General features: G+C 45.6%; 6 protein-coding genes and 4 non-coding genes across 26 annotated transcripts; 3 read left to right on the forward strand and 7 right to left on the reverse strand.

Moving 5' to 3' along the window:
* Positions 1-2,490: 2,490 nt before the first annotated feature.
* MAP2K1 (mitogen-activated protein kinase kinase 1) lies at positions 2,491-77,565 on the forward strand. Of its 2 annotated transcripts, none has more exons than XM_061430146.1 (11): positions 2,491-3,047; positions 39,288-39,498; positions 40,907-41,053; positions 48,271-48,348; positions 48,904-48,955; positions 69,439-69,563; positions 72,375-72,576; positions 73,582-73,646; positions 75,394-75,455; positions 75,855-75,900; positions 76,540-77,565. In XM_061430146.1, the coding sequence occupies exons 1-11, from the start codon at positions 2,968-2,970 to the stop codon at positions 76,651-76,653; spliced, it is 1,182 nt and encodes a 393-aa protein (XP_061286130.1). In that variant the 5' UTR covers positions 2,491-2,967; the 3' UTR covers positions 76,654-77,565. The 2 variants fall into 2 exon arrangements, with proteins under 2 accessions (XP_061286130.1, XP_061286131.1); XM_061430147.1 differs by lacking the exon at positions 2,491-3,047 and adding an exon at positions 13,248-13,336.
* Positions 54,369-83,766, reverse strand: SNAPC5 (small nuclear RNA activating complex polypeptide 5). Of its 5 annotated transcripts, XM_061430152.1 has the most exons (7): positions 82,402-83,766; positions 81,115-81,204; positions 61,479-80,341; positions 59,438-60,470; positions 58,832-58,981; positions 56,874-57,591; positions 54,369-55,366 (listed from the first exon to the last, which is right to left on the reverse strand). In XM_061430152.1, exons 1-3 carry the CDS (start codon positions 82,489-82,491, stop codon positions 80,225-80,227), a joined length of 297 nt encoding a protein of 98 aa, XP_061286136.1. In that variant the 5' UTR covers positions 82,492-83,766; the 3' UTR covers positions 54,369-55,366; positions 56,874-57,591; positions 58,832-58,981; positions 59,438-60,470; positions 61,479-80,224. The 5 variants fall into 5 exon arrangements, with proteins under 5 accessions (XP_061286136.1, XP_061286135.1, XP_061286134.1 ...); XM_061430151.1 differs by lacking the exons at positions 56,874-57,591; positions 58,832-58,981; positions 59,438-60,470 and having other exon boundaries at positions 54,369-55,225; positions 80,208-80,344; XM_061430150.1 differs by lacking the exons at positions 56,874-57,591; positions 58,832-58,981; positions 59,438-60,470 and having other exon boundaries at positions 54,369-55,361; positions 80,208-80,344.
* Positions 83,767-83,828: 62 nt separating this feature from the next.
* On the reverse strand, positions 83,829-88,556 carry RPL4 (ribosomal protein L4). Its single transcript, XM_061430145.1, has 10 exons — positions 88,452-88,556; positions 86,910-87,081; positions 86,610-86,716; positions 86,143-86,281; positions 85,678-85,802; positions 85,280-85,409; positions 84,868-85,024; positions 84,467-84,550; positions 84,236-84,356; positions 83,829-84,153 (listed from the first exon to the last, which is right to left on the reverse strand). The coding sequence occupies exons 1-10, from the start codon at positions 88,452-88,454 to the stop codon at positions 83,923-83,925; spliced, it is 1,269 nt and encodes a 422-aa protein (XP_061286129.1). The 5' UTR covers positions 88,455-88,556; the 3' UTR covers positions 83,829-83,922.
* On the reverse strand, positions 85,151-85,220 carry LOC133256287 (small nucleolar RNA SNORD18). The gene has a single exon (XR_009739161.1). It is a non-coding gene; the product is annotated as a small nucleolar RNA SNORD18 (small nucleolar RNA).
* LOC133256288 (small nucleolar RNA SNORD18) lies at positions 85,888-85,958 on the reverse strand. Its single transcript, XR_009739162.1, has one exon. It is a non-coding gene; the product is annotated as a small nucleolar RNA SNORD18 (small nucleolar RNA).
* Positions 86,343-86,440, reverse strand: LOC133256290 (small nucleolar RNA SNORD16). The gene has a single exon (XR_009739164.1). It is a non-coding gene; the product is annotated as a small nucleolar RNA SNORD16 (small nucleolar RNA).
* LOC133256289 (small nucleolar RNA SNORD18) lies at positions 86,790-86,860 on the reverse strand. The gene has a single exon (XR_009739163.1). It is a non-coding gene; the product is annotated as a small nucleolar RNA SNORD18 (small nucleolar RNA).
* A 190-nt stretch (positions 88,557-88,746) lies between the features above and the next one.
* Positions 88,747-131,224, forward strand: ZWILCH (zwilch kinetochore protein). 7 transcript variants are annotated; one of them, XM_061430139.1, is made up of 19 exons: positions 88,747-89,045; positions 93,477-93,528; positions 97,491-97,586; positions 101,421-101,539; positions 104,599-104,798; positions 105,341-105,411; positions 105,717-105,872; positions 107,173-107,244; positions 111,261-111,354; positions 111,882-111,931; positions 113,918-114,023; positions 114,551-114,630; positions 116,213-116,369; positions 116,873-116,901; positions 119,828-119,964; positions 120,864-120,959; positions 124,979-125,091; positions 129,343-129,457; positions 130,672-131,224. In XM_061430139.1, the coding sequence occupies exons 1-18, from the start codon at positions 88,888-88,890 to the stop codon at positions 129,429-129,431; spliced, it is 1,875 nt and encodes a 624-aa protein (XP_061286123.1). In that variant the 5' UTR covers positions 88,747-88,887; the 3' UTR covers positions 129,432-129,457; positions 130,672-131,224. The 7 variants fall into 7 exon arrangements, with proteins under 7 accessions (XP_061286123.1, XP_061286128.1, XP_061286122.1 ...); XM_061430144.1 differs by having other exon boundaries at positions 88,874-88,927; positions 104,599-104,825; XM_061430138.1 differs by having other exon boundaries at positions 88,934-89,045; positions 104,599-104,825.
* LCTL (lactase like) lies at positions 130,591-147,324 on the reverse strand. The gene is made up of 13 exons (XM_061430153.1): positions 146,652-147,324; positions 145,863-146,026; positions 145,195-145,282; positions 144,588-144,697; positions 142,853-142,981; positions 142,655-142,750; positions 141,238-141,292; positions 140,991-141,152; positions 135,153-135,427; positions 134,222-134,348; positions 133,847-134,046; positions 133,052-133,115; positions 130,591-130,967 (listed from the first exon to the last, which is right to left on the reverse strand). The coding sequence occupies exons 1-13, from the start codon at positions 146,803-146,805 to the stop codon at positions 130,852-130,854; spliced, it is 1,740 nt and encodes a 579-aa protein (XP_061286137.1). The 5' UTR covers positions 146,806-147,324; the 3' UTR covers positions 130,591-130,851.
* Positions 147,325-152,615: 5,291 nt separating this feature from the next.
* Positions 152,616-216,374, forward strand: LOC133255665 (uncharacterized). 6 transcript variants are annotated; one of them, XR_009738999.1, is made up of 12 exons: positions 152,856-152,943; positions 158,346-158,456; positions 166,359-166,428; positions 169,005-169,086; positions 178,056-178,244; positions 179,263-179,326; positions 182,290-182,399; positions 195,450-195,515; positions 195,975-196,102; positions 205,079-205,133; positions 215,378-215,531; positions 215,681-216,374. XR_009738999.1 is itself a non-coding variant. In XM_061430155.1 (11 exons), coding segments are annotated over exons 2-11 (834 nt in total). In that variant the 5' UTR covers positions 152,856-152,943; positions 158,346-158,387; the 3' UTR covers positions 215,379-216,374. The 6 variants fall into 6 exon arrangements, 5 of the variants coding, with proteins under 5 accessions (XP_061286141.1, XP_061286139.1, XP_061286138.1 ...); XM_061430155.1 differs by having other exon boundaries at positions 215,378-216,374; XM_061430154.1 differs by lacking the exons at positions 215,378-215,531; positions 215,681-216,374 and adding an exon at positions 205,364-213,785.
* Positions 216,375-269,152: the final 52,778 nt, after the last annotated feature.

A 269,152-nucleotide genomic window follows, 5' to 3' on the forward strand; every position in this document is an offset into this window, starting at 1 on the left:
TTGATTCCTCTCCTCCTCAAGGATGCCTCTATCCCAGCTTCTGCCTCCACAGACTAGATTTGTTAGTTTTGAGTAAATATATGTATAATATATATATATGGTATATACATAAATACATATATATTTCTCCTGTCTAGTTTCTTTTACCCAACAGGATGTTAATGAGATTCATTTATATCATTGCATGGTGTTGGTGTTGTTCAGTTGCAAAGTCGTCTGACTCTTTGTGACCCCATGGAATGCAGCATGCCAGACTCTTCTGTCCTTCACTATCTCCCAGAGCTTGCTCAAATTCAAGTCCATTGAGTCAATGATGTTATCTAACCATTTCATCCTCTGCTGCCCCCTTCTCCTCCTGTCCTCAATCTTTCCCATCAGGATGTTTTCCAATGAGTTGGCTCTTTGTATCAGGTGACCAAAGTATTGGAGCTCCAGCATCAGTCCTTCTGATGAATATTCAGGACTGATTTCCTTTAGGACTGACTGGTTTGATCTCCTTGCAGTCCAAGGGACTCTCAAGAGTCTTCTCCAACACCACAGTTCAAAAGCATCAAGTCTTTGGAATTCAGCCTTCCTTACAGTCTGAATCTCACATCTGTACCTGACTACTGGAAAAACCAAAGCTTTCACTATATGAACCTTTATTGACAAAATGATGTCTCTGCTTTTTAATATGCTATCCAAGTTTGTCATAGCTTTTCTTCCAAGGAGCTAGTATCCTTTAATTTTATGGCTACAGTCCCCATCCACTTTGGTAGGCTAAAATAAAATCTGTCACTGTTTCTACTTTTTGCTCATCTATTTGTCATGAAGTGATGGGACTGGATGCCAAGATCTTAGTTTCTGGAGACCTTTTACCCTTTAGCAGTCATTCTACTGTTTCTTGCTCAGCTTTCCCACCAAATCCTAAACAATCATTAATCTACTTTCTGTCTCTATAAAGTTGCTTATTCTGGACATTTCACATAAATGAAATTACAAAATGTGTGGGGTCTTGTAGTTGGCTTCTTTCACTTGGCATGATGTTTCCAAAGTTCATGAATGCTATAGCACAGATCAGCACTTCATTCCTTTTTATGGTCAAATTATATTCCATTGCATGGATGTGCCACATTTTATTTATCTGTTGATGGACATTTGGGTTGTCTCCATTTTTTGACTATTATGAATAATACTGCCACACATTTGCATAAAAATTTGTGTACAAGTTTCGTATGGATATTATATTTTCACTTCTCTTGAGCACATAGGAGTGGAATTGCTGGGTCATATCAGAGAAGGCAATGGCACCCCACTCCAGTACTCTTGCCTGGAAAATCCCATGGACGGAGGAGCCTGGTAGGCTGCAGTCCATGGGGTCGCTGAAGGTCGGACACGACTGAGCCACTTCACTTTGACTTTTCACTTTCCTGCATTGGAGAAGGAAATGGCAACCCACTCCAGTGTTCTTGCCTGGAGAATCCCAGGGACGGGGAGCCTGGTGGGCTGCTGTCTATGGGGTCGCACAGAGTCGGACACGACTGAAGTGACTCAGCAGCAGCAGCATGGTAACTATATTTAACTGAGGAACTGGCAGACTGTTTTCCAAAATATCTTCACAATTTTACATTCTCATTTTAATCTTTAAACAATTTATAAAATATGTTTTACATTGAATAAATTATATACATAATAAAAAATTCAAACAGCATAAATGGCTAAAAAGTGAAAAGCAAACTTTACCCTCTACATATTGCAAATGGCTAGGTGGCTGACAGGCTGCTCTGGACCATGGGGTGTAGATGCTTACCTGGTTTTGCACACCTAATGCCTTTAGGACTGAATAGAAAGGGAAAGAGGAAGAGGTGAACTGAATGTGTATTTTGAATCATACAAGTCATCTTCATTTCATTAAGCTCTTTATTCACATCTTTTTTCTTCAAGTTTTACAGAACCGGAATTATCTGTTGAAAGGACTTTTTTCAAAAGGTTTTTAAGATATATTCCCAATCTGCTCTCAGAAATGCCCCAATTTAAAGTCTCATCCGGACTGAATACTCATTTCCCTGTACCCTTGTCAGCAGACTAATACTGTGTATTACCACTTTACATGTAACTTTCTACTTGCCAATTTGCTACACACAAGGAGTCTCTTGACAAGTTGTCTATTCCCCAACGCTGCCTCTAGAAACAGGAAGGGGTCTTTTTCTTTATTTATTTTATTACTTTAGCTCCATCAATGTGACTCGGCCCTGGGGCTACAGGCACCGTAGAGGAGGAGACCGCGTGGCGACCTACCGGATCAAGCTCACCTCGACTAGCTATGGGAGCCAGGATGCACAACCTTTCCCGGTAGGTCCACCTGGGAGTCTCTAGGCGGCAGAGGGCGCTGTGGAGCCAGGGCCGGACCCCGCCCCCAGGGCCGCGCGCCGCGCCCCGTGACGTATTTCCGCGTCATCTGCCGCCGAGGCGTGCTCTCATTGGCTGTCAGAGAGGCAATTGGGGCGGAGCCAGGTGGGCGTGTGGAAAACGCAGCCTCCTGGAATTGGGGGGGCGAGGCTTCCCCTGTCCCCAGCCCTCCCCCAACTCTCCCCCGCCCTCCAGTCCGTCTCTGGGACTGCTGCGCTGAGCCGCTTGGAACGCGGCAGTGGCGGCGGCGCACTTTCCCGGGCTGTGGCTGGATCAGCGTTGTGGTGCGCGCGCCCGGGACCGGTTGACTGAGGGAGAGTGGGAGGGAATCCCGGGCTGCCGAGCTGCGCCGGCGGGGAAGCCCTTCGGTTCCCTGTGCACTGAGCAAGTGGGCCGGGGGTTCCCCCAGACCGCCACTGGCCCTTTGGCCCTGACGGGACCGCGCAGGGCGCGCCCCCCGAAGGCAGCCTTCGGGCTTGCGGCCCAGACTTGGCCCCGCGAGGCCGGCGCGGGGCAGCTCAGAGGGAGGAAGCTAGAGGGGCCGCCCTCAGAGTTGGGAGCGCCTTTCCTGGGTCCAAAATGCCCAAGAAGAAGCCGACGCCCATCCAGCTGAACCCGGCCCCGGACGGCTCCGCGGTTAACGGGACCAGCTCGGCGGAGTAAGTCTTGGGGTGGGGGGCGGGCTGGGGAGGCCCGGGCCGGGGTGCAGAAGCCAGTCGGGTGTGCGCCTCGCGCTGGGCTCTGCTCGGGTCATCACGTACGTCTCGGGCCGCCGGGCGCGAGGAACTCCCGGCCGCCGAGGTATCAGTGACTAAGCACTGATTGTGCTCCTGACTCAGACCAGTCCGTGCACCCAACGAGTAGCGATGCCCCATCCCCACCCCTTTACCGACCCTTTCAGTCATCCCTGACCTCTGGTTATTTTCCCTCTCCCTAAAAAATAAAAACTGGTTTATCGCCCGCTTGTCCCCAGCTCTTTCTCCTAGATTCTCTGGGATTCTGGTGTGTAACTGGGAGAAGGGAGCCAATGTTTTGGAAAAATTAAGATCGCATCTGCGTCTTGAGATCAACTCAGAATGTATAATGTGGAGTTGGGACCGGCAAGCAGTCCTCACCTTCGTGCTTGACACCTGTGGGCTGGGAGTGGCTAGTCGCGGCCGCTGCCTGGCCAGCGAGTACGTGTGTACACCAACACCCCCGAGGCTTTTTACTTGTCGACTTTGGGAGCTCCCATTCCTTGGCCTTCTTCCTGGAGACTCTTGTTTTGAAGGGAGCTGCTTTTCTTTTCTTCATCTGACTTTTCATTCATTCACCAGATCTCTTCTCATAGGTGTCTCTCCTGGGCTGCTTTAATTGGCCATGAGCCCAATTTTGGACCTGAGACATCACACCATGTTCTTGGAAATCACACACAAGGTGTTCCATCTCTGCAACTTCCAGTGTTCATCACAAACCAGCAGTTTACTTCTTTAAACAGTGATGAGTCTGTTTGATGGACGTTTCTGAGTTGCCAGCTCTTTTGTATCCTAGGTAAGGGACAGGACTGTGTGAAGGAGAAAGATCTGGCGAGCTGGAGAAATAAACAGAAAAGATTAAGAGTTCTTAATCTCTTACCTGCACCCTTGGAAACTTTAGGAAACCAGCTGATGAAAAGAACAGATTAGGCCTCGACCTTCTGCCCTTTGGTGATTTCTGTAACCTCTGTTTGTCTCTCTCGATGTTAATAGCCTGGGGACTTGTTGGCTTGGTGGCTCTGTCCACCCCTATAATGATCACAAGGCCAGTGGTGAACAGACCTGTGATGTGAGCTCAACCACATTCCTCAGACAAACTCCTTTCGATACTGAAGTATCTGTTTTGCATGATATTAACTTGCCCAGGTTAGTGGATAACTTTGCAAACATTGATGCACGTTTAGTGTACGGAATTTTATCCCCTAAAAATAGTCTGAAATCACCCCCACCTCCACCACCACCACCAGAGCAGGGCAGGACAGGACAAATTTTGACCACAGTGGATTCTGACTGAATGTTGTGTCCTGACCATCGTGCTCCCATTCGTTTTGGAGGAAGGTAGTGAGTGAAAGTGGGGTTTCCCAAGTGGCACTAATGGTAAAGAACCCACCTGCCAATGCAGGAGACAAGAGATGCAGGTTTGATCCTTTGGGTCGGGAAGATCCTCTGGAGGAGGGCAAGGCAGCTCACTCCAGTACTCTTGCCTGGGAATCCCATGGACAGAGAAGCCTGGTGGGCTACAGTCCATAGTGTCTCAAAGAGTCGGACACAACTGAAGCGACTAAGCCGCAGCAGCAGCAGTGAGTGGAAGTACCTGTAGTCATTCTGTTGTTGTGACCCAGTGTTCTTACAAAGTGACTGTAAGAACTCACAAGGAACTTACAAAGTTCTTACAATTGTGACTGTGTTCTTACAAAGGGGAGAGGGAAGAAAAAACGGAAAAAAACTATGCTGAAGTTGGTGGCAGATATATTTGGTGGGACTGGGAGATTCTAAACAGTGGGTAAAAGGTTGGACTCTGGAGTCAGGCTAAGTTTGTGGTTTTTTGATCTGGGTCAGGTCTCTCTAGGGCTTAGGTTTAGCTTTTTTGTTTGTGAAAATGGGTCTAATGATAGATCTGTTTAGAGTTGTGAAGACTAAGTGGGCTAATAGTAGTAGCTCTCCCGTCAGTGTTGGCTGCTGGTACCTTTGTTACTGGGTAGAGAATGCTGAGGGAAGCCTGAAGGTAATTTGCAGTCGTGGTGGTAGATGAGGCGCCATAGCTTCTGGATAACCAACCCCCTTACTCAGTTTTCTGTGCCGTGTGCATCTACCTCCGTGACTCATGGCTGTGTTACAGTAGGAGGCATCTCTGTGTAGGCTGCCTGAGACAAACGGGGACTGTTCCCCTGCCCCTTGCCTTCATGGGGGAAAGCTGTACACATCTGTTAATACATCTTTCCCGTTTTTCAAGCAAAGCTGATGTATTCATGTTTCTCTCAGTAGATCAGGCCATGATTTGGCACATTTTCATAAAGTGTAAAAAGAAAAAAGTCCATTGACATTAAAGAACTCTTGGTACTAAATTGGCAAGGTTGTTTGTCTGTGACTCCCTGGCACTTGGGACTGCTCTCTAATGGAGCACTTACCCCATTCAGACAAAGTTATGTTATATGGGACCTGGATTCTATGCAGCTTCTGGGGGTCCTTGAAGAAAAAGACTGCAAAAATATTTCTTTTGCAAGTTTGCAAAAATATATGAGTATATTGCAAGGGTGCTGAATGTTAGAGTGAAATAAGTTGGAAACAAGATCATGTCATTTCCCTGTTTAAAATGTTTTCTCTGGGAATTCCCTAGTGGTCCAGCGATTAGGACTTCCTGTTTCCACTGCTGAGGGCCTGGGTTCAATCCCTCGTCAGGGAACTAAGATCCCACAAACTTCACAACTCAGCACCGCTCCCCACACCCAAAAAAAGTTTTCATAGTTTCATTGCAGTTAGAATAAAATAAAATTGAAATTCTTTATATTGGGCTGTACGTCTGCTGTATCCCCCCTTCCCCGCCCCATCTCTTTAACCACACTTCCTGCTGCTCCTTTCTTCCGTTACGCTGGTCTTCTTTCACTTCCTCCATGGGATGGTCCATGCTCCCTCCCGACCCTCGCACATGCTGTTCCGTTGGCCTGACATGAATCCTCCCTTTCTCTTCCCAAGCTGCGAAGGAAGCAGTCTTCACCTCTCTGAGTAACTGTCATTTCCTCAGAGATGTTCACAGACCACCTAATCTAAAGTGGGTCCCTCTTTCTCATGTCACCTGACTTTTTTAATGGCACTCATTCACTGTCCATAATCTTTTACTGGGGTATTTTAATATTTCTGTCTTCTGTACACCTTATAACCTGTAAGATCGGATTGCCCTTTTTATATTTGCTGTTCAATAAGTAGTGCCTGGAATAGTACCTGGAAAGTAATCAGTGCACAAATGTTTGTGGAGAAAATTAGGGAAATTTCTAATATTTGCATAGTCTGTTTATCAAGTCTTTTAATAGCTTTTCTTTTTTTTTTTTGGTTATTTCTCCCTTTATTTTCATTCCCTCCTCCCCACTTTCTTCTCTTCCCAAGACACCATCTCACCCACTCTGGATATTTAATATATGGTCCTATAATTCTACCTATTCGTTGGGTATATGTGTACTTTTGGGAGGGAGATAGTGTTGTTTTGTGTGCTTAGGGTGCTGTATACTATTGTGCTATTATTCAGCCTTGAAGGAAATCCTGCCATTTGCAACACCATGGATGGACCTGGAGGACAGAATGCTAAATGAAATAAGCTAGACACAGAAAGAAAAATACTGCATGATTTCAGATTTTATATAGAATCTAAAAAAAAGGAATACATGAAAGCATAGAGTAGATAGGTGGTTACCCGGGGTGGGGAGGTGGGGAAAATGGGAGGATATTTGTCAAAGGATACAAAGTTGTAGTTAATAGGGTGAATACATCTAGAGATCTAATGCTTAGTGTGATGACTATAGTTAATAATACCACGTTGAATACTGGACATTTGCTGGGAGAGTAGATTTCAGGTGCTCTTGTCACACACACACCCCACATGGTAAATGTGTGAGGAGATGTGTATATTAATTAGCTTGACTGAAATAATCATTTCACTATGTGTATATAGTGAATCATCATGTTGTACACTTTAAATATTTTCATTTTTTATTGAAAATCCTATTGTGCTATAAATCTGCATCAGTTGGGATAGACTAGAAAATCTCAGTAGTTTAACATGCTTTCAGGTTAATGGGAGACTCTTTTGATTGGATTCCAATCAGGGCCTCCGGCTGACTGAGGCACCATGTCTGAAATACGCTTAATGAGAAGGGAGTCTTGAGAACCACATGCTGGCTTTTAAAGTTTCTGCCTAGAAGTGGCACTTTTGCTCCCGTTTTTGTAAAGCAAATCACATGGCCATGGTGACCTTCACAGGGGACAGGGGCCTTCTTGGAAGGAAAAGAAGCAGCAGTATTTGAACGGAAGCAATGACCACCCTTAACTTTTATTTCAGGTTTTTCTTTTTCAAACAAGTGCCGTATTTCTGAGCTCTGTTCATAGTGTTAGACGTGTATCTAGTTAATTGTTTCCTTGGTTGCAGAGCAGTCTATCATGTGCATGTACCACATTTTACTTATCATTCCCCTAGAATAAGAAGACAGTTTTGTCGTTTCTAACCCCTTGCTGCTTCAAACAGTGAAGCCATCACTGTCCTTAAATCTGCACCTCCTTTTGGACTCTTATAAGAGTTCCCTGTGGAATGTACTCAGAAATGGGATTGCTGAGTGTGAGGGTACTCTGCCTCTCCTTCCATGATAAGGCATTCGCTTACTCTTTCTTTGTGCTTTATTTTTTTTTTCTGTTTCCTTTTTATTTTTGAAATTGTGAAAGTACAAAAACACACAGGAGACTTGGAAAATACAGAACAAGTTATATATAGTTCCACTATATATTACAGTTGTTTTTTTAAGTAGATAAATTAAGATTTTTAGTTGGGAGTTTCAATATCAAACTCTCAAAAATTAATAGAATGAATATACAGAAAAGTAGAAGGATAAAGTGGATCTGGAAGGCACCATGAACCAATTCAGCCTAATTAAAATTCATAAAGTTCACGTAACAGTAGGATACAAAATCTATTCAAGTTCCCATAGACTGTAAACTAGGAGACATTGAAACATATCCAGGCACATAAAACAAGGTGCAAAAATTTCATGGTCTAGGGGAATTGAAATCATATAGAGTCTATTCTTTCTTTGTTTTAAAGAGTACTTTTAACCCTCCCAAGGAGAAGCTGGAGCGCTGAGTAGAGTTCGAAGTTGCAATGCAGGGTGCTCCCCAAGACTTCACTTTTTCTTTTACCTTAGGCAAGTCTTTTGTACTTTCTGACTTTTAGTTTCCTTATCTGCAGAGTGAGGATGAGAGTGGTTTATAAAATCTCTGTCTTAGTGGCCGACGAGGCACTGCCTGGTCAGGTTCTTGGTTTTCCCCATCGTCCCCTTCACTCTTGGCTCCAGCCATGCTGTTCCCGTTGCTGTTCCACAGTGTTGGTTGTCTGCATTCCAGTCTCAGAACTTTTGCTGTTCTCTCTACCTGGAATTCTCTTCTGCCCAATACCCACATGACTTGCTCCCTTACTTCCTTTGGAGCTCTGCTCAAATGTTTCTTCACACAGGCCGTCTTGGATCACTCTATTTGTAGCACTCCCTGTCATGCTTGACTCCCTTATTTGCCCTATTTTTCTTTGCAGCACTTACCACTAATTAGTGTTGCATTGTCTATAAATATTTATCTCCACCTCCCCCTGCCCTAAAATGTATGCTTCATGAAGGTGGGGGGTTGGTTTGTTCCTTGGTCAGTGAGTAGATCAGTGTCTGGCCCATAGCAGATACTCAGTAGATATCTGTTGACTACATGATTGAATCGTTCCTACCTTGAAGGAGTATCGTGAAGATTAAACAAGATAACACATACGGAAATGCTTTGAAGACCACAAGGTGCTGAATAAACAAGGCACATTGCTTAGCCTTGGTGGCATCCACAGCTTTTTGATTTGCATCAGCACTTTCTGCAGGTTTGTGGGAACACACATCTGTTAGTGTGAAAGCCCTTAAGGAAGGGGGCAGAGAGATTGAAATGGGTTGTTGTGCTTTTGGGGGTTCTCTTACGGCCTTAGGCGCTTCCCTGATGGCTCAGTTGGTAAAGAATCCGCCTGCAATGCAGGAGATCCTGGTTGGATTCCTGGGTCAGGAAGATCCTCTGGAGAAGGGATAGGCTACCCACTCCAGTATTCTTGGGCTTCCCTTGTGGCTCAGCTGGTAAAGAATCCACCTGCAATGTGGGAGATCTGGGTTCGATCCCTGGGTTGAGAAGATCCCATGGAGAAGGGAATGGCTACCCACTCCAGTATGGGCTTCCCTTGTGGCTCAGCTGGTAAAGAACCTGCCTTCAATGCGTGGGTTGGGAATATCCCCTGGAGAAGGGAAAGGGTGCCCTCTCTGGTATTCTGGCCTGGAGAATTCCATGGACTGTATAGTCCATGGGGTCGCAAAGAGTTTGACACGACTGAGCGTCTTTCACTTACGACCTTACCTGGGATGTGCATTACGATAACTAGAAGCTTTTGAAGTGGTTTTAACTGACTTTGTAGTTCTGAATTTAGGTGCTTCTACTGGTTTGTTGCAGCAATAACTAGTACTGGTGCAGTCTTTTGAGAACAGCTTCAGGTAAAAAGTAGGGGCAGCTGAACCTTGTGTCCTTGGGAAGAATGTCTCTGCTGTTGCACCAGATATAGAAAGAGCAAAAGGTTCATAAAGATGGCTTAGTCTGGGGCAGGGAGATGTGTAAGGTCCTTGTTTGAACATAAGCATGTACAGCATTCTACTTTCACTTATTTATGCATCTTTTGAAAACAGGGAGAGAATACTTCAGCAGAGCTTCCCATCTCTAGATTGATTTTTCTCTGGCTGATCCCTTTATTGTCCTTCCATAGCCCCTGCTTTTTACCTCTGTCTGGTCTTGCTCACATGGTTTCCTTTGTCTGGAATGCCCTCCTCCACTTTCCTGTGTGATTTTATTTTTGTCTTGTATTTGCCACCACACTTTAGGTGAGGGGAGGACCTATCACTATGAGCAAAGGAACCATGACTATCTTGTGTACTGATATTTCCCTCACATCTAGTCCAGGGCCTGGAATGAAAGAATGCTCCCATCTTTCAAGACCTAGAATAGAGTTCATCTCCCATGTAGCCTTTTCTGAGTAACTCCATGCTATTCTAGGACCCGAGTTTGAGACTTAGTTATGCTACTTCTATATTGCTGATCTTTGGCATGTCGTTTATTTATTAAAAAAATTTTTTTTTTGTATGTTATTTAACTTCACTGAGTCTTAGTTTCCCTCATTAGTAAAGTAAGGATGATAATATAACAAACCTGTGAGGGAAGGAGGGCAGGTGAGCATCATCCAAAATAATGTTATAAAAGTATTTTATGATTGTTGGAAGCTGTCTACATGGGAAGTGTAATTAGTGGTGCTGGCTTTGGTTTCTTCCTTCTCAGTTGACTGTTACCTTTTTTTCTTAATACCAAATTGCAAATGTTGATACGTCATGTTAATTTATACATTTCATATGCTGCCTGTTCTTTGAAGTCTTACCCAAACCTGCATCTAATCAAGCCTTGAGATCTGACTTTCTGTTTACAGCATATACAGGGACAGAGAAGCAAGTGAAATGACACCAGGAGGAAACAGACAAATTCAGGATGTGGAATATTCTCTAAGACAACCGACCCGGTCCCTTTAGTCAATGTCATGCGGGAAAAGTAAGGGAGGGTGCTGTTTGAGAATAAGAGACTAAGGAGACATGCCAGTCAAATGTAATGAACCTTGGTTGGGTACTGAATCAAAAAATGTAATAGCTGTAAAAATGATTTCTTGGAACAACTAGGGAAATTTAGAGAATTATGGTTAATTTTTTAGATGTAATAATGGTATGATTATGTAGGAGACTGTTGTTGTTCATAGTTGATGAGTGAAACTTTGAAATGGTTCAGGAAAAAAAATCACACTCACATAGTAGATAAAGCAAATGGGGCAAAATTGTTCACAGTTGTTTAGTTGGTTAGTGTGTGAGTTTGACTCTTCCCTTCTTTCCATATTTCTTATGTTTGAAAAAATTAATAATAAATTTTTAAAAAGTACCCAGAGATTAAAATTCATCCTAAATCTTACGTCCTTTTTAACATTAACTTACATTTTCTTTCTCCCCCTTTGTACTCTGGCCTGTGTGTTTGTGTGTGCGCTTCGTCGCTCAGTCGTGTCCTAATCTTTTAGGCCTCATGGATTGTAGCCTGTCAGGCTTCTCTGTCCATGGGGTTTTTTCCAGGCAAGAATAGTGAAGTGGTTTGCTATTTCCTCCTCCAGGGGGGGTCTTCCCTGACCCAGGGATCAAACCCGAGTATCCTGCATCTGCTGCATTGCAGATGAATTCCTTACCATTGTACTATCTGGCCTGTATTGTATAATAAACATCACATTAAATTCTGTATCATTTTGAAGTCATATGCTTTCTTTTTCACTAAATGTTCCTTGTGTCTTTTTTTCCTCCATTAATTTGATTACTTGGGACCATGCCTTTTTGGACCCCTGGGTCTACATCACTCCATTCGCTTAGTATAGTAAATCATTATTGGTAAATTGGACAAAACCAAAATAACGTTAAACAAACTAACCAACAACAACAAAAAACTCTTCCATGCAAGCTTCCATTGGTATGAATTGGTAATTGTTTCTACCACATCCATAGGAAGCACAGGTCAAGCAATGGAGAATCTTTCCAACATATTGAAAAAACGTGGAGAACCCACAGACTGGGAAGAAGATGAGGTAAGCTTGAGAAGAAAGCTTAGAGTCTCAGTTTTGTTTCTCTTAGTCCTTTCTTGAAGCTGCCAGTTTTGAAAAAATCATCCTAGTCTCTTTCTGCCACTTGATTATATTTTTACTTTGTGTCCTGTATCCTGTCTCTTTTGTCTGAAAACCCACGAGAGCTGTTTGAAGGCTCACATACCTGTTTGCTAAATTAACAACCTTCCAGAATGAATTGCGTTTTTTTGTTTTTAAAAGAGCAGGTGTTCTCTGAATCCTGGTGCAGGGCCTACTGCTAAAAATGCTGATCCTAAAAAAAAATAAAAATAAAAATGCTGATCCTGCCTCTGATTTCTTGGGGGAGCCCCCAGGGGTATCCTGCTTTGATGTCAGCAAGGGAGTCAGATAAGAAGATGTTGCATGGGGGTTGAAGAAAAATCAAATAGAGTGATTTCTTCCCCCTGAACCCAACTCTTTTTTGAATATTTGCTTGCTCATGTACAACTTTAAAAGAAAATTGAATATATCAGTACCTTTTTAAGGAAAGAACCTGCAGACATTAAATTTTCCAGTTTAACTTTTGGTTATTCCATTATATACATACATAGATAACTGTAATCAGTTGATGGGTTCCCCTCCTACCCCATTTTTACTCACAGACATAATTCTCATGCTTGTCATTTATTTTTGGCTAAAGAGTAGAATTTGATAGGACCTGGCTTCACAAGTGACACTTGTTGATTATTTATATGGCTTCCAAAGTTTTATTATTTACTGATACTCTTATAAGTATCTTGAACTAATTTGTTTTGTTCTTTTAAACTAATTCATACACCAAATCAGAGGCAGTGAACCACGTTACCCATTTAGTTATGTATTACTGAGTGTGTTCCATAAAAAGACAGAACCAATTTACAGTGTATATTTCAACTAGTTCCTCAAGCTTTAGGAAGTTGGGTTTTTTTTTTTTTTTGAAATTTAATGATTTTTTTTTTTGATAGTTCAATAGGGCTCCCTCTCAGTCTGCTTTGCTTTGTTTGTCAGGCTGTATTTTTGAAATGGGATTATTTTCAGTCTAAACTAATATTTAATGAATGCATTTTGAATGCATGGATTCTGCTGGATGGTGTAGACAGGTGAGTAAGATTCTTTTTGCCTCCACGGATCTTAAAATCTCATGTATGGAGAGGTTGCAAGTTCACAAGAAGGAGGAAACAGATGGGTAGAGTAAGAAAAGTGCCCCAAGAGAAAGAGGTACAAAGAAAGTACTGTCGATGCTCATTGAGAGCAGGAAGAACGCACATCCAGTGGGGAAGATTAGGAGGGCCTTCACAGAGGAGATGACATTTGAGCTGGGTCTTGAAGGATGGCTAGGATTTCCATGGGAATGGGGGAGGGAGGGGGCCTGGCAGGAAGAGAGCTCAGGATGAGCAGCTTCACATAAGTGGGAAAGCTTGGGATGTGTAGAGGAGCCGGCAGCGAGCTCAGTGTGCTGGATGCATAGCTGCAGGTCGCAGGAGATGAAGCTGGAGAGGTAGGTGGGAAGGCTTTGTGGCACAAACTGAACACTTTGAAAAGTTTCGTGCAAGCTTTTTTCTTCTCGGACCATTTTTTAATAGATATGTCTAACAGTTTTGTTGTGCTTTGTTTTATTTATTTATTGTTAGTTTGTGTCTTTTATTAGCCAGTAGACATTACTTGTCTTTTGGTTTGTTGAAGCGATAGGTCAGTGTGCTTCGTATTTTTTCAGTTTTATAAATTATGTGGCTACTACATCATCCCACTGTGATGTTTCCCTTTTATATTGTATTACTTAGGAAAAAATACGTATATTTTTTATTTTCCAAAGCATGTCTTTTGTATGGTACAACCTACTTTTCTTTTGTATTCATACATGTAGCATTATTTCATAACTAGCAGGAGTATGTGGCTTCATTTTCTTCTAGCCTTTTCTCTCCCTTATATGGTCCCATCTGGAATTAATGTGTTTGGGGTGAGGTATGGGTCTATGTTAATTTTTCTACACAATGAGGTCTAATATCTTCATGGAGTTTATTAAATAGGATTTTTATCTCTTGTATTTTCAGGTTTATTTTATGTGGTCTTTATGGTATTTTTAAAATCTATTTCTAAAATTTCTTTTTAGCTCTTACATACTTTTGAGTCTTTTTTTGTTATCTTAAATTGGGTAGGGTTAAAGATAACTTTAAAAATTGTCATGGTGTATATTTCCATTTATTAGTGTCTCCCCCTCTCTTTCTATTATGGTGTTATAGTTTCTTTTGAATAATTCTCTTGTGTCCTGAGTTCATATTTCAAATACCTAACATTTTGATGCTGTTGTGATGGAACATTTTTTAATTTGTGTATTCCATCTTGACTGTGATTTGATTTGTATGAATTGTTTATATCCTGAAGCTTTGTTAAATTCATTTATTATATCTAGTAACTTTTGATTGAATATCAGTATTTCTAGATTTATTAGTGTCATCTGCAAAACGTAACTCAATTCTTCCCTCTCAACACCATTTCTATTTTATAGCCATCTCAACTTGCTTTGCTCTCAATAGCAGTTCTTGTGTCCCAGGGGAACATTTGAAACTAATGAGGCTTCCCAGGAACCTTCGGGGCTAGGGGCTTTTCTGCTCTTTCCATAGAGTTGTGAAAATAGGAAGCAGCTGTCCAGCTTTATAGAAGCAGCGCTTGTTAGGGCTGGCAGGGTCCTTACAGATCCTCTAGCCCTGTGCCTCCTTTTGCAGTATAAGGAAACCAGACCTAGAGAGGGGAAGGAACTTGCTGGGACTTCACACAGCTGGAGTTAAAGAAGGTACCTGAAATTTTATCCCAACTCAGATATATTTTCATTTGGTATGCTTACTTGGTCTGAAAAATTTCTAAGTTTACCCAAAACTGAATTTTGGTAATTTTACCCAGTCTTCTTAAAAATTTTTATAAACCTCTTTTTAGGTAATAATCTGAAACTCTGGAAAAGGATATCTCTCAATATCACCGCTCACCTAAGGTGTTTGAGGAAAAAGGGAATGAGGAAATGGAGGGAGGAAAGGCTATTTTATTTTTGTCCAGGATCCTTAGTAGGAGGGCCTATTTTTAAGCTTCATAATGTCAGTTTTTAAAGCAGTGGTTTTCAGAATAACCACAGACAGAAGTCCTTGTGAAATGAATGCCTTCCTAGAATTGACCTATTTTGAGTTTAAACTGTTACCCAAGAAAGGTTCAGAATTTCAGATGCTCTTAAGCACATTTACTTTTCAGACAAAGTAGAACAACTGAGTTGAGTGAATGATCTGCATAGGTTCCAGATTCTGGTTAAATCTTGAAATTTGGGAGTTGTAAGGAGAAGACATGACTAATCAGTCGCATTGTTGTACTTACATGTTGACTGGATCCAGGTTCATTATGTTTCTTTATTGAGTTAGAACTTTAATTTTCAGGTTATTGTTTTTTTAAATTAGATTAGACCCTCACCACATTTGAGAGTTCCGAGTTGAAATTATTTGCCCTATTTGATTTCATATCTTCCTTCAGTAAATAATCCTTCAAGGATGTCCTTGTTGGGGAGGCCTCAGAAGTTAGCAGGATTTCTAAGCTAACTATAAACCTTTTGTCTAATGGCTTACTCAAATTCAGATTGAAACCCTACCAAAGTGCTAGCCTGTATTTCAGCTCCTCTGTCTCTTTCCCTCTCTCTCTGAGTCTATGGAATGCTAGAAAAACAAGAAGAGGGTAGTTTAACATGCCAGTAATTATTAACAGTGGAAAATACATCCTGCTTATCGTAGGCATCCATTTGTGTCCACTGATAAAACTTGGACATTGGAGCCACAGAAGAGTTCTATTCACCAAAAGAAGGACCAGTGGAACATTGGACCAGGCTCATAACACATTATATTAGTTTAGATAGAGAGTGCAACACTTATATTCTTTTACTGGAACACTTCTAAAATATAGTCTTTTTTTTGTTTGTTTGCCTTATTTTATTTTGGTTACTAAATTAGTGCAAGGTTAGCCATACATGCAGCTTGTAAAAAGGCAGTCCTGAAGCATTTACAAATAAAAAAGAAGTTATAAAATATTTATTAGGGGAAGTCAAGGGGAGAGTTAGCGAGGAAAGTACCAGAAAACCACCAACAGGTGTTTTGGTTGCACTGAACAAAGTTTCAGTTTGATGGGCAATCGGGGGGAAGGGTTTTGTGAATTCCTGAAATGTGAGGTGGCATGCGAGGTGGAGGGGACACAGGGTAAGCGGAAATCAGCGGTTCCAGAGACACAGAAGGCTTGGGTTACTGGAGGCTCACCCCTTGCTGAGGATCCGTAACAATTCCTGAGCAAGTGGCTTTCTTGAAAAACAAGAGCTGCATCTGTAGGGCCCAGGTACAAGTAATCAAGTATGGGTCCTAGATCAGGAAAGGCAAAAGATAGGATAAAGGCAAAAGACATAAAACTTTATCCCTGAAGGACATCATAACTGAAAAAATAACTACCACTGATTGAGGAACTTCCTGATCTGTTTCATCCATTATCTTAAACTTGCACTAAAACTCTGCAAGAAAGGTCATAATATTCTGTTATACAGATAAGGAAAATGAAGTTCAGGAATTTGCATGTTTGCCTAACTAGTTAATGGTGGAGCTAAGTTTGGAACCCAGGTCTGTCTTGCTCTAACACTCAAGCTCTTCCCACATAGCCCTCCAAAGATCACATAAAATACTAGAGGTCATCTTCCAGCTACTCTTGCCAGAACTGTAGCCACTAGCCATATGTAACTATTTAAATGTTAATGAGTTAAAAGTTAAGAATTGGTTCCTAATTTATACTAGCCACACAGAGGACACAGTGCCACATGTGGCTAGTGGTTACTGTACTGGGCAGCACAGATTACATTTTCATTGTTGCAGAAAATCTGTTAGTATCTAGCAGTTATCCAATTTAACTCTTATTTATTTTTGCCCCTTTATTTTGCAAAGGAAAAAATGAAGGACAAAGGTACTAACTTGTTCAGTGTCTCCAGGCCTTTGGGCTGGTTGCCTGGTAGCTTTTCTTATGTTCCACCCCCTTCCTTAAAAAAAATTAGCAGAATAGAGATGTGCAAAAGCAGTGACTCCTACTCTCTCAGCTTTGCCTGGCCTTCAAACTAGATTCTTCCTCCTGAAGTACAGTCCTGAGTTTCCATGAGTTCAAAGAACATTTCGTGGTTAATTTCCCCCAGGGAAATGAAAGATGTTTTTTGGAAAGGAATTCCATGCTAAATGTATGAAATAGCACTTTGATTCCTTCTGGTTCTTTCTCTGCTTTCCTACTAAGCACTTCGTAATTGAACTTGCAGCTGCCAACCATTTGTCTTCCAAATAAGGCCAGCTTCAAAACAGTTCAAATGACAGAGGTATATATACTTTGAATGCTAGCAGCTGCTTGTTATTTGCTGTTTATTCCAATGGCATTTGTGTTAGGGTCAAATAGATTTAGATTATGCCCAGAATTACAACAACAGATTTCTAACTTGTGTGTTTAGAAGATTAAGATGTATTAACATTCATTTAACTGATATTTAGTACATACCTAATATGTATCAGGTACTTGGCTGAGAGATGGACAAAAAGAAAGTTTGCTGAAAATTAGAAAAGATGCCAGTGTTATGGCCAAGTTGAATGTGTTTTAGATTTTCTGATTTTTATTGTCAGTATTTGCCACCCATATATATATACCTATTTAGTCCTAAATTCAATAAAAGCTTCAGTTTGGATCATAGCTTTGAAATAAAGTGAAGAATCACATGGAAATGTTCTTTTAGTACATGCTGTTAAAGACGTTTAAATTATATACTCCAGTGTTTAAATGACAGTCTAAAAGGTTATGTGTGTGCTTGGGGGATGAACCTGTGAGAAAAACCAAGGCATTGTACTGGGGTAGTATTTTTAGGAAGCCTAAATGTGATGTTTGATTTCAGTCTAACAGACTCATAGCTTAGAAAATTGTCTTTCAGAAACAGAGAAATTAAAGTTTGGGGCTTTTCCCAAAGGAAATGTTAAAATCACGTAAATGAGTATGCTCAGAGAGATTAAAAGCAAATTTGAGGAGCTTCTGTGGTGACTCAGTGGTAGAGAACCTGCCTGCCAGTGCAGGAGATACCAGTTCGATCCCTGATCTGGGAAGATCCCACATGCTGTGGAACATCTAAGCCTGTGCACTACAGTATTGAGCCTGCCTCCAGAGCCTGGGAACCATGACGACGGAGCCTTCATGCCACAACTGCTGAAGCCCGTGCTCCCCAACAAGAGGAGCCACCACAGTGAGAAACCCACAAAGGACAGTGAAGAGTAGCCCCTGCTCACCACAACTAGAGGAAAGCCTGTGCAGCAAAGAAGACCCAGCACATAAAAAAACAGCAAAGAAAACCGATTTGACTGATACCAAGGTGTCTGGGAGAGTGCCTGTCTTCCCTGAGAGCACAGAGGCGGAGCAGAGAGCACCTGAAAGGCGGTGGAGACGGTAGCATGGAATCTTGGGGGGCTCTGACACCTGGCCTTTCTGTCTGAGAGCAGGGGATGGGTGGGTGGGTGCAGAGCATCCAGAGGTCTTCACTGGATTGTTGAGAGTAGGATCTAATTTCTAGAAAGTTGGGGATGGGATTATAAGAGTTTTGGAGGCAACAGACCCAAAAGCAGGATGGTCTGAGGAAGACATTCACCTCTGAGTGGTACTTGTCTTTGGTGTTACTGCAGTGAAGAACCCAGCTTCCTGATCAGATTTTTGAACAAATGTTTCTGCTCCCCCACCCCAGGTGTTTCATTTGAATCTAGAGACCGACCCCTTTTTCGGAGGGATTTGAAAGTCTTCAGAATTTTCAGGCTGCAGTACTTTTGAATAATAGTACCTTATGTAGAGCAACAGTGTGAGATCTGAATTCCTTTTCTACAACTATTAACTCGCCACATGACCATTCTGTGCCTGCTTTCCTGCAAGGTGAGGTTGGTGGTAATGCCTTCTTACCTTTCTGGGTTTAGGTAATGAGCTCCACATGACCCTACAGGTCACCCCTGGGCCCGTTTTCAAGTTCTAAGTAGATCATAAGTAGGTTAAACTTTATTGTTGAAAGGAATCTTGGAGATCTTTTTTGCAGTCTTAATTTTGGCATAGATAATCTAGGACTAGAAGAAAACCTTAATAGAAGTTGACCTTGTCACACAGCAGGTTCTGCTTTGAATTACGAGTGTGACTTCTGAGTGAACATAGCCTGGAGACAGTGAGGCTCAGGGGAGAGGCCTTGGAACCAGCACACTTGAGTTTGAATCTTGACTCCGCCTCTATTTTCAGTGATCTTGTGCAAGTTTTTTCATATCCTTGAATCTGTAAAATGGGCACAGTAATCCCTACCCAGCAGAAAGGATTCATAGATACTTGGTGTGTGTAAACTGCTTTTTGATGATTAACTGGGCTCATGAGGAGGACCAGGACTAGATTCCTGTCCCAGGGTGCCTTATTTTCTATCAGGTGAGAAGGAGAGAAAATTCTCACCTCCCAAAGAACTTCCAGTGATGAGACTCTTCAGCTGTTCTTTATCCACACAGACTTAGAATAGAGACAACACCGGGCATACTTGCAATATCTGGGGATGTGCAGGAAGGAAAAGAATTATTTTCAGTGAAAGAGGAGGCTGCACAAGGTGCCTGGGAAACAACTGCCACAGTGCATCCTAATATAGACTCCTCCCAGCGTCTCGAGGCGGCCGTCTGCCTGGCAGGCACCACCGGGAAGCTCAGCTTTCATCTCCAAGAGTTTAAAGAGGATTTCCTGGGGAGCGTGTGTGCGTGTGTATAGGAATAGGGAGGGGTAGTCACTGTCATACAGGGAAGGTATGGCTTCCCTTTCTTCCTGGGGCTCAAACCAGATGTTGAGGGTCAGTTCCAGGTAGGTCTTGGGTTCAGCTTCTCCTTCATGTTTCTTCTAGAGGTCTTCCTCAATGGGCCCTGGCCTCTGCTCATACTATGTCTTCTATTGGGATTGCCTTCTCCACCTTTAGTACATGTTGAAATCCTTGTTGCCGTTAAGTCGCTCGGTCGTGTCTGACTCTTTGAGGACCCCATGGACTGCAGCATTCCAGGCCACCCTGTCCTTCACCATCTCCCAGAGTCTGCTCAAACTCATGTCCATCAAGTCAGTGATGTCATCCAACCTACTTATCCTCTGTTGTCCCCTTCTCCTGCCTTCAATCTTTCCCAGCATCAGGGTCTTTTCTAGTGAATCAGCTCTTTATATCAGGTGGCCAAAGGATTGGGGTTTCAGCATCAGTCCTTCCAATGAATATTCAGGATTGATTTCCTTTAGGATTGACTGGTTTGATCTCCTTGCAGTCCAAGGGACTCTCAAGAGTCCTCTCCAACATCACAGAATGAAAGCATCAATTCTTCAGCGCTCAGCCTTCTTTATGGCCCAACTCTCACATCCATACATGACTACTGGAAAAAAAACATAGCTTTGACTATATGGACCTTTGTTGGCAAAGTAATGTCTCTGCTTTTTAATATGCTGTTTAGGTTTGTCATAGATTTTCTTCCAAGGAGCGAGGATCTTTTAATTTCATGGCTGCAGTCACCATCTGCAGTGATATTGGAGCCCAAGAAAATAAAGTCTGTCACTGTTTCCATTGTTTCTCTGTCTATTTGCCATGAAGTGATGGGACCTGATGCCATGATCCTAGTTTTTTGAATGTTGAGTTTTAAGCCAGTTTTTTGACCCTACTCTTTCACTTGCATCAAAAGGCTCTTTAGTTCCTCTTCGCTTTCTGCCATAAGGATGGTGTCATCTGCATATCTGAGGCTATTGATATTTCTCCCAACAATCTTGATTCCAGCTTGTGCTTCATCCAGCCCAGCATTTTGCATGGTGTACTCTGCATATAAGTTAAATAAGCAGGGTGACAATACACAGCCTTGACATACTCCTTTCCCTATTTGGAACAAGTCTGTTGTTCCATGTCCAGTTCTAACTATTGCTTCTTGACCTGCATACAGATTTCTCAGGAGGCAGGTCAGGTGGTCTGGTATTCCCATCTCTTTAAGAATTTTCCACAGTTTGTTGTGATCCACACAGTCAAAGACTTTAGTGTAGTCAGTGAAGCAGAAGTATATGTTATTCTGGAATTCTCTTGTTTTTTCTATGATCCAGCGGATGTTAGCAATTTGATCTCTGGTGCCTCTGCCTTTTCTAAATCCAGCTTGAACATCTGGCAGTTCTCAGCTCATTACAGTTGAAGCCTGGCTTGGAGAATTTTGAGCATTACTTTACTAGCATGTGAGATGAGTTGCAATTATACAGTAGTTTGAACATTCTTTGGAACTGCCTTTCTTTGGGACTGGAATGAAAACTGGCCTTTTCCAGTCCTGTGGCCACTGCTGAGTTTTCCACACTTACTGGCATATTGAGTGCAGCTTTTTCACAGCATCATCTTTTAGGATTTGAAATAGCTCAACTGGAATTCCATCATTTCCACTAGCTTTGTAGTGATGCTTCCTAAGGCCCATTTGACTTTGCACTCCAGGATGTCTGGCTCTAGGTAAGTGATCATACCATCATGGTTATCTGAGTCATGAAGATCTTTTTTGTAGAGTTCTTCTGTATATTCTTGTCACCTCTTCTTAATATCTTCTGCTTCTATTAGGTCCATACCATTTCTGTCCTTTATTGTGCCTATCTTTGCATGAAATGTTCTCTTGGTGTCTCTAATTTTCTTGAAGAGATCTCTAGTCTTTCCCATTCTGTTGTTTTCCTCTATTTCTTTGCATTGATCACTGAGGAAGGCTTGACATCCTAATCTTGCTCAATTTGTAGGTCAGCTCTCCTGTAAATCCATCACAGACTTGTCTTCCACCCACTCCAGGTAGTGGTCATCGTCCAGAGCATGCACTACATATCCCATCACATGTCAGTTGTTTGGGTAACTCAGTCTAGTTGGACTGGACTTAAGGAAGTCTGGAACTGGGTCTTAGTCATCATTATCTCCAGTGCACATCCTGTTTCCTAGAGTCTGGTTTGGTACCGTTCTGTTGAATGACTCAAGCCTTGAGATAGCAGAGGGCAGAAGACACTCCTTTCCCAAGGTTGAGACTTGGCTAATCCTTGTGAAGTCTGACTTTGACTCCAATTTGTGATTGGCTGTTTTCAGTTTATAATATCTTGGTGCAAGAGGGTCACAGTGTCGGTGGTAATCATAGCATTTGTTCTGCGAGGCTCTGTGTGCTGCTTATTGTTTTTACATCTATTTATTTCTTTACTCAACCACATGAGGCAGGTGCAGTGTGTTATCTCTACCAGGTAGATGAGGAAGCTGGTCCTGGTTAAGGGCCATGTGTGTGTCTTGCAGGCAGCTAAGTGCCTTTTTAGTCAGTACGAAGCCTGGTGAAGAAACCGGCAGTGACATTCTGTGGTGTTCCCTGAGTCGCATGCCTGGCACAGAGGAAGGTGCAGGGAGTGTTTGGGGCCGGATGGATTGGCAAGCCTCTTTTGCATGCTGAGCTGAACACTTATCCCCAGCAAATGCTGGGCTCTTTGATGGATATGTGACACTGGTGGCACCTGTGGCTTTTCACACTCTCCCCCCACGCCTCTCCAGGGACTGGGATAGGACAGATGGCCACAGACATAGGATTGTCAGCTTTGCATCCTCTCTGCAGATCGCATTGGGGAACAGTTAAGTTTGTGCAGTAATATAATTTCGGTAACATGGTTTCATACTGCTAAGTTCTCTAACATTCTGGATAAATCACACTTCAGCAGAATTCATTTGGGAAAGGGTTTAATTTCACTGTCGGTGGCTGTGATTCCCACCTCCAGCCCTCCCGCCCCCTAATAAATCTAGGCTGATAAGGTGAGTGCAGCACTAAGCCAGGCTATTTCTGGACCCAGGATAGCGTCATGTTATATTAATCATCCTTTTCACCTCCAGCACCTCTCATTCTTTCTCCTCCAAGCACAGCCACCTGTCTGTCCTTATGTATTAGATGTGGAAAAGATTTTGAGAGTTCAGTCTCCTAAATGTATCATGAAGAGACTGAGGTCCAGAGAGGCTAGGAAGCTTACTTGGTGTGGTACAGCTGGTGAAGACCTGAAACGAGATCGGAGGCCTCTGCTTTTTAGAGCGGGGCTGGGTTCTGCCCTGTCCCAAAGCCTGCCCTTCGATCTGTCTTACAAGTAGGTCAGAGTCTATATGTTCAGTTTAAAATGAGGGAAAATGACCAGTTGCTCGTTGTTAAAGGCCTCCGGCGCAGAGTGAGTTCATTTCCTGTGAACCCTCACAGTTGTTCTTGACATTTCTTTGGTAATGGCCACTGAAATCTTGACAGATTTCTGTAGAGTTAGCTGCTAATAGGATTCAACTTTCTGGGAAAAAAGAAAAAGAGGGAAGTATATGTGGAGGGAGAGAAAAAACTAGTGTTAATTTGGCTCTAGAAGTCATTCAACTTTGGTGTTTCAAATATGGCAGACAGACACAGAATCCAAGTCAGGTGTTTAGACTGCTGAAGATTAGTGAAATGTAACGGTAGGTGCAAGTCTGGCGTGTGAAAAGAAATAATGCTTTTCGTTTGTGGTGGAAGCTTCCATGTTCTACATTCTCCTACTAGGGGACTTGCGGATGCTTGGGAGCTCAGCAGTTAGTACGTTGTCAGCTGGTCTCTGGTCACCCCTCGTTAGGGGTGGGCCTGTTCCTTGTCTGAGGGGGAACCGTTGGGAGCGACTCACGTGCCTGGCCAGCCGAAGGGGCCCGTCGAGCTGCACTGGGTGGTGTACGAGGCAGGACGTCCCTCTGTAACAGCAGATGATAGTTCTCGGCGTAGGTTTCACATGTCGTAGGTGGTCAGTGTTGATTCATTTCTTAATTAAAAATGTCTATATTTTTCTGTTCTTTCTTTACTAAGAGGAGCTCAAGTCTCTTTAATTAAGGGAAAAAAAGGAGCTAATGATGCCCTGCTCCACTTTCAACACCATGACTAGCTCCCCCCATAGATACAAACTCTGCTCTGACTCCTAGTGGGTGCTCTTGTTTGGTGGTGTAGGAGTGATCTCTGGAGGCAGACAGCTGAGTTTGCAGTCCTGGCTCCACTCCTGCACCCCTGTGTCGATTGGGCTCGTTGCTTAACCTCTCATCCAAGTTTGTTGCCAGTGTTTGGGAGCCTACCTCTCCTGGAAGTTTGATGTCAGAAATTATCTTGACCATGAACCTTTGCATGGTCTTCCTTGGAAAAGCTCCAGTGGAACTGTCTATGAACTACTCAGGAGACAGACCTCTTGGCGGGGCGGGGGAATGTGGTGATCTTCACACGCATGTGTTGTGTTTCACCGCCTGCCCTGTGAACTTCTGGAGATCAGGACTTCAGTCTCGATGCCCCATCTTTAGCCCAGGCCCGACGTATAGTAGACAGTCTCTAAACATGAAATGCGTGCGTGAATGTCAGTGTTAGCTTACCAAGGTCATGTGGGACGGGAGGTTGGCTTCAGTGGGTTTTCTCTGATATCAAATGCACTGTTATGTGCATTGAGATTCTTGATACTGATGCTTGGATCATTTCTACTCTTTGTTCTTTTTTTACTACTAAACAAAGCTGGGCTAGTTGGAGCCCCCAGATAGGGCCAAGAGATATGGCCCCTGCCTGACTCTGTGGTAGGTAAAGTGCTTAGTCCCAAACCAGTATGAAGAAAAGTTGGAAGTATTAATTATCTGATCAAGTAGAGTCTAGTTACTAGACTGTAAATGATAGATAATGGGCAGGGATGCCATAAATATCTTCGGGCCTGAGGGCCTGAGGAGTTAAAACTCCTCTCAGAATAGCCCAGGCAGCTCCTAGGAAGTAGCTTCTGAGGCAGGATGTGGCAAACCAGTGAGTAAATGAGAGCCTTTCTCCTTTGGAAGAAAAGGAAGTGGGTGGGGAGAAGTGAAGAGGAAGAGCCTGTGGACAAACCTTTTTTATCTGCTGCAGTAAGAGCATGCTTCTCTTTTGTATGCCAGGCAGAAACTGCAGAATTTTAACCCAAAGCGATCAAGGTCCAAAGAATGCTTCATAAGGCTGGTTTTGCTGTCTTGTTTTTCTCTACATCTATTAACTCAAGTTTAATATGCAGTGGAGTACTGTCTTAGTAGATTTTGTTTTGTAATCTTGGTCATTCATTCTCAAAATTCTCCAAGGGAGGCTTCAACACTACATGAACCAAGAACTTCCAGATGTTCAAGCTGGATTTAGAAAAGGCAGAGGAACCAGAGATCAAATATCTGTTGGATAATCGAAAAAGCAAGAGAGTTCCAGAAAAACATCTGCTTTATTGACTGTGCTAAAGCCTTTGACTGTATGGATCACGAAAAACTGTGGAAAATTCTGAAACAGATGGGAATACCAGACCACCTTACCTGCCTCCTGGGAAATCTGTATGCAGGTCAAGAAGCAATAGTTAGAACCGGACATGGAACAACAGACTGATTCCAAATTGGGAAGGGAGTACATCAAGGTTGTATAATGTTACCCTGCTTATTTAACATATATGCAGAGTACATCATGTAAAATTCCATGTTGGATGAAACACAAGCTGGAATCAAGATTGTTGGGAGAAATATCAGTAACCTCAGATATGCAGATGACACCACTCATGGCAGAAAGCAAAGAGAAAGCCTCTTGATGAAAGTGAAAAGAGCAGAGTGAAAAAGCTGGCTTAAAACTCAACATTCAAAAAACTAAGATCATGGCATCAGGTCCCATCACTTCAAGGCAAATAGATGGGGAAGCAATGGAAATAGTGACAGACTTTATTTTCTCAGACTCTGAAATCACTGCAGATGGTGACTGCAGCCATGAAATTAAAGGATGTTTGCTTCCTGGGATAAAAGCTATGACAAACCTAGACAGCATATTAAAAAGGAGAGATATTACTTTGCCAACAGATGTCTGTCTAGTCAAAGCTATGGTTTTTCCAGTAATCATGTATGGATGTGAGAGTTGGACCATAAAGAAAGTTGAGTGCTGAAGAATTGATGCTGTTGAACTGTGGTGTTGGAGAGGACTCTTGAGAGTCCCTTGGACTGCAAGGAGACCAAACCAGTCAATCCTAAAGGAGATTGGTCCTGAATATTCATTGGAAAGACTGATGCTGAAGTTGAAACTCCAATACTTTGGCCACTTGATGCGAAGAACTGACTCATTAGAAAAGACCCTGATGCTGGGAAAGATTGAAGGCAGGAGGAGAAGGGGACAACAGAGGATGAGATGGTTGGATGGCATCTCTGTCTTGATGGACATGAGTTTGAGCATTCTCCGGGAGATGAAGGACGGGGAGGTCTTGCGTGCTGCAGTCCATGGGGTTGCAAAGAGTCGGACACGACTAGCTACTGAACTGACTGAATGTGCTGTCTAGGTAGATTTTGTTTTCTAATTTTGGTCATTCATGTATTCTTTAATGCTCTTTGAGGATTCACAATTAATGTGAGGTGTCACCCACAATCACACTCTTTTTGTAAGCAAGAATAAGTTAGAGGAAAGGTATTCTTATTTATTTTAGAAAAGCATCTCTTTTAATGTGGCCAGCTGTTTGTTTCAGAGCACATTCTCACTATGTTCATAACAGTCTTTGGTAACACAGGACAAGAGTATGCTTCCATTTAATACATGTGAGAGAGTTTGTTCAAGGTTAGATGATCAGTTACCAGCAGAGTTGATGGAGGCTGTAGACCTCTTGATTTCAAATTCAGGGTTATTTCCACAATTTTAGTGTCTTTTGTTAAGATTGTGGTTATACATTGGAGGTAAAGTATTGACAGAGGGTGCAATTCTGCAAATAAAAAAGCCCTCAGGCATTCAGTAATGCATATATGAAATGAGATAGCCAAACTGAATTTGGTGAGCTTCAAGCATAGCTGGAAAAGCAACCATCATTTATTAATGTATTGCATAGATAGCAATAATATGAATCAGTGTTGGGTTTAGGAATTGACTCCAGGACTGTGGTTTGACAGGAGAGAAACGCTTCTGTCCTTAAAATGAGCTGGTATGCACGATGGACTCGATTTGACGGTACTATCAAAGGCTTCTTTGAGCCAGTCTTTGGAACAGATAACGAGAGTTAATTATCTAAAAGAGAATTCCCCAGTGGGTTTCCAAGGAATTGGAAAGTTGAACTCAGCTGTTTTTAGACTTCAGGTTTCTACATCCTCTCAAGGAAACCAGTGTCTTCTGAGTTGTGCAGTTCTTGACTCTATTTCTGTTATGATTGCAAACTAGAATTTCTTTTAGGTTGATGTATAGTTGACTTACAATATTGTGTTAGTTTGAAGTATACAGTGCGGTGACTTGGTTTTTTGGCAATTATATTCCATTATAAGTTTTTACAAGATATTGGGTATAATTTCCTGTCCTATATATAGTAAGTCCTGTTGCTTTTCTATTTTATGTATTTCTGTTCATCTCTCCTAATTTGTCCCCCTCGCTCTGTATCTGTGAATCAGTTTCTGCTTTGTATATAGATTCATTTGTATAAATTTTTAGATTCCACATATAAGTGGTATCATATAATATTTGTCTTCCTCTGGTCTGGTTTGTTTCACTAAGAATTATGTTCTCTGGGACCGTCCGCCTCGCTGCGCATGGCAGTGCTTCATTCTGTTTTACGGTGCAGTGATCGTCCACTGTGTACGCGTACCACGTGTTCTCAAGCCAGTCGCCTGTTGCTGGGCCCTTGTCTTGGCTATTATGAATAGTGCTGCTATGAACGTTGAAGTGCGGGTATCTTTTCAAATTAGAGTTTTCTTTTTCCCAGATGTATACCCAGAAGTGGAATTGCTGGACCATAAGGTAGCTTTGTTTTTTGTTTTTAAGGAACCTCCATACTGTTTTCCATAGTGGCTGCACCGGTTTCTGTTCCCGCCCGCGGTGTAGTAGGGTTCCCTTTTCTCCACAGCCTCTCCAGCGTTTATTATTTAGAGACTTCTGTTCATAGCTATTCTGACCAGTGTGAGGTGATGTCTCATTGTGGTTTTGATCTGCATTTCAACTGTTGGCGATATTGAGCATCTCTCATGTGCCTTTTGGCTATTTCTGCGTCTTCTTTCAGGAAATGTCTGTTTAGGTCTTTTGCCTGTTTTTTGATTGGGTGGTTTGTTTTTTTGATGTTGAGTCATATGAGATGTTTGTATATTTTATATATTAACCCCTTGTCGATCGTTTCATCAAACTAGAATTCTTTACTTCTTTAAATGTCTGCTTTGCATGAGTGCATTATTGGTGATTTGACCCCAAAAGTGCATACTTAAATTGCATTCTGGTCAAATTGTGATATCTTGAATGTATCTTAAATATTTTGAGAAACACTTGCATATACGCAGAAGGCGTGCAACGTGAGAGGCATGATGTGAAGGATATTGCGGCTTGTCTAATGGAGAATCCAGTGTCCTTCCAGGAAACTGAAGATACTCAGAAGTTGTTCCCCAATTGCTGTTAACAACCCTCTAAAAGTGAACATTTTCATTTGATACAAATATACAAATTTAAAATAAGCGTACAGTTCAGAATGGCCTATCATTTTCAGATTGCCTATGTGCCAGAAAATATACAGTCAATAAAAAAATACCAGAGAGGTGGGGGACAAAAGGCTCTCTGGAGCTGTACAGCAAAAATGAGCATTGCTTCACCAGGTAGTGGATCTGCGGAGAAAGTGGAGTCTTTAGAAACCAGGATCGCTGAATGACAGCAGGTCACAAATCTGGTGATGGAAGGTAAGACGTATAATATAGAACCAATGTATGCTGAAAAAAAAAATGTTTAAGTAGTAAAATAAGTATTCTGATGGCATTTTTAGAAACTAAGATGCCAGGCTGCTGTTTATTGCTAAACCATAAACAACATCCTCAGGCATTTTAGGCTGGTGTGCTAGGGCCACGTCTTAAAAATTTTTTAACTTAGAGTTTTTATGTTTTATTGAAATATAATTGACCTATAACATTGCATAAGTTTAAGGTATACATTGTACTGATTTGATATGTATTGCAGTATGATTGCCACCATAGCATTAGTGAATACCTTTGTCTTGTCACATAATTATCGTTTCTTTTTGTGTGTATGTGTGGTGAGAACATTTAAGATCTAGTCTCTTAGCAACTTTGAAATATATAATATAGTATTGTTGACTAGAATCACTGTACTGAGCATTAGACATGCAGAACCTGTTTGTCTTCTAACCCCAAGTCTGTAGCCTTTGGCCGGCGTCTCCCCATTTCCTCCCAGACCTAGTCCCTTAGCGTGATGTGCTGTCTCCTTCACAGTCTCGCCCCAGCTCAGCCTCCAGTTTCGTCTGGGCTCTCTCCTGGGCGCACCTGCTCTCTGATCACTTGGGACGGCTTGTAACTTGCAGCGCTCTTCTGTTCATGCTGATGCCCGAGCCTGCATGGAGTGCTTTTCCCTCTGCTGCAGAAACTGATACCCTTCAGTTCTGTCTTCAGTGGGCATTACACTTTCTGACTTTTGCTTTCCCTTCCTCATCTTAGATGGAGTTGTCTTTTTTCTGTTCCCATGTCCCGCTGTGCCCACCTCAGTTTCAGCATTATGGTCTCCTTTACCCTGCAGTCGTTGATGTACTTGTTAGTACCCTTCCCAGTGTTTGGCTTGCACTGTGATATCTGTCTGTCTCTCTGTCATCTCTATATCTCTGTCTCCCTGTTTACACACACACACACACACACACACACACACACACAGAGCCTGGTGAGGCAGGACATTGTCTTCCACCACTGTACCTCCCTAACCTCTAGCGTAGATAGTGCCTATCACACCATGGATGCTCCATAATGAATCTGTGTTGCATTTTCACGGCTATAGACAGCACAGCTGTAACCTAGATATCTACTCCCATTCCTTACACCCTGCCCTCCTCTAGATTGGGCAGTCCTGGAGATTTAGATTCTCTTGGTCACTTCTGTTTCTTTGGGACTCACATTTCCCTTCTGCGTTTTTTCTCTTCTCTTTGCTCTGTGCTGAACCAACTTGGAATTTGGCCCTCTTTCCTTTGTTTCCATCAAACAACAGTAAGAACAAAATATACACAAGGCTGTTTGTGTGCATGGCAGAGTAGACTGAAGGTCTGGGGTGGGGAGAATGTCTTGTAGCAATAAAGACAACATAAACTTTGGTGGTCTTAGGTTTAGATGACCTCTGCCACTCTGCCATGTTGTATCCTTTTCTTCATCTTTTGCTGCTTCACAGCCACTCCCCATAGAAGTCTCTCCCATTTTATTCTGCGATCTAATCCATCTCTCCAGCTCCACCCCTGTGTGCTGCCCAGGCCTGCTTCTGCCTATGCCAGAGCTCAGGAGCAGCCCCTTCTCAACTATGGGCCAGGCTTCCGGGCCTCAGGTATCCTCCACTGTGAGGGAATTTGTTACGAGCACACTTATTTCCTCACCCTTCACCTTCTTTGAGACGACAGAAACGAACACTGTCAGTTTGGGTTTTCATTAAATTTCATTCTCTCTGGTCTATGATGTTACTTCTACCAGCTAGGTTTTGACTCTGCCAGACCAGTCACTCTTAAGTGGAGAGCCTGACTAATAGTTTAGGAACTTGAGTGCCTCCGTGAGCACGTGTATGGCCTTCTAGCCCTGGTCCTGAGATCAGGCTTCCCTGAGATTGCTAGAGGGGCCCAGGCAGTGAGATTTCCCCCAGAGGTGGTATGTGCTCAAAGGTGAGGTTTGCTGACCTCTCTTGTCTGTACTTTGAGCAAGGAGAAGGATGTTGCTGTAACAAACATGTTGTTTGTGTATTTAAGGGGAGAAATGGGTCTGGAGAAATGAAAATTTCTCAACGTGATCTAGAATTGGAGATGTGTTTTGAGTGCTGTGTTTTGTTTTTTGTTTTTGTTGTTTTGTTTTTGTTTTTTTTTTTGACTACATCTTCCTGCTTCTGGGCACTAGCTATTGATTTTTTTTTGCCCCAGGGACTCAGCTGTCCTCACCATTTTGGGTTATGAGGTCTAAGGTTGTGGTTGGATCCTTTCTCCTTAAAGAGCAACCTGCACCTGTCGTTCACAGAACACCGTGGGCCATTATTATGCAGGGAGTTGCTAAAATGTCTTTCTCTAGAGCAGGGAATTGTTTAGTCGCTAAGTCATGTCTGACTCCTTTGCGACCTCATGGACTGTAGTCTGTCAGGCTCGCCAGTGGGTGGGATCACGTGCAGCATTGTATTAAGGCCGCTTTCACCGATTTGTCCTTTCAAGAACAGTCAGCGAGTCCCATTCCGCGGCTGCCTTTGTTTTTCTGATGGTGACCACCAGTTTATTGGATTTTCTACCTAGGTCAGCCTTGGTGCTTTCTTTCATCACTTTCTGCCCCTTCCCTGCCGCCCTCTCAGGGCCGCCAGAACGTTTACTGCTCACCCCATGTGGACACCCGGTCAGCATCCTATCTCTTCCCTTCCCTCCCCAACCAAATTGTATGTCAGCCTCGGATGTTCCTCTGAGAGAAGTTTCTTTTGGGGTAGATGTAATTTGCTGCCCTCTCAGGGATTTTACCTCTTAGCCAAACACACTTCTTACTTCAAAGTCACTAATGGGTAAATACCTGGTGTTAGGGATGAGCTAAGTTAGAGATTTGTTTGAAGGACATGAGCTCTTTAGCTGGTGTGGGGGAAAGATCAAACTTTGGAATTCCAACCCTAGCTTTGGTTAAGTCACTTAACTACTTCTGGCCTCCATTTCCATGTCTGTAAAACAGGAACAACATACCCATTTTTAAATGTTGTTGTGAGGATTAGGTGAGTTAATGAGTATACCATGACTAGCATTTAGGAGCTCATCTCTTAACTGCATCTAAATGTTCGTTCTTTGTCAGACTCTTACATCCCTCTTTTGTCCCTATTAAGTAAAGGTGATGCATACCTTTTTGTCCTCTGTCTTCTGATCTTTTTTCCTCTCCCTCCAAACTCAATCACTTTTTTCTTTCCTTTTGGTACCACTACAGAAGACTGGTCCTTCAGAAATTAACTCAAGTGTGGCTAATATGAACACATTTTGTCCACTGGGGCAGAAGGAACCATAGGCTGTCAGTTCTTTCAAGCAACAATTTGACACGCCCTGTCTGATTCAGGATGTTGTTCACTATTTAAGAAGAGTGTGAGTGGGTGATCCTGTCACTCCAGAGGTTCCTGTGTGTGTGTGTGTGTGTTTCAGCATGCCTGTCTGCAGAAACATGCCATGGGAAGGTTCTTTATATGATTTCAGAAGGCAGTTTGATTCCAAGGATGAAGTTGGGTTGTTTTTTTGAAGGATAGGAATATGTGATGATTATTTATTTCTTTTACTCAAACTCATTCTCTTGACTTTTAAAAATATTTGCTTATTGGCTTGGAAGCTATTTGATTTAAAGTGAAATCAGTGATAAACATCTGTCCCGACTCTCATTTTCTGATTTTTTTACTTTTAAACTTGATTCTCCCAGTGTTCTTTGCTCTTAATGTTCTTACTCCCAGTTCTGTACCACAGTCTATATTGTAGACCCTGCTGGAACGCCCTTTCTCCTTTTTTGCTATCTAAATTTTATGTTCTTCTAGAATCCTACAAAAATCATCTTGATTGCTCAGCATATTCCGAACTGCAGAGCCGTCTGTGTCCTAGGCTCTTTGTGAGGCTTAGGGAACCTGAAGGATCGTCTTTGCTCTGAAGTCTTTGGGAGTGGTGGTGAAGCTGGTAAAGGCAGTAAAGGTGGTGTTTAACAACGTTGTGCACTTTTCTACGCTATTACTTATTGCATGAAAACGGGAAAATGCAGGGGATTTCATCAGTACAGTGGGGCTGACAGTGGCAGTTGTGCCATGGTGGCAGGAATTTAGGTGCTTATCCATGTTTAGCAGAATACCTGGCACACAGCAGGTATGCAATAAATCAGTAGTAGGTACTGTCAAATCACACATTATTCTTATTAACCAACAATTACTGACAATACCATAGCAATATGAAATATTTGTTTATCATTTTTGGTGATTCCAGTACTTTTTATATTGCACTTTCACTTAATCTGTGAAATCACCTTTTATTTACCATCACATCATTGTCTTAATTTGCCCTTCTTTGTCTGTATTCCTTTCACTATTCACCGAGGGCCTTGTAGTGTCAAATGGCGTGCATTCTTACCGAAGACCTGGGGAGATGAAACAAACCTATAATATGACATCAGAGGTCAACAGGCTTATTGGCAAACTGGACAGAACTGAGGAAAGAATCAGTGACCTAAAAGAAGGGTTCATAAAAACTATCCAAGCTGAAACACAAAGAGGGAAAAAAAGAATAAAAGGAAATCAGAACGGAGCTTTCAAGGCAGATTAATCTGATTATCAAGAGATACTGAGATTGAGAAAGAGAGAGGAGACAGAACTGACTGGAACTTTTAGAGGAATTCACTTTTGTGATTGTGGAAGCCTGTTAAGGCCAAAAGCTTCAGGGTAGGCTGGCAGGCTGGAGACCCATGAAAGAGTTGCACTATAAGTCCAAAGGCAGTCCGCTGGAAGAAGAATTCTACTGCTGGTAAGGCCCGTTCACATTATGGAAGGTAATCTGCTTTACTAAAAGTTTACCAATTTAAATGTTCATCTCATTTCCCCCCCAACACCCCAAAAATCCAGAAACATCCAGAATAATGTTTGATGAAATACATTGGCACTGAGACCCAGCAATGCTGACACATGGAATTAACCATCATATGTCCCTTCCTAGTCACTACCCTCCCCCACCAAAGGGTAATCACTTTTTAACTTTGTTTTTATTTTTGGATTTTTAAGAAATTGAAGTATAGTTGATTTACAGTGTTATGTTAATTTCTTCTATACAGCAAAATGATTCAATTATATATATCTTCTTTTTCATATTCTTTTCAACTGTGGTTTATCACAAGATATTGAATATAGTTCCCTGTGCTACACAGTAGGGCCTTGTTGTTTATCCTACTGTTGTTTATATAATATTCTGTATTATAGTTTGCATCACTGTTTATAATAGTGTAGTTTAGTTTTGAATTCTTTATAGATGGAATGACATAGTGTGTATTCTTTTGTATCTGGTCTCTTTCACAGAGCCTGTATATGTACTCCTAGAATTTTACTCCCCCATTAGTTAACCAGCCCTTCCCAGAGCGCCTGCAGGATGGAGGTGGGGGGCTATAAGCTTCTCCCCACCATGTTGTCCGGGGCTGGCCATGGTCGGCACACATGGGTGGGCTGCGCTAACACAGGTGGGCTAGTCCAGGTTGGAGTCTGGAGGTTGTGAGCTGTGCCTTTGGCCCCTTGGCCTTCCTCATCCAGGCCCCTTTTCCTCTCTCCTTGCCTTTGTAGCCCCCTGCATCTCCTGCTGTCTGTGGTTTGGCCATGTAGAGACCCTTGGTGCCAGCTCTACCCCTTTCCCCTCACCTCCCTGGTTGAAGCTCCTCAGCCCCTCAGTCCAAATACGCCCTCTGCCTTATTCTGCACCTCCTCAGCTGGCTATCATGTTGATAGACTTCCTTTGAGACATCTAGACCACTCTCTCCAACCTACTCCCCATATCCTTTTTTTTTTTTAGTGGGTGTGGAAATCAAGGATACCAGAAAAGGAGGCAGCTCCCAAGACCTCTCGGATGGGGAGTGCATAGGATGTAGGTCAGGGGCGCATCCTTATTCTCTGGGGGTTGTTCCCTTTCTGCCTTTCTTTCCTCCGGCCCTACTGGCCGAATTCCCCAGGAGGAGGAGAAGTTCATCACTCCCTGGGCTCTCTGGTGAGGAGACCCACGTGCACCGGGGCTCCCCCTCCCCTCCCAGCACAGTGAGTGGGGGTCACCCCCTGCTCTTCCCTCTGTGCTTCCTCCTGGTGGGGGTGGGGCCTGCCACCTGCCGCCGCCGTGCTCAGGTTGGTGACAGACAACGGGCTGGTGTTTGGCGTGCATTTGTGGCTCATTTCTGTTTGGTGTGTGTCAGTCTGATGACCCCATTCCTTGGTCTGGACATTGCCTCCCTCCACCTTTCAGGTCAGCTTCCCGTTGTAATGACCATCAAAGTTGAAGGTGGCAATGTTTTAGGAGTTGGGAGACCTGCCGCCCGTAAGCTGTGGGACCTCGCCCTCTGTGCACCTCCGTCTCCTCACTTGTGGAATGGGTTGCATAAGGTGGTCTTTCAGGTCTCTCCATGTGCTGCCTTGTGTGCTGCTGCTTGATGTGAACATCGAGCCAGGAATGAAAGGTTCCAGCTGTGGCCGTGTAATGAGGCTTAGCAGATGGGTGAGTTGAGAGGGAAGGAGATGTTCTGTAGGCTCATCCCCACCCACTTCATTGTGCCTCCCTGGTGTTTTCAGAACATGAATGACAACCCATGTTTTTCTCCAAGTCCCTTGTTTTTCTTCTGTGTTCCCATTTCAAGCCTGTGCTCGTGTGTCTGGATGAACTCGTGTTTACTGACAGCCCTGGTGCAGAGTTCACGTTGCAGTGTGTTGTTCCCTTTCTGCCGTAGGCAGTGTGCGTGCTGGGGGTCGGAGCTATCGCAGCTGCTCCCTGAAGAGGGCCGGGTGTGTCAGAGATGGAACCTGCTAGGCTCCAGGTTCTTTTCTTAATCCCTAGTCCTGATATTGCTGATTTCAGTGAAAACCAAAGATTGTGAGAGAGGCTGGTTCTCATCCTCTGAGTGTTGGAGATTTGTCGGGTGGCTGGAGGTGAGGGGCCCCTCTCTTCCTATTTCCTCTGTGTGAAGCATTTCATCTTGGGAGGGCACAGATGAGCCTGTTGAACATTATCTGTTCCCTGTGTGAGAGGAAGCAGTACTGAATGCTGATATCTTACTGATTGATTTCTCTTTAATGAGTCGTGAAAGTCGTTTTGTGGCCAGGACTTTCCTTTCACCTTCAGATACAATCTTTTGTCTTTCATTCTCTGAAATAGTTTTTAAAACACATTTAGAGGCTTTTTAATAATTTTTAAATTACAGGAAATTAAATTACAGGAAGGACAAAAGACAGTAGTTTTTGGAGCCTGCTGTTGATGCTGTGGCTTCTCCTTATCCTCCAACCCACTCCCACCTGCCCCAACATTTGTGTTGAAATGTGTCAAAATGCCTGTATTTTGTCCCATTAGTTTTCTGTTTTGATCCTGTCCTGGTGAAGTAAGCATCTTCACACTCTGTTTTATAGGAGAGAAAACAGACTGTCAAGTTAAATGACTTGTTCATGGTCACCCAGCTAGTTGATGCCCAGTTCGGGATAAGCATCCAGGATTTCTGATTACTGTGACTCATTAATTTGGTGACACCGGTCCACCCCCAGTCGTCAGGAAAGTCTTGCCACCGTAGCTTGTAGTTTTTGCCATGTCTCCTTGCTCCGTGGCTCCACCCTCTGAAAGCACAAATCAGAAGCTGGGTCCTTAGCTGATGGAGTAGGCGGAAGGACCGTGAAGCACAGGAGGGAGGGCAGGGAGGAAGGTGGCACAAAGCCCAGATTTAGTTTTTCTTCCTCAAAATGGGAGAATTCCTTATTTCTGCCGAGTCAGAAAATGAGCAGAGTCAGCGTCCCTCCCACCTTCCCCCTCCCCCTCCTCAGCCCCCAAATGGGCGTGGCTTCTTGTGGCCAGTGTTTCTCACAAGGCAGTTGTTCAGATTGACTTACGAGGGAGACGGGGTGGCATCTGAGGCAAAGTGCTCTTCATGTAGGGACACCATTTATACCATTTTTTCGTCTGATTGAGCCCTGGTGTGTTAAGTGCGCCACCCTAGGATCTCACCCATGTTTGCAAGTCACCACCCTTGAAAGTATGGAACTTTTTGAAGAGGTAATACAGCATCATGATTAAGGTTAGAGATTCTCTCTGCCCAGGTTTGACTCCTGGCTCTGCCATTTACTAGATTACAACCTTTGAAGAGTTACTTCCCCTGTCTGTGCTTGAGTTCACTCTCTGTTGTAATTGTAGGGGTGTGGATTAAATGCATTAATATGTGTAAAACACTCAAAAGAGAATACGGTGTTATTAAGGAGAGTGATGATCTTTTCATCTAGCCCCCCTTTCTTCTCTCCCTCATATATGCTCAGTGTGGGGGTGTGTACGTGTGTGTATGTTCTTTTTTTTGGCCGCACTGTATGGCATATGGGATCTTAGTTCCCCAACCAGGGATTGAACCTGTGCCCCCTGCATTGGAGGCGCAGAGAGTCAACCACTGGACCACCAGGGACGTCCCTGTGTGTGTGTGTTCTAGAGAGCTTTTTGAGTCTGCATTTCCAGTCAGACTACTGACCCTCTAGGCAGCTGTAACCTCATCCAGGTTTTAGCTGTGAGGTCTGTCTGCATTTGACGTGTGTTTCTAAATGTTGTCATCAATGGGCTCCTTTGTGGAGAGACCTTAGAGAAGGGAAACCAGAGGGTGTGAGCTGTGCACTCCCAGCAGCCATGGTTCCAGCGCCCTACCTGAAGGCCTGAGGGGAGCATGAGGCTGAGCTGAGCCTTTCAGGATGACGATATTGACCAACTGTCTCGGTCTGCGGGGGCTACATCACAAAATACCATAGGCTGGGTGGTTTACATAACAGAAATTACTTTTCTCCTAGTTCTGGAGGCTTGAAGTCCGAGATGAGGACTGGTTGACTTGCCAGCATGGTTGGGTTTTGGCGAGACCTCTCTTTCTGGCTTGTAGAGACTGCTGTCTTGCTGTATCTTCACACAGCCTTTCCTTGGAGTGTGTAGGGGATAGGCCACCTCTTTTACAAGACTATCAGTCCTATCTGAATAGGGCTCTACCCATATGACCTTGGAGAAGGCAATGGCACCCCACTCCGGTACTCTTGCCTGGAAAGTCCCATGGACGGAGGAGACCTGGTGGGCTGCAGTCCATGGGGTCGCTAAGAGTCGGGCACGACTGGGCGACTTCCCTTTTCACTTTCATGCATTGCAAAAGGAAATGGCAACCCACTCCAGTATTCTTGCCTGGAGAATCCCAGGGACAGAGGAGTCTAGTGGGCTGCTGTCTATGGGGTCAAACAGAGTCGGACACAACTGAAGCGACTTAGCAGCAGCAAACACTGGGGGTTAAGGTTTCAACTTACGAATTTTTAGGGGACAGTTCAGTTGATGGCCCCAGCCTTCTTTCCCCGCAGAGTTACCCAGTGAGGAAGATGGGGAAAATCAGCCCCGTGTCCTCTCTGGCCCCGTGTACCATGTTACTTGTAAGGCAGTATTGGATCCTCCCGTACACTGGGGAGGCATAGGGTCTCCATCTCCTTCTTAAGGTTTGGAGTATAATGTGAACGAAGAGTGGAAGACGGTGCTTGCTCTTACCCTTCAAGCTCCGAAATGGTGCCTGTCGAGGGGAGGTCACCAGCTTCCTGATGTGTAATGCCGGCCTGTCTTGCCACCCGTGTTGTTTGTCTAGACTAAGGACAAAAATGAAACATGGTAGAAGCGCTCCTTACCACCCTTCTCTTCACAGGCTCCCGGGAGGTAATGAGCGCTTTTCAGTTCTTTATGTAAAACGCACTAGCGGGCTGCTCTCTGCCACACCCACTCACTCTGGCACCCACTGGTTGGATTATGTGCTTACTAAGAGATGATTTGTCCCCAAAGTCATTTGTACAGTTACACCTGGAATTGTAGTTAAGTAATGTATGTATTTAAATATAAGATAAACTGATGAAATATGATTGCAAACGAAGTGGTTTTCTTTTTTCTCCCTCTGTGAATACTGGTTAAGAGCTGTGCAAAGACTCAGTAAGTCCAAGTCAGTAAAAAAAAAAAAATTACTGTCAAATTAGGTGAGCATTAAAATGGGAGAAAGTCATCCAACTCTTAAAGTTTTATGGAGATTATTCTGTTGACATCTTTGCTCCACCTGAAAGAATTTGGAAATGATAGGCACTGTATGTGGAGCTCTCACTCAAAGAAGGTGGTGAATGAATGCACTTCGTGTTTGTTGCAAAAGTAAAAATTTTAGGTATGTCCTGTTTGCTGTGTTTTGATTCACCTTGTTCCTGATCTGATCACATGGAGAAGGAGGGTTTCTGTTGTGATTCAGGTTAGAGCCTGTTTCGACGATGTGCTTTGGTTTCAATTTAGTGATTTTAGGAAATAGATTGTACTTTGTTTATGGTGTCGTAAAACCAACACTCGTGGGACTTTTTGAAACTGGGGTTTTAAGGCAGAGTAAGGTGGCTCACTCTGGATTTTAGTAGATTCTGTGGTTCCTTTCGTAGGCCCAGAGCCCACTGAGAGAGAACTCATTCCCTTATTTTACAAACGAGGAGACCAGACCTTGAGAGGGGAAGTGTGTCTGTGGTGAGCCGTGAGGGGTGGTAGAGTGCAGGGGGCAGAGCCACAGCAGGTGAGACCCTCCCCGAGCCGCCTCCGTCAGCTCTCTCTCTGGCCCCAGCGCTGGAGCTCTCCACAGCAGGAGCGCTCCTTTGGGTGGGCTTCTCTGATGCCGGTGTTGACCTGTGCTCCCCACTTTGGGACAGGACCAACCTGGAGGCCTTGCAGAAGAAGCTGGAGGAGCTGGAGCTCGATGAACAGCAGCGGAAGCGCCTCGAGGCCTTTCTGACCCAGAAGCAGAAGGTGGGGGAACTGAAGGATGATGACTTTGAGAAGATCAGTGAGCTGGGTGCCGGCAATGGAGGTGTGGTGTTCAAGGTCTCCCACAAGCCGTCCGGACTTGTTATGGCCAGAAAGGTGAGGGCACTTTAAAAAAAAAAAAAAAAAGGACTGAATCAAGCTTGCCTTGGTAGACAGGTAATTGGATTATCTCTTAGAAGACCTGGGGGCCTGGAGACAAGGGTGGAAAGAAAATTGACTTTTCATTCAGTACACTTTTGTGCTGTTTGAAGTTTGAATTCGTGTTATCTGTTAGATTACAGATAAACACACTCATGATGTGTTAGTGTATTTATCCCACTCCCCAGACTGGAAAATAATAGCAAGGAACCCTTTGTTAGCTTTCTGGGTGCTCTGGAAAGAAAGCTGAGATGGTCATTTGCCATTTTTCAAGAGCAGGGGCTGCTTTCATTTACCCAGCCCCAGGGACACACATTGGAGAAGGAAATGGCAACCCACTCCAGTGTTCTTGCCTGGAGAATCCCAGGGACAGCGGAGCCTGGTGGGCTGCGGTCTATGGGGTCACACAGAGTCGGACACGCCTGAAGCAACTTAGCAGGGACACAAAAAACACTGACTTCGTGTTGCTTCTCCGAGCTCCACCCCTGCCATGCTTCCCCTTCGTCTCCCTGCAGTACGGCGTCCTGGCTCCGCACCCTGGCGTGCAGTCCTTGAGCTGGACGTGCCTCCCTGGTGACCCTGAGTCCTCCTCTTTCTGGACAGCAGATTTGGACTCTTCCATGTTTTGCAGCACACCATGTTCATTTCTGTCCACATATTTTTGCTCATGCTGTTCCTTCCATCTTTTCAAACACTTCCCATCTTCAAGGCCCACCTCCTGTCTAGCTTTCACTAGCGCCCACGCTGCTAACCGCTGCTTCCATGTCTTCTGACACTCATTGTCCGTGGCTCTTTTTAGAAGCTCAGCCTTATTCGGTAACCATTTCATGTTTTTGTCACCTGTCTCCTCAGCTGAAACAAGGGACAGCATGGTGGGGCGAAGATAAGGAGGCCCCCCAGGCCTTGGCTAAATCTCAACCACATCAGGCTCCTAAGGTCAAGGGGAAGTCTCCTGGGCAGCTTAGATTGGCAGACCCAGTTCCTCATCCCCTTCTGGTCCTGCAGCCCTTGGGTATCAACCAAGTCTCTAAGGCCACTTCTCCTCATCTCTCAGCTTCCCAGGTCCTTTTGTTCTTGGGAGCAAAAGGGCCCCTCTTCCTCAGTCTTGGCTCCTGGGAGTAGAGGCACAGCTGTCCCTCCCCTGGGTACAGCTCCTCCAGTGCCAACACCTGCCTTGGTTATGTTGGCACTCAGCACTCTAGCTGGCCAGTAACCTGTTTGTTGAAACTTGCCTGTTTCCTCTCTTCCCACCTTTAGGAGCTTAAGCATTTCAGAAAACTTCTGTCTATCCACCCACCCACCCCTCCACCCCTCCATCCATTCATATATGTTTAAAGCTTCTCTTCCTTCCACTTTCTTTCCCCAGCTAATTCACCTGGAGATCAAACCTGCCATCCGGAACCAGATCATAAGGGAGCTGCAGGTTCTCCATGAGTGCAACTCGCCTTATATCGTGGGCTTCTACGGGGCGTTCTACAGCGATGGCGAGATCAGCATCTGCATGGAGCACATGGTGTGTGGCAGCCTGGCAGCCTCTGAAGAGCGGCCTGGAAAGCTGGGGGCTCCAGTCTGACCTTTGCTCTGAGATGTGACCTGACCGATTGCTTCCTTGTTCCTCCCTGGATCCAGATCACTATCTGGGGCATTTAGGAAACCTGACTGTAGAAGTTGGATTAACCAAGAAAATGACAGGCCTCCTTCCTAAGTCCCTGTCTCTTCAGAGAGGTGGCAGCAACCAGGTGTCCCTAGGTTGTACCTGGAGCACATCTCTCAGTTTTCTTGATCCCAAGATTTTGATGTGGGTCAAGCCTGGTTAATGTAGTTTAAACCCATATATTACATGCCATGCTGTGTACTAGGTACATGGTTCAGGGGTTATGAAGATGAGTGAAAGTGGGTGAGTCCCTGCTTTCAGAGAGTTTATAACTTGCTATAAGAGCAGGGTTAGCAAAATTAATACTGATGAACTAATAGCTATTGGGTATATATCATATTAAGCACCACCCTAAGCAAATTAATATTATATTTCTACAAACACCTTATTGAGTTGGGTACATTATCTGCATTTTACAAGTGAGGAAACTGAGGCACAGAGAAATGGAATAACTTAATCAAGGTCAGGCAACTGGTAAGTAGAATTAGTAAAATGTGAACCAAGGCTGGCTTACTCCAGTGTACTTTGTTGAGTTTACTGGATAGGGATTGGGGATCTCTTTCTATCCTTGATGGCCAGAAGTTCAAAGGGAGAGAGGCTGGCTTCAAGGTTGTTAATCTTTTCTGTCCCCAATAGGCAGCATGGCACAGGGCACTTTAGTATCTGAGATGTTGATTCATAATTCCCTTCTTCACAAAAATCCAAGCAGACACTTTGTTCTGTTTGCCATTGTTTCTCCAAAGCCACAGCAGGTGCTCAATAATTATTTGTTTATAGATGTCACTTTCTTGTCGTGTCCTTGGAAAGTTTTTTATCTTTCTGATTCTCCGTTTCCTCATCTGTAAAATGGGCACTATTATACCTGCCTTGTTGTGGTGAGGATTAAAATAAAAGATGTAAGTCTTCTACCACACTATCTGACTCAGAGTACACCTTTTGTAGACTTTAGCTTTTGCTTTATCCTCACTGGAGCTGACAGTTCAGAGACCAAGGCTAACGTGACCGAGTCTCCCTGCTTCATGGGTGCTCTGCTTTCAGTCCCAGCCTTGTGTCCTTCAGCAACTTCTCTGCTTCCTTCCTGATTCTCTAGACCTGTCTTCAGCTCTGTAATGAGAGCCCCAAGGCCTGGTCTTAATAAACTCTAGGAGAACCCTCCCAGGATGTTTGTCCCTTGCCGATGCCCCTGTTAAATTGAACATCTTTTCATTTTAATGATTAAGAAATGCCATTCACCGGGTTTCAGGCATGTGCTGACTGTCTCTGCAGTACCATATGGAACGTAGGTTCTGAAATATGTCTTTGGTGCACCTGAAGGTCCCTGAGAAAGCTCTCATTCTTTCTTGCTTCCGCGAGAGTGAAGCAGTCTTTCTGGGAAGCATGTGAGCGTTTCTGGCTTGGTCTCAACCCAGGCCTGGGGTGCCGATTATTCTCAGCCTGGTGGGGTGGGGAAGGGCAGAGGGGCAGGGCTGCTGCTCGTCCCTGGGGTTTCTTTTGCTCTTTGTGCTGATGATGGTTGGTTTTCCAGCTTTAGCCCAAGAGTTGGATGAAAATGTGTAAATGGCAATGGAGGTCCTTGAAAACTAGAAGGGTGAGAGGGTGGAGGTGATGGTGATCAACTAGTGGTAAAACAGGAAAGGCCTGAGCAACGTTTTTCCCGCTTGGGTCTTGCTAAAATAACAGAGAATGGGTGGCGGCATGGCTCGACACAATGGTAACTAGCTTTCGCATCTTCTGCCACTTGAGTCCTTTTCATGTTATGTGACTTGTTAATCATATCAGCCCTGTCATATGACATGGATTGACCCCCACCCCTACCCCAAGCTGGTAGATGGAGAGAGTAAGGCCTTGAGAGGTTTAGTAATTAGTCTAAGTTTTATAACCAGTAAGTGTCAGAGCTGAACTCTTAACTGATGTCACTAACCAGATCCACCTCCTTTAAATTTCATATTGCCTCCATTACGCTATATAAGTCATGTACCCTCTCAGGATTTTCTCATTTCTGCAGAAAAATGTTTGGACTGGATCTTTTCTAGGGACCCCTCCCCATGCTAACCTTTTGAGTTTCTGTGGTTTTTGGCCCTCATAGCCAGTCAGTTCACTACATTAGTTAATCATTATGGAATCAGCTTCACATGCACTTATTTTAGTGCCTATTAGTACAAAGTGCCACATGAGCTGCTGCAGGGATGGGGACATTGAGAGCAGTGTCATGGTGAGGGTGTTGCTGTGGACATGGGGGCTCTTTGATCACCAGATATGTGTCTCCTCATGTCTACTGTCTTCTGAACCATCAGAAATTCTTTCCTGAGTAACCTCCAACCCCTTTATTAGAGGGTAGCACAAAACTGGAGGTTATTCTTCCTTTAATAGAGGAGCCAGGAGGTGGTTTGTAGGTTTGAGCATGGTTGACCTCCAGGGTGCTTGCTTCAGAGGTTAGGATCAGGCCCTAAACATTGGTAGTCAGTGGCCTCTTCATTTATCCAGATCCGGCTGGAAGCCGTATGTGGCATCTTGCCACATGGCGTTCAGTCTTTCTGTTTGTCTTAAATTAACCTGTGTTGAGACTTCCTCATACTGGAACCCTTCTTTCTTCAGTCTGGATTCAGAGATACTGATCACAGCCTCGTGCTCCTTGCCCACGTTCAGCCTTTCCCTCCCAGAGGACGAGATGACACAGGATGTCACGGGGGTTGGCACCCATTCTCTTAGCCCATTGCTAGTAGCTGCAGGTCGGTTGTTTTCCCCCATGGATTTGGCTCTCTGGGGTGAGTGAGATCTTCTCACTTAAGTCTTCAAAACAAGGTGTCTCTGGAATTACCTGAGGAGGTAATTACCTGGGAAAGGTGAGCCTGGGAAACTGGCCGTCAAAAGCTTTCTGGGGCCAAGCACAGTGTAGGACACCTATTAGGTGATATGTGTTGACCAACTGATGAGGCAGGCCAGGATGGGGGGGCGCGTGGTCAGGCCTGGGGCTCAAGAGAGAGTTAGGGCCTCCTGTTTCTGGGGGTACCTAGGCCCAGCTGAAACTGCTTCAGTACTAGTGGAGAGGCTCAGAGCTGCCAGGGACGGGACCCTGGAAGGAAGCAGTTGTGGCCTGAAGTCTAAGCAGCCATGCCCCAGGGTAGCTGTCTGCTCTCGGCTGGGCACGCTCACCCCTTCCTTGGTCCCTGCACAGGCCTCCTGCAGAAGAGCTCCTGCACCGGCTGCTTTGCCAGGACAGTTTTCTAATGGCTGCCTGCCACTTCTCTTTGGGGATTTCTGCTTTGTCTCAGCTTCCCCATTTGAAAGGTGCTGTCATGTAGAGCTCTGTTCATTAGCCATATCCTACCTTCCCAGGCTCTCTGGCCCTCTCTGTATCACAGTGTTTGCATGATGTTCTTTGTCACTGGCATTTTCCCCCAATGCTTTACTATAAAAAATTTCAGAAGTACAGAAAGTTGCAGGAATTGTGTAATGTGCTGTCTAAACCCACCACCTCAATTCTACCATTAACATCTTCCCGTGTTTGCTTTTATCACACCTGTCCATTTATGTATTGCTCAGATACATAAATTATTGGGATGCACTTTAAATTTGTCATTAGCATGCACTGAGCCCTATCTTCTCAATGCACTTGGCTAGGGCTGACCTTTTCTAGAAAAAAGCTGTGTTTGTACTGCCCAGTCTGGATTTTGAGACTCAAGGGGTACCTGGATGCTGCCTGATCAGAACAGGAATGTTCTTGTCTTTGGGGAAGGAGACTCCTGCTCAGGGGTAGCTGAGCAACCAGAGAGCTGGGAACTCAGGGTTGATGTTTCAAGCTCTCTTTTTTTTTTCCATAAAGCATTTGTCTCTTCTATAGAAAACCTTCACAAAAGCACCACTGACTTAGTTAATAATCGGCTTCTAAAAATAAGCCCAGTTTTCAGCAGCTTTAGTCAGCGAAGGCAGGTCCTTGGCAACTGCAGTAGAATTGAAAGGTTGGGAGGTGAGTCGCAGGCAGCACTGGGTGAGCCTGACTGTGGTTCGTGCCTCTTAAATCCTGCTCCTCCCCTTGCCCATACTGTAACTCTGCTTGTAGTATAGAAGGAGGCTAAAGGGAGGAGAGCCAGCATTTCTTCCTTGTTAACAGAAATGTTTACTATACCAAGGTACTTCACTGGGCTGCCTTCTGACCTGGCAGTGGAACCTGAGAGCGTTTTCTGCCTTGTTTGCATCACAAATTTGGGCAGAGTTGCTCTGTTCCCTAGCTTTAAGTATACAGTCTTCCCTAATAATTAGGCAAAGTCGTTCAAACAAAGGGTCTGAAATCACATTCAGTTGAAAGCAAAATAGAAATAGCCAGAAACTTTCTGCACTGGAGTCCCTGTGCCTGTCAGTAAGGGAAATTGAGAGGTGCTGTGGCCTTTCTTGGAGCCTGCTGATTTGGGTGTGTTTACCTGGGCTGTGGTGCTGGTCTGATTTGGCCACCAGGGGCTTGTGGCATTGTGAAGGCAGCCAGGCTCAAAGGGTGACTCAGGCACCCGCCTGGGTCACAGCCAGGGTAGGGCTCTCCCGAGGGCTCTTGGAAAATGTGTGTTTATGGAGAAGTTCTCTTTGGCTCTAGATTAATAATTCCCATCTCATAGCACAGTTGAATTTTCGGTTGAATTTTGAAATCTTCCCCTGTGCTCCTTGGTTGTCTGACCCATCGTTAGGTAGTTGTGCCTGGGAGTTTGTTGTGATGAGAAGTCTAACGTATTCAGGCTGTTAGTATGCATATGCCTACACGCCTGCACACCTGCACTGTCTTCTTTTTCATTAACATCCATGATCCGTAGCTGATCTATGATAGAAAGTCATTGGTCCAAACTGTCCTTCCTGTAAGCGTAGAATATTAAGTTGATAATCTGTGGTTAGCATTATTTTAGGTAACTTTAAAAAATGATTTTTATTTACTTATTTTTTTATTTTTGGCTGCCCTGGGTCTTCATTGCCAAGCATGGGCTCACTCTAGTTATGGTGTGTGGGCGTCTCATTGCAGCGGCTTCTCTTATTGCAGAGCATAGGCTCTAGGGCATGTGGGCTTTAGTCGCTGGTGTTCAGGCTTAGTTGCCCTGTAGCATGTGGTGTCTTAGTTCCTTGACCAGGGATTGAACCCATGTCCCCTGCATTGGCAGGCAAATTCTTAACCACTTAGACCACCAGGGAAGTCCCTAGGTAACATTTTTCAAGAGCTCTGTATCCCTGAACGAGTCTTACTTGTTTTCTCACTTCCTTTAGAAAGAAAGCAGTGTTGTAACTTCCTAACAAATTTTGCACAAACTGGATGCTCAGTAAGTATCTGTTAATTGATTTATAGGTTTAATTCTCCACTTTCATAAATGAGGTCAGTTTTTTTTTTTACTTTTAAAAGGTAAAACATTTATTTATTGTAGAAAATTTGTAAGTCATAGAAAAGCATAGAGAAGAAACTATTGCACGACAGAAATCCCTGATCTTACTATATAGACTGGAGCATTTTGGTAACATTTTTGATACTCTGATTTTGTGTGAGTATATGCACACTTTAGTTTTATAAAAATGAGATTATGCTGTGTCCTCCTTTTGTTTATTACGTCATGCATTGCTCTCCAACCTTCTGTTTCTTGGCTGCATCATAGAGACTGGGTGGTGTTGGAAGCGGGATCTCTGTGAGAATGTCTCTCTACTTATCCTACCCAGATCTCGCCCTCCTCAAAGGCTCAGGTTCCGTGTCCCCTTGTTGTGAACGCTTCTGCTGGCCGCTTTGTCCAGGGATCGCTCCCTCTGAATACCTGTAGTGATGTCTTTTCTCTTCATTTAACTGTTTGTTCCCTGCCCTGTTCCAGAGGAGGATTCACGGTGCCTCACAACTTTATGATGTGTTCTGTCTTCCCAACCAGAGGGTGTTATTTCCTGTCCTTATAGTTTCTTCATTTGTAGTTCCTCACATATCCCTCTGCCTTATGCAGAGGTGATTAACAGGTGATAGTTGATGATGGTAGCTGCCCAGGGTAGACAGGATACTTTAGAAAATCAGTCTGAGTTTGTAGGAATCATCTCTGCTTCTGGGGTAATTTTATATTGTGACTGATAATTGGCTGCATCCCAGGAGTACTAAGCAATTTAGTGTTTCTCTGCTTATGATCTCGTTGAAATGCCCTGTTCTTGGGAGTCCCCTGGTGATCCAGTGGTTAGAATTCCACTCCTCCACCGTATTCTTTTCTCCCCTTGCTCCTCTCCTTTTGCAGGTATGGAAATCATACTCATTCCTTGAGTAAGATTTCAGCTCAAATGCTATCTTCTGAGTGAAGTCAGAATTCTCCCTTCTTCTCTGGGTGTGTGCAGCACTTTTACTATATACATTTATTCTGTTTCATTGTGTTTTGTGGAGTGGTATATTCTCCTACTAGTTTATAAATTTATTGAGGACAAAAGCTTGGTCTTTTTTGTATCTTTATCCCCCACAGAACCTCAAACAGTGCATGGTGCTTTGTAGGATTTGTGGAATGAATAATTACTTTCTATGGTATTTTTCTTTGGATTTTGTGAAGTATAATTCGTTAGGATAATACCAAATGCAAGTTGTGACTTACATAATGGTGACAGAATGGCAAACATTTATTGAGAACTTACTGTGGGCTAAATACTATTCCAAGGGCTTTGGATGTATGAGCCTGTTTAATGCTTACAGTAGCTCTGTGAGTATTACAGTAGCCTTATTTAATTATTGTCATTCCCACTGTACAAGTTGAGTAACTTAGTCAGTGTCCACTAGATAGTAAGTGCGAGTTGGGAATGCAGATTCAGATAGTGTGCCTCTAGAGCACTCCTAGGCTCTACTCTGTCAGTTCAGCAGAGTGAACCGCTGAATTAGTAATTTATGGGATGGTTATTCATAGGATTTGAGTTATTAATCATTTGCTAGATCCCACAATGTTTCACATTCATATCTTACTTGATATCTGGAGCACACCAGAGGGTACCCTTCTAGGAAGATCTGTCATGTGTGAGATTGATTTTGGTCCTGAAGTTTAATTCTTGAAAGAGTAGTGAGAAACACTGCACTAAACAGGCTCTGGTATTCTTGTTCTTAGGATGGGGGTTCCTTGGATCAAGTTCTGAAGAAAGCTGGAAGAATTCCTGAACAAATTTTAGGAAAAGTTAGCATTGCTGTGAGTATATTGAGAAGCTTTTCTTCCAACTTCTCTCATTGATAAATAGGAAGGGGACAAGGAGGAAGGTGGGAAGTTGACAAAGGGAGGTTTTCTAAGAAAAGTTAGGTTTTTCACTAGAATTTTCTCTTATCTGGATTCTAGATACAATATCCTCTCCCTTTCACTAAAACTAGCAAAGTAACTTTCTGTATGTTAAAATCTATCTTGAAAAATAGGACAGGGAATCCAAAAGAATTCTCATTTTTGGCATCAGAAAGCTTCTATTTAGATTGCAGATTAAAAAAATGAATTCAGGCAAAGTGTTTTTTAAAATGTAAGTTGTCTAAACTTGCAATTACCAATTTTGCTTAAAAATCATATGCTATATACCATGTAAAAAGATGGTTTCTTAATAAGACAGATGAAAAAAATCAAAAGAGAGAAGAAAAATAAGGGAAGAAGGCAAATTTGTGTTGTTAGAAGAAGTATTTTCTAGATAATTTTAAAATAGGTTGAATATTTTCTAAACACCACGATTTCAGTTTCCCTCTTTTTACATTTCCTCTCACCTAGGTAATAAAAGGCCTGACATACCTGAGGGAGAAGCACAAGATTATGCACAGAGGTAAGAAATTATTTGCTAGTTGTGATGTTTTGGATTTTAGCTGAAATCTAAAAGTTGTTGCATCCTCTTTTATGTTTTATTTTAGTATAAAAGGCATTTGCTGGTATTTTTTATTTTTACTACGACTCTTTGTTTAGTTTGTTGTCTGCAGAAGTAAGAACCACCCTCGTTTTGCTTTGTGGTATGCCTGAATATTATGCCAGTATACATATGCCAGCGTATTAAAAAGCAGAGACATTAATTTGCCAACAAAAAGTCCGTCTAGTCAAAGCTATGGTTTTTCCAGTAGTCATGTTTGGATGTGAGAGTTGAACTATAAAGAAAGCTGAGTGCCGAAAAATTGATGCTTTTGAACTGTGGTGTGGGAGAAGACTCTTGAGAGTCTCTTGGACTGCAAGGAGATCCAACCAGTCCATCCTAAAGGAGGTCAGTCCTGAATATTAATTGAAAGGACTGATGCTGAAACTGAAACTCCAGTACTTTGGCCACCTGATGTTAAGAATGGATTCATTTGAAAAGACCCGTTGTTGGGAAAGATTGAAGGCGGGAGAAGGGGATGACAGAGGATGAGATGGTTGGATGGCATCACTGACTCCAGGGACATGAGTTTGAGTAAGCTCCGGGTGTTGGTGATGGACAGAGAGGCCTGGTGTGCTGCAGTTCATGGGGTTGCAAAGAGTCGGACACGACTGAGTGACTGAACTGAACTGTTGCCTGTTACCTGAGACTGTGAAAGACATAGTCACCCAGTACGCACAGACCAGATCCCCAGCTGGAACTTAGTTACCCAGCCCTCAGTGTCCTTGGCTGCCCACTGGACTAGACTGTGCATAGGCCCAAAGCCATGACTGACTGGGTATGAGTTTGACTCTAAAGAAACTCTGGGTTTTATAAAAGTATACATACACTTACCATATAACCGTACCATTCTTAGGTATTCAAGATAAACGAAAACATGTAGATAGACTCATATGCAGATATTTAAAGCAGCTATATTCATAGTAGAAATAACTAAAATATTCTTCAGCAGGCTAAGAGATAAGCAAATTACGGTATATCCATACAATAGAATGTTATTCAGCAATAAAAAGAACAGACTTGACACACATAGTTTTTAAAAATTAATTTATATATGGCTGCTCTAGGTCTTCATTGCTGTTGGGGACTTTCTTCAGTTATGGGGAGCAGGGGCTGCTCTTCGTTGCTGTGCATGGCCTCTCACTATGGTGGCCTCTCTTGCAGAGGAGCACAGGCTCTAGGCATGTGGGCGCAGGAGGTGTGGCACACAGGCTCAGCGGCCCTGAGGAATGTGGGCTCCTCCCAGACCAGGGTCAAACGCATGTCCCCTGCACTGGCAGGCGGGTTCTTACCTTGCATCTTGTCTTATTCTTATTTCACTGTACCACCAGAGAAATCTGACACATGTAGTTTTTTTTTTTTTTTTAAACTTTACATAATTGTATTAGTTTTGCCAAATATTAAAATGAATCCGCCACAGGTATACATGTGTTCCCCATCCTGAACCCTCCTCCCTCCTCCCTCCCAATATACACATGTAGTTTTGATGACCATCAAAAACACTTAATGTTAGATGGAAGAAGCCTGACACAAAATAGTATAGACTATTTCCATGTATGTAAAATTATAGAGAAAACACAGATCTTTAGGGACTGAAAGTAGATTGGTGGTTGCCTGAGGGCTTTCGGAGAGATTAACATCAGTGAGGCCTTAGGAAACTCTCTAGGGGTGTTGAAGTATTATATCTAGATTGTGGTGGTAGATATGTGGGTATATGCATTTATCAAAAGTTAAACTTTCTGATAAAGTGGTTGCATTTTATAGTATGTGTGTGTGTGCTAAGTCGATTCAGTTGTGTCTGACACTGCGATTCTGTGGACTGTAGCTTGCCTGGTTTCTTTGTCCATGGGATTCTCCAGGCAAGAATACTAGAGTGGGTTGCCGTTTCCTCCTCCAGGGGATCTTCTGTCAAACCCACATCTCTTCCGTCTCCTGCATTGGCAGGAGAGTTCCTTACCACTAGCGCCACCTGGGAAACACTTAATAGTATATAAAGCCCTTTATGTCTTAATGAAGTTTATTTTTTAAAAAAAAAGATGAAGAAGCCAGAGGAAAGACAAATGGAAAACATAGTTCTCTGGTCATGTCCCTTTAGCTACAATGTGCCTTAGCACAGGTCTAGGAGGGGATGGCAGAGGAAGAGAGGAGTGGACTGGTGGGATTTACTGCCCAGCTTACGAATCATTCTGTATTCCCAGTGTTAGTCACTCAGTCGAATCTGACTCTTAGTGACCCCATGGACTGTAGCCTTTTGGCTCCTCTGTCCATGGAATTCTCCAGGCAAGAATACTGGAGTGGGTTGCCATTTCCTTCAGGGGATCTTCCTGACCCAGGGATTGAAACTGGGTCTCCTGCATTGCAGGCAGATTCTTTTACCATCTGAGCCACTAGGGAAGCTCTATGTACTGTGCTGCTGCTGTTGCTGAGTCGCTTCAGTTGTGTCCAACTCTGTGCAACCCCATAGATGGCAGCCCACCAGACTCCCCTGTCCCTGGGATTCTCCAGGCAAGAACACTGGAGTGGGTTGCCATTTCCTTCTCCAATGCATGAAAGTGAAAAATGAAAGTGAAGTCGCTCAGTCATGTCCAACTCTTTGCGACCCCATGGACTGCAGCCTACCAGCCTCCTCCATCCATGGGATTTTCCAGGCAAGAGTACTGGAGTGGGGTACCATTGCCTTCTCCAGTATGTACTATAATACATTCTAAATTTTAGAATAAGTGTTTTTTTTTTTAATTAAAAATTTAAAATGTACAATATATATAACATAAAATTGATCATTTTTACCATCTCACAATGTACAGTTCAAGTAGAATAAAAAAAGAAATAAAATGTACAGTTCAGTGATATTAAGTACATTCACATTGTTATGCAACCACCACCGTCAGTATTCTTAAGATGTCAGATTTGCTTTACTGGATCTGTAGTTTCAAACACATCCCATTAAAAATCCCAGTAGCCTTTGTAGAGTTGATAAATTGTATCTAAAATTTAAATGTAAATGCAAAGGACCTAGAATAGCCAAAACAACCTTAAAAAGGTAAAACATAGTTGGGAGACTAAGACTACTGGACTTTAAGGTTTATTATAAAGCTACAGTAGTCAGTAGAGTGTTTGTATTGGTGTGAAGCTAAGCATAATAGATCAAATAGAACAGAATGAAGAGTTCAGAAACAGATGCACACATACATAGTCAGTTGAGTTTTGACAAAGTAGTTCAATAGAGGAAGAAGAATTTTTCAACAAATGATGCTGAACAATTGGATATCCATATGCACAAAAATGAACATCTATCATTTCCTCACACCATATACAATAATTAGCTCTCAGTGGATCATAGGTCTAACTGTATGGGTTAAAAGTCTAAAACTTCTAAAAGAAGACACAGAAGACTATTTTAGTGACCTCTGTTTTAGCAGAGAGTTTTAAAATGGGACACAGGGGCTTCCCTGGTTGTCCAGTGGTTGAGAGTCTGTCTACCAATGCAGGGGACACGAGTTCAATCCCTGATCTGGGAAGAGCCCACATGCCACTGGGAAACTAAGCCATGCCCCACAACTACTGAGCCTTCGTGCTGCAAGTACTGAAGCCCACGCACCCAGGGCCTGTGCTCCGGAACAAGAGAAGCCGCCACAACGAGAAGCCCGAGAACCCCAACAAAAAGTAACCTGTGCTCATCGAAATTAGAGAAAGCCCATACACAGCAACGAAGACCCAGTGCAGCCAAAAATGAATGAACGAATAAACAAATTTTAAAAGAGAAAATGGGACACAGAAAGCACCAACTGTAAGGCAAAAATCAATAAATTGTGCTTCATCTAAATTAATAACATTTGATTTTCAAAAGATGCTGTGACAAAAATGAAAAGGCAGGCCACAGACTAAGAGAAAATATGGGCAAAATATATATCCATCAAAGGACTTTATTGAGAATATTTAAAGACCTCTTAAAACCTAATAAAAAGATAAACAATGCAATTTAAAAAAGGTGGGTAGGGTCTTCCTTGGTGTTCCAGCGGCTAAGACTCTGCAGTCTCAATGCAAACTCCCAGGTTTGATCCCTGGTCAGGAAACTAGATCCCACATGTCACATCTAAGACCTGGCACAGCCAAATAAGTAAATAAAATAAGTGTTTTAAAAATGGGTAAAAGATTTGAAGAGTCACTTTACAAAAGAAGATATATGAATGGCAAATAAGCAAATGAGAAGATATTTAACATCATTAGTCATGAAGGAAATGTAAGTTACAGCCACAATGAGTTACTGCTACACACCGACTAGAATGTCTGTAGAGACTATGTTATTCAGGATGTGGAGCAATTGAAACTCTCAGTCACTGCTGATAGGAATCTGAAATGGTGCAGTTTATCAGTGTTTTAAAGTATGAAGCATGTATCTATGATATATTCAATGAATTCATTCCTAGAATTTTCCCTAAAGAAAAAAAGAAAGCATAGGTTCAATAAGGCCCTTCTATCTGGATGCTCATAATAGTTTTATTTGTAATAGCCAAAAGTAGAGACAACCTAAATGTCCATCAGCAGTTGAACGCATAAACAGATTGTGGTATATCCATACAATAGTATACTGCTTAGCAATAAGAAGAATAAAGCATAGAAAAGTTCAGCAGTATGGAAGAATCTTAAAAGAGTATGCTAAGTGAAAGTCAGACAAAAAAGAGCTTTGTTACATGCTGTGTGAATCTATTACATAATTCTAGAAATTGCAGACTAATCCGTAGCAACAAAATACGCATCAGTGCTTGCCTGGTGAATGAAGGAAGGGGTGGAAGGGAAGAATTACAAAGGAGTGTGAGAAAATTGGGGGGAGGGTAAGAGATGTGTTTATAATCATGATTGTGGGCATGGTCATATATATACTCATCAAGTGATACACTTTAACTATCAATATATGGAGTTTATTGTATGAAAATTATATACCAATTGGGACTTCCCTTTTGGTCCAGTGGCTAAAACTTCATGCTCCCAATGCAGGGGGCCCAGGTTTGATCCCAAGTCAGGTAACTAGATCCCACATGCCACAACTGAAGATCCTGCATGCCACAACTAAATAAGTAATTTTTGTTTTAAAAAAGGGTAAAATTATATATCGGTAAAGCTGTAAAACAAACAAAAAATAGTCAAGTTGCTGAAAACTATCTCTTTATCAAGAGAGATATAAAGAGGGATTCTTAAACACAGCCAGGGAAAGGGACAATTACTTTGGAAACAGTTTGCTAGTTTTTAAAAAAAAAAATTAAACCATTTACTCCATTTCTCAGTATTGACCTAAGAAAAATGAAAACGTTTGTTTGCACAGAGACTTGGGCACACATGTTCATAAGCATCTTTATTAATGATAGTACCAAGCTAAACAACCAAAATATTTATCACCAGATGAGCAAGTAAACAAATTCTGACATATTCAAACAACGGAAGACAGCTCAACAATAAAAGCGAGCAAATTGCTGATACACGCAACTTGGACAAATCTCAAAAACATCATGATGAGTGAAAGGAGCCTTATAGAAGAGCCCATCCTGCATGGTTCTACTAGAACATCAGAATTAATCCGTAGTAACACAGGTTGCCTGAGGGTCTAAGGGGCTAGAGTGAGGGTGAACTTCAAAGGGGCATGAGAGACAGTGAAGCTGGGCCAGGAACCCACATCTTCTGTTTTTAATACAGTCCTAAGTCTAGTCCTGGTGTTCTCTGTCATGTGGCTTCTCTGTGCCATGCTCTGCATTGTTGGAGGAACACTCACTTTATTTCCCTTCTGAAGAGAGGAAGGTTTCAGCTTGTTCCTGGAATAATCAGCTTGCTTTCCCCTTCCTCCTGGTGCTGCCCTCACTTTCCCAGCAATTTCTTTTCTGGCTCCACCATTTATTGCTTTTTGGCATAAAGAGCTGCTTTGTGAGCCAGGCGGGATTCCGGACAGATGTCTTCATGGAGAGCTCACTCCTTGCCCAGCCGACGAGGAGGAGTCACTAGAAGGACTTCTGCTCTGGTGAGCAGAGTGTGTATGCAGGCAGCCGGGCCTGGCCGCTCTGCATTTCAGACTCGTGTTGTTTGTGGGTCTTGTCCAGAAAGAATCCTGAAAGAATTCACTGTAAGGCCAACCTGGAAATGGACCTCCTCTTGCACAACTTGATTCCTTATCAGGAAGCACGATGAGTGGACGATTCCTGGAAGCTGAATTAGAGTGAGAATGAGAGCGTCTCTCTGCCTCTGTCTTTAGGCTTTCTCACTGCTAGTAAGTTCAGTAAGTTCCTCTTCTGCTTTACATGTATTCTTTTGCACTGAAATTTAAGCTCCGTTTCTTCTCATTCTGTCCTTGAGGAAAAATGGGGAAGATTAAAAAGGCTTTTTGTTTGCCTCACATTTAAAAAAAATTCTTTACTTTTTTTTTTTTTTTAAATCTCTGGTGTAATTTTTTTTCTTTTTAAGAAGAATGTTGGCTTTACCACTAGTGTACCGGGGAGGCCCCAGAAAAGTGTAGATAGGCCTTCAAAAACCTGAACCCCAGACTGTGTTGGGGCTGGGACCAGGAAGGACTGCTCTGGTCTGGGAGCCTGGGTCACTCAGGCAGAAAAGCAGCAGCCTGAGTCCACGGCTCCCACAGGGTGCCTGCTGCTGGGCCAGTTGGCCCTTCTTAGCCTCACTGGGGGTGCGCTGCCGGCTCAGTCACCCCCCAGAGGGGTCCGCCGTCACTGCCTCTGACGCACACGCTGCCACAACTGTCAGGCAGGCATCAAGCGGCCCTCCCTACTGAATGTGGGATACAGGCTGGCACATCCATGTGCAGGATTTTTTTTTGGGGGGGGGGGCACGCCACACAGCATGTGGGATCTTAGTTCCCTGCCCAGGGATTGAACCCTCTCCCTGGGCAGTGAAAGCACAGAGAGAGCATTAAGCCCTGGGCCGCCAGAGAAGCCCCCAACATTGTTAGGTTGAAGGTGATTTCTAGGTGTGCCTTGCTCTAAGTAAAAACTACGGTACAAAAGTAACTTACAGCACAAGTTGTTCTGGGGGCACTTTTGCTTTTTAAAACATTGGCTGGAAGATTTGTCAAATATAATTTCTCACAGAATCTTCAGGAAGGCAAGCAAAAATTTTATCACTTTGATTCAGACTTCTTTTTTAGGGGGTGGGAATATGCCGGTGATACAAACTTAGGCATACCTGCACTTCCAAATTACTTTTTAAGTGAGAGGAAGTATAGTAATGGTGTTTGGGTGAACAACTGTTTTCACCTACTGCTGAGGCCCTGTTTTTGCAGCTAGGTCGCGACCTCTTGAAAGTTTCAGTTTTCTTTCTCGGAGTGGGTGTATGTGTCCTGGACCTAGTGAGCTGCACTGCCTTGGGTGTGCCTGGGGCTGGCTTTCCTGTGTTTCTGGATGGGAACCTAGATATCAGCAGATGCTCACCCTCATTCCTGAAGTTCTTGGTCTCTGCTATCGTGGAACGGGACTTCTTAGGTAGGACAAGTACAACCAATACTCCCCAAGTCTGAAGTCCTGGCCAGCTGTCTGGATTTCATCCACAGTGACGTGGCCCACTGTGATTTGTCTGCGTGTTGGGCAGACATTGTATTCTGTTTGCCTGAGTGTTCAAAGGGAGCAGGAGTCTGTGTGGTTCGGCCTGGTGTGTGTGGTTTATGGGTGGTTAATGAGGAGGTGGGGATTAGATCTGTGGTTCCTCTGGGAGTGTACCTTTTCTCTGAACTCTTTGGGTGACAGTCTTGTGTCGGTGCATGCACGTATTCCTCCATGTTTACTTGCCCCTGTAGGCACTTCCAAGAAGAGCAATTTGTATTGTAAAATATTCATTGGACACCTACCAAGTGCAAGGGACTGGGTGAACCGCTGAGGAGGGCAGAAGATGGCTTGTAAGTGACTCGTGTCCTCTGGGGGCTTAGTGTCTGACGGGGAAGAGTCATGTCTGTGAGTGCTCCCAGTGGGCGGCGGAACACAGCCAGCGCCGTTGCTTTGTGCGTGGATCACCCCACCACCAACTGTCAAATAGAATCTGATGTGATGTAATTAGTCGGGATTCTTTGACAGTATTAGAAACCTAACTCAAGATTATTTGATCAAAAGAGGGAACTTATTGGCTGGAGTTACCAGGAGGTCCGAAGGCAGGGATGGGTGTGGAGTTGAAATGATAGTCTCAGGACTTTGGTTGCCGCTTGGCTTGACTTCTCCTTCTGTGCCTGGGCTTCCTTTTCAGTCAGGTTCTCAGCCCTGGGGCCACAGGGACCTCACTAGCCCAACACTTCTGGTCCTTAGTGCTCCATGTCCCTGAGGAAGCTCTGCCTCATTCAAGCACTGACCTCAGCATCTAGGTCAGCGCTTGAATCATTGGTCGGCTCTGCCTGGAGAGCCCCTCGAGTCCTGGGCCACTTCTTATGTCCAGGAGACTAGCTTATGAACGTGTCTTGGGGCAGGATAGATGGGGCCTCTTCATTGGCACCCCAGCAGGAACACACACTGTTGTGGGGGAATATATCCCAAATGAAAAAGAGGAGTTCTGTAACTAGAAGATGGGAGGAACAGATTCTGAAAGCAAAAAAGGGTGAAAAGAGTTGTTCCACTGTAAATAATATTAAGCATTGGGTCAGCAAGACAGAAAACTGCTAACACAGGATCAAAACAATAATTAAGCATTGAAGGCAGGGGTGGGCAGATTGGCAGCTCGCAGCCTGCTGCCTGTTTTTGTATGGCCTGCAAACTAAGATTTGTTTTTCAGAATTTTGTGACATGTGATCATTGTGTGAAATTCAAATTTCAGTGTCCATGAAGACATTTTACTGGAACACAGCCCAGCTTACGTGTTGTCTGTGGCTGCTTTTGTACTGTAATGGCAGAGCTGAATAGTTGCTTGTGAAAGAGATTGTGTGGCCCTCAAAGCCTTAAAATATTTGCTCTCTGGTCCTTTGACAGTAAAAGCTTCCTGACCACTGAGTTAAGGGAAAGAGGAATTCCTCAGCTGAGGAAGCTTTAGAATTGAAGCACGGAAGTCAGCTGTAAGATGATTAAGTTCTTCACTGAAAACAGGGTGTATGGCTTGGGGAGGAGACCCTAGCGCTCTGAGAGGGGTTAGTTAACTCCACTGGTTTCTGTGTAGCCTTTCTACTTACGGTGGCAGGAAGTCAGAGATCCAGTTCATCCGAAGCTGACCCAAGTGGTTAGCCTATGAGTTAAGGGGTGTGTGTGTGGGATGGGGGGCTCAGGGCTCGCATACAGCTGTGTTTCATGCTATTGAAAGCAGTGACTTGCATCACCAGCCCATCAAGCTGCTTAGCCCTCTCTCATTGTCAAGATCTTGTTCTGATTAAGACCCTGAAGAAAGATTATAGGATTTAGACCAATGCAGAGTTCATACTGTGGAGCCCGTGAATAATGTCTGCTTTGGAGTTGCTGGCCAGTGAAGATCAATAGATGCTGATAACAGAGTTAAATTAAGCCTCAGCTGGGTTTTCTTTTCCTTCTGTCAGATGGAGCAGCATGTAACCTGCCTGATCTTTATACCCAGTAGCTGGGGCTTAGATTTTTGAGGGAACGCCCAGCCAGATTGTGATTAGAGTCAGCTGTGAGGTTCTCTGCAGAGCATTAGAGTCGCTTATACCTTGGGGCCCTCCTGCTCAGAGTACCTTCCCAGAGAGTTCCTTATTGCCCAGGATAAAGCATTCTGTGAAAACAGGGAGCTCTCGAGTCAGGATGAGATTTCAGCATTCTACAGAGACTGAGAGTGGTTTTGGATCCTAGCCCTGGGGATAGCAGAGAGTCTTCAAGTTACCTCAAGGGACCCCAGCAGCAGCCTCAGAGGAACAGGGTTCTCACAGCCATCAGGATTTCAACCTCTGAAGTCCTCCTCTTACTCCAGTCAGACTTGCTGTTGGCACCGACAATCAAGATTTTAAGTGGCCCAAGTTTGTTGTTGTACAAGCTGTTGGTGGCAGATTCACATATAACGGGTTTCTGAGTGGCTGCTTCTGTGACCCCTGCAAGGCACTGTCATCCCTGCCAGAGTTTTCCTGGCGTCTTGCCAGGCTTCCCTGAGGCCTGTGAGGGTGGCCCTGCAGCTGCGCACAGCGCTATGTCCTGAGCACAGTCCCCGCCCGTGTGTGGCAGGGGGATGCCAGCAGAGCCTCAACCCGTGGGCGGCTCATGGTGTCCGGGGGGCACCCTGGCTGCACCTCAGCTTCCTCTGCCCGCCAGGCTCGTCTCCCGCCAGGTGGCGACAGCCTCAAGGGGGCAGTTAGCTTACAGGAGAACCAATCCCTTTGGACTGTGTCTGGACCCCCCCACCTTGCAGATGGAAAGAAACACAGTGGCTGATTAGTAGCTGGAATCCAGCATGTGGTCTCTGGTTCGAAATGTGAGTCACGTTCTCTAGAATTACCTCAGTGCTAGACCCACAGCGATGGATTATGTCTCCAGACGAGTTTGTTTCTTAGCATCTCAAGTGAGGCAGATGGGCCGTTGGAGGAGGAAAGTGCTTCCTCAGATCCCTTTAGGGAAGCATCGTGGAGGAGGTGGTATTTGGGCTGAGCTTGGAAACATGGGGAGAAGTTACGCAGGTTGCAGTGTTAGCACGAGGGATTCTAGGTAGGGAAACACATGAATCACGATGACACAGCGGCCAGGAAACACAGATAATGTCCTTGCAGGAAACAGCAAGTCATTTAGAATATTTAGAATGAAGGATTCCTGGTGGTAAGTGGTGGGAGTTAAGTGAGAATTAGTTGAAGCAGTTGAGGAGGGTCGTCCCCGCTGTGTGCAGGGACTGGATTTTTATCCTGGGCAGTGGGGAGCTGAGGGGTGCTCCTGCACAGGGAAGGGAGGCAAGCTGTCCTTGGAGGAAGAGGCCTCTGGCTGCTGCAGCTCAGGTGACAGGGAGGGGAGCGAGGTCAGCGAGGAGGCTGCCACCATGGTTCTAGAAGAAGGTGGGTCTGAGTCACAGTAGTCATTGAGTGAAGGGCGAGGAGGACACAGGCTGGGAGAGATGACCCTGGAAAGCCTCTGAGAGCAGAGGCTGGGTGTGGGAGGAGGGGGGTGGGGTGGGCACAGGAAGGAAGCCCCTAGCTTTGCCCCTGGGCGCTCCCTAAGGCGGGGGGTGGAGGGGACCCCGAGGCTGGGCCTGTTCCCTTTAGGAAAAACCAGGCTGAGAGGCGATCCCCGCAGAGCTGTGTCCTGCTCCTTCTCATGATAAAGCCCTGTTTCTAGGGACGTCAGGGCCAGGGCACTGCTGCTCTCCTCAGGTGCAGATGGCTTCCTGAGGAGTCTGTGGGCCCAGGAGAGCTGGTCTACCTTGCAAGTTTAGTGACCAAAGAAGGGGTAGCTTTTATTAACCAGTACCTTAGCAAGGTGGAAGCCACTTTGCTCACAGTGCCCAGCGCTGCAGTGACAGTGGAAAATCCAGTGGAGAATCTCACCTAGAGGGCGGGAACCAATATTAGGCTTAACAGCACCAGATTCATTAGAAACAGAGTGGTCTTTTCTTTTTCCACCAAGAAAAAGTCTTGGTTGAAACAAGGCTGGCAATGAGTAGATAATTGTTGATGCTGATGTTGGTACATGTTTATACTCCACTTTTGTGAATGTTTGGATTTTTAAGAGGGAAAAATGGAAAGAAGGAGGCAAAAGTACTGCTGTGACAAGTGGCATACATGATAAGAGCTTCCGGGAGAAGGCAGCCTTGTGGGTGTGCAGTGGTCAGGTGAGGCTTCCCAGGGCAGGTGGGAGCCTCTCGGAGGATTTTTTTTTTTTTTACACGTAACAGAAACTGGGCTTCCCTGGTGGTCCAGTGGTTGAGAATCTGCCTGTAAGTGTATGTTACACGGGTTCAGTCCCTGGTCTAGGAGGATCCCATGTGCTGTGGAGCAGCTGGGCCTGTGCTCTAGAGCCTGGGTGCCACAGCTCTGAAGGCCATGCGCTCTAGAGCGTGTGCTCTGCAGCAGGAGAAGCCACCACAGTGTGAAACTGATGCAGTGCACCCTGCTCGCCACAACTAGAGAAAGCCCGTGCACAGCAGCGAAGACCCAGCACGGCCAGTCAGTCAGCCGAAAACAAACAGGTAACAGAAACCAACTTGAGTCAGTGTAAACAGAAGAGAGGACTTCCTTGTAAGGGGCTGGGGGACTTCCCTGAGCATTGGCAACAGCCCAGATGTTGCCAGTGCTCAGGAAGGGTCAGGACAGGGGTGGAAGACAAGTGGGATCCCGAGCAGCTTCTGTCCACTTTTGGCTGCCTTGTCTTGCATGGTCTGCAGCTTGGCTTTCTCTGCTACTTTGTCCAGGGGCAGGAGGAAGGGCCTGCCACCCCCAGCCCAGCTCCTCCCACCTCCACCCCAGTAAGCATCAAATCTGTTCAGACACAGTGCAGGCCCAACCCCACCCTCTTAGCCCCACTGCCAAGTCCCTGAGTATCCTAGCAGAACTCACCTGGTGCAGATAGTCGGTGGCGCTCCCTGCTATAGGGAAGGGAGGTAATCAAGAGGACACTTTTGGGTCACCTTCTCCTTCCTTCCCTCCAACAAACAAAAAAGACTAGAAGGATGGTAGGTCATATAAATACAGAGGATATCTGGATTAGAGACCAGCCAGAGCAAATGATTCAGACAGAAACATTCAGGGACTCCTGGGGAACAGCATGGATCCTCTTGGCACTGACAGTGGTTGGGGAGGTGGGGTGGGTGGGGACATAGGTAGGAGCCAGGCCGAACAGGATCTGATTGTTTATATTGCTTGTGTTTTTTTCTCAAACAAATGTTAGCTTTTATTCCCCGGCCCCAAGCTTCAGACTTAGATGACAAATAACAAGCTTCAGAGCTGTTGAAATCTAAATTCTATTTCTCATATGTAGTTCTTCTTACTTATGGAGTCCTTAGTACCTGCCATCAAGGAGGAATTACTGCTCTCACCTGATAGCCAAGGAATCCGGCTACAGGAGGCTCGTGATTTTGGCCGGGCTCACACAGCCTATGCTGGTAGAGCTAGGATTCAAATCCAGATCTGCCTGACTCCAAAGCTGGTGCTCCCATTTCCATACCACAGTACATGCCTACTTATGGTAATTTTTGACGCCAGTTGATAGTAAGAGTCAGTGGATGTTACGATTTTTGGTTGTTAATGAACACAGATTAGCTCAAGCAGTAAAAGAGGTTGTTTGTTTGTTTGGCTTAGCCAACCAAACCCCAGGAAGAGTAAGAATGTAGCCTGGCCTTAGGGAAGATTGTGTCCAGGGACTCAAATGCCATTAGCTGTTATACTTCAGTTAAGATGTGCGGTCGGTTCTCTATACCTGCGTATACCTTGGATTCAGCCAACCTACAGATGGAAAATATTTGGGAAAAAGTTCCCCAAAGCAAAATTTGATTTACATTGCATTTTCATTGTGTTTGTAACTGTTTACATTGTATTAAGTATTATAATCTAGAAGTGATCCGCAAATCAATCAATGTAATACACCACATTAACAAATTGAAAAATAAAAACCATATGATTATCTCAATAGATGCAGAGAAAGCCTTTGACAAAATTCAACACCCATTTATGATAAAAACTCTCCAGAAAGCGGGAATAGAAGGAACATACCTCAACATAATAAAAGCTATATATGACAAACCCACAGCAAACATTATCCTCAATGGTGAAAAATTGAAAGCATTTCCTCTAAAGTCAGGAACAAGACAAGGGTACCCACTTTCACCATTACTATTCAACATAGTTTTGGAAGTTTTGGCCACAGCAATCAGAGCAGAAAAAGAAATAAAAGGAATCCAAATTGGAAAAGAAGAAGTAAAACTCTATTTGCAGATGACATGATCCTCTACATAGAAAACCCTAAAGACTCCACCAGAAAATTACTAGAACTAATCAATGACTATAGCAAAGTTGCAGGATATAAAATCAACACACAGAAATCCCTTGCATTCCTATACACTAATAATGAGAAAACAGAAAGAGAAATTAAGGAAACAATTCCATTCACCATTGCAACGGAAAGAATAAAATACTTAGGAATATATCTACCTAAAGAAACTAAAGACCTATATATGGAAAACTATAAAACACTGGTGAAAGAAATCAAAGAGGACACTAATAGATGGAGAAATATACCATGTTCATGGATTGGAAGAATCAATATAGTGAAAATGAGTATACTACCCAAAGCAATTTATAGATTCAATGCAATCCCTATAATCTAGAAGTGATTTAAAGTATACAAGAGGATGTGTGTAGGTGCAAATGTGCAAATACTCCATCATTTTATATAAGGGTCTTGAGCATCTGCAGATTTTGGTATCCATGGAGGTGGGGGTTGGGGGTGGGGTGGGGTGGTGTCCTGGAACCTGTTAATTCTCGCTCATTTGTTTCTCTTCCCAAGTTGGCTATTTTCTCTCAGGCCAGCTGTATCTACCACATGGGAACCATTGCCTCTGGCTTTAGTATCATTATCAGGGAGGCAAGAGCTTTTCCCAGCCTCTGACAGAAAATCCCAAAGAACGCTCTAATTGAACTAATACTGGTCTTGTACCCAGAACCTGCCGGGTCACCAGGAGGTTGGTGGCCCAGCCTGCATCAGGGGCCTGCCTTGTGGCGTGGGGACAGAGGTCTGATGGTCAGTCTCCATCCGAAGCAGCTGGCTGGAGTCAGGGAGGCACACTTTTCCCAAAGTTAGTGTATGTGTTGGGGTGGGTCCTTCTCTTCTCAGGAGACAACACACGGAATGCCAGCTCCGTTTAGCTTAGGTTTGTCCTCACCTGGCAAACAGACTGTCCTCGGTGTTTTCCTTCAGGGCCTGTCTCAGGCTAAGCTAGGAATGGCTGATGAGTGACCTGGACTTTACTAGTGAATCATGCTGACTGTGACCCAGGCATCAAGGGTAATGCGTTACTTGGGTGCAGCTTGGGTCCCCATAACTTTGGTGATATTATTAGAAATTCTCTCCCACTTCCCATTTAAAACTGAACAGATTTCCAGTCTAACTCTGCCCTTCCTTTTGGCATCTTTTTTTCCCCTCTTTCCTCCTGCTGAGCAAAATTAACTTTCAGCAGGTCAAACCAGGTTTTTTGCTGATTCCTCTTTCTTGAAGTACAGATGATAATGTCCAAGTAGCCAGCATTATTTTCCTGTCCACCGGTGGTGGTTGATTGGCTTTGTGATAGATTGCATATCTGCTTGTCTTCGGAGGTCACTTAATCTGGAAGGCAAACTATACTGCTCTAAGGCAGTATATTTTTTTGGCCATGCCATGAAGCATGTGGGATCTTAATTTCCCAACCAGGGGTCAAACCTGTGCCCCCTGCATTGGAAGCATGATGGAGTCTTAACCACTAGACTGCCAGTGAAGTCCCTACCTAAAGCAGGTTCTTTTAATGGGAAGGTTACTCTGTGGTCTTTAGCAAGTGGCTTCTACTTGAACCTTAATTTTCATATCTATAATATGGGGCTGCTCTGCCATATGTTATTATGGGGTTATTTGGAATGAGGGATCAGGGAGTCCAGGATCCATAAACTCATGCCTTGACTACTCCCTTTCCCCCTTTTTCTTTCTCTCTCTCTCTCTCCCTTCTCTCCCTCTCTCTCTGGTTTAACCCGTTTACCTTCTGTTGAGGCTATTATTACTATCTGATTTCAGATTCTGACCATTTCTTGGAATGGCTTGTGCTGATGAAAACCAAATCATGGCTTAATGCGACATCATCTTGTGTTAATTGTCAGCATTTGCGTGCCTTTTGGGTCAGGGATGAGCACTGCATTTGCAGAGAGGGGCACACAAAGGTAAAGAATGAAAGCAATTCAGAACTAATAAATCATGGGAGGGAAGTAAAAATTAAAATGCAGTTGCTGGACTTGGTTGCAAAACTCTTGAAAGCAGAGAGATAAAAATAGCTGCTGGTTAGGACCTGGCACACGTGCTCCAATGGCTTATTGTGTGAACTCACTTGTTAATCAGGAGGCTCTAGTTCCCACTGTCAGCACGTCTCCTGCAGTTAAACTTGCCCAGGAGGGTAATGAGCTGAAGCTGAGAAGGAAGTGCTTGCTCACTAATCCAGAGCACAGAATTATAATTTCTCACAATCAAACTTTAAGGATTTCAACCTACCCCAAGTCAGCTCCTGTTCCCAGATAAAGCTTGTTTTATTGGTTACCCCCTTGACAGGTAAACTCTTGGACTCTGGGCCTCGGTGTTTGTTTTCTGTTCAGTTCAGTTGCTCAGTTGTGTCTGAATCTTTGTGACCCCATAAATTGCAGCACACCATGCCTCCCTATCCATCACCATCTCCGGGAATTCACCCAAACCCATGTCCATTGAGTCAGTGATGCCATCCAACCATCTCATCCTCTGTCGTCCCCTTCTCCTGCCCTCTATCTTTCCCAGCATCAGGGTCTTTTCAGATGAGTCAGCTCTTCACATCAGGTGGCCAAAGTATTGGAGTTTCAGCTTCAACATCAATCCTTCCAATGAATACCCAGGACTGATCTCCTTTAGGATGGACTGGTTGGGTCTCCTTGCAGTCCAAGGGACTCTTAAGAGTCTTCTCCAACACTACAGTTCAAAAGCATCAATTCTTCGGCACTCAGCTTTCTTTATAGTCCAACTTTCACATCCATACATGACCACTGGAAAAACCATAGCCTTGACTACACAGACCTTTGTTGGCAAAGTAATGTCTCTGCTTTTCAGTATGCTGTCTAGGTTGGTCATAACTTTCCTTCCAAGGAGTAAGCGTCTTTTAATTTCATGGCTGCAGTGTGCACAGGGGTTAATAATGCTTACTTCACAGCACGGTTGTGAGGGTTAAAGATGACAGTGTATTTAAAAGGCCTGGCATAGTAGGTGTTCAGTGAACCAGAGCTGTTATGATGTCTTCCTATGTTGGCTGGTTCTTATTTCTTGAGTTCCGTCTCCTGTGGTGGTGGCAGCCTGAACAGGGACTGGTCCTTTCTAATCACAGCTCAGTGCAGGCACTTTATTAGTGTTTATAAAGAATAAACAAGTGAATTCTTTAATCCACAGAGGGGTAGAAAATGCTCAGAAGTCAAGTTGAAGTCATGTGCTTATGGGGGGGAAATCAAGAAGCTTTGAACAGTGGTTATTTCTGGTGCAGAAAATATCAGAAAAGAAAATTCTTTCTTCCACTTAGTTTTTTCATAACACCTTATTCGTTTATGAAGAAGAGGGGTTTATCCTTTTTCATTGTTGCAGAGGCTGGGCAGGATCTGGGTTTCAGACCTTAGCATCTTATAGGTTTCCTAGGGAAGCTTGTCAGCTTGGGAGCTTAAAGGCTAGTGGATACGTCCTGTGAAATGCAGCATGGCCCATCATCTTCTGGGGCTCCTTCCAGCTTCACTCTCCTGATATTGGAGGGTTGGAAAGAGAACCCAAGGCCTGGAGAGGCCTCGGGAAGTAGAGAGGGACCACCTGGGCCTGTAACATGAACAGTGTTTGAGGCGGCTGCAAGGGAAGATGAGGGAAGAAGCCTGACTAAAACCTCCCCGGGCTCCAGAGCAGGGCAGTATTCCACGCTGGGAAAGACCCTCAGAAGAACCAGGCTTCTACCAGAGGAAGAAGTGAGAGGGCAGGTGGGAAAGGAGGATGTTTTAGGTACAGGGATCAGTTAGGCAGGCGAGCCGGACATGGAGATGTGCTGCGGCAAGAAGGTGGAGAAGTGAGCAGGACTTGGAAGTGCAGGCCGAGGGGCCTGGCCTGTGCTGGGAGGCAGATGGGAGCCGCTGCAGGCTGTGTGCAGGGGCAGTCTCACTGGAGGCGCGCCAGTAGGTACTGTGTAAGACCGGCTGGAAGAGGAAGCTGCTGGGGACGGGAGCAGAGGAAGGAGGGGCGGGGACTGTGGGAAGCAAATCCAGGAGGCTGCTAGTGGGAGGAAACAGCCTCTCAGGCCTTATCTGACCTCTTTTCTGTCCCCAGAAAAGAGCCTGACTTCGCTGGGGTGCCAGGGAGGACCATGTGCTCCAGCCACATGTGCTGGAGTGGAAGAAGTTAGGATGTCTCCAAACAGCTTCTTGTCAGGCCTTCAGGGTCACCTTGAGGGGCCCTGTGTGTGCATTTGGCTTCCAGGATGAATGTGGTCCAAGCAGGGAAACACCGTCCCCCCTCCATCTGCATGGGTGTCTCAGTCTCCCAGGCAGTGTTCCCTGGGGCGAGTGGGGGAAGCAGGAGCTGACAGCCAGAGAGGGAGGAAAGTGGCATTATATAAGTTTGCAAAAAAGGAGGCTGGCTTGCCATGTGAACAGAAATCAGCCACAGAGGCAGTGCAGCCTCTCCTGAGCAGCAGCTGTGGCCTGGGGAGTGGTGTCTGAGCAGCAGGGGCAAGTGAGGGAGCGGGTGTTTGGAGCCGTGAACTGCCGGTCGTGGGGTGCAACCGTGAAAGAATCCTTCTTTGTGATCCTGTCACGTGTGTGCTCTGTAAATGCCCACAGTTCATCCAATGGGTTCTGGTCTCCATCTGGTGAGACTACGAGAGCTGTGATGGTTACCACCATTTTACCGATCCGCAGGCCACAGACTACAGAAGCCAAGGGCTCGTCAAGGCTGCATGTGGAACGTGTGGCAGGGCCAGGACTTGGATACAGGTCTCCTGTCTCTGTAGCTACTGCTGCTCTTGTGCTTTTATAAGAAGACCTAATAGGTCATTTCTGAACGGGCCATGGGAACATTGGAAGGTGAGGGCGCTCCGGGCTTTGTGGTCAGTCACTCAGGGTATGAGTGATGTGGCAACAGGGTGAGTGGGGAGAAGACAGGTCCAGGCATCACAAGGTCTGAATTCTGGTTCCCACTTTATCCAGTTTTTGCTGTGTGACCTCAGTCAAGTCCCTGGACCCCTTTGGGCCTTAGGCTTTTCGTCTCCACCATGAAGGGGAGGAACCAGATGCCTTCTCAGGCTACTTCTGACACTTGTGTCTATATGGGAGATATGGGGGTGTGCCAGTAGGTTTGGAAAGATCTCGAATTCTGTGCTGCTGTGTCCTGTGACACGTGGATGGTTGGGTCTTAGACAATACCCATGGTGTGAGGTGTGTGTGTCCCCAGGAGTTTAGCCCCATTCAGTCACAGGCATCAAGGAGTGCTTCCTGTATTGTCCTGCATCTGCAGTTAAAGGGGTGAGGCAAACTGCCAGCGTCCCTGCCCTGGTGAAGCCGGTGGTGGGCAGAGAGAGGCTGGAGCTAGCATGGCTGGGGATGATGAGGGGCTAGGTGGAGGTGGACAGGTGAAGGACTTCCTGGGGTATGAGAGAGGGATTTTTTTGTTTGCTTGTTTACCCTTGGAAAGATACTTAAATGGATCTGTTAGAATCTGTGTAAGAATAAATAAATGCATTCTTTTGAGTATTGAAGGAGAACGTAATAAAATCTTAATAGTAGCTTTGGTAGGTTGGGATTACGAGGGTTTCACTTTTCCCTCTGGTTCTCCAGATGTCCTGTGTTTGTATACGCCTGTCAAAGATTCCCTATCAGGGTTTATGATTTTGCTCTGGGGTTTGGCCTACTCTCGAGTAGGTCTCCTTGATTGCCAATGTCTGTCCACAAACCTGGTGCCTGGGGCCCCTTTACCAAGTCCCAGCCTCTGCTCTGACTGCTTCATGGGACAGTTGTTTGAATCAGAGGAGATGGTAAAAGGAAGATGTTGAGAAATTTACTTCTTGGCAAAGGGAAGGGCCAGCGGACTAACACTGGTGGTGGGCGCCAGGGTGGCCGTGGGGCTGGCTCGAGTGCAGCGAAGGGAATGGGGCCCGTGCTGGGGACGCTGTCCTGACCCCGAAGAGCAGCTTTCAGGCCTCCCTAGTTCTCTGGCCCCGACAACGAGAGACTCTACTTAACCAACAGGTAGACGCAACTGTGCAGGCTCTTAGAGAAGTGACTTCAGTGAAAGAGAATTGAAGGTTGGCTCCCATCCCCTGGCACACACATTTTTAAAACCCCCATCTTCTGTGCTTGTCGGGTCAAGAATAGGAGTACTGCCTCCATCCCACCCTCCTTTAGTCTTTTTTCTGTAGCCTCAGCAAGCATACAGGTCTTACTACTCCTTCCTCCCTTGTGATCCGGTGATAGGCGTTGTGTCTTGCCAGCGGAGGTGGCTGAAGCAACAGACCTTTCAGTCTTGATTACTCATGGTAACTGACTCCTTCCTGTGGGTCATCTGGCCAAGACTGGATTCTGAGTGGAAAACATTGGCTTTCTGTCTTGCTTCTGTAGCAGCTTGTCACTCCTCTGCTGACAGTTCTGAACCAGGGGGAATAGGGGCCATGGTGTCCCGTGTCCATAAGCCAAGGACTGGCTCTGTGATGAGGGCATTCGTGGTCAGGGCTAGTCTGTCTGGGCAGCGCTTCCCAGTCTACCTGTGTCAGTTCTCTACTTCTCTGTTTTCTTTCCCCTACAGATGTCAAGCCGTCCAACATCCTAGTGAACAGCCGTGGAGAGATCAAGCTCTGTGACTTTGGGGTCAGCGGGCAGCTCATCGACTCCATGGCCAACTCCTTCGTGGGCACCAGGTCCTACATGTCGGTATGAGCACCTCGTTCCATTTCTCGAGGTTCTTGTCTCATCAGGAATAGGAGCCAAGTGGGTGTCTTCCCATGTGGAGCCAGACCCTTGTGCTTGGGTGATGGGGATGGCGGGGAAAGAAATGAGGGATGAGCCTTGTGGTCCCTCCCTGAGGAGATCACAGTCTCAGGGGAGATGGGCTCGGCCTTTCACAAGCCTTGGAGCATAGTTGGGGCACTGGGACCTTGACTCACTGGAAGAGACAGTGGATCACAGCTTCAGCTCAAACCAGTGCTTGGATGTTTCCAGAGCTTGGCTTTCATTCTGTAGACATGGAGCTCCAGCCACCCTCAGGACCTCTGCCTGCTGTCTTTAGACCCTCAGAATGGCATGCCCAGAAATGCCCCCACCCCAGGTTGCCCTGCCTTTTCCATTAGCAGTAAACAGCATCACTGTTTCCTTAGTCTCCCGGGGTAGAAATCTGAGCATCAGCTTTCAGCCTCTCGGCCCAATCTCCCCGTCCTTTCAGCACCTACTGACCCCGACTCCTGTCCTGTGAGTCTCTTCAGAGTTGTCTTTCCCTGTGCAGTCTCTTCTCTCCCGCCTTGCTGCCTGTCTCCCAGTTATCTGCCCCTCTCCCACCACAGCACAACTTCCTGGTCCCCTGGCATCTGGTTCAGCCGACAGCCTGAGGTCCCTGAGTCCCCCCTCCTGTTTCCAGCTGCTCTGGCTCCCCCACCCACCCCCACCCGCGCCCTCAGCAGCATGGCTCTGTTCCCTTGCTTCCCCAACCCAGCCAGCTCCCTGAGGGGCAGGGATAAGCCTGCGGGTGGCTCCGTTGTCCTGAGGGTCCAGTTTGGGGCCTGGGCCGTGGTCGGTGCTCAGGGAATGCGTCACCAAGTGGGTGAATGTGTGGTTGACGAATGGGCGGGAACATGGCTAACGCTCCTCAGAACGATTCAGAAAGGGGAAACGTGGCTTTGGGTGAGGGCCGACTGGGGCCGAGTAGAGGAGCCTTACTTGGAGTGAGTGGGGGGTCCTCGGAAGTGAAAGGAGGGGTTGGCATAGGGGCTCAGGGCGTCTTAGCATATTGTGTTTTGTGTGCAGTCTTTTGAGCACTTTCACATCCTGCAGTGATGATCCCGTTTGAACCGTATGGTTGTCCCATTTTAGAGATGAGGAAATGTAGACTCAGGGAGGTGCGGTGACCCATGCACTTCCTGTTGCAGAGCCAGGGTTGAAAGCCAGGCTCCTGGCCAGTGAGTCCACCTTGCACCGCAGGCCCTCACTTGCTCTTCGGTAAAGTTTGGCAGCTGCTCCTGGCCCCCGTGTGGCAGGTCCTGCTCCCGTCCTCTTCCTGCTTGCCTGTCCCCTGCCTACAAGTGATGCCAGCCAGTGGCAACATGACTCACCGGGCGCTGACCCACACCTGCATCCCCCCATTCCAGTGGCTGAAAGACATGAAACCCATGGGCCCTTCAGCTTCTTTCCTGAATGTCTAAAAACTGAGCAGCTAGCACCCTGGGCTACTCAACTGCTAACTCTTTGGGTTTAAAATCAGTTAATAGGCCCTGGAACTTATACTGATCCTGGGTTTAGTGGTTTGGGTTTTGTGGTTATGTAGTCAGTTCCAAAATAGTTCAGTGTTGGAGTTGGTGAAAAACTCTATGGGAGAAATGATTTTGATGCCTGTATGAGTGTATGAGGGCTTCCCTGGTGGCTCAGATGGTAAAGAATCCACCTGCAATGTGGGAGACCTGGGTTCGATCCCTGGGTTAGGAAGATCCCCTGGAGGAGGGCATGGCAACCCACTCCAGTATTCTTGCCTGGAGAATCCCCATGGACAGAGGAGCCAGGAGTCGGACATGACTGAGCGACTAACCACATAAGTGTATGATGGTCAGAATAAAGATTTTTTGATAGGGTTCTTAAAATACGTGTTTTATTTCAATTAATGCTCAATAAAAATAAGCACTATGTACTTCTCTCCCACTATTTCCACCAATAACAACTCATATTTGCATAACATTTTGCAACATCTAACATACATTTTCATTTGGTTTGACCTTCTCAGTGCCCTAGGTAGCAGAGTAGGTATTTTGTTTTGTTGTTACTATCATTAGCCCCATTTTAAAGCTGAGGAAACTGAGGCTCAGGATCACCTAGCTTTTAAGTCCCAGCTTGGGACTTGAACCCAGATCTCCTGACCCCAGATCCTTTGCCTTTTCTAGTTTTCCATGTTGTCCAGAACAGTGAGTTAGTGGCAGAGCTGGTCTTAGAATTCAGCTCTTCTTACTTGCAAGGCTGGTGTTCTTTCTACCCACTGATACCTCATTTGTGACCCATGTTCCAGAAACTTCATATTTTGGATTCAGGACTCAAGATGAGTCTCTCATGCTGTGCTTTGGATAGGCTGTCCTGCACATGCAAGACCAGGATGGGCAGAGCTGGAACCACAGCTGAGGCTCAGCCAGGGTCCAGCTGGATTGGATGCTGTTAGTTCAGGGTAGGTTGGGGGAAGACATCAGTTAGGGGTCAGAGCCACGAAGGCCAGCTAGGATTTGGTAAACAGATTATTTGGGGGTAGAAGGGAAGCCAAATTAAAGAGGTTAGTGGAGGTCCTGAAACAGGATGTGAGCTCTGCTAAGGGGCAGGAGATAAAATGCATCAGTAGAGCCAGGGCTGGGACCAGGCAGGGGAGCCCAGCACTCCTGCACTGCAGACAGGCCTCAGCGGGGCAGGAAGTCCCAGGCATTCATGAGGACTCACCCATCCCTCTCTGCATGGGCCGGGCTAGCTCACAGGTGATAACTGTGTCTGTCTCTCCTGCAGCCAGAGCGACTCCAGGGGACCCATTACTCCGTGCAGTCGGACATCTGGAGCATGGGGCTCTCTCTGGTTGAGATGGCTGTCGGGAGGTATCCCATCCCTCCTCCAGATGCCAAGGAGCTGGAGCTGATGTTTGGGTGCCAGGTGGAGGGAGATGCGGCTGAGACCCCGCCCAGGCCAAGGACCCCCGGGAGGCCCCTCAGCTGTGAGTGGCCCAGTGTGGCCCCAGCTTGGACTGTGGGTGGTCCTTTCCATCAGGGGTTTCTGGAAGGCTGATTCCTGTCTCTGGCTGCCAGGCTGGGGCAAGGCGGAAGCAGAGCATGGGGTTCCAGTGTAGGAGATTATCATCATTACCAACGTCTTCCTTCCTACCATTTGTTAAGTGCCCACTGTGTTCCTGGCACTGTGCATAGTATTTTATATGTATTATCTAATTTAAAAAATCATAACTTTTTTTAGGTAGATTTTTTTTTTTAATTGAGGTAAAATTCACATAACATAAAATGCACATTTTAAAGTGTACAGTTCAGTGGTTTTTAGTATACTTCTCCGTATCATGCAGTCATCACCACTTTGTAATTCAAGAACATTTCCATCACCTCCACAAGAAGCCATTTCCATTAGCAGTCAGTCACAGCTCCCCTACCTGACACCCTAGTCATCACCAGTCTATTCTGTCTCCATAGATTTGCCTAGCATCGTCTGATAGCAGTTATGTGTGAGCACTACTATAATTTCCATTTTAGCTATGAGGAAATTGAGGCACAGGGTGCTTGACTTGCCATACACTTGTAAGTGGCCAAGTCTGACTCTGAGGAGGTAAGCTCTGTGTAGCACTGCCCGCCTCTCTGACTGTAAAGTACACCCAGTACTTGGAAGATCCTGGCCCTGCTGTTACCTTCTGACATTGTCCCTGCCAGGACATTGGTGTCTGAGGCCCACACGAGGGCGTGTAAGCGGGCAAGGGTAGCTGGTGGTGGGTCGCCAGAGGGGCTGGTCACAAGTCTTGGGTGTGGCAGAACCCAGCCTCAGACCCTGGCCAGCTGTGGCTTTGGCCCCCTCTGTGTTCAGGCTTTATCTGTGGCTCTTCTGTCTCTATCTTCCACGACTTTGTTCTAGTCCCTAAGGTCCATGCCTAACCCTAGCCTCAAACTGGCAGTTAACGTGTTTCTGAGAAGTGTTTTCTTTTTTCTTTTCATAAAATTTGCAGCTTACGGAATGGACAGCCGACCTCCAATGGCAATTTTTGAGTTGTTGGATTACATAGTCAATGAGGTAAGGTACTGCATGGCTTCTGTGACCTTGGAATTTATTTGCTTTTAAGGAAAAAACTCACAATTGACCTGTCTGGGAAACCTCTGAATTGTTCCCACAGCATGGGCTGTCCCTTCCCCAGGAGCATCTTCACATAGCTCAGAGTCCCTCATCCTCTCTGATTCAGGAGCCTCCACCTGCCCATTGAATGCTTTCTCATCCTTCATTGACCAGGCATTTCTTTTTTTCCACCAAGCATTTCTTAATCACTTACTATGTGCTAATAAGCACTTTGGGGTGGTGGTAGGAATGAGGTCGGGATCCAGGCAGAGATGGAAAAACAAGTCTCAGGTCTTAAAGACTGTTAGGTTGGGTAGGGGAAGCAAGGCAAACACATGCATTGTCTCTATATAAAGCAATGAGCATAACGGGTGACAGTGTAGAAAGATATGGAAAATATTCACTATAAATTGTATGGGAAAAGTTGGTTGTAAAAGAGTATGTATACTATGACTGATTCTTTTTAAAATATGCACATCATGTGTACATAAAGTCTGGAAAGGAATATGACTGGTTATCTCACAGTGATGGAATTACAGGTGATTACATTACTGCTAGCTAACTTTAATACAAAGAAGATATATTATCTGTGAAGTACATATGCCAGTATATTTAAATGTGAAAGGGACTGAGGAAGGACAAGACTGACAAGTATTCATCAGTATGGGCCTGGGGGGATTAGAAGCTCTGGACGAGCACCGTGGTTGCTCAGAGGGTGGGGCAGGGCTGGAGGAGCTGGAGGGTAGGACAGAGTTTCAGATGGTAAGGCATCTGATGCACTGCTGGCGTCAGGAACAGCATGGGCAGAGGAAGAGAAGGGACGAGCTCTGGCCTGTTTGGGAGGCAGCTGGAGGCCCCCACTCCGCTGAGGAGCGTGGTAGTGGGCATTGCCCCATTCTCTTCAAGACTAGTGGAATAACTTTTCATGCTTTCTCATTTCTCTCTAAAACTAGACCCCCAAAGGGTCAAAAGGTCCCCTTGGTCATTACAAATTCAACAGGGAAAATCCTGGCTCACAGCAGTTTAGAAAAATCACTGCCACTGGTTCACAGGCTACTGGGCTCATTTCAGCTCTTCACTTAGCTTTGTGCTAAGCACTGTGGGACAGAGAAGGGAAGGGGAGGGTCTGATCTAAGCTGCATAAGGATGCAAGGAAGGTAGACTGTGTTGTATTTATATCAGGAAAGTCATCCTTTCCTGCTGGGACCCAGCATTCTTCCAGACCCAGCTCTCTGCCAGTTAATATTTTACTAACCTTTCTGCACTCCTTCAGCGCTCAGAAGGGGTAAACATTTCATGGTCAGCCTTCTGTGATACCCACAGGTGCTGTCAGGCTGGGCTGTGCTGGTGGTTTGCACATCCTCCTCGCTGCTGCTCCTAGTAGTTACTGGCTGTTTCCCTGCCATACTCCCAGATGTACGGTGGTGGAGCCTCAGAGCTAAAAAGGGTCAGCTGAGGCTCAGAGAGGAAATGATTTATTCAGCCACTCACTTTTAGTCAGGTTTAGACTGGTGAGTAGTCAGAACACTGACCTGGCCCCAGTTCTGCCTGGTTTGAGACTGACCGCTCCAACAGGGTAAGCAGTAGCCACGCCTCTCAGCTCTGCCTTTCCTGGACTGGGTAAGGGCGGCACTGCCCAGAGGTGGGAGTGGAGGAGGGAGAGGTGGGTAGAGCAGGACACTTCTTAGGTCTTTGCGTGTACTTGCAGCCTCCTCCAAAACTGCCCAGTGGAGTATTCAGTCTGGAATTTCAAGATTTTGTGAATAAATGGTAAGTCACCTCCTCGTTCTCTGAAAGTACTCTGGTTTTGTCAGGCTCCCCATCCCTCTTGGGGAGCACAGCTTTGCCTTTCACCCTTTAGCTGCTGCCCTTCTTCCAGAGCACTAGGACTCGGGTGACATGTCTGACTGTAGCAGGGGGCAGAACAGCTGCTGCGCTCAACACCTGCTGTAAAGGGACTGCCCTATTGCCTTTTGGCCTTAATTTAATTCAGCAAGTGTTTATTAACCTACTGTGGGCATGACACTCTGCTAAGAACAGGAAGGTGGGTAAGGCTTAGGCACTCTTCCTTAGAGCCCGTGGGTGTGGGGAGGACAGGCATGCACACATTAAGTAATCTGAGTTAGAACCAGCAGCAGCAACAGCTCACACTGTCTTTCTTCCTTTAAGCTTAATAAAAAACCCCGCAGAGAGAGCAGATTTGAAGCAACTCATGGTAAGTGGTTTATTTCAAGTCCTTACACTGTCGTTTGCTGCGTTTCATTTGCTGTCCTGTCGGTCACCTGTCCAGTGTTTGCTGAGCCCACACCCTACTCTGCCTTGACTGCTGTGGCCCAGCTGATCTGGGGCCTGCAGGACCCCAGACACATCTCCTCGGTCTTCCCATCAGTTTAATGGAAAAGCAGGGATAACCCTGCAGCCAGAGGGGATCCAGGGAAAGAAAGGGCCAGCTCGCCCCACAGGGGGACAGGGCCTTTCTGCAGTACTGACTGGCTTATTTTGTATTCAGCACCCTCACCAAGTAACTGTCTCCTGTGTGGTGGCAGAGGAGTGGGAATCCTCTAAGTGTCGGCACTCACGTGCTGTGTAGACCTGGTCACTGTAACATGCGCTTTCTAGTCCATCAATTCTCTTGGTCCTTCAACAGCTGCAAGGCAGAGCTGCTGTCTCCATTTCACGGAGAGCAGGCTCAGGGAAGGGGTAAGACCAGCAGAGCCGGAGCTCTAGGCAGGCAGCTGGACTAGGGTAGGCTCCCAGAGCTCCTTCCAAAAGCAGCACAGCCTCCAGACCCAGGACTCTTAAATTTTCTTTCTTGGCTTTTAAGCACACTTTCTGTCCATTTCCTCACACATAGGTTCATGCTTTTATCAAGAGATCTGATGCTGAGGAAGTGGATTTTGCAGGTTGGCTCTGCTCCACCATCGGCCTTAACCAGCCCAGCACACCCACCCATGCGGCTGGCGTCTAAGTGGTTGGGAAGCAGCAGTCCCTGCCTAAGGGCATGCACTGTTGCTTCCGGGCAGCCTTCCCATGCCTGTCTCTGTTCAGACGTGCATTTCACCTATGACAAAGGATGAAGAACACAGCATGTGCCAAAATTCTATTTGTGTCATTTTCAATATTATCATCTTTACTCTTATTACTATTGTTATTCCCCTAAGTGGATTGGCTTTGTGCTTGGGGCTATTTTTGTGTATATTGATGATGAAGACATGTGCAATGTAGAATTACAGTGAAACTCTGGTGACTGTGGGTAGTCATTCTTACTGAAAACTGCACTGCTTTCCCACACCATGAACTGGCTGGTCGCCTCTATTTTCGGGATTCTTTGACACTTGGTGGTACTTCATTCTTGCCAGGCATACCTTCTAACTGAGTAGGAAGGAGCCTTGTAAGATCCTTCACAGGCAGTGCATGTGAAGCATGCTTTGCTGCTATAAAAATGAGCATCAGAAAGTGTGTATCATGTTACTTTATTATGTTCTTGCTTTTGGTGTAGAATTCAGCAAATTTTCATCAAAATCTAGCCAGAGCCCTTCACTGCCATGATAGCTGGGGCTTCACCAGTCTGTCTACTGTGATGATTTGTAGACTTCTGGTTGTATTTCTGTATTTATTTTTAAATCTACCGTGTGGATATTTAGTGCTATGTCTCTTTAAGTTTGGATTAGTGTTTCTAAAATGGTGGAGTTGCTCTGAATGTTACAAATGGATCAAGGCATTAAAATGAATGAGATCTACCTTTCACCAAGTACTGATGCTATTGTAAACAACAGTGTGTATAGTGCCTAACAACTGTATGAAAATCCTTTTACCATTTTAATCCAGATGTTTAACAAGCCTAATCTCTTACTCTAATAAATATACTATCAAATTCAAAGGATGAAAACAGTTTCTGCTTTTGTGGTGGCATTTTCAGTGTCTGCAGTGGATAAATCATCAAATGATTTAGCAGCCAGGCATTAATGAGAGGGGAAACGCAAAGACAGGAAGGAGGCTGCAAGGTGGAAATACCACACTAAGGACAAGTTCAGTGCTTTGAACCAGTGTGGCTTCCTGGAATTCTAATCTTTGGACTTTGTCCAGTTCTTCTCAGCAAGCACCCTTATCGTCCAGCCACCTTTCCTGTGGGCCTGTGAACAGATCCCATTGATTTCTTCCATCTCTTCATCCGAGAGGAAAGCAGGAGAGGGGGCAGGACTGGCGCAGCTGGCACTGGGGCCTCTACCGGGGCTGCGCCGCGCTGCTTACTCCACTGAGCGATGGCTCCCCGCTCAGTGGGTACACCTGACACAGGTTCCTGCAGAGGAGAAGGGTGCCTGGACTGACTTCCGTGCCTGTGGGCTGGCAGTGAAACTGCAAAAAACCCACAAAGCATGTCCTAACTGGTCACCTTCCTTTCTTTGAAAAGTAACTTTTGAGATTTAGGTCATATATATGAGGCTGCCTAGTCAGCGCCTCTTCCCTCATTTGAGAGAGCAGGTGATAGAAAACCAAAATAAATAAATAAATATGTTTAAACACTTATTTCATTTTCAAATTAAAAACAGGAAATCTCCTAAGTAGGCAGTTCCATTGCAGATCTACGAGAGCCTGAGACACAGCCAGGATTTTAAATACTGGTCACTACTACAGCTACAAGGCTGCCTCAGCCAATCATTTTTCCCCCAAGAGGCTAACATCTGTTCTATAAGTCAACAGTCTAACTCACATGTTTTCAACATACAAACATTCAGATGAGGTTTAAGAGCCACACCCTCCTCGCACCCAGGGTCTTTTCCTAACAGAGAGGATGTCACCACCTCTGAGAATGTCTCACTGAAGTGTGTAAACTAAGGAGTGGTGTGACCTGGAGTCTAAAACCTGGATGTGAACACTTTCAGGCTCCGTGTCTTTTGAGTGCTGTTTTAAATCTGTATTCACATCCAAAGGTACTTCACTTTGACAGTCAAGAAGATTTCTTCCTAGTAATTTTCACTAAGAATGATCTCATTCTCAAGAACGATGGTGCCTACATCGCTCATGCTATATTTTTAGAGCTCCCCAGGCCAAACTCCTTTTTCAAACTCCCTTACTGAGAGATATAATACTTGGATATTTTAATTTTTTGGCTATGGCTCTCGCAATCTTCCCCAGCCAGGGGCTGAACCAGGGTCTCAGCAGTGAAAGCACGGGAATCCGCATCACTGGCCCGCCAGGGAATTACCAATAGTTGGATTTTAAGTGATGCCTCATCAGCATCTCAGGAGGACACCTGAAACTGCTAGAGCACGTGTGAGTGCTCTCGTTTCACAGACACGCGAGCGAGGACCCCCAAAAAGGTGAAACACAGGCAGCCAACCGGTCATCAAGCTGGAATTCATACCCAACTTTTCCAACCCTTAAAAACCCATGCTTGTGTCTTACATTAGACCCCAAAATGTATACCTCGATGCTTTTTGTTGCAAAATGAGATTCACACTGTGTTTTCCAAGAAACATGCTCATTTAAGCTTCTGGCTACTTCATGTAAGAGTAGCTCAACATAACTTTAATGAAACATCGATTAACAAATAAGGCCATGCTCTCTCCTGGAACACTTATGTAAGAAGCTGTGCTTGAGGAGGTTGTGTTTTGTTTGGCTTTTCTATTTCTGGGCAGGGCAAATTACTTTTATAAAATCAAGCAACTACATATTTGTATATTCACTGGAAAAGGGACAATATGCAAAAATGAGTGTCAGCTTAACATATGAAGTGTCTCTCATTCTGTTAACTGTCAGTTTTGTATTACAAAATCCAATCTCCCAAGCCTCGTGATCCTTCTTCAATGGCACAATTCCTAAGTCTAGAAATGGGTTTAAACCATGCTACTGTATCGTTCACCCCAGAGGAACTGATCCTTTGGTCTGTTGTTGTCTGGAAAGCAGCAAACCGCATGACAGCTATTTATGTGACTTATTTCTAAGCACATTTTTACCATAATGATGTCTCAACCGAGGTGCGACGGCAGCCACCCACGGCATGTTAGCAGTCAGTTTACGACGTCACTGAGAGGTGGCAGCAGCTGTACTCTCAAGAGGCCCTCTGCCCTCCTCTTTGTCATCTCTCTCCCAGACTGTAGCCTCGCTCTGCTCACAAGGGTTCAGTGGCATGCAAACAGTGTTTAATTGGTTTTCTTAATAGAGGCATTGTTGGCTGCAAGGCTGGCTTGTATTTAAACTCTGCCCTTTTTGCAGATGCCAGACCTTCTCAATAGCATTTCAGAGGAAGTTTTTTGTTTAGAACACAATTATTTAATCTGACCAGCCTATAAACACAGCACCACCCGTACTGCTCAATGCTGAAACACTGCATCTCTGCTTTTCTATATGTCACCAACTTTTGTTAAAGCACTCTGAAACCTGAGTTATTGATGGAACTATTTTTACAACTACACATTCTCCTAAAGTTCTTGCTTCCTTTTAAAGCAGGCTATAGGGCCCATGAGAATTCTTTGAAGAGAGAAAGTCTCTGAGACTTAGAAATTAACTTGCGTGACTAACCCGGGCTCTTCTCCCCTTCAGGAATCTTCCTCCTCCTCTTCCTCCTCCTCCTCCTCTTCTTGCACATGGCTCCTTGTGCTCAACTCCAGTGCAGTTTGGTTGATTGATGCTTCATTGTCTACATGCACCAACATCTGCTTTAGTCAAGGACATTATGGATTAGTAGGAAGAACATTAGCCTGAAAAGAAGTTCTTAATGTTTTATAATAAAATCTCAATTGTATATTCAATCCCAATACTATCACTAAGAAGTGTGGCCATTTTCCTATTTCTCCAAATTCTACCCTGACCCCCTCCCCGCAACCTCCACTGCCAAAATGAGAGCACAGTAAATGCTCTAGATTTGATAGATTACCTGATTTACACACATGGTTCTTACATAAGAATTATATACTGGCTTAGATGTGCTGCTTTTAAATGGTTTTAAATGCGTAACACACAGCTGGGAGAACGTTCAAATACGGTTTATCTAGAAGATGATTTTCCTGAGGGCACTTGGTCAGAGGATATAAGGAGGACTAGAACTCTAGTTCTAGGCTTTGTGGTTGAAGCTACAGTCTATTATCAAATCCTAAGCTTACTTATTCACAGAGCAGCAGGAATTTTGACATACTCCTGCAAAGATCTTCACACTCTCCCCAGTTCACTGGAGTGACTAGAGAGAATGGACGAGTAGGAAGGTGGAAGCGATACAATAGTACAGCCAACCAAAGTGTACCCAGCTGGTAGATGTTCCCTGTTTAAGAGAGTAATATACACTAGCCAGTTAATTAAACCAGAAGGTTCGTATTAGCACTCCCCAGAGTTCTTTGGGCTTGATAAGGTAATCTACAATTTCTGATCCCTCAGCAGCCTAAGAGCAGAATGGACTGCATTCTCTCCCCAGGCCCACACGGATTAAGCTTACATCATGTGATGGTTCCGGTGCAGGCTGAGAAGGCAGCATCTCACCTTCTCTTCTAGAACTAATCATCGACTGGAGGGCCAGCTCTTCAACCTAGAAAGAGTGGAGGACACTTTCTTTACTCTGTCACCGGGCTACTGATGTGGATGAAATGTACTGAGCATGCTCGGAGTAGGCATCAGAACTGAAAACAATGTAACCTCTGTGAAGCTCTAGAGGGAAGGGATGGGGCTCCTCAAGCCTTCTGGGCCTCTAAAGGAAACAGCATAGAAAGCTTCCTGCCTCTTTCTCCTAGGGTGAACAAGTGTTCCAGCTGAGGCGAGACTTCCACTCGCCCAGACCTAGCAGCTCAGGGGAGGAAAACACAAGCATGCCCTCATTACCCCGTAATGAGATAGCAAAGGCAGGAAGAATGGAAAATGGCAGCGTTTCCTAGCCATCGTTGGCACGCACAGATTAGACGTGTGCAGGCACTGCCTGTGTCCTGAGGGAAAGCACGCTATTTTCATAGGTCTCAGTTTACAAAGGGCCTTCATAACCCGAAAGTGCCCAGCAGGGATTAGGAGGAACATCTCACTAAACGGGGTTTCCTCCGCACAGGTCTGGGAAATGGCTCTGGTGGGTTTCAATCTAAATTCAACAAAGCAGCTGCGTCGGTAACAGATCCGGGGAGAAAAGCTACCGGGAACTATTTGGCTTGGTCAAAAAGTTCGTTCATCTTACATCTTACGTTCATCGTTCATCTGTAGCATCTTACAGAAAACCCCGAAGGAACTTTTTGGCAAACCCAGTACTGCGGTAGGGTCTCTTCTGGCAGGGCCTTGCTGTCCTCTTTTGCACAATGGAACATCCGCGAGTGGGCTGCCTTTGTGAGACCAGAGCTGTATCGAGCGACCATACGAGGTAGTAAAGAGAGGCTAGTAAATGCTGCAGGGGCTCGGGAGGGGAGGCAGGGGCCGTCTAGGCGAGCTTCGGAAGATCGCCTTTCCTCAGCGCGTGGTGCGGGCCGCCCACGTTTACGGGGCTGTAGTGGTCCGGTGGGGGTAGCAGTGTATTCGCCACACTCAGATGAATGAGCCTCAGCCTAAACCTACAGGATCAATATTCTTAGAGGGGTGGACCCATAATCTCAAATCCAGCCCCCCTCGATGCCTGTCTACGCCCCCAGGTCCGGGCGCGACGGCCAGGTGAGGAAAAGCTAATCGGCCGCAGACGCCTGGGCTCCACGTAGAGCCCGGCGGCCTGGGGCGCGGGAACAACTGAATGGAGAAATGGGGGGCGCGGGGTCACCTTGAGCCGGTTCAGCTGGTCGTGAAGAGCCGCTTTCAAGCGGAGCAGTGTCTCCTCCTCCTTGCGCAGCTCCTGCAGCCGGCTCAACATCTCGACCCTTCACGCCCGCCGGGTCGCTCGATGATGACGCCACCTCCGCGCTACCGGAAGGGGAAAAGCGGACTGGGAGGGGCTGGCGGCACGCCTCTTCCTACCGGCGCCTGCGCTCGTTTCCCCTTCGTGGACGTCAACTCCTGTATATCCAAACTTGGTTGTAAATCTAAAACCTCAAACTCCGGGGATGAGAACTCCCTAAAGGAAAGGGTGTTGGCGATGTAAAGGACCTGGGGATACAAATGGTCGGATACTGAGTATCAAGTAATTCAGCTGAACAGTGCTGTTCTTTCATCGGTGGAGGCTACTTTAGCTCCTCCAAATTTCAGTCACCAGCAAACAGGACATCAGTACAAGAGCCCTACTGAGTTGAAGGCTCAGGCAGGCGGAGATTCCTGGTTACAGGAAAGGGGTTTCCAAGTAGGACTGTGCAAATTAGAGGGCAAGAAAGTTAACTATTTTAAGCTGGATAGTGCTTTTTTATGCTAAGGAACAGAGATCCTTTGACCTATAAATTGGAGGATAGACTGCCAACAGGGCAAAACGAGATGCAAAACAAGACCCTGAGTAGGGAAGCACAGGTCACTTCCAAGATGTTAAGACCGCGACCCGAGTTAAAAGCTTTGGAAAGACGTTTGGGTACATCCATCCTCTGCAGAAAGTATACTAAACCTGAAATACACAAGTGACTGTGGAAAAAAAAACCACTTGGCACTTTTTATACCAAAAGTGAAGTTGCTCAGTCTTGTCCAACTCTGCCAACCCCATGGACTGTAGACCACCAGGCTCCTCCATCCATGGAATTTTCTAGGCAAGAGTGGCTTGCCATTTCCTTCTCCAGGGGATCTTCCCAACCCAGGAATTGAACCCGGGTCTCCTGCATTGCAGGCAGATGCTTTACTGTCTGAGCCACCAGGGAATCCCTTTTTATACCAAAGGGTCCAAATATTAAAACGTTGCCAAGCATCTCTTCCACCAATTGTATCACAGAAGACTATTAACACTTCTGAAAGGAAAATCAATTTCTTATTGCTATTCTTTTAAAAAATGTTCTCTGAATCTGCCCTCTTGTGGTTATGGAAAATGTCAAATCTTTATGGAACATGGCCCATTTTCCAAAGTGGTTTTGGGGGGAAGCTAAATAATGATTTTCTGTGTATTTCTGAGATAAGTCTTAAAAATGGATTTTATACCTGAATTTACGGAACATCTCACTTCTCATTCACCTTGGATTTATACTAAACCCAAGGCTTAAAGTCTGGTATTATACTATACCAGACTTAAATCGAAATTATCAGTTAAAAAAACCCCACAACTCACACACCACATCCAAGTCATGTTTCTCATTGCCTCTTTGTTCAAACCTTTCTTTATTCAAAATCAGCTGTCCCAAATGATTCGGCATTTATGGAATAAACAAATTTAAGTTTACGCAGCAGCCTTCTTTTCCTCTGAGGTGGGTTTCTTTTCTGTGGGCTTCTTTTCAGCTGCTGGTTTCTTGGTCCCTGCAGCCTTTTTTCCCACCACAGGCTTCTTCAGCTTCTTATCGCCAACAGCCTTCTTTTCCTTGTTTCCCACCACAGGCTTCTTGCCCTGAACCCCTTTCTGATCTGATTTGGCTTCTAGTGCTGCTGCTGCCTTATCCATGCGGATTTTGTGCTGCAACAAATTAGGAAAAAAATCTAAGAATCAAATCTTTCTAAAAATCAACAGGTCCAGCAAAACCCGCATTATTGCTTACATTCCTGGCCTGTCGAAGAATGGTGTTCCTGCGCATGGTCTTTGCATATGGATTAAGCTTCAACATGATTCTCAGGTTTTTCAGTGGATTCTTCTTCAGGACTCTGCGATGAATCTTCTTGCTATAAAAAAGCAAATACTCTATTATTAATAGTTTATACATTATCCATATTTCTGAAATAACTGATAGTGTGAAGCTGAACAAGAACTACTGTGAATATCAAAACTTTACCGTGGTGCTCGGAGTGCTCTTTGGATTTCTGGGCTTTTCAAGATTCTGCTAAGGTCTGTATTGAGCATCTTGTGCATAGGGAGGCTGAAAGAAAAAACATTTAACAGAGGCTTAATTCCTATTTCTTAACAAAAGATTAATCATTTAAGCTCTACAGAACCCAATCAGAATTTCCACTATACTATCCCTTCCCCAGAATCTATTTCCACATATCGCATCTGTATACAAGGAGGAAATGGCAACACAATACATTATTTAAAAAATATGCAAATCCATTTTGAACAATATCCACAGCATATATGTGGTGAAGTCCTTGCTGTCTCAAGTGCCAAGAGTAAGACACGACTTTGTGACTGAACAACAGCATAAACATCTATGTCCAGCATACAAACTATACTCACTTGTAGTTACTCTTGAGGGAGGCTGCTTTACGCCAAGTGCCATATAGCTCATCTAACTTTCGGAAAGCACTTTCAGTCCAAATGCAGAAACGTCCCACGTGACCACCAGGAGCAAGTTTCAAAATGTTCAGCTTGCTTACATTAAGCAGAGTAATTCCTTTGTAAAGGAAAAAGGAGAATCAGGGATCCTGTATTTCAGTAAGTGAAATGCAGATCATCTTTATAGCACCTAAGAAGTATTTTAATCATGAATGTAAACATCAATGGTATACTTATTCAGCCACGAATCAGAAGTTCCACAAAATCATGTGTTTCAGAAACACGGACCATGAAGTGGAATCTCATCATAATAAAAGCTGGGTAAGCTTGCATAACACAGGTAATTAAAACATGTAAGCATTACAATTATTACCAGGGATGTTTCTGAAGGCCTTGATGATACCATTGTCCTCATTATAGATGATGCAGGGTCCCCTGCGCTGGATACGGCGACGGTTTCTCATCTTGCCTTTGCCAGCTCTCATTCGCTGAGAGGCATAGACCTAACGAAGTAAAGTTTGATATTCTGATTGAGATTTGATCCCTGTATTCAATCTTCATAGTTTAAAAAACTTCAGTTTTACAGATGAGGAAATTGGAGGCACAAATGACTTGCCTAAATTTAACATAGCAATGAGCTTCCAAACTCAGGGAATATGGTTCCAGAGTCCTTGCTCTCATATCCACTAAGGTTTACTTATACTGTCTTTCAGTAACCTTTTGAAATGTAAAATCTGGCAACAAACTTGTGTGAAGAACCACAAAACCCACCTTTTTGATATCATTCCAGGCCTTAAGTTTCTTCAGAAGCAACACAGCCTCCTTGGTCTTCTTGTAGCCTTCAACTTTATCTTCCACCACCAAAGGAAGTTCAGGAACTTCCTCTATACGATGACCTGACAAAGCCAATTAACACCGACCTGGTTACCCTGCACCTTTGAAAAATTTAATCAAACCCACAAATCAAAGTGGCACATTTGCCAAATCAGAACTACCACAAAGATCATGTGTTTCAGAAACACGGACCAATGAGTGGAATCTCATCACTTCGAAAAACGTTGTAAAATTACCTCATTACATAGTATTCACTGAGTTGTTAGACTGAGGTGGTTATAACTAGCATTTAGTAGAGGGAAATGCAGTCAGACACTCTAGGATGGAGAGAATTCACACAGGCTATCAGGTTCAGATGTAAGAAAGGTTTACAGGATTCCTAGACAATAAAGTATCACAAACCTTTAGACATGACCAGCGCTGGTAAGGCTGAGGCAGCCAGTGCAGAGCAGATGGCGTATCGCTTCTGCGTCGTATTCACTCTGCGGTGCCAACGTCGCCAGGTCTTAGTTGGCGCAAACATGCGGCCCCCACGACACATCTATTTTCCCAGTTAAGAATCACATTTATCCAAGTTTAGCAACTACAAACAGGTTGTGCCTTGCTCAGTAAAATTTTCGTCACCCTTCTGCACCAGCCTACTGACAGCAGGCAACTGTCGCTGGGAACAGAGTCGGACGCAAATTACGACATCATGGCAAGGAAGCCTGCGCTGCAGCCCACCTCCCAACAGCAAACCTGCCCGAGGAGTGTTCCATCTGGACACCAGCATCTTGAGCACGAACATTTTCAAATCACTAAAATGAATAAGCCAGATTCAGTCTGCCAAATGCCACAGCCGACAGTCTAGGTGGTGCAACAAAGGATACGTTTCCAAAAGCGCCCTGACCGGAACGGTGAGTCCCGCCACCTCGAACCCTGGGAATTCGAGCCACAGCTCTGCCGGTACCCCAAGACTCAGCACTGGTTTGATGACCTGAAATTGTTCAGAAACACAAGCTTTAGCTCCTTAACACATCATTCTGTGACTACTGTGTACAGCAGCAAACAGCATCAGAACATCCAGGGAAATCATGTTGTTCAGAAACACGGACCAATGGAGTGGGATTTCATCACTGCTGTGAAGTACCCCTTAAAAAGTCAACCCAGGAAAACAGCTAAATCCATACCTGCTAATTCACTGACAGCATAGGGCTGTCTGTTGTTTTTGCGCAAGTTGGTGTGAACAAAGTTAACAATATCGGGTCGAATGGGAGCCTTGAACACAGCAGGCAAAGTGACATTTTTGCCAGAGGACTCCCCCTTTTCGGAGTACACTGATATCAGTGGACGAGCACACGCCTGAAAAAAAAATCAAAAATATTTATATTGAGAAACATCATCAAAAGCACTCAAGCACCAACCAAAGCATTAAAGGCTCATTTACAGAAAGGTCTAGAATTTGATGAGGTAGATATTGCTTAAGCCAAAAACAAAGGCTAAGTTATCAACACACCATCAGGTCTATTATCAGTAAGTATTTGAAAAATACCTAAATTTCTCAAGTTCTGCCACAGAATTTCCATCATTTTCAAAGAGATTGCTTTATTATTAAACTTTCAAATCGGGCCTTAAAGAGCAAGATAATAAAAACCATAGTGCAAGGTTTGAAAATGCAGTTTAATGTCATCATCCAAACTCTCTCAGCCCATATGTGACCAGATCTACCAGGGCTCCACTTCAAACATCCATCCTTCCCTGTCATCCCATTCCAAACACATCTTCCAAAACTTACTACTAAAAAACGGCCTTGTTCTTGCTCAATTTTCTCCAGAAACTTACCCCCTGAAAGTAAAAGGTCCTAAGCATGACCTACAAAACCTGCTCAACCTCGCTGCCCACAGACCACACTCTCTTCCAGATTCTCAGGCCTACACTCAGGGCCATCCCTCTCCTTCCTCAGATTTAACAAGTATTCTACCTAAACATACCCTTCCTCACCTAGCCTCCTTCAGGTGTCTCTGATCACGGCTTATAAAGTCCAATTACCGCCTCCTCTCCAATTCCCTCGACAACAGTACCATCCAACATTACAATGCATCTTGAGAACCCAATTACAAACAAAGAAGCAAAATAGTGCTGTTTCCATATTGTGTTCACTGAACTACCCAAGGCACATGGTGCTTTTACAAACGTTATTTATGCAGAAGCTACAAAACAATTAAAATCTAATGCAAGATCAGAATGCTTTCAGAGGCAATTGCTAAGATAAGCACACAATAATAAGAAATAAGTGAAATAAAACTTTTTTTAAACAAAATCTCTCTTAAAACTTTCTCACTAAATAGGGTATGGAGACACAAGACCCCAAATTGACTCACCTAGCCTTAGTCTAACGCTCTGAGAATCTTCAGAGCGGAAATCTTCAGCGGAACCCATACTTTCTAAGATCCAAGAGAAGCTAGAATCTCAAAGGTCCCTCTGGCTCCAAGAACTATCTGGGGTTCCTCCGTGTTATTCCAGACGCGCCCGGCGCCGGCCCGCACACGTTGCCTCTAAGATGGCTGCCGTAGAGCATTACTACCCACGTCCCAGCCACAAACACACGCCTTTGGTCCCCATCTCCTTCTCCTTGCTCCCCCTCCTGAAGACTTCATGCTCTGAACACCCAAGCCCATTCCTGCCAAGCCCCGAAAATAGAAGCAGGTCCACCGGAGAAGAGTTCTGCTCACCATGGCGGGGAGAGGAGAAGGCCACGCTCCTCTCAACCCGGCGGCTCCCACAGGAAAAGGAAGTGCCTAGCACTCCCACCCCATATGTAACCTTCAGCTCTTCCCCCAGCCTGCCCCGCCTCAGAACCAACTCAAGGACATAAAATATCTCTCCATCACGTTAAAACAATAAAAATAGCATATTATTTCTTCATATATGTCAAATTACGGTATTTATTGACTTCCAAAGCTAAAAAGGGCTCTTAGAACCCAGGGACTCCTTTTCGCGGAGTAATCCATGAGAGGCCGTGGCCAACTCTCGCGAGACGAGCGTCTTTTCCCCTCAACCAGTATAATTTATTCTAACTTTTTCTTACGGAAAGGGGAAACTATTGGAACCAGAGAAACCGCTCTGTGCTATAAAACAATAGTTTAACTGCAGAATGGAGCCTGTTGGATGGGGGTAAAAGTAGTCCCGGCAAGGAAGTCACGACCCCGTACGTCAGCGCCCGGCGCGCATTTCAGCTTGGCGGTTTCGGGTGTTCGGTCAAACTGGGGCGCGATGTGGTCGGGGGCTAACCGAGCTGCTGAGGAATTTTACGCTGGTCTTCTGCAGTGAGTTGTAGCCCCTAGTTTTGGCTTGGCTTTGGCCACAGCACTTCTCCCCTGGGGTATCTCGATCCCCGCCCCAAGCCTCTTGCCGCAGCCTTGGGGATTAGCGCCTTCCCACTTTCCACCGGCGCGAATTTGTAAATTGAGTCCGCTTTCCCGGGATCTGGGAGCAGCAGAGAGGCCGGTTTTCTGCCCCATTGTGAGGTCGGCCCGGTAGGCCTTCTTGCTTATAGTCTCGTATAGAAGAAAACGTGTGCTTTGTCGCCGGCGGTGGATGGTGACGAATTTTACGAGAGGTGTATTATTCAATCTGATAATGCACACACAACTTGTGATATGTTAGAGGCATCGAACAGGTTACAGGAAACTAGATGTTGATATCGTTCGCCTTGCTGGTGTGAAACGTGTTTTATAGTTTATTCAAGATAATTTTTTGAGCAACAGTTATAGCGATAACGTGATGGTGTGTCTGCTCTTCAAGACACTTGTTTTACAGTACCCTAGGACTTCGTTTTATTCGTATAGTGAAAGTGAAGTCGCTCAGTCGTGTCCGAGTCTTTGCGACCCTATGGACTGTAGCCCACCAGGCTACCCCATCCATGGAATATTCTAGGCAAGAATATTGGAATGGGTTGTCATTTCCTACTCTAGGGCATCTTCCCGACCCAGGGATCCAACCCGGCTCTCCCGAGTTGCAGGCAGACTCTACCATCTGAGCCAACAGGGAATCCTCATTAGTGAAGTACTAGTAATAAAGTGGATTCCATCCAGTTCTGTATCCGACACAAAAATCTAATCCAATAGTTCTCAAACTTGAGCGTGAATCAGAATCACCTGGCAAGTTGCCAAAACAGATTGCCAGGCCCACTTCCAGAATTTTTGATTTAGTGGGCCTGGGTGGAGTGGGATGAGATGGTTAGATAGCATCTCCGACTCAGTGGACATGAATCTGAGCAAACTCTGGGAGATGTGAAGGACAGGGAAGCCTGTGTGCTTTAGTCCATGGTGTCACAGAGATACAAGACTGAGGGACTGAACAACAGCAGGTTCTGGGTAGGGCTAAAGAGTGTCCCTTTCTAATCAGTTTCAGGTGAAGCAGATACTGCTGGCCTGACATCACACTTTGATAACCAACTGCTGTAATCGAACCCCTTTTTCTAAATATCATACTTTTTCATTATTTGTCTTCATTGCTTTTTATCCTGCTTATAAAAGTGGTAATGCTTATCAGTTTTTTCAACATTGTAGAAAGATCACTAGCTTCTTTTTTAGCATTTATTTATATTTGTTTATTTGGCTGCGCCAAATCTTAGTTGCAGCCCCTGAGATCTTCATTGCCACGTGTGGGATCTTTAGTTGCGGCTTGTGGGATCTAGTTCCCTGACCGGTTTGAAACCAGGCACCCCCTGCAGTGGGATCTGGGAGTCTTAGCCACTGGATCACCAGGGCGGTCCCTCACTAGCTTTTTCTTCTAAGGCAATGGCAACCCACTCCAGTACTTTTGCCTGGAGAATCCCATGGACAGAGGAGCCTGGTAGGCTGTAGTCCATGAGGTCACTAAGAGTGGGAGGCAACTGAGCGACTTCACTTTCACTTTTCACTTTCATGCATTGGAGGAGGAAATGGCAACCCACTCCAGTATTCTTGCCTGGAGAATCCCAGGGACGGGGGAGCCTGGTGGGCTGCCGTCTATGGGGTCGCACAGAGTCGGACACGACTGAAGCGACTTAGTAGCAGCAGCAGCAACAATATGTTGGATAGCTTTCAGTATGACAGCCTGTTGATCTGTTTTTAATGGCTCTATAATATTTCATTGTTTGGCTATTTTATGTTTATTTAACCAGTCCCTTGTTGATAAATTTTATTTAGACTCTTTGGTAATTCTTTCATAAGTGTTAGTATTTCTCTCCACTTTGAAGCATCAATTGTCTGTGTGTCTTCTCTTCAGTCTCTCATATTACTTGTGTAGCCACCTGCCTACTGGAAATTTCCAAATGAGACCTCAAACTCATTATCTGCGAAACTGAATCCATCTGTTCCCTGCAGTGTGACAGTTTCCTGAATTCTGTCTCTGAGTTAAGAGTTCCAAGTCCAAGACTGTCATTTGGTTCTATTTTCCGCCACCTCCATCCCATCTAGTCAGTCACCAGCTGCCTTTGTTTTCCCTCCATCCTGACTGCTTTGTTTACCATCATCACTTTTTTAAGTACTACAAGTTATTCAGTTATTTTCTGGCCTCCAAGTTTATCTCTCCACATCAGGAGGTCAGGGAGATTTTCTCATTTAAAATCTTGTAGTGAGCTCCTCTTAGCTTTCAGGATACAGATTAAGCCCTCTAGCAAAGTCCCTTCCTGTGTGCCACCACAGCATCCTGCATCCCCTCTTTGAGGCTCATCACCCTGTATTGCAGTTGTTGGCTGCAGTCAAGACTGTGAGCCAGGAACTATGCATTTGTTTTATATCTTAGACATTTAGTAAGAATTGTTGACTTAAAAAATGCACAACCTAGAATTACTGTTATTCAGGGGCCTTACTGAGTAGTATAGCCTGGCAATCAGCTTCAGATAGCTCTAAAGAACTGTTCCTAAAAGGTAAGGGAGGAGCCAGAATACATAAGAGTTTTGCTGAGGGAAATAACAAACAAAAATGTAGTTGAACATCAAAAGTTGACTACTAATCCCAAGAACAGACATCTCAAGTTAATAATTATAGTGCTTTTCCACTTTGGGGAAGGTGTGGGAGTCTGGGCTCATTGAAATTACTCCTTTGGTGTGTATGTTAACTGTCTAGTCCTGAATTCTCCTCAGGGTGCACCAAGGTAGCTGCAGTGGCTGATGGCAGGCAGTATTGGTGGTGTATCAGAAAGACAGGCAACACTTTTTTGTTCACAGAGTGCCTGCCCATAAAACACATACTGGTGAAATGATTATTGAATGATGGTTGAATGATCCTTGAGTTACGCATGCATAGAGATAAACTTTTCTCAGGGACTTACCATGGTGGTCCAGTGGTTAAGAATCCACCTTGCAATGCAGGGGACATAGATTCAATCCCTGGTGGGGGAACTATGATCCCACATGTCTCTCGAGCCGCACACCTACTGAGCCCACGTACTCCAGACCCAGAGAGTCACAACTAGAGAGCCCACATGACCCAGTGAAAAATCTCATGTGACTCAACAAAGATCCTGTGTGCTGCAACTAAGACCTGATACAGCCAAATAAATAAATATAGGGGGGAAAGTCACAGCCTTGTCCAAAATGGCCACAGTGAATCAGTCACAGGCCTTATTTTTATTTTGATGAGTTACAGAGTGAATCAAATAATGGCATCCTGAAACTATTCTGTGGGTTCCTTTAGGACTCTAAAGATTCTTTTCTCTTAGAATGTAGATCAAGCTGATGTGCATTTTTAGTATCTTTATAGTTTACATGCTTTGGGATCAACTTTTTTAATATATGTAATTTTACATATTTATTTTTGGCTGTGCTGGGTCTTCGTTGCTGCTGGGGTTTTTCTCTAGATACAGTGAGCAGGACTTCTCTGGTTGCGTGCGAAGGCTTCTCGCTGTGGTGACTTCTCTTGCTGCAGAGCACAGGCTCTAGGGCGCGTGCGCTTCAGTAGTGTCAGTTCCTGGGCTCTAGAGCCCAGGTTCAATGGCTGTAGTGCATGGGCTTAGTTGTCCCAAGGCATGTGTGATCTTCCCAGATCAGAGATTGAATCCACGTCCCCTGCATTTGCAGGTGGATTCTTTACCACTGAGCCACCAGGGAAGCCCTAGGATCAACTTTCTTCAATAAAATGATAATTAGGATGTATCTTAACATTTTGTGCTTCCATTTTTAAAATGTTTTAGCGTTATCCAGTTTACTAATTTTTTGGTGTCAACTCATGAAAACAGGGAGGATAGCAATAGAAACTCAAGGCCTGGGACCCTTAAATAACTTCTCCATAATAACCCACTGATTTCAGTTATTTTTGCTTCCCAAAAGTCATGTCGTAAATTACATTTTAATAGTAATTGGTACTGTGTTTTAAAAGTTATACGAATAGAGATGGGTGACCTACTTTCCTGCTGCCTCTGAGAAGCAGTTGTACCCAGTTTGGGGCAGCTCTCTATCTTTTTTCTCTGGCTGTACTTAAGGACATGTGGGATCTTAGTTCTCCAACCAGGGATCAAACCTGTGCCCCCTGCATTGAAAGGACATAGTTTTAACCGCTGGACCGCCAGGGAAGTCCCAAGGGGCAGCTGTCTATTAATCTTTACCACATCTCTTTTCTTATTAACCTAACGCTATTTTTCTGCTTCTCTTTTCCCAACTGTGCCTTAGTGCTGTCATGAGTATTCTGAATTTTTAATTTCTCTCAATAACTCCAGAGTTTAAATGACAAAATACTGTAGCTTTATTTTTCACATGTGTTTCTGCATTTTAGGGAATTTGATGAAAATAAAAAAGGAATCCGTAAAGACCCATTTATCTATGAGGTATGAACAATTTATTTGGTTTTTAAACAAGTCAGTCATCCTAAAATTGTTTTTAAAAGTTGAGTTTATCAAAGTTAATTTACATACATTAAATTTCACCCTTTTAGAGTACAGTTCTATGAATTTTTACAAATGTATTTAGTTGTATTACCACCTCCGTAATCAAGAACATTCCTATAATCTCCAAAAAATCTCATGTTCCTTTATATTCAACCCTTTCCCCCGTTCCCTGGCAACTACTGATCTGTTTTACATCTGTTTTTTTGTGTGGCCTTTTCCGAATCTCATATAAATAAAGCCATATGGTTTATACCTTTTCTGTCTGGCTTTTCTCAATAAGTATAATGCATTTGTTTTCTGTTTTTTTTTTTTTTCCAATGGCCATGCCACATGGCATGTGGGATCTTAGTTCCCCAACCAGGAACTGAACCTTCACCCCTTGCATTAGAAGTGCAGACTTTTAGCTGCTAGAGTCCTGAGTATAATGCATTTGTGATTTGACTGTGTTGTTGTGTGTATCAGTAGTTCATCCCTTTTTATTGTTGAGTAGTAGTCCATTGTATGAATGCAGTTTGGTTATCCATTAACCATTCAGACTGGATTGTTTCTAGTTTTTAATAGTTTTGAATAAAGCTGCTATAAACATTCGTGAATTAAGCATCTAACATGCCAGTGTTCCATAGGTAAAACTTCCCATAGAACTTAATCCTCTAAAACAGTTAACAAACTAAAATAAATTATGTCTAAAAGACTAGCTGAGGATATCATTTATGACATCAGTGTCATAAATGATAGGGTTAATATCCATGTATATGAAATATATGAAAAGCTCTTAAAACCAATAAGGAATAAAGATAATCATAATAGATGAATAGGTAGAGGATAAAAGTAAGTGTTGGAGAAGACTGTTGAGAGTCCCTTGGACTGCAAGGAGATCAAACCTGTTAATCCTAAAGGAAATCAGTCCTAAATATTCATTGGAAGGATTGATGTTGAAGCTGAAAGTCCAGTACTTTGGCCACATAATGCAAAGAGCCGTCTCACTGGAAAAAAACCCTGATGCTGGAAAAGACTGAGGGCAGGAGGAGAAGGCTGGGTGGCATCACTGACTCAATGGACATGAGTTTGAACAAACTCCAGGAGATAGTGAAGGACAGGGAAGCCTGGCATGCTGCAGTCCATGGGGTTGCAAAGAGTCCGTTGGACACAACTTAGTGACTGAACAACAACATTTCAATCCACAACAGTATTTGATCAAGAATGAAGTAGATATGAGGCTCCCCTGGTAGGTAGTTCAGTGGTTGAAAATCCATCTGCCAGTGTAGGGATCACGGGTTTGATTCCTGACCTGAGAAGATCATACATGCCCTGGAGCAGTTAGACCTGCAGGCCACAACTGCTGAGCCCGAGCCTCCTAGAGCCTGTGCTCTGCACTGGGAGAAGCCACTGCAGTGAGAAGCCCACGCGCAGCACTGAAGACCTAGTGCAGCCAAAAATTATTAAACCAAAAGAGTTCAGTAGATCAGAGTAACAAAGCATCCTTTGCTCTCTGTACTTGGTGTCTAAATGCTTCAATTTCCAAACTAAGAAATTAAATAGGTTCGAGTAATGAGATAATTGTCAATAATAAGCATATTAGCGGCTGTTCACCATCATTAGTGATCAAATAAATGAAATTTATAAAATAACAAGATACTATTTTTTGCTAGTTGAAATGGTAAAAAGAATGTAAATAGTGTGTTGACGTAAAATGAGAATGTGAATATGTGAATATGACATTTGAAAGGCAATTTGACAGTATCAGTGTGGTTTTCGATACTCATCTTAAGAAATTAATTAAAGGGGAAGTTCCCTGTTGGTCCAGTGGTTAAGACTCCGAGCTCCCACTGCAGGGGGCATGGGTTCATCCCTGGTTGGAGGAGCTCCACATGTTGTGGGGTGCCGAGGAGGTAGTAATTAAAGAATATTCCTTATCAGTTGTTTATTATAGCATATAATTTGAAAATGCACAAATGTTGAATAATACAGAATTAATTATGTGATGGTAGCTCCATGGTACTAGACAGCCTAAAAAAGTTTAATGGCATGGAAAGAAGTTCATGATATAAAACTGTTAGAATATTCTATTTATTTAGTAAGCAAAAATTATTGCATTATCAAAATAATATATTTCTATTTAAGTAGGTTTATTTATATGTCTGGGAAAAGATTAGGCAAAATATACACCAATAAGACTAATAATAGTAGTGACTACTCTGGCTATGTGGGTCAAGAAGCCATAGTTAGAACAAGACATGGAACAACTGACTGGTTCAGAATTGGGAAAGGGGTACATTAAGACTGTATCCTGTCACCCTGCTTGTTTAACTTCTATGCAGAGTACATCATGCGAGATGACAGGCTGGATGAAATCACAAGCTGGGATCAAGATTGCTGAGAGAAATATCAGCAACCTCAGATGTGCAGATGATACCACTCTAATGCCTGAAAACAGAGGAACTAAAGAACCTCTTGATGACAGTGAAGAGGAGAGTGGAAAAGCTGGCTTGAAGCTCAACATTCAAAAATCTAAGGGACTTCCGTAGCCGTCAGTGCTCCCAATGCATGGGAGCTGGGTTCAATCCCTGGTCAGGGAACTAGGTCCCACATGCCATAACTAAAGGTCAAAGATCCTGCATGCCACAACCAAGACCCGGCACAGCCAAAAAATAAAAAGTCTGAGATGATGTCATCCGGTCCCATCACTTCATGTTAAGTAGAAGGGGGAAAAGTGGAAGCAGTGACAGATTTTATTTTTGGGGGTTACAAAATCACCAAGGACTGTGACTGTAGCCATGAAATTAAAAGATGCTTGCTCCTTGGAAGGAAAGCTATGACAAACCTAGACGGTGTATTAAAAAGCAGACATGTCACTTTGCTGACAAAGATCCACATAGTCAAACTTACGAATTTTCCAGTAGTCATGTATGGATATGAGAGTTGGACCATAAAGAAGACTTGAGCACCAAAAAATTGATGCTTCCAAACTGTGCTGAAGAAGACTCTTGGGCTACAAGGAGATCAAGCCTCAAGAAAAAGGACCTCAACCTTGAATATTCATTGGAAAGACTGTTGCTGAAGCTAAAGTTCCAGTACTTTGGCCACCTGATGTGAAGAGCTGACTCGCTGGGAAAGATTGAAGGCAAAAGGAGAAGGGAGCAGCAGAGGATGAGATGGTTGGATAGCATCATCGACCTAGTGGACATGAATTTGAGCAAACTCTGGGAGATCATGGAGGACAGAGGAGCCTGGTGTGCTGCAGTTTGTGGGGTGGCAAAGAGTTGGGCACAACTCAGGGACTGAACAACAACTCTGGTTAGTAGAATATAGATGAGTTTTATCTGTTAGCTATCTGTTTTCAAACTTTTCTACAATAAATGTTTATTGTAATTGGAATGAAGAAATACACAGTACCTATAAAGTGAAAAAGTTCTAAATTTCATGGAACAATCAAAAAATAATGTTTAGTAAAGAGCTAATTTTATGGTTCCTAACAGTAAATCCAGGATGATTAGGGGAAGAGGATGTCAGTGTGATCCTAATCAAAAGGCCTTACAAGGCAGGGTGCTCTCTAGGTGGGCCTTGAAGCATACAGATACAAAATATAAGAGCTAGATTTTGTTGTTTTGACCACTCTAGGCTTGCAAGGATCTTAGTTCTCCAACCTGGGATTGAACCTATGCCCTCTGCAGTGAAAGCTTGGAGTCCTAACCACTGGACTTCTAGGGAATTCCCCAGCTAGATTTTCTCAACATGAAAAACAACATGGGCAAAGAAGAAATGAAATTGTATTTTTAAAACATTAGTCTTGTTCACATTCTCTTTTTCAGTTACTTGCATAGAACTGGTGTTTATGTGTTTAAATATTTGTACATATATATGTGTATCTGTAACATTGCTGGACCTTAATCTGTTTTTAATAGGCTGATATTCAAGTGCAGTTGATCAGCAAAGGCCAACCAAACCCTTTGAAAAATATTCTACATGAAAATGAAACCATATTTATTGTGGAAAAAGTGGTAAGTAGTGCTTGGGCTTTGTGGCTAATTCTTAACAGCCAGGTTTGGTTTCTGAGGGATAATCTCAAATGTACACATTTTCATGTCAGCATATTAGTGTGGATTCTAACATCTTTTAGTGATAAGTAGAGTGCTGTCCAATAGATAATGTGAACCACATATGTATTTAAAAGCTTTCTAGTAGCCTCAAAACAAAAAGGTGAAATTAAATTTCATACTGCAAAATTTACTTTTTCTTTTGTTTAGTTGTGTGAATTTTAACACACTTATACAGTCTGGTAGTCATCACCATAATCAGAACACAAAACGGCTCCATCACCCCGAAAACTCCCTTGTGCTATCCCTTTACAATCATTCCTTCTCCCTCACTGTAGCGTGGTCTTTTTAAGAGTGTCATGAATGGAATCATACAAAAGTGTATAAACTTTTGAGTCTGGCGTCTCTCAGTGTAATAATGCCTTTGAGACTCATTCAAGTTGTATGGGAGAAGGCAATGGCACCCACTCCAGTACTCTTGCCTGGAAAACCCCATGGACAGAGGAGCCTGGTAGGCTGCAGTCCATGGGGTCGCTAAGAGTCGGACAAGACTGAGCGACTTCACTTTCACTTTTCACTTTCATGCATTGGAGGAGGAAATGGCAACCCACTCCAGTGTTCTTGCCTGGAGAATCCCAGGGACGGCGGGGCCTGGTGGGCTGCCGTCTATGGGATCGCACAGAGTCGGACACGACTGAAGTGACTTAGCAGCAAGTTGTATGTGTTTAGTGGTTCTTTTAGTTGCTGATCCATCCCTGATCCAGAGAGCTAAATAAACAAGTAATATGATCATTTTTGTACAAAGTCCTATGTGAGCACAAGTTTTCTTTACTGTAAATAGCTAGGAATAGGATTGCCAGGTCTGAAATTATGTTTATAGTTTTTTTTTAATCTAATGTTAAACATTTCAATAATTAATGTAAAAATAAAAATGAGATTTTAAGCTCTTTTTTTCCATACTGCATCTTCAAAATTTGATATGGATTTAACACTTAAGTCTCAATTTGGTCTGGCCACATTTCAGGTGTTCAAAAGCTACATGTGACTGGTGGGTGGCTACTGTTAGACACAGCATAAGTCACTCTGACTCATGAATTTCTACTTTACTTTTCTCTTGTTAAATCTAACAAGAGGGACCTTCTTATTTTTTTCATCACTTTATAATTACATCCTTACACCTTTGTGTTTTAAATAGGGGAACCGTTCTGGCCGAGCAGTAGCAGTGGTTTTGGTTGAGTGCTGATAATGCTGTCATTTTACAGTTACTTTGGGGCCAGGACCCATTCTTTGGGTCTGTCGTTTCTTGAAGTAGATAGAAACAGGATACAACAGGGGAAAGTGGACATTCCTTTAGAAGGAATGCCTCTGTTTGCTTTAGGACCTGCATGCTGTCTGGATGGGGATTGGGATGCATGAACAGAGAGCACTCTGTTTTACATACTACACGAAAACTCCTTTCTGAGGAGGGGACTGCTTTATTTGTTTTGTATTAGTGATGCTTATCTATGGTGGACAGATGCTTGGAAAATAATTATAAGTGAATTATGTGGCTGAATTTAGACTTATGAGGAGAGAGAAAATGTGTGTAGAGCAAAAGCTGAAAGGTGAAAATGAGTTTCTAGGGAAAGGTAGAGGAACAGAGGAATTTGTGGAAATTGGTTGAGATACTAGTGAGAAAACAGCTTGGAGTTGTGAGGACTTACCTGGAGTTCAGTGAGGTCCTGGCATTCTTGGATGGAAAACAATTAAAATGGCCTTCATTTCTGCAAAGGTCAATAGAGCTTACAGCATGAGTTTTAGATGGATAATACTGAAAAGTAGAATGGAAGGGAAAATGACATTTCTTGGATACTTCTAGGAACTATTTGGAAACACAGGCCTAGAAGGGAATAAAATCTAGAATCTGGCAGAAGAAATTCAAAGTTGAGGATACATCTAGGTCAGATAACTATTAAGTATTCACTGCTAGAAGACCTTAGTGGACAAGAACTTGAGTTTTGAAGTCAGACTACCTAGATTCAGGGGCTTCCTTGATGGCTCAGTTGGTAAAGAATCCACCTGTAACGCAGGAGACCCCAGTTCCATTCTTGGGTCAGGAAGATCTTCTGGAGAAGGAATAGGCTACCCACTACAGTATTCTTGGACTTCCCCTGTGGCTCAGCTGGTAAAGAATTCGCCTGCAATGTGGGAGACCTGGGTTCAATCCCTAGCTTAGGTAGATCCCCTGGAGAAGGGAAAGGCTATCCACTCCAGTATTCTGGCCTATAGAATTCCGTGTACTGTATAGTCCATGGGATTGCAAAGAGTTGGACACAACTGAGCGACTTTCACTTTACCTAGATTCAAATGTGGGTTTTGCCGCTCAGCTGCTTAATCTATATAAGCTATTCAGACAGCCACTAGCTCAGTTTTCAGTCCATAAAAGAGGGTTATTAATAGGATCTTTCTCAGGGTTTTTATGAAGAATAAAAGAAAGCTTGGAACAGTAGCTGGTACATAGTACATGCTCAGGAAATGTTATTTCGTTTAATTTTTGTTATTATTGGCAGTACTGAGCTATTTCACTACTTAAACACGTGGATATGAGAAACACAAATGAGAGCTGAGAGTCCTAAGAGGAGTAGACTTAAGAAGTAAGGGCTGTGCATTAAAAAGAATGAAATAATGCTTTGCAACAACGTGGATGGACCTAGAGACTGTCACACTGAGCCCGAGACACAGTGACTTGGCTTGCACAGGCTGCAGGGCTCTGCTGGCTGCTGGAAACCCTTAGGATGTGTCTTCCTGAAAACTAACCAAAGTTGTTGCTGTTGTTTTAATTTTAAGAATTCTATTTGAATATCTTTCTAAAAGATAGGTTTCTTCCTTAATATAATATACCATTGACTCCTGAACAACACAGGTTTTGGGATGCCCCACCATCTGTGTTGTTGAAAATCCTAGTGTAACTTTACAGTCGGCCCTCTGTATCTGTGGCTCTACATCCACAGATTCAACCAATCACGGACTGTGTAGTACTGCATTAAAAAAGTCCACATGTAAATGCACCTGCCTAGTCCAAACTTGTGTTGTTCAAGAGACAACTGTATTGCATAGTATAGTTTAGTATATACTACTACTAGGGCAGGGAGGCCTGGCGTGCTGCAGTCCACAGGGCCGCAAAGAGTCGGACACGACTGAGCAACTGAACTGAATTACTAGTATAGTATGGTATCAGTACTAGTGTTATAGTATGCAATTAATATTATAGTATAGTGAAATTGGAACAATATTAGAATTATAGTATTAGTACCAGTATTATAGTGTAATATAATATAGCATAGAATTACTATAATATAGCAAATCAATATAGTCTGGAACCATATACCCTATATTTCTGTAATAATGAGGTAATTAATGTCAGCTGCTGTAACAAATCCTGGAGACTTAGAAAATGAGTAGAAAGGGCTATGAACCTTCAAGTTTGGGGAATGACAAAATCAGGGAGTCTCCCATGGGTTTCCCTTGGTGTTTTGTATATAATTTTGTACATGGTAGAGCACTTCCTTTTCTGATGGTGTCATATACTTCCTTTATCAGTAGCAACGTAGATCAATATCTTCTTATTGGACAGTGGAAATACTTCTGATGAATGGTGAGATTTATTAGTACCCCATTGGTTTCTAGCTATGATTCCTGTCCTAACCCAATCATTTTGCACTTCAGGGTCTGGAAATCAGTACATTGTTCTAGCATAGTGAAGAGTTGACTTTACCATAGTGTTCTCTTACCTGGTTAAATAATTAAATGTTTTTAAAGCCTTTAGAAAAGGAAGAACCAAGTCCTATTGAAGAGCTACAGTCTGAAGACACTGCTATTTCTGATCTCTCTACTGGTGAAAATGTTGGCCTGCTTGCTTTACCAATTGGGAGAGCCAGGTAAGTTTTTCTTACCATAGTGGTGAAGGGTAGGATGTAAACTCACCAGGCAGGCTACAGTCCATTGAGTCGCAAAAGAGTCGAACATAATTTAGCAACTAAACAACAAGAAATTGTTATAAACATTGGGAAAAGCATAGGTATTTAGCCCAGATCCCTCTCTTTCTCCTTCCCCACCTGCTTGATGGATATACTTAATACTTAGGATAGTTCTAAATACTTGACTGTCCCATGGGTAACTCAAGTGTGACTAAGATGATTACGGTGATCTGCCTTTTCTCCATCTCCTTCTACTGTTTAATGTTGTTGCTTCGTAATTGTTTTCCTTACTTCTAATCTGGTTCCTTGCCAATCTTTTTTCCTCACTCCTGCCAGAGTGGTTTTATGAAAGCCTGATTGTGTTGCTTCCATGTTTAAAAAGCCTTCCATGGTCCTTTTGCCTCGTGATAAAATCCAGATTCCTTCTGAGTGACACATAGGACACAAAGGAACCTTCAGCCTCCAGTCCAGGGCCCAGCAGGGATTTGGAAACACGCAGGGTACTTTGTGATCGTCACGATGACTCAGGGGCGCTGTTGGCCTGAGCCGTGCATGGTAAATGTTATGCAATGCCTGGGGCTCTCCTGTCCAATGACGAATTATCCCACCCGCATGCCAGAAGTGCCCCTGTTGGAATCCCTACTGCCTCTGTCTGCTTAGCTACCCTCCCTGCTCCTACCATATGACTTTCCGTCTGCCTGGTCTCCCTCAACTCCAAAGCCAAAAGTATTTGCTATCAGGGAGTCCTGGAGGATCTGGTCATATATATAATACTAGAGAATAAGGGGTCTTCCCTGGTGGTCCAGAGGTTAGGACTTCGCCTTCCAACGCAGTGGGGGTGTGGGTTCGATCCCTGGTCGGGGAGCTAAGACCCCACATCCCTCCTGGCCAAAAAGACAAAGCATAAAGCAGAAGCAATGTTGTAACAAATTCAGTAAGGACTTTAAAAATGGTCTACGTTAAAAAATCTTTAAAAAAAAAATACTGGAGAATAAGGACTATAGTAGTATTCAAAGTGACTTTCCTTCAGAGAGGGTTTTTTGTTTTGTTTTGCTGTGTAGAAACTTTTAAAATCTTTTGTAGTTGAGCACTCTTTAATGGCTTCTTGATTTTAAGTCCTATTTTTTCTTTCCTCTCCCACAACTTGAGAATTTTTTATTCACGTTGTTTCCTCTAGCCAGTGTTTGTTTGGATTCATCCATATGCTTATCATTTCTTTGCTCTCCATTTCTTCTTGCATTTCAGACCTTCCTTCTGGGATTATTATATTTCTTTTCTGAAGTACAGTCCCTTAGAAATGCCTTTTCTGAACATATGTTGGTAATAAATTTAGTTTTCATCTCTGAAAATTTGTAAGCTGTATTTTTGGGTAACTTTTAATTCTGATGCACTCTGAAATTTACAGAGAAGTGTAAAAGAACAGTACAAGAACTTCTGTGGACGCTTAACCAGGTTTCACCAAAATTTACATTTTGCTGCCTCTGCTTTGTGATTCTATGGCTTATTCCTCCTCCCCTCTGCTCCTCCTCTTATTCCTGTCCACACCTCATCTATATAACCACACACACACATTTTTGTAATGAAATATTGACAGTATGTTGGAGACACTGTGCTCTTTTACCCTTGAATACCTCACGATGTATTTCCTAAAACCTAGTACCTTCTCTTGTATAACCACAAGTCATCAAAATCTGGGAATTTAATATTGTTAAAATAATACTATCTGATTCACAGACTATATTCAAATTTTTGTGTTCGGTGACTAATGACCTCAAGCATCTCTTTATGTATTTATTGACTTCTTCCTTCTCCCACCCCTAACTTTATTGAGAAGTAATTGACATATTCTGTTATTTCTTTTGCTTAATCTCAGAGCCTGCTTCCACTCCCATTGACCCTGTAGCCCCACCATACTGAACTCTCTGCTTGTAGTAGCTATACTTTGTCAGTTTTTGGTGTGTGGATCTTGATCTGTCTGGTGTGCCTGGCTCTCACTTCTTCTCCGGGTGAAACATTTATGTATTTTGCCACTTTATTTCCAAATTTTTGTTTCTGGGACACTGTGATAGTGTGATGTATAAGAAGAAGCATATTTAGTCTTGGTCCACTGTTCCTGGAACCCAGCTCCTAAAAACCTTTGGAATTTCCTAGGGATTGAGAAGAATAAAGGTGTCTTTTTTAATGCTAATGAAGTGGCTTTTGGACCTCCCGCCCCCCCCCCCCCCCCAATAAATTATGGATAGGGGCTGGTTGCCTGGGGAACCAAGCCTGTGAGTAGAGGGTTGGAAGTTTGAGTCCCACCCAACCTCTGAAAGGGAGAGGGGCCAGAGTTTAAGTTTAGTCACCTGGTGAGGGGTTGGGACTCAACCCCTCCCTAAGTTCAGTCAGTCACCATTGTGACTATGTAATGAAACCTCCTTTAAAACCCAAAAGGAGAGGGCTTGGAGAGCTTCTGGGTCGGTGAACACATGGAGGTACGGGGAGAGCAGCTTGCTGGGAGAGGGCATGGAAGCTCTGTGCCCTTTGCCCCATACATTTTCCTTTGCTTCCCTTCTGTCTGGCTGGCTGTTCCTGAGTTCTACCCTTGTGTAATAAACTAGTAATCTAGCAAGTAAAATATTTCTCTTGAGTTCTGGGAGCAAATTAATTGAATTTAGGGAGGGGGTTGTCAGAACCTGTGATCTATAGACACATAGATGACAACTTGGACTTGGAACTGGCAATACAAGTTGGAGGTGAGGCAGTCTTGTAGGACTGAGCCTTTAACCTGTGGTTGCTGATGCTGTCTTTGGGTAGATAGTGTCAGAACTGAGTTGAATTGTAGAATTGCTAGTGTCAGAGAATTGCTTAGTGTAAGGAAAAAACCCCATTTGGGAATTGGTACAGAATGTTAGATGGTGATCAGAAGTGGGATCCGAGTCAGCATCGTAGCTATTGTTCATGGTATCTTTGGAAAAGAAAACTTTTGACTGATCAAAAATCTCTACGTCTAATTTATTCTTCCTACTCTTGCTTGCAAGGCAGTTAATTGGATTTTATACCATGGCTCACAATCCTAATATGACCCATCTGAAGATTAATCGGCCAGTTACTGCCCTTCCTCCTCTCTGGGTAAGGTGTGATGGTTCAGATCCTGAAGGTATCAGTTGGCTGGGAGCTGAGCTTATCTCAACCAGTAGCAACATCACAGGAATTGTCTTGTACATGGTCACCTGTAAAGGTGAGAGCTCACTCCTCTTTTGTGGAGGTGTGTGTATTTATTTGTTTGTGTAATCACTGTTATTTGTGTACCACTGTATTTATTTGTGTAATCGCTGTTTCATAGGTTTTACTAAAACTTGAGCACGAAGTGCACACAATGTAGCTTGTGTCAGCCACCACGAGTGTGCTCTAGTGTGTAACCTGCAGCATGTGGGAGACATTTCAGAGACAGATTTCCAAGAGTCTAAATAGGAGTTTATGGCTATTTTATTTGGGTTTCATTTCATTTACATGTGTGTATTTTTTAAAATTTTCATTGGAAGATAAAAAAGCTGAATATAATGATAATATAATTCCAGTGTCATAATAGGCATTTAATTATACTTTTGGTAGCAGTACTGACCTTTGTTCCACTTCCCTTGTTTTAAAAACATTTCATCTGTGGTTTAAAATTTAATTTTGATAGTTATTAATATTGTGAATTAGATTGTAATTTTCTAGCTCTAATGATGTAATTTTGAACTGTACCTATAAAGTTTTTTTTTTTATCATGTCCTACAGTGGATAAAAATTATTCTGTAAATCTTGAAGACCTAAAAAAGTCACACAAGAAAAGACATCACTTGTCTACTGTAAGTATTTCTCTTTCATATTATTTTCTTCTGACTGCTGTCAATCTGCCTTCCTAGAGTAAAGGATTTTTTTCATTCCTAATAGGACTAGATATTTTTCTATAGTATCAAAATGTTTATTTTCATATCAGCTAATGACTAAAAATATATGCCTTTTAGCTAATCTTTGTGATGAAAAAGAATTGTCTCGTTTTTCCATTTGGCACAGCACTTTTTCTTCTTGGGGAAAAGAATCAGTCGTTTTGATAATGGGCCTTTGGCCTTGTGAAGGCGCCGCTGATGGTCTGCTGAATGTCTCTTTACAGTTAACAGCCAGCGGCTTTGCCCGGTACGAGCTCTTTAAGTCCACTGCCTTGGATGATACAGTTGCTGCCTCACAAACCACGATCACTTTGGATATTTCCTGGAGTCCTGTGGATGAGATCCTTCAGACCCCTCCGCTTTCTTCCACTGCAACTCTGGTAGGAGCCAGCCCTGCTTTCTGTTGAGTTTACTCACTGTGGGTTTACTTTGAACTTGCTAGTTCCTGGACAGCTCTGAAAGGTTCAGCCTGAAGTCTCGCCAGCACAGCCAGTGAAGGTTTTGCCAGGTGGTCTGATCCGTCAGTTATCTACAGTGCTGTAATTATGTAACTTAAGAATTTTCAGTGGGGACCCAAATGGAATCATCACAGTGGCTCATTATCCCTGCTGTTCTTAAAGAATGCAGATGTTGAGAACACATCAACAATCGTTGTTCTGTTCAGCCCTTGCACCCTATATTTACATTTCTAGGATCTGTCTTAAGAAATTATTCAGAATTGGTAACAAAAATACATGGGCAAAGATATTCAGTGCAGTCATACAGCTGTGTTTTGAAAATATTAAAAACAAAACCTGAATGATGTTTAGAAAAATAAATAGATTTCCTGATGAAATATTATATACATATTTTAAAATTATGATTTAAAATATCTTTAATAATGAAAGAAAATGCTTATTATTAAGCAAAAAAAAAAGCCCCAAAAGTACAAAATTTATGTACAGTGGGATCTCAACTATGGTTTTAAAAAATATGTACACAAAGTCCTGGGTAGTGTTAAGAGTGGTTTTTCCCAGGGTGGTGGGCTGGTGAATAATTATACAATTACATTCTTAACACTTTTCTTTTCCTGCAGTAGGTGCTGACATACAATGGCGTTTACTAATTTCTTTCAAACCTCCTCACCCCGCTTCAGCTTTTTTTGTTTGTTTGTTTTACTGAGGGGAGGGACAGTTGTTTTTGGTGTGTGGTAATGCTAAGTTTGTCATTGAGTCTTTTTTTTTTTAATTTATTTTTAATTGGAGGATAATTGCTTTACAATATTGTATTGGTTTCTGCCATGTGTCAACATGAATCAGCCACAGGTATACATATGTCCCCCAGCTTCTGAACTTCCCTGTCACCTCCTACCCTGTCATCGAGTCTTGAAGTGTGTTTATATTTCTACTTCTTGTCCTTTTGGAAATTCAGTGACACAAGCAGGAGAGTGTGTGTTCTGTGTAGCTACAGTTGTATTGAGAGGGGTTGTGGTGGCCTGAATTGAGGTTTCTGTATTGGGATGGGCAGAGTCTATATTTCTGGGGAAGGCATACCAAATGGAAGTGTTGACCTAATTTTTCAATTCACTAGTGTTTTATGAAATATTTTTAAATGTGTGGGTAGTTTGAAATGCAAGTAACTGTGACCCTGATGGAGAAAAGATGGGATTACCAGTGAAAACTGACTCTGGGAACTTTTTAGAATATCAAGGTGGAATCGGGAGAGCCCAGAGGTCCTTTGAGTCAGCTTCACAGAGAACTGAAATTTCTCCTTGTGAGTATCCTTCTGGAATTTGTTACCTGCATTAGATCTCATATTTCCATAAAAATTTTTGCTAGTATCATTGTTATTTAATTTTGTGTTCTTCAAAATTTGTTCCAAATGTTACGTGCTTGGCAGTTGGGGCAGTTGTCCTTGCAATTAAAGGGAACATTTATCAGTGAGTTAGTAGTTAATAACAGTTCTTTCACCTTTTCTACTGAAGTATTTGGATTTTATTCATATGATGGATTCCCTACTTTCCAGGTGAGTCAGCTGCCAGTTTATTCCAAATGTGTATATAATCTGCTTGTTAATAACTGGAATTTGATCCTGAAGATTAATGAGCATGTGTTTCAAAAATTTTGTGTTTCAGTAATTTTAGCTCCGCTCTACAGATTCAATTCCAAAGGGGCGGGCAAGGGGGATTCATTTTAATGCAGAGGAAATTCTGTATGTCTTAAATTGGCATACAAAGACAGTTATATCCAGTCACTGACTATAGTTACTTTTTTCTTTTCTTTTTTAAAGAGCTTTATTGATATAAATTATAGCCCATAAAATACTTTTGTTTTAAGTATAGAATTCAGTAGTTTTTAGTGTACTGACAGAGTTTGTACAGCCATGACCGTACTTAATTTTAGGATATTTTCGTCACCCCAAAAAGAAATCCCATACCCATTAACAGAAACCTGCCAGCCACTGATTCACCTTCTGTAGCACTTCCTTCCTTTTTATTACTGAGTAACACCAGTGTAGAGGTGTAGTGTGTTTGTGTTTATCCATTTGTCAGTTAATGGGTATTTCAGTTGTTCTTACTTTTTGGCTATTCATGAATAATGCTGCCATGAATAGTATTTAAGTTTTTATGTGACATAGAGACTCTTAGGTGGGGTTGCTGGGTCACATGGTAGCTCTTTAACTACCTTTTAACTTTTAACTTTTTGTGTTTAACTTTTTGAGGAGCTGCCAGACTGAGTGGCTGCATCATTTTACATTCCCATAGCAGCGTATGAGGGTTCCAGTTTCTCCATATCCTTGCCTCCATATGCTTGATACTATATTTTTTATTGATGTTATAGCCATCCTAGTGGGGATGAAGTGATATCTCATTATGGTGGTGTTTTCTTGTTTTTTGGCTGCTTTGTGAGGCATTTGGGAGCTTAGTTCCCTGACCAGGGGTCAAACCCACACCCTTTGCAGTGGAAGTGCAGTCTTAGCCACTGGACCGCCAGGGAAGTCCCACATTATAGTTATGATTTGCGTTTCTCTGATGGCTAATGACATTGCACATGTTTTCATGTTCTAATTGGCTCCTACTTATTTCTTTAGCTTGATCTCACATCCTCCTCTGCTGCATTGAGCTCCCTGCTTATGGTAGCTCCAAGGCCATCACGCCATCGCGTTCTGGAGTGTGCGTCTCCATCTGCCCAGTGTGCCCTTTTCCCACCTCTTTGCCGGGTTATCTGTGACATCTTCACCTGAGACGATTTACTGATTCCCCAGAATAGGTTGTGCTGCCGTAGAACTTTCCGCACACCCCTTGTCAGAGGGTTTATCAAACAGTAATTTCTCTACTCCTCTGCCTCCCCTACTAGACGTGAGTGCCAGGTACCTCATGGTGTCTTCCACTTCTACCACAGTACCAGGCATTTTTCATACTTTTACCTCCTCTCATTATTTCCCTGTTTGTGAAAAACTTGATACCTTTTCTACCTTTCTCATCTTTCTTCTTCCTTGAGAGCTTCTCTTTCAGGACCCTTCCCGTGGGCTTCTATCATACTTGTAACCTCCTATCTCTGCCCTCCTCTCTCCACCCCAGCAGAGGGCTTATCCATTTCGTGATTTGATGAATGCCTTTATAAGGGAACTCCAGACTCCTGTCTGTAAGCTGCTTCCACTTCCAATCTTTCCCACTTTCATCAGTTCAGTTCCCAGTCTAGTAGAGCGTTCTTCCCTCCAATTCAGTTTGTCCAAAATGAAACTTGAATCAAATCTCCAGACTGGATCACTTTAATAAGCCCCTGATTTCTGTCTGCAGTTTCACCATTCCTTCCGTTCACAGGCTGGCAACCTTATCTGTTACTTCAGTAAGATCGAGTTACTGCCACAGCTGGAAGCTGCCATTCTGCTGTGTGCCCAGTATGTGGTGCTAGATGGTTCTGGTATGTTGCCTGAGGTGTCAGCAACTGGTAAATAGAAGAGCTGGCTTAAAACTCATTCAAACATATGTCTATCTGACTTGAAAGTCCAAGCTGTGTAATTAATGTAATCTCCCTTAGAAATTCACAGACTCTTCGATGTGCACGTTGCCATAATTTCTCCAAGTTCAATCCCCTGTATTTTTATAAATAGGTAGGATTTTTTTTTCTTTTCTTCTATTCCTCATATATTTCTGCCTATCTGTCTGTCTCTTTCTCTGAAGTATACTTTTTTTTTTCCCTTTGAGGTTTCTTTCACTGTGCCTATCTTACATAAAGCCCCTATCACTTCCCTTCTGGACCACTCTAATGATCTTTCACTGTTTCTCCACAGGGACACACACTCTTGGCATCTTGGGCAGAATCATGCTTTGTGGTTTGGGACCATTCTACATGCTGGAAGATATGTAGCCTCCTTGCATGCGTGCCAGGTTGCTTCAGTCATGTCTGACTCTTTGTGACCCTATGGAACATAGCCCTCCAGGCTCCTCTGTCCACAGGATTCTCTGGGCAAGAATACAGGAGTGGGTTGCCATGCCATCCTCCAGGAGATCTTCTCAACCCAGGAATCGAACAGCAGTCTCCTTTGTCTCCTGTTTTAGCAGGCGGGTTCTTAACCACTAGTGCCACCTGTAGCATCCTTGCTGCTGCTGCTGCTAAGTCACTTGTCATGTCCAACTCTGTGCAACCCCATAGATGGCAGCCCACCAGGCTCCTCCATCCCTGGGATTCTCCAGGCAAGAACACTGGAGTGGGTTGCCATTTCCTTCTCCAGTGCATGAAAGTGAAAAGTGAAAGAAGTCTCTCAGTTGTATCTGACTCTTAGCGACCCCATGGACTGCAGCTTTGGCCCCTACCAAACTAAATGCCCACAGTCACTGTGACACCAGAATTTACCTTCACATTTTCCTGAAAACTCCCTGGGGGTGGAGGATGATCTTACTTCTATTGAGAAACATTGTACTTCTTTTTTTCCTTAGACTCTATCCTGAGTATTTGTGATGGGGGAATTCTCAGCTGCTTGATCATGTCATTTTCCTGCCAGAAAATCAACAGTGGCTGTTGTCTTCCAAATGAAATAAAAAAATTATTTAAGATCACTCTTCCTGTTTAATCCCTACTCCTAGTCATCTTATTTCCTGCTGTTGCCTGGGGGTTTATTCCACCCTAGTGGAAACAGCTCATCCTCTCCATCGTATTGCCTGGGATGGTTCCCCCATATGAGTCAAGCCAGTGTTTCTCATTGTTCCTCTGGCTATTCCAGCCTCTTTTGACCTCAACCTCTTTCCTTACTTCAGTTTAGATACCCTACGTATAGGCATACATATTCATGTTATTTTTATGTAAACTTCTGTTCAGTCTCTGTAGCACACATAATTAAAGTTCAGAATACCATCTTTGGCATCAGACTGCTGGATATATGTCCTGGCATTGCCAGTTACCAACTGTGTGAGCTTAAGCAAGTTAATTAACCTCTTTTGGGCTCAGTAAAATGTGAGTGATAGTGGTATCTGCCTCACTGGATTTTTGTGAGGATTAAATAACATACTGCATATGAAACATTTAGAATAGTTCCTGGCGTCTCATTAAACATTCAGGAAAAATAGGTGTTAGGAATGCCCTGGAGGTCCAGTGGTTAGGACTCCATGCTCTCACTGCTGAGGGCCTGGGTTTGATTCTTGGTGCAGGAACTAAAATCCCACAAGGTGGGTGGTGCAGCTAAGAAAAAAGATACTAATGTTATTAATATTGATAATACATCTTACTGATAACTTTGTATTTTGCTAACAAGTTTTGGGGTTTTTTTGTTTGTTTTTAAATCTCCCACAGGTTTTGGCTGATGGTTTGAGGACTGGTGTAACTGAATGGCCTGAGCCTCTGGAAGCAAAATCTGCTGTTGAACTTGTGCAGGAATTTCTGAATGGTGTTTGTTTTCGTGACTCACACTTGGCTTTTGTTTATTTTTTCTTAATTGGGAATTTATGCTTGCTATATTTAAATGTAAATTTTTTTTTAGGCTTAGTATTTTTTTTTTGTTAGCTATACCTAAAGCTGTAGGTCTGTCATGGTGAGAGGGGCAGCTTTCATTCTGAATTGCTAATGATAAAAATCTCAGTGATTTTAAGAATTAATAATATGTATTTAATTTACATTTTATATACTGCAGTCATATTTGAGATTGTGGAAGAAGAGGGACGAAACAGTGACCTTAGAGCGCCTACCATGTGCTTGACATGTGTGCCAGGGGCTTTCACTGTATCTCAGTCCATCCTTACACCCCTGCCTAGTGGGCATCTAGTCAACCTCCATTGGAGAGTTAAATAATTGCTAAAATACCTGGTCATCATTCTACTCTCCTCATTTGCCATTTGAAAACAGGATTAGAGTGGAAATAATTGGGAAAGAAGGAGAATAAAATCCAGAGTTTAATAAGCTTTTGCCACTTTCTAGAGTTAAGTAAGCTGAATGAATTTGGTGATTCTACAAAAAAAGACACCGAGGTAAGTGATTGTTATCGGAAAAGTACACTGAAAGAGCTTGTAAAATTGGGTTGTACTGTTGTCTTTCACATCATACGATTGCAAATGGGTCTGCTACAGCCAAGGTGGCGTTTTGAGGGTAGTTTTTTGTTGGTCTTTGATGTCAGCACTAGTGATTACTTTCCTTAAAAACTGATGGATATGTTTAAAGAGAACTAGGACGTATTTATTATTAATTGTTTAACTGCAGAAAAATGGAAATGACTATGTTAATATACTATGAGGTGATAAGGCAACGCCAAAGAATGCTCAAACTACCGCACAATTGCACTCATCTCACACGCTAGTAAAGTAATGCTCAAAATTCTCCAAGCCAGGAATACGTGAACTTCTTCTTCAGCAATACGTGAACTACAAACTTCCAGATGTTCAAGCTGGTTTTAGAAAAGGCAGAGGAAGCAGAGATCAAATGGCCAAATCCGCTGGATCATGGAAAAAGCAAGAGAGTTCCAGAAAAACATCTACTTCTGCTTTATTGACTATGCCAAAGCCTTTGACTGTGTGGATCACAATAAACTGTGGAAAATTCTGAAAGAGATGGGAATACCAGACCACCTGATCTGCCTCTTGAGAAATCTGTATGCAAGTCAGGAAGCAACACTTAGAACTGGACATGGAACAACAAACAGACTGGTTCCAAATAGGAAAAGGAGTTCGTCAAGGCTGTATATTGTCACCCTGTTCATTTAACTTATATGCAGAGTACATCATGAGAAACGCTGGACTGGAAGAAGCACAAGCTGGAATCAAGATTGCCGGGAGAAATATCATTAACCTCATATATGCAGATGACACCACCCTTATGGCAGAAAGTGAAGAGAAACTCAAAAGCCTCTTATTAAAAGTGGAGAGTGAAAAAGTTGGCTTAAAGCTCAACATTCAGAAAACGAAGATCATGGCATCCGGTCCCACCACTTCATGGGAAATAGATGGGGAAACAGTGGAAACAGTGTCAGACTTTATTTTTGGGGGCTCCAAAATAACTGCAGATGGCGACTGCAGCCATGAAATTAAAAGACGCTTACTCCTTGGACAGAAAGTTATGAACAACCTAGATAGCATATTAAAAAGCAGAGACATCACTTTGCCAACAAAGATCCGTCTAGTCAAGGCTATGGTTTTTCCAGAGGTCATGTATGGATGTGAGAGTTGGACTGTGAAGAAGGCTGAGTGCCGAAGAATTGATGCTTTTGAACTGTGGTGTTGGAGAAGACTCTTGCGAGTCCCTTGGACTGCAAGGAGATCCAACCAGTCCATTCTGAAGATCAGCCCTGGGATTTCTTTGGAAGGAATGATGCTAAAGCTGAAACTCCAGTACTTTGGCCACCTCATGCGAAGAGTTGACTCACTGGAAAAGACTCTGATGCTGGGAGGGATTGGGGGCAGGAGGAGAAGCGGACAACAGAGGACGAGATGGCTGGATGGCATCACTGACTGGATGGACATGAGTCTGAGTGAACTCCGGGAGTTAGTGATGGACAGGGAGGCCTGGCGTGCTGCGATTCATGTGGTTGCAAAGAGTCGGACACGACTGAGCGACTGATCTGATCTGATCTGATCTGATATTATTATAGCATGTTAATAGGCTATGAGATAGTACATTACTGTGCCATCAGTGGCATTATTAAATTGTGCTAAACCTGTTGTCATTTGACAAGTAGGAAAATGGAGACCTAGGTAATTAAATATTTTTCCAGGGGAGGAAAACCAAATGCTTGCTTTTAGGCATCAGAGTTTGAAAGCAATTTTAGGGGTTCTGTTTTTCACTGTCTGTTTACTTGTATCTCCTCATTAATGGATGAAGTTGTAGAAGATACATTCATGCCTCTTATATGTGTTCATGATCCCACCTTTTCTCAGAGCAACATTTGCAAGTTTACTGGTCTTAAACTATTGTGCTTTTTAAAAAATAAACTGAGTGTTTTCTGGCACTCACTTCTTTTCCAGATAGTGAAGCATGACGCTGCTGCAGTTGATGGGTCTATTGAGTGTCTTCTCACAGTACGGGGTGATCTCGATTTTGCTGAGCAGCTGTGGTGCAAAATGAGCAGTAGTAGGTGTCCATCAGCATTGTGAAATAAAATTTTTCCTGTTATTTCTTAGGTTTACTTTTAAGTCTTTTGAAAATAATAATGTATATTGCTAGCCTTGTATGGACATCTGGTTTCTGTTTTATCAAACTCAGTTCTAATAACGCATTGGCATATTTTGCTCGAGAATTATACTAAGACCAGGCAATTCATAGAACCTGTTCTTTACTCCTGCCTGAAGATTTAGGTGGGTTCTATGCTGTATTTGTATTAACCAAAACATATCTTAATGAAATTATAATTATTAAGAAAAGGAAAAGATATTCCATAATATTTGACTGAATATATTATTTTATGGCAACGAGTTTAATTTCTTTCTTTAAAAATGCTGCCTTTGGAGGGGGAGGGGGACTTTAATTTCTCTCCCTTTTCACCATCCCTAAAGTTCAGATACTTGTCTTCCCTCTTCATTGTGTATCCTTAAAATGAATGACGTGTTTGATCTGCAGAAATAACTATGAGAATAATGTTAGACTAACTTGCTTTAAAGGTGTGATTTCTTATCAAGACTTGGTGAAGTGTTTCTCGTTGGTCATCCAGAGTCTGCAGCGTGGTGCTATTCAGCCATGGGTAGGTTCAGTAGTGTGTGTGTGCTCCTTTTCAGCAGCAGAGCAGACTGATGACGGGCACAGGCTCTGCAGCAGACTGCCTGAGTTTGAATTTCTGTTTTGCAACTCTCTTACCTGTATACACTTGGCCAGGGTCCTTAATTCATGTGAAGCACTTAGGACCTAGTTCATAGTTAAGTGCACAGCATTTATAAGCTACCTCTATTGTCATTGCTGTTGCTGTGAACAGTCCTTCTCATATACTACTGATGAGAGTACAGATTGGAACACTATAAAGCAATTATGATAATGTACTGAGATCCTCAAAATGAATTCATCCTAAGGCCATATGCAGAAGTATGTGTCAAGAGTTTATGTATTAGGGGCTTCCCTGGTCTCGGAAGATCCCACATGCAGTGGAGCCAGCTAAGCCTGCGCGCTGCAACTGCTGAAGCCCGTGAGCCTAGAACCTGTACTCAGCAACAAGGGAAGCCACGCCGTGGCACCGCAGTGAAGAGCGGCCCCCGCTTGCTGCAGCAGAGAGCCCATGTGCGCCAGTGAAGACTCACCATGGCCAAAAGAAATAAGCCTTTTTAAAAAAAGATTGTAGTGGGATGCTCGTTATAGCCTCATTTACAGTAGCAAAAATTGTAAATGACCTATTAATGAATGTCTAAGTAAATCATGAAACAGCCACATAATGGAACATGTTAATAGTTGCTACAGATGATGTGCAGAAATGCTTACAGTGGTGTGTGGAGAAATGCTTACAATGTTCAGTGAAAGATAGAAATCTTGGAGAGAAAAACCTGTGAACAAATATGCTAAAATACGCCAATCCCTTCTGGTGGTAGGGTTACAAATAAATTTCTCCAACTGCATTATACATTTCTGTATTTTATGGATTTTCCATGATGAATTTATAGTTTTATAATGAAGAAAAAATCTAAGTTAAAAGCTAGAAACAAAAAGATTCCTCATTTAGTAGAATTATTTTAAATAATGCAACTGCCAATTCATAACAAGATAGAAACTTCCTAGGTGTGAACAGAGATACACTCTAGAGCAGAAGCTTGCAAACCCTCCCTCTATTTGATCATTCTGTGCATTTTAGTCTTGCCCATTGAATTTTTCTTAAGAGCTTCTGTTTGTGAGATATTTACAAGTATATCCTACCATGTACAACAAGTGCAAAGTGAAAATAGTATTAAAAAAGAAAAATGCAAAGGATTGTGTTGGAAATTTGAGTTAACAGAAGGACAGTAAATGAGAAAATGTCAAATGTCAAATATTTTAGGTATGTTTAAATTTAATTGTTTAGCATTTAGAACACATGTTAGATCTAGTAAGTTCACAGCTTTTTTTATTCTCCAAATGATTGAGTTAGTCTGTTGGCTATTATAGCCAATAAGGAGGTTTTGGGAATGGCATTTTAGAAACAGATAGGTTTGTAACTTAGAGGCTTTCATTCAAATAATTTATAATGTCAGGAGATGAAAAAATTTAAGTTTATAATTTTTTAGTTAATGCAGTTTGCTTCTCTTTCACTTACTGGACTTTTTATAGTTTTAATTGTGGCTTTATAAACTTTTCCCAATCTCTAGCTTCATAGTGGGAGTAACAGTTTACTGAGTAAGCTCATTCATCAGTCTTACTATGGAACCATGGACACGGTTTCTCTCAGTGGGACTGTTCCGGTTCAGATGCTTTTGGAAATTGGTTTGGATAAACTGAAGAAAGATTATATCTGTTTTTTCATAGGTAAGTCCCTTTCCCAACTCAAAAAAGTAAAAGCAACATCATAGTTGTCAGCCATAGGTATGCTCAGATTTTATCTTTGTACTTGACCCTAATTGTTTGTGGTCCTGGCTTTGCCTCTGGTTCACTATGAGACAGGCACTTTCATTTTCTGAGCCTTATTTTTTTGTTTAATAAATAGATTAGATTAAAGATAACTATAGGTTTTGTTTGTCTTTATTTCAAATGTTTTGAGATTCTTTAGGGTAAATGTAAATAAAACCCTTTTTTAAAATGACATGCTGTTTTAATACTCATCACCTTGTTTCTATTAGGGGCAAACTGTGATCATTTTTAGAATAAGTATTTATGATGTAATATACAAGAAAATTCAGCATTTTGTGAGAAACTGTTTAGCTTGAGCATTTCTTTTATATATGAACTATGAAATGTTTTTCTTAGCTTGTTTGATTTGTAGTAGATAAAACCTAAAGCTTATTGGCATCTCTTCGTTTTTTTCTTGATAGGTCAGGAACTTGCATCTTTGAATCATTTGGTGAGTTTTTATTCTCAAGTTGATTTTTCTTTTATTTGGTCATTCTGCCACACAGTTATTAAGTGCCTATTCTGTGCCAGCTTATGTCCTAGGAAACAGATAAATTAAGACAGGCAATTACACTGTCTAGTAAAACAAACAAAAAAGTAGCCCATCTAATGTCACCTCTCATTCTCTGTAAACGTATGATACTGCCTGACATAAGGTTGTATCCTGCGTAAGCCAGTGTACTTCCACAATTCTTCATTTATCTAAAGTGGTTAGAGAATGCCTTTCTGTGTTTGATAAGCCCTACAGAGGAATATTCGCTTTATATTCTTTTGACCCATTTCTTTATTTCTTCTTTGTTTTTATTTATGTATTTATTTGGTTGGGCCTGGTCTTAGTTGGGCCTGGGATCTAGTTCACTGAGCATGGATCGAACCCAGGCCCCCTGCATTGGAAGTGTGGAGTCTTAGCCACCAGACCACTAGAGAAGTATCTTGACCCATTTCTTTTACACGTAAAAGATTACTTTTCAAAGAATTTGCTATGCTCTTTAACATATTGATTCAAAAAATATTTCTGTGTTTCAGGGTCATGATTATGAGCTTTTGTATTTCCCTAATATCTTGAATTAGAAACTTAAGGAGATTAAAGAACATCCATAATGACCTTTGACATTTGTTGGACGATTCTTTTAGAAAATAGATCTTCAAATGATATCTGGTCTCATAAAAATACAAGATAGGATAACTCCAGCTTCATCTATTATGCAATGTAACACTCAACTGGATTCTATTGAGGTTAATTTTTGATATTCCAAGTTTAAACATTTTATTAAAGGTGTACATTTTTAGTGGAAACTTTTTAATACATTTTCTTAAGCTTAGGAAAGTAATAACTTTTTGAAAATAAAAATATAATGCAATTATACCCTTAATCTCATCACTCAAATGTGAGTACCCTTATTTTTATGAATTCCCCTCAAGTCATTTAATATGCCTGTTTTTTCAAATATGGTTTGATTTCAGATTTTTGACACAATATTTCTTAGACTTTGAGAATCTCCCAGAAGACTTGTTAAAATGCTGATTCCTAGACCCCTGACTCAGTAGGTCAAGGGCTCTGGAATATGTGTTGTTGTTGTTATTGTTTGGCTGTACCACATGGCTTGTGCGTGGCTCATTTCCTTGACCAAGAATTGAACCCTGGCCGTGGCAATGAAAGCCCATAATGCTAACCACTAGGCAACCAGGGAACTCCTTGGAATATATTTTTCTAAACAAACCGTCTCATCTCCAGATGATTCAGATGCTGGTGGTTTGCAGCAATATTAGTTTTCTATTGTTGCTATAATAAATTACCCCCACACACTTAGTGTCTCAAAGCCACACACACAAATGCATTACTTTATAGTTGTATAGTTCAGAAGTCCAGTCTGGGTCTCACTAGGCTAAAATCAGGGTGTTGGCAGGCTGTGTTCCTGTCTGGAGCCTGCCTGTAAGGGAAGATCATTTCCTGCTCATATGAGTTATTATTGATAGCAGAATTCAATTCCTTGTGATTATAGACCTGAGGCTGTACTGCCTCCCAAGTAGTCAGGAACTTCAGGCTTTGTCACCTCTGCGGGGTCTTGGGGACAGGCAGAGGTAGACCAGCCTGGGTTGTAGCATGAGCAGAGAGAAGCGAAGGGGAAGAACAGTCTGGATCTGTTCTTTGTTTTAAAAAAAAAAAAAGATCTAGGTGGTCCACTTCCAGAGTGGTCAGGGGACCACTGGGAATGTTGGGTGGCAGCTGCAAGGAATGTCGTAATTTGTAGCCAGTGGTGAGTGGGACTGTTTTGGGTCTTCCCTTCCTGGGACTTGACTGTTTTCCTACTCGTGTTATTTTCACATTTTGGAATAATCTGGGTCAGCATTTTAGCTGGGTGCTCTGCTCAGTTTCACAAGGCTGAAATCAAGGTATCATCTGGAGACTTGATTAGGGAAAGATCCGCTTTCAAATTCCCTCGCATTGTTGACAGAATTCATTGATTCATGACCCTTTGATGAAGGTTCCCATTTTCTTACTAGCTGTTGGCCCAGGACCATCTCCATGTCCTCGAGGTCACTTGGGGGTTCTTCCATGTGGCCGTCTCCACAGTGCCACAGTTTGTTTCTTCAAAGCCAGCGGGAGAGCATCTCTGATGCTTAGAGCTCACTGACACAAGTAATGACCAGGAGATTATCTCCCTTTTGATTAATTCAAAGTCAATCAGTAACCTAATCATGGGAGTAACAGCCTACCATCCTGGCCTCACTTGAGGAGAAGGGATTATGTAAGATGTATATTCCAGGGGGTAAGAATCTTAGCATTGTAGAATTCCACTTACCATGGATTATTTCCTTAGGATTAATTCTCAGAAATAGGTCTGAGCATTTTATGATGCTTCACATAACCTTGCCAACTTTCTTTTCCAAAAGGTCATACCAATTTACCAGTAATATATGTTAGTAGAAGCTTACCAATGCACTTGATTTATTTCTTGGTACTACAGGTTTACTATCTATTTTTAAAAGTGAATATGCCCATCAGCCTGGCAAGCTTATTGAAGTTAAGAATTATCTTGTGGGTTTGCCATTCTTTCCATCTGGAGAGTTTGGTGGGTGGTACCAGTTACCTACTTGGACCTCCTCGGTGAAGCAGTTCTGTGATTTGCCTTTACCAAAGAATATGCATAATGGTTTGCTTAGAACATTCTTAGAGAAGACTTACTTAAGAGTTTAGTTTAAAGAATAGTATTGAGAGGAGGAAAGCTACCTAGTGGCTTCTTCTCCCTAACCCCAAGTCCCCACCTGTTAATCAAACATCCCCACTCAGGTGTAGTAGGCATAGTTAATTCTTTCCGGAGATGCCGCTTGTTCTTTAACTCCTTATTTCCCATGTCCATTTTCTTTTATTCCAGGAATATTTCATTTCTCCATCAGTAGATACACAGGAGCAGGTTCATCGTGTTCAAAAACTCCACCATATTCTTGAAATAGTAGTCAGTTGCATGCTTTTCATTAAACCTCAACATGAACTCCTCTTTTCTTTAACACAGTAAGTATTTCTGTTGTTTACTTCATAAAAATGTACTCTCTTCTGAAATAGTTGCAGCCAAAATAAGTGCCCTTTTTATTATCAGTTAGGGTAGAATCTGTGTACCTTCTCTTCATAGTAACAGAAAGGTTCTAAGTCACTGCCATGAGAAGGAAAGACTTTGGATTCAGGAGGAATCGAGCTGCACACTTGGATCTGGCACTTCCTTTCTAAGGAAGTTTCCTTTCACTGCATCTTGTTTTTCATCTATAAGAACAGCGTAATATATATAAAGTACTTGACACTTAGGTACTTAATAAATACTAGTTCCTTCTGTTTTCTTCATATCCCTATAAATTTGAGTCAAGCTAATCATTGCCCGCCGTCTATATGGTGACTGAATGGAATCAGATTTCATCAGACCTATGTCAATAGTGTTGCTGAAATTTTAGAGGGTCTATCAGTTTGGCTAAAAATAGTTTGGAATAATCTTTACACATGGATCCTGGATGTCTTATTTGTATTTTTTGAGTCTTCAAACTGGAAATAAGTATACCATTGAGTGGAAGAACTGGGATTCTTTTTCCCTGTGAAAGAAAATGTACCATTGCCTTTTCCAGAATTAGAATTTGCCTTAGTTGTAAAGGGAAAAGTTTGAAATTGTTACTAGGTTTTTTTGTTTGTTTGGGGGGTGTTTCTTCCCATTAAAGATCAGTAGTATGGGTGAGTTAACTCTTTAATTCCCCATACTGGGAAAACAGTGGAAGCTGTATCTTTGTCTCTCTTTTGCCTTTCTTTGTCTTTCCAATACCTTTCTCCCCACTTACACCTTTACTTGAGCTCAACTAAAATGTATTTTATATTTATGAGCAGTATGTCCACTATTCATTTTTTAAAAGTGAATTTTTTTTTCTCTTTAGATCCTGCATAAAATACTATGAACAAAATCCTCTTGATGAGCAGCACATTTTTCAGCTGCCAGTCAGACCAACTGCTGTTAAAGACTTATATCAAAAGTAAGCAATTTAACCATTAAATTATACTTCACCAACCATGATTCCAATTTCAGTATCTGTTCCATGGCACCTCATGACCCAGGCCTGCTTCTTCTCTGAAACCAGAAGCATCTGATTCCCATTCTCTGAACATAGTCTGATAGAGTCCTCCCTCTCCCTTCTCCCAGGCCTTTGATCTGCTCTCTGTAGACTGTTGGTCTGCTATGTTCATTTTTCTCTGAATTTGTAATTTTTTCACAGAATAGGGCAGAAACTTTAGCCAGAAGGGAAGTGACAGATTGGGAAGAAAGGGATCAGGTGATGACAAGTTTTAGAAAAGGCAGAGGAACCAGAGATCAAATTGCCAACATCCATTGGATCATTGAAAAAGCAAGAGAGTTCCAGAAAAACATCTACGTCTGCTTTATTGACTATGTCAAAGCCTTTGTGTGGATCACAACAAACTGTGGAAAATTCTGAAAGGGATGGGAATACCAGGCCAGCTGACCTGCCTCCTGAGAAATCTGTATGCAGGTCAAGAAGCAACAGTTAAAAGTGGACATGGAACAACAGACTGGTTCCAAATAGGAAAAGGAGTACATCGAGGCTGTATATTGTCACCCTGCTTATTTAACTTATATGCAGAGTACATCATGAGAAATGCTGGGCTGAGATTGCCGGGAGAAATACCAGTAACATGCAGATGACACCACCCTTATGGCAGAAAGGGAAGAACTAGAGAGCCTCTTGATGAAAGAGGAGAGTGAAAAAGTTGGCTTAAAACTCAACATTCAGAAAACCAAGATCATGGCATCCACTCCCATCACTTCATGGCAAATAGATGGGGAAACAATGGAAATAGAGACTTTTTTGGCGGGGGGCTCCAAAATCACTGTAGATGGTGACTACAGCCATGAAATTAAGACACTTGCTCCTTGGAAGAAAAGCTATGACCAACCTAGACAGCATATTAAATAGCAGAGACATTACTTTGCCAACAAAGGTCCGTCTAGTCAAAGCTATTGTTTTTTTCCAGTAGTCATGTATGGATGTGAGAGTTGGACTATAAAGAAAGCTGAGCACTGAAGAATTGATGCTTTTGAACTGTGGTATTGGAGAAGATTCTTGAGAGTCCCTTGGACTGCAAGGAGATCCAACCAGTCCATCCTAAAGGAAATCAGTCCTGAATATTTATTGGAAGGACTGATGCTGAAGCTGAAACTCCAATACTTTGGCCACTTGATGTGAAGAACTGATTCATTGGAAAAGACCCTGATGCTGAGAAAGATTGAAGGTGGGAGAAGGGGATGACATAGGATGAGGTGATTGGATGGCATCTCTGACTTGATGGACATGAGTTTGAGTAAACTCCAGGAGTTGGTGATGGACAGGGAAGCCTGGCATGCTGCAGTCCATGGGGTTGCAAAGAGTCGGACTGAGCGACTGAACTGAACTGATGACAAGTCAAAGGCGTGGCTGTGGGAGTGAGGGAAGGATTTAGTATTGGGGATTTCAGAGGGATGGAACTGAGGCTAAGACTGGCCATCCATGCAGACACTGAGGTTGCCTCAAAAAATGGTCTTCCTGACTCTTCTCTCAGTGTACAGTAGACTTGAAATTTCTTTCATACTAAAACTGCTCTCTTTATACCCTTCCTCTGTATATTTGCCTCTTAGCCAAACCTCATCCCTTCCCTGAAATTGTTAATCAGAAGTTGCCAGTGGCCTTCTAATGGGCAAATCCAGACAATGCTTTCCAGGAGAAGAGTGTTTTTGTCCCCTTAGGTAACTAGCTAGCCCACCAGTTCTTTTTCCTTCTGTAAGCATTTGTAGTGCTCTGTGGCATTTGACACTACTGCTTTCTTGAACCCATCCCCTTTGTTTTCTTGACCTCACATTCTGTCTTAATTTTTTAAATTTCTTTATTTTTGGTTGCCCTGGGTTCTTGTTACTGTGCTTGGGATTTCTCTCGTTGCAGTGAGCAGGGGGCTACTCTGCTGTGGCACACAGGCTTCTCACTGCCGTGGCTACTCTTGTTGTGGAACACAGGCTCTAGGTCTCTCAGGCTTCAGTAGCTGTGGTGCATGGGCTTAGCTGCTCTGCAGCATCCGTCTTAATTTTAACTTTACCTCTCTGGCCCACCTCTAAGACTGAGAATGGTCCTCTTTTCAAATTCTTCTTCCTTTGCTTTATTCATATGCGAGTATCCACCAGAACTCCACCATCTGCCCTCTTTTCTTACTTTCTGTCTTCACTAGGTGATGGTGTTCACACCCCAATCTTCAGTTCCTCTGGGCTAATGATAATTCATAACCTTTGTCTCCAGCTTCTCCTGAGTTTTACCCCCATGTTTCTAGGTATCTATTAGACATGAATCCTCAACTTCAATGTCCTGTAGGTGATTCAGACTCTAAATCCCAACTCTTCACTCCCCTTCCCAACACTTTTCCTCCTCCTGTATTTCCTCTCAAGTAGCCATCATTAATCTTCATCCAATGCCCACAACATAAACCTCGGACGTATCTTCCACTCATTGCTGTCACTTTCTCCCTCCTTGAAATGATTCCCAAGTCCTGACCTCCTTGGAAGCTCTTAAATCTGTTCCTTTCTCTGCACCTTTGCATGTGTTGAATATTTCACATCTGCTCATTTCATCCCTGGACTAAGTACAGTAAAATCCTTTTTCCTAGCTGCTCTGTTTGCCTCCATTAACTTCCTTCTCTTCCTTCCTTTGCCACCACCAAAGTGATCTTCCTGAAGTTCAGATCCCACCATGACTTCCCTCTGGTTAAGTGGCTTCCTTGCCTTTAGGATAGTGTTTCATCTTGGTGTGGTCTGAGCCCGTCCTCTGCCTTTCTGGCCCAGGTGCCTCCACACCTTGTGTGTGTCGTGTCTCTTCGAGTCAGAGGCCCTGTGTCCTTGCGTTTCCTCAGGCACCACACGTGCTTACCTGGCAGTGCCTCCACCTGTGTCTGTTCTTCATCCTGGATCTTTTCTGTTTAATTAACTGCTTCTTCTAATTCCGTTACAAGCTCAGCTCAAAGGTCACCATCTCTGAGGATTCCTTTTCAACTCTGCAGTCCCAGTCTAAGTCAAATTACCTCACGATTATGGCCCCCTCTTGTATCTGATATTTCTGTATTACAACATTTTTCAGAATTATTATTATTTATTTTTATTGAATATAGTTGATAAACTGTATTGTATTAGTTGCAGGTATATTAGCAGAGTAATTCAGTTATACATATGTATTTTTTTCAGATTCTTTTTTAATTATAGGTTATTATATGATATTGAATATAGTTCCCTGTGCTATATAGTAAATCCTTGCTATTTATTTCTTTTAGATATAGTGGCCTACATTTCTTTTATATATAGTATCTGTTAATTCTGTACTCCCAATTTATCCCTCCCACACGCCTTCCTCCTTTGGTAACCATAAGTTTGTTTTCTATGTCTGTGTGTTTATTTCTGTTTGGTAAATCAGTTCATTTGTATTGTTACTTAGATTCCACAGTTAAGTGATATCATGTATTTGTCTTTGTCTGACTTGCTTCACTCAGTATGATAATCTCTAGGTCCATCCATAACGCTGCAGATGGCGTTTGATTCTCCTCTATGGCTGAGGAGCAGTCTGTGTGTGTGCGCGTGTGCACCACATCTTCTTTATCCATTATCTGCTGATGGACATTTAGGTTGCTTGGCTATCATAAATAGTGCTGCTCCGAACATTGGGGTGCACATATCCTTTCAAGTTAGAGTTTTTGTCTTCTCTGGGTATATGCCCAGGAGTGGAATTGCTGGATCATCTGGTAACTGTTTTTAGTATTTTTTAAGGAACCTCCGTACTGTTTTTAATAATGGCTGCACCATATTGTTATCGTTTATATTCTTGTTTCTCTCCCTCTTTTGACTGTGCTTCTAAGGGTGGAAATTGTGACCTCTCCACCTCTTCTTCCTCAGTGTTTATCGCAGAAGGACTTCGACTGTACCGAGAAGGAACTGGATTGTTTTTTCTTTGATATTTTTTTCTTTCCTTAGTGAGAAGCCACAGAAATGGAGAGTGGAAATAAATAGTGGTCAAAAGAAGGTGAAAACAGTGTGGCAGCTGAGTGACAGCCCACCTATAGACCATCTGAATTTTCATAGACCTGGTAAAGTGGTTTGCGGTCTATTCATGTAAATTATTCCAATAGGAAATAAACTAAATTTACTAATAGAGATTATTATTAGAGCCCTTGTGCCTAGTTTTAACGGAGAAGGCAATGGCACCCCACTCCAGTACTCTTGCCTGGAAAATCCCATGGACGGAGGAGCCTGGTGGGCTGCAGTCCATGGGGTTGCAAAGAGTCGGACACGACTGAGCGACTTCACTTTCACTTTTCACTTTCATGCACTGGAGAAGGAAATGGCAACCCACTCCGGTGTTCTTGCCTGGAGAATCCCAGGGACAAGGGAGCCTGGTGGGCTGCCGTCTTTGGGGTCGCACAGAGTCAGACACGACTGAAGCGACTTAGCAGCAGCAGCAGCCTAGTTTTAAATAATTTTCTTGAACTCTAGATATAAACCTATTTATTCTGGAAAAAAAAAATTATGAAAGAGTGCTTTTTCTCATTTTCCTGCCTGGAGGAAATTTTATTAAAAGAGGCCAAGCAATAGGGACATAGATGTGAAAATAGGTTATGAAATGGAAATGCCTTGAGGAAAAAAAAATGAAAATGCTAGCTCATACTTCACACTTGTGTGTACTATTTAAAACAGTGATGACATTTCTGCCCTAATACCATCTCTGTTTCTGAAATAAGGGTTGAGATTTCTAGTATTGTATCCAAGATGGTGTGTGTCCATGAAAGATGTCTTTTTGTGCCTGGTATGATTAGCTGCCCCGCTGAGTCTCCCTCCTTCAATAAGTACCTGTAAAACTGTTGTCTCTGTGCACATGGATTTTGTGAGGCTGTCATGTCTTATTTTTATAAGTCTTAAATGGCTGATTTAAATATTGCAGATATATCCAAAATAAAATCTGATCGTTTTATGACAGAATTCAAGAAGAATTTGAAAGGCTGGGAACACAAATAGTTGTATTGTAGTGATTGATATGTTGCAAAATTATTTCCAGAAATTGTTTACTCTCCCCCCTACACACCCAATATGTTTTGATTCAGATGTAATGGAAACTTCTCTAAAGTAGAATAGAAACATTGTGATTCACATGGCTGAACTGTAAAAGTCCTAAAGAAACTGAAATTTCCTAAGAACCATCAGTTAAAATTGTGCTATCTTTTCTAAGTGTGATATAAAAGCTGGAGCCTATAAAAGATTAAAAATGAACTATATAAAAGTAAATTTCTGCCTGGCAAAAAATGCCAGAGGTTAAACAACAGACAAATGATAAACTAGGAAAACAAATTTGCAGCTCATGTTCAGAAAAGGGGTGACATTCCCCAGTATATAAAGAACTTTCAAATCACTAAAAAGAAAAATGAGCAAGTAATATGAACTGTGGCAACCCACTCCAGTGTTCTTGCTTGGAAAATCCCGTGGACGGAGGAGCCTGGCAGGCTAACAGTCCATGGGGTCTCAAGAGTCAGACTTGACTTAGTGACTAAAACCACCACCACTGCCAAAAAGGAAATTCAAGTGTAATCTTAAAAATAAAAGATGCTCAACCTCACATGTAATAAGAGAAATGCAAATTTATGTTATGTAGATACTTTCACATGTCAGATTAGCAAAGATCAACCGGTTTGTTGTCACCGTGCTGGCCAGAATTTGGGGAAATCTTACACACTGCTGGATGGAGTGTCGAGTTGTATGGTTTCTGTGGAGGGTGGTATCCACCAAAATAAAATTTTGACCAGATTACTAATTGTGGTATTATTTACAGTAGCAAAAATATAAAACCGGAGCATAGAAGAACCTCTGAAAAGAGACGATTAAACTTAACCCTGAGGTGTGGAATGATGAGGCAGGGGTGGGTCTCAGCTTTGATCATTAGAATCTGCTGCTGCTGCTAAGTTGCTTCAGTCGTATCTGACTCTGTGCTACCGCATAGACGGCAGCCCACCAGGCTCCCCCATCCCTGGGATGCTGTAAGCAAGAATACTGGAGCGGGGGCCTTTAAAGCCCTAAAACCCAAGTGAATCAATCGTTGGACATCAGAATTTTTAAAGTTCTCCAGGTGATTTCATTGTGCCACAAAGGTTGCTGCTGCTGCTGTGTCGCTTCAGTCGTGTCCGACTCTGTGCGACCCCATAGACGGCAGCCAACCAACCAGGCTTCCCGTCCCTGGGATTCTCCAGGCAAGAACACTGGAGTGGGTTGCCATTTCCTTCTCCAATGCATGAAAATGAAAAGTGAAAGTGAAGTCGCTCAGTCGTGTCCGACTTTAGCGACCCCATGAACTGCAGCCTACCAGGCTCCTCCGTCCATGGGATTTTCTAGGCAAAAGTACTGGAGTGGGGTGCCATTCTACAAAGGTTAAAGATCATCAATTTAAACATTTTATCTACATTTGTTGTTTCAGTTTTTTTTTTTACTTAAAGGTGATTTATGATTTTATTTATAATTTTATTTATGATTTTATTTTATGATTTTAAAAGTTTAAAATACATGAATAAATGTGATATATTTTTCAAAAATGCCATTTTAAAATTTATTACCTGAAGATTAAACCTTTGTTAGGAGATTAATATAAGATTAAACACCTTTTAAATAAGATTAAACACTTTTTCCAATGATGCTGAGTAAGTGAAGTATACAGAACCTATCTTCTAGAGTATTTGATGCTTCAAAAAAGAATGCAAGATATTTTGAACGGTAGAGTTAAATCTATTTGCTAATGTATTGGTCCAGTGACTTCTTTTATGAAAATAAGGAATTTTTATGAAATCATATATTTGTGTGCTTGGAAACACACTCAAACTCCATTTGACTTGAACCTTATTACCTCTTCTACCCATCATGTATTATTGATATGTTTGTCTAGAAATTATTCAATGACCTTTGGCCCAAAGGAAGACCCACTGTTAAAGGAGGACCTCATTTGTAAAAGTCATAGATTATTCACACAAAGCTTCAGTTGTAAATATTAAAGCCCAGTAAATCATTTACTTTTGGCCAAAGATCATAGACATTTACAAAATTAGACTTTCTGTTTCATTGGACTGAGCACTTAGGTCAAATACTAGCTTTTCAAGATACCTAATGGTATGATGCTCTTGAATAAAACAATTTACATCAAAAGCAGAAGACTGAAGAGAGAGAAGTGTACTTTTAGCTGCCCTGGGAAGAGAGAATAATGACTTGGAGTTAATGGGGGAGAAAAAGTGTCCAGTAGAGTGCTACCCACCCAGGGGGTGCTCGGCAGATGGTTGCTGGTAATGGTGGGAATATGGAAACCAAAATGTTGACCCACAAGGAAGTGGACATGGTCTCGTCTAAATGTTAATTGTATCATTTATTTTTGAAATACAACAGTCTTCAGGAGAAAAAAAAATGGATGTATTTCTAGCTCTAAGACTATAAATCCTAAGTAGAAAATGTTTTCTGAAATATATATTACGATTAGAAAAAGACAGTTGTTTAACTGTAGCGAAAGAGGCACAAAAATTAAAGCAGTAGGTTCCCATATTTAAAATATATCTTTTTTTTTTTTTTTTACTACACCACACATTTTGTGGGATTTTAGTCCCTTTCCAAGGATCATATCTGGGCAGCCTGCAGTGGAAGCATGGAGTCCTAACCACTGGACTGCCAGGAAAGTCCCCAAAATATATAATTAAAAAAATTTTTTATTGGAATATAATTGCTTTACAATGTGTTTATAAAATTGCTTTACCATTTTGTGTTTACAATGTTGTGTACAATACGATTTTTAAGAATCTAGTTTATCTTAGTTTTTTTTTTAATTAATTTTTATTTTTTATTTTTGGCTATGCTGGGTCTTCACTGCTTCTCAAGCTTTTTTCCTCTAATTGCAGTGAGAGGGGGCTTTTCTCTGGTTGTGGTGTGTGGGTTTCTCATTGTCATGGCTTCTCTTGTGGCTCCCGGGCTCTAGAGCACAGGCTCAGTACTTGTGTCTCGGAGACTAAGTTACTCCACAGCATGTGGCATCTTCCTGGACCAGGAATTAAACCCATGTCTCCTGCATTGGCAGGTGGATTCTTTACCACTAAGCCACCAGGGAAGCCCTCTTAGTTTGTTTAGTCATTGTTTTCAGTGCATCAAGAAGGTTAACTATTTAAAGAAATTGTCTTTGCTGATTTTTGTCTTAACTGGTTCTCTTCAGGTAGAAGACACATCATTCAGACCACCTCTTGATTATTGTAAAATTCAGCAGTAACTTAGTAGAAAAGCTGACTGGTAATTGATTTTGATCTCTCTCTCTCTCTCTCTGGTTATAGATTTTTCTGAATTAACATTAAGCGGTAGCTTGGAAGAAAGGATATCCTTTACTAACATGGTTACCTGCAGCCAGGTGCATTTCAAGTGAGGTGTGCTGCTGGGGCCCTCCGTAAGGTAGTGTGTTCATTCTTTATTCTCTGAAAATACTTCATAATGTCCTAAGAACCTTATGCTTTTTCTTTTTTTCTATGACATAAATGCTGATTTAATACATTTGAAATATGAATTATTAGTAATCACATAAAAGGCTTACCGGGTGTTAGCTGTGCAAGTCTAATTTCTTTCCTACCTTCTGTAGTTGAAAGAAGCTGTCATAGTCAACTGACAGTTTAATCCTAAAACCGGAGAAATGAAAAAACAATTTTATGAGTGATAATGTCTCTGCATCTGAAATCTGTATATATAGTAGAGAGTTTGGTTTCAAAACCATTGATGGAACAGAAAAACCCTAAACAGGCATGTTGATTTGACATTGAAAGCAAAGTTTTGTGAAAAACAGTTGTAACTCATCCCAAATGTAGGACTAAGCCCCAGATGTAAGTACCTTTTTAAAAGGTTTAACTTGAGATAGTATTAACCAAAAGAATGAATGGAATAACCCTTTCTATGATCTTACTGTTTTGTGTTTCACCAATACTAAATAGATAGTGAATGAGTTTTCCTTAACATTCTTTCTTAAGCTGTGTTTTATACCCAATAAATGGATATTAATTTTAGCATAGTTAAGAATAAAATGGACTTTTAAAAAACTATCCAGTTACAGAGAAGATACATGAATTAAGTATATAATATTTCTTTGAGGTATTTCAGTGAGTAAAGGATACTCATTTAGCAGAAGAAAATTTCTCTTAGCAAAGTATACATCCTCATTTACTTGGTCCACATCTAGTGCTTTTGCATGACTGCCTGAAAGCGTTGTTATCTAAAGGACTGACTTTGTCGTATGTAGCACAGTCCTAATGTGGTAATCATTTCTGCATTAAAATAATATTTCCAGACAGATTTTACTTTTCATTTTTATTTTTTATGTTTTTGAGTTTTTTTGGCCACAAGGCATGTGGGATCTTAGCTTCCCCCCAGAGATCAAACTTGCACCCCCTGCAGTGGAAAGTGGAAGTGTTAACCACTGGACCACCAGGGGAGTCCCCAGGACAGATTTTAAAATGAGATAAATCATAAAACCGTTTGTGCAGTATCCCTTTCTGCAAAATAAAAATCAGTGCATGATATACAGCAAAATACTAACATTGACTTTGAGAAGCGTGAGATTACAGGTGATTTTTATTTTGTTTACACTTTCTTTTAATTTTCTAATTCTTAAATCCTAGCTCAAACTGCATCCCCCCCCCCCCCAAAAAAAATGGACAGAGGTAATTGGAAGGTAATTATCACAAAACCTGAAAACAGATATATGCCTGAGCCTTTAAAGGAGAAAAAGGAGAAAGAAGCTGAGGAAGATCCTGATGGTTCTCTCTGAAAGATGCAGCTGCAGAACAGGTGACCGCGTCTCAGCTCAGACTCCGCAGGAGAAGCATCAGGAGAACTGCAGCGATTAGTATACAGAGGGTGCAGACTGTGGGTACCACGATCTCCGTCACGATCTGCATGTAACTTAGCAAAGGCTCTGCAGTGGGGGGGAGAGACCAAATGGCAGATGAGAAGGCGACTGCAGCTTCATCCTGAAAGTTTCAGCTGTCCAGAAAAAGTTGCAACATGGCACCATCACACTTGCTAATTCTCATTTGCTATAAAAAAGAGAACCTGGTATATTAAATGTTATAAAAAATTGTGTAAGGGCTTCGTGAGATACTTTAGAAAATATGGATAAAGAATGCTGACTTTTGGTTCTTCAGTACTATAATAAAGTCTATATGTATGTCAGTGCTTGTGCTTACTCAGAATATTAGCAGCCATATTCCTCAGCTTCTATAATTCTCACTGGGTGATTGAGATGGTATTGGGTATGTTCAGGGTGGTATGGCCGTGGACTCATTGGAGGGATTTAGGGGAAAAAAAAATTTCTTGAAAAATATTTGGAGCCTTTCAAAGGTGTGATGTGAGTTTGAGTGAACTGCGGGAGTTGGTGATGTACAGGGAGGCCTGCTGCTGCTGCTGCTAAGTCGCTTCAGTCGTGTCCAACTCTGTGCGACCCCATAGACGGCAGCCCACCAGGCTCCCCTGTCCCTGGGATTCTCCAGGCAAGAACACTGGAGTGGGTTGCCATTTCCTCCTCCAGTGCATGAAAGTGAAAAGTGAAAGTGAAGTCGCTCAGTCGTGTCCGACTCTTCGAAACCCCATGGACTGCAGCCCACCAGGGTCCTCTGTCCATGGGATTTTCCAGGCAAGAGTACTGGAGTGGGGTGCCATTGCCTTCTCCTACAGGGAGGCCTGGCGTGCTGCAATTCATGGGGTTGCAGAGTCGGACGCGACTGAGCAACTGAACTGAAAGGTGTGATTGTATATTTTAAGAGGTGTAGGAATTTCTATATTGAAAATTTTTATGGTAATTCTTACCATAGCTAAGTAATTTTAAGAGTTAAATGATAAGCATTATTTCATGTGCATTAATATTGTGGTAGACATTTATGAAATGCCTGCTTTTAGGTTTTGTGCCGGGTACCCTTGGTTACTGAGATAAATAAGGCACAGACCCTATTCTCATTGAGCTTGTGGGCTCAGTAGTAAATTCTACATCATGTTTCTGTATTACTTTAATTTAATGGAATATACATCTTTAATATTGCTTGAATATTTAGATGAGGGGGGAGGGGACAGTGGTAGATTGGCCTGTAAAAATAGCTGAGTTGGTAGGATTTGAGCTAGCATTTTCCACCTCTGATACCACATTAAAGATGAATTTGTTAAATGTGCATAACAGTAAAAAAAAAAAAAAATTGTTAAAACAGAAAGTGTATTTCTCTCGTTGCCCTTATGTATGGTGGTTTAGTTGCTAAGTCATCTCTGACTCTTGTGACCCCATGGACTGTAGCCCGCCAGGCTCCTCTGTCCATGGGATTCCCAGGCCATAGTACTGGAGTGGGTTGCCATTTCCTTCTCCAGGGGATCTTCCGGATCCAGGAATCAAACCTGGGTCTCCTCCATTTCAGGCAGACTGACTGAGCTACAAAGGAAGCCCCTTATATGTAAAGACAAACTACAGAGAAAAAGATGATATGCACTGGCATTTCTTGATGCATGTTTACTATCCTGCTTATGCTACATCTCTGACCCTTTTAGATCCCATTGCATTAGAAATGCCTTCTGTGAAAGCAAGGACCTTGTTTTGTTTATTGCTATGCCCCCAGGGCTTAAAACACCATTGAGCCAATAGTGACTTTAATAATTACTTGCTGAGTGAGTGAATATAATGTAATGTGTTTGTGGATTTTTCTTCATTCCATTTGGTAGAATGGTTGAATTTCTCCCTCCTTCCAACAGCCCACAATAACAATAGTAGATTTATAAATATACACTATCATTCAGAATCAAACTAGAGTAGATAAAATATTTCTTTTTCGTGGTAGATTTTTAGAAAACATTTTAAATGCTGATAGAAATTTGACATTGCTTCAAAGTAAAGGAAAAAAAGTCCATTTCTAATCATGTGGTTTCGGAAGATTGACTTAAGGTGCGTCCACATTTTGAGATTTTGGTAATACTACTACATATGTTAATTACATGGTTTAATTATCAAAGAATTAAACTCACCTGCAGCAAGCATCTGGTTGTTGATAGAGCAAATTTCCAAGGCTTTGAAGTACCAAGTTTCCACCTAATAAAAACCCACTTGGTAAGTAAGTTGTCTTAGACTATGTTTGTACTCTTTGAAATCATTTTTGGAATAGTGTGGGGTAAAGATTTTTCCAAGAATCTGCTTATAGTTTAAATCAGTTAATATTTATTGAACGCCTGTGCATCATTGTGAGGGAGCTAAAGAGCAGTTTTGATTCTTATAATCTAGCTATCTTTTTCTAATAATGCATGACTATCTTTTCTACTAATGCAAGAATAGTGAATACCTGATAACCATCAGTCACTGCTTCTATTTATAGTCCAACCAGGCTCACCCTAAAAGAGTGTTGATGAACAAGTGAGATTTTTTCAAAAGAATTAAGACACTCTAAATTACAACTTACATTCCCTGCCATTGGGTGCAACAGCATAGAGAATAGAGAGCTAATAGAAAAACGTGTAGCTTATAGAAAATGGGAGGTTTTACAGAATATTTTTTACTATTTTAATCTCATTTTGGAAATAGTGCACTTGTATTGCTGTGCCATTTGGTGGGAAAAGAAATGAAAAATTTTAATAACCCTAGTCTGCTCTTAATGCTCTGTGTGCTAGGATTGCATTGTTCTTACCCCAATTCCAAGCAAATAAGCAAGGAGGGGAAAAAACACCGGGCTCTGTTCCCAGATACCCCTGTGAGGTGCTTGCTAAACTCTGTACTCCAGTTACCTAGTTCTAAAATCCAGAAAGAATAACATTGAGAATTATTCCTACCTCTCTCTGATTGGGAAACCCATTGGCAATGATGATCCTCTTGTAATATTCAACTGAAGCCTTTGGATAGCGCGGCCTATTTTTCTTGTTGAAATCAATATAGTAGAATCCATATCTATCTGAGTATCCTCTCTCCCATTCAAACTTATCCAACAGAGACCAGGAAGTATACCCTTTTACATTAGCACCATCTTTGATAGCTGCAAAGACATTTTATTCCATTTTGAATATGTTTTGTTTTCTTTGAAAAACAGTATTGTGAAGATAAGCTTAAATATTTTCATTTATGAGATTTAGAAACAGTTTTAATCAATCGTGTTATCAAATTTTGCCCAAGTTGAATAAAAAGATATGTGAAGACAGTTTGTATCTTACCTTTTAGCATTTCATTTGTGTATCCTTTAAGATATTGAATTCTCCACTCATCACACAGTTGGGTACAGTGTAATCTTTGAGACGCTCCATTTTCTGTCACATATATGAGTGGATTGCCGTATTGAGTCTGAAAGGAATCATGGCAACACATATTGAAGCCTGCCATATTCTAATTGGGCATTCTAATTGGCATTTAGTAGATGCCAGTTAGCATGTTTATTTAGAGATGAATGTAGGCAGAAGGCAAGTTCATATAGAAAAAAATTTTATATGTATGTATGTATATTTATTTTTGGCTGTACCATGAAGCAAATGGGATCTTAGTTCCCTGACCAGGAATTGCACCTGTGCCCCCTGCATCCCTGGACTGGAAGCATGGAGTCTTAACCACTGAACTACCAGGGAAGTCTCAGAAGAATTCATTTCTTGACAAGCCATCATTTTAGAGAAAATATGCTTCAGGTCTTGTTTTTGTCTATGTATTCCATTATAGGTGAGAAGAGCAGAAAAGTATGAGATTTTTGAAGTTTATTTATAAATGTATATAGTATCTGTATCACATGTAATCATATATTGTTATATATGATATATATGCATATTATATGAATTTATATAAGATATAACAACCATGTATATGATCTCTATATATGATTCTTAGTAAACATTCATCTTTTCTTTGGCCATGCTGTGTACCATGTGGGATCTTAATTCCCTGACCAAGGATTGAACCTGTGCCCCCTGCAATGGAAGTTGAGAGTCTTAACCATTGGATCACCAAGAAAGTCCACATTAGTCTTTCTTTAAGGCCTGTATCTAGTAGCTTCTGAAGTGTAACTGGGTTTTTTAATTAACTTTAAAATGTAGGCACCTGAGCTTATGCTGTAAAAACATGAATTCAGGTAAAAAATGTCCTTCAGCTTAATGTAGTCACCTGAGCAAAGTTGAGAAGCCTCCGAAATCCCCATGGCACAGAATATAGCCATTTAGATCCCAGATCAAGCCAGTTTGGGTCAACCAGTTCTACTAAGTCACGATCATTCTGGTAGCTGGGCCCCTGGCCAGAAGGATAGCTCCTTTCCGTGATGAACCGAGTCGTAAAATGGCCTAAGCCCAAGAAGTCAGATGTGCCTTTAATGTAGCTCTTCTCCTGGAGTGAGAACACTGGCAGCCTTGACATTTCCAGACCTTGCTCTGCACTCTTTCTTCCTAATGAGACAAAAAAGTAGAACTTAACCAAGTTTTATTTTCTCACATTCTGTTGTCATACCATGATGATACTGGTGTGTTGACATGAAAGCCAATATCCAGATCCTAGGCTTTGGAATGCATCAGCATGGAAATTATAATCTTAGCCTTTCTAACTGCAATTTCTTCATTGGAATGCTAGCCAAAAATTTTTCAGTTCAGCTTGCTTAAAAGTAATATTTTCACAGATTACTCAGTAAGTGGTATATGGAAAGTTGTGCAGCTATCTGGAAAAAAAGTAGAACTAGGTTATTCCTTACATCAAAAATTGGTAATTTTGTTTGCCTCTTGGAAGGAAACTGGAGGCCAGTGGTAGTGGAGGCCAGTGGGGGAGAGACAGTCATGTTCAGACCTGTGGTGGTGTCAGCTGGTACCACCTCTGTGTTGGGCAGTGTCCTCACTTTCAAAATTGTAAAAGCGTATGTCCTTTCACTGACCGATTCTAAATCTACTTATCCTACACTACTCATGTAAAAGGATGTATGTACAAGGATCTTCATTAGCAAAAGATTGGAAGCAACCTGAAGGTCTGTCAGGAGAGACTAATTAGTAAGTAAGTGATGGGATGTGTTACATCAGTGCCACTCTGCAGCCATTAGAATGAATGAGGCGGTGTTTCATGTGCCAGCATAGAAGAGTGCCAAGATGGGACAAAGACGCAGAGCACTGTGAATGTGTGAGCATGTACACACACCTAGCAGCAGTGTTTTTTGCTTATGCGTGCACAGTCCATCTCTGAAAGTGTACTTCCTTCTGGGGAGGATAGGAACAGTGAGGTAGGGGAGGGGAGGAAGCTTAACCTTTTTCACTTTTTTATACTTAAAAAAATTTTTTTTTTAATTTTCTATACTAACATTAATGTTCGCGCCATCCTAAGGGTAGGTTCACCATTATCTTCAAAAAATGTTTTAGAGACAAGTTCCATTGTTTGAGGCTTAAAGAAAGACATAAATTAAGGTCAGAAATTTGCTGCCTCCAAAACATATAAAATGAGTGCTCAGGTTAAGACTTTATTCATAGAAAGCTCAGTAAACGGCTGTCATCCTCCCGGTCATGACCCTCACCATCATCTATGTTTTTACATCATTCTGTTTCATTATGTGTTTTTTGGGAACTACAACTAGACGTTTAAAAGATACACTTTGAAACATGTCCTTGTATAAACTACTCAAAAAAAGTTTAAGTCAATGTATAAAGGAAAGTAACATTTTTATATGAGTTGGTAACTAAAAATGCAGTGATAAAAATGTTTCCAAAGAGGTTACTGGTTTAGATTAAATGAGTGAAAAGATTGTATTATTAAATCCATTTAAATATTAAACATTATTATTTTCAGTTATATTTAGGAACTTGAGAAAAACCTTAGGAATCGTCACTGTGGTGTCTACTACAATAACCGCTCACCATACGTGGCTATTGGAATATGGCTAATGTGACGACGTCTTCAACTCAGTCACACTGAAGGATTGAACTTTTAATTTTGTTTGATTGGAATTTAAATAGACACAACTGGCTACAGGCTCACTTTGAGCAGCACAGGTATAGGACGTGTAGAACATTTCCATGATCACCAAAGGTTCTGTTGCACAGCACTGGTCTAGAATTACCGTTCTTCATGTATTTATTGTGAATGAATGCTCCAGAGATGCCTGCAAGTAATTTGCGAATGAGATTTCAGGCAGAGTGCTTTCACTACTAAAGAAAATATTAACTGTTTTGTCAACTATAGTCAATAATGCTGGAGGAAAAAAAGAAAAAACTACTTAGAAGATCCTTCTTTCCACATTGTAAAAAGGAAAAATTGAGCCCTGTTCTTACTTGAATTATCAGAGTTGGAGTTGGTGGGGTCTAGGTTTATTGACCTTAAGCCCAAGAACTTCTCTAAGATACGTAATCAGTTTGGCTCTTTCGTACAGTCCTGTGGCGCCTGCAGTGGCTTCTGAGGGTCCTGAGAGTACAAACCCAGCGTGTGAATGATGGGGTGTGTGTGTAGGAATGTTCCATGTGGGCACTGTCCCATATGAGGGCTTTTTTCTTACACATCTTCAGGAATGATTTTCTCAAGATTTTGAGTGTATATGCACAGATGTGTCACAGAACTGGTTGTTGTCAAAAGATTTTCAGAGATTATTTTTTCTAATCCCTTCACTTTTTTTAACTGTAAAGTTTTTTTTTTTTTTTAATGTGTAAAATAGGCAAAATTATTTAAGTCAATACATTTGAAAGGAATTCCGCATGTTCTGGTTCTTTCCACTGGCAATCACCTTAGTTCCTCCAGTCATAATTTCCAAGAGAATACAGCCCTTTCAAAAAGATTTGCTCAATCCACAGCCGTCATGTCAGTCAGCCCACAGGGCCTCTTTGATCTCCATTGGAATAGGTACACACTTCAAAATTCCCCACCTATAATCTTTGAGATCCAGTTTCCTCAAACAATTTATTTTAGGACCCTTGAAGTTAAAGATAGCAAGTACATTACTATATATTCCTTAATCTTTTCTAGTATTGAAAAGTCTTGTTATATCCAATTTTTTACTCATTAGCCTAGCAAAAAATGTTACCAGTCTCACTCACCACTTCAATAGAATAACAACAATGGAAGCAAAACCTGCATTCTCAATGTGGTCACATTAACAATTTATAGACACTAATCCCTTCATTTTTAGGTGATAAAGACTGAGACAGGAAGAGGTGAAGCACCTTGCCCAGAATCACTCACTGGTTAGTGACCGAGTTGGAATTAGAACTTGCTGCCAACTCTTCTAGAGAAGTCTGATAAATGGTCTGATAAATTTCCCCTTTAGAAGGGGAAATTTTTGATACGTTGATAAAAACATTCTTGGTCAAACATTAAAATAATGTTGATGCATGAGATTTTAATCTATTTCACTGTCATCCTTGCCTTTTCCTAGGGAGGCTGAAACCAAATCACAGTTACATGTTTTAGATTGGCTGGACACTGCTGGTTACCTACCCAGTCCCATGCTGGTCTGCTTCCGTGTTCTCCTTCTCACCCTCTTTCCAAGGGCTATATCCTTTCTGTAAGTCATAGTCCCCTCCTCCCACCCCCAGCCTCTGAGGCTCTGGTCCTGGTGGTCTAGGGCACCTTGGGGTTAGTGACAGTTCTGTTCCCTAAGGCACAAAGGGGACAAAGAACTGTACAAAACAGATCTTCACGACCCAGATACTCAGGATGGTGTGATCACTGACCTAGAGCCGGACATTCTGGAATGTGAAGTCAAGTGGGCCTTAGGAAGCATCACTATGAACAAAGCTAATGGAGGTGATGGAATTCCGGTTGAGCTATTTCAAATCCCCAAAGATGATGCTGTGAAAGTGCTGCACTCAATATGCCAGTAAATTTGGAAAACTCAGCAGTGGCCACAGGACTGGAAAATGTCAGTTTTCATTCCAATCCCAAAGAAAGGCTATGCTAAAGAATGCTCAAACTACCGCACAATTGCACTCATCTCACACACTTGTAAAGTAATGTTCAAAATTCTCCAAGCCAGGCTTCAACAATACATGAACTGTGAACTTCCAGATGTTCAAGCTGGTTTTAGAAAAGGCAGAGGAAGCAGAGATCAAATTGCCAACATCCGCTGGATCATCAAAAAAGCAAGAGAGTTCCAGAAAAACATCTATTTCTACTTTATTGACCATGCCAAAGCCTTTGACTGTGTGGATCACAATAAACTGTGGAAAATTCTGAAAGAGATGGGAATACCAGACCACCTGACCTGCCTCTTGAGAAATCTGTATGCAGGTCAGGAAGCAACAGTTAGAACTGGACACACTGGTTCCAAATTGGGAAAGGAGTACATCAAGGCTGTATATTGTCACCCTGCTTATTTAACTTATATGCAGAGTACATCATGAGAAATGCTGGGCTGGATGAGGCACAAGCTGGAATCAAGATTGCCAGGAGAAATATCAATAACCTCAGATATGCAGATGACACCATTCTTATGGCAGAAAGTGAAGAAGAATAAAGAGCCTCTTGATGAAAGTGAAAGAGGAGAGTGAAAAAGTTGGGTTAAAGCTCAACATTCGGAAAACTAAGATCATGGCATCCCGTCCCATCACTTCATGGGAAATAGATGGGGAAACAGTGGAAATAGTGGCAGACTTTATTTTTGGGACTCCAAAATCACTGCAGATGGTGACTGCAGCCATGAAATTAAAAGATGCTTACTCCTTGGAAGGAAAGTTATGACCAACCTAGATAGCATATTAAAAAGCAGAGACATTACTTTGCCAACAAAGGTCCGTCTAGTCAAGGCTATGGTTTTTCCAGTAGTCATATATGTATATGAGATTTGAACTATTAAGAAAGCTGAGCACCAAAGAATTGATGCTTTTGAACTGTGGTGTTGGAGAAGACTCTTGAGAGTCCCTTGGATTGCAAGGAGATCCAACCAGTCCATCCTAAAGGAAACCAGTCCTGAATATTCATTGGAAGGACTGATATTGAAGCTGAAACTCCAATATGCAAAGATGCAAAGAACTGACTCATTTGAAAAGACCCTGATGCTGGGAAAGATTGAAGGCAGGAGGAGAAGGGGACGACAGAGGATGAGATGGTTGGATGGCATCACCGACTCGGTGGACATGAGTTTGAATGGACTCCGGGAGTGATGATGGACAGGGAGGCCTGGCGTGCCGCAGTCCATGGGGTTGCAAAGAGTCAGACACGACTGAGCGACTGAACTGAACTGAACTGAGGCTCAAAGGGAAGTCAGCTGGAAGTAGAAGCTGTTTCTTAGGAAGATTTTCCTTGTTCTTAAAAACAGATGATAGTACTATTCCCTTTTTTTCTGCTTCAGAGTGTTAATGTACAAAGATGTGGTACCTGGAGCTCCTGTAGCCACCTTGTGGCCTTGGAAAGTAGACGATGAATTAGCTAAAAGTGCCAGAGTGGAGAGATGAATCTGGGTTCCCAAAGACATCCCAGAATGCTGAGTTAACTACTTGTGGATCACCCTTTTCTGGATCTCAGGTAAGATGATAAATCCTCTACTTTTCAATCCATTTCATTTGCAGTTTTCTATGAAGTGGCAGTTAACACTGAAATTATAGCATTGTCTTTATTCTCTTCTCTGACGCTGTGGACACCAGAACTTGGAAAGTATTCCTCAAAGGATAAAAAGAACCAGCGATAGGACTGAGCCCACCCAATGCCATGTCTTTGACTCCTCACCCCTACTTGGCTGCATCTGGGTGGAGTGGAGTGGGGAGGAGGAGACAGGACAACGGAGCACAGAAGAGAGCTGCTTCGAGAATTGCAGCTGCTTTCCCCCTGGATTCTGATAGTCTCGTTTTCCAGGTCAGAAACCTGTTTGGATGTCCCTCACCCTTCCAGGTCAAATAACCAGATCTCAGTTCTTTGGGGGCTGGGTTATCCCTTGAGTGCTTCACCCAAACCACCCCGCGTATCCTTCTCTCTCCCTGACTTTCCATCCTCTCGCTCGAGCTCCGTACTGTTGCTGTGCTACCTGGAGCCTGAAAAGGTGACATGGCTCACCGATATGGTCCTTCATGACTTGGGGGTAGTCTCCAGCGTAAATGGGGTTGGCAAACCAGCCCAGGCAGAACTGTAGGTATCTCTCGGCAGCCTCTATGTCCTTGGGGTTACTAAGGTCCACAGGCTCCCCCCAGTCGCAGTTTAATGAGATCCCCACCAGACCTTAAAAGAAAGAGAAGGGGGTGGCAGGCAGAATGACACCGCTCCCTGGTCACTCTGTCCTCGGGGCCCTCGGTGCGGGACTCACCTTGCTGCTGGCTGCGCCATGTGTCGTTGTAGGCATGCCAGGCCTGGGCGTGGGCCTGGAAGAGAGAGGAGTCCGTCGGGGTGCCCACCTGCTCCATTTCTCTCCTCCCTTACAACCCAAGGGGGGCTTTCTCTCCTTTCTAACTCTGGAGATCACTTTAAGTTTTATCCTTTTCATGAGTCCAGCAGTGATTAGCCCAATCCATGGTCTCCCTTCCTCTGACTTCCATTTTCTTTGTATTACGGAGGAAACTTGGTCTAAATCTGGCATGGACACGTAAGCCACCGCTTCGCGTTATTTATTGTTTCTAAGATTTTTGCTCACGTGTCTGTTTTGTCCCTGGTTGTCCTACGCTGTCACTAGGCATTGCTTTCAGCACACGTGCTCAGGGAATTAGGGAAACACCAAGCATCTGAAACAGTCTTGAGAAATAGAATGCAAAATGTGCCAACCAGCCTTCTCTCCACTTTCTCCCCCAGGGACCCGCTGATGTCTTCAGAGCTCTGCCCTTTAAATATTCACAGTTAAAGAAATCCTAAGCTAAGTAGGGAAAGAATGAGAAAGGTCTCTTGCTGACATGGATTTGAGGGTCCGGTGTGTCCCCAATGGTCCCTTGCCTGCCCGCTTGATCAGATTGTCCACCTTCTGTTGAGAGACCACTGGGGGCCACCCCATCATGCCTGGCATCCATTCCCCAGTCATCATCATATATGTCCTGGAATGGGACCCACTTCTTTCCCCACTTCTCAGGCCTTTCTGGTGGTTTATAATTCAGCCTGTCCTCCGTGTCCTCCTCAGTTTTTGCCCTAACTGAGCCTGGCTGCCCCTACAGACCACTGCAGCCACTGCAGCTCTTTCCAGCAGATGCCAGTGTTTTCCCCTCACACCCCACATACCTTAGGAGAGTGTCTGCCTTGCTCTTTGTTGTTGCTTCCAAATGATTTCTCCTTCCCCCTCCAAAAACTCCAGATCCTTTGAAGTCCATGCTATCAGACAAGCACTCCTAACCCCTTCCTACTGCTGTCCTTCACTAACCTCCTCTTACTTCTGCTCATGCACTGAAGATTTTCTCCCCTAGCTCACTGTCATCCCCCTTTCCTCCTGTCACCATGCCCCACAAGGCAGTTTAGACCTGTAGGTGACAAGTTTTCACACTCATGTGCTCCAGCCCCTTGGCCAGATTGCCAGCTCTAGGGAGCCATCCTGGCATCTGGTCGCAGTGTCCAGCAGAGCGCTGGATGGGACCCTCCCTTGTAGATGCTCACAGATGGAAGGGAAGGGAATGGTGCACAGGTGCGAAGGTGGAGGCGGCAGAGGACTGGGCTCAGACTCGGGCCCCCGGGGCAGGCTTAGCTGTCACTGGCGCTCACCTATCCACTTTGACCCTGGCCTTCACTCCCAGAAGGACCCACCTCACCTTAATGACGTGATGTGCCGCCTTGTACAGGCCCGTGCCCTGGAGCTTCAGGCCAGGTGCGTGGTGGCCCGTCTCGTAGCCCTCTTCTGCCATTGTCTGCAGGGATGGCAAGTGAGAACCACAGGACCTGTGAGAAGTGACAGGGTGCGCTCTTGGCTGGAAAGTGGGTTTTCCCACCTGGAGCGGGGGTCTGCTTACCCGAGGATCACTGAAAGTAACCCAGTGTTTCACACGGTCCCCAAAAGCCTCAAAGCACAGGTTGGCATAATCACTGAAGTAGTTGGCCATGCTCACGTTCTGCCACCCGCCGTACTTGGCCTGGAGCAGCTGCAAACAGAGGGGCGGAGAGAGAAGCAGGTGCCCCAGGGGTCCGTCTCCAGAAAAGACTTTTGGGGTCAATGGGCCAAGTTTGTGGAAGAAACTTGGCTGATTGGAGCTACAGAGGATGTTTAGAGGAAAGGGGAGCAAAGATGCAGGGTCTCAGGCATTAAAACTTGAAGATTTAGGGGGGTGGAATGGGTCAGGTGGGAGGGCGGTCCAAGAGAGAGGGAACATATGTGTATATATATAGCTGATTCACTTCATTTACAGCAGAAACGTACACAGCACAGCTTTGTAAAGCACTTACACTCCAATAAAGAGAGGAAAAAAGACGGGGAGATAGTGGCAGTGTTTAACTGTAGAGAAATATGGAGACATATTATACCTTATACAAACAAGAGGGAGGAAGCAGAGAAAGTTTGAGATTCTCATGCTTAAAAAGAACTGTATAGAATGAGTATTTAAGAAAAACTGCCAGAGGAAAGAGGTCTGATCATGAGAAAAGAATCTTGATTATAAGAAGAAATAAGACACAATGCTGGGAGTGGGAACTCTGGTTAGAATTTTGAGGGCCATGCAGGTCTCAGAAACCTCCCAGAAGCCTCTGTCATGAGAGCAGTTCTGCTTCCTTCAGGGAAGGGCTCTCTCCCATCCAAGGGCATCTGCTCATCATGCAAGATTTCCCCAAGATTCATCGCTCCATCAGGATTGCCTACTGAACTCGTCTTGGAGGGTTTGCGGGAATGCCAAAGGGGCAGTGACAGCAATTAACCAGGGAAGAAGTTGGAAGGTGGTTTCCAGTTCACCTCCCCAAAGCCTGCTCTACAATCCCAGCCTCAGCTCAGAGGTCTTCCTCCCACCTCACGCCCAACCCACCAAAGTGTCGATGGAACTCCATCTTCTCCATCACACCTCCCTGAAGCCAATGTCTTGCCCTCTGACCTCCCACCACCATGTGTCACAAGAAGGTACAGAAACGACTCCTCTGCCAGCTGGGCTCTGAGGAGCCTTGTTGAACAAACAAAAAAACTCTTGAATGGTGATGTCTAACAGTGAGGTTCTTACAGAGATCACTTGGGAGGGTGGGGGTGCTCATCTTTTGTAAAATTTTTTATTAATTTATATATTTTTTGGCATGTGGGATCTTGATTCCCTGACCAGTAATCATACCTGTGCCTCCTGCATTGGGAGCACTGAGTCTTAACCACTGGACCGCCAGGAAAGTCCCAAGGGTGCTCATGTACGAGCACAAACAGTACTAATTCTAACAAACTAGAGAAAGAAAGGCTAAACAAACTTGTTGATTCCATGAACTCTTACTCAAAAGAGACTTCTTTCTTTGTAAGTTTGAGTTGTTGCTTCTAGGTTATATGTTTTGCGAAACATCAGAATCTGCCCTTACCACTTATTACAAACATCAGTTAAATCAGTGTGACCTCCCTGCCATGGGTGAGTTGAGAGATTTCTTCTTCACTTCCTGCCATCTTCCTATCCTGAGCCAGAGCCCAGACTCCAGGCTTTGCCCCCACCTTGGCCATCCCAAGTGCCCAGAGCACGCTCCCTCCTGCTGAGCGGAGCTTCCCCTTGGGCCTCTGAACCTGCACAGCCTCACCTGTGGGAGATCCCAGTGGTGCAAGGTCACGATGGGGGTTATGTTGCTCTTCACAAGGGCATCGATGAAGTCACTGTAGAATTGGATTCCCTTCCTGTTCACCCCGTCAGCTGAAGGGGAAATAAAAGGGGACGTGATGAGAAAGGATGCTGGCCTTCTGCAGTGCACTATGCCGGGACCCTGGAGCTTTCGGCAGGCCTGAGGCACACGCAGTCCACCAGCACTTGGGTCTCAGATGGTGGAATAGCTACTCCTGGGAGTCCAGCCAGGGGTCCCCAACCTCGAGGCTCTAATGCCTGATGATCTGAGATGGAGCTGATGTAATAGAAATGGAAAGCGCACAGTAAATGTAGTGTGCGTGCACCATCCCAGAACCATCCCCAAAACAAAACCATCTGTGGAAAATTCTTCTTCCACAAAACCAGTCCCTGCTGACAAAAAGGTTGAGCACTTCTGAGCCCAGCTACCTTCGGAACCCGTGAGAGACGCTGCTGGGGAAGCTGTGCCTGTGGGCTGTTCTCCCCACCCAGGACTTGTGGTGTCCCCACCAAGCCAACGTGACCAAAAGAGGCCACTCTGGGGCAGGGATAGGGTGGCCGTAGCTCACCTCGGACGCCCGTGGGCAGGAGCCGGGGCCAGGACAGGGAGAAGCGGTAGTGGCTGACACGCAGCTCCCTCAGCAGAGCGACGTCCTCCTGTGCACACGCGGGTGGGTGCGGGCTGGGTCAGCCGGGCCCTGCCAGGGCACCTCCTGGCCACGCTCCCATCTACACAGCGGGGGTGATGCCACCTCCCCCTGCCTCCTCCTGGGCCTATGCCAGGAGTAGAGTAAAAGACAGGATATGGGGGTGCTCTGAGAATTCCACCGGGGTTCTGGACCCCCAGTCCAGAGAGGGAAGTGGGTGCTGGGCAGAGGGAGAGAGGATGAGCTGGTCCCACTGTCTCCATGGGGCCGACTCCTATACAGGGGCCACGATGGCCGGTAGACCCTGGGGTCAAGGCCTCGGCCCTTCAGCTGCCCAACCCTTGGACTAAGGCCCTGGCTCAGGTGGAGCCTGCTTTCTTTTCCTTCTACATCCACATACCTTCCCATATCCTGGCACCCGCTCCCCAAGCCCCAGTCACTACCAGCCCCTCCCTGCCCAGCTGCATCAGGTTGAGGGCGTTCACAGAGCAGCTAGTTGACATTGTCACCTGGGCTCCCCCAGTATGTCACCTCCCAGCTCTCGCTAGGTGATGCTCAGTCACACATGCGCACGCACACCCATCACTCACTTGGACCTTGTAGTAGCTGTTGCAGGCCACGTCTGCTGTCTCATCCCCGAGCACATTCCCCTTCCCGCTGTGCGTGAAGGTGTCCCAGATGCTGGGCCCTTTGCCATGCTGGTCCCAGGCGCCCTCAGTCTGGAAGGCGGAACTGCCCACACCCCAGGAGAAGCCTGCAGGGGGAGACCCCAAGCTGGGCCCTGAGCCCTCTCCCACTCCCCATCCGGGACTGGGATCCTGGGCTGTGCCTCCAGGACCACAGGACAAGCCCCCTCCCTGGCAGCCTGCCCTATCTCCCTAGGGGCAGGGGTGGGAGCATGTGTGGCAGGGGGAGGGGAGAGACATTATGCGTTAAAAGCATTATCTGCACTATTTTAGCTCTGATTGGCATTTACTGTCTATATAGTAACTTAAAAAACATATGTTAGGCACTGTAAACACCATATATAAAACACATAACTGATGAGAAACTTCAGTATAGCACAAGGAGCTCTACTCAGTGCTCTGTGGTGACCTAAATGGGAAGGAAATCTAAAAAAGAAGGGATATATGTATACATATAACTAATTCATTTTGCTATACAGCAGAAACTAACATAAGACTGAAAAGCAACTACACTCGAATAAAAATTTAAAAAATCTGTTAGGAACTTTTATTTCAGAACAACTACATGGAGTTATTTTCACCATCCTACCTATAAGGAAGCTGAAACACTGAAACTCCTGGACAGGTCAGCCAGCGTGGGCAAGCTGACAGACAGATGGACAGACGGACAGAGCAACTGGAGGGTGGACATACCAAGTGGGAAGTTTCCATAGTAGAAGGAGGCCTCTTCTGGGGATTCCTTCCTGGTGGTCCCCAGCCTGGACACCAGCAGTAGGACCCAGCAAAGAGTGACAACCCGCACTGGCTTCATGGCACCTGGCCCTCCCCCATACCTGAAAAAGCACATCTGACAGCTGTCAGCCCGAGCAGCCAGGACTCAGGGTAGGGGATGCAGATCCTGGCTTAAGGGCAAAGACCAGAGAGGAGGAGGTGGGACAGGGTGGGGGCACTGTCTCTAATGAAGCATTGGGTCTTTGGGGGGCAGGTTCTCTGTGGTTTTGCTGGGACACACCAGCACAGGCTGAGACTGGGCTCCAGATACAATCCTCAAGTTAGATACTCAGGAGGACAAAGACTGAGCTTGGGAAGCTCTGGGTCTGATGGGCAAGGCTTCAAACCACCCTGTGTCCGTGCCTGATGGGGGAGACCCAACCTATACCCTGTGATGGCTTCAACCCAATGGGAAAACCACTCTGGCTTAGGGATGCTCTAGTCTGATGGGGGAGGCAGAACAACCCACAGAACCCCTGCAGCACCCCATGTACACAAGGCAGCCTATGCAGAGAGACAGACCCCTCCCCGAGCCGGGGGTCATGAGAAGCATCGCCATCCCAGGGTCTTCAGTCCTAAGGGTCAAGGCAATTCCCTTCCCCTGGACTCCCCTCTCTGACCCAGCCTAGTCAGCTTACCTGGATTGTCCTCGGTCCCAGACACCCCCAGAGTAGCAGCTGGTGTCCAGGGCACTCTCCAACTGACCCCCCTAGTGCCTGTGTGCCGCCTTTCCTGACAGCAGAGCCCTCAGTGCAGCGAAGGCTCTGGGTTGGGGGTGTGACCAGTGGCCTAACCCCCCTACAAAGAGCTTCAATAGCCCCAATTCAGTCGGGAGGGCAGGAATGCTGAGCTGGCCAGCAGGGCCTGAGTCAGCAGCCCAGCAGCTTGGCCCTGGGCCCGGGGCATCCAGTCAGCCCCCTCCCAGGGTAAAGGGGAGGCCACCCAGTCCCCTGGTCCCTTCTGGACCTGATGCATCACCTCCAGCCCACCTTAACCTGTGAAACTCCAGGTGGCTGGGTAGGGAGCATCATGTGAGAGCATCTGTCTCTGTCTCCACCCCTCCCCAGCCAGACAGAGTTCACTGTAGAAGGTAAGTTTGGTTATCCCACTTATTCTTCCTCTCTTTGGATCCCTCATTCATTCCTTTACTCACTCACTCATTCAGTCACGACTTCCGAGAAATTCTCTGGCGGTCCCGTGGTTAGAGACTTTCACTGCCATGGGTTGATCCCTGGTCGGGGAACTAAGATCCTGTAAGCCTCTTGGGGTGGGCAAAAAAATAAAAAATACCAAAAAAAAAAAAAAAGGTGAGACTTCCCTGGTGATCCATTGGCTAAGACTCTATGACCCCAATATAGGGGGCCCAGCTTCAGTTCTTGGTCAGGGAACTATATCCTACATATCACAACTAAGAGTTGCATGCCACAACCCAACACAGCCAAATTCAGTTCAGTTCAGTCACTCAGTCGTGTCCGACTCTTTGCGACCCCATGAACCGCAACACACCAGGTCTCCCTGTCCATCACCAACTCCCGGAGTCCACCCAAACCCATATCCATTGTGTTGGTGATGCCAGAGAACCATCTCATCCTCTGTCATCCCCTTCTCTTCCTGCCCTCAATCTTTCCCAGCATCAGGGTTTTTCAAATGAGTCAGCTCTCCGCATCAGGTGGCCAAAGTATTGGAGTTTCAGCTTCAACATCAGTCCCTCCAATGAACACCCAGGATTGATCTCCTTTAGAATGAACTGGTTGGATCTCCTTGCAGTCCAAGGGACTCTCAAGAGTCTTCTCCAACACCACAGTTTAAAATCATCAATTCTTCTGCCCTCAGCTTTCTTTATAGTCCAACTCTCAAATCCATACATGACCACAGGAAAAACCATAGCCTTGACTAGACGGACCTTTGTTGGCAAAGTAATGTCTCTGCTTTTTAATATGCTGTCTAGGTTGGTCATAACTTTCCTTCCAAGGAACACAGCCAAATAAATAGCTATTAAACAAAAAAAAAAAACCAAAAAGTTACCCGCCTCCCTGGGGTCCCAGCACCTCCTGCTCCCAACCCAGGCTGCCAAGCCCTGCCCCATGTTTCCTTCACTAGGTGTTCCCATCTTTTGCTCTCACTACCCACTCCCTCGCCCCAACTCCCTGCATATCACTGAACCACTAGCCTCCGTGCCTTCAGCTAATCCCCCCTGTGGCTCCATAACTGGGAAGTTCCTACGCCTTTGTGGTTGATTAATTTCTTTCTGCCAGAGTGAAATGGGACTTTGTCTGAGCCCCCCCGGGGATTCAGGGTCTTGTGGGAAAGGGGGCAAGATGGAGAAGGAAAGCTGTACTAGTGGTCAGGGCTCTAGTGGAAGGATGGACAGAACTGTAGAGGCTCAGGGAGGTGGGGCTAGCTTCACCGGAAGGGACACTGGACAAGATACTTGAAGGATGTGGAGGCACTTGCTGGATGGTGTGGAGCAGGGAGGGTGTGGGACTGACAGAGGTAACAGTATGAGCAAAGGCTCTGAGGGGTGTTTGGGGACCTGGTAGCCTGGTACCTTCTCTCCCCTCACATCTGTCCTGCACTGACCAGGCAGAACTGTGTCCTCAGGCAAGCAGGTCGTTGGACCTCATCCCCACGGCCATGTGAGGATCTGTGAGGGTCTGAAATAGGGGGTACGCTGTGTGCACTGATGCCACTGCCTGCCTCTCCAGGCCTGTGGGCCCCGGGGACCCTGCTCTCCAGGCTGAGGTTGGCAGGAAACATAAAACTTTAAGACCTGATGTCATCTCTGAAAAATGCTCCCCCTTCTCTGAGAGCCAGGGGCCTCATGTTTGTGTTGGGGGAGGGGCTGGCCATCCTGGCACGGCCGTGGCTGCTTGGGGTGTGTCTGCAGACCCAGTCTCCACTGTCTGACCTCCATTCTCCCCACAGGCTTCAAGCTGGAAGGACTTGGGCCTCAGGGCTGGGTGACCACCACCGCCCTTTCTGCCCCCAACCCCATCCCATCTGGGGCTGCTCGGGCCCTGCCAGAGGCTTGGAGCAACTATGATAGAACCCCTTCCTCAGGCGTGTGTGGGGGGGTAGAGGTGGGGTGGGGAGTATTCTGAAGGCCCTGAAGGCCAGGCCTGGCTGAAGGTGAGGTGTGTTGGTGGATGGGTGGGCCTCTGTAGCTTCCCCTTCCTTCCTCCCTGCAAGGGGTTGCAGAGGTGGGGTGCCCTCTGCCAAGAGCCTCCATAGGGCCCAGGCTAGGATCTAAGCTCCATGTCTTTCAGGAAGGGATGTGGTAGAAGCAAAATGTCTGGTCTTCCATGCTAGGGAGCACTGATGGGTCTCAGGCACAGGGTCAAAGTGGGTGTGGGGATGGAAGAGGCTCAGCTCAACCCTCTCTATACCTCAGGATCCTTCAGAGGGAATCAAAGGGCAGGTGTGGGAAGGACACCGGGGATTTAGGAAAACAGATTCCTCCATGCCACCAGGAAGTGGCTGTGGGATCCGCTAACAATGACTGAGGCTCCCTACTTAGAACAAGAGCTACTATTTAAGGGTGCACCCTGATGACAACCAGGGCCCAGTCATTCTCTTTCCTGGCCCTAGGAGTCAATCCTTCTCTCTCTGGGGAAGAAAGGGGTCTCTAGGTCCCATCCACCCTCTATCTGGCTACCAGCTGTCTCGAGTCTTCTTCAGCTCTGGAGTTCATTAAAGGGGTGACAGGCTGTTTTCAGGTTGTCTTGTCTCTGCAGGAACTGGGCTGAGGTGGAGGGGCAATTTGCAGGGATGAGAATGGGCTTGGTTGAGCCCATCAGGGGATTGGTTGGTGTGGTCTGTCTATGTGTATATGTGTGTTTATCTGTCTGCAGGGAGCGTTGGAGAAGGAAGTCCATCATGGGGTGGGGAGTTGATCTGGGAAGTACAGGGACAGGAATGAGGTGCTTGGTTTTCTGCGCCCAAGTCAGACTTTCTCCTGAGCTTTCTTCTGAGGAAGGAGCACACAAGCCCTCTGTGACAAACTGCTGGAGGAAGAGTGGCCTATAGAGCAGAAGAGGGTATTGGTTAGGATCAGAGACACTACAGTCAAATATATCTTTGAATCCCTGCTCAGCATCTGCCAGCTGAGTGTTCCATACAGGTTACTGAATTTCTCAGAGCCATTTTTCATATACAAATGGGGATGACAATAGTACCTGCTTCATAAAGTCTTTAAGCATTAAATGAAATGATAGGTGTAGGTAAAAGCCTCAAAAAACCATCTCCATGGGAGCTCCCTGCTGGCTCAGATGTAAAGAATCTGCCTGCAGTGCAAGAGGCCGGGGTTCGATCCCTGGGTTGGGAAGATTCCCCTGGAGAAGCGAATGGCAACCCACTCCAGTATTCTTGTCTGGAGAATCCCATGGACAGAGGGGCCTGGCAGGCTGCAGTCCATGCACCACGAAGAGTCAGACACAACTGAGCAACTAACACACACTAGTGTTTAGGATTTGGCTCTTTCACTGCCGTGGCCCAGGTTCAATCCCCTGTCCTGGAACTGAGATCACACAAGCCTTGTGGTGTGGCACAAAATGAAATAAAATGAAATAAAAACAAAATCACCAAACCACATCTGTCATCGATGCCATCATATCATGAAGGCTGAAGTCCACCTTGACCACTCACAAGGGCCCTTTGGTGAGGCACAGAGCCTCAGAGGGGAGATGCTCCCTGATGGTCTGACAAGGGCTTTCCATGATCTGAGAGCTTTGTCTGGGAGATGCCAAAATCCCTCCGGGTTGTGGGCTCTGCAGGAGTCAGGCCTTTCTGTCTGTTGAAGCCAAAACTTTGCACCCCAGAACCCCAGTCACCGCCTGAGGGCAAGTTGTCTAAGGGGTCAGGGGATTCTGAGGCTGCTGCTAACTCTGGCTAACAAAATCCAGGGTCTTTTATATTCTGAGTGTTGATGGTCACTTCTAAGGCCCACTTCATTTCTCTGAGCCCCTCCCTACCTTTTATTAATAAAAATGTGCAAACACACAGAAAAGTGGAAAGAATTCTATTGCCTAGACCCTGTGCCCGCTGCTGAGATTGTCCTTGCTTTATCGCACGTCCATCTCCCTTTCCCTCTCTCCACCCAGCAATTCAACTTACCTTTCGGATGCATTTCAAAAGTAAGCTGAGCGCATCAGGTCACTTCATCCTTAAACCCTGCAGCAGGCATATCATTAACCACGTTATGGTTCTTTTCTTTTTGAGGTAAAATTTGCAGTGAAATGCACAAATCTTAAATGCATTATTCTGTGAGTTTTGACAAATGCAGTCACGTGTAACCAAACCGCTGTTAAGATACGGAACGAGAATTTGTTTCTTTCTAACTCTGAGTCACACTGCATCTTTTTGAGGACTTTGGGGGAAATTCCCATGGGTCTCAGAAGCAGGAATCCATGTCATCTTCTTTCCCTCTTACTTCTGGCTGCTTGGAAATTCTGAGATACGTTTGTGGCCTGACTCCAGCATGTACACAGGACATGAGTTATGCGTTTCTGTGTCATCTTGTTCTCCCTTCTCCCGATTTCCTTGTCTGTTATTTTTAAATCCTGCTGAGGTATATACAACTCTACAAGCTGGTTCTCAAATCCTTTTTTTGGAACGAGACTGAAGGATTTCTGCATAAATAATCATAGTGGAATTTTCAAGATATTGCAACGGTCTGTGGTGGCCAAATATGTGGAATTGAGGCTGTTCCAGTAAATCTGGAATGAATTGACACTCTATCCACAGAGTATGAAACTGTGTGTAGAGTATGCATGTGCGCGCGCGCACACACACACACACATACACACACACACACACACACACACACACAGGAAGAATTCTTTTCTTGTCCAGACACTGGCATTGGCAGTGAAACCATCCATTCCAAACCAAAGGAGCCCCCTCACCAATGGCCTTGCCGCCCAGGAACCCTGCAGGGCAGAAGTTGGGGAGGGGATAGCAGTCTGAATAGCGGTCTTGGATGGCTGGAAGCTGGCACCTGTGAACAAGCACCCATGATGGTGATGCATCCGGAACCAGGCTGCCCAGCCAACCAGTGCTTTCCCACCGGAGCTCTTTGCTCTGGGCTCCTCTGCCGTTGATTTCCCAGGTCCCGCCTTGCATTTTCTCCCTCATCTTCACATGTGGGGAGCCCCTGACCGGCTGCTGAAGACCCCCAGACAAGCCTTCAGCTTCCAGATCATGGAAGGCAGCATGGGTGAGAATATGGGATGGAGAGGGTGGGGGAAGTCTCAGTGAAAGTGTGGGAGAAACCTCTTCAGTTTTTCTTTCCTCAGAACATTCTTTGGGTCTGTCTTCCAGACCATGCAAGACAGGAACTTCCCAGTGGTCCAGTGGTTAAGACTCCCTGCCTCCAATGCAGGGGGCACAGTTCCATCCCTGGTGGGGAAAACTAGCATGCCTTGCGGTGTGGCCAAAAAAGGAAATTAAAAAAAAAAAAAACCTCCCCCTCCCCGCCCAACAAAACAAAACAGGCGGACCTCATTTCATCTCTGTTTAGGAGAATGATTAGAGTCTGCCTCTTTACTAGCCTCGAGTCTTTGCTGTTTTTATCTAGCATTGACTACTATTTAAGGAATGAAGGTTTTCTTGGCTGCTTTGTTTTCCCTCATCCTCACACAGAAGGTGTGAGAATAAGCTCGAGAGTTTTCCAAGGGCAGGGAGCAGACCTGAGGCAGGGGCTGGGGTCCCGGTCTGACAGGCCTTGGCACTACACAGAGCATATCGCCTGGGATAAGGCGCCGTCTTGGAAGAGGGGAGCCTGGGTCCTTCTCCATAGGCGGTCTCGCTGAACCATGGTGGTGTCTCCCTCCTCAGGAGGAAGTACCCACGGATACCAGAGATGGGAGCAGAAGCTTTCTGAAACAGCCAGGGATCCAAACTGTCAAAGATAGTGAAAGATTCTAAGGCTTATATAAAAATATATCCGTGCATGCTAAGTCACTTCAGTGACTCTTTTTGACCCCCAACTCTTTTCGACCCCACGGATTGTAGCCCACCAGGCTCCTCTGTCCATGGGATTTTCCAGACAAGAATATTGGAGTGGGTTGCCATGCCTCCTCCAGGGGATCTTCCCAACCCAGGGATCCAAGCCCTGTCTTTTGTCTCCTACATTGACAGGCAGATTCTTTACCACTAGCGCCACTTGGGAACCCCATGTAAACATATATGTGTGTTAGTAGCTGAGTTGTGTCTGACTTTTTGTGACCCCAGGGACTGTTGCCCACCAGGCTCCTAGGCTCACGGAATTCTTCAGGCAAGAATACTGGAGTGAGTTGCCATTCCCTTCTCCAGAGGATCTTCCCAGCCCAGAAATCGAACCTGGGTTTCCTGCATTGCAGGCAGATTCTTTACTATCTGAGCCACCAGGGAAGTCCTATAAACATAGAAACATATGTAATCTGTATATTATATAAATATATATTTATTTAAATATATATGTGTTTTTAAGTTTACAAAATCATACAGAAAATACATGAATATATTCACATTTCAAAGAAATGGCAACCATCTCTGAAATATATGGAGTAAAAAAGGGTAAAGTCCTTTTCCTTGTCCCTTTCTCCCACCATCCCTCTCCTAGGTGGCCACTTCTGACAACTGGCCACTGTCCCTCCCTGCATTTCCTCCCTCTTTTCATGCAAATTGGGGATATGCAAGTTGCTTTGTTTGATGTTCTACATTAGTGGAGCTAAACTGGTAAGTGTTTGGCAACTTTTTTTTTTTTAATTTTATAATGTATGTTGGAGACCTTTCTGGATCAGTGCACCCAGCACTGCCTCATTCATTTTAATGCCTTCCCAGCACTCCATTGTATGGATGGTCCATGATTGATCTTACCAGTCCCCTGTGGAGGGACACTTTTTTTCTTTCCGATGCTTTGCTCTCACAAAGAATGCTGCAAAGAATATTTCTGTTCATGTAATTTCATACCCACGTGTGTGTGCTGCTGCTGCTGCTAAGTCGCTTCAGTCGTGTCCGACTCTTCGCGACCCCATGGACTGCGGCCCACCAGGCTCCTCCATCCATGGGATTTTCCAGGCAAGAGCACTGGAGTGGGGTGCCATCGCCTTCTCCACTGTATGTGTATATCTATTCCTAAACATGGAATTGTTGAGTCAATTGTGCTTTCAATAGATGTTGCCAAGTTGTCTTTCTTTAGAGATAACCTCATTCTTTTTAACTGAAGTATACTCAACACCAACATTTACCTAACACAACCAGTCAGAGATGAGATGAAACTGTGGCTCAGTATGTGGGGACCCAACCCTGCATTTTGCTCATGGTTGGGGAAGGACTTAACTCCTGTTGGGAGCTCAGTGGCAAGAGGGGTGGGTGTATTTGCTCTAGTTAGTTCCTGAAGAAACCATCACTGATCCACAACTTTACAGTTTACAAAAATACATTTCTGTGCATAATCTATCTCACTCCTATTAAATGAGGAAGGGCTACATTACTCACTTGCATCCCATTCTATAGATGAGAAAACTGAGGCTTGAAAGAGTCATACTCAAATGACCGGCATGACCAGGGTCTAAGACTCCAACTTTCAGGTGTTTTTCCACTGTGTCAACAGCCTTCCCTTTTTTCTTTGGGACACTAATTCTGTCTCCCCAATCCTTACCACCCCCTATATACCAAATCCTCCCCAAAACATTGCTGCTCTCAGAATCACCCCCAACCCCAAAGCCTAGGGCTTCGATAAACCCAGGAATATGCAGTAAGATTAGAAGTGTTTCGGATTGGCCTGAAACACACCCATGAGGCTACCCCGGTGGGAGAATTTATAACATCTTACTGCTCAGTTCAGTTCAGTTCAGTCGCTCTGTTAAGTCCGACTGTTTGCTACCTCATGGACTGCAGCACGCCAGGCTTCCCTGTCCATCACCAACTCCCAGAGCTTATTCAAACTCATGTCCATCGAATTGGTGATACCATCCAACCATCTCATCCTCTGTCATCGCCTTCTCCTCCTTCCAGCATCAGGGTCTTTTCAAATGAGTCAGTTCTTCGCATCACGTGGCCAAAGTAATTGGAGTTTCAGCTTCAACATCAGCCTTCCAACGAATATTCAGGACTGATTTCCTTTAGGATGGACTGGTTGGATCTCTTTGCAGTCCAAGGGACTCTCAAGAGTCTTCTCCAACACTACAGTTCAAAAGCATCATTCTTTGGCGCTCAGCTTTCTTTATAGTACAACTCTCACATCCATACATGACTACTGGAAAAACCATAGCTTTGACTAGACAGATCTTTGTAGGCAAAGTAGTATCTCTGCTTTTTAATATCCTGTCTAGGTTGATCATCTTCCAAGGAGCAAGTGTCTTTTAATTCATGGCTGCAGTCACCATGGTTGGAGCCCCCAAAAATAGTCTCTCACTGTTTCTATTGTTTCCCATCTATTTGCTGTGAAGTGATGGGACCAGATGCCTCGATCTTAGATTTCTGAATGTTGAGTTTTAAGCCAACTCTTACTGCTCAGACTGGCTCAAGGACAGATGTGAGGCCTGGACTCCTTTCTACCCACCCCCTCAGCCCCCAGACCAGAAAATCAGTTAAGTTTTGGTTCAGTTCAGTCGCTCAGTTGCGTTTGACTCTTTGTGACCCCATGGACTGCAGCACACCAGGCTTCCCTGTCCCAGAGCTTCCCAACTCCCAGAGCTTACTCAAACTCATGTCCATAGAATCAGTAATGCCATCCAACCATCTCATCCTCTGTTGTCCCCTTCTCCTGCCTTCAATCTTTCCCAGCATCAGGGTCTCTTCAAATAAGTCAGTTTTTTGCATCAGGTGGCCAAACTATTGGAGTTTCAGCATCAGCATCAGTCCTTCCAATGAATATTCAGGACTGATTTCCTTTAGGATGGACTAGTTTGACCTCCTTGCAGTCCAAGGGACTCTCAAGAATCTTCTCCAACACCACAGTTCAAAAGCATCAATTCTTCGGTGCTCAGCTTTCTTTATAGTCCAACTCTCACATCCATACATGACTACTGGAAAAACCATAGCTTTGACTAGACAAATCTTTGTAGGCAAAGTAATGTCTCTGCTTTTTAATATGCTCTCTAGGTTGGTCATAGCTTTCCTTCCAAGGAGCAAGCAGCTACTCCATGGTGTCGCAAAGAGTTGGACGCAACTGAGGAATTAACACTAACTAACCAGGAGATCAGCCCTGGGATTTCTTTGGAAGGAATGATGCTAAAGCTGAAACTCCAGTACTTTGGCCATCTCATGCGAATAGTTGACTCACTGGAAAAGACTCTGATGCTGGGAGGGATTGGGGGCAGGAGGAGAAAGGGATGACAGAGGATGAGATGGCTGGATGGCATCACTGACTCGATGGACGTGAGCGAACTCCGAGAGTTGGTGATGGACAGGGAGGCCTGGTGTGCTGCAATTCATGGGGTCGCAAAGAGTTGGACACGACTGAGCGACTAAACTAACTAACCAGGTACTGATGCTGGGAGGGATTGGGGGCAGGAAGAGAAGGGGACAACAGAGGATGAGATGGCTGGATGGCATCACTGATTCGATGCACGTGACTTGGGGTGAACTCCAGGAGTTGGTGATGGACAGGGAGGCCTGGCATGCTGCGATTCATGGGGTCGCAAAGAGTCAGACATGACTGAGCAACTGAACTGAACTGAACCAGGTACTAATGGTACCTGGTTTCAGGACCTACAGAAGCTCAGGTTCTTGATGTCTGATTGCAGAAAGAATTCAGTGAGAGACAAAATGATAGGTAAGAAGTGGATTTATTCAGATTCAGCGAGAAGCACTCTGCCCAGATAGACTGTGGGCCATCGTAGAGGGCAATTGAGGCCACGAAGTATGGTGTAGTTAGTTTTTGTAAGCTGGGTAATTTCATATGCTAATGAGTGGGAGGATTATTCAAACAATTTTGGGGAGTTCAGTTCAGTTCAGTCACTCAGTCGCATCCAATTCTTTGCAACTCCATGGACTGCAACATGCCAGGCTTCCCTGTCCATCACCAACTCCCAGAGTTTACTCAAACTCATATCTATTGAGTTAGTGATGCCATCCAACCATCTCATCCTCTGTTGTCTGGGTTTTGGCTGTGTTTAAGTCCCAGTCACATGGGTTTGCATCCCAAGCAGGGTTTCAGCTGGGTTTGAGTCCTAACCGTATGGGTTCAAGTCCTAAGCAGAGTTTTGGCTGGGTTTGGGTCCCAGCACATGAGTTCAAGTCCCAGTCCCACTCCCAATCTGAGGTAAACGGTTTCAGCATCCCTATACAACTGCCCACTCTTCATGAAACCCAACATAAAAGCACTCAGGGCTTTTTTTTCAGGTATTCATTTCCTTGTACAGGCTCATGTCACATAAAAGTCTAACTCTACGGGCATGCTTTTCTCCTGTTATTGTCAGTTTAATTTTCCGACTCATTCAGGGACCCTAAGAGGGTCAGGAGAATTCTTCCTTTCCCTATAGTTCCTGGGTATTCTCAGGATGCTTGTGTAATCTTTTCCCCTTGAACCTGGTCTAGACCTAGTGACCCACTTCTAAGTAACAGAATACGGCAGAAGTGAGGAGAGGTCACTCCCAGGGTCAAGTCACAGGAGGACTGATTGCCTTCCAGGTCACTCACTTGCCCTCAGGAAAGCCAGCAGCCATGTGAGCTATGCCATGGAGGAGCCCACAAGATGAGAAACTGATGAGCCAGCAAAGAACTGAGATTGTGAACAGCCAGGTGAGTGAACTTGGAAGTGGATGCTCTCGCAGTCAAGTTTTGGGATGACTGCAGCCCCAGTCCACTCCTAGATCGCAGCCCTCTGAGAGACCCTGACCCAGAGGCATCTAGCCAAGTTCCTGGATTCCTGAACCACAGAAACTGAGATTACAAATTCTCATTAGTTAAGCCACAGAGTTTGAGGGTAACTTGCTACTCAGACAAAGGTAGCTAATAATGCACTTTTTACAGTCTCCAGTTTTCTATTGCTGGATGTCTGGGCTATGTTTAACTTCTCATTAATATAAAATCCAGTTTAGTGAATATCTTCCTAACCAATCAACTTTTTCTGAATTTAAGGTCACTTTCTAAGAGTGATCCCAGCAGGGAGATGATTGAAGCCATGATTCAAATATGTCCAGTTTTTCATGTGTGTTAGTTGCTCAGTCATGTCTGACTCTTTGCAACCCCATGGATTATAGCCCACCAGACTCCTCGGTCTATGAAATTCTCTAGGCAAGAATACTGGAGTGGGTAGCCATTCCCTTCTCCAGGGGATCTTCCTGATGCAGAGACTGAACACAGGTATCCTGCACTGAGGCAGATTCTTTACCGTTTGAGCCACCAGGGACCCCCAAATTGCTGTCCTCTAAGGAAGCGAGTGATCCAGTTGGGCCACCAGGAGCATTCAGGTCCCCATTCCCATACACCCTTGGCCACATATTCCTTGGTCTCCTTGATCATCTATAGCTACCAGGTAATCATAATACTTTCCCCACCTACTTCACAGGGTTATTGTCTGACTTGAAATCAAAATTATGCAAATAACAAGTGCCCTGGAGAATATACAGTGTTCCGATAGCTGAGAGAGTTTAGGGTTTTTCTTAGAATCTCAGTATTTCTCAGAGTTCAGCCCCTCTGCATTTCATAGAAGAGGAAGCAGGGGCTTGGAATGGCCTAGGGCTGTGCTGGGGGTCACACAGTAATTCATGGCAGGGCAGGGCCAGGACAACCCGGGTCCTTGGCCTCCGTGTGTGGACATCTCCTGACCTATTCAGTCTCCCAGCTTGCCTGAACCAATCATTCAGACAGAACCACAGGGCTCTCTTTCAACCTCCGAGGACTCATAAAATCTTCACATTTTAAGGAAAGCCGGCCCCAACCCTCCCTCCCTTTGCTAATCTGGCCACCTAATGAACTGCCTCCTCTTCACCCCATGTGGCTCTGCTCAGCTCAGCCCTTCCACATCTCAGGGAAAGGGACGCTCACTCCCACCTCCTCCTCTCTCCAAGACCCCAGTCTTAGGCCATGAACCCCAGCCCGGGCTGCTTCCACCCCCTTGTCATTGTAGCCAAGAAAACAGGAAGTGTCTGAGTCACCCACTGTCCCCTGGGCTTTGGCTGTCTGGACCCGAGTTCTGGAGTCAGGGGAGGACATGGAGGGAGCATGTTGGCCTTATGGAAGCCAAGCCTGTCTGTGGAGCCCACATGCCCCGCACTTCCTTGCAGCTTGTGAGACCCCAAAGAGCCTATGGTCCAAGAACCACCCCAGTTCTTGGGAAGAAAGAAGGAGTATTCCCTTAAGATGTAGAATTTTTGTGTTGGTTCTACTTCCAACCAGTTATGGGCCATGAACTTGTCTGATGGTTCTCAAACTTGGTTATATCTTAGAATCACCTGGGCTCTACTCAGAGAGATTCAGACTTAATTTTTTAAAAAATCTCAGGTCTTCCATAAAGGTTCAATGGCTAAGATTCTGCACTCCCAATGCAGGGGCTCTGGATTCAATCCCTGGTCAGGGAACTGGATTGCATAGTCTGCAACTAAAGGTCCCAAGAGCTGCAACTGAGACCTGGCACAGCTAAATAAATATTTTAAAACAAAGAAATAAATAAAAGTTCCCAGGTGATTTCTAGGCACACCCAGGCTTGTTAAGCATTGGGCTATCTTACTCACCTCCTTAAGCCTCAGTCTCCCACCTGTCAAATGGGGCTAAATATGCCTGCTTTCCCCAGCCGCTGAGCAATACACACTCCTAGATGTGTGCAAGCACACTGAATGTGCAATCACTAGTGGAATGTGTCTTCCTGGGGCCACATGCGAGAGCTTGGGCAGAAGTGAAGGACCTACGGGTTTCCTTACCTCAGAACCCAGGTCAAGGTGACAAAGGCAGGACCTTGACAAACGTGCTCAAGAGCCTTAGCAAGCCTGTCCCCTGTCCCTCAGTGGTCGTCCTCCAAAGTGCTCAGTACTGAGCAGAGGATATGTAGGGTGAAAACAGCAGCCACCTCAGGCCCAGCCCCCAAGGAGGAGAAAGGCAGGAACACAACCACCCAAAACACGAGGCAGGGGGATAAGAAGGGTTCTAAGAGAGGAAGATGAAAAAGGAGAAAAGGCTGTATTCTAGCTGGAGGGAGTAGGGAAGCCTTCCTGTAGGAAAGGGCACAGCAAGCATCCATCTTTGGGTGTGGGATCCCCGAAGGAGGGAACCGCAGGAACAAAGGTTTAAAGAGAGGAAGGCAAGTGTAATCAGGACTTCCTAGGGTCACCTAGGGTGTGAGTTGTGAATGGAGGGGGTGTGACAAGCAGGAGGCCAACGTGCAGCCCTCTTCTAGCCCTTCTCCTATGAACATACACGTACGCACTGCATGATTCCATTGATGAAAAACAGCAAGCACTTTTGTTTGATAGTGTGATCTGATCATGTTGTGTTGTTGTTGTTGTTCCGGTGCTAAGTTCAGGCTTTGCAATCCCATGGAATGCAGTCCTTCCCTGTCCTTCACTGTCTCCCGAAGTTGACTCAAACTCATGTCCATTGAGTCAGTGATGCCATCCAACCATCTCATCTTCTGTCGTCCCCTTCTCCTCCTGCCTTCAATCTTTCCCAGCATCAGGGTATTTTCCAATGAGTCAGTTCTTCGCATCAGGTGGCCAAAATATTGGAGCTTCAGCATCAGTCCTTCCAATGAATATTCAGGACTGATTTCCTTTAGGATGGACTGGGTTGATCTCATTGCTGTCCAAGGGACTCTCAAGAGTGTTCTCCAGCACCAGAGTTTGAAAATATCAGCTCTTCAGCACTCAGCCTTCTTTATGATCCAACTCTCACATCCATACATGACCACTGGAAAAACCATAGCCTTGACTAGATGGACCTTTGTTGACAAAGTAATGTCTCTGCTTTTTAATATGCTGTCTAGGTTGGTCATAACTTTCCTTCCAAGGAGCAAGCGTCTCTTAGTTTCATGGCTGCAGTCACCGTGTCTCAGTATCTACTGTTTCATTTGGTCATTGGTTGTGTTGTCTTCTCACCTTTCCTGCCTAGTTTTCTTCGATAGTAGGATTGATGTTTGAAAGGTAACCTTTAGAAGTTACTTGAGGGAATTGCCTGGCGGTCCATTGGTTAGGACTCTGCATTCTCATTGCCAAGGGCCCAGGTTCAATCCCTATTCAGGGTACTAAAATCCCACAAGCCTCTATATAGGGCCAAAAAAAAAAAATTTACCTGAGGCCTAAAATGATGTCATCGTCCTTCAATTAGGATTTTAGTTAGCTTCTGCCGTGTCTAGGGCATCCCATGATCACCTTAGTCCAGTTTCAAGGCTGAAGACCTCATGGCTTACCCAGATATCAAAGCCAGCCTGTGAAGACCAATTTGTTTCTGGTTCACCCTTACACTTTTCTTCTTCTTCTTCTTTTTGACCATGCTGTGTGGCTTGTTGAATCTGAATTCTCCAACCAGGGATTGAACCTGGACCTTTAGCCCACTGGACGGACAGCCAGGGTATTTCCACCATTACTCCTTTTTTTTTTTAATAGTTACTGTTTATCAAATTTTGAATCAACTAATCTTTCATATTGGTTTAAAAAAAATTTTTTTTTTACTTTTAGTTTTGGCTGAGCTGGGTCTTTGTTTCTGTGTGGGCTTTTCTCCAGCTTCGGCGAGCAGGGGCTACTCTTTAGTTGCGGTGCTTGGGCTTCTCATTGTGGTGGCTTCTCTGGTGTGGAGCACGGGCTCGAGGGCACACGGCCTCAGGAGTTGTGGTGCGTGGGCTCAGTGGTTGTGGCTCCCGGGCTCTAGAGCACAGGCTCAATCGCTGTGGCGTATGGGCTTAGTTGTTCTGCGGCATGTGGGATCTTTCTGATCAGAGATTGACCCGTGTCTCCTGCATTGGCAGGCAGATTCTTTACCACTGAGCCACCAGGGAAGCCCCTCTACCCTCACTCTTAAATCGAAGTGTTTTAATTTCCCAGTCCCAGTTCTCTGCCCTAAGTTCTGTTCCCTGACTCCCACCTCAAGGATCTCAGAGATCACGTATAGCTTCTCAGCTTCTTCCCTGATCAGAGAACTCTACCATGGCAGGAGGGCCTCCCAACTCTGGGCTCTCTAGCTGGGCAATTTCTTCATATATGGTTAGCTTTTTGATGCTTTTAAGATTATTTAAAATATTATGGCCAGTTTTTTTTAAGTTGTCTTTATCAGCAAGGTGGGTCTGAGTCATCCAAATCTGTCCTCTCTAATTCAATTCTGACATGATAGTTTTTCTACTTAATTTTTTGATCCTAAAACTGTACCCTTTTTATACTGAAAAAATTATATCTAAAATATATACTTATTTGATTTTTCTGACAAAAAAAAAGTTCAAAACAACAGTACCAATATGACTTTAAAAATCGCAGCCAGAGGCATCCATCCAGCACCTTCTGATGAGACTTGGTCTCTGCAGCTCACTGGGATCTCACTCTAGTCTTTCCTCAGGCTGTGGTGGCTGCCCCAGCACAACACCTCTCCTCTCTGGGCCAAGGGGTGAGTGAAACTAGGGGTTTGCTTCTAGACTTTAAGTCCAGCTTGCAAACCTTGTTTTTCTCTTTATATGCAGCAAATTTTAACAATCTCCTTTGAGAGGTCTTGGAATAACGTTTGGTCCAGTCTATAAACTAAAATATCTTAAAATATTTTAAACTTTGTCTAAAAATGAGACTTCCTATTTTAGTACTCTGTTCCTAACTTAACCAAGAAGAGCTTCCTTCCTACTAGGTAATCCTTAGAACCAATTAAGTTAAACTCATAAAACATTTAAATTAAATAACAGTAAAAATGGCTTCCCTGGTGGCTCAGATGGTAAAGAATCTGCCTGCAATGCAGGAGACCCAGGTTCAATCCCTGGGTAGTGAAGATCCCCTGGAGAAGGGAATGGCAACCCACTTCAGTATTCTTGCCTGGAGAATCCCATGGACAGAGGACCCTGGCGGGCTACATTCCATGGGGTCACAAAGAGTTGGACACGACTGAGCAACCAACACTTTCACTTTCAAAATTATGGTGAATTTGAAGTTCTCTTACGGGTTCTAGTTTTGTATATAAACTTGATAAGAGTTCAACCTAAAACCCTCAGTTTAAATTACTCAATTTTACACTTTCAATTATTTGTTAAAAGGCTGTCATTCTAGAAGATCAAATTATCTAATAGATTACAAGCATTATAAATATCAAACGTGTAAAAATTACTTCTTTTTTAAAAAAATTTTTTATTTGGCTATGCCAGATCTTTATTGCAGCAGGCAGGATTTTTAGTTGTGGCTTGTGGGATATTCAGTTTTAGCATGTGAAATCTTAGTTGCAGGATGTGGGATCTACTTCCCTGACCAGGAAGTGAACCTGGCCTCCTGCATTGGGAGCATGGAGTCTTAGCCACTGGACCACCAGGGAAGTCCCCAGATTACTTCTTACTACAAAAATATCAGTGTCGTGGTCATGTAGCCCGTATCCCTGGTGCCAAATTTCTCACATACCTCCTAGTTCTTCTGGTGCAGTACCCCTCTCAGGCTGATAGCCTGATTGCATTTTGACTCTTAAACTGGGTGTGGTGGGCACAATAATACCACCCCCTGCCAAAGATGTCCATATCCTAATCTCCAGAATCTGTGAATACGTAACTTACGTGACAAAAGGGACTTCACAGACATGATTGAGTTAAGGATCTTGAGATGGCAGATTAGTCTGCATTATCCAGGTGGCTCCAGTATAATCACAGATCCTCATAAGAGAAAGAGGGAGGCAGGAAAGTCAGAGATAGAGTTGAGGGTAACAGAAGCAGAGGTTGGAGTGATGTGATTGCTGGCTGGCAGGGAGCCATGAGCCAAGAAATGAGAGTGGTGTCTAGAAGCTGGAGGAGGTATGGAAGCAGATTCTCTGCTAGAGCCTTCAGCAGAAACGCAGCTCTGCGACACCTTGATTTTAGCCCTGTGAGACCCACTGGGGAATTCTGTTACCCAGGACTGCAAGATAATAAATCAGTGTAATTTTCAGCCACTAAGTTTGTGATAATTTGCTAGAGCAGCAGTAGGAAACTAATGACATTATACAGTAAGTCCCCGCATATGAACAAGTTCCATTCCAAGAGCACATTCATAAGTCTAATTTGTTCGTAAGTCCAACAAAGTTAGCCTAGGTACCCAACCAACACAATCAGCTGTACAGTACCGCACTGTTATAGGTTTATAATATGTGTGCTCAGTCGCGTCCAACTCTCTGTGACTTCATGGACTGAAGCCCGCCAGGCTCCTCTGTCCCTGGGATTTTTCAGGCAAGAAACTGGAGTGGGTTGCCATTTTCTTCCCTGGGGGATTTTCCCTACCCAGGAATCGAACCTAAGTCTCTTGCATCTCCTGCATTGGCAGGAGATGGATTCTTTACCATTAGCACCACCTGGGAAGGCCCTTTTGACACACATAATACATAAAAAACAAACAAAAGAGTAAAGAAAATATTTTTCATCTGACAGTATAGTAATTTGAAATGTACAGAAGTACAGTACTAGAGCTGGCCTACAGGGGCTGGCATCAAATGAACGGGCAAGAAGAGTTACTGACTGGAGACGGGAGAGGAGGTGGGAGACAGTAGAGCTGAAGGATCGTCAGCAACAGGAGACAGAGGGCGAGCTGCGATCTCACTCATGCCTGATGTTGAAGGCACAGGTTCTTATTTCTTGCTGGATCCTACTCTATCTACCGTCTAGAAAAAAGAGATCCAGTGATGTCTGGGTAGCTCACATCTTTGAAAGTTCACAATTTGAAAGTTTGTCTGTAGGTACTTCCTATATAAATAGAATTTTTGACTTAACCCTAAGGCCTCTGAATTCTATGTGATCCTAAGATATTCAAATATCCATTCTATTGAACGTTGAGGACTTTCGAATGACTACCAGTGAGGTCACTGGATAAATGGGAGTTCGAGGTTGTCTACACAGTTGTTTGCGCAGCACAATGCCTTGTTCTGTGTGCCTGTGTAGGCGCTTACTGATACGTGATTGTCTCCGCTTGTTTCTAACCAGAAGGCATTTGCATCCTACAGCTGGCAGTCCTAAGTTCTTGGAAGGTGGTGTGCGCAGCTCCTGTGCTTCATAATATTTAGGCACCTGAGGACTGTTGGAGAAGTCCGTTCTGGTGGCCATTTGATGAGACTGGTTCTCCCCATTCATTCCTCAAACCCTCTCAGAACACTGTGCCAAGGGACCCAGCAGTGAAGGGTGCTGGGTCTGGACCCTTAAAGCCCTCAGCTGAAGTAGGAGCCGTGGACAGTAATCCTGACATGGTACCGTCAGGTCAGAGCAGGGACGGCCAGTATGCAGAACATTACCCAGCACAGAGGGGAGGGGGACAAGAGGGGTGGTCAGGGATTTGGAACTCAAGGGCTGAGAGGGGACAGCACAGCAGGTTGCTTGACATCAGACCCGGTCAGCCTGAGGGGCAGGGGGAAAGGGAATGAGGAGGACCCAGGCTGGAACTGGTGGGCATCAGGCTGGAGCCTGGTCCTTCCATCAGCTTGACTCAGGTATGCTGGATTCCCATCCTGGCCCTGTCTTGTGACCTCAGTTTCTTCATCAGAACAGAGTCATTCATACTAGCATCTTCCTCTCCACAGGGAGGCAGGAGACCCCCGGGAGGGCGGAGCATGACTTTTGTCCAGGAGGCTGGACTACCAACTTCAGCAGGTAAGCCGGGCCCCAGCCAGTATAACCACTGGGGTTTGAGCCCACCACTCACCTTTGAGGAAGTCCCCTGCCCGTTTCCCGCTCCTCCAGGCCCAGATCCAGGCCTTAACTGGCTATGATGACAAAACTGGCACCACCCTTCAATCGTGGAGGATGCGTGAGAAACAGGAGCCAGGTTCCAGCCTCAGCTGAAGGAGCCAGCCTCTGGGGGTGGGTGTGTGTGTGCGTGCGCAGAGGGGTAGCTCTGGGAATCTGAACCCTAGAGGACCCTGGAGCCCCACTAGGGCTGAAAATCTCTGGGTTACAGGCCCAGGATCTGGGGCTGGATCCACTGACCCGTCCCCTTTCACAGACAGGCATACGCCTAAGGCCTGGCCTTCACTGCAGTATCATTTCCCAAATGTGCCTTCTCCTGGTGACTTTAGGGTTTGAGCACAGGCCCTGGACACACACTCAGTGTCCCCATACTCAGTTGTGCTAACAATGTTTTGTCACACACAGACACATGGACTTGTGTTCTAAGGAGGGTTACCAGAATTAGCAGATAAAAACTCAGAACACCCAGGTATATTTCAATTTCATACAAGCAACTTATACTTTTTTAGTGTAAGTAAGTTCCAAGGATTGCATAGGACATATTTATTCTAAAATATTATTTGCTGTTTATCTGAAATAGAAATGAACTGGGTACTCTGTGTTTTCCTGGTAGCCCCACTCCAGTGGGGCACCTTCCTGGTTCTTCAGATATACTCAGAACCCCCCTAGACACACACACTGATGCTGTCAGCTCAGTTAGGTGGGGGGCTGACCTCTCTGCCTCTGCCTGGGGAGATGCCTGCCTAGCCTGGGCCCAGCATCACTGGCCAAAGTATCCAGGGAGGACTTGCAAGAGATAATGGCCTTGAAATGGCCTTGAGGAGTGAAAATGAAACCTGGACATTGTCCCCCATCAAGGAGGCCAGGTTGGGAGAGGCCTACTGCTGGGCTCCAACATCCATTAAGTTCCCATGAAGGGGGATGGGGCCAGCTCCACCTCACCCCGCCCCCATCCCCTCCTGCACCTCCACCCAGGTCCTTAGTATGGTAAGAGGGCTCAGAATCAAAGGTGGTGAATCTGGAGGGTGTTTTGGAAACAGACATGGCAAGATACGAATCCTCTGTCCCAGACCGAATCATCAAATCCAGGGCTTCTTTCGGCCCAGCTTTCCTCAAAGAAAGGCTGACAGCCTGCAGAGGGCAACCTCCCGCCACGGGGCTCGAGGCCCACCTCTCCATGCTGGTGGTGGTGGTTGGTGATGCGGTGAGTTTGGGAGATAGGTCAGGCCCAAGAGGAGGGCACCCACCCAGGTTTGAGGTTCTTAACTTGTCAGACCCATCACCCTCCTTCTGAAATAAAATACTGTGGACACCCCTTTTATCATCCTGAAAAGACATTCACAGATATTACAACCAATCCAGACACATAATTAAAAAAAAAAAAAATATATATATATATATATACTGCTCTAATTGTAAAATAAGGGAGAAATTAAAAGCTATTGAGAATAAAATAAAATGTATTTCAATCTGTAATGTTGAAGCATCACTACACTAGGAAGACCTTGGCATGTTTAATTACCCCTGGCTTTCGCTATAAACAGTAGCATTAAGAACGTGACAGGGGAAATACTGGTGGATAGAGGGGTGTTGTTCTGGTGAGTCAAATACCTGACATGATTTCCTGAAAGAGGAATATTTCTTGATAAAACTCCAAACTACACAAAGTATGCATGTTCCCTTGATTTATATAGTAGTTGTGTATTCCTAGAAAACTCAGTGTGGGCTTTTCAAAGCTGTACAACACTGTGTGTTTATATGTAAAACAGAGTTAGGTTCTCAACTAGGAGATTTAGAGACAGGTTTTCAACCGACTGGGGACCTGGGACAATTTGCTGTTGCAGGACCATGCCCCTGCCCCACTAATAGTGCCCCACACCCCTTCAGTGTGACAACACACACACATACCCACAACTCTATAGAACCCGTCCTGGAAGCAGTATCTGCTCCCTGAGGGCCGGCATTAGGAGGCCATGCAGGGAACCCTGACCCCCAGCCTCCCCAGTTTATAGACAGCCTCTGAACTCAGCTAGCCCTGGGGTCTGTGCTGAAGGCGGCACTTGGAGGTTGTTGAGGGTGGGAGAAGGGAAGCAAAGGATACAGGGTTGGCTCAGTCTCTATGTTTCCTTCTCTCCAGGGACTGTGCTTGGAGCAGGTGGGGGAGGTGAGAGCCATGAGTCAAATCGTGGGGTCAGGGCACTGCAGCACCAGATCCTCCTTCTGAAGGACTCGTTGCCCCAGCTGTTGGGAACTCTGTCAGGTCTTCTGGGATGGCTCCAGCTGTCAAGAGATGCTTCACTAAGGTTATACTCCTTCCCGCATCGCCTGACTTACTGAGGCAGCAATATGAAGGGCCTACCTCAGCCCTACTCAGGACACCCCTCAAGGGCACATATGCTCCAGAGGCCCATGGCGTTGGCCCTGCACCACAGCTCAACTTCTCCTCTACCCACTCTTGTTTCTTCCTCTCCCTTCCACAGGTGTTGATCCCAGAGCCCTCCTTAATAAACACCTCAAACTCCATCTTAGAGTCTTCTCCAAGAACCCAAGCTGTGACACCTGGTAATGAGCAGTGTTGGTGAATTGTGTGACCCAAGTCAGAGGAAAGGGGTGGGGGGCTCATGTCTGCTGGGAGCATCTGGGAGGGTCTATATTAGTCAGGGTTCTCCAGAGAAGTAGAACCAATAGAATATACAGATAGATACATAGAAAGATTTATTACAAGGGATTAAGTGAAGTCGCTCAGTTGTGTCCAACTGTTTGTAACCACATGGACTGTAGCCTAGCAGGCTCCTCTGTCCATGGGATTTTCCAGGCAAGAATACTGGATTGGGTTGCCATTTCCTTCTTGCCTGATGCAATTGTGGAGGCTGAGAGGTCCCACAATCTGCCACCTGCAAGTCAGAGGCCCAGGAAATCCAGCAGTGACGTTCCAGTCCAAACCCTGAAGCCTGAGAACCAGGAGCATCTGTGTCCAAGGGCAGGCGGAGATGGATGTCCCAGCTTAAATAGAGGGAAAAGTCACCTTTCCCCACATCTGTTGTTGTTTGTTTGTTTTCCTATTTTGCCCCTTAATGGGTTAGATGATGCTCACTGGATTGGTGAGGCATATTCTCCACTCAGTCTCCAATTCCAAAGCTAACCTCTTCTGGAAACACCCTGAAATAATATTTCATGAGCAATCTGGGCATCCTTTAGCCGTATCACATTTATACATAAAGTTAACCCTCAGAGGTCCCCAGAGGAGGTGGGAAATAGGTTGTCTAGAAGGATAGCTAGGACTTAGATGAGGAGGGAGAAAAGATTGCTTCAGCTGATCACGATCATCATCGATGATAATAATGCGCCTTTGTGATAGGTGTTTTATTTATACCTTTCACCTGTGTGGGGAGGTCTGTGGGGAAACAGTGAGGCATAGGGCACCACTGAAGCCCCCAGGGGCTCTGATGGAAGAGGGGCCTGGACTGAGTGGGAACATGGGCTTTATTTGGAAGGCAATGGGGAGCCACTGAAGGCTGCAGAGAGGGAAAGTATGAGGCTGTTGCTGGCTTCCGAGTGAGATAGTCTGAGATCTGCCCAGGTGCACATGGGAGATGGCTGGGTGTGGGGGTGCGAGGAAGGAAGGATCAGAGACTGTGCCAAGCCCAGCCCCAGCCCAGAACTGAGCATGTGCAGGATGCCACTGGGCAGATGTGGACAGCTACGGGGTCCCTGGTTTTCCCCAGTCAGGGGAGGAGGGAAGCTTACCTTTTCCAGGGGATTCATCAGACCTGAGGTCCCCCCAGTGTCTCTCTGTGGTTGGCCTGAGGGGAGGGGCCAGGAGAACAAGGGCTGGTATATCAAGGTAACAACACTAACTAATGTAGCACAGAACACCCCCCAACACCCCACCCCCCATTTAAATGAATTAAGTGAAGTGAAAGTCACTCAGTCGTGTCTGACTCTTTGCGACCCCATGGACTATACAGTCCATGGAATTCTCCAGGCCAGAATACTGGAGTGGGCAGCTTTTCCCTTCTCCAGGGGATCTTCCCAACCCAGGTATTGAACCCAGGTCTCTGGCACTGCAGGTGGAATCTTTACCAGCTGAGTCACAAGGGAAGCCCAAGAATACAGGAGTGGGTAGCCTATCCCTTCTTCTGTGGATCTTTCCGACCCAAGAATCCAACTGGGGTCTCCTGCACTGCAGGTGGATTCTTTACCAGCTGAGCTAAGAGGGAAGCCTTAAGTGAATTAACCCAATAACAATGACTATGGTGGCTCAGAGGTTAAAGCATCTGCCTGGAATGCGGGAGACCAGGGTTCAATCCCTGGGTCGGGAAGAACCCCTGGAGAAGGCAATGGCAACCCACTCCAGTACTCTTGCCTGGAGAATCCCATGGAGGGAGGAGCCTGGTAGGCTACAGTCCATGGGGTCCCAGAGAGTCAGACACGACTGAGCGACTTCACTTTCACTTTCATTCTCATAATGGTAAAATGCAGGTGTTCTGGCTGGCTCGTGGTTCTTCTCCATGGTGACCAAGCCTCCTCCTAGCCTGTGGCTCCAGGAGCTTCTAAGTGCCTTATTGTCCCCTGTATTCAGTGGATGGATAGGGAAAGAGAGGACACACCTTCTTAACATCTGTGGCCAGGAAGGGGCCCACCACTTCTGTTCACATTCCACGGGCAAGAACCAACCATAGGGCCATACTAGATGCAAGGAGAGCTGGGAAATGCAGTTTGGGGTGAGGCAGTCACTTCCCAGGGGTGCCCTGAAGAGGGGGAGCTTGAGTGTTTGGCTGAAGGTGGCCACCTTTGACCCAGCTGGGAGAGGGCCTGGCAGCAGGAAATACCCTCTGTCTCCAACAGGCTTCTCAGAACACTTTCCACAGTGAGTGTTGAGGGCACTTTGAGGCGCCTGTGGATGGGACGGACCCACAGTGGACTGGGTGGTTGTGGCTTGCATGGAGTGTAAACCTCGTATGCTCCATGGATGGTGTGGCACTTGGGGGCTGGTCCTTGTGGGCTCTGTGTGTTGTGGACCAGGGCTGAATCAGTTTTCCGTGGCTGTGTAGTAAATGATCACAGATTTAGCAGCTGAATCCACATGGATTAGCTCACAGTTCTGTAGGTCAAGAATCCAGGTGGGGATGGTTGAGTTCTCTGCCTAGGTTCTTGTAAGGCCAAATGAAGGTATTCAGTTCAGTTCAGTCACTCAGTTGTGTCTGACTCTTTGCAACCCCATGGACTGCAGCATGCCAGGCTTCCCTGTCCATCACCAACTCCCAGAGCTTGCTCAAACTCACATCCATTGTGTCGGAGATGCCATCCAACCAGCTCATCCTCTGTCGTCCCCTTCTCCTCCTGCCTTCAGTCTTTCTTCAGCATCAGAGTCTTTTCCAATGAGTCAGTTCTTCACATCAGGTGACCAAAGTATTGGAGTTTCAGTGTCAGCATCAGTCCTTCCAATGAATATTCAGGACTGATTTCCTTTAGGATTGACTGGTTTGATCTCCTTGCAGTCCAAGGGACTCTCAAGAGTCTTCTCCAATACCACAGTTCAAAAGCATCAATTCTTCAGCACTCAGCTTTCTTAATAGTCCAACTCTCACATTGATATGTTACTACTGGCCCATGGATTGGAAAGGGAAAAATAGCAATATTCACATATGATAAGATTGTCTATATAGAAAATTCCCACCGAATCTACAGAAAAGCTACTAGTACTAATATGTAAGATCACAGGATATAGGATCACTGTACCAAAAAAAAAATTATCCTAATACTGTATACTAGCAATAACATTTGGAAATTTAAGTAAATTTTTAAAAAGCATTCTCTACAACAGCACCAAAAACCATGAAATACTAGTTGCCAGACATATAGGCTGAAAACTACAATCCAGCAGGACATTTTCCATAGAAATGAAGATGTTGATTCTAAAATTTATACAGAAAAAAAAAAAGAACTAGAAAAGCAAAAGCAATTTTGAAAAAGGACAAAGCTGGAAGATTTGTACTACCTGTTTTCAAAACTTACTGTAAAGCTACAGTAGGAAAGAAAAGAGAGGGTATAAAACTGATGTTTATTAGCTTTTCTTTCCTGTGAGATCATATGAGATAGCTTTGGGAACCTAAGACACAGTCGAACTTGCCGAGGGATTGGACAGGTGGCCTTGGCAGGTGGGGATCTTAGCTTGTGAGTCATGGACGGGTGATGCACAGATCTGAGCTCTGAATGACGTGATGTCACCAATACTGGCCTCCTGTCACGAGAGCAGGGGCTGCTGCTGCTTCCTGTTTGTGGGTCCTGTAAGACCCAGCTAAATGCGCAGTCCATAGTGAATATTCGTGGTTATAGATAAAGGGGAAATATGTATTAACACATGCGTACTTTGTGTGTGTGCTGATTATCTTGTGGAGGACCATTTCTCTGCTGCTTTTCCTACAGCCTAGATAGTAGAGAACTAACCCAGTAGAATGATCATTGAGTATGCGTAGGTTCTCTGTGATGGGCCAGAGCGAGAAGCTGCTGACTTCAGGGAGGAGGAATGCAGCCTGTCTGAAAAGTGCATGATTATGGATGGAAGGGAAAAGGCTGCATTTTTTCCTAGCAGAGAGCTGCCAGGAGTGAGCACACGTGTGTCTGTGTGTGGTGGGGGTGGGATTGCGGGGTAAGGGGCTGGATTGTGTGTGTGTAGTTGTAGGAACCCAGGAGAATGACATATCAGTCGCTGAGCTCCAAGTCAACTCCCAAGAAACTTTTAACTCAAAGACACTGGGTCTCACTTCCTGCCGTATTCCCACTCACTGGCTGGCTGGGGCAGGGTAGGCAGTGCTGTTAGGGCTTCTGTTTCCAGTGTCCCTGCCAGGCTCTTTGCAGAGGCCACCTGAGGCTCCTTTTAGTTTGTGGTTCCATCGTTCTCAAGGCCCAGCCTCCATCTCGAAGCTGAAGTTGACTGTTCATCATGTCTCAGCGGTGGGAAGGGTAGAAGATGTACCCTTCCCTGTTAAGGGCAGATGAAAGCCAGGCCCATCACAAGTGCTTACACCTGTGAAGCCAGATCTCAGTCCTGTGGTCCCACCTGGCTACCAGGCAGACTGGGAAAGGGTAGCCCCCAGGAAACAAGGAGAGAGCTGTTAACTTGGAGACTGATGCTTCCAAGCTAGTGCTTGGAAACAAGGTAGAACCAACAATGAATAGACAGGATTTTAGGCAAAGCAGAATTCACCTTCGCTCATGGGGAAGGTGAGGCAGGACTGGGCTCTCCGAGAGGAGGAGGCAGGCCTTCCAGCTGACTAAGCAGGAGGGCCCGGCTTGGAGGCGGCCTAACTTATTAGCAAGAACTAAGGCGGCAGTGATGGTCATGGTGCCGCAGAACAGGCCCGGCATTGGAGCCAGATGGCCTCGAGTTCAAATCCTGACTCTGTGATCAAGTGTTACAGGTTGGACTGTAAACTGGATCAATCTCTATCATAGATTGTTTGGCCCTATCTTTCAAAACTACAAACACAGCAATTCTACTTGTAGGAACTTATCCTACAGATATACTTGCACATGTGTGAAGCAACAAATATATGCAGCTATTCATGGCAGCATTATTCTTTTTAAAAGCAATTTATTTATGTCTGTGCTGGGTCTTCACTGCTGCACGCGGGCTTTTCTAATCGTGGTGAGTGGGGCTACTCTTGGTTGCGGTGCGCAGGCATCTCATTGCCGTGGCTTCTCGTTGCGGAGCGTGGGCCCTAGAGTGCTGGCTTCAGTAGTTGTAGCACGCAGGCCTAGTTGCTACGAGGCATGTGGGATTCTTCCAGACCAGGGATCAAACCCATGTCCCCTGAACTGGCAGGTGGACTCCCAACCACTGTTTCACAGGGAAGTCCTGCAGTATTATTTTCGTAATGGTAAAAGATTGGAATGGACCCAATTCGATGGACTCAAATGTCCATCAATATAGGCTTGGGTAAATAAATCATGATATATTTATGCAGTGGAATACTATGTGGGAAAGAATAAATTTACTTTCTTATGTATTAATATGGTAAGATCTCTAAACTATATTGTAAGTGATAAAAACAAGACACAGATCAATGTATATAGTTGACTACCATTTGGGTAAAGAACAAAAACAGAGAGGGAAGGATAGCTACCTGTATATATCTAAATGTGTGTATATGTATTTTTTCATATTTGCTTGGATATGCACAGGAGATCTTTGAATATGCACATACAAGGCCAGAGGCTTCCAGGACAGAGAACTAGGTGGCTGGGAGTCAGGGCTGGGAGGCTGACTTTTTATTGCACTCTTTTATACATTTGGAATTTCAAATTATGTGAAATGTATTATATCTTTCCCAGTCCTGCCATTTTGTAGCTATTGGACTTTAGGCAAGTTACTTGGCTTCTCTGGGCCTTCTTTTCCTCTTCTGTGAAATGGCGATAACACCACTGGCCACCTAAGGATCATCAGGGCTGCCTGGCACAAGGGTGATGCTCACATATCACTGTCCAGCAGCTCAGTCCTGCCTGGTTCACCTGCTTACACTTGCGAGCTGCCACCCAAGACTTGCTGGTGTTTGGGAGACGCGGTGAGCAGCACTTGCCAGCTGTCCCCACATCTCCCTGACATAACCAGCCAAGATGGGAGGCTCAAGAGGAAGAGTAGGTTTAGGGTGCAGAGCATGAAGTTAGTTCTGGTTAGGCGAAGTATTAGCATATCTGATGGAGCTCAACCTCTGGGCTGGTGATGGAGATCTATGGGTCTCCAGGCTCTTCCACTTACAAGAGATAATAATTGTAGTAGGGATAAACACTAACATTTTTCAAGCATGTACAGGCATTATCTCACCTTCAGCAACCCTTCAAGGTTGACTAATATTATCTCCAAAGCTACCCAGTTAGGAAATGGTGGACTAGATTCCAACCCAGGTCTGTCTGAACAGGACCTGGGACCCAGATTTACAGCAGGTCGGCAAAACCAGTAACTTTTGAGGCTTCCCTATTGGTCCAGTAGTTAAGAATCTGCCTTCTAATGCAGGGGACGTGGGTTCTATCCCTGGTTGGAGAGAAAAGATCCCACGTGTCTTGGGGCAGCTAAGCCTGTGTGCTGCAACTACGATTGGACACAAATAGATAAATATTTAAAAATCAGTAACTTTTGGGTTGGCAAATATTTTCCATAAATAATATTTTAGACTTTGTGGGCCACACATCTGTCCTAACTTCTTAACTCTGTCATAAAAGCAGCCACAGACAATTCATAAATGAATGAGCATGGCTATGCCCCAATAAAACTTTATTTAGGGACACTGACATTTGAATTTGATAGAATTTTCACGTCATAAAATTATTCATCTTTTGATTTCTTTTCCCCAGCCATTTAAAATGTAAATCATTCTTAGCTCATTGGCTGTACAAACACATAGTATGAGTCTTAAGTTGTAGTTTGCCAATACTCCCCGGACCCCACTCCTCTAAATCCTCTGATAACAAAAAAAGGTCCCTTTGGAGGCCTTGCCTCCTGGAGGCCAGTGGCCATGATGCTAAGAACTCTCCCTCACTGCCTGCATGCTTGTCTCCAGAATAGAAGTGCAACAGACAGGACCTGGGTCCTGTTGCCTGGCAAGTTCAGCCTTTTGAAGACCCAGCTGGTTTTTAAATGAAAAACACACCTTCTCAAGGGTCTGACCCTGACAAGTCCAGGATCCGTCTTGGGGTAGGAAGCGGGGGCAAAGTTTGACCGCCAAGGCTGCCCCTCTTCTGTCCTTCACCGGTTCCAAGCCTGCCTCTAGGGCAGTGCAGATGGGGCCAGCTCGGTGGGGTCAGGGGCTGTGGATCTGGGGGGAGGCAGGGGAGACTGGGCTGCTGTGGGGGCAGCCGGCAGTGTCGCCTGGGGCCTTCCTTCTGGGAGGAAGAAGGTCAGGAGGTTTTCTCCAAAAACCCACCACAGAGTGGGGCAGTGGGGCTCAAATGAGCAGGACTCCTGCCTCTAAAGAAACTTCTTTTGAAGAGAGTTGCTCTTCTCACTGTTCTCTGTTTTGGGGCTGGTCTCCTTTTCTTAACCCTTTTTTCTGCCTCTCCTCTCTGGTGCCCTCCCAAACAAGGCCTGACTCTGCTGCTCCTGAGTCTGCTCAGCCAGCTCCCTCCACCTGGAGGCCCCGTTCTCCTCGTCCCACCTGAACAACACTCTCCTTTCAGATCCCACCTCCTGCTCTCCCTCCTGGGGCCAGGGTTGGTCTGGGAGCGCACAGTCCTGGGTGTCAAGTGTAAGGACCTGATCTTACAAGAACTGCTTCCCAGACTCAGGGCTGCCCCTCTGCCTGGAGTTCAAGACCTTCCGTGATCTGTCTCAGACTTTACTCCCACTCAAACTGCCCTCGACACCCTCAGAGCATTCACAGCCTACCAGGAGAGGGAATACTTGAGCCAACTCCTGTCCAATAAAAATATATAGTTTAAGCCACAGGTATCACTTTAACTGCTTTATGGCCAAATTATAAAAGTAAAATGAAGCAGGTAGAATTAACTTTAAAAATGTATTTTCTTTAACCCATTAATGAGATATTTTATATTCTTTTTTCCCTACCATATCTTTGGGATCTCATATACATTTTACACTAACAGCACCTCTCAGTTCGGACTGGTCACATTTTACATTCTCAGTAGCCGCACATGGCAGGTGGCCCCCATGTTGGACAGCTCAGGCCTAACTTAACCCTGAAAATTGCATAAGTAACTACAAGGTAAGGGTGATAGAAGGCCCTATTGGAGGTTAAACTTACGGAGCTGCTGCTTTTTGGCACTGATTTCTCAGAGAAGAGGGAAGTGTCACATTTGCCAAGGGGAATCATGCTTGTTGGAAGCTCCATGTGCATCTGAGTCCTGCGCCCTGGGAGGGACAACCGAGACTCATCCAGCAAGTGGGGGATGGTCAGCACTTTGTGTGAGAGGGTCAAAAAGGAGAAGCTATGATGTGGGTCCCCGGAAGAGAGCCAAGTGGCTTCACTAGGGGCGGAGTTTCTGTGGGCCATTCATGACCAGGAGAACAGGGCTGTGGGCTCTTGGCAGAGCCCAGCTTGGAACCAAGCTCTGCCTCCCTTTGGAGTCCCGGCTGAGGGCAGCAACTCCCTGTGATGGGCGGCAGGGAATGGTTCTAGAAGAGTGTCTGAGCTCTTTCCTGCTCTTGTCAGCACCTCTATCCATTCTTTTCTCTCTCATGTCCCCTCCCTGTCCTGGCTCTGGATCACTCTGGACACTCTTCACAGGTGAGTGCCCCACTGAAAAAGCCTGTTTCTGTGGTCAACATGTACACATTGCTCCATTTAAAATGGATAACCAACAAAGCCCTACTGTATAGCACAGGGAACTCTGCTCAATGTTATGTGGCATCCTGGATGGGAGAGGAGTTTGGGGGAGAGTGGATACATGTATATGTATGGCTGAGTCCCCTTGCTGTCCACCTGAAACTTTGTTAATTGGATATATTCCAATATAAAATTAAAAGTTAAAAAAATAAAAGGGAAGAATAAGCCTGTTTCTCCTTGAATACCCAGGCTCTGGTTGGCTCTGGAGGACATCCCTCGAGAAGTGCTGGCAGATGTTAGATTCCCGCCACCTGGAGGCCTGACCTCACCTGAGGGCATCCCTGCCTGTCCATGTCTTTTGACTGTGTGGGCAGCCCCGCCTACCTCTCTGCGGCTTCAAACACCAGCCCCTTCCACTCAGAGACACTCAAAATGTGTGTGAGTGTGTGAAGGGGGACTCTGAGACTGAGGGTGGCACTGGGAGCCGTCTGGGGTGCAGGGTCAATGGCTGGGCTCTCCAGGACAGGTCTGGTATAAAGGGTCATTCATTCCTGACAGGTGTGTGTGGGGTGCGGGGCCTGGCCAGGGCCAGCCAGAGCTTTCAGCAGGATTTAATCAGGGCTGAGTGGGCCCCCCTGAAAGCCGGGATTGTGTTCTATCAGAGGTCACTGTTTCATGAGCCCTGTGGGGATACAGAAAGACCATAGAGCAAGAGGGCACCTGGGTGACCAGCTGCTCAGGGTGCAGCCTGCTCAGGTACGAGGGCCTGGTGGAAGGAGGAAATGGGTTTGGAGGAGGGTCGGTCTATGGGAATTAGCACGTTTGTAACTCAGAAGCTTGCTGAGCCTGACACAGGCTCTTGGCTGATCAGTGCCCGAGTGGGTATTCCAATCCCTGGACAGTGATGCAAATGTACTTTCTCAGTTTTTCTATCCTTCCTTCGAGGCTTTGTTTGATGGAGTTTGGGGACTGGAAGGGAGGATTTTAGGGTGTGAGTTGGGCAATGTGGCTGGAGTAAGTCTCAGGCTAGCGATTCAGTGAACAAGAGATAGAAATGATTTTTTTCTCTGATTCTACTTACTCTCCATTGGAAGCCATCCATGGGGAGCGGATGTAGGGGAGGGGAGTGGTAAAAATTGGTTCTCAGGTGGTTTGAGTTCTTCCCTTTTTCCGCAAGGGGTGATCTCACTTCCATCAAGCAGCAATCTCCTGACTTTAGTGCCTCTGTTGGGGCTGGAGAAACATTCTGCTGATTCTGAGAGTTTGCTGGGGCCCAGAAACTTCTGTGAGGTGCTCACAGCTGTCTGTCTGACATGCTCCCCTAGGAATCCCCTTGCTGGAGGGGTTCCCCTTAGTGCCTGGGTGCTTAGCAGCTTCCCAAGACATCTTGGATCTCACCATTTGTTTCCATTGTTTTTCTTCCCTGTGGCCCTGGGGCTGGGGCCTGGGTGAGCAGCGAGGGAGGTTGTCCTCTGGACTCCTGGGAATTGACCACCAGCATGCGCTGCTCCGCTGACAAGGTAAGGCAGCATGTTCTGAGGGTCCTTGAGGGTCAGCGTGGCCTTTATTCTCTTTCTAATAGAACAGGTCACACACTGCTCTGATGTCACTAGTTAACTGCATCCCCTGGACCCTGGGGGTTGGTGGCCCAGCTCTGCTGTGGAAGTCCTGATCAAGCCAGGGAAGAAGGGCCAGCTGGCTGCCCTGAAAGGGAAGGGCAGTCCTGGTTTGCCCAGACTGCAGGGGGTGGTCACTGGGATGAAGGACTCTTGGTTCTAAAACAGGGGCATCCTGGGTAAAGCGAGATGAGCTGTCAGCCTTTTCCCCTCCGCTCTCACTCCTTTCCTCTCCCTCCCTTCCCTTTCCTCAGCCTGGTATTACTGGCAGGAGGTTGGGGGTAAGGGGGACAGGGTGAAAAGGCCCTTCATTTCTGTGCTCTATGCTTGGGATACGGTGCCAGGCAGACAGGCCTTGGAAGTTGATTTGGGGGGATAAGACTGCTGGGTGAGTCCAGCTTCAGTCCTCTCCACCCCGAGTAAGAGTAAAGTTTGTTTTTGGTACCTCCTGCCCCCATGCTTGGAGCCTGCCAAGCCTGGCCTCCATGGAAGGTGGTCCTATGGATCAACTGGTAGTCCTGGGTCAATTCCCAGGAGTCCAGAAGACAACCTCCCTCGCTGCTCACCCAGGCCCCAGCCCCAGGGCCACAGGGAAGAAAAACAATGGAAACAAATGGTGAGATCCAAGATGTCCTGGGAAGCTGCTAAAGGGCTTATGGATCAACAGGGCCCATCCTTTCTGACTCAACCCATGAGTCCAACCCGCCTCACTGCATGAAGCAAACTGAGGCCCAGAGACGGAGTATAGATTGTCTAAGGTAACACAACAAGTGATGATCACCCAGCAGGCATTAGATGCCTGGTCTCCTGGCTCCTCACCAGGGTGTCTTGCCCCTTCTCAGGGTCCCTCATATTACTAAGTACTCTTCGTGTGGAGTATCTCCTCCTCCCAGCCCCTCTTACCCAGCACCCCTCAGCTTCCTGAACTAGCAGCACTTGGCCCCTCAGACTTGGTGGGACCCCCAAAACATGGAGGGGGTAGCGATCAGCTGTGGCTCACCTCTGAACTGCTGGGGACACTATGTGGGTCCTGGTGCCCCACAGGGTCAGGGAGTTGGGGAGTGGCTGGGGTACTTGAGAGTATGTGTAGAGTCTGGGTTCCTGATGGGTGTGGGGTGTGAAGCAGAGTCATTCTGTTTAGTGGGGTTGCTAAACAACTAAACATTTTGTTTACTGCAGTCGCTAGGCACTGCACAGGTTCTCAGACTTTAACACCTAAGACTTTCAATAATAGTAGCAATGACAGGAGTAATAGTAAGGAAGGATTTCATCTGTGGGTGCTGACTCTTCCGGGCTCTGTTCTGAGTGCTTCCCGTGTGTTTAATCCGAGCAACGGCCCTGTGGGGAAGGAAGCAGTGTTCCGAGCATCTGTTTTTTGGCTGGGCTGGGTCTTCGTTGCTTGTGCAGACTTTCTCTAGTTGCGGTGAGCAGGGGGCTCCTCTTTGTTCCGGTGTGCGGGCTTCTCATTACGGTGGCTTCTTGTGGAGCGCGGGCCTAGTTGCTCCGTGGCGTGTGGAATCCTCCCAGCCCAGGGATTACACTCAAGGATGACCATTTTATAGCTGAGAAGACCTGGCAGAAAGGGGTCAACACTATGGCATGGTCACTCCCCTGACATCAGGGCAAATAAGACCCTATTGTCAGGAAACTGAAATAGCTTGAAAGGTTTTCTCCTAAAATTTAGAGCAGAGTGACAGCCATTTTAGAGCATTGTAATTCCCATCTTTGACAATTTGAATTTAAAAACAGGTTTTTAAACAACAACTCTTCTCCACTAAATCTTAATTAAATGCCAGGGGAAGTGATGGCTCAGTATTTCCTGGGACGCTTGGATGAATTGCCCCCAGGGGGCACTCAAGCACCGCCTGGGCTGGTCTGCAGGCCCCTCAAGTAGCGCTTCTCCTAAGGAGTGGGAGAATCCTTGGGGGCCACTGAATTCAGCTCCAAAGTGTGATTCCTCACCCCATGGGCTTAAGGAATTTGTGTGCAAAATGATATGAGGGGATAAATAGAATACAGTAAGTCCCCTGCATAGAACAAGTTCTATTCTGAGAGTGTGTTCATAAGTCCAATTTGTAAGTCCAGCAAAATTAGCCTAGGTATCCAACTAGCACAATCGGATGTATATTATTGTATAGAATTGTAATAGGTTTATAATGCTTTTTGCACAAATAATATGTACATAAAAAACAAACATAAAAAATAAAAGTTTTAGTATGACAGTACAGTGCCTTGAAAAATACAGTAGTACAGTAGAGCAGCTGACGTACGGGGGATGCCATACACGCTTGCACCTTTGACAGTTTGCAACTTGAGGGTTCATATGTAGGGGATATATATATACGTTCTTAGAGGGTTCAAGGTTTCCATTAAGTATCACAAAAAAGGCTGGTACTCCCTCACAGTTAGAAACTCTGCTCTGGGCACCAGAGTCCCAGGGCAGGGCACTAACTCCTGGACCAGGGCTGGTCCCTGGGGCATCCTCTAGACAGGGCGGGCAAGGTGAATTTTTCTGAGCACCCTGAGAAAAAGCCAGTGGAACCCCCCACTCTCTTCCCCAAAAGTGGAAGCTTGCATAAGACGCACCCTGTTCCTGTTGCTTTGCCCAGCCTGCCCTGCCCATGGGGTGTCCAGACCCTGATCTGGAGGAAGGAGAAAGCCCAGTCCAGATGCTTACTTGCCCAGCATCTTCACCTTCTTTGGCCTCAGTTTCCTCACCTGTAGAATGGGGATATGAGTATCTGCTTGGTCAGATGGTTCTGAGAATCAAAGGAGAGGACTCTCATGGGTTGGGGGCTATTACCCCTGCAGGGCTGGCACTGGGGAACCTTTTGGGCCATTCTCAACTGATGCTTCTTTTCTTCCAGGGAAAGGGCCCTCTGGCCCGCACAGCATGGATATGGGCAGAACGGTTTTTCCTAACTAGGCCTTCTGGGTTGCAGCAGAACAGCATGTGTCTGCTTCTCAAATGTAACAGGTAGGTATTGGGATTAAACGAGAATGTCAGCTCCACCTGAGTATGAGTTTGGTTTGTTTTGTCCACTGCGTCTCCTCAGGGTCTCAAACATTATCTGGCAAATAGCAAGTATTCAGTAAGTATTTGTTGAGTGACAGATGGGGCCATGGGGAGGGGGCAGCCAGGCATGATCCAGAAAAGTGTGGGGAGAGGCTGTATGTAATATTTTCTCACTCAAAGGCCCAGTTTCAGCTCTGCCACCCACTTTCTGGGTGACCCTGGGCAAATCCCTTGTCCTCTATGGACCTATTTTCCTCTCTGTAGAATGAAGGGATTGGCCCAGGGGGTCTCCAGGCTCCGTCTGGCTCTGAAGCCCTGTGCATTGGTGGAAAGCATAACCTGCTGTGTCTTGAAGGCAGGGTTTGATAGAGGGCAGAGGGACCTCAAGGGGCTGCTCTGCCCTGGGGTCGTGACCAGGGGGTACTCATCCTATGGTGAAATCGGATCTAGGGCTCGGAAGCTGGGGGCCATGGGCAACTTTCCGCGGCCACCCACAGAAGCAAGTGTTCCCGCTCCTGTCCCCAGCCCTTCCTGCTGCAGGAGCTTCCCCTGCTCAGCAAGAGGAAGAGCTACAGACACTCCTCCTTTCTCAGTTTGTGGCTATAAGTCAGGACTCCCTGATGCCTGCTGGAAACTCTAGCTGGGACCCTCCTCCACCCCTCAGCCCTTTCACAGCCCCTGGACCCCGGGAAGACACGGGGTGGACACCATGGAGCTTTTACGTAGCTCCGTGTTATCATAAGCCATTAAACACTAAATCTGCTGCTTCTTCCCCTTTGTCTTCTCCCCTGAATTTCTTGTGGGAGTGAGCTAATGGTTACTTTTAGCTATAGCCTGATACAAAGACATATCTAGGCAGACTTCCCTGGTGATTCAATGGATAAGACTCAGTCCTTCCACTGCAAGGGGACTGGGTTTGATCCCCTGGCCAGGGAACTAAGATGCCATGTGTCACATATATGAGTGTGGCAAAAAAAAAAAAAAAATCCCCCCAAAACAGACATGTCTAAGGAATATAATTAGTGTTTTATTATCTAATTTAAACAATGAATTTTATCAGCAACAGAGCACATATTTTGTTGTACTGGTGGCCAGTGGACTATTAAAATGAGATTCCTTGTGTCCCTGTGAGAAGTTCCAATGTGTTGTGCCCCCTAGCCCCAGAACTGCACTGCCTCTAGCAACCCCTGAATTCATAGAAAGCACAACCCAATTGCATTGAAAATTACTTATAACCAAAGTAGTAGGTGCTTTTGGGTGAACATCACAGAATTATAGGAGATTTTTTTTTTTTTAAGTGAAATCTGTCCTCTTGCCTCTTACTGTCTAACACTAGCAGCTGAGAGTATCATTCCAGACATTTCTGTGCATATGTCAACTATGCATATGAACATTTGTAGAATTTTTTTGTATAAATAAAATCATAATCTATGTACTGTTCTGCAACACGTAGACCCTTCCAAGCATGTGAGCATGTGAGACTTTGTCATTGTTTGCACGACCACATTAATGGACATTTGGGCCCTTTCCAGTTTTCCATTTTTGCAAACACTGCTGATATGACACTTTGTACCTAATCTTTGTGCAGGTGTATGAATTTATCTGCAAGGTACCTTTCTAGAAGTGGAATTTACTGAGTAAAGAATATACAAAGTGAAATTTTTGTACATTTACGTGTTCACAAATGTAATGTGTGTGTAATTGCTTGTTTCCCCACAATATGGGCAGGACCTCTTTCCAATCTTTATTTATCTGATTGTTGAGAGTTGTATCCCAGTGTTTAAAATTTGCTTTTTTTCAACTGTAAGTGAATTTGGACATCTCCTCTAATATTTATACTTTTCCTGATATCCATTGCCCACTTTTAAGTTGTCTGTTTCTTAATGATTGTAAAAGTGCTTTACATATGAAGGATATCATCAAAAGAAACTTTGACATGTTATCAGATCAGACCAGATCAGATCAGTCGCTCAGTTGTGTCTGACTCTTTGCAACCCCATGAATCGCAGCACGCCAGGCCTCCCTGTCCATCACCAACTCCCAGAGTTCAGAGACTAACGTCCATAGTGTCAGTGATGCCATCCAGCCATCTCATCCTCTGTTGTCCCCTTCTCCTCTTGCCCCCAATCCCTCCCAGCATCACAGTCTTTTCCAACGAGTCAACTCTTCACATGAGGTGGCCAAAGTACTGGAGTTTCAGCTTTAGCATCATTCCTTCCAAAGAAATCCCAGGGCTGATCTCCTTCAGAATGGACTGGTTGGATCTCCTTGCGGTCCAAGGGACTCTCAAGAGTCTTCTCCAACACCACAGTTCAAAAGCATCAATTCTTCGGCACTCAGCCTTCTTCACAGTCCAACTCTCACATCCATACATGACCACAGGAAAAACCATAGCCTTGACTAGACGAACCTTTGTTGGCAAAGTAATGTCTCTGCTTTTGAATATGTTATCTAGGTTGGTCATAACTTCCCTTCCAAGGAGTAAGCATCTTTTAATTTCATGGCTGCAGTCACCATCTGCAGTGATTTTGGAGCCCAGAAAAATAAAGTCTGACACTGTTTCCACTGTTTCCCCATCTATTTCCCATGAAGTGATGGGACGGGATGCCATGATCTTTGTTTTCTGAATGTTGAGCTTTAAGCCAACTTTTTCACTCTCCTCTTTCACTTTCATCAAGAGGCTTTTGAGTTCCTCTTCACTTTCTGCCATAAGGGTGGTGTCATCTGCATATCTGAGGTTGTTGATAGTTCTCCTGGCAATCTTGATTCCAGCTTGTGTTTCTTTCAGTCCAGCGTTTCTCATGATGTACTCTGCATATAGGTTCAATAAACAGGGTGACAATATACAGCCTTGACGTACTCCTTTTCCTATTTGGAACCAGTCTGTTGTTCCATGTCCAGTTCTAACTGTTGCTTCCTGACCTGCATACAAATTTCTCAAGAGGCAGATCAGGTGGTCTAGTATTCCCATCTCTTTCAGAATTTTCCACAGTTTATTGTGATCCACACAGTCAAAGGCTTTGGCATAGTCAATAAGCAGAAATAGATGTTTTTCTGGAACTCTCTTGCTTTTTCCATGATCCAGCGGATGTTGGCAATTTGATCTCTGGTTCCTCTGCCTTTTCTAAAACCAGCTTGAACATCAGGAAGTTCACATATTGCTGAAGCCTGGCTTGCAGAATTTTGAACATTACTTTACTAGCGTGTAAGATGTGCAGTAGTTTGAGCATTCTTTGGCATTGCCTTTCTTTGGGATTGGAATGAAAACTGACCTTTTCCAGTCCTGTGGCCACTGCTGAGTTTTCCAAATTTGCTGGCATATTGAGTGCAGCACTTTCATAGCATCATCTTTCAGGATTTGGAATAGCTCAACTGGAATTCCATCACCTCCACTAGCTTTGTTCGTAGTGATGCTTTCTAAGGCCCACTTGACTTCACATTCCAGGATGTCTGGCTCTAGGTCAGTGATCACACCATCGTGATTATCTGGGTCGTGAAGATCTTTTTTGTACAGTTCTTCTGTATATTCTTGCCATTTCTTCTTAATATCGTCTGCTTCTGTTAGGTCCATACCATTTCTGTCCTGTATCGAGCCCATCTTTGCATGAAATGTTCCTTTGGTACCTCTGGTTTTCTTGAAAAGATCTCTAGTCTTTCCCATTCTGTTGTTTTCCTCTATTTCTTTGCATTGATCGCTGAAGAAGGCTTTCTTATCTCTTCTTGCTATTCTTTGGAACTCTGCATTCAGATGTTTATATCTTTCATTTTCTCCTTTGCTTTTCGCTTCTCTTTTTTTCACAGCTATTTGTAAGGCCTCCCCAGACAGCCATTTTGCTTTTTTGCATTTCTTTTCCATGGGGATGGTCTTGATCCCTGTCTTCTGTAGAATGTCACGAACCTCATTCCATAGTTCATCAGGCACTCTATCTATCAGATCGAGGCCCTTAAATCTATTTCTCACTTCCACTGTATAATCATAAGGGATTTGATTTAGGTCATACCTGAATAGTATAGTGGTTTTCCCTACTTGGTCCTCCCAGCCACTGCCCCTTGACACGTTATAATTACTGGCAAATATTTTTTCCTGAATTTGTTTATGTTTTATTGGTTTGGGTCCAACATCTGTATAGTAACAGGTATCGGCATCCCTTTCATGGAGTACTGGCGTCTTGCCAAGCTGCATTTGTAATACTATAATCCCAGTGTCTGAGGAGATCCTGAATCCACATTTTGAGATTGAGGGGAGAAAGGGTTTTCCCACTTGCAATTGAAAAGTGAGAGCTTGTCCTTTGCTAGGTCTGACATTTGGAGGGAGATAAAGGTAGCCGAGAGACAGCGTGCTGTGTTGGAGAGCCAGCCTGGACCTTAGTGCTCCTCCCAGCTGTCCTGTCCTCCCTCAGCCTCAGTTTGTCTAGATGCAAAATAAGGAGGGTTGAATCAGTTGGACCCCAAGATCACTTCCTGTTGGGAATTTCCTGGTGGTCCAGCAGTTAGGACTCTGTGCTTTGACTGCCAAGGGCCCAGGTTCAATCCCTGGCATGGCCAAAAAAAAAATCACTTCCTGGTTTAATATTTGATGATCTGTTCATACATGATTTGACCTCAGGTTGCTGTCCCATTTGGGATCCATTTCTGGTCCTCCATAAAAGGCCGTAGTAGGACAGGGTAATGAGTAAGGTCCTTTCTGGCACTGAGGACTCCATGGCCTTCACTTGTAGAGTGCCAGCCTTCACTGTGCCTCAGTGGCACCTGAGGAGCAGTCAAAAGCATGGATGCCCAGCCGCACCCTGCCCCAGGAAAATTAAACGGGAACTCCTGGAGGTGGGATTTTGATAGCTTTTAATGTTCCCAACTGACCAATGCTCCATATGCCTGGGGTTTCCCTGAGATTCTGCATTTCCCCTGAGCTCCAGGCAGTGCTGACGCTCTGGGTTCAGAAACACACTCGCACTAGGGGGCGGGCAGCACCAGCATCCCCGGGAAGCTGCTTAGCAATGCAGAGTCTCATCCTGATGCCCTTTGTCTGGCTTTCCCGAGTGCTTCTGCACTGCTTGTGTGAATATACTTATTCTCAAAAGCAGGGTTTTGGAGGTTATATTGTTGTATTTTCATTTTGATAATTCATCCAACTATACACTTATGATCTTGCCAAGGAGAAAGGACAGGACAGGACAGGACAGGGGTAGGTCATCCTCAACCCCAAAAAGGATCAGGAGCCCTGATGCAGCCACACTCTGCAGTAAGGGCAGCACACATAGGGCATTATTTGGGAGTCGAGAGGATAATGCCGTTGGGTGCCTTTGCTCTTTCTTTTCTTTCTCATTCGTTTTCTTTTTGAAGTACTGTTGATGTACAATATTATATAATTAGCTGTTCAGTCACCAAGTCATGCCTGACTCTTTGTGACCCCATGGACTGCAGCATGCCAGGCTTCCCTGTCCCTCACCATCTCCTGGCGTTTACCCAAGTTCATGTCCATTGCATTGGTGATGCCACCCAACCATCTCAACCTCTGTCACCACTTTCTTCTTTTGCCTTCAATCTTTCTCAGCATCAGGTTCTTTTCCAATGAGTCCACTCTTCACATCAGGTGGCCAAAGTATTGGAGCTTTAGTTTCAGCATCAGTCCTTCCAATGAGTATTTAAGGTTGATTTCCTTTAAGGTTGATTGATTTGATCTCCTTGTGAGATCAAGTTTCCTTGTGAGATCAAGTCTCCTTGATCAAGTCTCCAAGGGACTCTCAAGAGTCCTCCAGCATCACAGTTCAAAAGCATCAGTTCTTAGGTACTCTGCTTTCTTTATGGTCCGGCTATCACAATAGTACATGACTATTGGAAAGACTATAGCCTTTATTATAAGGACCTTTGTTGACAAAACAGTGTCTTTGCTTTTTAACACACTGTCTAGGTTTGTCATAGTTTTCATGCCGAGAAGTATTCATCTTCTAATTTCATGGCTACAGTCACCATCCGCAGTGACTTATGTAAGTTACAGGTGTGTAATAAAGTGATGTATAATTTCTAAAGGTTATAGTCCATTGAGTTATTATAAAATGTTGGCTATATTCCCTATGCTTTACAATACATCCTCGTTGCTTATTTTATACATAATAGTTTGTACCTCTTAATTCCTTACCCCAAATCACCCCATGCCCTTCTCTTTTGCTTTTTTTTTTCCTTTTTGTCATGCCATTTGACCTGTGGGATCTTAGTTCCCTGACCAGGGATCGAACCCTGGCCCTTGGCAGTGAAACTATAGAGTCCTAACCACTGGACCACTAGTGAATTTCCAGCTTTTGCTCTTTCTTACACAGAAGAAGGAGGTGAAGGGATCACTCAACTACTAAAGAGTACCCTGGGCCTATGGGTGTTTAAAGTGGATCTTGAGTGAGCCTCAGTTTCCTCATCTGTACAATGGGGCTAGTGATGCCTCCTTCTCTGAGTTATTCAGTTTTAGGTCAAATGACACTCCAAAAGCAGTTGGCCTGGCACACAGTAGGTGCTCACGTCAATCCAGTCCAGCCCTCAGTGGGGGTTTACCATGAAACAGATAATGGCCGGATCTTGGTGATGAGTCATTCGTTACCCTTAGTGGTGTCAGATGGACCTGGTCTGCCCCTCATTATTGTAGGAACTTAGATGAGTCATTTCATCTCCCTGCACTTCGGTTTGCTTGTTCGTCAGTGCAGACAGTCAAGCCACTTTGGCAGGGTTGTTGTAAGGATTAAATGAGGTCACACGTGTAAAGCGTGGAGGCCTGTTGCAGGCCTGGAGCCAGCCTGAGTTCAGGCTGTGGGTAGCCACCTCCTCCCACTCTGGGGGAGTCCTGGCTTCAGAGAACAGTGTCCCCTTTGACTCTGCCGGCCACCGCGGTCACTATACCACAATCACGGAGTGCTGGAGAGCAAATAGCTCCTGTCAGGCCTGGCCTTTTTCTTGGCTGCTGCTGCTCTGGCCAGCCAGGTTTGGGTTGGCAGGCAGGGTGAGTAGCTTGGCTTTGATGTAAGCTGTACTGAAGCTGAGAAATGGGGGCGTGGGGATCCCAGCCTGCCTCAGTGACTCAGGGCCAGCTCCTAGTCTTTTCCCCAGAGCCTGGCAGAACCCTGCTTGGGGCCAGTAGAGGGAAGCAACTTGGCACCAGGGGGTCCTCATACCTTCCCTAAGACATAGGTATCTACTTTATAGATGGGGAAACTGAGGGGATTACTCCCTAGCTCTGGTGACCACCAGGCTGCATGGGTGGACAGAAGTGCCTCCTGGTTTGCTGTGGATCTGAAGGTCCAGCCCATTCCTTAAGAGTGGCCTGGTCTCCAGGAGACACCCCCTGCCCCATTTAAATGAGTATGTCAGGCCCCACAAACAGGTTTCCTGGGCATCTGATTCATGCCTGGCCCTGAGGCTGGCCAAGGGAGCAAGGAGGATGCACCAGACATAGCCTGTCTCAGGCACAGGTTTGAACTCCAGCTCCGCCACTGGCCAGCTCCAGGGGCAAGCCCCTCTGGGCCTCAGTTCCATCATCTGTAACATAGGATGTAGGGAAAATTGAAGTACTTTCTGTGAAAAGTGATTTTTAAAACTGTACTGTTTATGCAAGTGAGGGATTATTAACATTCCTGAGCTAAAACCCCAGTCTCTGTCACTGAAGAAAAGCTCAGGAGAGAAGGGATGAAGGGCTTTGGCAGGTCACACAGAAGGGATGTACTTCTAGTCAAGAGCCTGGAAGGGGCAGAAGGTTACTCATTTTTCAGAGGAGGAAAAATGGGCCTTAGACAAGGGTTTGCCCAAAGACTGGAGAAGCAGGAATTGACCCCAGCTCTTGGTGGGAGTCCCTAGCCTGGACTGCTGTGCAACCCTGGGAAACGGCAGTAACCTCTCTGGGCCTCAGTTTCCCCCATGCCAATCACACAGAGGGACTGCTGGGGGTGTTTTTCTTCTAAAGCATTTGTGCATCATCTGGCTTCTCTGACTGCTCTGGACAAGGTGGTCCCAGGTCCTTAGGAGGTGAGGAAGGCAGTGAGAACCCCAGCGGACCATGCCAGGGTGGGACCCAAGGCAAGGAGAGAAGTCCAGGTTGCAGGCACGCAGGCCCGAGGTGGGCAGGAGGAGGAAGGGGAGGAGGGAGGGGACTGTTGCCAGGCAGGAAATGTCTGCTGGCTGGCATCAGGCGTGCTGGAGCTAGCATGCTTCCTGTAAGCAGTGCGCACGAGCCTAGTGACCTCACCCCTCAGACATTCTGGGACAGCACCCCCAGTCCAAAGAGGCTGTCCCATTGTCCCCTGGAACAGCAAACGGGCGGCAGCGCCGACCTCTCGGCATCTAAACAACGTCCATTCATTCATCCGTGTTTACCAAGCACCCACTCTGGGCAGGCACCGTGCCAGACACCGGCACGCAGAGACTTGGGAGCCAGGGCAGTGGGCTCACATTTTCCAGCTGGGCCCCCTGTACCTGGAACGGGCGCCAGTCTCCTTGCATGCTCTTTGGATTGGGACTCTGAAGTGGTCATTGATGAGCAAGATCCTGGAGAGTGTGTCAGCCTTGGGGGCAGCAGGAAGATGACCCGTGAACATTGATTTGGCCCCAGTGGTAGCCAAGCACTGCCTCTGTTCCAGGTACAGGGGGCCCAGCTGGAAAATGTAAGCCCACTGCCCTGGCTCCCAAGTCTCTGCATGCCAGTGTCTGGCACGATGCCTGCCCAGAGTGGGTGCTTGGTAAGAAGGCAGGAGGCAGGGTCTGCACCTATTATCTCATTTACTTGCCCAACACTGAATAGGCCATCATCCTCATTTATAGAGATATAGCCTCAGGTGAGTGACCTTGCTTCAGGTCACACAGTTCAAAATGGTTTCAGCCAGGATTCAGATCTGGTTCTTTCCTAGGCACCAAGACCTCAGATTCTGAAACTAGTACCCCTGAACCCCTGACCTGGACCCTCAGTTGGAAACCACCCATTAGCCTAGTGGCTTTGGGCAAGTTGCTTGGGCTCTCTGAGCCTCGGTTTTCTTATTTGTCAAGTGGGGCTGAGGGCGATTAATTCGTAGGATGGCTGTGAAATTTAATTGGGACAGTGGATGTGAAAACAAAAAACAACAACAAAAAAAACTTGTTCACTGGCTGAGGCAAGTGGCTTTAGGAGACCTCATCATTCAGGGGTTTCACCTCTCAGACTTCTCTGGCCACAGAGGACTTGGAAAACTCCCAACCCCTTCCTCTGCCTCCAGGTCTAATCACTCTGAGTCATCAGCCAGAATTGACGGAGTACATCCCAGTTTGCTCGATGTATGGGCAGGGACAGATGGGAGGAATGAGAAGAGAAGGCACAGATGAAGAACAGGATGCTGTGGCTCTGTCCCCTTCCTCTCCTCCCTCAGGAGTCTGAGGATCTTGGGGGGTGAGGAAGGACCATTCTGTATGAAATAATGAGACCAGTACAAGCCACCATAAAGACCTTTTCTGCTCCCATTTCACTTCATGAAGATATCTCAAGTCTTCAGTCATTTCACAGAGGCTCTGAATTGCTAATATTCTCCCCATTTTGCAGATGAGCAAATGAGGAAACTGACACTTGGTCAGGTTTACTTGAAGCCCCTGAGTTAGTAGGCAAGTGGGATTTTAGTCTCTGCTAGTAACCCTGACTCCTCTGTGGAGACTTCCAGAGCCAGGCAAGGGAGGGGGAAGGTCCTCAACAGAGAAAAGGAGAAAGTCTTGCTTTTTACAGCTGTGCAGGACTCTTGCAAAAGCCTTGAGGCAGGTGAGATAGAAGCCACCAGAATAAAAATCCCTGCAGATGTTTGTCCCTCTCCTGCACCCTCCAGAAAGGCCTTCATCCCATCTACCCTAAAACCCTAGAAACCTCTGCCTGCAGTTCTACAGCCTCACTTGGGCTGATAACCTGGTTTTCTGTGGAACTCACCAACCTGGGGCTGTCTACAGGTGCTGGGGCCCTGACGACGGTCTTGGCTGCCACCATTAGCTTGATGACCTTGAGCCCATCACGCCTCTCCAAGCCTCAGTTTTGCCATCTGTTGAACAAGCTTATTAATGAATGTTGTAACTGGAAGGTTGCAGTGGGCATAACCTGGAATGGCTGGCCCAGCAAGCTTCTGAAGTTGACTTCCATGCTTCCCTCTCCCTGGGAACTTCTCCCTTCTCTTTTTCTTCTGCTGAGAGATGGCATCAGATAAAAGGGAGACAGTTTGAGAACTTGAGAAGAATCCTAGACGTTAGCTGCTGATAGCTGAGCTTAAAATCCATCTCTAGGGAATTGCCTGGTGGTCCAGTGGCTAAGAGTCCATGATTCCTGTGGAGGGGGCACCGGTTTGATCCCTGGTTGGGGAACTAAGATCCCACATGCCGCCTGGCCAAACAAAACAATCAATCAAAACCTGTCTCTCCTTTGTACCAGCCCTGATCAAGTACGTTGCTTTTCTGAACTGCAGTTTGCTCCTCTGTAAAATGGGGATATAAGGTCAACCATCCAGAGGGAACTCCCTTCTTTCATCTGGAGGTGGAGAACGTATGCTTAACTGAGAAGCATGCCTCAAAGGTGGTGACGTCTCAGAGGAGTGGGGAAGATGTTTCTGAGTGAGGTTTGGAGGAGGGTTTCTAGTACTTTCTGAAATCAAATCCCTTACATTATAAGTTACTCAGATATAAAACCTGGTTCAGATATTCATAAAGAGAAACAAGCCTGCCCCTGTTTAATCTAGGTCAATGCAATGAAAAATTTTGAGCCTCTGTTGTGTTCAGGAACCATGCAAGGCACTTTGTAGGATGAGGGGGATCATGAATCAGACATGAACTCCGTCTGCCCTCAAGAATCAAAAGAAGTAATGATGACATGAATAGGATATCTCCATGTAACCCTAACAGGCGCCTTGCACAGAACCTGCTACATGTGTGTGCATGCTCAGTCACTTCAGCTGTGTCTGACTCTTTGCAGTCCTATGGACTGTAGTCCTCCTCTGTCCATGGGATTCTCCAGGCAAGAGCACTGGAATAAGTTGCCATGCTTTCCCAACCCAGGGGGAGAACCTGTATCTCTTGCATCTCCTGCATTGCTAGTGGATTCTTTACCCACTGAGCCACCTGGGAAGTCCCATAGTAGGTGCTGAATATGTATTAATTGAAGGTAACAAAACTACAAACTATGATGGGGGGGTAGACCCTGAGTGAGGTGATTTCCCAGAGGTGGGGTCATTTATATTGGGCTTTGACGGCAGCCTAAGAGTCCTCTGCTCCTCCGTTTGTCCACTGATCCTCCATCAAGGCTGATGAAGACCCCAGCAGAGCAAAACCCTAACTTCTCCTCACTCCTGCCCACCAGCCCTCATCTGAACTCTGAGGAGTCTCCGGATGTGAGGAGGAAGTGGCTGGGCTGCGGAAGGCAGGCTCATTTCCAGTGCGGGGCTGGGCCGCCAGCCCCGGGTCCTGTTTACACAGCAAGGCGGACAGGCCGACAAGACTTGGCGGCAAATGCGCTTCTGCCTCTGAGAACAGAAGGGGCTGGCAGATCCTGGCCAGGCCAGGCGCAGAGTGGCCTGTGCCAAGGGGAAAGTCAAATGTAAAGAGTGTTTCCTCCTGGCCAGGCGGCCCCAGACTTTTGTCTCCAGTCTGCAGGCAGTTCCTCCAGTGATTCATAATCAGCGGGAACTTATAAATAAACCCCACCTCGACCTCGCACCACAGCCTGACTGGGACCTGGGCGGGAGCGAGGTAGGGGAGGGCGGGGCTGGGAAATGGGGAGGCCGAGGAGAAGCCCTGAGAAGGCCTGGGGGCCTGGGGTGATGCTAGCCACTGGGCAGGGGCACCTCTGACTCCCTATGGAGGGATTGCAGGGTGTTACCAGCAGTCCTATCCCCCCCGAGGCCTCAGGCATGGGGCCACCAGTCAGAAGCAAGGATCGCTGAGAGGCTGGAACTTTCATCTGCTTCCCAGGAGGGTGGTAGATGAGACTAGGTGGAATTTTGAAATAACTGGCCTTTAAAACCTTTTGGGGAATATAATTTCAAATTCATGAAAAAGTTGCAAAAATAGAACAGAGAACTCCTGTATAACTTGCAGCCAGATTCATCAATTGTTTATATTCTGTCCCATTTTGCTTCATCATTCTTTTTCTCCTATATTTTCTTTTTTGGAACCATCTAAAAATAGGCTTCCAATTATGGAAAACAGTATAAGGTTTCTCAAAGAAACTAAGAATAGAACTACTATATGACCTAGCAATTTCACTCTTGGACATATATCTGATGAAAACAAAAGCACTCATTTGAAAAGATACATGTACTCCAGTATTCATTTTTTTGTTCATTCTAAGTCTCTTCAGTCGTGTCCAACTCTTTGCGCCTCTATGGACTGTAGCCCAGTATCCTGATAGGCTCCTTTGTCCATGGGATTCTCTAGGCAAGAATACTGGAGTGGGTTGCTGTGCCCTTATCCACAGGGCCAATGTTCATAGCAGCATTATTTACAACAGCCAAGGTATGGAAGCAACCTAAGGGTCCGTCAACAGAGTAATGGATAAAAAAGATGTGGTACATATATACAATGAAATACTACTCAGCCATAAAAAGAATGAAAGTTTTATATTTGCAGCAACATGGTTAGACCTAGAAGGTAATATGCTAAGTGAAATAAGTCAGACAGAGAAAGACAAATACTGTATGATATGATATGTGAAATCTAAAAAATACGACGAATGAATATAACAAAAAAGCAAACTCACAGATATGGAGAACAAACCAATGGTTATCAGTGGTTGGGGGCACAACATAGGGGTGGGGAATAGGAGTACAAACTATATTATGTGTAAGACAGGCTCAAGGGTATGTTGTACAACATGGCAAATATAGCCAGCATTTTGTAAATGGAGCATAACCTTTAAAAATTATATAAAGATAGTAAAAATAGGCTTCTAGCATCACACCTCTGTGCCCCGTATGCCTTCACTGTGCATTTCCTGAAACAGCCATTGTTTGGAATTCTGATCAACCACTTACTAATGTATTCCAGGGCAAGATGTTCAGGTCTTGTGTCCTCTGTGAAGCAGGGCTGCAAGGACCCCTTACCAAGGAGAAGGTGAGGAGAAGTAATAGTGGAAATATCTATCAGAACAGTAAAGATAGGCACAGCTCATTATTTTGTGCAAAGCAACTTGCATACATTATGTCGTTTGACCTGCACAGATGAAACAGGCTCAGAGACGGTATATAATTTGTCCAAGATCACACAGCAGGCTAGGCTTTGATATACACAGTAAGCACTGAACTAATCCTGGGGCCTGTCCTCATCCTTATTTGCTGCATGATTGTGATCAAGGGCTGGGTTCCTAGGCCTCTGTTTCCCCTTGTGATATGGGCACTGCTATCTCCGGGGTGCTGGGTGGGGAGGGAATGCAAGATGCTTCTGCACGCAGCCCAGCTCTCCAGTTTCTTGGAAGAAATACTTCCTGTGGAGTGGAAGCTGCTCCAGCAGTCAAACCAGCCTCTCTGAATTCTTCAGGTCGCTTTATGATCCAGGTTTAAACCTCTCTTGCAGATTGTCTCTGGAAACTGCGAAATCTGACCAGAAGGCCCTTAGCCTCCCAGGCTCTGTAGCTTCTGCAGTGATGAGGCCTGACCACCAGATGGCTCCACAGAGGCCACTGCTCTCTCAGGGAAGAGGAGGTAGGTGTTCGTCCAGGGGTGGTTTTAATGTGATTTCTCTCCTTGGGAGTGAGAGCAACCATGCTGTCTTCCCTTTGGCTTCAGGTTGCAGAGAAACAGGAGGGAAGCAGGTCTCCATGGTCCCTTGGCCCGCACTCTCTGCTTTACAGGGGTTGCTACCTGGTTGAGCAAGGCCCGGGACTGTAACAGCTGCTGGATTTCTCTAGACCTCAGTTTCGAACATTTGCAGAAAGGGGCAAGTCCCTTCTGCCTGGCTTTCTTCATGGGGTCTGGATGGCAGGTCAAACACCAAGCCTCCATTCCCACATCTGAAATTGGTATAATAGTAGAGGTTGTTGTGTGTCGTCATGAGGATGAAGAGCTGCCCACATATGAAGAGATTTGAGGGTTAAGCCTGCAGCCACCTACATGTGAGCTCTGGGATCTTCCTTCAGCTTCCAGAACAGCTTCCTTTATAAACTGTAGCGCAGGACTTCAGAGTGGGAGGCCTCAGGGCTCATTTCACCTGTACCTTCCATTCCTCAGAGGAAAGTCCGGAGAGCAACAGTGGACTCGCCCAAGGTCTTACCACCCCATCTGACCACACTGGAAGCCACGCCCACTAACCCTGGGTCAGGGGACAGCTTGCATTAACTCTTTTCTCCCCTCTGCCCAGAGACCCAGTGGAGAGACCCAGAGTTGGGAAGGGCTGGTACAACGGGGGCAGGAATGGGCACAGAGTGGGCCACCATGAGCTGAAGGCCGGGCTGCAAAAGAGCTCAGTTTAGAACCCAAGGAACCTCCCTTCTCCTGAGGGACAGCCAGTGCCCCTGCCCCCACCAAGGTCTTCCATGCCCCTAGGGGCTCACCTGCCCAGACCCTGGGGCAGCGGGGGATTTCTTTTTGAGGTTTGAACATTCTACAGGGAACTTGCTGGATTTCTATTCCTACAGTGTATCTAAGCTTTTATTTATGAAACAAGGTTTCTGTTCTTGGTTAATTAGTGGGCTCCTATAAACCCTCTCCCCCAGCTCAGGATGTGGAGGGCAGGGGGAAAAACCAATAAAAATATAAAAATATGGAACTCCAGATGCACTGGACAGGGCCAGCCTTCCTGCCTGGAGAGAGGGAGGGACGTATTACCCCAAATTAGTAACTGCCAGAATCCCAGGCTGATAACAAGCATATTTTGGGAAGAACATGCTACTAACTTGACCTCATTCACACACAACTGTAACAGACTGATGGAGTGGCTTTTTCTTCAGCAAGTTTGAATGTGGGAGGAGAGAGGGGTCCTGAGAGCCTGGGAGTGGGGTGAGGAGGCACCAGCAGGAGCTGGGGGTAGGCAACAAAGAATGAAAGCTGAGGGCTCCAGGGACTGACAGTACTGCCCATGCGCCAAAAGGAAATGGACCACTGACTTTCAGGAGAGGCCTACCTGGGTTGGGAGAGGGGCAGATACTCAATTTCCATGAGTCAGTGTTTTCTCTTAGGGGAGAAAAGCAGGGTACTGTAACCTCCAGTTTCCCCCGGAGGAAGGGTTCCTGCAGGCCCAGCCTCATGCCTGGCTCTCTGCAGAGCCCCTCAACTGCCCCCCGGGGGGGAGCACGACTGTCAGCTGTCAGTAGACTGAGGCCCAGAGAAAGAGAAGGACTTGCCCAAGAGCTGAGTTAGTACAAAATGCCTAGAAGAACCAAGGTCTCCTGGTCAGTTGCCTTTTACTCACGTTCTGCCTGAATATGAAGTTAGGCCAAATCAGTATTCCTGGCTCTGTGATCCTGGACCTTGCCAAGATCAGTTTTCCTCATCTGTAAAATGGGAGACTATCTCTTACCCACTGGAGTTGATGATAGGATTTGGTACTATACGAAATGCCCTGGCATATAGTCGGCATGCAATCAATGGTGGCTATAATAAAGAGGAGTCCAATCTTACTTCAGGGCATGGTTCTTGAGGTCATTTAATGCAAAGACTGGAAGATGGTGAAGGACAAGGGAAGCCTGGCGTGCTGGTCGCCAAGAGTCAGACACGACTAAGCCACTGAACAACAATGCAAAGAAAGAAACAAAACAAAAAATAGACCAAACCCTTGAAAATCCTTTAGGAAGTCACCGAGAAGAGGTAAATACTTATTCGGGGTAAGTGGGGAAGAAAGTAGAAGGCTTTAGGATTGCCAAGGAGCCAAAGGGTGAGACGTATGACAGGCAAACTGTATCCAGTGGACGGGGTGCTACGCAGGCCTAGCAGGTACAGGAGGGTCAGCGCCAGAATGGGCAGGGCCTTGAATGCCAGGCGGAGAAGTCCGGACCGGCTGGCTGCTGTCAGGAGATGTTTAATTTTGGCAGTGGGGTGATTAAAGGGAGGTTCCCTGTGTGCGTGAATTTCCACCCACCTCCAGGGTTGTTTCTCTGCTGGAGAGCCGGGGCCAATTTATGGCTCCTGGCTGCCCCTATGCAGCCTCTCCCAGCCCTCCTCCTCCCTGGCTGTCTGGCAGCCAACTGAGTTTTATGTGGGGAATCTGAGGAATTTGAAAAGGCAAAATGCAAATGCCACTGTTGGAGATTTCCTTGTCAGCCTCCAGAGGGGAAAGGCCCCTCTTTGTGGGTTAAGGAAGAGTGGCTCTCTCGGGCCCCAAAGAGCATCCCCATCTGTGGGGATGCTCAGGGCCAGTTCCTTGACCCCCATCTGTGAGAAGCAGGCAGTGTCACCATAAACAAGCACTCTCCTCTGGAGCTCTTGGAGAGCCAAGCTGGGTAACAGAGAGAAGTCCTTGGACACTGTAAAGAGCCTGCCGCACGCCCTGTGTTGAGACAGTAATGACGATTCCTGAGTGCCCTCCTTTCACAGAGGAGGGAGTCGACAGAGGAGGGAATGGGGAGACTTTTTGTCTGGGGGTCACCGGGGCCGACCTGGACAGGGGCCAGGGGCCCAGCGCTGATGGGACCGGGTGGCGGCCTGGTGCAATGAGCGCGCTGAGGTCGCGGGGCGGTCCCGGGTCTCGCACGTCCCGAGACCCTCAGGGCCTCGCCACCGCCCCCGGACCTGCCGCGGCTGGTGTGTGTGTTGGGGGGTTGGGGGGAGCGGTGTGGGGCGGCCGGGAGCTGGGAACTGGGAGCCGGGAGCCGCGCCCGAACTCGGGCGCCTCTATCTCCCGCGGCCACGGCGTCTCCGAGTCTCGGCGGCCCGAGCGCCGGGCGTTATCTGCTCTTGCCCGGCCGGGCCCCTTCCCGCCTTCCCGCCAGGCCGGGGCCGCCGTGGCGACTGGCTGCTCCCGCCTTATCATCGGCTGCCCCCGCCAGCGAGCTGGGGCCCAAGTCTGACCCCCGCCCCTGCCGCTCCGCGGACCGCCCCCTCCCGTCCCGGACAGCCACCCACCCACCCAGATGCCCCCTCCCAGGGTGGCCCCCTACCCGATGTCCCTCTTAGAGCGGCCCCTTCTGGGGCCAAGCTGCGGGAGCGCTTTCCCCAAGGGGCACGGCATCAGAAAAGGGTGTTTGTCAGATTTGTCCTTTTCTTAAAAGGCAAGCCTAACTATGGTTAATCCCATTTTAGTCACGTTTTAAAGGATTTCATAAGAGAGGCAAAGTTATGCAAAACAAAACAAAAGCAGTCAATCCCTAAACCCACTATACATCAGGGCTGGGCAGGGGCGGGGTGGGATAGAGTGCTTATTCATCAGGTCGCCCTAAACCGCTTCTGCTCAGGGCTTACTGTGTTAAGTGTGACACCCCTTGGAAGGGAAGCTTCCCCACCTAAGTACTGGAATCTGTAGGCCATAAAGCTTCCCGTAGAGTTGGTGGCAGAAAACAAGGGTGCAGCCCTTTGTAATAGCAATTTGGCAGTATAGACAGAAAGCCATAAAAGTATTCATACACTTTGACTCAGTAATCTCACTCTGGGAATGTATCCCAAGGAAATAGTTCAACAGCAGTGAAAGAAAAAGACAAAAGCAGAAAACGGTGGGTCCATCCATCTGTAAAGCTAGTGAACGTATCTTTCTGAGCGAAAAGTTGGAATACACAAATTGCATGGAACTGGGTTCGTACTCACCATGGTGCCACCGTGAACCCATCAACAAACCTCAAATAAGTGTCTTAACCTCACTGAAGTTCCCTTTTTGTTTCTGGGAGGTGGATAACCTCACCACTCAGAGGACTTTCATAGGAATTCCAGGAGACAGCCTGTGAAAGCATCTAGTACAGGGTTTGAGGGCAGAGGAAGAACGTAAGAAGTGTTTATTTCCCTCCTTTCTTCATCCTTACAGAAATGAAAATATGGAGTATTTCAGGTCACATTTGTAAATACTAGAGAAAGTGCACACGGTATGTTAAGAGCTTGGGATTTTTAAGTCCTTCAAACTTGGATTGGGCTAGAATCCTAGCACCACTTACTTCCTAGCTGTGTAATCTTGACAAGATATATTTCCTCATTTATTAAAAAATGATGATAGAATTTACCCTGTAACTGTTGTGAGGGTTAAATGAGGTAGTATGTGGAATGTGTTTAGGTCTGTGCCTGGCATATAATAAGCACTCAGTAACTGGTAGCTATTATTATTATTAAGTAGTATTTAGAACTAAATTCAATACCCCCAAATACTCCAAGTTAAATGTCATTATATCCTTTGTGGAATACGATGCAGCATTTAAAAAGAGTGAGATAATCAACATAAACTAATGATGCACATGATAAGTGAAAAAAAGACTTGCCTCTATCTGGATAAGTGACTGAAATATGAAAAATTAGAAGTACAAATATAAGTTTAGGGAAAGTCTTATACAATATTGAGAGTAAGGAGGATCTTCTCAAGAAAGCCAGGAAACCAGGACCATAAAGGAAAAGACAGATTAGAACATATCAGGTATTTAAATGTCTCCATGGTCAGAGGCCCTGTAAACAAGTCTAGAGACAATCATAGATGAGAAGTGTTTGTTACATACAGATAGATAAGAGCTTCACTTTTCTCATACCTTCAAGACCCCTCATGCAGAATTCCTACAAACTAATTGGGAAAAGACAAACAATAGAAAAATGGATGAAATTACTTCACAGAAGAGGAAATGCAATCATGAGAAAGGCAGACCTCCTCCCCATTTGTTGGGGAGATGCAAATAAAACCATAAACAAAATACAATTTTTCACCAGGCACTAACTATTAAAATAGAAATGGGCATGCCCTTTGCCCCACCAATTCCATTTTCAGAACTATCCATAAAAAATAATATCCATAAAAAAAAATAATTTATTTTTTACTCTAGTGCTCTTCACAGTGACAGTCCCCATGTCTGCCTCTTAGGGCATGAGTGGATGAATTTGGTTACATCCATGCCAATGGATACTGTAGACTTCTAAGAAGGAGCTTGTTGAATCTCTGTGCAGTAACTTGCACGGTTGTCTGTTCTGTTAGGTATAAAAAGGCAATTGTGTAGTAGTGTGTAAAGTATGATCCCATTTTGTGTTTAAAGAAAGTGTGTGTGTGGTGTGTATGAGAGAGAGAGAGAGAGAGAGAGAAAGCCTCCAAGACTTCACTAGGATAAATGTTGGTTATGTTTGCCTGAACGTAAAGAAAAGTGGGTATATATACTGAAAGGGGGCAAGAGGTTTTGTCCAGTTTTCTTTTTTTCCAGTTTTATTGAGATATAATATTATACACATTTAAGGGGTACAATATAATGAATGAAAGTGAAAGTCGGTCAGTTGTGTCCAACTCTTTGTGACCCCATGGACTATGCAGTCCATGGAATTCTCCAGGCGAGAATACTGGACTGGTAGACTTTCCCTTCTCCAGGGGATCTTCCCAACCCAGGGATTGAACCCAGGTCTCCCCTATTGCAGGCGGATTCTTTACCAGCTGAGCCACCAGGGAAGCCCAAGAATACTGGAGTGGGTAGCCTATCCCTTCTCCAGAGGATCTTCCCAACCCAGGGATCCAACCGGGGTCTTCTGCATTGCAGGCAGATTCTTCACCAGCTGAGCTCCCAAGTGGTGCTAATGGTAAAGAATCTGCCCGCCAATGCAGGAGATGCAAGAGATATGGTTTTAATCCCTGGGTCGGAAAGATCCCCTAGACTAGGAAATGGCCACCCACTCCAGTATTTTTGCCTGGGAAACCCCATAGATAGAGGAGCCTGGCAAGCTACAGTCCATGGGATCGCAAAGAGTCGGACACAACTTAGTGAAACAACAACAATAATACTTTATATATATTTATACATACACACACATATACATATATATGTGATCATCACAATACATTTAGTTAACATCCATCACCTAACATATTTTTTTCTCATGATGAGAACTTTTAGGACCTGCTCCTTGAATATTTCCAAACAGCTTTGTTAACTGTAGTCACCATGCTGTATATTCCCAGAGCATAAGTAGAAGTTTATACCTTTGACCAGCTTCACCCATTTCTCCCACCCTCTACTTCTGGGAACCACCAATCTGTTTGCCCATTTGTGTAGTTTGACATTTTCGGCTTCATTTGTAGAAATTCTGAATGTGAGATTTATAAACCCTTCCTTCCCTGCAGGTGAGCCTGTGGAGAGGCTCCTGCCAGCCTGTTCTGGGTTTCTTGGTGGTGGGAGGAGAGAGGGGGTGTTCTCAGGTCCCCATCTCTCTCTAACCTCTGGCTCGCTGCAGCAGCATGTGTTGTTGGAGTTTGGGAAAATGACAAACAGATTTGATCACACACAACAAAACAAGAGAGTTTGCAAGGCAATATGATCCCCGGTTGAGTTTTTGTGAGAAGGAACAGCCTGTGTCTGTGAGTGTGTCGAAGGGCTGGGAGGACCTGGCTGACTGCTAAAGTGGGGTGTGCTGAAGGGGGTTTTATTTTTGCACGTCTCTTGTTTGCATTTTTCTACACTGTGCATTATTGCTTTTGCAAGGATAAAACAACGGAGTATCTTTTCTCCTGAAGTATACTGTTGTATTTTTGTACTGCGATTGCAAGGAGAAAATGTGGACAAACACCAGAATTTGGGTTTGGATGATGGGACCCAACCCCACTACAATTTTTTTTTTTTTTAAGATTTGTGCCTTTTTTTTTTCATAAAATTATCATCTTAACCATTTTTAAGTGTACAGTGCAGTAGTGTTAACTATCATATAACAGATCTGCAGAACTTTTTCATCTTGCATAACAGAGGCTCTATATCAACTGAACGTATTCCCATCTCCCCCTTCCTTCAGCCTATGGAAACCACAGTCTAATAGTACTTTCTTTCTCTGTGAATTTGACTACTTTAGAAACCTCATATAAATGGAATCATGTAGTATTTGTCTTTTCCTGGCTGACTTACTTTACTTAGCATAATATCCTTGGGGTTTGTCCATGTTGTAACTTATGACAAGATTTCTTTCTTTTTTTAAAGGCTAAATAACATTCCTTTGTGTATATAGGCTACATTTTGTTTAGTTCTTCAAAGGAAATTTAAGCTGCTTTCACCTCTTCAGTTTTCTGAATAATGCTACAATCAACATGGATATGCAAATATCTCTTCAAGATCCTGTTTTCAATTCTTTTGATATATACTTCTATGGGCTGAATGTTCCTATACTCCCAAATTCCTGTGTCGAAATTCTAATCCTAATGTGATGGTGTTTGGAGATGGAGCCTTTGGGTGGTAATTAGGCCATGAGGGTGGAGCCCTCACGAATAGGATTAGTGCCCTTATCCTTATAAGAAGAGGCCAGAGAGGTCCCTAGCTTGCTGCTGTGTGAGGACACAGTGAGAAATCAGCACTCTGCAACCCAGAAGAGGGCTCTCACCAGAACCTGACCATGCTGATAGCTTGATCTTTGATCCCCAGCCTCCAGCACTATGAGGAACAATTTTCTATGAGGAACAACTACGAGCCACCCAGTCTATGACATTTTGTTATAGCAACCCAAGTAGACTAAGGCATATACCAAGAAGTAGAATTGCTGGATCATCCACTCCAGTATTCTTGCCTGGAGAATCCCATGGAGAGGGGAGCCTGGCAGGCTATGGTCCATAGGGATGCAAAGAGTTGGACATGACTAAATTGACTGAGTACACACGCATGTACATGCTAATTCTATTTTTAACTTTTTTGAGGAAAGATCATACTATTTCCCACAGCAGCTATATCATTTTACATTCCACCAACAGTTCCAATTTCTCCACATCTTTGTCAGCACTTGTTATTTTCTGTTTTTTTTTTGATAGTGACCATCCTAATGGATCTGAGATGATATTTTGTTGTGTTTTGATTTGCATTTCTCTGATGGTTGTGATATTGAGCATCTTTTCATATGCTCGTTGACCATCTATATATCTTCTTTGGAGAAGAGTCTATTCAAGTCCTTTTTCCATTTTTTCATTGGGTTGTTTATGTATTTATTTGCTATTGGTTTGTTATGGATACTAACCCCTTATTATATATATGATTTGCAAATACTTCCTGCCATTCTGTGTGTTGCCTTTTCACTCTGTTTTCTTTGCTGTGTGAAAATGTTAAGGTTTGGTGTCTTCCCACATGTGTTTTTTGCTTAGGTTACCTGTGCTTTTAGTGTCATATCTGAGAAATTATTGCCAACTCCAATGTTTTAAAGTTCCTTCCCAGTTTTCTATGAGTAGTTTTATAGTTTCAGGTCTTACCCATCTTGAGTTGATTTTTGTATATAGTGTTAGATAAGAATCTAAATTCATTCTTTTGCATGTAGATACCCAGTTTCCCCAACACCAGCTGTTGGAAAGACTATCCTTTCCCCATTGTGTAGTCTTGGCATCTTTGTTGAAGATCATCTGACCATACACAAGGGTTTATTTCTGGGCTCTCTATTCTGTTCTATTGGTGTAAACATCTGTCTGTATGCCATTACCATACTGTTTTGGTTGCTGTAACTCTGTAATATGTTTTGAAAGCAAGATGTATGAGGCCTCCAACTTTGTTTTTCTTTCCCCCTGTATTTTAATGTGGCAAATTTCTATCAAGTAAAGTTTGAACTGTTATCCCTGGTTTGCAGGCTGGGAAGATCCAGGGGAGGACATGGAATTGGATTTTCACCTGGGGAAGCTCTGGTAAGCATACACAGAGTGGATGACCACTAACTGTTTGCCCACCCAGCCATCTGGCACTCTCTTTCTTGGTCTGCTCAGCCTGCACTAGCCCACAGTGGTTGGCTAGGGGTGGTAATGTTGCTTTCTTTTTCATCTTTCATTTCCTTCTTTTTTTTCTCTCTCCCTTCCCTCCCTCCCTTCTTTCCTATCCTTCACTTATTTCTTTCCTTCTCCTTCCTTCCTTTTTCTAGCCCAGTTAAATTGAGTGACTTGCCTAAAGCAACTAAGGAGTGACCCAAGGCCCAGGTCTACTGACTTTTGTTGCTCTCCTCAGGGAAGAGGGAAGTATCATGTCTGTAACCCCTACCACTGTCCAGGCTTCAGGTGAGGTACTTTGCTCTAAAGCATGATGTGAGCTAGGTTTATTGAGTCCATTTCCTTATCTGCAGATCTTAGATGAGGACAATGATGCTTAGCTGGCTAGTACCCTGCATGAGGTTTCACAGCTGTTGTTTCAAGGGCCTTTGTTTGAATCATGAAATGTGTCTTCCTAACAGCATTCTGAGGATGGTGCTTGTTCCCCCATGTTCCAGATGAGGAACAGGTGACTTTGAGCCCAGAGTCACCCAGGAAGTTTACACAGGAGCTGGGATCCAAACCGAGTCAAACCCTTGATCCCATGCTTCTCATCATCACACACTGTTCTGGACTCTGCTCAGGTGCCCCCCACCCCAACCTCCTGACAGAAGCCACTTAGCCAGATCTCCACAATCATTGTCATTGTGTTCCCAATGCCCATTTTATTATAATTGATTAGGTTAAGGGTTGATTGTGTTCTCCTTGTCCTTTCACCACGAATGATAGATGGAGCTACAGCTTCTAAAGTGCAGAGCACCCCATAATCTCAGACACATTAGGGGCATGTGTGAAGCCACAGGTGCAGGAAAGCCTTGAAGACTGTTTCACCAAGTTGTGGGGAAGGGCATTCCAGCAAGATAGGACACCATAAGCCTGAAATAATGCCATCAATCAACGTCTACCAGCATTTACTCTGTATACACCCTGTGCATGCATGCTAAATTGCTTCAGTTGTGTCTGACTCTTTGCGACCCTCTGGACTGTAGCCCACCAGGTTACTCTGTCCATGGGATTCTCCCGGCATGGGATTCTCCCACCTACTGGAGCGGGTTGCCATTTCCTCCTCCAGGGGATCTTCCTGGCCCAGGAATTGAACCCATGTCTATTATGTCTCTCGCATTTGCAGGCTAATTCTTTACCACTAGTGCCACCTGGGAAGCCCGTATAGACTCTGTCCCTATGACTATTCTTGGGCTTCCCTTATGGCTCAGTTATCCGCCTGCAATATGGGGGACCTGAGTTCGATCCCTAGGTTGGGAAGATCCCCTGGAGAAGGGAAAGGCTACCCACTCCAGTATTCTGGCCTGGAGAATCCCATGGACTGTAGAGTCCATGGGGTCACAAAGGGTCAGACACGACTGAGCGACTTTCACATCATATGACTATCATAAGTACTCCGTATGTATTAATTCATTTAATCCACGAACAATTCTCTGAAGAAGGTACTACTATTAGTCTCACTTTACAGAGAAGGAAAGAGACTCAGCAAGGCCTAGGAACCTGCCCAAAGATACATAGCTAGACTGAGGAGGGCACCGGGCCAGGCTGAGGCCCCAGGACTCCATGTGGAGAAAAGGCTGTGTGTGTGGGAAAGGCATTTTCTTTTCTTTTTTTTTTTTTTAAGCAAAAGGGGGTCCTTTGTTGAAGAGGCAGCTGTGCAGAGCTCCTAGACCTTCAGAAGCCAGGTTATGAACCCTCTGTAAGCTCCCCTGCAAAATGGGAACAATGATTATCGCTCCCCTAATTTTCTCTTTCCAAGCCTTCCCCTCTTCTGCAGCAGAGAGAATTCTCAACTTTGCAGCAAAGCTCTGGGGTGCCAGGCGTGTTGGTCCCAGGAGGACCCTGCTCCCGCAGTGCAAGGCTAAAGTGAGGCCTCTCCTCAGGTCCCGCGAGCTTGTGTCCCCGGCAGTGCTGTCCACCACGGGACTGGGGAGCTGGGGGGTTTCTTCCTGCAAGCTCCCCCTCTGCGGGAGCCTGTACCTGTCAGGCTCAGAGACCCAGGAATAGCAGCGTACCCAGAGTGACCTCGAATCCCTGGCTCTGCCCCTCACTTGCCCTGTGACCTGGGGCAAGTGTCTTAACCTCCTGGAACCTTTGTTGGCTTCCTTGGGTGGTTATGAGAGTAAATGAGTTTATATGTATAAGGCGCTCAGAACAGTGCCTGGCACAGAGTAGTTGCTACATAGTGGGCTATTGTTTTTATAATGCCACAAATACTTATGGAGCCTCTGGGTGCTGGGAAGATGGGGTGAATAAGGCAGAGCTTTTCCAGGCCCTCACGGAACCCAGCATCTACTAGGGTGATCAGCTGTCCTTTTTGCTAGAGCCCTTTCCTAGGATGTGGGTTTATCAGTGCCCAAACAGGGAAAGTCCGTGGTGAGCTGGATTGGTGGGCCACCCTACCATCTAGTGGGGATACAGATAATTAAGAGGCCATCCCAGGCTGTCCAGCAGAAAAGTTTGGGGGTCATGGAAGCACTGAGTTGGGGGTGAGTGAAGCTTGGGATCAGGGAGGGCTTCCGAAAGGAGAAGGGCATTTAAGCTGAGACCTGGAGGATGAGAGAGGATGAGCTGAGTGAAGGAGAGGTGCGGGAGAGGGGAGTGCACAAGCAGACAAACGCATGTGGGCAGAGCTGGAAGGCAGTGAGGTTGTGGCCCCCAGGTGGGTGCTCGGGGAGGATGTAAGGGGCAGTGTGGCAGAGATGAACATGCATATATTTGCTTATATACAACGGTTGTCTTTTGGGGAAAGCATTGGGGGAGGGGGTGCTGGAGAAAAGGGTTAGAAATCCTATGGAGCTTTTGAACTGTGGGAATGTAATACCTATACCAAAAGATAAAATAATCTAAACCAACAACCACGCATGCCTGTGCTCACCCCTCCCCCATGCCCAGCTCATTCCAGCCGGGGGCCTGCGGATGGTGACTGCAGGACCCCCTGACAAGGGCTGTCCCAGTCCCAGGGGCACCAAGCTGGCCCAGGAAGGGGAAGAGGGCGCAGCCAAATGTCTGCTGCCTGGGCCTTCCCCCAGGCCAGCTGTAGACGGAACTAAACAGGCCAGCTTATCAGCTGTTGCCACTACGTCCCACTCAGTGGAGCTGGGCTCATTGCTGGAAAAGTGGCCCCCAGCCCTTTGCCAGGGACAGCACTGGCCCAGGGTGGGGGACCCTGGGAGGCATTTTCCCAGGGGTCAGCCTGTGGTGGGAGGTCTGGGGGAGTGTAGAGAGCCAGGCCTGGGGTCCAGGAGTTGGTCTGCTGCAGACTCACTCTGGGATATTAAAGGATAAACTTTCAGTGTTTTAAAATTATACAAATATTGAGGGTGAGAGAAGGGGCAGAAAGTGAGATCGTGGGATGGCATCATCGACTCAATGGACATGAATTTGAGCAAACTTCAGAAGGTAGTGAAGGACAGGGAAGCCTGGCGTGTTGCAGTCCATGGGATTGCAGTCAGGCATGACTTGGCTACTGAACAACAACAATCTCCCAGAATGCATTCTCTTTGTAAAATAATCACACTGTTCTTCAGCATATGAAATATAAGTTCCCCTTCTCTGGAAATGGATGTGTTAGGTACCAGGTCTGGGCTGTATCTGTGAGGTACACACTCTCAGTCAGTCCTCACAGACCCATGGGGAGGTGGGCACCTTGTGCTCATTTATCAGATGAGCAAGCCAAGGCCCAGATGGTAAAGGTTTGTTCTTGGTCCCAGGGCAGGGGAGTGGCAGAGCTGGCTTCAAGACTCCATCCCCACCAGTCCTGCCCGCAAGGCGGGGTGGGACGGAGGGCCTGTCCCGGGGTCAGGAGAGCTAGGCCCCACCCGGTCTTGAAGGGTGTGTGGCCTCGGCCCCCCGACCCCGTCTTCTCTGCTTCCAGCTGAGGAAAGGTGTGGGCGCCAGCTCTGTGCCCATGCACTCCGTTCCAGGGGCCGAGCCCAGTCCTGGGCTGCCAGCCCTGCCTCCTTCCCAGATGCCCATCCCTCCCATTTGCAGGAGGCTGGCCTCGAACTCTGGACCCTTGCCCCCTTGGAAGGGGTTTTTGTGTGATTTGGGAAGGACAAAGAACAACTTTCATCAACAGGGCAGAAATTACATGGTGGGCATTCCTGGCAGGCACTGGAGAATGTGATGCTAGCCCTGGGTCCGGGGCAGGCATCATTGAGCCATGGACCTCTGTTTCTAATTACAGCATGAATGTGGGCAGCTGGACCCAAATATTTTGCAGGATCCTAGTAAAAGGTTGCTAACCAGTTCCTCTCATGGTGATCGGCTGGGGCTTGGAGGTGGGGGAGATGGATTCACAGGTTGGAAGGGAAGTCAGGGAGGAGGGGCAAGGACTTCTCAAAAAGCAGTGATGGGTGATGTGATATGAAAGCAAAGAGGAACAGAGCCCCTGCTTTGGGAAGCAGACAGGCCTGAGTTTGAATCTAGGCTGGTGACCTCCCGGCTGTATAACCTTGGGTGAGTCACTTAGCCTTATTGCTTTTCAGAGTCTTAGCTTCTCAACTCCAAAATAGAGACATCTTTCTTGCAAGGATATCATGAAGACCATAGTGTGTGGGCTTCCCTGGTGGCTCAGATGGTAAAGAATCTGCCTGCAGTGTGGGAGACTTGGGTTCCATCCCCGTGTCAGGAAGATCCCCTGGAGAAGCGAATGGCAACCCACTCCAGTATTCTGGCCTGGAGAATTCCACAGACAGAGGGGCCTGGCAGGCTACAGTCCATGGGATTGCAAAGAGTCGGACATGACTGAGCGACTAACACACACATAGTGTGTATAGCATTTAGCACAGAGCCTTTACATGGCAGGTGGAAAGAAAGAAACTCTTTATGTCCCAGGGTAAGAATGAAAGCTTGGAATTCTGTTAATTTTATAATTTTGAAAATTAGTTTCTTTCTGTAAAGCAATATATGATCATGGTCAAAATATTAGTATATAGAGATAAAAAGAAGCCACCAGTACTCCCTTCTTCAATTATTATTGTTATTATTTATTACCAGTAAGTGTTAGTGGTGAGATTTAAGGCGTCAGAGGGGGCTGATGGCCTAAATAATCTCAGTGTATCTCATATTATTCTGCTTAGGTTGAATGTGTAAGCTACTGCCTTCCCTCAAAGGAAGGTAGTCTGCAGGGCAGCTGACCCTTGCGTTGATGATGGCGGAAGCTGCCGCTTCCCTGGGAGCACACCAGCCTCAGCCTGAAGGTGTGCCCTGCCCAGGCCCTCCTGGCAGCATGTCAGTGAGATATGACTGAAAAGGTCGAAAAAGTAAAGGTTTGGAGCCCCGCAGACCTGGATTCCAACCTGGCTTTGGCTCTAAGATGTTTTATAAAATTTTTTTTAAATCCTTTTGAAGAAATGGTACAAAGGATTGTAATACATTTAGAAAAGTCTAAGGAGAAAACTATAAACTCTACCACCCAGAGGAGGCCATGGTGGCCATCCTCTGGGAGCATTCTTCCTGTTCTAAGTGTGGGTTTATTTGATTTCGGAGAAGGCAATGGCACCCCACTCCAGTACTCTTGCCTGGAAAGTTCCATGGACGGAGGAGCCTGGTAGGCTGCAGTCCATGGGGTCTCGGAGAGTCAGACACGACTGAGCGACTTAACTTTCACTTTTCACTTTCATGCATTGGAGAAGGAAATGGCAACCCACTCCGGTGTTCTTGCCTGGAGAATCCCAGGGACGGAGGAGCCTGGTAGGCTTCCGTCTATGGGGTCATACAGAGTCGGACACGACTGAAGCGACTTAGCAGCAGCAGCAGCAGCAGCAAGCAGGGTCACATGATGTATGCTCTTTGTATCATGTGTCATGGCAACTGCCTGATTCAGCAGCCCCTCATAGCTCAGTTGGTAAAGAATCTGCCTGCAACGTAGGAGACCCTGGTTCGATTCCTGGGTCGGGAAGATCCCCTGGAGAAGGGATAGGCTACCCACTCCAGTATTCTTGGGTTTCCCTTGTGGCTCAGCTGGTAAAGAATCTGCCTGCAATGTGGGAGACCTGGGTTCGATCCCTGGGTTGGGAAGATTCCCTGGAGAAGGGAAAGTCTACCCACTCCAGTATTCTGGCCTGGAGAATTCCATAGACTGTATAGTCCATGGGGTTGCAAAAAGTCAGACACGACAGAGCGATTCTCACTTTTACTTTTCACTTTCACATAGAGGGGTAGAGAGGAGACAGATGGCTCCACCACACTGTGGGGCCTCTTGTGGGGGTCACACTGAGATGCTGAACTTGTATTCTATTTGTTTTTTGGGGGGCTGGTGGGAGGGGCATGCCACACAGCTTCTGAGATCTTAGTTCCCTAACCAGGGATTGAACTCCGGCCATGGCTGTGAAAGTGCAGAGTGCTAACAACTGGACCACCAGGGAAGTCCCTGACCTTGTATTGTTAATGTATCCCCCGCTCTGTTGTGTCCCAGTCAGGGGCTGGGAGCGCTTCATACACACAGGGAGAGGAGCAGCAGGAAGGCTTATCAGCTGGGATCAAGGGTCCCATGTATGCTGGACCATTCTCCTGGGAGCCAGCACAGCACGGTGGTTAAAGAGTTAATGCTGGCACCAGGTCACCTGGTTGAAACCCCAGCTCTGTCCTTGCTGTCTGTCTCACCTTGGGTGTGTGCCTTGACCTCCCTGTGCCTTGGTTTCCTCATTGGCAAACCAGGGGATAATAATAGAACCTCCCTTACAGGGCTGCCTGAAGTTTAAATGAGTTAATTCAAATAAAGCACTTAACATTCCTGGCACAAGGTGAGTGATTCATAAGTGGTGGTTGTTATTAACGCCACCCTTATTATTCTATGGCCACATTGCTCAGTCGGTGGAGCCAGCAGGCAGCCCCAGGTCCCTGGGGGCCAAACTGGCCTGGGGCCAGGTGCTCTAGGCTCCCACATGGCCCTGCCCCTCCCTGCTTGGAACTTGCTCTCTGTGGATCTTGTTCACCAAAAGCACCCAGCCTTTAGCAAGGTTTGGGGGAGCAGAGATTCAAACCCACGTAAGCCCACTGTTATTCCTGGCTAGGCTCTCCATCCCCCAGGCCAGCAGCAGAGCCAGAGAAACTGTTGTTCTTGTGGTGGTTGTTTTATAAAAACTGGCCATTTCGGGCCCTCTCAGTGACTTCCCACTTCACACAGTAGGAAACCCGAGGCCCAGAGAAGTGGCGTGGTACCGTCACCTGCTGCTCGGTGGAGCAAGCCTCCAGGTGCCGAGCAAGAGCTCTTTCCCAGGCCCCGGGTGGTGGTCTGCCCAGACCTGCCTCTGTGTCCATGGTACAGCCTTGCTGCTGCCTGGATTTGGCTTGAGTCTCTGTTCATCCAGCTCTGTGCTCAGCTAGTGCTCACTCTGCAGGACTGTGGAGGTGCGTCTCTCATCCTCTGTGTTACAGAGGAGGCAACTGGGCCCAGAGAAGGGAACTGCTTAGCAGCTCTGGGTCACCCCATGAACCAGGACGGGGGAGCCACAGCCCAAGGCTCCTGGAGCCCGGGCCAGTGCTGGGTCACTCCCCACCCCACCTTTCTGTCCAGTCAGTGCACTGTCTGAGCACATCCACAAAGGAGCTGGAGCCCTGGGGGAGTGATTGGGCACCAGAAGAGGAGCAGGTGGAGAATGGCTCTAAAGCCAGGCCTGAGACAAAGGACAGAGACTAGAAGGTGGCTCAGGCCTGGACTTATACGCCAGGAGGGGGCCCTCTATCCACCTTAGGATGAGGGGCGGAGAGGGAGAAGGCCAGGCTTGTGCTTCTGCAGGTGGGGAGACTGAGGCAGAGAGCTTCAGAGCAAGCGAGTGATTGACTGGGTCCAGAGGAGTCCACACCAGTGCCTTTTGCTTTCAGCCCTGGGACGTCTAAAGCTCTGGTGCAGGCACCCCATGTCCCCGAGGGCACCCCTAGACCAGAGGGATCTAAAAGCAAGTGGTGAAGCCCACTCTGCCTCCTACTTGCAGGGTGACTTCGGGCCAAATCACAGCCCTTCCTGGGCCTCAGTTTCCTCATCTTCACAATGCATTAGTGGTCATCACTGGCCCCTGAGGACTGACATAGCAGATGTGACTTTTTTTTGAAAATTATAAAGTGAAGGGCATGTGTGAGGTTCATAAAGAGAATATACAAAGCAAAACAAAACCAGAGGGTGGAGGCTAGTTACAATCATCTAAGGAGAAAAGTTACGAGTGAGTGATAGTCGCTCAGTCGTGTCCAGCTCTTTGTGATCCCATGGACTCTAGCCTGCCAGGCTCCTCTGTCCATGGGATTCTCTAGGCAAGAATACTAGAGTGGGTTGCCATTTCCTTCTCTAACAAAGTTATTATGGGAGGTACCCAAACTCTCTCTATATTTTTAATATTGTTGTTCATATTTGGTTATTAAGTTGTCTTTTTATTGCCCCTTAGACAGACTTTACCACAGTGTAAGGAAACTTCATGGGAAATAGATGGGGAAACAGTGGAAACAGTGTCAGACTTTATTTTTGGGGGCTCCAAAATCACTGCAGATGGTGATTTCAGCCATGAATTTAAAAGACGCTTACTCCTTGGAAGCAAAGTTATGACCAACCTAGATAGTACATTAAAAAGCAGAGACGTTACTTTGCCAACAAAGGTCCGTCTAGTCAAGGCTATGGTTTTTCCAGTGGTCATGGATGGGTGTGAGAGTCGGACTGTGAAGAAGGCTGAGCGCCGAAGAATTGATGCTTTTAAACTGTGGTGTTGGAGAAGACTCTTGAGAGTCCCTTGGACTGCAAGGAGATCCAACCAGTTCATCCTAAAGGAGATCAGTCCTGGGTGTTCACTGGAAGGACTGATGCTAAAGCTGAAAGTCCAGTACATTGGCCACCTCATGCGAAGAGTTGACTCATTGGAAAAGACTGTGATGCTGGGAGGGATTGGGAGCAGGAGGAGAAGGGGACGACAGAGGATGAGATGGCTGGATGGCATCACTGACTCAATGGACGTGAGATGAGTGAACTTCAGGAGCTGGTGATGGACAGGGAGGCCTAGTGTGCTGCGATTCATGGGGTTGCAAAGAGTCAGACACGACTGAGCGACTCAACTGAACTGAACTGAAGGAAACAGAAGCAGAAAAAGGAAGAAAGAGAGAGAGAAAAGAAGGAAAAGGAAGAAGGAAGGGATGGAGGAAACCCATAGTTAACCTTTTGGCAGAGCTCCTTTTTTCTATGTATGTCTCAAAATATCTACATGTATACGTATGCGGAAGACTATAGAATAATATTTATATATTGCTTTACACAGTTTTCTCTATTTTTCATGTGCCAATATTCAGTAACAGTTCACCTTAACAGCAAGGGTTTCTGGACAGTGCCCGGTTCCTTCAGTGCCGTGGAGGATCTGTGGTGAGGGGAAACTGTGGTTTGGTGAAGCAGCCACTGTAGGTCTAAGCAGTTTAAGTGACAGATAGGGTAACACCCTGAGGTTCCTACCTCCAGGCATCTTCCCCGGCTGGGAGGCTGGGAATGGAGCCAGAGGCCTAGGAGGCCTTCTGGAGGTGAGGCGACAATGCTGGCTGTGGGGGGCACTTGGACGGTGCCCGGGGGAGAAGCTGCACCCAAGCCCTCCTCTGCCAGCTCATGGGGCCTCTGCCCCATGCTCTGGGGATGGCTTTCTCCTCAGAGACTTACCACTTTGCAGAGCCCATAGAGTGCTGCCCCTCCTGCTGGGGGCTCCTGGGTGTGGGCCACACAGCATGGAGGGCGCGGGGCAGCGCCTGTGGCTACGGCTGGCCTCACTCCCTGCTCTGCCGTCTAGACCACGAGTCCCTGAGAGGAGACTTTGTTCCACGGCAGCGAGGTCCAAGACTACTCTTCGGAACCTGAGGATGGCCTCGAAGGGGCAGGGAAGAGGGAAGGGGGTAGTCTGCCTGGGCCTCAAGGCATCCGATCTCACCTGTCCTATGATAGCTGACAACAGTGAGGCCCAAGGCCCCCAGCAAGTGATGGAAGTGCCAGGCCAGATGACCAGCTAGGGTCATTTCACGCCATCTCCCCTGCGGTAGAGCCTTGCCGCCGACATCACAGTCCCTGCAGGCAGACTGCCGGGGACTGATTCCATGAGCACACTCACTGTTGAGTGTGTGACCGCAGGCCAGTTACTTAACTTCTCTGGGCCTGTTTCCTACAGATGCTTGTAAGAGTTGTCACATACTGCATAGGACCGCTGTGAAGCTTAAACCAGTCAACCCACGTGAAGCACTTTGAGCAGTGCACGCTCACAGGAAGAGCACATCAGCACAAGCCGTTTGCTTTCCGGTTCCCCGGGGAAGATGTAGGCCAACGTAGGTCCCCTCCCTGCCCTCACCAAAGTCTTGCTTCCCCTAATTTTCTGAGCCGGCAGAACACAGCAGTGTGATGACGTCGCCGGTGGGTGCCCTCGGCTGAGGGATGGTCCTCTCCCCATTGCCTTCTCCCTGGGTGTGTCCTGCAGGAGCCTGTGTGGTATGGATGCTTTTCTCCGCCGTGTCACCTGGGATAACCATTTACCCTCTCTGGAGAAACAGCTGGACTTCAGGACAGTGACAGCTCCTTCCAGGGCCAGGTGGAGGGTTCTGAGATGCAGCCCGAAACGGGGTGGCTTGGCAGATGGGAAGTTGTGAGTGTTATGGGCTTAACTGTGCTCAACACCCCCATTCATATATTGAAGTCCTAACCCCTAGTGCCTCAGAATATGACTGCATTGGAGATAGGGCCTCCTAAAAGGTAACTAGGGGGACCTCCCTGGTGGCCCAGTAGCTGACTCTGTGCTGCCAATGCAGGTGCCGGTTCCATCCCTGGTCAGGGAACCAGATCCCGCATGCCATAACTAAAGATCCCAAGTGCTACCACTAAGACCCACCACAACCAAATTAAAAAATAAGAAATATTTTTTCAAAAAAGTAATTAGGCTAAAATAAGGCCATGAGGGTGGGCCCTAATGTGATGTGACTGGTGTCCTTCTGAGAAGAGATTCTGTAGGACAGACCCCCGTAGAAGGACACAAGAAGACACAAGAAGAAGGAGGCCATCTGCAGGACATGGAGGGACGTCTCAGAGGAAGAGACCAGCCCCAGTGACATCTTGATCTTGGACTTCTAGCCTCCAGAAGTGTGAGAGGCTTAAACAAATTTCTGCTTTTTAAACCATCCTGTCTGTGTTTATTTATTATGGCAGTTCCAGCAAATGAATGGGTTAGAGGTTGTCTGTCTAACCCCGTAAGTACTGTCTGTCTTTGAAATACCAGGTTGCCAGGACCTGTAGAAGGTGAGGACCAGGAGCCCTGATGCTTCCAAAAGAGGAGAGAGTCCTTTGTTGTTGGGCTGTGGGCCCTGGGATCTCTGGGGTGATTAAAAAAATAGCCCTGGCCATTTCTGTCTTCGCCAGTCTAGATCTCCAAGGTGGGTATTCATAGTCCCATTTCTCAAAAGGAGAAATGGAAGCTCAGAAAGTCACCTGCCCAAGGATTCCTGCCTTGGTCTACATGTCCCCACCCCACATTCTTTACTGCACACCCTACTGCTTCTCCGTGAAGGCCCCCCAAGGCGCCCCGGGTGGGCCTGGGCCCTGTCACTGGGTGGAGGGGGACCCCAGCCCCCTGCACCCTGGGGACAAGGGAGAGCTGGGAAGGCACAGCGTGGGGCCGGAACGTCCTCCCCCAGCTTTCCTCGGTTCTGCTCTGTTGTCCCTTTGCTCAGCCAGGCCCTGTTATCTTCCTCTGAGTCTGACGCCTAGCTCTTCCTGTTTAAAATTCAGACTCTGGACTTTTCCTTTGGGGGCGGTTGTGTGTTTGTTTTGTGTTTTGGATTCTCCCTCAGCCCCTGTCTCTGGCACTTTAGGTCACCAACCCCATTTTCAGGACCCCAGGGCCCCGGTGAGTGAGGGGTCCTCTGCCCGATGCTCTGGCGGGGGCACTGGAGTGGCAGGGAGGAGGAAGGAGCCTGTCACTTGTTCCCCGGCTGTAACAAGCAGGGTCGGTTTTTCCTGCCCCAGTGCCGTCTTCTCACTCGTGGCCCCTCCCGTACCCCAGCCCATGCCGAGTGTCTCTGCAACATTCTGCTTGGAGCCCAGCACCTCCCAGGGAAGGAGATTCAGCCACAGAACAAGGAAAAACGGTACGGATGTGAGGTGCACTGAGGAACTCTACTCCTGAGAGTGGAGACAGGGCCCTGGGGAACATGGCCTGTGCTACCTGTATGGAAGGGAGCCCTGGGTTGCCACACTGGCTTCCACCCTCTGCTGTGGGAGGTTGGGCACACCAAGTTCTCTCTGGACCTCAGCTTTGACACAGAAAGGTGGCTGAGGACTTGAGCCAGCCGGCCCTGTGGGCCTCCCAGCCTGATGAGCTGTGATATTTTAGGGGTTCATCCCATGTTCCTAGGGACTCCATGTGGCATGATTGTGGGAAGACACAGGGCACAGAGAGCTGTCGGGGTGAGGTGTGCATGGTCTCCAAGGAACAGACCCAGGACCACCTCCTCCAGGCAGACCTCCTTCTCTAAGGCTCTCCAGTACTCCCCTGCCCCCACCCCCACCAGCAGCATCGGGAAGACTTCAGGCTTGGAGTGAGACTGTGTGGGAAGGCTTGTAACCTCCCCAGCCTCAGTGGTGTGCATCTTCGTCAAATGGAGATGATGTCTGTCTCGTAGGCTGCCGATGGCTCCCAGCGCATGGGAGAGGCTGTGCGAATGGTGGGTCTGGTTGTCATCACCTCCTGATGGAGAGTGTAGGTGAGGAGCTGTGAATTCCTAGAGGGCAGGCGTGCCTGTGTCCCCTTGGCCCAGGGACCACTGAGTGAGACGGAGTGCCTCAGGGGACACGGCGTCAGGCACCTCTCGAGTCCCACCTCACATCCCCTTGGCTTACCTGTGTATTCCAACTCCTGCCAAGGCAACCAGCTCTGCACAGCTGTAAAGTCATGGCCTCTTGCCTCGCAGCTGGCTTAGCACTTGCCTTCACCCCCAAGTGATGAGAATAAGTGGATAATATTCCCTTTCCAACCTGAGCTGCCCTCTGAGAGTCCCAACAGGGCGGAGCCTAGTTGCCCTCAGTTTGACTAGCTTGCTGATGCCCCTTCGGTTGACTCTCCTTTCTCCCTTGTTTCACTCATCTCGGCACCTCATTTCTGACTTTGGGGTGCAGCTGAGAGAGGCCAGAGTCCTCGAGGAAGGTCCCCAGGGATCGCAGTCAGTGTGCGAGCGGTGGTCAGCGTTATCCCAGGCTGAAACCTCAGACTAAACCCAGCCGTCCGAGCTGGAGTCTCAAGATGGAGTCTGGTCCTGCCCAGAGCCTCCAGCCAGATTCTCTCTGCGCCTTTTCTCCCCCACCCGGCAAGCTCGGGCTGCATTGCCCTGCCATGTGGATGGAGCGGCTGGATGTAAGAGGAAGATTGCCTGTCCACCCAGGTGTCATGCATCCCATTGGCTCCCCAAGGAAGGACCAGAACCGAGCCATGCTGCACCCCTTTCCTCCTTTTGTTGGCAGGTTTTAGAATATCTTTTCTGGTTATTGACTTTAGAAAAAAACAGCAGCTAGCTCTTCTTCTCCATCTCTCAGCCCTTCCTCTTTGAGCCCTTAGAGAAGGCTGCAAAGCTCAGGGGCAGGAGTCTAGGAGGCTTCCCACCCCTACTCCAGAGCCCTGGAGCCATGGACAAGGGGACAGCTGGTTCCCTGAGGGCCTTGCAGAGGCCCAGGTGTTCGGAGCATGGGCTTGTTACTCAACCTCCTAGGTTTCAGTTCCCTCATCAATAAAGGAGGAACGGTATAGCCCAGCCCACCTCAGAGGGCCTGGGAAGACCAAGTCAGAGAACATAGAAAATCGGCCTGGTACATGGTGAGCTGGGTCTACTGGATTTCGGTGTTCTAAGTGGATCCCTGCCTCCTCAGATGACAGCATCAGGTTTTGGCAGACTTGGGTGAGGAATGGGGAGGGAGAGAACCTGGAGCTTAGAGCAGAGAACCAGCTCCCAGCCTGGCTTTCCTCTGGCTGGTGGTGGGACTCTGGCCCTGTCAGAGGCTCCAAGATACCACTTGAGCTTGGGATAATTGTGGAGGAGCTCCAGTGAGGCTGAAGGGCCCGTGCACTGGGGCCTGTTCCTGCCCCAGCCAGCTTGGACACTCGGACAGGCAGGCATAGTGATCGCTGGGCAGCCGGCTCCCAGCAGCCTGCCGCCAGCTCCCCAGGCCTCCTGTCTGCACGTCCTGCCCTGCCCAGCCCGCCGGGGTGGCTGAGGGTTTGGAGCCGATGGAAATCAGTGTGCCCTTCCCTCCTTTGTCTGCTGGTGCTTCCTTCCCTTCACAGCGTGCTTTCTTTTTTTCTGGTTTATCAGGCCCTGGGGAAAGCCGGGGCCAGTCAGACTCCCAGCCGAGCACCCTGGGAAGCCGCCAGCCGGGAGCACAGCAGACGGCTCCGTCTCTGGGGCAAGCAGCTCAGCCATCACCCCCCTCCACCTGACCCCGGCAGCACCCGCCTGGCCTGGCGGATAGCCCCTCTCCCAGCATGGGGGAAGCCACTCGGGGTCCTTGGCTTCCAAAGCCTCCTTTTCAGACTGGAAGACTCAGGGATGCATAGGATATACTGAGGCCCCCCTCCTTACTTTAGGAGGGAGGAAACTGAGGCCCAGGAGCAGGAAGTGCCTGGAGGGCCTGGCTCCCAGCTCAGGGCTCCTACCAGCACGCAGGTGCCTGTCTTCTCCTTCTAGGCAACAAGAAAGTCAAGGGATCTGTGTCCTGAGAGTCCTGGCTGTGCACCCCAGCCCTGCCACTCACAACGAACACCTGTGCTTTGCCTCAGTTTACAAGTCTGTACAATGGGCACAGTGGTATGGGCCCCACAGGCTGTTTTGAAGGCTATAGGCAATAATACACATGACTGCCCACCCTAGAGCAGGCATTTCCATAGGGACCATATTACCCTCCAGGGGGCAAAAACTGGTTCAGGAAAAGGGTATGAAAAGAATCTTGAATCATGGATATACATATGGTACTTAGACATACAGTATATCTGGGGTATTAGAGCTTTTTAGTGGGAAGAGAATGGGAAAAACTGCCTACAGAGTCACCTAGAGGGCAGGGGTTGGCAATGAAACAGGTGGAAAGCACTGCTGCTGAGTTGGTCTGTGCCTCTGCTCAGTCTCTCCCTCTCTTCCCTCACTGGTCCTGGCCAGCACGGGCTTTACAGTAACATCAGGGATCAGGTTATGCTCATTTTCTCAGAAACTGCTGAGAATACAGTGGGATCTCTCAAGTTTTAACACTGAGAACTCACTCATTGGTCCATGCATCCATCCATTGACCTTGGCCTGAGGTCACAAAGGTACACCTTAGAGCAGGGTGCAAGGTGGCAGTGACGCTGGTTCCAGCTCTCAACAAACAGGGCAAATGGCAGGGCAACGCATAGCCTGGACTGAAGGAAGTACAAAGCCTGTGGGCAGGCTAGGTGTGGTGGCAAACTTGTCCCACGAAGAGAGGAGGGGGCACTGGGGGTAGGCTTTGATGGATATGTATGTACCTCCTTCCTCAGCCCCTTAAGGGTCTGTGGCCTGGAGCCTTGCCCACTGCCTGTGTCTCGGCATCTTGGTGTAATTGGCCTACAGCTGGTATTTGATGTGGTTCAGCTGGGAGGGCTGGGTGCACCCGTTTATTTGGCTTGGCTGGGCTGCCGTGGCGCACAATGCTGCCTTAGTCTAGAAAAGCTCATGGGCGCCTGGGGAAGTGGGATGGGAAAGGCTTGCCCCGGTCTAGAGATTCTGACTGCACTCAGCTGCCTGGGTAACCAGCAAGCCCAGCTGACCTCCTGGCCATCAAGCACATCTCGGGTGGAAGGGAGAGGAGGGGGAGGGCAGCAGGCACAGAGATTGCCCGGCTGATGCTGGAAGCCATCAAGCCTCGCCGGCCAACAGAGATGACTCTGAAGCAACTGCTTCAGCCCTGAGCTTAGAATACAGACAGGGAAACTGAGGCATAGAGTCAAGAAGGCCTCTGCCCCAGAACCCATCAGCTGGCTGGAATCATAGAAGCTGAGTGGCACAGGATCTCAAAGGTTACTTGGTCCAATTCTATGAATTCTTTTTCTCAACATCTGTCTTAAAAAAACGGGGATGGTCTGGAAAACCACACACCAGTTGAGTATCGCCATAACTGCCTTTAGCGGTTGTTATATGTCAGGGATGAGGCTAAGTGCCCCACTTCTAGAATAGAGCCCATTTTGTAAGTGAGGACACTGGGGCTCAGAGAAGTCAAGCAACCTGCTGAAGGGCGCAGAGCGGCTAAGCCGTACAACCAGGACTGAATTCAGATCTAGGCGGATGCATGTGCTTGTACCCCTGACCGCTTGGCAATATGGCCTCTTGTTGTTCAAGGTGGACTTGTGGCTGAACGACATCACTTGATTCTTGCTGATTTCTATTTTCTAATTTGTCTTCAGTGACTATAAGATCCTTGTATAGTAATCAGCTAAATGAAAACATTAGTTGTATATATGTGTGTATTTCAGTGATTCTAAACTAGTATCAGGGAATTTCTGCAGTTCTGAGTGTCTGTGGGCATCTGTGTACACCCCCTCCAAGCCCAATGTATCATTTTTTAAGCAGCAGCTCCCTTTCAAAAGTTATTAAAGTCTTTAGTCTTCCCTCCCTACAACTTAACCAACTGTAAAGTCACTGGTGCCTTTTGAAAACACACTTAATCCTGAAAATTTCCACACCCAGATGCTGAGGTTCTAGGGAAAATGCTGTCCTGGGGACCCAGGATCCTGAGGTCTGGCCTATCACCCTGCTCCTAAGCAAGCCCTTAACCCGCTCTGGGCCTCAGTTTCTCCATCAGCCAAAGACAGGTTGTGCCAGATGAGCTCTGAGGACCCTACATGCCCTCACAGTCCTGTTTGAGAAGTGTTCTGTCAACCACAGAGAGTCAGGCACCTTGAGTTTTCCCAGTCTCAAATAACTTTACCCGCCAAGCTATCTGCAGAGTAAAGCAGGCCACCCATTCTGGGAAATAGCCCACTGGGTAATCCCTCCAACGTGAGTCTGTGCATGCACAGTTCATCAGGGTTCTGCTTTGTGTACGCAGAGGATGAAACATAGATACCCTCCTGCGGCGCAGCCTTAGACCGCTCACCAGCTTATCAGGCTTGGATGCTGTGTCTCAGGGGTTGATCTCTAAGGGGGATCTAGCGCAAAGGGCTGTTTCATGTATGTATCCCTTCTTGGAGGATTTGCAGTTGATCAGGAAAGATAAGAGGACAACGCTTATCAGAAGGTAGAGGAGATCTAAGGGGATTTTCAGAATGAGGGACAGGCACTGCAGGATGTCTTCCTGAGGCCTCCCGCAGCCCCTCTGTGTCAGCCAGTCCGGCTGGCATGAAGGGGTCTGGCCAGTGGTGATATCTCCATCTTTAAACAGGCTTCCACTGCAGTCACTCTGCTGGTCTAGCCTAGGGCTGTGCTGTTACTCTCTGTCTGTCCCTGATGTCCCATCTTTCTGTGGCCATGACTCCCTCTGTCGCATGGTGTGACATGTGTGTGAGTGTGTGAGTGTGGAGTTGCTTCAGTTGTGTCTGATTCTTTGTGACCCCATGGACTGTAGTCCTGACCATATAGAAAAGGCAAAGTTCTGTCTTTCCCATCTATCACCAACACCAACTGGAGAAATACAGGGAGCAAGCAGAGCCAGGAGTCAAGGGAGGCTTCCCGGAGGAGGTCTCTGAGCAGAGTCTGGCGATCACTAGGCAGAAGAAAGAGCCTGTGCAAACACGTGTCTAGAGAATAGCAGTGTGAGGGCTGGGGAGGGCTGGTGGGAGATGAGACTGTAAGTCCTGGACCTCAGAAGGCATGGAAGCTGTGCCAGGAAACCTGGGCTTGTTCTGAGGCTGATCAGGAACCAGAGAACCAGCACGGAGCGGAGAGCAGAAGACAGATGTGTTTTAGAGAAGCAGTTGGTATGGGAAGGGAGAAGAGCTGATGAGTTTGAGATGGGAGGGGGATGGGTGGAGTCAGGTGATTGTGAGAGAGAGCAGGAGAGATCAAGGCGGACTCAAGTTTCTGGCTGGGGGTGGAGTGTGCAGGATCTAAACAGGTCCTCCGGGGGCAGGATGCCTTCAGGGAAGCCAAGAAAAGCCAGGTGGGATATCCACTGTGCAGGAGACAAAGGCATTTGGACTGAGGGTGAAAAGAGTTGAGAGTCATTTGTGAAAAGGGGTGGTTGAGTCTGTGACCATGGGTGAAGCTGTCTGGACAGTGTGTGGGGGGTGGGGGGGGTGTGCAGGCAGGGAAGTGAGCCTGAAGCCAGCATGATGCTGGACACAGAGTGGGCATTCAGGAAGGGAAAGGCAAGCAGAGAGGATCATGTGAGGTTTGGCCACACAGAGGTCATCTATGAACCTGTCAAAACCAGTTCAATGGAGAGATGAGGCAGAAGCCAAATGGACCAACTGAGGCCCTGGCATCTCTTTCATGGGCACCTGCAACAGCCTCCTGTCTGGCCCCCACTCTATCCCAACCCCTTCGAGTCCATTCACCACACAGTGGCCAAAGGACTCTTAAATACACCCAGGTCACGGCACTCCCAGATTTCTCATGTTCTCTGCCATCTCATCACCATCCCTACCATAGACCACCAGTCTTTGATGCCTTTTGGACTCTACCCACTGCCCATTCTTGTTCGGGGCCCCTGTTCTGAAAAGGGGGCCTGTTTCAAGCTTCTCTGACCTCTGGGGTTGCCCTATCCCAGCTTCAGCATCTTCACATGGGATCTCCTCATGGCCCGTACCTCATTCTTTTCTCCTTAGTCTGCCCAGCCTTCAGATCTCTGGGCAAACTGCCTTCTAAAGGGGACTTCCCTGGTGGTCCAGTGGTTAAGAATCTGCCTTGCAATGCAGGGAACACAGGCTTGATCCCTGGTTGGGGAACTAAGATTCCACATGCCATGGAGCAACTAAACCCACGAGCCACAACTAGAGAGTCTGTGTGCCCACAACAAGTTGTACTGCAATAAAAGAGCCTTCATGACAAAACAAAGATCCCATGTGCCGAAACTAAGACCTGACCCAGCAGGATAAACAAATAAATATACCTAAACTACCTTCTAAAGGAAGTGTCCCTGAACCCCGCACCCCAGTCCAAAGTAGGGCAGTTCTCTTGTTTCATATGCACTGTACCCCGCTGCAAAACACTCCTCAGAGCTGCAAATAAGTTTTTAATTGTATTTGTCATCTGTCTTTCTCTTTAGAACGTGAAATACTGTGGGGACCAGTTCTGCTGTGTCCTCCAGAAACTGCAGTGCCAGGCACGGTGCCTGGCATGGAGTAAGTGCCTAGTAAATTTGCATGAATGTGTATTAGTGAAGAAAAACTCATACAACAGGATGAAAAGAAGTATACGGAGCCAGGTGGCCTGTTGAGCAAGAAGTTGTAGAAAGACGGAGTGTGATCCTTGCAGGGAACAGAGGCCTTCCTCAAGCCTGTCTCTCAGTCTGTTTCAAAGAATAATAGTAAAAATTGTTGGGTACAGTGTGTGGTCAGTCAGTGTTGGTAAGCAGACCTTTGCCAACCTCCGGAGTCTTAAAGTGCACCCCTATTGGGCTCCAGGGAGGTCCCACAGAGTATCCTTTCAAGATGGGGAGTCCCTCAGGGCAGGAAGCCTCTATTCCTGACCACCACCCCAATGCAATTGTTCTTTCGAGCTCAACACCTCTTTCCCCCAGTGGAGGACAGCCAGCTGGCAGTGGGGTGCTAGGGCATCCTGGCTTCAGGCCCCTTCGTTCAAAGTTCCTAGCAACCCCTGCCTGCCCTAGTTCCTGGACCACGGAGCCCCCAAGATTGAGACCCCTGTCCTAGGCCTGTCCCAGTGGGATGGACCCCCACTGGGCAGGGGTGCACCCCAGCCTCTGGGAGGCAGAGGCAGGGTCCTAACAGGGTAAGCCCAGGGAAGGAGTCCCACGCTCATCGTTCGCGCCCCAGCCTCCGCCCTGATGGCCCTCCCCGCGCCTGCCCGCCACCGGATGCTGGAGTTCGGTTTTCTTGACCCGGTGGGGCTGGGGAGGGGCCACCCGCTGAGCCGCCGCCTTATCGCGCCCTGTCTCCGCGCTGTCTCCTGCCGCCAGCCCCGGGCTGGCTAGCCTTCCCCCCTAACCGGCTCCGGCTCCTGGCTCCACACTGGCGGGATGGTCCCTCTGGGCTCCCTGAGGGCAAAGCTGGGGTGGGGGTGTCCCGCAGAGCAGAGCTGCACTTCTCCCCCCGCCTCTCCCCGCCCCTCCCCGCGTGTCCCCCTGGGGTCTGGGGAGGGTGTGGGAGATGGGGCTGCTGGCGGGTGGAGGGGCCTCTGAGAGGGCAGGGAGCCCTAAACCGCCCCCCACCCGCCTTGGCTGCTGATGTGGGAGGAGCTGGCCAACTTGGAACAGCCGCAAGGGCGTTTTTTTTGGGAGATTGCCCCATCCCCATTTTATAGAAGAGATACTTGGGGCCCAGAGAAGAACACAACTGGCCAGAGCGGCTCCCCGACGCCTGTCAGAACCTTCCCCATCCCGGGTCTAGAGAGGCATTCGTTTCTCAGTGGCTCGGTGCCCGCGGCAGAGAGGCAGGGCCGGCTAAGCCCCTCAGGGTGCCAACCTCCAGTGTGGTCTGTGGGGGCCCAGGCCCCGGCAGCAAAAATGGCTGGGTTCCTCCAGCAGTGAGGAGAGAGACAGCTGAGTCCCCGCCTAGCGGGTCCCTGTTCTCAGCACGCCTGCCCCCTTGCTCTGGTTGCTCCTTCTGCTTAAAATGCCCTCTTTGTCTTAGATTACAGGAATCCTCCTCTCTCTCTCTAAGGTGCCACCCAAGACCACCTTTGTCCCTAGGTAGTGGTGGGACTGGAATCTTATACACGAAAGAAGGACAAGGAGGCACCTCTCTGCCCCCTCCCTGCTGCAGGCGTCTGTTTTTTTTAGCAATCCAGGCGGTCACAGGTAAAGACGCTGGGGATGGGGGCAAGTGATCTAACCTGCTGTCTGGAGTTGTAAGGGAGGTCAGTCCTGCAGGGTACAGCTGAGGGTGAGTCTGAGTACAGATTATGTGCAGCCAACAACAGACCCTCCTCTGCCCACTGCTAATGCCGTGGGGCATGAAGAGCTGAGAGGCAGTGATGAGGAACTCCGGCAGGGGTAGAGCAGGCATTGTGGTGTTCTGGGGAGGAGTGAAGCCAGGGATTACTCAGGAGGGGATGTTTGAACTGGTCTGGGGTAGATAATAGGAAGAAAAGAGGAGGAAGGTGGAGGGCCCAGCACAGGCGAAGCCTGGAGGCCCAGCGATGGAAGGATGGAGGGGCACTGGGGGAGGTGGTGATGAAAGGATGAACAGGGGCCAGACTGAGAAGGTCTTACACCCCAAGGCAAGAACAGAAGAGCGGGTTTCATATTACATGACTGTTAGTTCACCACACTAAAAAAAAAAAAAGATAATAATAATGACAATAATAATAGGTTTATACCCATCTTATAGTCAAGCAAACTGCAGCTCGGGCAAATGACTCGGCCACGACCACATCAGTAACTGGGAGATCTGGAATTGGAGCCCAGATCGTCCTGTCATAGAAGCCCAGGCTGCTTGCTGCCTTCCTGCCAGAGCCTCCAGAGTAGGAGTTGTGGGGAGGCCTTGGCTTCTATTTGTCCCTCCCACCTCTCGCCCTATTTTTATGAATGAGAACACCAAAGTCCTAGAGGGCCAGGCTTAGCCATGAGAACACCAAAGTCCTAGAGGGCCAGGCTTAGCCTCGATGTCCTTCTTCCTGATTTGACTCTCCCTAATTTCCCAGGCCAGGAGCTGGTAAATAAGGCAGACTTTCATCTCCCTGTCCAACTTCCTGCCTTCCCGCTTAGTGAGTCCTGGGCAGGGCCTAGGACTCTGTATTTTTGGCAAGCATTTTGGTGGTTCTGGGTCTGCCATTTGCCCACAGGCATTTGGGGCCTATTGTAACTGTTTCCCTCAAGCCTCTCACTGGCTTCCTCCCTTCCCCCTCAGCTTGCCCCCATTCCCCTCCACTGGGTGCACCCCAGGCCTTCCTCTTCAGGCACCCCCTCTCTTAGAAAAGTGAAAACACATGGTTTCCTAGGCAACCAGGTCCCTCCTCCCCGCTTGCCCTGAGACCTCCCAGTGTCTCTCAACTGTTCAGAAGAATATTTCAAATACCAGCCTCACCAGGCAGGGTCTGACAAAGGCTGAGTTCCTCTCAGAGCCTTCGCTCTGAGGGGCAATAACCCTGCTCCCCTCTAACCTGAAGGCCTGGGGTTTCAGGGGCAAGTTCCAGACCATTGCCTTGGTTACCACCTAGGTCCACTCTGTTTAGCAGAGGAACTCATTACTATTTGGCCTTAGAGATCCCTTTAGATGGGGAAAAAGTGTGAAAGTGAAAGTCACTCAGTTGTGTCCGACTCTTTGCAACCTCATGGACTGTAGCCTGCCAGGCTCCTCTGTCCATGGGATTCCCCAGAAAAGGAACACTGGAGTGGGTAGCCATTCCTTTCTCCAGGGGAATCTTCCCGACCCAGGGTTCAAACCTAGGTCTCCCACATTGCAGGTAGATTCTTTACCTTCTGAGCTACCAGGGAAACATTTGATGGGGAAGCCGGAGCCTAAAAAGGAAAGGGACTCACCAGATCACATGGCAGAACTGCAGCCTGAGTGAGGGACTGAAGGCAAAGGAGGCAGGATGGATTGTGCCTGCTACCTGCGAGACACAGAGCTAGGTGCCCTGGAGACATGAACATTATCCCTCCCTCCAACTCAACGAGGTCAGTTTTATTCCCATTTTATACCTGAGAAAACTGAGGTTCAGAGAGGTGAATTACCTTACTCTAGGTCACCCAGCAAATGAATGGCAGAGCCAAGTTTCAGGCACCCTGACTCGTCTCCCCAGTGAGCCCAGTCTTTGCACTTAGACGATGGTCTTCTCATGGCTGGGTGGGGATTGGGGGAATGATGTAGAGTGCTTCCTGATTGTTTTTTTCCTTATTAGAAGATTTGGCTCATCTTCTTTGGGGGCCGGGGTCCTGAAGAGTTTCTCTCTCCTGCCTTCTCTCAGCCTTGGATCCCTACTCAACATTTCTCATCCCAAGACATCTTTCACCAGGTGGGGAAGGATAGAGAAGCACCGTTTGTGCAATTCATGCTTTCTCTCTGGGCCTCAGTTTCTCCACTAGTAATGTGAGGGGAGGTTGGAAATGAGAACTTGCAAGTTCAGTCCTAGCTCAAATATTCTTGGATTCTCATATCAAGTATATGCGTGTGATTGTGTGCATGATTGTAGGCAATTAGGTGTGTGTGTGTGACTACATGAGTGACTGTAGTTAGTGTGTGATTGGATGTGGGGGATGGTGAGTAGGTGGGAATAACTGCACATGTGAAAGTAGATGGATTGTGTGTGGATGATTGTATATGTGGGTGTCGACGATCAGAGTGTGTGTGCATGATTGTATGTATCATCATCTAAGTTGCTTCAGTCATGTCTGACTCTTTGTGACCCTATGGACCATAGCCTGCCAGGCTTCTCTGTCCATGGAATTTTCCAGACAAGAATACTGGAGGGGGTTGCCATTTCTTTCTCTGCGGGATCTTTCCAATCCAGGGATCGAACCCGCATCTCTTATGTCTCCTGCATTGGCAGGTGGGTTCTTTACCACTAGCATATATGGAGAAGGGTGATGGAGAATATGTAGATATGTGCTTGGGGGTGAGTGGATGTGTGTAATTGTATGTGTGCATGTATGTGGGTTGTGGTATGTGGGTCTGTGTGCAATTTGGGCTGTGTGTATGTTACTGTGAGAGATTATGTGTTTATGTGGGTTGTGTGTGTGTGGGTCATTGTGTGTGTTGGAGGACCATGAAGCCTCTTCTCAGCCTAGTTGATCAGCAGACAGCCCCTCCTCCCTGACCGCCCATGGGTGTGGTCCGGCCAGGCACAGGAGGGGACCCCATAGGCGCCCACAATGCCAGCTGGGCAGCAAGTGTATCCCTCCTGTAATCAACTCCAGACGCAGCAGCGTCGCCGCCCTCTGATGGGAGGGTGCTGGAAACACATTCTGGCCTCAGCCAGGTCTCTTTAGGGGGAAAAAAAAAAGAGTAAGGAAAAAATCCCTGAAAGGCAGATCTTTATTGAAGTTTTTTGTGACGCGCACACCAACTAATTGATTTCCTTATTAGTAGCAGATTTTTCTCCCAGCCTCTTCTCCTGCCTGAACTTATAAAAACGAAGGATGCAGAGCCAGCTTGGTACAGAGCCAGGGCCAAGTTTCTCCCTGCATCCTCCCAGGGCCAGGGAGGCAGCAAGGGCGAGATGTGTGTTTGCTTTTCCAGCTCTAACTGTAGGTAGAGGGGGTGACCACCTGTGGGATCGGGTTTCAAAAGCCTGGAAAAGCCCCCTTGCTATCCCTCAATTTCCTCTCCCACCTTCTTGGCCTCAAATCACACCATTAACGAATCATTCTGTTTATTGGGTTAGCCAAAAGTTTTGTTTGGGTTTTTCTGCAACGTCTTATGGAAAAACCTGAATGAACTTTTTGGCCAACCCAATACTTTGGGCTTTCCTTTGGGTCAGAATACTTTGGACTTCCCTGGTGGCTCAGATGGTAAAGAATCTGTCTGCAATGCAGGAGACCCAGGTTCGATCCCTGGGTCAGGAAGATCCCCTGGAGAAGGGAATGGCTACCCACTCCAGTATTCTTGCCTGGGGAATCCCATGGACAGAGGAGTCTGGCAGGCTACAGCCCATGGGGTCACAAAAGAGTCAGACGTGAGTGACTAACACTTTGGCGTCAAAATGCCAGTGAGTCCAAGCAGGATCTTGGAGCACCCGTAGTCATTTACACGTAGTTCACACTGTGGGATGCTAGGAACCTTGGTTTTCTCATCTGTTCAGTGGAAGACTTCCGTGATTGATGTTACCAATGCTTGTGGAGATGAAGATCAGATTTGTGACTTCCAAGGCTCTTTATAAATATAAGCTGTTCCCTGTTGATGACAGGGCAGCACATACATCAGTGGCGCAATTCAAGGCCTGGGAGTTTACAAGGGGGATGGGTCTTGCATTTATCAGAGGGAAAAGGGATTGAGCAGCAGCCAAATTCAACTGAGGTCTCTCAGGAGACTGCCAACCAGAAAGTCAAAGCTGCTCCTCTGTCTGGGCCAATGACAGGTGGTCACTCAAGCTTCATCTAAGAGTTAGTGAAAAGAGAAAGACAGACACTTTGCCCAGATGGTTCCAACTGATGCTTTAGGCAGCCACTGTTTACCACATTTGCCAGGGGAGGAAACTGAGCTGCAAGGTGGTTTACAAACACCACAGAGCACCTAACTATGAGGGGGCGGCAGGGATGTGAACCCAACTCTGATGGTTGTGGACACATTGACGCCTTTTATTCATTTAACATAAAAGTGCAGCCCTTCTCACTGAGATTAAGCTGAGAAAGACAGTCTGAGGCCCTCTCCCCTGAATATCTCAAGGGTCGGACAGATAAGGGAATAGGTGTTGGGGATAATGATGTGACAAGTGCTATAACAGGGTTAAGCACAGCCACGGGAAAGAACACCTCATCCTGGCTGAAGGGGTCAGAGAGGGCTTCCTGGGAGAGGTGGCACCTGAGTAGGCAGAGGGGGCTGAACCCTCAGGGCTGACCTTCAGCCAGTATGTGTGGGCATGGCTATTCCAGTGGTTAAAATATTGATGTGCTTATGTATGTGTTGCAAATACATATGGTCCCCTTCCCTCTCCTGTGCTCAGGCTGCCTGGCCCCTCCCTCAGGCCCTGGACCTCCCCAGATCCAGAAACCTTAAGGGCACATCCAGGAGTCTGCAAGAATGGTGGGTGACATTGTGACTCTAAAGGCACAGAGGAAGGCCCAAGGCCTGGCTGGGGTCCCTTGATCTTGTTACCACCCTCAGGCATGGGTGGGGGAGGGGGAGGCAGGGGCTTGGATGCTGGAGGCTGGGCTGGGCAGACAGGCCTGCCGCTGGACACGTCCACTTGCATTCCACGTGAACTTCCTGGGAATGACCGGGGGCCTCTAAGCAGTTCCTGTTCCCAGCGGCTCAGAGTCGCCAGGCCCAGGGAGACAAAACGTCCCTGAATGTGGTGGGTAAGGAACAATATGGGGCGGGTGGAGGAGGGCCACAGGAAGTATGTCGGGGAGCTGGCCACAGAGCTGGGGGTGACTCAGGGACTTGTGACTTGATAAGGTAAGATGACTCCAGAGGAAAATAGCCGGAGTCCAGAGGTGCTGAAATGGCCCACAGGACAGGATTTCTGCTCCTGTTCAGACATTAGTTGTTAAGCCCTCATGTGTCTCCACACAGTAGAGGTCCTTGAATAACATCCAACAAGATATGTTGTAGTCATTGACCCTGTTGGATAGGTATTAAGATCCCAGCTTCACAGAAGAAGAAGGTGAGGCTCAGAGAGGTAAGATGACACCCCCCAGGTCACGCAGTAGCAGTGGAGTCAGGGTGTACAGCAGAGAACTCTGACTCCAGAGCTTGCATGTGAAACCAGGCTTCCAGGCAGCACTGCCTGCCCCTACCCCCAGGGACCAGGCGCGTCTGTAGCAGGGCCCAGGGCCCCTTCCTGGGTCTTCACCTCCCCAAAGCTACCACCCCCTGAAAAGGCTCCCCCCAACCTGATACCACCCCCAAAGCTATCACACACCCTGAAAAGATTCCCCCACACCCCCACCACCAATAAATAGGGCCACTTTGCCCTTAAAACTGAGAGCTTAAGAAAATGTTAGAAACTGGGAAAAAGAACATGGCTTTCAGACACAACAAAAACACTACAAATAAGATGAATAATCAGAGTAAAAATCATAATCACTACAGAATCCACTGGTTTAATATGCCTTATATGGAGTAGGGTGGGCTCTCCAGAATAAGAGTGCCTGGCGTTGAGAAAAGGTTTTAAAGTGTCCTGCAACTACTGGTCCTCCAACCCCTCCGTGTGTGTGTGTGTGTGTGTGTGTGTGTGTGTGTGTGTGTGAGAGAGAGAGAGAGAATGAGAGAGAGAGAGACATCAGGGGCATGCTGTGGCTGGGAGGAGGGGGTGCTGTCAGCTCTTATTCTTGGAGCAGTAGTCTTCACCTTTCTCAGCCTCCATCCCCCAGTTTCTCACTAGTAAAATGGGCCCTGAGAACTAGCTCATACTGGGGCCATGGGAGGGTTAAGCATGATAAAGTGTGCAGCAAGAGCCTGGCCCCATAGTTGGGGCTCTGCTATTGTTCTTGCCTCCTTAGGCTTCCCTGCCCAATTTCAGGAAGTCTTTTTTGGCTGGAAACTTCTTAGGATGAAAGAATGTTGGAGGGAGAAGGCATTAGAGATAAGGCAGAGCCAGCCTCTCACGTGGGAGGGTGACTTTAGGAACTCAGAAGGCTCCGCGTCTCCAGCTCAGATTCCAGTCCTCACTCTGCTTAAACTCCACCCTTCCAGCTTCACCCTCCAGCCTCAGGCTTTGATTAGGTTACAATGCACAGCCCTCCTTCCCCTCCCCATCAGGGTGCTGGAAGCAGAGGCCAGGTCACACTTATCTCTGTTTCTTTCTTTCATGTTTTAAAAACAGCTCTGTTGAGATGTGGTTGACGTACACGAAATTGCACCTACTTACATTGTACAACGTGATAAGTTTTGACATATGTTTACAGTCATGAAACCATCATCATAATCAAGAAAATGAACATGTCTGTCACTGCCAAAAGTTTCCTCCTGCCACTTTGTAATCCTTCCCTCTCTCCCTACCCCCCACCTCAGTCCCCAGGCAACCACTGACCTGCTTCAGGTCACTATACATCAGTTTGCATTTTCAAGAATTTTATATAAATGGAGTCAGACAGTATGTATTCTTGTGTGTAAGGCTTCTTTCACTCAGCACAATTATTTTGAGACTCATCTATATTGTGGAGGAGGAAATGGCAACCCACTCCAGTATTCTTGCCTGGAGAATCCCAAGGACCGAGGAGTCTGGTGAACTACAGTCTGTAGGGTCACAAAGAGTCGGACATAACTGAGTGACTGAGCACATCTGTATTGTGCATGTATCAATTATTCAATCCTTTTATCGTTGAGTGTCCATTGAATGGATATCTCACAATTTGTTAATCTATCTGCTGATGAGCATTTGGGTTGTTTCTAGGTTTTCAGTCTTATAAATAAAACTGCTATGAACATTTGTGTTCAAGTCTTTGTATGAACAAAGCTAGTGGAGGTGATGGAATTCCAGTTGAGCTATTCCAAATCCGGAAAGATGATGCTGTGAAAGCGCTGCACTCAATATGCCAGCAAATTTGGAAAACTCAGCAGTGGCCACAGGACTGAATGAAAAGGTCAGTTTTCATTCCAATCCCAAAGAAAGGCAATGCCAAAGAATGCTCAAATTACCACACAATTGCACTCATCTCACACGCTAGTAAAGTAATGCTCAAAATTCTCCAAGCCAGGCTTCAGCAATATGTGAACCGTGAACTTCCTGATGTTCAAGCTGGTTTTAGAAAAGGCAGAGGAACCAGAGATCAAATTGCCAACATCCGCTGGATCATGGAAAAAGCAAGAGAGTTCCAGAAAAACATCTATTTCTGCTTTATTGACTATGCCAAAGCCTTTGTGTGGATCACAATAAACTGTGGAAACTTCTGAAAGAGATGGGAATACCAGACCACCTGATCTGCCTCTTGAGAAATTTGTATGCAGGTCAGGAAGCAACAGTTAGAACTGGACATGGAACAACAGACTGGTTCCAAATAGGAAAAGGAGTTCATCAAGGCTGTATATTGTCACCCTGTTTATTTAACTTATATGCAGAGTACATCATGAGAAAGGCTGGACTGGAAGAAACACAAGCTGGAATCAAGATTGCCGGGAGAAATATCAATAACCTCAGATATGCAGATGACACCACCCTTATGGCAGAAAGTGAAGAGGAACTCAAAAGCCTCTTGATGAAAGTGAAAGAGGAGAGTGAAAAAGTTGGCTTAAAGCTCAACATTCAGAAAACAAAGATCATGGCATCCGGTCCCACCACTTCATGGGAAATAGATGCGGAAACAGTGGAAACAGTGTCAGACTTTATTTTTCTGGGCTCCAAAATCACTACAGATGGTGACTGCAGCCATGAAATTAAAAGACGCTTACTCCTTGGAAGGAAAGTTATGACCAACCTAGATAACATATTCAAAAGCAGAGACATCACTTTGCCAACAAAGGTCCGTCTAGTCCAGGCTATGGTTTTTCCTGTGGTCACGTATGGATGTGAGAGTTGGACTGTGAAGAAGGCTGAGCGCCGAAGAATTGATGCTTTTGAACTGTGGTGTTGGAGAAGACTCTTGAGAGTCCCTTGGACTGCAAGGAGATCCAACCAGTCCATTCTGAAGGAGATCAGCCCTGGGATTTCTTTGGAAGGAATGATGCTAAAGCTGAAACTCCAGTACTTTGGCCACCTCATACGAAGAGCTGACTCATTGGAAAAGACTCTGATGCTGGGAGGGATTGGGGGCAAGAGGAGAAGGGGACGACAGAGGATGAGATGGCTGGATGGCATCACTGACTGGATGGACGTGAGTCTGAGTGAACTCCGGGAGTTGGTGATGGACAGGGAGGCCTGGCGTGCTGCGATTCATGGGGTTGCAAAGAGTTGGACACGACTGAGCGACTGATCTGATCTGAAGCTTTCATTACTCTTGGGTAAATACCCAAGGAATGGAAGGCTAAGTCATATAGTAGATGTATGTTTAACTTTTTAAAGTAACTGCTAAACTGTTTTCCACTGAGGCTGTACTATTTTCACTGCAACCAGCAGTGTAGGAGAATCCATATCCTTGCCAACACTCGGTATGATTGGTGTTTTTGTTTTAGACTTTCTAATAGCTGTGTAGTGATATCTCACTGTGGTTATAATTTATATTTCTCCACTGACTAATATAGAGTATCTTTTCATTTGCTTATTTGCTATCTGTAGGTCTTCTTTGGTGAAGTGTCAGTTCAAATCATTTGCCTAGTTTTATTTATTTTTCCTTTTAAAAAATTATTTAGTTTTGGTTGCACTGGATCTTCATTGCAGTGCGTGGGCTTCTCATTGCTGTGGCTTCTCTGGGTTTGGAGCATAAGCTGTAGGGCATGAGGGCTTCAGGAGTTGTGGCTCGAGAGCTCTTTAGTTGCTCCTCACTATGTGGAGTCTTCCCAGATCAGGGGTTGAACCCACGCCCCCTGCATCGGCAGGTGGATTCTAAACTACTGTACCACCAGGGAAGTCTACGTTTGCCTGTTTTTAAATTGGGTTGTTTATGTTCTCACTGTTGACTTTTGAGAGTTCTATATATGTTCTGGGTATACATCCTTTATCAAATATCTGATTTGCAGGTATTTTCTCCCAGGCTGTGGCTTATCTTTTCATTCTCTTACCAGTGCCTTTTCCAGAAGTTCAAAGAGCAGGAGTTCTTATGTTGATGAAGCTCAACTTACCATTTATTCTTGTATCAATTGTGTTTTTGACAAGTATTAAGAAATCTTTGCCTAATCTAAGGTCACAAAGATTTTCTCCTGTGTTTTCTTCTTAAGTTTTATAGTATTAAGTTTATCATTTAGGTCCTTCTTGAGTTTGTTTTTATATATGAGGCAAGGTATGGATTAAAGTTCTGTTTTTGTTTTTGCATATAGATAACCAATTATTCAGGTTTACCTGGTGGCTCAGTGGTAAAGAATATATCTGAAGTTCAGGAGACACTGGTTCAATCCCTGGGTCAGGAAGATCCCCTGGAGAAGGAAATGGCAACCTACTCCAGTATTCTTGCCTGGAAAATCCCATGGACAGAGGAGCCTGGCGGGGTACAGCTACAGGTGGCAAGAGTCGGACACAACTTAGTGACTAAACCACCACCATCTAATTATTCAAGTAACACTTGTTGAAAAGACTCTTGTTTCCCCACTGAATTGTCTTGAAACAATTGTCAAAAACCAATTGTTTATGTGTAGGTATATTTCTGGATTCTATTTAATTTCCTCTTAGCAACGTTTTGTACTTTTCACTGTACAGATCTTGCACAGCTTTTGTCAGTTATCTATTTTTCATATTTTAAAATGGTATTTCATATTTAATTAAAATTTTTATTGAAACAATTGATTTATAATATTGTGCCAATCTCTGCTCTATAGCATATTGACTCAGTTATACACATATAGACATAATTTTTAAAGTATTATTTTCCATTATGGTTTATCACAGGATATTAAATATAGTTCCCTATGCTACACAGTAGGACCTTGTTTATCCATCCTATTTATAATAGTTTACGTCAGGAATGCCAAACTCCCAGTCCTCCCCTCCCCGAACACCCCTGCCCCTTGGCAGCTGCCAGTCTGTCCTCTGTGTCAGTCTCTGCTTTGTAGATAGTTTCATCTGTGCCATATTGTGGATTCCACATTTAAGTGATGTCATGTGCTATTTGTCTTTGTCTCTCTAGTTTCACTTAGTATGATAATCTCTAGATGTATCCATGTTGCAGCAAATGGCATTGTTTTGCTCTTTTTTATGGCTGAGTAGTATTCCACTGTATATAGGCACCACATCTGCTGTGCCCATTCCTCTGCTGATGGACATTTAGGTTGCTTCCATGTTTTGGCTATTGTGAATAGTGTTGCTATGAACTGGGTTATGGGTACCCATGTGGTGCTAGTGGGCAGAACTCACCTGCCAGTGCAGGAGACTTAAGAGACCTGGGTTCAATCCCTGGGTTGGGGAGATCTCCTGGAGAAGGAAATGGCAACACACTCCAGTATTCTTGCCTGGAGAATCCTATGGACAGAGGAATCTGGTGGGCTAAAGTCCATGGGGTTGCAAAGGGTTGGACGTGACTGAAGTGACTTAGCATGAACATAGGGGTGCCTGTATCTTTTTGAATTATAGTTTTGTCTGGATATATGCCAAGGAGTAGAATTGCTGGATTATATGGTAATTCTATTTTTAATTTTCTGAGGAACCTCCATACTGTTTTCCAAAGTGCCTGCACTAACTTGTTGTTCAGTTGCTAAGTTGTGTCTGACTCTTTGCGACCCTGTGAACTGCAGCACGCCATGCTTCCCTGTCCTTCACTATCTCCCAGGGCTTGCTCACACTCATGTCCATTGAGTCAGTGATGCCATCCAACCATCTCATCCTCTGTCATCCCCTTCTCCTCTTGCCCCCAGTCTTTCCCAGCATCAGGGTCTTTTCCAATGAGTAGGCTCTTTGCATCAGGTGGCCAAAGGATTGGAGCGTCAGCTTTAGCATCAGTCCTTCCAGTGTATATTCAGGGTTGATTTCCTTTAGGGTTGACTGGTTGGATCTCCTTGCAGTCCAAGGGACTCTCAAGAGCCTTCTCCAGCACCACAGTTCAAAAGCATCAATTCTTCAGTGCTCAGCCTTCTTTATGGTCCAACTCTCACATCTGTACATGGTTACTGGAAAAACCAGCAGTTTTGACTATACAGATGTTTGTCAACATAGTAATATCTCTGCTTCTTAATGCACTGTCTAGGTTTGTCATAGCTTACATTCCCACAAACGGTGTAGGAGAATTCCCTTTTCTCCACATCTTCTCCAGCATTTGTTATTAGTAGACTTTTTAATGATGGCCATTCTGCCTAGTATGAGGTGATACCTCATAGTTTTGATTTGCATTTCTCTAATAATTAGCGATGTTGAGCATCTTTTCATGTGCCTATTGCCATCTGTATGTCTCCTTTGGAGAAATGTCTATTAAGGTCTTGTGCCCGTTTTTCAGTTGAGCTGTTTGGTTTTCTGTTGTTAAGTTGTATGACCTATTTGTATATTTTGGAGATTAAGTGCTTTTCTGTTGCATCATTTGCAAATATTTTCTCCCATTCTGGTGGTTGTATTTTCATTTTGTTTATGGTTTTCTTTGCTGTGCAAAAGCTGGTAAGTTTGATTAGGTCTCATTTATTTTTGTTTTTATTTCTATTGCTGTGGGACACAAACCTAAGAAAACATTGGTATGATTTATGTCAGAGAATGTTTAAACCCCATTTTATTAATTTATTGGCTGCTCTATGTGGCCTGTGGGATTTTAGTTCCCCAACCAAGAATTGAACCTGGGCCCTCAGCACTGAGAGTGCTGAGTCCTAACCACTGGATCGCCAGGGAATTCCCTTAAATGCTATTTTAAATAGTAATATTTTTGTCCTCAACTTCTAATTCCAATTATTGACACTTCCACTTGAAAAAAAAATCCAGGAACTTAATTTACCCTGCCATCTAAAACAACCAAAGAACCAGACAAAGTATCAAAAACAGTGATTCTCAAGATGTTGGCTATAAGGCAGTAGAGGACAGTGATGGAGACCAAACGAGATGAGCTATGATGGCCTCAGCTTACTCCCGGAGAGCAGTTCCATCCACGGCAAAGGGAGAGTGATTCATGCAGAGCCCAGCAGTCATCTTGAGAAGATGCAACTAAGAGTCCAGAGAAGCCAAGGTAGCTAGAATTCACAGGGAAGAATATTAGAGAGGAGAGAGCTTCATAGGGAGAGACAGTCACTGTTTCCTCTAGTATTCAATGTGAGAAAGCTACCCAAGGCCATCAAAGAACCCCCAAGGGTTAGAGAGCAGTACCTGGAGCTCCACAGGGCTCAGGATAGTGCTTGCTTCCAAAAGCCAGAGTGTAAAAGATCATAAGGAAAGGAAAGTGAAGTCGCTCAGTCGTGTCCGACTCTTTGCGACTCCATGGACCATAACCTACCAGGCTTGTCTGTCCATGGGATTTTCCAGGCAAGAGTACTGGAGTGGGTTGCCATTTCCTTCTCCAGGGGATCTTCCCGACCCAGTGATTGAACCCGGGTCTCCCAAATTGCAGGCAGACGCTTTACCGTCTGAGCCACCAGGGAAGCCAAAAGATCATAAGGTGTCCATAACTTGGCATCTGCTAGAGTGCTATGAAAGTTCTTATCTCAGTAGTGGGGACACTTAACCCTAGACTAAATGCTCCTTTTGTCCTGCCTAATGAAGCTTATTGGATAAGGCAATGGCACCCCACCCCAGTACTCTTGCCTGGAAAATCCCATGGACGGAGGAGCCTGGTAGGCTGTAGTCCACGGGGTCACTAAGAGTCAGACACGACTGAGCAACTTCACTTTGACATTTCACTTTCATGCATTGGAGAAGGAAATGGCAACCCACTCCAGTATTCTTGCCTAGAGAATCCCAGGGATGGGGGAGCCTGGTGGGCTGCCATCTACGGGGTTGCACAGAGTCGGACACGACTGAAGCAACTTAGCAGACTTAGCAGCAATGAAGCTTATAATCAAGACCTAGAAGGATCAAACTCTTTCCAAGTAACTTAACCATGTTCCAGAACTAATTTCAAGAATAATTTTAGGAATACAAAAGAATTTTACCCCAAAAGGTAAAAGTCACAATCCTTAATATTTCATCAAAAGTACCAGGCATACAAAGAAGGAAAATTAAAAACTCAATGAAGAGAGGGTCATTAATGCATAATTGAGAAAAGGTATAAAGACAGGTATTATACCCATATACCATAAGTTCTGAAAGAGATGGGAATACCAGACCACCTGACCTGCCTCTTGAGAAATTTGTATGCAGGTCAGGAAGCAACAGTTAGAACTGGACATGGAACAACAGACTGGTTCCAAATAGGAAAAGGAGTTCATCAAGGCTGTATATTGTCACCCTGTTTATTTAACTTATATGCAGAGTACATCATGAGAAACGCTGGACTGGAAGAAACACAAGCTGGAATCAAGATTGCCGGGAGAAATATCAATAACCTCAGATATGCAGATGACACCACCCTTATGGCAGAAAGTGAAGAGGAACTCAAAAGCCTCTTGATGAAAGTGAAAGAGGAGAGTGAAAAAGTTGGCTTAAAGCTCAACATTCAGAAAACAAAGATCATGGCATCCGGTCCCACCACTTCATGGGAAATAGATGCGGAAACAGTGGAAACAGTGTCAGACTTTATTTTTCTGGGCTCCAAAATCACTACAGATGGTGACTGCAGCCATGAAATTAAAAGACGCTTACTCCTTGGAAGGAAAGTTATGACCAATCTAGATAGCATATTCAAAAGCAGAGACATCACTTTGCCAACAAAGGTCCGTCTAGTCAAGGCTATGGTTTTTCCTGTGGTCATGAATGGATGTGAGAGTTGGACTGTGAAGAAGGCTGAGCGCCGAAGAATTGATGCTTTTGAACTGTGGTGTTGGAGAAGACTCTTGAGAGTCCCTTGGACTGCAAGGAGATCCAACCAGTCCATTCTGAAGGAGATCAGCCCTGGGATTTCTTTGGAAGGAATGATGCTAAAGCTGAAACTCCAGTACTTTGGCCACCTCATGCGAAGAGTTGACTCATTGGAAAAGACTCTGATGCTGGGAGGGATTGGGGGCAAGAGGAGAAGGGGACGACAGAGGATGAGATGGCTGGATGGCATCACTGACTGGATGGACGTGAGTCTGAGTGAACTCCGGGAGTTGGTGATGGACAGGGAGGCCTGGCGTGCTGCGATTCATGGGGTCACAAAGAGTCGGACACGACTGAGCGACTGATCTGACCGTAAGTTCAAGAAGCTAAGGACTGAACGTGTAAATTAGAGATATATGAGACATAAAAATCAACTTTCTAAAGATGAAAATCACAAAGTGTGAAATGAGAAAAGTACTGGGTAAGATTAAGGAGAGACTGGAAGTTATAGAGGAAAAGAATAGTGAGTTTGAAGACATAGTTAAGGAAACTATCCAAACTGAAACACAGCAAGAAGAAGAATTAAGAACGATAAATGGAACTTCAGTGAACTGTGGGGGCAATTTAAAGAAGCCAAGTATATACCCAACTGAAATTTCTGAAGGAAAAGAGAGAATGAGACTGATAAAAGATTTTTAAAAATAATGCCTGAAGAATTTCCAAATATGATGAAAATCATAAACCCACAGATGCAAGAAGTTCCAGAAAGTCCAGCAATTGAAACATAAAAAAACTAAACCAAAGCACATGAGAACCAAACTGCTTAAAACTAGTGCTTAAGGGAAAAATTTATAAGCAGCCAGAGGAGAAAAAGACATATTACATACAGAGAAACAAGACTAAGGATAACAGCAACTATTTAATTATAAACAATACAAGATAGAAAACAGTAGAACATCTTCAAAGTATCAACAGAATAAAACCACTACCTAGCAAAAACATCTTTCAAAAACAGTGGTAGAAAGACTTTTCACAAAAGTCTTTATGAGTACTTTTAAAGATATATAAAAATAAAAAGAATTCATCACCAGTATATCTGTCCTACAAGAATTTTTAAAGAAAGTCTTTCAAGAGAAGGAGAATGATGCCTGATGGAAACCTAGATCTACATAAAGGATACATAACACTGGAAATGGTAACTATAATTATTACTATTTAATATATTTAAAACATAATTGAATATTAAGAGGAAAAATAATTATAACGTATTATTGAATTTATAGCAAATTTAAATAAAAAATATCTAGCAACAATAACACAAAGGCTTAGAGGAGACATGTAATTATACTGTTACAAGATTTGTATACTCTAAAGTGGTACAGTATTATTTGATGGTAGACTGTGATAAATTAAAGAGTTACACACCAAAGAAACCACTAAAACATCACACAAAGAGTTATAGGTAATAAGCTAGCAAAGGCAATAAGATGGAATCATAAAAAGCTATTTAATAACAAAAAAAACAGAAAAGGGGGGAAAGGGGGAACAAATAAGAGTCGGAACAATTAGAGAGCAAGTACCAAATGATAGATTGAAACCAACCCTATTAAGAGTCACATTAAATGTGATTAAATGTGAACACCCCAAATGAACCCAGAATGTCAGATTGGATAAGAGAGAAAGAACCCCCCAACCTGTGTTTGTTATCTAAATTACTTTTTATTTAACTTTAACATAAAATATCACTGTTTAAAAATAACAGAAGAAAGACCCAACCATCTGCTGCCTATAAGAAACCCATTTTAAATATGAAGAAAAAAATAGCTTAAAAGTAAAAGGATAGAAAAATATATACTGGGACTTCCCTGGTGGTCCAGTGGTTAAGACTCTGAGCTTCCGCTGCAGGCGACATGGATTTGATCCCTGGTCAGGGAACTAAGATCCTACATGTCATGTGGCCTCCCGCAAAATAAGAAATAACATATATATATATACACCCCATACTAATATTAATCAAAAGAATATTGAAGTGGCTATGTTAATATCAAATAAAGTAGAAATCAGAGCAAAACAAATACCAGGGATAAAGAAGTTCACTTCATAATGATAAAGAGGACAATTCATCACAGTAATGTAACAGTCTTAAATGTTTATCCATCTAATAACCACATTTCAAAATACACGAAGCAAAGAGCAGAACTGCAAGAAGATATAGACAATCCACAATTATAGGCAGATGTCAACACTCCTCTTTCAATAATTCATAGAACAAGTTGACAGAAAATCAGTGATATAGAATGATATAGAAGTTTTTAACAGCACTGCCAACTACCTTGAATGGGCTTCCTAGGTGGCTCCGTGGTAAAGAACCCGCCTGCCAATGCAGGAGACGCAGGAGACACAGGTTCATCCCTGGGTTGGGAAGATCCCCTGGAGAAGGAAATGGCAACCCACTCCAGTGTTTCTGCCTGGAAATCCCAAGAATAGAGGAGCTTGGCGGCCATGGCCCATGTGGGCAAAAAGATTCCGACATGACTTAGCCACTCAGCACACACACACACAAACTAACTTGCCCTAATTAAAATTTCTAAAACAATATATCCAGCAGCTGCAGAATATAAATTCTTTTGAAGTACATACAGGACATTTATCCAGACACACTACTCATTTAAACAAGTCTCAATGAATTTAAAATGACTCATCATACCAAGTATGTTCTCTGATTACAGTGGAAGTACAGTTGACCCTTGAAAGACAGGGGTTTGAATTGTGCGGGTCCACTTATAAGTGGATTTTTTTCAATGGTCAGTGCTAAGGTGCTACACAGTCTGTGGTTGGTTGAATCTGCGGATGCAGAATTGTGGATACAGAGGGCTGGCTATAAAGTAATATGTAGATTTTTGACTATGTAGAGGATTGTCACTCCCTAACCCTTGCATTGTTCAAGGGTTAACTGCAATTAGAAATCAACAAAGAAAGATCTCTGGAAAATCCCCAAGTGTTGGAAGCAAAGTAATATACTTCTAAATGAACCGTGGGTCCAAGAAGAAAGCAAAGGTAAATTAAAAACTATTTTGAACAGAATGTAAACGAAAGCACAGTGTATCCAGGTTTGTGGGGTGGATCTAAGGCAGTATGTAGAGGACATTTTATAGCACTAGAATGCCTCTAGTAGGAAGAAAATATCCCAAATCTATTATTTCAGTGTTTACCTTAAAGAATCAGAAGAGAAGAGCAAATGAAACTCAAAGTAAGTAGAAGAAGGAAAATAATGATTAGAACAAAAACCAATGAAATAAAAACGGAAAAGCAATAGATTAAAAATGACCAATACTAAAAACAAGTATCGCAAATTCTACAGATATTACAGGGATAATAGGGAATGTTATTAATGTGTACAACATGTGACAATACACTTGACAACTTAGATGAAGTGGACAATTTTTTTGGAAGACACAAACTTCCAAAACTCACTCAAGAAGAAATAGACAACCTTAATAACCCAGGATCTATTAAAGACACAATTTGTAGTGAAAAAGCTTCTTACAAAGAAAATTCTAGGCCCAGATGGTTTCACTAAAGAATTCTACCAGACATTTCAGGAAGAAAGCATTTAATTATACACAAATTCTAGAAAACTGAAGAGGAGAGCTTACTTCCTATCCCATTCTATTAGGCTACTATTATTACTCTCTTACAAAAACCAAAGACATTACAAGAAAATTACAGACAAATATTCCTCATGAACATAGATGTAAAAATTAATAGCAAAATTTTAGCAATTGAATGTAGCAGCATATGAAAAGGATAATACATTATGTCGTGGCAGGGGGGTGGGGGTTATCCCAGGAATGCAAGGTTAGTGTACTGTTAAGAAATCAATGTAATTCGTCACATTAACAGACTACAAGTGAAGAATCACATGCTCATTTTAGGAAGTGCAGAAAAATAATTTAGCTAAATCTGCCATCCATTCCTGATAAAAACTCTAAATAAATTAGGAATAGATGGGAACTTCTTGTCCTGATAAAGGGCATCTATGAAAAATATAGCTAACATCTTAATAGTGAAAGATGGGATGCTTCCTCACTAAGGTCCCTAAAACAGGATGAGTTTGTCTGCTCTCACCATTTCTATTCACTATCATCCTAGAGGTTCTAGCTAGTATCGTCAGGCAAGAAACAGAAATAAAAAGCATCCATATTAGAAAGGAAGAATCCAGCTGACTGCAGGACGACAGGTGTTTCCTGGTCTCTGGGAGGTGGCAATGTATGCGTGTGTGTGCACACGCACGCACATATATGTGCAAACAGTGTTGTGTTGGCACATCTAGCACCTTGCTTCTCTGAAATACCCCTTGAGATAGGGGAGCAGAAAAGATTTCACAGACATGACCCATGCAAACCCCACAGTTTCTCTTAGGTCCGTCTTTTTTTTAAAAAATTCAAATGGTTTTTTCCCTTAATTTTATTTATGATTTTACCTAATAATATTTGTGTTATTTTAATAAAGAAGGCATGTGCTAGGTAATTTACGCTCAACAAAGCATCACAGTGGAAGAGAAAGGTCTTATTTATGTGATTGCCCGCACCCTGGCCACCAGGATGAGGCCAACAGCCAACTGTGAGCAGCAAGGTTCCTGGAGAAGGAGCGCAGATTCAGAGCCCGAGCTGGGAGGTGCATGTGAGACTCTGGGCTGGCGACCGAACTCTCCCACACTTTACAGTGGGGATGCGAATCGCCTCATGGCCTCCCACTGGGGATTAGCGAGCTGTGGATAACAGGTGGAAATGCTCTGAGGGGCTGCTCTCTTCTTGTCAACCAGTCGACTGCAAGTCCTCAGCCGACCCGCATGTGTTCTCCTCTTTGTGAGCTGTGAGGGACTTCTCTGGGGTGGGGGGCAGGCTGTTCCACTGTGCAGGCTTTGAGGGCTGCTCCAATAATTTTATGGGAAGGCAATGGCACCCCACTCCAGTACTCCTGCCTGGAAAATCCCATGGACAGAGGAGCCTGGAAGGCTGCAGTCCATGGGGTCGCTGAGGGTCGGACACGACTGAGCAACTTCACTTTCACTTGCACTTTCATGCATTGGAGAAGGAAATGGCAACCCACTCCAGTACTCCTGCCTGGAAAATCCCATGGACAGAGGAGCCTGGTAGGCTACAGTCCATGAGGTCACTATGAGTCAGACACGACAGCGACTTCACTTTCACTTTTCACTTTCATGCATTGGAAAAGGAAATGGCAACCCACTCCAGTGTTCTTGCCTGGAGAGTCCCAGGGATGGGGGAGCCTGGTGGGCTGCCGTCTATGGGGTTACACAGAGTCGGACATGACTGAAGTGACTTAGCAGCAGCAGCAGCATCAGTGTAGCCACAGGAGTCCTTATAAGGGGAGGAGGGAGGCAGAAGAGAGTCAGAGGAAGAGAAACAATGAAGGAAGCAGAGTCAGAGTGGAGCGACACCAGAATGTCAGGATCTGCTGTGGCTGTCTTTGAAGATGAAGAGGCCACCAGCCAAGGAAAACAGGAGGCCTCTAGGAACTAGGAAAGGTGAGGAAGTGAATTCTTCCCCAGCATGCTAAGGAGGAACACAGCCTTGATGATACCTTGATTTTAGAGACCCATGTCAGACTTCCAACCTGCAGAACTGTAGCATAATAACTTGCATCATTTAAAGCCACTAAGTTTGCAGCAATTTGTGATGGGAGCAACAGGAAACTGCTGCCCTGCCAGCTCTCTCCCCTGTACTGGAAACCCCAGCAGATTCAGAGGTACAGGCTCCATATGCCAGGCTTCACGACCACCAGTGCTCTCTGTGCCAACTCTGAGGCCCTGCAGGCCTGGGGGTAATTGGGAAGAGATTCCAGTCAGCTCATGGGGAGGCCAGAGTTCTACCCCGGACCCCAGTGGGGAACAGGCCTGCCAGCTGCTGCATGTGGAAAAGAGCACTTGCTTTGGAGTCTGAAGGACCTGAATCGAAATTCTGAATTTATACAAAGTGCATAACTGTGGACAAGACACTTAACCTTTTGCTGCCTTAGTTTCCTTCTGTGTAAAATGGGGAGGGTGGTACATGCCTTAGCAGACTGTTGGATTAAATAAGTTCACACAGCTAAAGTGCTTAGAACAGTGCCTGCTGCTGCTGCTGCTGCTGCTGCTGCTAAGTCGCTTCAGTCGTGTCCGACTCTGTGTGACCCCTAGACGGCAGCCCACCAGGCTCCGCCGTCCCTGGGATTCTCCAGGCAAGAATACTGGAGTGGGTTGCCATTTCCTTCTCCAATGCATGAAAGTGAAAAGTGAAAGTGAAGTCGCTCAGTCATGTCCGACTCTTCGCGACCCCATGGACTGCAGGCTCCTCCGTCCATGGGATTTTCCAGGCAAGAGTACTGGAGTGGGTTGCCATTGTCTTCTCCAGAACAGTGCCTGACACCTAATAAATGCTCCAAAAAACGTGAGTTATTATTAGTATTATTTTTGTTACAATGACCATGACATAGTTGATGTCTTTAGGTAGTAAACAATCCAGTGGGAAGACACACTTGGGATAATAATAGTATTTATTGGGGCTTCCCTGGTGGTCCAGTGGTTAAGAATCTGCCTTCCAATGCAGGGGGCCCTGATTCAATCCCTGGATGGGGAACTGAGATCCCACAAGCTATGGGGCAACTAAACCACAACTACTGAGCCAGTGTGCCACAGCTAGAGAAGCTGGAACCCTGCGAGGAAGACCCAGAGCAGCAAAAAAAAAAAAAAAAAAAGTATCTATTAATATCTATAGGGTTGTGGAGAAGATTGAATGAGTTAATACATGTGAAGTGCTTAGACAGTGCCTGGCACCTTAGTAAGGGCTGCAAACATTTGCTGCTTCTCCTCCTACTTTTCCAGAAAAGGAAACATCGAGGGTAAAAGCTGTGAGGTGGGAAAGAGCATGAAGTGTTCCAAGATGAGCAAGTAGGTCAGGAGTAAACAAGGGAAGTGTGGCAAGGGACGGTTAGGAAGGCGGGGGTATGGGTCGGTGGAGGCAGCTTCCTGCTGCACATGCATGGCCTTTCATCATCCAGGTTCAGGTTTGCTGACCCCTTTACTGCTCAGAAGCCTACCATGGCTCCCGACTCGGGCCTCAGTCGCCAGGGCACCCGGCGCTCTGCACAGGTTTATTGGATACCTCCTGTTGGTCCACCCGGCCTAGAACTTTGCACAGCCATTTTGGGTTTGAAAACTGGCCCCCCAAAAAGGGGGATCTCTCCGAGGGAGCGAGGGAGTGACCGCGAGGCCCTGCAGAAAGCAGGAGGGCGGCGCTTTCCCGGAGATGTTCCACCTGGCGTCAGCCCCGCCCTAGCCCCGCCGCACCCAGGTCCTGCTCCATCTAACCTCGCCCCTTGCCGGCCTTGCATCCCTCTCTGCACCCCGATCTGGCGAGTGTGGCCGCCTGTCTCCGCTGGCCTGAGTTAGGCTTAGGCTACGGTAGGCATACTAACCCAGGACGGCTGGGCCTGGAGGCAGAATGAGCAGGAGAGGGAGGAAGGCGTGTGGCCAGGTCGCAGCCGGTCCACAGGGCTCCCCACGGGGGCATACTATTAAAGGGCTGGGCCGTGTTGCCTATGGGAACTTGCTGAGCCTCTCTGGGGTGCATTCATTCAGTGAAAGTTTACTATAGACCTGGTCTGTGCCAGGTGCTGGGGACGTGGTAGTGAGCAGGAGCCATGTGGCAGTACAAGCCTTGGTGAAATGTGATCCCTGAAGCCTTGCTTTCTATCCTACTGACCAGGTGACTTTGCACAAGAGACTCAGCTTCTCTATACTTCTTATCCCGATGTGTAATTTGGGAGTAAAACACCCATTTCATGGGGTTGTGACGATTATATGACTGCATACTTATAAAGTTCTAGGAATAGTGCCTATTAAGCTTTCTGATTAAGTGCATAACAAGCTTCATTACTAGCTATTGTTATCTGCACCTTCTTGGAGCTTATATTCACTGACTTTGTCTTATTTTTTTTATAATTCAGGACATTTAAAAAAACTAATATTTTATTTTTGGCTGTGGCAGGTCTTGATTGCTGTGCCGGGGCCTTCTCTAGTTGTGGTGAGCAGAGGCTACTCTTGGTTTTGATGCTCAGGCCTCTTATTCCAGTGGCTTCTTTTGTTCCAAAGCACAGGCTCAGGAGCATGCAGGCTTTCAGTACTTGGGGCATGTGGGCTCAGTAGTTGTAGCATAGGAGCTTAGTGCTCCATGTCATGTGGAATCTTCCCAGACCAGTTATTAAGCCTGTGTCCCTTGCATTGGTAGGCGGGTTATTAACCACTGGACCACAAGTGAAGTCCACGACTTTATCTTTTTTATTTAAAATTTCCTTTTTCATTAGGAATTATTTGAGACATATTAAAAAAAAAAGTAGAAACAGTGTCCCCATCACCCTATTTAAGAAATAAAGCATCATAAATACATTCTCTCTGCTCAACTAAAGTCAGAACTTCATATCCCATGCCCTGGAGGCCTCCACTCCCTCCTCTATGCTGCTCATGGTCTGTGAGAGATCCAGATAATACACAATCAGATCCTTCCATAACCCTCTTGAAAACCTCCACTTAGTTAGATAAAATCAAACACATCCCCTTAACATCCAGGCCCTTCGCTTCTGACCCCCCACTGACCCTTCCTGTTTGATCTCTGCCGCCCAAAGTCAAAATTCCCCTTGGCATTTCTTTTCTTTTTTAAAAAAAGTTTTATTTCTTTTATTTTTTGGCTGTGCTAGGACTTCATTCGTACATGGGCTTTCTCTAGTTGCGGCAAACAGGGGTTCCTCTTCGATGCAGTGTGCAGGCTTCTCATTGGGGTGGCTTCTCTTGTTGCAGAGCATAGACACCAGGCCCATGAGCTTCAGTGGCTGAGGGGCACGGGCTCAGGAGTATGAGCTTCAGTGGCTGGGGGGCATGGGCTCAGGAGTATGAGCTTCTGTGGCTGAGGGGCACGGGCTCAGGAGTATGAGCTTCTGTGCCTGAGGGGCATGGGCTCAGCAGTTGTAGCTTACAGGCTTAGTTGCTCCGAGGCATGTGGGATCTTCCCAGACCAGGGATACAGCTGGTGTCCCTTGCATTGCAAGGCAGATTCTTAATCACTGGACCACTAGGAAAGCACCCTGTTAGCATTTCTTAAGTGTCCTTGCTCTTTGCATATGTCAGCTCCTCTGCTGGGGGGTTCTGTGTAATCCTTCTTCTCTTTCCTTCTCCGCCTCCAGGAGGAGCAGCATCCTTTGATCTCTCAAGAGTCCCGGAGCACTGTCCAACTGGGATGCATGTGTGTGTCTCCCCTCGTCTGTAGGGTCCTTGCGGCAGGTCCATGACTGACTCATTTTCATCTGCTCCTGGTAAAGGAGACCCATACACTGGACTCCACAGTTGTAGTTGAGTGTGTTTGGGGCAACTTGCTAAGGTGCAGCATGGATGGTCATCCAGTGACTCCAGCCCATGCTTTTCACTGGGAATTCACAGTCCATCAACTTTGAAAGCCCTGGGGAAGAATCCAGAGGTCATTAAATGGGGGCCTCATTTTAAAGAAACTCCAGCACAGTGTGATTTCCTGCAGTGCCTGGTTTCCCCTACTCCTTCCATCTTCTTCTTGGTTCCCCATTTCCTCTCTTTGAGCTCCTCATGATGAGTGGATCATCCCTAAGAGTGAAGATGTGAGACATTTAGTGACCATGTCATGGATCCAAGATACTTGTAGGTTTTGGGAAACCAAGTGGATGCCAAGTCTGGCTCCAGACAACCTAGGAGCAAAGAGGCTGCTTCCAGAGTGGGGGCTCCTGGCCTGTTTTCATAACATCAGGTGTATCTGCAATGCACATTCTCTTCACAGAGAGAGGAGAGCCTGAGTATCCATTGAAAGTAAACAGAGACATGCACTCTGCCTCTAGGGAGGAAGCTGAGTGCCTCGCAGGAGGGTGGGGAGCGTGGGGAGAAGAGGGACACTTGCTTCTGTAGACATTTTGTTCTACGTTCATGTCTGATCAATTTTTTTTTTTTAATGAAAACGTATTGGATGGTAATCAGAAGAGCTGGGTTCCAGTACTGCAAATACCAGTGACCAGCCTATTCACCTTGGTCTCTCTGAGCCTCACTTTAATAACCACCCAGTTCTCAAGCTCAAAGAGCAGACATAAGGGAGACCTTTGTAAACTAGATGGGGCTGGGTGCACTTAATTATTATTTACTCTGCACTCAGTTCATCTCAATAGACAATCACTGAGGCCTCTCTATTGACCATAGTGTGTGGATCTCTATATACAAGTTTGGGTGTGTATGTCTGGGCATGAGGGTGTGGGTCTGGGTGTGTGTGTGTCTGGACATGTCAGGGTGGGGTCTGAGGTGACTATGAACTTGACCGTTACAGGGTTTCTGCCCCAGGGAGCTCCTGGTGCAGCAGGACAGGTGACCAGGTGAGCAGCTTCCTCTAACACACCTGAACTCTGTCATTGTTTAGTCTCTAAGTTGTGTCCAGCTCTTTGCGACCCCAAGGACTGTAGTCTGACAGGCTCCTCTGCCCATGGGATTTTTTAGGCAAGAATACTAGAGTGGCTTGCCATTTCCTACTCCAGGGGATCTTCCTGACCCAGGGATCGAACCTGCATCTCCTGTATTGGCAGGTGGAATCTATACCACTGAGCCACCAGGGAAGCCCCTCCTGAATTCTGCTCAGGGCCAAATAAAGAGATGAAAATGTGGGTGCACAGAAGAGGCAACATGGACTCAAACAGGGGCCTTTGTCCTGGCTGTTCCTTCTGCTTGGACTGTTCTTCCTCAGAATCCTTAAGGTCCACCGCCGTGCCTCCTTTGACTCTTTGAGCAAATGTCACCTTCTCAAGGAGGTCTACCTGATAATCCCACTAAACAGCAATTCCACCCTACACTCCCAAAATCCATCCTGGCATTTTTTTTTTCTTTTAAACCTAAGCCCTTATTTTCAATGACAGTAAATTTATCTATAACAAAACTTACTTAAAGTAGTCTTATGCTTTACTCATTTTTGTTTAATTGTCTGTTTCCATCCTTTCCTTCATCAGAATGAAAGCTCCTGGTGTGTCCCTCCCCAGGACCTGGAATGGTATGCTTGGTGCAAAGATGCTCAGTGAGCATTCATGAGTAAGGGTGGTAACAGGCAGGTGTTCAGGGGTGGGTGGCAGAGAGGCCATAGCCTCTGTGGACTAAAGGGGTGCCTCGTGATGTGGGATCTGGGGGCCCTGTGGATGCTGGGGGTAGGATACTCCAGTGGGCACGAGGGAGAAGACATGGCCTGGAGAAAACTTAAGACATTTTGGGAGCCATTCTGTATGTCCCAAATTCCAGCTCAGTGTCCATCTTTTCCCTCTGCCACCCTGAGAATCACAGTCTATGTTATGGGGGAGGGGAGATTCCAGGGCCCAGCTGGTATGTGGGGGAGGTGATGGTGGACCCATTCATGAGAATCAAAGGCAAACCTGGAGGTCCCTTGGCTACGAGAAGGCACCTGTGGGGACATGGGGGGAGGTGCATTTAGAAGAGAGAAGGCAACAGAAGTCCCTGAGATGGTGATAGTGGTGGTTGCATTGTAGACTCAGTGAAAGTGGAGATGTTTTTGTGAGTGTTGGTAACAGAGAGCAAGGTCCAGGCAGAGGGCACTCCTGGGACCATGAGCCAGACAAGAGCTTGAGCGTGGACTGAGGACAGGTTGGGAAGGGCCTCAAAGCCAGGGGAAGGAGTCAGGATAGAATCCTGGGAGCCCCAGGGAACACACGAGGATCTGGAGCTGAGACTAGGAGATGGCAAAAGAAGGAAACAATTTTCAAGAAGATTTGCCTCTCAGGGGTCTCTACCACTGTGAGCTGCCCAAAGAGGAAGAGGAGACATGCTCTCTGAGCCTCATAGACAGAGAAGGGAGACAATTCCACTCTCTGGTAGTCCACTCATTGACTCACTCACTTTATCAAGCACTTAATGTGTGCTGGACTCCATACTAGGATTTGGGGATCCCATGAGAAATCAGTCCCAAACTTTGACCCCATGCAAGGGAGAGAATACCCCAGGAGAGAAGGGACAGCTCCAAGGAGGCTATGGTTGTGCCCAACTGGAAGACCAGAGAGAGGGATTCTAGGAACAGGAGGCATCTGAACTGGGCACTAAAGGATGGTCAGGGGCTTGAAATTCATCTGATCAGGAAGAGAAAGCATTTTAATCAGGAGCTCCAAACCAGAGGTTTTAATGCGTACTGTTTCATTTAGTTCACCCAGCAACTCTTGGAAGAGGTAGCCGGGGCAGAGGAGATGCCATATTATGGATAAGGAAGTAAAGATCTAGGGACCAAGCCCAGAGAGGGGAAGTGCCCAGCCCCACCCAAGTCAGCACCCTGAAAACTGCAGAGTTGAGACTGGAACCCAGGGTTTTGGGCTCCCACCTGGGTGCCCATCCTGTGGGTTCACAGCCGCACTGGTTGTTTTGGAGTTGGATTCACGGCTGCTCACTAGTGCTGTGAGTGCTGTAGAGAAGCTGTCAGTCCATCCCCACCCCCAGGATCTTGATCTGCCTCTGCCTGACCCCAGAAAGGATCCAGGACAGGGACCCAAGACCCAGTGCAGGCTCCTCTGCAGTTGGCTGTGGGCCCTGGTGGCTCAGAAGGTAAAGAATCCGCCTGCAATGCAGCACTCAGGTTCAGGTTAGATTCCTCGGTCAGGAAGATCCCCTGGAGGAGGGCATGGCAACCCACTCCAGTATTCCTGCCTGGAGAATCCCCCATGGACAGAGGAGCCTGACGGGCTACAGTCCATGGGGTCCCACAGAGTCGGGCATGACTGAGCAACTGAGAGCAGCAGCACAGCACAGGCGATGGCTAGGATGGAAAGGGATTTGTCCGACTTTGAGTCTGAGGGCTTGGTCCCAGCTGCGCCACACGCTGGCTGTGCAGCTTAGGCAAATCACCTCACCTCTCTGGGCCCTTCAGTTCCTGCCTCCGTCAAATGAGAATGCTGTTCACTCTAGTATTCCCCACATCCAGTCAGTGGAGAAACCGAGGACATAATAGGTGTGACCAGATAAAAGCTAGCTGTTATTATCTTAAGGCACTGGGGGTTGTCTGCACCACGAGAATGACGACAGGAACACTGCTACATTATGCCTCTGCAGGGTGAGTTTCTCTGAGTCCTTACCAAGCCCAGTGCTGAGCACTTGCTGTGTATTAATTCACTGAATGGAGTGTGGATGGGAAAATACTGTGGGTAAAACGATCATCAATATGAATGGTCTGTAAATATGATGATGATGAGGGAGAAGGAGGATAAAGATATCTTTTAAAGCCATGTAATTAACAGGTTCAGAAGTCTTGGCCAGCTCCTGGGGGCTTTGCAGACTCTGTGGCCTGGCCCCTTGACAACTCTGGGCCTTTGCTTCCTTCATCTGAGTGGCTAACGTCCTCAGAGCTCAGGCATCCAGCCTCCCAGCCCCAGGATGAGGTGTTTAGGCCCCAAGCCAGGCCAGCCCCAAGATTCCTATTCTGGGGCAGCCCAGCTACAGCCCCAGGAGGGCCGCCAACAAGGGGCCCAGCAGCTTATCACTGCGCGGGGACTCTCCAGCGGGCAGACTGTCTCCACTGCTGCTGAGCCAAGCTGATAAAGAGGACAGACCCTTATGTTTACAGTGGCTGGGAGAGTGGGGCCTCCTGGGGGCGGCCCCATCTCCTGTGGGAACAGACTGTCTGTTTGCTGAGATACCATCGCATTCCTGCAGCCCCAGGATGGATGGGGGCGGGCTGGGGTGCGGAGATGGGAGGGGAGGAGGAAATATGACAGCTGCCTGCTCTCTCTCTGTTCCCTGGGGCCCCACGTTGAGAAGGCCGACACTGGGTCTTCTGGTGGGTCTATGGTTTCCCAGCCTGATTGTTAAGCACTTCATTACGGTCAGTGATACCCAACACGGGCACTTCTCTCTACAGTTTATAAAATATTTTCTCAACATTTATCTTTTTTTGGTCTTCCAGAGAACCTTCTATTTAGTTAGTTTGGGGTCATAACGTGTCACAGAAAAAGATGCCTTTCTTTCTAACCAGACTGGAGCAGAGGACCGGTGACATGACCAGACATTGGGGCAGGGGTCCTGCATGACACTCAGCTGACCAGGTCACCCCACAATTAAAGCTACACTTACGTACTGCTTGCTATGGGACAATGACTGTCCAAAGCACTTGAGATGCATTAAGTCATTTAATCTTCACAACAGCCCTCGTGAGATAGGTGCTATCATTATACACTTTACGGTTGAGGAAATCAAGGCATGAGTCACACAGGAAGAAAGTGAGCAGGCTGGGATTTGAACCCCAGCAGCACGACTCCAGCACCCCAAATTTAACCACTGGACTACACTGCCAGCTTCAACTCAGCTCATGATAGTTATTGGGTTGGTCGACAAGTTCATTCAGGTTTTTCCATAAGATGTTATATCTCTCCCATGCTTACAAAGGCAGCAAGTGTTTCCAACCACAGAAGCAGGAACTGGCCTTGGAGTTGGGCCTGTGTTCAACTTCCAGCGCTGACACGAATGACCGCGGAGGCTGACCCTCGCCTGTCTCAGTTTCCTTCTCTGGAAAGTGGAAACAAGACCAGCCTTAGCAGCCTTAACTCTGACCAGGGTGTCAGAGTCATTGTATGCGAAGGGTCTGGGACAGGGTAGATTTTCATTAAATAACTGCTCTTATTACTTTGACAGCTGATGTAGGGAGGTGGCCTGCCCAAAACTGAGACTTCAGAAGAGTATCATTTAAACAAGAGAGACCCGCCACTCAGCCATGGAAGCACAGAGGAGGGGTGACTTCTAGTTGAACACACCTGGTGGCTTCACAGGATGCAGCATGTGGGGGGGGCCTGGCTTCAGTTGGACAGCCTTGAGTTCAAATTCCGACATCCAGCCCTTACTCTCTGGGTAGACGTGGGGAATTGCTTAACTTCTTTGTGAAATGAGAACACCAGGAGAACTATCCTCCTACGGTTGTGAAGAACGGATGAGATTGTTCAGGAAAAGAAGCACTGGGCACGCTGGCAGGAACATGGTAAGTGCTCGATAAATACTGCTGACATTACTGCTCCTGGCGTGGGAGAGGGGGTGGGAGACAGAGCAACGATCCCCCCACCTACGATGTCTGTGTCCTAACCTCTGGAACCCTCAACTGTGTATCCTAATCGCTGGAACCTGTGACTGTGTTAGGTCACGTGGCAGAGGTAGAATTAAGGTTGCTAATCAGATGACCTTGAGATGGGGAATTACCCTGGGTTAGCAGTATGGGCCCAGGGTCATCGCAGGGCAGATGAGTCAGGATAAGTTAGACAATGCTGTGGTAACAAATATCCCCCCAATCCCAGTGGCTTTACTATAACCGTGTTTAGGTACTACCCGATGAGTTATCAGATGCTCTGTTCTTCAAAGTCACTCAACCGTCCAGCTGTAGCAAGTTCCGCGTTGATATGTTTCCATAATGACAGCAGGGAAAAGTGAATATGGCAAATCACACACTGGCTCTTAAATCACCTGCCCAGAAGTATCGCACATCACTTCTGGTCATGTTTTATTGGCCAAAGCAAGTCACATGGACACATTTACGTTCAATTGGGTGGAGACGCACAATCCAACTATCTTCCCAGAAAAGAGAGAAATGACTATTTATCAAGTCTTAATACCTATCATCAATGGTATAGTCCAGAGTGGGGCTTGGGTTGAATGCAGTTCAGACATAATTTGTTTGGCATGTTCATTATTTTAAATAATTATATAAAGTTTCCAACATGTATGACATCAAACTATGTCACATACAAGTTCATATAATCTGGCTAAATTTGAAAAGTTGAACTATTGTGATAGTGAGCCCAGCTGTATTAATTAGAATCAGGTTGGGCAGATTATAACAGAAAATGTCAAAAAAACAGTAGTTTAAATAAGATACATGTTTCTTTCTCATATAAAAGGAGCCAGGAGATAAACTGGCAGCTCAGGCCTGGGTAGGTAGATTCAAAAAACCATCGGGGCTTAGGCTTCCCTGTTCTGTTGTCTTCAGCGCATAGCTCCCATTTGCAAAGGCTGCTTCATAGTCCATGATGGCTTCCAGGGTTCCAGCCATCACATTCACATTCTAGGCCAGAGAAGAACAAGTTGCAGTCACATAGGGGGCCTCCAGATGAGCCAACTGTTTATGCAGCCTTCCCAGAATTCCTGCACAATGCATCTAATTACAACTTATTGTCCAGATAGTTGCATGGCTATACCAAGGGCAAGTGAGGATACAGATGGTCATGTGACTGTGCTCAAGCCAAAGTAGTCCTTCTCTCCCAGGATGAAATTTTCCCAGCTGAAAATAAATCATCTTTCTGCTGTTAAAAACAAAGAGGAAGAATTGGGGTTGCCACTGGCACTTAACAGTCTCTGCCAGGAGCCTGCAGTCTTGATTGTCTGGAGTGGAATAGCAGATCCTCATTCACACTGGGCCTGAGTGCATCAGTTTCCCACAGACCCCACCACTCCCTGATGCCTCTCCAGCTCTCTGTTACTATTTATCATTGGGCTTGTGTTATTAAGAGGAGAAAGAAATATTTCTTTTATTTTGTTAAAAATCAGAAAGAGCAAAAAATATACCAAGAGAATTATGAGAGTAGAAGTATATTTCTCTGGCGAAGAGAAAAATATTCTTTTTAAAAAAACTAAAAAAAAAATATTAAAAACATTTTTTATTGGCTGCAGTATGCAGTATTTTTGTTTCCTGACCAGGGATTGAATCTGTGCCCCTTGCATTGGGACTGTGGAGTCTTAACCACTGGACGACCATGGGAGTCCTGCGAAAAATATTCTTAGCTGTGTATCATGCAAACAAAGTGTATCAAAAAGAATGCAACTTAATACACTGTTCTGAAACAGCTGACTTGCTTTGTTCACAGCTCCGGCCAGGCGTTTAACTGGTTGTATAGCTCTCTGGGAAGACAGTGGGCCTGCGATCCTCCTGGTTTTGCACAGCTCACCTTCTTTTTGGGAGGAGAACAGCCCCATTTTGTCCAACATCTTTTACCCCTTATTTGGGATGACCCTGCCCTTCTTTGTATTCGGGACTTATTTCGAGCAAGTTCAAAACTGTCTTGTAAAGTTCAAGATCATTATGGCAGGCAAAAATGCAGTGAAATAGCACACCACTGTCAGTTAATTACTAAAAATCCTTTAATAGCTGACATTATTATAAATTATATACCCATTATGACAGGGACAATTGAGCTCTCTGTTTTTTTTTGCCCTGCATTGGAACCCCAAACAATGCCGTCTTGTTGGAGAATGACCTGGATGCTCTTGGAAGCAAGTTGGGAGTTTACATGGGCTACCTATGCTGACCACAGCAGCCTGTGGGCCTCTGAGGACACCCTGTTGCTGGGTGGGGATGAGGCAGCTACCTGAAAAAGCCTCAAAAACAACCATTTTCCTGTTCTTACCTGCCTCCCCCACTGCTATGGCTGCAAGAGTCTCTTCCCCAGTGAACCTCCCAACTCCCTCTGCTCTGCTGCCCGTTCTTTCCCTGTTCTAGACCTAGCTCAAAGAGCCCCTCTCCAGACAGCCTCCCCTGATTCTCCTTCCTAAAGCTCCAGGCACATGGTTGGTTGGTTCTTTTTGTTTTTGCTTTTAGGTTGAGCACATAAAGTACACATACTAAATGTAAACCTTGAAGATTTTTTACCTATGTGTACACTGTGTAGCCTCCTCCTGAGTCAAGACATGGACTATGGGTCCTCTCTTGACTCAGAAATGTACCTGTGCGTGAGAATTCCCTCTGGAGAGTGACAGATGCAGCCTCTGGCCTAATCCAGAGATGCCAATTCAGTAGATCTCCAGTGGCTCAGGAGTGCAGATGAATAGCACTCAGGTCTTCAAGTAGAGGGGACTTCCCTGGTGGCTCAGTGGCAAAGAATCTGCCTGCAATGCAGGAGACCCGGGTTCAATCCCTGGGTTGAGAAGATCCCCTGGAGGAAGGCATGGCTAACCCAGCCACTATCTTGCCTGGAGAATTCCATGGACAGAGGAGCCTTGTGGGCTGCAGTCCATGGGGTTGCACAGAGTCGGACACGACTGAACTGACTAAGCAGCAGGAGCCTCAAGTAGAGCAGGTCTGCAGTCCACCCTGGAGAAACCTACTAGTGCTTGTGGGGGTAGGTCCCCCGTCTTCTTTGTTACCTGCCCTGTCAGATGGGGGCATGTTCTGGTCCCTTGTCTCAGGACCCAGCAAGGTTCTGAGCTGAAAGAGGCATCCACAGGGGTGGATCTAGACTGGGTGCTGCCTGAATCTATGCAATTTGGGAGGCTGGCCCAGAGAAAAAGAATACTCTGATGGGTGCAGGGCCTCGGAAGGGCCTCCTACAAGTTACTTTTACCCCACTTTCAGTCTACCTCTGGCAGCCACTTAAGAGTTCATGGTCTTAGATGTTGTAGGGGTGAGAAGTTGTCTGCTGGATAAGACAGCTTTCTCCTTCCATCCACAGGAATGGCCACTGGGATGCTCCACCTTGCTTCAAATTAGAATCACCTGGGGGAGCTTAAAAAAACCCACATACCCAGCCCCCCATTAGATATTCTGATTTGATTGGTCTGGGGTAGGGGTTGAGCTTTAGTATTTTTTAAGCTCCCCGGTGATGCCAATGCACAGTCAAGGCTGAGAACCCCTGAGCAGAGGCCTGGCTCTGAATTTTAATCTCTATCTGCTCCAGTTATATACTGAGTACATAGCTTCATAGATACTGTATATAAGTATATAATGTATATATACTTGATATATATATTTATAGTCTTATATATTTATACTCAGTATATATACTTATATATAATCTTTTATGTCTAAAAGTCTATGTATATACTTATATAAAAGATTATATCCATATATAAGAGTTTATACACTAGGAGTATAATTAAAACCAGGTAAATGCATGTCCTCCCACCACCTCCCTTCTGCCTCTCCTGAAGGGGCCAGGACTTCTGACTGTGGTTGGTGTCATCCAAGCCAACCTTGTCCCTGGGCTACCTTCAGAGCACCCACTTCCTCCTGGAGACAAATCAACTAATAATATTGGGCATTTGTGAAGCATCTTCTGTTATATTTCTAATCCTCATGGCAACATTGCATTTCAGCAGGAAGGAAACTGAACTTGGGAAACCTTAGTGATTGCCTTCAGAGCCTCAGTGGGTAGGGACTGGAGCTGGGATCACACCCAAGCCTTTAGGGTTCCAAAGGCCACGTGCATTTCCCTGGCCAGGCTGCTCCTGGAAGCAGTGCCTGTTTACTGAACACCAGCCATGCCCAGGGCACAGGCCTGGGGCCCACTTACCCATTAGGCATGGCAGACATAGTGCCTAGGGCCCATTGTAATTTTAAGGGGCCTAGAAAATGTTTTAGTTTTCATTTTGTTTGAAATCAGAAGAAAAGAAATAATAACCATAAACACAGTGATGAATCCAGCCTGAATTACATTTGTCAAATGTAGTGTCAATTACATATGCCAAAGCACTTGTAAAATAATTTTTTTTTATGGAAGAAGGTACCCATGAAGACAAAAGTGTCTAGGGACTGTGGAAGTCACAATGCAGCCCTGTGCAGAGTCCTGGGTCCTGGAAGTTGCTGACCATTGTGTCCCCCAGCCCTTCCCAGAGCACAGCGATGCTAGTGGGGACTGAGGCAAGAAATGTTTATTACACACCCTCTGTACACTGCTCTGGGAAGTAAACAAAAGCAACAAGCGTGCCCCGGTCTGGCTGGGAAGAGATGATGTGCAGACAGGAAGCCAAGAGCAGGACAGGACAGGATGCCGTCTCCCACCGTGGTCAGTTCTTACTTCTATCTCTTCTTCTTTTTTTTTATTGTTATTTGTTTGGGTCTTTGTTGCTGCGGGGGCTCTTCTCTCGTTACGGCAAGCAGAGGCTACTCCCTAGTTGGATTGCCTCCATGTCTTGGCTATTGTAAATAGTACTGCTATGAACACTGGGGTGCATGTGTTTTTTCCAATTAGAGTTTTCATCTTTTCCAAATATATGCCCAGGAATGGGATTGCTGGATTATACAGTAGTTCTACTTTTAGTTTTTTAAGGAACCTCCATACTGTTCTCATAGTGTCTGTACCCATTTACGTTTCCACCCACAGTGCAGGATTCCTTTTCTCCACGCTCTCCCGAACATTTATTATTCATAGATTTTTTGATGAAAGCCATTTGATTGATATTGGTTTTTTGATACAGACTTTGTGGTTGTGATTTGCATTTCTCTAATAATTTACAATGTTGAGCATTTTTTCCTGTGCCGGTTGGCCATCTGGATGATTTCTTCAGTGAAATGTATATTTAGGTCTTCTGACTATTTTTTCATTGGGTTGTTTGTTTTTAGTTACTTAATATCTTGATCTTTTCTTACTGAGGGCTGCCTCATTCTTTTTCAATAGCTAGATGATATACAGTAATTGATTTAACTAGATCCTTTATTGATAACCTTGTTTCCAATCTCTTTGTTATAAAGTCACCTTATGGAGCATAACTCCCACTCTTCCAATTGTGCATTAAATAACTGTATATATACATTATTTCCCTATGTGGAAGCACATGTGTATGTCTGCATATAAAATGGAATCACAGCATCAAGAGGTGCGGGCACTGTGAGGGAGGGGTTGTTGTTTAGTTGCTAAGTCGTACTCAACTCATTGCATCCCCATGGACTGTAGCCCGCCAGGCTCCTCTGTCCGTGGGATTTTCCAGGCAAGAATACTGGAGTGGGTTGCCATTTCCTTCTCCAGGGGATTGACCCAACCCAGGGATCAAACCTGTGTCTCCTGCACTGGCAGGCAGATGCTTTACCACTGAGCCACCAGGGAAGCCTGTGAGGGAGGGGAAGTTGGGACAACTTCCATGGGGAGTTGAAAGTGGCCATATTTATCTACATTAATTCCTTCTCCCCAATTTTGGGAGCACCTCCTGGGTGCTGGGCTAGGGGTACAAAGGGGAGGAGCATTCACACTGCTCTTGGGGGCTCTCAGATTGGGACGATCGCTTGCGTTCCTGGGAAGGAGGGCTGTACAGAGGAGGCAGCCACAGGCCTGTCTCTCAGGAGAGAGAGGAAAAAACTGGCAGAAAAGAAGGAAGAGCATTGCAGGCAGGTGAACCAGCCTGTACAAAGGCTGGGTGTCAGTTGGCAGGAAACAGGGGAACTTTAGGGGTGTTCTGGGGCGCAGGCCTTCTCTTGTTCAGGGTCCACGTGATGGGAGGGGAGATGAGAGGGGACGTTCACCTAATCGGGCTCGGAAGTGACTCTTTGCCCTCCTGGGTCATGGGGCTTGAAGGGTTCTCAGTCTGGGAGCCTCAAGATGAGAGAGAAATGCTTGAAACCTTTTTCTGGCTGTGGTGTGGAGGAATGATTGAATAACAAGGACTATCCAGTAATCTCCCAGTCCCTGAGGGGCAGGCTCCTTGCACTAAAGGCCTTTGACCCATAGCAAGGGCCCTATAGAAACAAGCAGCTGAATTATAGTCAAGAACTCAAATGAGCCCTGCTCCCAGGCGTTGTCTCTGAGACGAGGGCTCCTGTATTTGGCTGAAGGCTAAGGAGAGTGAGCATCCTCCACCACGAGGCCTGGGCTCAGGCCGGGGGTCAGGTCTGGGGTCACAGTCCGGTGCTGCTCACAGCGATTGTGACATTCTTTAGGAATCTCTCATCTCTGTTCAAAGAAAAAAAAAAAAAAGCCCCTTCATTTTGCATACTCTTCCCTGATACATCTAGGTTAGCTTTAATAGTAAAATGGGATACATTGCAAATATAATGTAAAAGTAAATTTCTCCAACCTCTTTGAGTCAAATTAGCCCTTCAGAAAAATCCTTTGACTTCGAGGGATTCAGCTAGTTTGAGAAGGATGGATGAAGGCAATCCAGTTTCACTGCAGCGAAGCTACAGTCCTCACCCAGGTCTCTGTGTCACTACCTCTGGCCCTCTTAACAACCAGACTTGTTGCTGAATAAGACTTCACTTATTCACGCCTCTGTTCATTCATTCACCTGGTATTTCTGAAGCCTGATAATGTTCAGGGCATTGCCCTCTCCTATGACACTCAGAAGGAGCAAAATAACGGTAGCAGCTCTAAATGCTTTGCATGTATATCAGTCAATACAATGACCCTACAGGGCAGGTACTATTATTATTAAATCCGTATTACAGATGAAGAAACTGAAACTTGGAGAGGATAGGTAAAGTGACCGAGGCCACCCTGTAAGCACCAGAGCCAAGATTAAAACCAGGCAGTCTGACCCCAAGGCTGCCCTTTTATCTCCTGTTCTGTATACACTGCACAGTTAGGGTGAGAAGCCTTAGGCACCGGGATAAGGGGCAAAGAGCCCTGGGAGCTAGAAAACCTCAGGTCAACCTCTGACTCCCTCCAAGCAGCCCTGTGATCTTGGACAAATCACTCTCTTTTTCTGGTTCTAGAATCTCCTCTGGCTCCCCTCCCTGTCCTGTTCTGAGCTGTTTAGACTATTTAGATAGTGGAGGGTTAAGGGCAGCACAAGGGGTGTGACCAGCAGCATTGGGAAGGGCAGTTTCTCTAGGTTCCCAGGAGCTGCTGAGTCCCACAGGGTGCCAAGACTTTATTCCTGCCGCAGTTAAGCAGGCCCATTTTATCGATGAGGAAATTGAGTCTCCCAGAGGTTAAATAAAACAACTAACTCCTTGCTTATTTAGCTAATGTGCATGCTCAGTCGCCGGAGTATGTCTGACTCTTTGCGACCCCATGGACTGCAGCCTGCCAGGCTCTGTCCATGGGATTTCCCAGGCAAGCTTACTGGAGTGGGTTGCTGTTTTCTTCTTCACGGAATACTTCCAGCCCAGGGATCAAACCTGCATCTCTTGCGTCTCTGCATTGGCAGGCAATTCTTTACCACCGCGCTACCTGGGAAGACAACATCTCCCACAAGCTGAGCACCCATTAGGTGCCAGACACTAGACTAAGCCTTTGAATCTTCAAAACAACCTCCCAATATTATTAGTACCAGTTAAGTGTCAGGCCCCCCGTCTGTGGTCTCTAATCTGGGAATAATAATAGCACCCAATTGGGGTTTGTTTTAGGAAGTTAAGGAGGTTGCCCATGGTCACACAGCTGAGAGGTAACTGAACAGGATTTGAACCCAGGTCTGTTCGGTTCAACAAAATGATGGTTAAGAACCATTACCCCGTGCTGCCGGCACGGCATTACCCCGTAAAGTCGGCTTTTGATTCATAGAGGCTGTGGTAATAATAGGTTCCATAATTGTAGACAGGACCGGGAAAAGTCCTTCTGAGAGAAAGTAAGATGTGAACAAACAAAAAAGCCTAGAAGTAGGTGATATTAGGCATTCGTTAAACTGGCGTTCCCAACATTGCATGTATTCAGATGGTTATTAGGATGATTCAGGTGATACACAGATAAACTACCTATTTTTTAATGCATTATGTATATACGTATTTATTTTGTAAGAAACGCTTTATGTTTAAAATTTTTTTGGTCACACTGCGCAGCTTGTGGGATCTTAGTTCCCCAACCAGGGAATGAACCTGGGCCCTCGGCAATGAGAGCATGGAGCCCTTACCACTGGACTCCCGGGGATTCCTGATTTTATATATTTGTTTCATTATTATTATTTAAAATTTGTATTTATTTTTGGCTGTGCATGCTTTTCTCTAGTTGTGGTGCATGGACTTGCAGTAGCTTCTCTTATTGGGAGCCACAGGCTCTCAATACATGGGCTCTAGGATACATGCGCTCAGCAGTTGTGCCTCCCAGGCTCTGGAGCACAGGCTGGGTAGTTGTGGTACATGGATTTAGTTGCTCTGTGGCATGTGGAATCTTCCCGGACGAGGAATCGAACCTGTCTCTTGCATTGGCAGGTAGATTCTTTACTACTGAGCCACCAGGGAAGCCCCTATCATTATATATATTTATATTTAAATTTGGCTGACCCAGTTTTTAGTTGTGGCATGTGAAATCTCAGTTGCGGGATGTGGGACCTAGTTCCCTGACCAGGGATCAAACTTAGGCCCTCTGCATTGGGAGCGTGGCGTCTTAGCCACTGAACCACCAGGGAAGTCCCTTTATGTATTTATTTTAAAGTCATAAATTTAACTAGCACATTTGTGACTCCATGGCTATTACTGCTTGTGACAAGGCTAAATAAAAGTGGTGAACTGATTTTTAAAATTAAGTAAATAAACGTCAGTAAGGGGTCTACACTGTTCAGATGTTCTCTCACACTCTCAAGTCTGTGTAACAGCAAGTCACACTGGTTCTATCTTCAGATATGTCCAGGATCTGACCTCTTCTCCCCATGCCAGCATGGCCTCTCCTGGGCCATGGTCTCCCAACCAGGCTGCAATCTCTGCCCTGCCATCTGTTCTCCATGTAACTAGGGGGAGCCAGTCAAACAGAAGGCAGATCATGGCCTTCCTCTCAGAACCTCCAGGGGGTCCCAGCTCACAGGACAAGCCAAAGACCCACCAATGGCCCAGGTACCCTATAATCTGCATCCCCCCACCCCCTACAGTATTTGTCTCATCTCATGACCTCTTTGGTGGTCCTGGGATATGCAAGGCACGCTCCCACCTCAGGACCTTCACATTTGCTGTTTTCTGAGCAACATTCATCTCCCAGATAGTGTCAGACAGTGTCACCATCAAGACCTTGCTCAAATGTTACCTTCCCAGAGAAGTATCCCCTGACCACTTTCTCTGAACCACATCCACTTTCTCCTGGCATTTGTCTCTTCTTATTTTTAACACTGGCACATTTATCTTCCAAGATGCTGGATACGATTATTTTGTTTATGGCCTATCTGTCCTCCCACTGGACTCCTTGAGCTCAGGAATTTTTGTGTTTTGCTTACTGCAGTATCCCCAGCACCAGGAACATGGCCTGGCACCCAGTAGGAACTAGATGAGTATGTGTCATGTGGGTGAATACATGCCTGTGTGCATTCTTCAAGACAGAAAGGGTCTGCAGCATTCGTCAAAGTCTCAGAAGGGTTATCCATCCCCAAAGGGTACCCATGCTCTCCCACTTGGGACCACGTTGACCAACGAGATTTAACCTTCTAAAGGGGCAGATGATACCACTTAGCCAGTTGTTGTTGGGCCTATGGTTGTTTTCCTGAGAATTAATAAGGGAAGCCTTGATTTATCCATTAGTTTTCTGTGAAGTGGGCTAGGATGACTCAGTCTCCCTGCCAGTCCATCTCACCATAGCAAGAGGCAGCCAGACTCTGTCTCTGACACCTCTGTTCATAAGCAGTAGCCTCTAGAGCCTGGCTCTTCCCACCACCAAGTTCTGCCTTGTATTCTTTTTGCTGTTTCATGCCTTGTGAATTCCTAGCTAATTTGGAAACATCCGGGCTTCCCAGGTGGCACTAGTGGTAAAGAACTCGCTTGCCAATGCACAAGACATAAAAGTTGCAGGTTCGATCCCTGGGTTGGGAAGATCCCCTGGAGGAGGCATGACAACCCACTCCAGTATTCTTGCCTGGAGCATCCCTTGGACAGAGGAGCCTGGTGGGCTATGGTCTATAGGGTCGCAAAGAGTCAGACACAACAGAAGTGACTTAGCATGCAGAGGCATGGAAACATCCCAAAGGCAAAAGACCGTGTTTCCTTTTTTAGGGCCAGATACTAAGAAGAAGCACACTCAACTCAAGCAGCCCTGGGTTCAAGTCCCATTTCTGTCACTTGTTGGTTGTGTGACCAAAGACAAATTACTTAACCTCTCTGTCTGCTTTAAAAATGATTTTGTAAGAACAGGAACAAAATCTGGGGGGATTTGATGAGATAGTGTAAATAAGTGTTTGGTCCAGATGATCATGAGCATGGAGCTTGGTAAAGCAAGGGGTTTTAAACCAAGCATGTCACAGATATAAAATGCCCACTATGTGACAGGTGTTATGCTAAGGACTGGGGAGAAGAAATGGGGTAAGTGCTGTCCTGTGTGAATTAGCTTCTCTGATGGTACAGACAGAGTGAGAGTAAGAGTGAAGCCGTTCAGTTGTGTCCGACTCTTTGTGACCCCCCTGGCCTACCAGGCTCCTCCATCCATGGAATTTTCCAAGCAAAAGTACTGGAGTGGGTTGCCATTTCCTTCTCCAGGGGATCTTCCCGACCCAGCAATCGAACCTGGGTCTTCCACATTGCAGGCAGATGCTTTACCGTCTGAGCCACCAGGGAAGCCCGATGGTACAGACAGAGGGGCATCAAATGGCCTGTTTCTGACTCGCCCAGTGGGGCTGTGGGTGGCCTGTGCCTGACAGTTTCCCCATCTCTAACCATGTGGCACTTACATTCCAGAGACAGAGGAGAATTGTCATCAGGTTGTATGAGTTTATTAACTGTGAGAAAACACAGGGTACTTTGGGGGAATATTAGAACAACAGGGAAGGAGCAGATTTGAATCTGAGGGGTCAGAGTTACTTCTTTGTGAGTAACTTTGTGAGTAACCTGACTGTGGAAACCTGAGGAGCGGCAGCTAGGACCCTACATTTCTCCCCTCCCGCACCCCCAGGAAATTTGAGCTTGTTCTCCAGAGGGGCGGTTTAGAAATGTGTCCTTAGGCTGCTGGAGAAGACTCTTGAGAAAGCAAGATCAAACCAGTCAATCCTAAAGGAAATCAACCCTGAAGATTCATTGGGAGGACTGATGCTGAAGCTCCAATACTTTGGCCACCTGACGGGAGGAGCTGGCTCACTGAAGAAGACCTTGATGCTGGGAAAGCTCGAAGGCAAAAGGAGAAGGGGGTGACAGAGGACAAGATAGTTAGATAGCTTCACCAACTCAATGGACATGAATTTGAGCAAATTCTGGAGACAAGTGGAGGACAGAGGAGCCTGGTGTGCTGCAACAGTCCACGGGGTCACAGAGTTGGACACGACTTAGCAACCAAACCACCACCACCTAAGGCTGAAGCTCGGAGGCCCTGACCTCTGGGCACTGCCACATGCAGCCTCTAGTGGTCACAACGCAGGCAGGCGCAGGCCAGGCTGGACGGGCCCTGGAAATCTAAGGACAAGGGCACTGACTGTCACCATCCTTCCCTTCCTGATATTATCGCTATGGAGATGTGGTCTTCCTGGAATGAGGCATGACTCTGGGACCTCATGTCACTGAACTTTGGTTACCATCTGTTGCACGATTTCTATTCCCATCTTACAGTTGAGAAGCCCAAGGCTTATAGAGCCGAGGGAGGTTAAGCAGGATCAGTACTGAACTCAGGCCTGGCACACTACAGTTTCCGTGCTCTTTAGGTGTCATCTAGCTGGCACCTGAAGGCACCCCACCCCCAATGCCTCATCTCTGGGTGAGCAGAAGGCAAACTCTGTCCAAATTACTGCCCAGGGAAGAAGGCAGCCCTCCCCAGGGAGGTTACTGCTTCAGTCTTTCCTTGGTCTGAGGCCCCAAACACAGACCTGACATCCCTCAGGGTGCTCCCCCAGGAACCCTTCAGAAAGGAATGTCCTGGTACCTCAGGGAGGAATTGGGGAATGGAGGGGGAAGGAGACATGGTTTGACTCCAGGGGTAGATGTTGAGCATTTGTGGAAGCCCTGAGGGGTAATCTGTCTGCTTGCTGTCCTTTCCCTTCAGCTTCCAGTCACATACACCCCTTCCCCCAAACTGGCTGGGTTGAAATCCAGCCTGTGCCACTAAATACGAGCTTGTGCAAGTTACTTTAGGTCTTTGTGCCTCAGTGTCCTTAACTATAAGTTAATGGTTAATAACTATGCCTACCCCCAAAGTGTTGTTAAATGCAGTCTGGGGCCTTACCCCACAATGCTTTGATTCAGCAGGTCCAATAGGCCACAGTGTGAAAAGCACTGTCCTCAAGGATATGCTCTGGCAATACAGACCCACATCACTTCCTTGCTGTTAGGGTGAGCACACATACCGGCTGATGCTTCTGTGGTAGCATTTTAGCACTTTGAAGACTATCTTCATGTCAATGATTAATTCCTGCTCTTCAGTTTACTTACCTGTGAAATGGAGGTAATAGTATCTACCAGGGCTGTTGTGAGAATGACTAAAATCTCTGTAATGCCTGAAACATGGCCTTGCCCACAGTAAGCGCAAGCTATTGTTGTAATCCACAGTCAAACCAGGATACCCTGATAAAACACTTTACATTAAATTTCTCCTATTTTAAGACGCACTAGTTTCCCCAGGGGCCAGAAGTGACTGAAAAGAGGCCTCAAGGTCCGTTGTCCTCTGTGTTGCTTACACTGGTGTTTTGTTCACTTGTGAAAATTCACTGTTTGCTTGCGATTTGTACACTTTACATGCACTTATCTCATTGGGGCTTCATGGTCCCGTGCAGAACGCAGGACAGGCATCATCATCTCCGTTTTTCAAACCAGAAAATGAGGCCAAGACAGCTATTCTGCCTTGGCTAACGCAGAAGGGGATGCGGGTGAGGAAGCTTCTAAGCCCAGCCCTCCATTCGCCAGAGTAACCGCCTCTCCCAGAGGGCGCAGACTGAACAGTACCTGGTCCAGGTAAAGCTCAGCAAAGGCTGAGCCCGTCCAGCAAACACTGCCCTTCCCCCAGCGCACACTTAAGTCGGGGCGGCCCCGGGGACTTGCACAGCGGCTGCCTCACAAGGCCAGCCCCACACGTGGGAACCCCTGAGCGAGACCCGCGCGCCGGCGCCCCCTTCGCCCCCGCGG

Source organism: Bos javanicus, chromosome 10, assembly GCF_032452875.1.
Source record: "Bos javanicus breed banteng chromosome 10, ARS-OSU_banteng_1.0, whole genome shotgun sequence".
NCBI classification, from domain to species: Eukaryota; Metazoa; Chordata; class Mammalia; order Artiodactyla; family Bovidae; genus Bos; species Bos javanicus.

Excerpts from the sequence above, each read along its gene's own strand:
- SNAPC5 (XM_061430151.1), bottom strand. The coding sequence starts at position 82,491 with ATGTTGAGCCGGCTGCAGGAGCTGCGCAAGGAGGAGGAGACACTGCTC. Across the intron at positions 81,205-82,401 it reads ACCAGCTGAACCGGCTCAAG|GTTGAAGAGCTGGCCCTCCA; the intron begins GTGACCCCGCGC and ends CACTCTTTCTAG. Across the intron at positions 80,345-81,114 it reads CACCGGAACCATCACATGAT|CAGATGTTGGTGCATGTAGA; the intron begins GTAAGCTTAATC and ends CCTTGACTAAAG.
- LOC133255665 (XM_061430154.1), top strand. The coding sequence starts at position 158,388 with ATGCCATGGAGGAGCCCACAAGATGAGAAACTGATGAGCCAGCAAAGA. Across the intron at positions 178,245-179,262 it reads CAGAGACACTCAAAATGTGT|CGAGGGAGGTTGTCCTCTGG; the intron begins GTGAGTGTGTGA and ends CTGGGTGAGCAG. Across the intron at positions 205,134-205,363 it reads TTTCACCTGGGGAAGCTCTG|CCCAGTTAAATTGAGTGACT; the intron begins GTAAGCATACAC and ends TCCTTTTTCTAG.
- MAP2K1 (XM_061430146.1), top strand. The coding sequence starts at position 2,968 with ATGCCCAAGAAGAAGCCGACGCCCATCCAGCTGAACCCGGCCCCGGAC. Across the intron at positions 3,048-39,287 it reads AACGGGACCAGCTCGGCGGA|GACCAACCTGGAGGCCTTGC; the intron begins GTAAGTCTTGGG and ends ACTTTGGGACAG. Across the intron at positions 48,349-48,903 it reads TAGGAAAAGTTAGCATTGCT|GTAATAAAAGGCCTGACATA; the intron begins GTGAGTATATTG and ends CCTCTCACCTAG.
- LCTL (XM_061430153.1), bottom strand. The coding sequence starts at position 146,805 with ATGTGCTTTTTCAGGTATGGGGGAGGGCCAGGTGCCATGAAGCCAGTG. Across the intron at positions 134,047-134,221 it reads CACAAATGAAATGCTAAAAG|CTATCAAAGATGGTGCTAAT; the intron begins GTAAGATACAAA and ends ATGTCTTTGCAG. Across the intron at positions 133,116-133,846 it reads GGTTTCCCAATCAGAGAGAG|GTGGAAACTTGGTACTTCAA; the intron begins GTAGGAATAATT and ends GGTTTTTATTAG.
- RPL4 (XM_061430145.1), bottom strand. Across the intron at positions 86,717-86,909 it reads TGCTGTCAGTGAATTAGCAG|GTCATCAAACCAGTGCTGAG; the intron begins GTATGGATTTAG and ends GAACAATTTCAG. Across the intron at positions 85,025-85,279 it reads GGCCTTCAGAAACATCCCTG|GAATTACTCTGCTTAATGTA; the intron begins GTAATAATTGTA and ends TCCTTTACAAAG.
- ZWILCH (XM_061430139.1), top strand. The coding sequence starts at position 88,888 with ATGGGGGTAAAAGTAGTCCCGGCAAGGAAGTCACGACCCCGTACGTCA. Across the intron at positions 105,412-105,716 it reads AAAGACATCACTTGTCTACT|TTAACAGCCAGCGGCTTTGC; the intron begins GTAAGTATTTCT and ends GTCTCTTTACAG. Across the intron at positions 111,932-113,917 it reads CTACAAAAAAAGACACCGAG|ATAGTGAAGCATGACGCTGC; the intron begins GTAAGTGATTGT and ends CTTCTTTTCCAG.